The 282,888-nt window shown below is 34.4% G+C and overlaps 28 protein-coding genes and 1 long non-coding RNA gene across 78 annotated transcripts in view; 9 read left to right on the plus strand and 20 right to left on the minus strand.

The window, feature by feature from the left end:
* Positions 1-394: 394 nt before the first annotated feature.
* LOC111018819 (uncharacterized) lies at positions 395-5,214 on the minus strand. 2 transcript variants are annotated; one of them, XR_015792669.1, is made up of 5 exons: positions 4,534-5,214; positions 2,534-3,058; positions 1,542-2,423; positions 970-1,418; positions 395-790 (listed from the first exon to the last, which is right to left on the minus strand). XR_015792669.1 is itself a non-coding variant. In XM_022295066.2 (5 exons), the coding sequence occupies exons 1-4, from the start codon at positions 5,152-5,154 to the stop codon at positions 1,374-1,376; spliced, it is 2,073 nt and encodes a 690-aa protein (XP_022150758.1). In that variant the 5' UTR covers positions 5,155-5,214; the 3' UTR covers positions 395-790; positions 1,326-1,373. The 2 variants fall into 2 exon arrangements, 1 of the variants encoding a protein (XP_022150758.1); XM_022295066.2 differs by having other exon boundaries at positions 1,326-1,418.
* Positions 5,215-5,828: 614 nt separating this feature from the next.
* Positions 5,829-10,657, minus strand: LOC111018798 (uncharacterized). Of its 2 annotated transcripts, XR_015792645.1 has the most exons (3): positions 10,277-10,595; positions 8,035-8,728; positions 5,829-6,186 (listed from the first exon to the last, which is right to left on the minus strand). It is a non-coding gene; the product is annotated as an uncharacterized LOC111018798 (long non-coding RNA). The 2 variants fall into 2 exon arrangements; XR_002602446.2 differs by lacking the exon at positions 5,829-6,186 and having other exon boundaries at positions 7,670-8,728; positions 10,277-10,657.
* A 7,229-nt stretch (positions 10,658-17,886) lies between these two features.
* LOC148209931 (uncharacterized) lies at positions 17,887-25,087 on the plus strand. The gene is given in 5 exon segments (XM_088127031.1): positions 17,887-18,973; positions 19,376-20,589; positions 20,591-20,810; positions 20,813-21,437; positions 21,652-25,087. Coding segments are annotated over 5 exon segments (6,582 nt in total).
* Positions 25,088-35,677: 10,590 nt separating this feature from the next.
* Positions 35,678-41,511, minus strand: LOC111013073 (vesicle-associated protein 2-2). Of its 3 annotated transcripts, none has more exons than XM_022287441.2 (9): positions 41,170-41,511; positions 40,349-40,467; positions 40,181-40,251; positions 40,000-40,081; positions 39,226-39,341; positions 38,553-39,161; positions 37,974-38,153; positions 36,781-36,858; positions 35,678-36,105 (listed from the first exon to the last, which is right to left on the minus strand). In XM_022287441.2, exons 2-9 carry the CDS (start codon positions 40,395-40,397, stop codon positions 35,995-35,997), a joined length of 1,296 nt encoding a protein of 431 aa, XP_022143133.1. In that variant the 5' UTR covers positions 40,398-40,467; positions 41,170-41,511; the 3' UTR covers positions 35,678-35,994. The 3 variants fall into 3 exon arrangements, with proteins under 3 accessions (XP_022143133.1, XP_022143134.1, XP_087983915.1); XM_022287442.2 differs by lacking the exon at positions 41,170-41,511 and adding an exon at positions 41,040-41,156; XM_088127789.1 differs by lacking the exons at positions 40,181-40,251; positions 41,170-41,511.
* Positions 41,512-47,151: 5,640 nt separating this feature from the next.
* Positions 47,152-50,420, minus strand: LOC111013115 (vesicle-associated protein 3-1-like). 2 transcript variants are annotated; one of them, XM_022287492.2, is made up of 5 exons: positions 50,166-50,420; positions 49,372-49,442; positions 49,154-49,235; positions 48,321-48,436; positions 47,154-47,557 (listed from the first exon to the last, which is right to left on the minus strand). In XM_022287492.2, exons 1-5 carry the CDS (start codon positions 50,251-50,253, stop codon positions 47,330-47,332), a joined length of 585 nt encoding a protein of 194 aa, XP_022143184.1. In that variant the 5' UTR covers positions 50,254-50,420; the 3' UTR covers positions 47,154-47,329. The 2 variants fall into 2 exon arrangements, 1 of the variants encoding a protein (XP_022143184.1); XR_015792909.1 differs by lacking the exon at positions 48,321-48,436 and having other exon boundaries at positions 47,152-47,557.
* Positions 50,421-51,766: 1,346 nt separating this feature from the next.
* Positions 51,767-53,845, plus strand: ACP1 (acyl carrier protein 1). Its single transcript, XM_022287532.2, has 4 exons — positions 51,767-51,948; positions 52,641-52,742; positions 52,826-52,948; positions 53,495-53,845. Exons 1-4 carry the CDS (start codon positions 51,883-51,885, stop codon positions 53,621-53,623), a joined length of 420 nt encoding a protein of 139 aa, XP_022143224.1. The 5' UTR covers positions 51,767-51,882; the 3' UTR covers positions 53,624-53,845.
* Positions 53,846-56,695: 2,850 nt separating this feature from the next.
* Positions 56,696-70,079, plus strand: LOC111013085 (coiled-coil domain-containing protein SCD2). Its single transcript, XM_022287454.2, has 19 exons — positions 56,696-56,810; positions 57,087-57,397; positions 58,140-58,783; positions 59,330-59,405; positions 59,885-59,926; positions 60,284-60,346; positions 60,998-61,047; positions 61,138-61,165; positions 61,487-61,564; positions 61,678-61,788; positions 61,873-61,933; positions 62,755-62,862; positions 63,025-63,143; positions 64,361-64,421; positions 64,824-64,865; positions 66,846-66,886; positions 68,422-68,545; positions 69,237-69,386; positions 69,825-70,079. Exons 2-18 carry the CDS (start codon positions 57,092-57,094, stop codon positions 69,350-69,352), a joined length of 2,070 nt encoding a protein of 689 aa, XP_022143146.1. The 5' UTR covers positions 56,696-56,810; positions 57,087-57,091; the 3' UTR covers positions 69,353-69,386; positions 69,825-70,079.
* Positions 70,080-71,897: 1,818 nt separating this feature from the next.
* LOC111013015 (ATP-dependent RNA helicase) lies at positions 71,898-76,466 on the minus strand. Its single transcript, XM_022287333.2, has 2 exons — positions 73,122-76,466; positions 71,898-72,553 (listed from the first exon to the last, which is right to left on the minus strand). Exons 1-2 carry the CDS (start codon positions 76,373-76,375, stop codon positions 72,160-72,162), a joined length of 3,648 nt encoding a protein of 1,215 aa, XP_022143025.1. The 5' UTR covers positions 76,376-76,466; the 3' UTR covers positions 71,898-72,159.
* Positions 76,467-79,689: 3,223 nt separating this feature from the next.
* LOC111013059 (Trimeric LpxA-like enzyme) lies at positions 79,690-91,079 on the plus strand. The gene is made up of 15 exons (XM_022287418.2): positions 79,690-80,138; positions 80,595-80,825; positions 81,676-81,990; positions 82,495-82,602; positions 83,426-83,615; positions 85,716-85,978; positions 86,285-86,408; positions 87,610-87,686; positions 88,171-88,422; positions 88,529-88,605; positions 88,739-88,830; positions 90,054-90,136; positions 90,245-90,316; positions 90,581-90,706; positions 90,781-91,079. Exons 1-15 carry the CDS (start codon positions 80,004-80,006, stop codon positions 90,823-90,825), a joined length of 2,190 nt encoding a protein of 729 aa, XP_022143110.1. The 5' UTR covers positions 79,690-80,003; the 3' UTR covers positions 90,826-91,079.
* Positions 91,080-91,877: 798 nt separating this feature from the next.
* On the minus strand, positions 91,878-107,051 carry HST (ARM repeat superfamily protein). The gene is made up of 22 exons (XM_022287343.2): positions 106,722-107,051; positions 105,984-106,085; positions 103,364-103,507; positions 101,567-101,647; positions 101,395-101,464; positions 101,134-101,204; positions 100,896-101,059; positions 100,744-100,815; positions 100,431-100,662; positions 99,422-99,484; positions 99,054-99,317; positions 97,773-97,886; positions 97,563-97,689; positions 97,309-97,478; positions 97,135-97,236; positions 96,685-96,788; positions 96,023-96,311; positions 95,445-95,692; positions 93,507-94,010; positions 93,075-93,369; positions 92,543-92,726; positions 91,878-92,461 (listed from the first exon to the last, which is right to left on the minus strand). The coding sequence occupies exons 1-22, from the start codon at positions 106,824-106,826 to the stop codon at positions 92,382-92,384; spliced, it is 3,585 nt and encodes a 1,194-aa protein (XP_022143035.1). The 5' UTR covers positions 106,827-107,051; the 3' UTR covers positions 91,878-92,381.
* Positions 107,052-108,270: 1,219 nt separating this feature from the next.
* Positions 108,271-114,237, minus strand: LOC111013154 (Protein kinase superfamily protein). Its single transcript, XM_022287546.2, has 8 exons — positions 113,974-114,237; positions 113,295-113,705; positions 112,499-112,783; positions 112,106-112,423; positions 111,239-111,466; positions 110,955-111,055; positions 109,890-110,007; positions 108,271-109,149 (listed from the first exon to the last, which is right to left on the minus strand). The coding sequence occupies exons 2-8, from the start codon at positions 113,637-113,639 to the stop codon at positions 108,841-108,843; spliced, it is 1,704 nt and encodes a 567-aa protein (XP_022143238.1). The 5' UTR covers positions 113,640-113,705; positions 113,974-114,237; the 3' UTR covers positions 108,271-108,840.
* Positions 114,238-115,350: 1,113 nt separating this feature from the next.
* LOC111013155 (NOP56-like pre RNA processing ribonucleoprotein) lies at positions 115,351-118,913 on the minus strand. Of its 3 annotated transcripts, none has more exons than XM_088127219.1 (10): positions 118,757-118,879; positions 118,541-118,662; positions 118,329-118,428; positions 118,021-118,062; positions 117,638-117,817; positions 117,383-117,547; positions 117,085-117,285; positions 116,260-116,757; positions 116,044-116,178; positions 115,351-115,966 (listed from the first exon to the last, which is right to left on the minus strand). In XM_088127219.1, the coding sequence occupies exons 3-10, from the start codon at positions 118,404-118,406 to the stop codon at positions 115,586-115,588; spliced, it is 1,680 nt and encodes a 559-aa protein (XP_087983345.1). In that variant the 5' UTR covers positions 118,407-118,428; positions 118,541-118,662; positions 118,757-118,879; the 3' UTR covers positions 115,351-115,585. The 3 variants fall into 3 exon arrangements, with proteins under 3 accessions (XP_087983345.1, XP_087983346.1, XP_022143240.1); XM_088127220.1 differs by having other exon boundaries at positions 118,535-118,662; XM_022287548.2 differs by lacking the exon at positions 118,541-118,662 and having other exon boundaries at positions 118,757-118,913.
* A 1,396-nt stretch (positions 118,914-120,309) lies between these two features.
* Positions 120,310-121,497, minus strand: LOC148209932 (uncharacterized). The gene has a single exon (XM_088127699.1). It carries the CDS (start codon positions 121,409-121,411, stop codon positions 120,521-120,523), a length of 891 nt encoding a protein of 296 aa, XP_087983825.1. The 5' UTR covers positions 121,412-121,497; the 3' UTR covers positions 120,310-120,520.
* Positions 121,498-123,365: 1,868 nt separating this feature from the next.
* PES1 (Esterase/lipase/thioesterase family protein) lies at positions 123,366-135,653 on the minus strand. Of its 2 annotated transcripts, XM_088127698.1 has the most exons (15): positions 134,911-135,653; positions 134,386-134,437; positions 133,151-133,206; positions 132,716-132,758; positions 132,473-132,648; positions 132,270-132,374; positions 131,214-131,320; positions 128,103-128,224; positions 127,477-127,585; positions 126,595-126,728; positions 125,542-125,911; positions 125,120-125,233; positions 124,427-124,512; positions 123,861-124,178; positions 123,366-123,747 (listed from the first exon to the last, which is right to left on the minus strand). In XM_088127698.1, the coding sequence occupies exons 1-14, from the start codon at positions 135,320-135,322 to the stop codon at positions 123,878-123,880; spliced, it is 2,187 nt and encodes a 728-aa protein (XP_087983824.1). In that variant the 5' UTR covers positions 135,323-135,653; the 3' UTR covers positions 123,366-123,747; positions 123,861-123,877. The 2 variants fall into 2 exon arrangements, with proteins under 2 accessions (XP_087983824.1, XP_022143061.1); XM_022287369.2 differs by lacking the exon at positions 132,716-132,758 and having other exon boundaries at positions 132,473-132,631; positions 134,911-135,650.
* Positions 135,654-139,033: 3,380 nt separating this feature from the next.
* LOC111013033 (phytyl ester synthase 1, chloroplastic) lies at positions 139,034-153,037 on the minus strand. The gene is made up of 15 exons (XM_022287360.2): positions 152,027-153,037; positions 151,569-151,620; positions 150,411-150,466; positions 149,725-149,883; positions 149,391-149,495; positions 148,324-148,430; positions 146,601-146,722; positions 145,585-145,693; positions 142,079-142,212; positions 141,297-141,403; positions 141,034-141,128; positions 140,616-140,729; positions 139,951-140,031; positions 139,379-139,800; positions 139,034-139,260 (listed from the first exon to the last, which is right to left on the minus strand). Exons 1-14 carry the CDS (start codon positions 152,433-152,435, stop codon positions 139,396-139,398), a joined length of 2,055 nt encoding a protein of 684 aa, XP_022143052.1. The 5' UTR covers positions 152,436-153,037; the 3' UTR covers positions 139,034-139,260; positions 139,379-139,395.
* A 2,678-nt stretch (positions 153,038-155,715) lies between these two features.
* LRS1 (Transducin/WD40 repeat-like superfamily protein) lies at positions 155,716-168,065 on the minus strand. Its single transcript, XM_022287359.2, has 19 exons — positions 167,905-168,065; positions 167,032-167,141; positions 166,075-166,230; positions 165,737-165,802; positions 165,541-165,630; positions 165,066-165,371; positions 164,856-164,953; positions 164,215-164,250; positions 163,971-164,091; positions 163,637-163,873; positions 162,410-162,505; positions 162,240-162,305; positions 161,976-162,014; positions 161,754-161,888; positions 160,939-161,300; positions 160,279-160,372; positions 158,059-158,232; positions 157,118-157,229; positions 155,716-156,226 (listed from the first exon to the last, which is right to left on the minus strand). The coding sequence occupies exons 2-18, from the start codon at positions 167,128-167,130 to the stop codon at positions 157,131-157,133; spliced, it is 2,274 nt and encodes a 757-aa protein (XP_022143051.1). The 5' UTR covers positions 167,131-167,141; positions 167,905-168,065; the 3' UTR covers positions 155,716-156,226; positions 157,118-157,130.
* A 7,274-nt stretch (positions 168,066-175,339) lies between these two features.
* On the minus strand, positions 175,340-181,058 carry LOC111013034 (putative disease resistance protein At5g66900). 3 transcript variants are annotated; one of them, XM_022287363.2, is made up of 7 exons: positions 180,864-181,058; positions 180,119-180,768; positions 179,327-179,733; positions 178,869-179,227; positions 176,838-177,046; positions 175,887-176,747; positions 175,340-175,433 (listed from the first exon to the last, which is right to left on the minus strand). In XM_022287363.2, the coding sequence occupies exons 2-6, from the start codon at positions 180,756-180,758 to the stop codon at positions 175,915-175,917; spliced, it is 2,448 nt and encodes an 815-aa protein (XP_022143055.1). In that variant the 5' UTR covers positions 180,759-180,768; positions 180,864-181,058; the 3' UTR covers positions 175,340-175,433; positions 175,887-175,914. The 3 variants fall into 3 exon arrangements, with proteins under 3 accessions (XP_022143055.1, XP_022143056.1, XP_022143053.1); XM_022287364.2 differs by having other exon boundaries at positions 180,119-180,771; XM_022287361.2 differs by having other exon boundaries at positions 180,847-181,058.
* Positions 181,059-183,632: 2,574 nt separating this feature from the next.
* LOC111012976 (S-adenosyl-L-methionine-dependent methyltransferases superfamily protein) lies at positions 183,633-185,735 on the plus strand. Its single transcript, XM_022287285.2, has 2 exons — positions 183,633-184,077; positions 184,695-185,735. Exons 1-2 carry the CDS (start codon positions 183,749-183,751, stop codon positions 185,350-185,352), a joined length of 987 nt encoding a protein of 328 aa, XP_022142977.1. The 5' UTR covers positions 183,633-183,748; the 3' UTR covers positions 185,353-185,735.
* Positions 185,736-187,855: 2,120 nt separating this feature from the next.
* LOC111013057 (cysteine synthase) lies at positions 187,856-192,726 on the minus strand. 4 transcript variants are annotated; one of them, XM_022287413.2, is made up of 11 exons: positions 192,595-192,726; positions 191,760-191,821; positions 191,534-191,643; positions 191,032-191,089; positions 190,582-190,845; positions 190,366-190,503; positions 190,220-190,271; positions 189,827-189,906; positions 189,173-189,232; positions 188,928-189,008; positions 187,856-188,284 (listed from the first exon to the last, which is right to left on the minus strand). In XM_022287413.2, the coding sequence occupies exons 2-11, from the start codon at positions 191,799-191,801 to the stop codon at positions 188,192-188,194; spliced, it is 978 nt and encodes a 325-aa protein (XP_022143105.1). In that variant the 5' UTR covers positions 191,802-191,821; positions 192,595-192,726; the 3' UTR covers positions 187,856-188,191. The 4 variants fall into 4 exon arrangements, with proteins under 4 accessions (XP_022143105.1, XP_022143106.1, XP_087983610.1 ...); XM_022287414.2 differs by lacking the exon at positions 192,595-192,726 and adding an exon at positions 192,505-192,576; XM_088127484.1 differs by lacking the exon at positions 192,595-192,726 and adding an exon at positions 192,461-192,514.
* A 7,104-nt stretch (positions 192,727-199,830) lies between these two features.
* On the plus strand, positions 199,831-214,396 carry XRN4 (exoribonuclease 4). 2 transcript variants are annotated; one of them, XM_022287469.2, is made up of 22 exons: positions 199,831-200,175; positions 201,308-201,410; positions 201,490-201,566; positions 201,651-201,842; positions 202,022-202,141; positions 202,263-202,325; positions 202,424-202,567; positions 202,655-202,819; positions 202,979-203,056; positions 204,505-204,591; positions 205,590-205,670; positions 208,751-208,846; positions 209,583-209,653; positions 209,900-210,028; positions 210,422-210,498; positions 210,583-210,623; positions 210,783-210,857; positions 211,632-211,783; positions 211,886-211,990; positions 212,077-212,152; positions 212,349-212,431; positions 213,117-214,396. In XM_022287469.2, the coding sequence occupies exons 1-22, from the start codon at positions 199,969-199,971 to the stop codon at positions 213,772-213,774; spliced, it is 2,880 nt and encodes a 959-aa protein (XP_022143161.1). In that variant the 5' UTR covers positions 199,831-199,968; the 3' UTR covers positions 213,775-214,396. The 2 variants fall into 2 exon arrangements, with proteins under 2 accessions (XP_022143161.1, XP_022143162.1); XM_022287470.2 differs by lacking the exons at positions 199,831-200,175; positions 201,308-201,410; positions 201,490-201,566 and having other exon boundaries at positions 201,704-201,842; positions 201,967-202,141; positions 213,117-214,320.
* LOC148209933 (Rubredoxin-like superfamily protein) lies at positions 213,345-217,272 on the minus strand. Of its 2 annotated transcripts, XM_088127235.1 has the most exons (3): positions 217,126-217,272; positions 215,129-215,968; positions 213,345-213,934 (listed from the first exon to the last, which is right to left on the minus strand). In XM_088127235.1, exon 2 carries the CDS (start codon positions 215,730-215,732, stop codon positions 215,145-215,147), a length of 588 nt encoding a protein of 195 aa, XP_087983361.1. In that variant the 5' UTR covers positions 215,733-215,968; positions 217,126-217,272; the 3' UTR covers positions 213,345-213,934; positions 215,129-215,144. The 2 variants fall into 2 exon arrangements, with proteins under 2 accessions (XP_087983361.1, XP_087983360.1); XM_088127234.1 differs by lacking the exon at positions 213,345-213,934 and having other exon boundaries at positions 214,912-215,968; positions 217,126-217,266.
* Positions 217,248-218,484, plus strand: LOC111013097 (putative transcription factor At3g04930). Its single transcript, XM_022287471.2, has one exon. It carries the CDS (start codon positions 217,248-217,250, stop codon positions 218,400-218,402), a length of 1,155 nt encoding a protein of 384 aa, XP_022143163.1. The 3' UTR covers positions 218,403-218,484.
* A 3,771-nt stretch (positions 218,485-222,255) lies between these two features.
* LOC111013098 (Ribosomal protein S24e family protein) lies at positions 222,256-223,965 on the minus strand. Its single transcript, XM_022287473.2, has 5 exons — positions 223,781-223,965; positions 223,234-223,275; positions 222,810-222,980; positions 222,616-222,702; positions 222,256-222,517 (listed from the first exon to the last, which is right to left on the minus strand). The coding sequence occupies exons 1-5, from the start codon at positions 223,850-223,852 to the stop codon at positions 222,476-222,478; spliced, it is 414 nt and encodes a 137-aa protein (XP_022143165.1). The 5' UTR covers positions 223,853-223,965; the 3' UTR covers positions 222,256-222,475.
* A 4,767-nt stretch (positions 223,966-228,732) lies between these two features.
* On the minus strand, positions 228,733-232,291 carry WNK1 (WNK family serine/threonine-protein kinase 1). The gene is made up of 7 exons (XM_022287444.2): positions 231,808-232,291; positions 231,699-231,736; positions 231,347-231,574; positions 231,009-231,229; positions 230,476-230,633; positions 229,953-230,391; positions 228,733-229,853 (listed from the first exon to the last, which is right to left on the minus strand). The coding sequence occupies exons 1-7, from the start codon at positions 231,880-231,882 to the stop codon at positions 228,811-228,813; spliced, it is 2,202 nt and encodes a 733-aa protein (XP_022143136.1). The 5' UTR covers positions 231,883-232,291; the 3' UTR covers positions 228,733-228,810.
* A 15,905-nt stretch (positions 232,292-248,196) lies between these two features.
* On the minus strand, positions 248,197-250,162 carry LOC148209934 (uncharacterized). Its single transcript, XM_088127909.1, has one exon. It carries the CDS (start codon positions 249,819-249,821, stop codon positions 248,826-248,828), a length of 996 nt encoding a protein of 331 aa, XP_087984035.1. The 5' UTR covers positions 249,822-250,162; the 3' UTR covers positions 248,197-248,825.
* A 3,726-nt stretch (positions 250,163-253,888) lies between these two features.
* On the minus strand, positions 253,889-261,683 carry LOC111013040 (Tetratricopeptide repeat (TPR)-like superfamily protein). Of its 24 annotated transcripts, none has more exons than XM_022287388.2 (9): positions 258,883-261,678; positions 258,083-258,268; positions 257,775-258,014; positions 257,116-257,228; positions 256,818-256,879; positions 256,370-256,441; positions 255,908-255,969; positions 255,609-255,774; positions 254,265-254,602 (listed from the first exon to the last, which is right to left on the minus strand). In XM_022287388.2, exon 1 carries the CDS (start codon positions 261,465-261,467, stop codon positions 258,909-258,911), a length of 2,559 nt encoding a protein of 852 aa, XP_022143080.1. In that variant the 5' UTR covers positions 261,468-261,678; the 3' UTR covers positions 254,265-254,602; positions 255,609-255,774; positions 255,908-255,969; positions 256,370-256,441; positions 256,818-256,879; positions 257,116-257,228; positions 257,775-258,014; positions 258,083-258,268; positions 258,883-258,908. The 24 variants fall into 24 exon arrangements, with proteins under 24 accessions (XP_022143070.1, XP_022143080.1, XP_087984013.1 ...); XM_088127887.1 differs by having other exon boundaries at positions 255,858-255,969; XM_088127890.1 differs by having other exon boundaries at positions 255,853-255,969.
* A 1,046-nt stretch (positions 261,684-262,729) lies between these two features.
* On the minus strand, positions 262,730-266,589 carry LOC111012984 (adenine phosphoribosyltransferase-like protein, putative (DUF2358)). 12 transcript variants are annotated; one of them, XM_022287298.2, is made up of 8 exons: positions 266,362-266,575; positions 266,148-266,284; positions 265,876-266,060; positions 265,128-265,193; positions 264,801-264,883; positions 264,348-264,394; positions 263,747-263,825; positions 262,730-263,192 (listed from the first exon to the last, which is right to left on the minus strand). In XM_022287298.2, exons 1-8 carry the CDS (start codon positions 266,509-266,511, stop codon positions 263,109-263,111), a joined length of 831 nt encoding a protein of 276 aa, XP_022142990.1. In that variant the 5' UTR covers positions 266,512-266,575; the 3' UTR covers positions 262,730-263,108. The 12 variants fall into 12 exon arrangements, with proteins under 12 accessions (XP_022142990.1, XP_022142986.1, XP_022142987.1 ...); XM_022287294.2 differs by having other exon boundaries at positions 265,128-265,295; XM_022287295.2 differs by having other exon boundaries at positions 265,128-265,262; positions 266,362-266,574.
* An 8,850-nt stretch (positions 266,590-275,439) lies between these two features.
* Positions 275,440-277,054, plus strand: LOC111013167 (uncharacterized). The gene has a single exon (XM_022287563.2). It carries the CDS (start codon positions 275,872-275,874, stop codon positions 276,769-276,771), a length of 900 nt encoding a protein of 299 aa, XP_022143255.1. The 5' UTR covers positions 275,440-275,871; the 3' UTR covers positions 276,772-277,054.
* Positions 277,055-280,503: 3,449 nt separating this feature from the next.
* LOC111013087 (Protein prenylyltransferase superfamily protein) overlaps positions 280,504-282,888 on the plus strand; it is a 6,123-nt gene continuing 3,738 nt past the window's right edge. The window contains exons 1-3 of the mRNA XM_022287459.2: positions 280,504-280,902; positions 281,759-281,823; positions 281,932-281,980. Coding sequence (XP_022143151.1) covers positions 280,716-280,902; positions 281,759-281,823; positions 281,932-281,980 — 301 coding nt within the window. The 5' untranslated portion in view covers positions 280,504-280,715. The remainder of the gene's footprint in view (positions 280,903-281,758; positions 281,824-281,931; positions 281,981-282,888) is intronic.

Raw genomic sequence — 282,888 nt, forward strand, 5'->3', positions numbered from 1 at the left:
GTATGTATATCAGAGACACCTCGGATGTACGTCAGATGTAGATCGGAAGTATATCAGAGATATATTTGGCGTTTATCAGATATACATCTATCGGGCGTATATCAGATATACATCCATCGGGCGTATATCAGATATACATCGGGTGTATATCAGATATTATAAGAGTAAAACTGGAATAATAAAAATTCAAATATTTTTCCACATTTACAAAATAGAAAAGTGGTTGACATTTTTGTAAATATGTATAAAAGTTTAGCTACCCAATACAATTTCTCTTAATAATAATAATCTGCACTTTTATTCTAGTATTCTTATTAAATTATAAATTTTTTTTAGATAAATATACTATTGCAATGAAAAATAATATATTAGAAACAACAGCACCTCAGTTCAATTCAAGCATAGTAATGTCATAATTACAAAATAAGGATGATTTAGACGTCTTAGAAGAAACAATAATTCTGATATCATTAGAAACTTATTTGAAATAAACACATCCCAAAGAAATCGACGGACTTGACAGACATCTTAAAACATACGGTTGTTTCTTTCCACTCAAACAATGCACCGTAGGATAGGATAGAATGGAAAGTATTTACCAATTATCTTGAATTATTAAAGGCAACGTTAGATCTATCCAACCTAGAAGCGGCGTAGCAACGCTGAACGAAGACAAAAATAATCCCCAAATTGTTTGTTGAAGTAGGAGCAGTGTCTTTAAATCTTCAATCACCCCAAATGGAACTATCCAACATCTTCCCTAACTTGTTGCAATCTCCCAATCTCAATCCTGCCATTAAATACAATTTATAAGCAATTAAATTATATAGTACAACAAAAAATTTCCAGTTCCCAGCCAAAGTCGTATTCCACAACTTCATTACCAATTACTTATATTATGCATAAGTGTGATGGCTGATGGGTTATTGGAAGTGTTTAGCATATACAGGGAATTCAAGTGTGACTGACCTTCATTGTGGATCAAATTATTAAATAATTAATGACCCATCAATCTGATTTGCTTTTCCTCCAAACTCTGAATTTAATACATTCACAACAAAATCACACCAAATCCATATTACATAGAACCAATGGCACTATCACGATCACCCTCTCAAGCTAAGCTTGTATCTATGAATCTTTTGGGAGGAAATGTTATTTATTGTCACCATATAATCAAATATTTTAGAATTTTAAACGAGACATGCTTACAATTTCATGAGAAAAAATCCTTCATTTCAGCACAGTTAACTCTCAATATCTACATAGTTCAATCCATCATAATGCAATATCAATTTAGAAAAATTATGAAAGACTTTTCTTACCACACTAATAATAGTAGTCATCCTTTTGCATCATCCCGAAACCGAAAATCATTGAGAAGAAGGATGATCGGATATTTGGTCTTCCTCCAAATTCTGCATTAAATCACACCAACACATATTAATTAGTGCAACAACGAAAAATCAGCAGTTTTGATTGAAGTCATAATTGAAGATCATCACTTTATTATCCATGGAAATACCCAAAGAGGTACTAACCTTTTCCGTAAACAGATATTGAATCCCATCGTCATAATCGTCCTCCCAAACTTGTCGGATAATACCATTGATATCTTCAACAACTTCTGTAGTATTTACATGCCGGCCATTTGAACCTGATATTCCATACCGGCTAAAGGAACCTTCAGTCTTAATATCTCCAACTAGTAAGTTAGGCGTGCTTGTGATTCCAGGAGAAAAAGCTTTCATTTCAGGACAACTCCTAATATCTACACTTCCCAAGCACGGAAATCTGATGTTGCAGTTTCCAGAATGAAAGCTGGTCAATTTGGACAAATCCTCAAGTTCTAAAATGTATAATTTGTGGAATACAATTTCATCATTTCCTTGATCTTCAACAACTTCTCTTGCAATTACAGTCGTCATCCTTTTGCATTCTTTTAAACACAACCATGTAAGTTGCACCAAGGTTTTAGCCACCGAAGGATTTAGCAAATGGGTCAGTCTATGACATTTATTCACCTCAAGCCTCCACAAGTTTGTAAAAGATACTGACGACGGCACTAACATATCCAATACTCCACATCCTGATATGATTAGATCATACAATTTTTGAAGTGATGAACTACTCTTGAACTCATCCTTCCAGAAATGCTTAAGCTTGGGCAATTCGTATAGACCCAATCTAGAAGGCTCAAATCTTGTATTGATCTTTTGTTCTTCAACATTCATCAATCTCTCATTTGGGAATATTTCTTTAATAAACATCCTTCTTGCTTCAAACTCTTCAAGATTGTGTACCATTCGAAACATTTCCATTGGCAAATGATGAGTTGAGTTGTAGTCCAAATAACCATATAGTTTAAGAGTTTTAAGCTTGGGAAACAACTCCAGACCATCTTGCAATTGTGTAGTCCCAGCCTGGTCATTTAGAAAAATAAAAACTATCAAACTTAGCTTGAAATCTGTTTCTAAAGCGTTGAGAGACAAAAAATTATTTGACAAAATATTCTAACATGATGTAGAATTACCTGGGAAGTCTGAAATTGATTTGAATCCATCATATGTACTGACAACTTTTCCTTCTCAAGAATCTCTTTCAATTGGTTGAAATCTATTCCCAGCTCTTTTTGTTGCTTAAGAACTTTGATTGAATATGCTCTTTTAAGATTTGGACATCCTTGAATGAACAAGCTTTCCATATTTTCAAAACTCGAAAGCTCACTGGAATCCTTGCTCCATACATACTCTAGGCTTGGCAAATTATATAATTTCAAATACCTCAAATTGGAGAGCACAATACTTTTTTCTGTCGTATTGGGCTCTTGCAATTCAAATATACATTTCAATAAATTACAATTCATAACGGTTAAGGATTGAAGGCAGGTAAGTATGGTCGTTATATTTGGAGGGAAAGCTTTTTCAACATTATTACATGAATCAATTTCTACCCTTTTGAGTTTGGAAAATGAAATAGGAACAAGTACGTTTTGCCATATCATCTTCAAATTATCTGCCATTGTAATTATCAAATCCTCCAAATTAGGAAGCAATACCTACAATTTACGTATATAATTTGACAATTTAGCCAGGACAACAATCACTATCATCGTTGTTTATTGTACTCGTATAAAAGCATGCTAAGAAGAACATATACTTAATAGTCATTTAAATTACTCAAACAAATTGAAAAATCGTCAAAAGAAAAGTTTCCCTTCCAGAAATTCTAAAAATCTTTTATCTTTATTAGTTTCATCACAACACCCAACATTATTTATCCATCACAAAATTAAAATATAACACTTGGGGCTAAGGGTCAAGTTGGTAATTTTTCTTACATCTCCCCAGGTATCATATACGCCCCCAAAATAAAGAGCTTTGAATACTAGAAGAAAAGCACCTATACCTAACAAGATTAAGCGAATACCTAAAATGGTAGTCATTTTATTTCTATCTTTCCACACATAAACGAAGAATAGAAAAGATTCTTCAAGGGTCTCGGGTCCCAGAAGTGCATGATAAATACCGCCAAAATCCAATATTGTAGAGGAAATTAAGTGAAGTACTCAAGACATAAAGTACGGAAAGGTGTCTATAACTTCCCCACCAGGACCTACCTAACCCCCAACCTAGAGTAGCTAGGTGGGAAGTAATTAAAATTAATCATTTTTCATACATGGACTTCTCCGGTACGAAATGAGCCACTTCGAATAGGTTCATTGCTCTAGCACAAAATACGATTAATCCAACATGGGCTACATGAGCCCCATAGTAGTTTACTGGATAAATTGATAAGTGATAAATAAAAAGAAAAACATTAATTTTCATAATTACAATTGTAAAAATTAACTGCATCAACAATAAGTTAGAGAGTGTAAGCGAAGAAATTTAAGGTTAAATTGTAATTTTGGTCCCTGTGGTTTGGGATATAGTTTCAATTTTATCCTTATAATTTTAGAAGTTTCTAACTAGTCGATATAGTTTCTATTTAGTCTTTATAGTTTTAGAAATTTTAATTTATAGTTCGGAATTAATTCTAATTTTTTTAACCCTACAATTTGGTTAAATCTCATATATCATCTATAAATTGTGTTTCACCCCTTCAAAAAATTCGTATATAGATTATATTATATTTTTTTTTACTCAACTCTAAATTCTAATACAACCAAATAATACATTTTTTTTAGTGAACCCAACTAATACTGTTAGACAAATAGAGAACATTATTTGATAGTTGCATAAAAAAGTGTCAATGTGGTGATGGGTGGATGATTTTTGAAGTTGTAACTAAATTGAAACTAAACCCAAATCTCGTAGAAACTAACCCAAAACAAAAATTACAATTTTTATAACAATAGGAACCAAATTGAAATTTATAAAAATTATAGGTACCAAAATTTTAATTTAACTAAAATTTAAACTATAAATTTTAAAAGGAAGTAAAAAAAAAAAATGCAGAGCCATTATAAGAGAAGAAACGACAGTAAGAAGAAAAAGTTAGGTGTATTGTGAAAATGACGTTGAAATTTACCTCTTCACTGAAGAATGAACTCTCATTGCCAATTTGATCCATTTTGGAGCAGAAACCTCGAACCCGTTGTACGAAACGTAGCTCTAAAGATTTCAAGTGCGGAAACTCAATAGTGGCGGTTGTCTCTTTGCTTTCCATCGTCACAGTGATCAAATATTCCAACATCTCACACCCATAAATAAAAATGTCTTCAAGATTCAAAATGTCATCCACCATGCAGTTGTAAAACAGAGTTCCCATTTTATGACAATACTCCACATCTACACTCCTCAACTTGTTGAAAGCAAGTTCTGTGACATGCCCATGCCCATCAATTATACTTTCCAAATTCTCCAAACAGCGAAGTTGTAGGTCCTCCAAATTGGATAAAGTTTTTCGTAAAGGCTTGTTCTGTTGGTGGATTAAATGTTGAAATTCTCGATTTTTAAAAAGGTGGAGATGCTTCAAATGTGAACACTCATTTTCAACTAACTCAAAGGTTAGAACTCTTGCACCAATTGATCCTACTAATTGCAGCTCTTCACACCTCTTTAGCAGTATTTCTATCCAATCATCCAAACAACTTCCTGATTCCATCTTCAGATACAACGTTCTAGACAACCCTAATTTGTGCATAACCATCCTAGATTCAATACCGATAGCAATGTCGAACTTTTCTAAATTCAACTCTGTCGAAAACAATTGTTTTGGCATAAAATGGCATATTTCATGATGCCAAATATTCGTCATATTTTGCTTTCTTATCAACTAATTTGCCCCACCCATTCAAAGAACCTCATCTCTTATTTCCACCAAAGTGACTTATTTATCATAAAGACAATATATTCTATCATGTTGCTTTTCTTATATCAACTTTGCTCCACCAATTCAAATTCTGACACTAACAGTTCATATCTAGTCTTCAGTTCTAAATCCAAGTAATTATTAATTTGCCTGTCCAAGTCCAAAACAATTGTCTCTATAAAATTATTCCAAACTTTGAGGCAATGGGGCTTTCTTATGTGACCTTCCCTTCCACAGATGCATAAGTTTTGGCAGTGCATGGCTTCAGATTTCATAAAACAAATCTTAAAATAATTCTACAATTCAAACTGCTAGAAAATCTACACATAATTTTTGAAGCACTTCAAAAGTACTTTTCAACATGCTCTAATGGTAATAATTATCTTACCGGTATTAACTATCGTTGGAGAAGTAATGTTTTCAATATTTTTTTATAAGTATAATTTTTTTTATCTTGAGGAAAAAAAATGGAAACAATAAATAAAAAACTTGATTTTTTTTTCTTCTTTTTGTTTTAAGACCAATGGTCCTCCTATCAACATTGCTACTAATTCAAAGAATCTCATCTTTTATTTTACTTTTTTAATACAACAAATGTAGAGATAGATGATCGAGATCCCGAAAGAAAGAGTAAGGTGCCTCGGGAAGTATACTCATGTTGGTATCTTATTTCACTTGATTTCCCTTTGCAAAGCCAACGTAATGATATTTATCTTCTCTCTAGTCTCTCCTTTCATTTTTGCTTTTCATTGTCGACTTTTTCGCGGGTGATCAATTATCTCAATCGTTTGTTGTACATTCTTATACGCTGCTTGGATTATAACAATAAAAATTTTGATGAAAGAGTAGTTGAATGGTTGGTTGAAAATCCTGAAAAAAAAACACTCTCGTTAATAATAATAATTATTATAATAAACGTGATTAAGATTTAGTAACATTTTTCTGTTAATCAAGTCAATCAAATGAACAATGAGCCTAACTTTTCTATCTTAGGATTTATAATCATTATGAGCATACAAAAGTAACAACGTAATTAAGCATATCTCAATTTACATCAATATTATATTTAACTCTTCGTACTAAAACTTTTTCTTTGTTCTTACTACAAAATTATTGGAATTGTTTTGTTATTTATGAAAGACCTAAAACTTTGCCCTCACGACTTTGCTTTTGGTTTCACCTGAAACGTCTCATACCAATAGATATAATTGTTCTTCCTTATATACCATGAATCACTCCCGGACCAATGTGGAACTTTGTTTGCACACCTTACAAACCCAACAAAACTTCGTAATAAGGTCTCTATGTTAGATAAGTGGCTGTGGCATTTCCTTTTGAAACAAAATCCTTGTGACATAGGGCTAGGCATAGGCCTCATTCTTTTGAATACGCAACAATTTGTGGGTTAAAGGCACATCCATAATGAGCCGTTGAAAAACTATCCCTTCAGGTTACCCGTTCTGTTCCAAGTTTTTAAAATGTTCCACGACTCCGAAACTTGTTTTTGGGAGGATGGAACCATTTCACAATTAGATATTTTGATTATTAGAAAAATGAAAAATTATTATCAAATAGATGTGCTTTTTGAATTGGTATTATTCTGATAATTAATTTTAATTTAATTATGACATTGACCTCTTGATTTTTTATGAAATTAACTTATATTATAAGTTCTAACTAACTTATTCATTTTTCTAGTAAAAAAAAAAAAGCTAATTCATTTTTATAGTTTTTATACTTTAAAATAAAACTAAAAAATTTGTACGCATTGCTAACTCTGGTACATATATGTAGGTTTAATGTTAAATTAATTAAGATTAAATGAAGGAAAAATGTGACATTACAACCAGAGATTATACCATAGGACATCTTATTCTAATATTATGTTAAATTACTAATCAAACCAAAATCTTAAGTTAACGGATAATTTAATCTTCTATAGATTCCTTAACATAGATATATATACAAATTACAAAATAAAATTGTTTTGTTTTGTTCCTATTACCAACTATAACATGAACATGCACAGATGAAAGTACTATAAAAAGATCGTTTGCTTGAGTAAAGAAAACAAAAAAAGAAAAATCAGTTTGAACACGCAGCCAATGCACCATAAGAAGTAAGAAGGATAGTAGCACAAACGCAGCAATGGAGTCACAAGTCAAAAATGAGGAAGAGAAGAAGGCCAATAGAACAAGCTGGACGACTGAAAAGGAACGCAGAACAGATCTAAATTGAAATCCTATAACCTGTGATCATAGATCCAGACCATAAATTATTTCTTTTTTTTTTTAATTTTGTTTAGGTTTGTTAGACAAAGTAAAATAATAAAAATGTAATATTCAGATCAGAGTGGCGCAGCGGAAGCGTGGTGGGCCCATAACCCACAGGTCCCAGGATCGAAACTTGGCTCTGATATTAAAAGTTGATTTTTGTACATTTGAAAAAAAAAATATCTATTAGGACTATATCCCGTGATACCACTTAGTTTTCCAATTCAATTCAACATAAGTAAAAGAAAAACCAGCCATAAAGCGACCTGAATCAGTTCGGTTTCTTCACCACTAAATCAAACCGAGTCGGTTTTCTCCTTTTACATGAAAACCGATCCCACCCGACCAAACCAGTTTCTCACCCCCCTAAGTAAAATCATACAAATGATTTATGCATAGAAGTAAAATCATGCAATAAAAATTTGTAGAATCAATAGACACATACCTGTTCAATAAACAAACTCTGAAGGCTAGTGTCATGGCCATCATACCATAGCCGGTTGATGGTGGCATTGACGTTGCTTGTCCAAAATCCCTCGTCTGATCCACATTTGACATACCAGTAATGTTCAGGCGTGCTCACAACTCCACCAGAAGATGCTTTCATTTCAGGGCATTTCTTCGCAACCACTTTTCCCAGGCACGGCAACTTAAAACTGCTTTTCCCAAAATGAAAGGTTGATAAATTGGGTAAGTTGAAGAGCTCCAAAATCTTCAATTGGCTGAAAACGATTTCATCCTCTTCTTCACCTCCTTCTCCTTTTGCAATTATGGTAGAATCTTTTTGCAAGAAGATAAACGCATCTCTTGCAGTTTCACCAGGGTTTTAGCTACTTATGAATTCATCAAGTGAACCAATCCATGACAGGGAACTATTCTGATAGACTTCAAGTTGTGGAGGGAGAATGACGACGGAAATAAAAGATTTAATCGACCGCATTCTTCTACCTTGAGGACTTCTAAGTTGAGGAATGATGGGTTGCTTGCAAGTTTGTCTTCCATAAATGTACAAGTTTGGGAAGTCTAAGGAGACTTAATCTCTTCAATGGTACAATAGAAATGTATATAAGGCAGAGGACTATGAAGACAGACTGTTCTTCTAATGCAATTCAGGATAGTAACTCTGCCACTCTTCTGGCCTGCTAACACACACACCATAAAACTGCAATTAACTTAACGAGTAGAGGAACAAGCAAGCAGCTTCTAGGAAAACGTTAGAAATATTATTAGGATATTATATCAGCATATTAACCATTAATTAAGGAGTTTGTTAATATAGTGGTTACAAATAGAGTAAGTTGGGAGGGGTTTTAGGCAGAGGAGCTTGCAAGCTCAAATATATGTGTTTATTGTTAAATCATCAATCAATAAATTTAATCTTTTATAAATACCTTAACACTTCCTTCATTAGTTTCATTAGTGGCCGGCTTAGAAATTTGCACAAGGACCAACAAGTGGTAATAAATATGAAATGGGAAGGAAATGAAATTATTGGACTCTCTGGCACTATGTTAAATCACCAATAAATCCAAAAGTTTTTTAGTAGAATAAACTCAAAAGCTTAGGCGGATGGATTATGATAAATTTATTCTTTTATAAATACCTTAACACTGATACATATACAAATTAAATTGTTTTGTTTTGGTTCCTATCACCAGCTATAACACGAACATCTGAAAGTATAAAAAAGTAACAATGATAGAACATAGCACAAACACAGCAATGGAGTCACAAGTCACAAATGAGAAAGAGAAGAAGGCCAATACAACAAACTGAACGACTGAAAAGGAAGCAGGAGAACAGATTTGAAATGAAATCCTGAAAACTATGATCATAGATCGAGACCATCAATTATTTCTCTCTCATTTTTTTTTAATTTATTAATACATAAAAAATTAATTATATAATATTCAAATCAGAGTGGCGGAAGCGTGGTGGGCCGTAACCACAGGTCCCAGGATCGAAACCTGGCTCTGATATATGGAGTGATTTTTTGTATTTTTTTTTAGTATTCCAAACGAAAGTTTGAAGAAAGTCTTGACAAATTCAAGATTACATGTACTTGTTTCAGTTTCACATGTCAGATAAAATTGCAGCACATTCTTATTTCGTTTTTGCTTTTTTACTTTTTCAATTTTTATTTTTTATTATTTTTTTTTTCAAAGAATTAATACTTCAAATTACATCATTTTAACTTTATTAGGCTTCTATTCTTCTTCTTTATCTGAGTTTTTATAATTTCTTATAATACTAGAATAAAATGATTATGTTTTTCGAAATAAAAAGAAAACTGTAAACAAAACTCTAATTTTTTTTTTTTTAATAATTTCTCCCGGAATGAAAGCTCCTTTCAAAACGAATCTGGAAGAGGATTCTGTAGCTATACCAATGATTTAAAGAAGGAGATTAAAAAATATGACATATTCCTCTTCAATGGAATAAACCTACTCCTAGTGAGTAAAAAAGGCCTGAAACGAATCTCCTGTCTACTATTCCGATTAGCCAAACTAAACTACAGATTTGAAGAACTATGAAAATTATTTGGAAAATTACACAGAAGTGCAGAGGCAACCACGAGGTACTAAGAAATAAATAAATAAACAGGAATTCCAATCCATGTAAAAATACGAGATCAAATCGTCTGTCGCTATGCATACAAATCCAAGCATAAATGTCGCTATGCGTACCTGGATGCAGACATCGCCGAAGCCCTAGCATTAGAGGAGGGAGAAATTGTAGCAGGCGAAGTAGGGATTCGTGGAGCATCATTTGAAATCGACGCCTCCGAGTGGTTAATTTGCTGAAGATGGAGAACGAGAAGGAATCGCGAAGTGGACATAGCTTTTTCAGAGCTCAGAGTTGAGGAAAAATCAACAGAACAACTCGATATGAAGATTGATAAAGCAGGTTTGGATGGAAAGATTGACTACATGAAGTTGAACTGATTTTCAAGGAGATGAGCTCTGAGCAGAATACAAGTAGAATGAGGATTTTTTTTTTAATAAATAAAATATGCCATCTTAAGTTACCATCTTTTTTTTTTTCAGTTTTTTCTTATTTGTACACAGTTGGCTACAATTTTTTAAATTTATGAGTGAATTTTGCTTTAACATAATTTTTAAAATAATAAAAAATAATAAGAATGGAGATTTGAAATTTTTTTTTTATCTATATCTTATTTATTTATTTTTCACTCAAAACACTTTTAAAAGACTAGTTTTACTAAAATTTTAATTTTTCAACCACGCCACTGGAACCTCTAAATCGATCTTCTTTTCTTTACATCGCCTGATTCCCCCTGTTTATGCAAGGATATGCACAACAATGTGTTTCAGATTGCAGCTCGAACTCGGCCTCCGGACCGATCTGAGTACTTGGGCGGACCTGCACAAAAAGGTGAGCACTCCGACGATCAAGTCAGTATAGGTTAGATTCTCAGTTTAGTTCGAGGTCAGAAATTATCGTACCTGATCGTGGAGTGAGGTCCTCTACTTATGGGTGGTAGTCCCGCTAATCTCGCGACGGTTACACCCGGTAATCTCGGGACCGTCGGTTACACCCGGTAATCTCGGGACCGACGGTTACACCCGATAATCACGTCGTTGACAGTAGCTCACATCGGCCCCCACCGAGCATCCCGGTAGATCGGACCTCGGCCAGGTTCACCTCGGCCCTCATACTTAGCATCTGTCAACACTAGTGGTGGTGATCTCGGCGGTCCGAGCTAGGCATGACTCACGAGTCATCTTGGAGCACCAATAGGGGTCCTCCACGTGTCCAGGGTATTCTCTTCCCCAAACATTGGCCCCCTCTCTGTCTGGTCCGATTTCGACCTGGCAGAGAAGTTCATTCGACTTGCTTTGGACGCGTGGCGACTTCCTATTCGTGGAAAAATATAACCGTTGCGGTGGATTTATCGTCGGATTATTCAAATATTCCGACGCTTCGGATGTTCGGGGGGATCCTGGCCGCTCGTTGATTGCACGTGTACGGTGGGGAAATTTTTCCGACGAGCTATAAATACCCCCAATCCTTCAGGTCATACCTTACGTTTCCTGAATTCTTGGAGTTCGATCTGAAGGCAGCTCGAACCCTTGGTAGGTCGGTTTCTTCCCTCACTTTCTCTTTCGAACGTAGTTGTCATGTCGTCCTCTTTTAGCAGCGACTTAGGATCCGATGAGGATTTAGCTCGTAGGTTAGAGTCCGAGCTCGAGGAGATAGAAAACTTTAGGTTCTCCGATGACGGGGAGGATAGTGATGTCTCCACCTCGGGTCAGGGTTTGGAATACCCTTCTAGGATACCTGAGCACTACCTCGGATCCCTTCGTAGGGGGTTCGCTATCCCTGAGAACATCCTCCTTAGGATTCCGGAGGAGGGGGAGAGAGCTGACAATCCTCCAGAGGAATGGGTCACTCTCTACTTCAAAATGTTTGAGTACGACCTCAGACTTCCCCTTCACCCTTTTGTCCAAGAATTTCTCTTCCGAACTGGGTTGGCTCCGGCTCAAGTGGCCCCCAATGGGTGGGGTGTCATTTTCGCTTTGGCCATCCTTTTTTGGCTACGAGCTCGGGATAGTGAAGAGGCCGAGCTGTTGGACGTAGACCAGCTCCTCGCGTGCTTCGAAGCGAAAAGGATAGCTAAGAAGCCTGGTCGGTTCTATATGTGCACAAGGAAAGGCGCAGGCGGTATAGTTAAGGGGCCGACCTCCATCAAAGGATGGGTGAGGAAGTGGTTCTACGCTTCCGGGGAATGACTTGCAAAGGACGAGTCGGGTCGTTCCTTCTTTGACGTTCCCACTAGGTTTGGAACCTAGGTACGGAGTAGCTCTTACCTTTTGTGATAACTTTCATTCTTGTTATTCAGGTCTGACTCGGATTTTGTCTTTGTGCAGTTTCAATCCGACCAGTCCCCGAGCTCACACAAGCCTCCTTCGACACGTTGAAATATTACAAGGAGCATTTTCCGAGGGGTAGGAAGGTCGGAACCTTGGTGACCGACAAGCTGCTGCTTGAGTCCGGGCTGCTAGATTATAACCCTGCAGTTCGTCCCATTGAATCCTCAAGGCCGAACTCCGAACTTGGTATGCCGAGCTTGTTCCCCCCCTTTTTCCTCTAACTTTGTGTTGACTCCTGTTTTTGTTTTGCAGCCATGGTTTGCGGATTTGCAAGCAACGTGAAGCGCAAGTCCAAGGGCCGAGCCCATGCTCTTGAGGCCGCCCAGAGTTCGAAACCTGCCACTTCTGCTGTGGTAGGGCCAGCCTCGGAAGATCCAGCCCCAGTGATCGAGCTGGAGTCTTCTGGGGGTCCTTCGAGGGAGAAGCGCCCCAGGGATCAGACCGAGGCGGTGGACGTCTCGCCCTTGGGCGAGGAGGTGAGGGAGGAAGTCCCTCTGAAGCGAAGGAGGAAGAAGAAGAAGACCACCTCCCCCTTGGAGGTCGGAGCTCGTGGGGTCCTGCCTACGAGCTTCGCAGATCGGGTGGACGATCCTGAGGCCAGGATGGGCGGGACGTCCGACGTGACAGCACGGTTCAGAGTCGAGCTGTCAAGTTCTGGGGTGAGGGACCAGGTGTCCCGCATCTCGGCTGCAAGTTTGGACCGCTGCCTCAGAAGAGCGTCCAAATTTGTAAGTGACCCGGGGTCCGTCCTGCAGAGGACCATCGACTACGCCACTGAGGTAAAATTGGTGTCTTCATTTTTGCTCAATTTACCTAACAGGTAGCTCGGTCTAACTTTCTTCTTTGTACCTTTTCTCAGGCGTTTGTTGCTTCCATTCAATCGGCTCTGGCCGTGAAGGCCGAGCTGGATGGGAGGGAAGCTTTGGCAGCGAGAGAGAAAGAGGAGTTCTCTGCTGCCTTGGAGGCTGCTTCTTCCACCATGAAGGATGAGCTGCTGAAAGCTCACTCTGAGGTGGAAATTTTGAAGGCCGAGGTGGAAGCCAAGGCCGAGCTGCTGAAGAATGAAGAGGACAGACGCAAGGCCCAGCTCCGAGCTGCCCATGCCATCACCAAGGGCTTGGAGAAGGAGAAGTTCCAACTCCTCAAGGAGAAGGACGACATGCTCCAGGCGCTTGAAGCGAATGAGGAGGAGCTGAAGCATGTGACTGCCGAGCTGGAGACGGTGAATGAGCGTCTCAACAATGGAGTCCTATTGGAGGAATCGTTTAAGCAACATCCTGACTTCGATGGATTTGCCAAAGACTTCTCTGACGCGGGCTTCAAGTTTCTCATGAAGGGCATTGCTTCCGACATGCCTGACCTTCAGATCGATCTCGGTGGTCTGAAGAAGAGGTATGCTGAGCAATGGGCGTCTGGGCCTAACAGCACCCCTGGCCCCCAAGCGTTGGTGGATAAGTACGTCAGAGATCTGGACTCTGACTATTCCGACCTCGAAGAGGATCAGGTCGGCACCACTCAAGAGGGCGTTCCTCAAGCAGGCTCTTAGGCGATCACTGTAAACACCGTATTTGGCCCGACTACATTGTTTATTTATTTATTGTTTTATTTTATCTTTAATTTGGATTTTAGACTAAGCTTTTATGTTTAATTGTGTTTTAAGGTAAAGTTTAGTTTTAGCAAATATTGACTTTTTTTTAATTATTAAGAATAAAAAACGTTTTTAAAAGATTTTTTTTTAAAGTTTTTTTTTGCCTCGTCAAAGGCCTACTTTCTTTTCCAGTTTGTTCCCCTTTTACCTCTAAGTTACTTTTTTTAGCATATTATACCGTTGCCCAGTGATGTATTTAAAAGGACGCAAAAGATAGTTAAAGGGGGAAGAGGGCTTGAAGTCAGTGAAAAAAAACTTTGTTTCTCTTAAATCCCATTCTTCCTTCTCTCTGTGTACAACCCACCGTATCCCTCTTCTTCATCACCTTCAGACTCATCTCTTCGCATTCTAGTTCTTTCCTCATCCATTCTAGTTCTTCGCATTTTATTTATTTATTTATTTTTTCTTCTTCTATTTTTTCAAAAACTCCAAGGACGGAAATTGGAATTTCCAATATTCCCGAGGTGATAAACTTTTTCTTAATGGTCTTCGTGTCACTCACAATTATTGGGTTCATATTTTATTGCAAAATATGAATTAGTAAACTGTGAGACATTTAAACAAAAATATAAAATTCTTTTCTTTCCAGACCAAGTAAAACAATAGGATGATTTATGATAAAATGTGGTACCGTTTTCGAACGGGTGTTGTGGGGTGCTAACACCTTCCCTACACACAAATCGACTTCCGAACTAAAACTCTATTTTCGCAGACCATCTTGTCCGTTTTTTTAAATAGGTGACCAATCACACCTCAAATATGATTGGTGGCGACTCCAAACCCCTATCTCGAAAGAGACCCTTCAGGGGATACCGTCGGCCACTCCGCGTCGCGATGACGTTGCGACAGCTTGGCGACTCCACTGGGGACTTTTAGAGAGTCACGCCATTTGTTTTATCTTTTATCCTTTTTTTTTTCTATTGGTCATTTTTTTGTGTTATTTTTCTGTTATTTAATGTTTTTTTATATAATCATGCATTTCACACAAATTCACAAGCCTCCTACCCGGGCTTTACCTTTAAGACTAGACCGGAGACTGAGTAGTGTGACCTTCGTGGAATCTCGATTCCCGTGCAGGTACATGAAAATCTCCACTCAAATTAACCATATTGCGAGAGCATATGAAAATTTGGGGGCCTATTCTCCTCTAGGTTTGCCCGTTAAGCATTGCCTTCACAATCATCTTGCACAAATGTTATCTGTGTGTTTTATGTCTTACTTTGCTATATCTTTGGGGTCGAGTTTTATCCAGGTCATGTTTTAAAAGCAAAAAAAAGCTAAAAAAAAACCTAAGTTATGTTTTAATAAGTATTTCCTTTTTTATCATTTTCCATTTTTACTTAATAACTATTTATATTAAAATAAAAAAACAAAAGATTTCCAGTGTTTTTGGTTTTCTCTGTTTCTTTTAAGATTTTTTTTCTTTTTTGCAATTGTGCCAAAATTGACTCAAAGTCTTAAATCATTAATATTGGCAGTAAAATTAAAGCATGAGTTCCGGTAAAACTCCAACCCAGGATTGGAAGGAGGAAGACCAGGAGACTGTCCGTCAGTGGTCAGAGAACACACAACACATTTGTGGTGACGCCTTGTCGGGAAACATCGCCACACCATTTCATCGCTTAACATTCCCAGACGACCAATTAGAAGTCCTGAAGCAGTTGTGGGAAGGCTTAAGACCAGACAGAAAAGCCCAGTTCACGAGAAAGTATGGCCATATAGCACAACTCTTGTACGTGCAAGTCAATTTCTCAGCGTTAAGAGCCCTAGTCGAGCATTGGGATCCAGCTTATCGGTGCTTCACCTTTAATGCAGTCGACTTGACTCCCACTATCGAGGAATACCACGTTCTTTTGCAAATACCACTGCAGGGGAAGATTGAGGTTTACTCCTACGACGATGGGCTTACATTAAGGCGAGCCCTATCTCTTCTTTTAGGTAAACTACCTGCTAATGAGATTGAGAAGCATGTGAAAAAGAAGGGAGAAAATACATGTCTGCCGATAGAATATGTCCTGTATCTCCGGCAAAGAGTAAGTAACGAAGAAAAGAAGCTAACACTATTGGCTCTATGTTTATTTAACTTGGTCTTGTTTCCTACGGTTAGTGGATATATCGAAGAGCGGGTGGTCAAGCTATTCGTCAGAATCGAGGTGGGAGTCAATCCCGTAATACCTATCCTTGCAGAAACCTTCCGAGCGCTAAACTTGTGCAGATCAAAAGGAGCAGGGAGATTCCTAGGATGTGCTCAGCTGTTGTATATCTGGATCCTTAGTCATATGAAGTGCCCACCGCAGTTCCACTATCCTCCGGTTAAATATTCAAAATCATGGAATAAGATTCAGAATCCCATCTTTGAATTCAACCAGGCAGGGTGGAGCCCGAGTTACCCAGGAAAAGATGAGTGGAGGGCTTTCTTTGCAGGAATAAGACAAGAAGACGTGGATTGGAAAACTCCGTGGATGTGAATCAAACCTATGATGTATAGGTGTGGTAAGTTTCAAAGTTTACCACTTTTGGGCCCATAGGGATGTACATCTTATGCTCCATTGATGGTGCTGCGCCAGATATGGATACGTCAGTTTATCCCAGTCACACACGACTTGAAGGACTGTGAGTTTGCTTATGATGCCGGGTTTTGCAAAAGTAAAATCCAAGAAATTGTGAAGGCCTGGAGGACGGTCGTCAAAATCCAAAGTGGGCGATACCATGATGATGCATTCGAGACATACATGCATTGGCATGCGAGTAGGGGAAAAACTGTGCTTCTGCTATCAACAGACAAGGGCAAAGCAGACATTCCAGTCAGGAGGGCTCTTACGGAAATAAGCCCAAATCATTCCCCTCAACAGAAGTCACGTAGAATGGAATATGAGCTACGAGAAAGAAGCTCGACTTCGGCCAGGAAAGGACCACAGTTGGGCTTACCCCATAACATTGAGCCGATATTGCAAGAAACAAGGAAGGTCATGGATCAAGGGAAAGAGAACCGACCGCTAGGTACCGAAGTTCAAGAGTTCAGCAGAGTCTATCGAGTGAGATGGGAAGAAGAGTTAGCCTTGAGAACACAACGAGAAGTTGAAATTATTTCCCTTCGAACAGAAATTTCATCCATGCGTGAAAAAGTCATGGTAATGGAAGAAAAGGAAGGACAGTTGGTCCAGTATGCTCAGGAAAACGAAAGGTTAAGGGAAGCTGTTGAAGTTGTTAAGAGTCATCTCGATCAAACCCAAAGTGCAGCTGAAAAGGTAATGCAGGGTTACACTTGCATCAAAGAGCAGTACAACCAAGCGGAATGTGAATTGGATCAGGTGAAGCGAGATAATATGAGACTACATCACAACTCGGAAGGTGTGCTCACTCAAGTTAGACAAGCCGCTCGAAGGGCGGACGTTTTAGCTGATGAAGCACGAGCTCTCACATCTGCCATTGCCCCTACGCAGCCAAATGGCAGAAGCACAGTTAAATTTCTAGGCAAGCTCAGACGAGATCTAGAACATTGGGGACATTTTTACTGAGGCTCTGCTTTAATTTATTTCCAATATAAGGATATAAGCATTTAGCTCAAGCTCGGCAGAATTATTTTGTTTTTTTTAATAAAACCTTGAGCTTACTTTCATTTTCTCATTTTTTTATCTAGTTTTTTATTTTATTTATACTCTCTTTTTCATAAAACGAAAAGGGATTGGTCAAGATAGCTCGCTCACCGGCGCCACGCCATAGGTATCGCACAAGGCTTAGGACGAAAATAAAAATGGAAGATGACCGTAAAGCCGAACAGGAAAAAACGAGGAAGGATATTGAAGAGCTGCGAGAGAAGTTAGACGCCATCCTCCTCGCCCTTGAAGAGGGGAAGACGATTGGAGAAACTAGCAATCCAATCCACGAGCCACCAACCCCTCAGTTCCCGCCAGGTTTTGAGCCATCTTTTCGGCCAGCGGGACCGTCTTTCAGGCCAATGACAGAGGGATTTATGCCTCAATACACAACGTACAACCCTCTTTATGATATTCCGGCTGGGCAGTTTCCACCTCCGTTGGTCAGGGGAGCTCCGCAAGCTCTAGCCGGTATTATTTTTCAAGAGCCAGAGCAAGTCATGGCGCCGCCTACAGTCCTTAATCTGGGTGGTCCTCAAGCAAATAAGGACCCAGAAAGACAAGAGGCCCCTAGCAGTGAGAAATTAGAGGTTTTGGAGGAAAGACTGCGAGCAGTAGAGGGAACAGATGTTTTTCGCAACATTGATGCCTCCCAACTATGCTTGGTGTCGGGACTAGTCATCCCTCCAAAGTTCAAAATTCCAGAGTTTGAGAAGTACGATGGTTCTTCTTGTCCTAAGAACCATCTTATCATGTACTGTAGAAAGATGGCAGCGTATATCCAGAATGACAAGCTATTGATACACTGTTTTCAGGATAGTTTGTCTGGCCCGACTTCCTGTTGGTACATGCATTTAGACAGCGCCCATGTTAGTTCGTGGAAGAATTTGGCTGATTCCTTCCTAAAGCAGTATAAACATAACATAGATATGGCGACCGACCGCTTAGATCTGCAGATGATGGAGAAAAAAACCACAGAAAGCTTTAAGGAGTACGCTCAAAGATGGCGGGATACAGCTGCTCAGGTCCAGCCTCCTTTGACTGATAAAGAGCTATCTTCCATGTTCATTAACACCCTAAAACATCCTTTTTATGATCGGATGATAGGAAGTGCTTCTACGAGATTCTCCGATATTTTGACTATTGGAGAAAGAATTGAATACGGGGTTAAGTATGGTCGAATAACCAGCACTGTTGGAGAATCGTCAACCACAAAGAAGGCGACATCCTTGAAGAAAAAGGAAGGTGAGGTGCAAATGGTAGGCGCCGACCGACATGTTTGGAGGCAACCACCATATGGTAAAACACAGCGGTATGCTCCATATTATTACCCGTCACCATACGGATATAACCAACCGTACGTGAATAACGCTACTTTCCAATATACTGCCTCTCAGAATTTTAGACCTCCAGTAAGTCAAGGCTTCCAGCCCAGGGGTTACCAGCAAAATACTGTTTATACTCAGGGGTAGCAGAACAACAGATCGACACGTAAGCAATCCCAGTTTCACCCAATTCCAATGACTTACACTGAGCTCCTGCCCCAGTTATTTCAGAATAATCAACTGGCACCGATACCCGTGGATCCGATCCAGCCTCCGTACCCAGGATGGTATGATGCAAACGCCCGCTGTGATTAAGACGCAGGAGCTATCGGGCATTCTACAGAAAATTGCACAGCACTTAAGTACAGAGTCCAAGCGTTGATCAAGGCAGGATGGCTGACCTTTAAGAAAGAAAATGGTCCGGATGTGAAAAACAATCCGCTGCCAAACCATAAGAATGTACAAATAAATGCAGTTGAATGTCAAAGGATCGAATCAAGGAGTAAAGTATCAGAAATTACAACTCCTATGCAGGAGTTATTTGAAATCCTTTGGAGCCACGGGTATATGTCCATGGAGCATCTCTGCCCAGATATCAGGTGTGAAAGATATGATGAAAACCTGACATACCCGTACCACGCTGGGGCAAGAGGTCATCCTCTCGAGCAGTGCAGTTGTTTTAAAGAGAAAGTACAAGAGTTGCTGGACTTGAAAATCCTCACAGTTACTCAATCTCACCAGGAACAAAGGATAGATGTGGTAGAGTATGTTTCAACTGCTGAAAGCTCAAGCGCTGCTTATAAGCCAAAACCTCTCACGGTATTGTATCGTGAAAAGCCTGAGGTACCCAGCAACAGCTGGAGGCCAATCACTATCCAGGTCCCCGCTCCGTTCGAGTATAGCAGTTCCAAAGCAGTGCCTTGGAAATATGAGTGCAAAGTAACTGTTGGTCAAGAGGCACAATCTTCCTCACTCCCAGTCGACAATATTACCAGAGGGGGAGGTATGACACGAACTGGGAGGTGCTATACTCCAGAGAGCTTGCTAAAGCACACGAATGAGCCCAACAGTACAAATAAAAAAGAGAAAGCAAGCGAAAAGAAAAATGAAAAGGTAGAACAAGATAAAAAGGGGAAGGCCAAGCTCGGTGAAGACATTTATGATGAATTTCAGGAGGCAGTTGTGATAAAGGATGTGAGCCCAAAACAACCGGTGTCCGAGGAAGAGACTCAGGAGTTTCTTAAGCTAATCAAACAGAGTGAGTACAAGATTATTGAACAATTGGGCCGAACACCAGCAAGGATCTCTATTTTATCTTTGCTGCTATCCTCCGAGGCGCATCGGAACACATTACTGGAGGTATTGAAGCAAGCTTTTGTATCTCAAGACATCACAGTGGACAATCTGAGCAGTGTTGTGGGAAATATAACTGCGTCCAGTTCCATCACCTTTACTGATGAGGAGATACCACCGGAGGGTACAGGACACACCAAAGCTCTCCACATCTCAGTGAAGTGTAAAAACTTCCTGGTAGCCAAAGGTCCTTGTTGACAACGGATCGTCGTTAAACATAATGCCAAGGTCCACACTAGAGAGATTACCTGTTGATATCTCTCATATGAGGCCGAGCACTGTGATAGTAAGGGCATTTGATGGAGCCCGCAGTGCCGTTGTTGGGGACATTGAGATCCCGATCCAAATAGGTCCTTGCACTTTTGATATAACATTTCAAGTTATGGACATAACATCAGCCTACAGTTTCTTGCTGGGCGACCTTGGATACATTCGGCAGGAGCAGTCCCATCCACTTTGCATCAAAAAATTAAATTTGCAGTTGATCAGAAGTTGGTGATCATATTGGGACAGGAGGATATTCTGGTTTCAAAACTCGCTTCGATGCCTTATGTAGAGGCAGCAGAAGAGGCTCATGAATCTTTATTCCAGTCATTTGAGATTGAAAATGCAACAACCTTACATGGGAAAAGTGGGAAACCTAGTCCACACTTATTAAACGCTACCATTAAGAAAGATGGGGGCAATTTGGACAAAATGCTAAGGATGGCAAATAACACAAAAAGATTTGGGTTGGGGTACAAGCCAAGCAGAAAAGACTTCGTCAGAGTGCAGAACCATGAGAAAACTAAGCGCTTGATCAGATTTGAGAATGAAGAGCGAGACTACCCAGGCAGGACTATCCCACCTTTATGTTGTTCTTTCAGGAGTGCTGGGGTAATCAACCAGAATGACCACGAAGACTCTACAGTTGCAGCCTTAGTAGACGAAGAAGAAGAGCGGTCTGGTCCTTTTGTTTTCCCGTGCCCAGATGGTTTCGAGCTTAGCAATTGGACCGTGTTAGAATTACCATCTTTCCATAACATTTCAAAGTAATTTTATTGTTATTATTTTCTACCCTCTTTTTACTCAATTTCCGAGCTTACAATTTCCTGTATGTTCATTTCTTTTTCTTTTCTTCAAAATCAATAAAGTTTTTCGTTCACTTTATCTTCGTTTCATTTTGTCATTCGCTCTTTCCTGTTGGGTCAATATATTCATTTGTTTCCTTTCCTTTTCCTCTCTCCCTCATTATGTTTTAAGCAGTAATACTGAGATCGAATGTGATAATAATTCAAGATACAAGCTTGTCACACCGATATACAATGTCGAGTCGGATGAGGAAATAATTGATGAGCCATCAGCTGAGTTGTTAAGAATGTTGGAAGAAGAAGAAAAGACGTTGGGACCCCATGGGGAGTCAACTGAGATAGTTAACTTGGGATCGCAAGTCGAGGTCAAAGAAGTAAAAATTGGCACGAACATGTCTTTAGAAAGTCGTAAGAAGTTAATAGAATTACTTCATGAGTTTGCTGATGTATTTGCTTGGTCTTATCAAGACATGCCTGGTTTAGACACAGACATTGTGGTCCACAAGTTGCCAATCAACCCAGAGTGCAAGCCTGTGAGACAGAAATTACAGAAAATGAGACCAGATATGTTAATCAAAGTAAAGGACGAAGTAAGGAAACAAATTGATGTTGGTTTCCTTACAGTATCCAATTATCCAGAGTGGGTTGCAAACATAGTCCCAGTACCGAAGAAAAATGGACAAGTACGAATGTGTGTGGACTACAGGGATTTGAATCGTGCGAGTCCAAAAGACAACTTCCCGCTTCCTCATATTGATGTGTTGGTAGACAATACTGCCGGTTTCTCTACTTTCTCTTTTATGGATGGATTGTCAGGATACAACCAGATCAAGATGGCACCTGAAGATCGTGAAAAAACCACATTCATTACACTATGGGGCACCTTTTGCTATCAAGTTATGCCATTTCGGCTAAAGAACGTTGGGGCAACCTACCAGCGTGCTATGGTTACCCTATTTCATGACTTGATGCACAAAGAAATTGAGGTTTATGTAGATGATATGATCGCCAAGTCAAGGCAAGGAGAAGAGCATACACTTGTCCTAAGAAAGCTATTTGAGCGATTGAGAAAATTCCAGCTAAAACTCAATCCCAATAAGTGCACATTTGGGGTAACCTCTGGGAAACTTCTCGGCTTTGTAGTAGGCCAGGAAGGCATTAAAGTCGATCCTGATAAAGTCAAAGCAATTCTAGAGATGCCACCTCCCAAAACACAAAAAGAAGTCAGAGGATTCTTAGGACGACTCAATTACATCGCGAGATTCATTTCCCACCTGACGGCAACTTGCGAGCCCATTTTCAAATTGCTCCGCAAGAACAACGACGGGATATGGGGCGAGGATTGCCAAGTAGCATTTGACAAGATTAAGCAATATTTGCAGAGTCCTCCAATTCTTGTGCCACCAACTTCAGGTCGACCCCTCATTTTATATCTCACGGTGACGGAAAACTCCATGGGATGTGTGCTGGGGCAGCATGATGATTCAGGCAGGAAGGAGCAGGCCATATACTACTTAAGTAAGAAGTTCACCGATTGCGAGACTAGATACTCTCCAGTAGAAAAGACTTGTTGTGCTCTAGCTTGGGCTGCCCATCGTCTTAGACAATATATGTTGTATTATACGACATGGCTCATCTCAAAAATGGACCCCATAAAGTACATTTTTGAAAAGCCATCTCTCTCGGGTAGAATTGCAAGATGGCAAGTACTCTTATCCGAGTACGATATTGTCTATGTAACTCAAAAGGCAATTAAGGGGAGTGCTCTAGCTGACTACCTAGCCCAACAACCCATAAACAACTATGAAGCAATGAAGTTCGACTTCCCAGACGAGTATATCTCCACCATAACCACAGATGAAGAAAATTTAGACCCACAAGCATGGACTATGATGTTTGATGGTGCTTCTAACGAGCTAGGTCATGGGATAGGGGCAATATTAATAGCTCCCGAAGGAAATTTGTTTCCTCTTACCGCTAGATTATGTTTCGACTGCACGCATTATATGGCTGAGTATGAAGCATGTTCTATGGGTATCCAAGCTGTTGTGGATAGGAAAGTTAAGAAACTCAAGGTCTTTAGAGATTCTATGCTAGTGGTTTATCAATTAAGAGGAGATTGGGAAACAAGAGACACCAAATTGCTGCCTTACAAACAACTTATAACAGAATTGGCGCAGGAGTTTGATGAAATCTCATTTGATCACTTACCAAGAGAAAGCAATCAGATGGCAGATGCACTGGCAACATTAGCAGTTATGTTCAATATAGAACTCAACGAGGAGATTCAACCGATTAAAATTGAGAAAAGAGACGTCCCAGCCTCTTGCATGAGTATTGAGGAAGAGTTTGATGGCAAACCGTGGTTTCATGACATCAAGCAGTACGTCAAGCGCAAAAAGTATCCTCTCAGCGCCTCAGAAAATGATAAACGCACCATTCGCAAGTTGGCAGCAAATTTTTTCTTAAATGGAGAGATCCTGTACAAGAGAAACCACGACATGGTTCTCCTAAGATGCCTCGAGAAAATAGAGGCCAATAAGATTATGGAGGAAATTCATGAAGGGATATGTGGCACTCATGCAAATGGGCATATGATGGCTAGACAAATTTTGAGAGCTGGCTATTACTGGTTGACAATGGAAACAGACTGCATTAAATATGCAAGGAAGTGTCATAAATGTCAAATTTATTCAGACAAAGTTCATGCCCCTACTTCTCATCTGCATACCTTGACAGCTCCTTGGCCCTTTTCTATGTGGGGCATGGACGTAATAGGTCCCATCGAACCTAAAGCATCAAACGGGCATCGGTTTATCTTGGTAGCCATAGATTATTTTACCAAGTGGGTAGAGGCAGCTTCTTATCGAGATGTGACAAAAGGAGTTGTCATCAAATTCATTAAGAAAGAGATTATCTGTCGTTATGGTCCTCCTGAAACCATAATTTCCGATAATGCAAGGAATTTAAACAATAAAATGATGATCGAGCTCTGCGAGCAGTTTAAAATCAAGCATCTCAACTCAACACCTTACCGGCCTAAGATGAATGGGGCAGTAGAAGCTGCCAACAAAAACATAAAGAGAATCGTTGAAAAGATGATTGTAACTTACAGGGATTGGCATGAAATGCTTCCGTTTGCCTTGCATGGTTACCGCACCTCAGTCCGTACATCAACTGGGGCAACGCCATTTTCTTTAGTCTATGGCATGGAAGCCGTTCTTCCCGTTGAGGTTGAAATTCCATCTCTGCGGGTTCTCATGGAGGCTAAGTTACAAGAGGCCGAATGGGTTCAAAGACGCTACGAGCAGTTGAACTTTGTGGAAGAAAAGAGATTGACAGCATTATGCAGAAGACAACTCTATCAAAGAAGGATGATGAAGTTCTATGACAAGAAGGTATGGCCAAGAAGATTCAGAGAGGGAGATTTGGTTCTTAAAAGAATTCTCCCATTTCAGAAAGATCACCGAGGCAAATGGACCCCGAATTATGAACGACCATTCGTGGTGAAAAAAGCCTTCTCTGGAGGAGCACTAGTTCTGATCAACATGGACGGCGACGAGTTGGCAAATCCAGTCAGTTCAGACCATGTCCGAAAGTATTATGCATAATTTCTCAATGGTTGTATCGTTAGAAGATCAGACAATGTTGTACAGAAGTTGACTAAATGTATTGGAGAGTCTCACTTTGATCTCAGTATTTTGCTTAATTTCCACTCTTTGTTGTAGTATACGAATAAGAATCGTATCTTTGAGACATGTACCTCGTCATAAAGTCCATTCTTCATTTGCCTTTCCTTACGCATCTACTTATTAAATGATGGTTATTCGCACTATCCAAGACTAAGTGCTATCGAAATTAAGGGGTGCGGGAAACTCAAAATGGACTCCGCCCTGCTATTGGACGATCATTCTCTAAAGGCCAGTCGGGCAAGTATGGGGCAAAGTTGTTATCGTTTTGCCTACTGAAAGTTTATTTAGAAAGGAAAATGCAGTGATCGGGCTATTTCGACAATCCCAAATTTATTTTTAAAACATTTGATTTCGTTTTCTTCTTTTTAAGATTGATTTTCCCTTTTGTTATTATGCTTCAAGAGCATGTTTCTTTCATTTTTCTTTGAGCTTTGTGACTTTGCTTTTCGCTCGAGTAAACGTCTTTACTTTTTCGTTAAGTCGAACCCGGTCAAGCCTAGTCGAAGCCTGTGTCAAGCCAGGTCCGTTATCTTTAGTTTCTTGTTGGTTAAATCAAACTCGGTCAAGCCTGGTCGAAGCCTGTGTCAAGCCAGGTCCGTTATCTTTACTTTTACTGTTTGGTTAATCGAACCCGGTCAAGCCTGGTCGAAGCCTGGGTCATGCCAGGTCCTTTATCCTCTTTTTCCAGTCGTTTAAATTAAACCCGGTCAAGCCTGGTCAAAGCTTGTGTCAAGCCAGGTCCGTTACTTTAATTTTCCTGTTTGATTAAATCGATCCCGGTCAAAAGTCGTGATCGAAGCCTGTGTCAAGCCAGGTCCATTCCCATTACTTTTATCTTTAGTTAAAACACAGGTCTGCTGCATCGTACCTATCAAGAAAGATCCACTGTCTTGAGCTTTAAAATAAAAATTTCGTCTTCCCAATACTTTGTCTTTTTGCCTTTGTCTACCCTTTTAGTTCCGCAAGAGTACACAAAGCGGGGCAAGCTGTAGAAACCGTATTTGGCCCGACTACATTGTTTATTTATTTATTGTTTTATTTTATCTTTAATTTGGATTTTAGACTAAGCTTTTATGTTTAATTGTGTTTTAAGGTAAAGTTTATTTTTAGCAAATATTGACTTTTTTTTAATTATTAAGAATAAAAAACGTTTTTAAAAGATTTTTTTTTTGTTTTAAGTTTTTTTTGCCTCGTCAAAGGCCTACTTTCTTTTCCAGTTTGTTCCCCTTTTACCTCTAAGTTACTTTTTTTAGCATATTATACTGTTGCCCAGTGATGTATTTAACAGGACGCAAAAGAGAGTTAAAGGGGGGAAGATGGCTTGAAGTCAGAGAAAAAAAACTTTGTTTCTCTTAAATCTCATTCTTCCTTCTCTCTCTGTGTACAACCTACCGTATCTCTCTTCTTCATCACCTTCAGACTCATCTCTTCGCATTCTAGTTCTTTCCTCATCCATTCTGATAGCAGCTTCCAGCCCGACGACACCTGCAGCGGCACCCCGCAAGCCCGGCAGCTTCAGATCCGGCCACCATCAGCTACCAACTCCGGCCGTACTCCGACAAGTAAGGCCCACGACGACGGCACCTGATCCGCGCCTTCGGCAACCCTACGTCACGACACGCCGGATTCAACCCGAGCACCTTCACCGGCGATTGACGACCTTCCCTGCGCAGCAGCTCCAGCCCGGCGGCCCGACAGCAACGGCGGCGTGACACGAACAGCGGCGATTTCCCCCTACAGCAACCTCCGACCAGCGAACCTCCTGGCTCCGAATCCAGCCCGCACAACAACTCCGCGACCCACGACCCGTGTGTAAAGCTCTGACGACTCGCGTGAAGACCTCGGACCCGACGAACAGAGGTGGAGAAAGAAGTATTTTTTTTCTTAAAACTAAAACTAACAGTTTTTTTTTTGTTTAAAATACCAAAAAACTTAAATGCTAATTTAAAAAGTTGATAAATGCTTGTTTTGTTTTGTCTTTGAAAAAAGTAAAATTTTGAAATAAATTAATTTTTTTTAAACGGATTTTTTTTTTAAAGGAAATCTTGTTTAAAATTAAAGTCTTTAAAGAAAGATAAGATTTCGATTTTTATTTTAGAAATAAAATTTTCAAAGGTTTTATTTTCAAAAGAAATTAAGTTATAAACCAAAACATGGCTTAGTGGCTAAAGACTTGGGTATTCACATCCATGGCCCGGGAGCACGCCTCTCCAAGGGAATTGTTATTTATTTTTTTTTTCTTCTTCTATTTTTTCAAAAACTCCAAGGATGGAAATTGGAATTTCCAATATTCCCGAGGTGATAAACTTTTTCTTAATGGCCTTCGTGTCACTCACAATTATTGGGTTCATATTTTATTGCAAAATATGAATTAGTAAACTGTGAGACATTTAAACAAAAATACAAAATTCTTTTCTTTCCAGACCAAGTAAAACAATAGGATGATTTATGATAAAATGTGGTACCGTTTTCGAACGGGTGTTGTGGGGTGCTAACACCTTCCCTACACACAAATCGACTTCCGAACTAAAACTCTATTTTCGCAGACCATCTTGTCCGTTTTTTTAAATAGGTGACCAATCACACCTCGTATATGATTAGTGGCGACTCCAAACCCCTATCTCGAAAGAGACCCTTCAGGGGATGCCGTCGGCCGCTCCGCGTCGCGATGACGTTGCGACAATCACCTTTCATGAGGCCTTTTTCTGTCTTTCTTCTCTTCTTTTGTAAGTGTTAGGGAAGAGCTGCAAGGTCTATAAGCCTTGGCTCTGCTTTTCATTCAATAAAGAGGCTTCTCGTTTGTTTTTACTTTGTTGCCTTCCTTTCTTTGCTTTTTCTTTAGGCTAAAGCCAATGTCACCTCGCACCTCGTACTTTTGAGGTCGCGCCTTCAAAAATACTTGAATTTGTGAATTCGAATCTCTGTCTAGTATTCAATGCATTGCACCAACTCTGGATTTTTTAATATCGCACCCTTAACTTAAAAAACGTTAAAAGGCTAAAATCCTAAGTCCGTAGCTGTTCTTCATATCGCACCTCGTACCCTCAAGTTCGGAGGCTTGATCAATTTGAACTTTTCACGTCGCCCCTTTACCTTGAAGGTTTGAATTTTAAGTTCGTCAATGGTTTTGGACCCTCCTTAAGACCAGATGTCCGACTTGGAAGGTCCGAGGTCGAACGCGGGCGTTGTAGTGTCTAGCCATTCTGCCCTGATATTCCGCCAGGCGTAGCTGGGCCATTGCTCTTCTTTCTTCCAACAAGTCGAGGTTGAGGAGCAGCTCTTCCTCATTTGCTGCAGGCTCGTAACGCTCTACTCTGTCAGATGGCATGTCGATCTCAACCGGGACTACAGCTTCGGAGCCGAAGGCCAGAGAGAACGGGGTCTCACCCGTCGATTCTCTTTGGGTGGTCCGATACGACCATAGAACCTCTGGTAGTTCCTCGGCCCACCTGCCTTTCTTGGAGTCCAGTCTAAGTTTGATGCCTTGCTTGATGTTCTTGTTGACTGCCTCCACCTGTCCATTTGCTTGCGGATGTGCGGGGGACGAGCTAAGGTGACTTATGCCAAGTTCGCTGCAAAAGCTTTTGAACTTCGCGTTGTCAAACTGCTTCCCATTATCTGTCACAATGGCCTTCGGTATACCAAAGCGACATACGATATTTGTCCATACAAAGGACGTGACTCTGGATTCCGTTATGTGGGAGAGTGCCTCGGCCTCGGCCTACTTTGTGAAGTAGTCCACAGCAACCACAGCGAACTTGGTCTGACCTTTGCCTAAAAGGAAAGGACCAATGATATCTACCCCCCACTGCGCGAATGGCCACGGGGCCGAGATGGGGGTGAGCAGCTCGGGAGGTTGGTGGATTATGTTTCCTTAGCGTTGGCAATTGCCGCAAGTTCTAACGAACTTCTTGGCGTCCTGGCTGAGGGTCGGCCAATAGTATCCTTGTCGGATCACTTAGGCTGACAGCGACCGGGCGCCTGAGTGATTGCCGCACACTTCTTCGTGGATTTCCCTGAGGACGTATAGGCCCTCTTCAGGGGTTAGGCATTTCAATAGAGGCAGGGAAAAGCCGCGTCGGTACAACGCTCCACCTCAGTCCACAAACCGAGCTGCTTGCCTGGCCAACCTTCTGCGCTCCTTGGGGTCTTGTGGTGAATTGCCCCCAATAAAGTCCACAATCGGGTCCATCCATGAGGACTCTAGAGCGCCGATCTCCATCAGATCTGGCTCTGAGATCGAGGGATTATCTAAGATCTCGACGGGGACCGACCTGGCCAGGTCAGTCTCGTACGCTGATGCTAACTTGGCCAAGGCGTCGGCATTAGAATTTTCTGCTCGGGGAACCCGGCTTACCTCGTAAGTTCGAAATTGGGCGAGGTACGATCTGACTTTGCCCAAATACTTCTCCATTCGGGGATCCCTGGCTTGGTACTCTTCCGTGATCTGGCTCACAACCAGCTGGGAGTCGCTGAAGATCTTAACACAAGAGGCCCCCAATGCTCTGGCGATTCGTAGGCCGGCAACAAATGCTTCGTACTCAGCCTCATTATTGGAAGTCCGGAAGCCGAACCTCAAGGCATACTCAAATCGCTCGCCTCCTGGTCCGAGCAAGAGGACCTCGGCCCCGCACCCCTTCTCGTTGGAGGATCCGTCGACATAGATTGTCCACGGTAGGTCGGACTCGCTCAGCTCGGAAGGTGGTGTGAGCTCGGCTATGAAATCCGCCGCTACTTGTCCTTTCAACGCAGTTCTGGGTTCGAACTGGATGTCGTACTCACTTAGCTCCATTGCCCACTTCATCAGGCGTCCAGAAGCTTCTGGCTTACGGAAGATGTTTTTTAGGGGCAAGTTAGTGAGCACCACCACAGTATGGGCTTGGAAGTATGGTCTAAGCCGTCGGGCCGAGGTGACTAAAGCAAGAGCCAACTTTTCCAATCTAGTCTCGGCTTCGGTCATAGCCTTGCTTGTGTAGTAGACCGGGTATTGCCGCGCTTCCTCTTGCCTGATTAGGGCCGAGCTGACGGCACTGTCAGACACTGCTAAGTACAACTGGAGCTTGTCCCCTGGCAGGGGTTTGGCGAGCAAAGGTGCCGAGCAGAGGTAACTTTTCAACTGTTGAAATGTTTGCTCGCACTCTGCTGTCCATTCAAACGGCCCTTTCTTTCGTAGGACTTTGAAGAAAGGAAGGCACTTATCTGTCGATCTTGAAACAAACCGGTTCAGGGCCGCAATCCTGCCATTGAGGCAATGAAGCTGTTTCAGCGTCTTAGGTGCCTCCATCTCGAGCACGGCTTTAATCTTTTCGGGGTTGGCCTCGATCCCCCGGTTGTTCACCATGAAGCCAAGGAATTTTCCCGAAGAGACTCCAAAGGCACATTTAGCTGGGTTGAGCTTCATTTGATATGTCCTCAGAACCTCGAAGGCTTCAGTCAGATCGGAGAAATGCGACTTAGACTGCTTGCTCTTGACAAGCATGTCGTCCACATACACTTCCATATTCCGGCCGATCTGCTTGGCGAACATTTTGTTCACCATTCTCTGGTAGGTCGCTCCTGCGTTCTTTAAACCGAAGGGCATGACCTTGTAACAGTACAGACATTGGTCCGTTATGAATGCGGTATGATCTTGATCCGGGACATGCATCTTGATTTGGTTGTACCCAGAGTAGGCATCCATGAAAGTGAGCAGTTCGTGCCCGGCTGTGGCATCCATGAGCTGATCAATCCTCGGCAGTGGGAAGCAATCTTTCGGGCATGCCTTATTTAAGTTCGTAAAGTCTACGCACATTCTCCACTTTCCGTTAGATTTTTTAACTAATACAACATTGGAGAGCCACTCGGGATACGAAATTTCTCTTATGTATTCAGCTTTCAAAAGTTTGCTAACTTCCTCAACAATTACATCACTCCTCTCCTTGTTTATAGGTCTTCTTTTTTGTTTTACAGGTCGGAATGATGGATCTATGCTGAGGCGATGCGTCATAATCTTTGGGTCAATGCCAGGCATGTCCTCATGGGACCACGCAAAGACGTCCGAGTTGGATCTGAGGAAGTGGATTAGCTCCTCTCTGTCGGTGGCCCCCACCTTGGTTCCTATGCTTACTTGCTTCTCGGGACTAAGCAGAGGAACAAGCTCGAGCTCCTCAGTGGGTGCGGCAAACTCCCTCCTCGGTAGGTCGGCCTGGAACTCGAGCGTCTCATCCCTACTGGCGAGAGTTTCAAGGGCGCAGACCGATGAGCCTTTGAGTGCGGAGGCATAGCACTCCCTCGAAGCGGTCTGTTCTCCTCGGACCGTGCCCACGCCATTGGGGGTGGAATACTTCAAAACTTGATGAAGTGTCGAGGGAATGGCCCGAAATGAGTGGATGATGGGTCTCCCAAAGATGGCGTTATAGGCCGATCTACCGTCAATTACCACGAACTCGGCCATTTGGGTGACCTGAGTTTGGTCCTGCCCAAGTGTGACCGGCAAGTCGATGTAACCCTCTGGGATGACCGATTCTCCAGAGAACCCAACCAGCGGTGTCGGGCTTTTCTTCAATTGTGACCTCGTCCATCCCAGGGCGAGGTAGGTCGGTAAGGACAGGATGTTAGCAGATGCGCCTCCGTATACCAGCACCCTCCTGACCACCACATGATCAATCAAGGGAGCGATCACAAGTGCATCATTGTGGGGCAGGTGGACCTCCTCCAAGTCTGCACCATCGAAGGTGATTGGGCAGGTCGGCCTCTACTCCCTGATGATGCACACCTCGCGCCTAGCTGCACGACCTAACTCCTTTCTTTTACGTCCGGACTGAAACCCGCTTGGCCCTCCGAAAATGGTATTGATGACCGCAGGTCGGTCAGTGCGCCGGTGCGGCGTCCTCGAACGCTTCTGCTCTTCCTTTTTCTCTGCCGAGCTGGTTCTGGGCTTTCCCACAAATTTCTTGAAGTAGCCATCTTGAATTAGATCCTCAATTTGGCGCTTCAACTCCCAGCAGTCCAACGTGTTATGGCCGTGCTCCCGATGGAAGCAGCAATACTTGTCCTTGCTGCGCCTCTCCGGGGCTCCCCGAAACTTCTCAAGACGCTTGAGTAGTTTTTCCATTCCAGACTCCTCGATGTTCGTTAGGATCTCAGAAATTGGAATCGTGGTCGGGGTGAAGCGTTCGTAAGGCCGGCTCCTCGTTGGTCCGTTCTCCGCCCTTCGATACTCAGCTCGGCCGCTGGAAAAGGATCCCTTGTCCTTGGACTTGGGATCTGCCTTTTCTATATCTTTTCCACTTCTGCCCCGGCCGATCTTTCGTTCTGGTCGGCCGGTTTTGGTTCGGAGGAGCTCCTGTCCATCGATGACTTTCTTCGCCTTCTGAAACACCTCGGCGAAGGTGGCCGAGGCCTCCTCTCCAAGTTTCACCATGAGGGCTTCGTCGGCTAGACCGGTGAGAAAATAGCACATGGCCGAGTCATCGGAGCAGTGTGTGACCTTCAATTGCTCCTCTTGGAATCTGGTGACATATTCTCGCAGCGTCTCACCCTCCTTCTGTCTGATGGTGGCGAGATGGGTCGCTGTCTTTTTGTCATAATGCCGAGAAGAGAACTGGGCGAGGAACTCCCTTCTCAGCTGAGAGTAGGTCGAGATCGACCTGGCTGGCAGTCTCCGATACCACAATCGCGCGCTGCCAGTAAGCGCGATCTGAAAGGCGCGGCATTTGATTGCGTCGATGCCGCTTGGAAATCCATGAGGCCTTCGAAGACCTCAACATAATCCTTGGGGTCCTTCGACCCATCATAAGGCTTCACGGTAGGAGCTTTGAACTTTGGAGGGATCGGTGCTTCCAAAACGTCCGAGGTGAAGGGCGATTCTCCCAAGTCGCCATCGTTCAGTGGACCTTCTTTCTGCTCACATTTGGCCTTTAAGGCCTCCACCTGAGCGTCGAGCTAGCCCCTCAGCTGGTCGAACTCCTCCCTTGTAATCACTCCTGCAGGAGTTGCTGGGTTGCGAGAGGATTCAGCCTGCTGGTTGGAGCTCCTGTGTGAGCGGGATGGTGGCTGTCCTTTTCGGAGAGATGAGCCTCTCTTTCTGTTGAGGTGTTCACGGAGGTCTCCTCTCTGGCGAGTGTGTCCCTCGCTCTCGTTGTCTTCGGGATGTTCCTCCTCAACTGGGCCGAGGTGGGAACCCATTTGCTCGCGTATGCCAGCGCGCGTCACCCGGTTCTCAGATCGGGACCCTGCGCCTGCAGCTAATATCATTTTGTTATATATTTCCTCCATGGACCGCATTTTTGTGCGCATTGCCTCCATTTCTCTCTGGAGTGCGTCCAAGTTCTCACTTGTCGGGGTCGGGGCTGGACCCCGGGCGCCCTTCTTAGAGATTCCACCTCGGCCACGGGTGGCCTTGGATGTCCTTGGGGGGTGCGGAGGTGGTAGAACAGGCGCGGTGATTCGTGCCGACCTGCGGAGGGGTTCTGTTGCTAGGCCGTCGTGACCTTGCCCCTCTACCACTGCTGCTCCGACCTCCCTCTGGTGGGCATCGCTGGTAGCTAGGGTCCTTCGATCTGCCGTATTAGTCGAGTTTGCGGGTTGAACCATTTTTGCTTGCGTGTTGGTTTAAAAGAATTGGGATGATTTAGATTGTCGTCCCCACAGACGGCGCCAAATGTTTATGCAAGGATATGCACAACAGTGTGTTTCAGATTGCAGCTCGAACTCGGCCTCCGGACCGATCTGAGTACTTGGGCGGACCTGCACAAAAAGGTGAGCACTCCGACGATCAAGTCAGTATAGGTCGGATTCCCAGTTTAGTTCGAGGTCAGAAATCATCGTACCTGATCGTGAAGTGAGGTCCTCTACTTATAGGTGGTAGTCCCGCTAATCTCGCGACGGTTACACCCGGTAATCTCGGGACCGTCGGTTACACCCGGTACTCTCGGGACCGACGGTTACACCCGATAATCACGCCGTTGACAGTAGCTCACATCGGCCCCCACCGAGCATCCCGGTAGATCGGACCTCGGCCAGGTTCACCTCGGCCCTCATACTTAGCATCTGTCAACGCTAGTGGTAGTGATCTCGGCGGTCCGAGCTGGGCATGACTCACGAGTCATCTTGGAGCACCAATAGGGGTCCTCCACGTGTCCAGGGTATTCTCTTCCCTAAACACCCCCCAATGACTTTAGTGTCAAAATCTCATCACGTCTGTCTTCAAGACGATCTAGTCGCAGATTTTCAATAGAATACAAAGCAAATTATTAATATAAAACATCATCTAAAAAAACCAGAAACAAGAAAAAAAAAATATATATATATATATATATAACCATTATACTTTTAGTTTACCTTTCTTTTGTTTTATACGTTTTTTACTCTGTTTCAATTCTTGAACAATTTTTAAAAAAAAAATTAAAACTAGTTTTTCAAATTAAAATTTAAAAACAGTTTCAAAAATTAGATAGAAAGACAAATACATTAGCAAAAGTGTTATAAGCTTAATTTTAAAAAACAAAAAGTAAAATAGTCATCAAGAATTTATTTTTTCATATACATGCCAATTTAAAAAATGCGCTAAAAAATAACTGCAAAAACTCCCACCAATATGTCGTGAGTTCGAATTCTCACCCCACATATTTACTAAATATATATATATATATGCATGCATTTGAGTTATTCCATATTTTCATTATTTTTGAAACCCAATTTAAAAAATTGTTTAAAATATATTAAGTTTTTGAAACTCAATTTTTAAAATTGAGAATATATTAAGTAATATATTTGTAAACTATAAATAGTTACCAACTAAATATTTAATTTAATCCAAAAAATATTTAATTAATTTATTAACATATAAATTTTACATAATTATTATTTTATAATATTATATTATATTTTATATGTCTCAATTTTAACAAAAATGATATCATGAAAGGTTACTTTTATCAAAGTTTATTTATTTATTTTTAAATTTTTTATGTAATTCTCCATTTTCGAATTTCAAACTCAAAATCTAAAAAATACTGAAACCATGAAAATGTTGTTTTTAAAATTTTCAAATATATTTGAATCACAAAATCAGAAAAACAATTTTAAAAAACAAAACACAATTATAGCCCTTTATGTCCGTTTCATTTATAATTTTTTTCTATATTTGTTTACTCACAATTTTTTTTGACAGGTACATTTCAATTCTTAATCAAATTTAAAAAATAAAAATAATTTTTTAAAAATTATAGGTTTTTAATTTTTTTAAAATCATTTTTAAAAAGTAGATAACAAAATAAAAAAACACATATATTAAATTAGTATTAACGAATTTAATTCTAAAAAACAAAATAGTTATCGAAATAGTTATAGAATGTGATCAAATAAATCCACACTATTGTAGTCATGTACCTAAGATATTCCAATACAAAATGAAATCTAAATTTTCATAAAATTAGTTAAAATTTTTGCACATGAACTAACTCAGAATTCAGTCACTCAATCATAGAAAGGAAAGTGAAAGGACCAACAGAAGAGAGGGAGTCAGCATTTGGTCAACCATCACCATTTATCTTCAAACATTAGTAAAAGCAGATGAGCACGCTACATTTATTTATACCCAAAATCTGAATTGCATACTAAAAAAGCAGCAGCAAACTTCTAGTTATCCAGAGTCAAAATGTGCATTGTTTGGTGTGTTGCGAATGTGGCCTATTCTTATTGACAACACACAGCTCGCTACCTACCACTCTATCTACATAAGTAAGAAATTCCTTTACATGTTTTCTGCAATCCTCATCACTTCTTCCTCCCCTCCGCCGTCCACACCTTGCCTTCAATCTCTCAGGCACGACGCAAACGGTTCTTCAATGGTGTAAAACATATCCGAGCACGATGCAGATAAGTGTCACCATACAGATAAACAGAGGAGGAAAACCTACTTGATTCCTCACCCTACCTCTCCTACTCAATTCCATCTGTGAAAATAGGGAGACAAAACACCAAATCACGAGATGTAGAGAAGAAGCAATAGAAGTGAGAGAAATATTGAATACGAGCGTTAAGAAACTAGCTGAAATTCAGTAGTATGCAAGAACTGGGTGTCCAAGTACTGTTCAATGGGCAGGATGATTGAAATTCAAGAGTAGTATTTCCAAAAGATCAAAGCAAATCAATTGAATGACAATGTAGTATAAAGAAACACAAAAGTAAGCAGAAGTTCTTTTCTTTTTGGCTCCATTAAAAGCTTCGGCACTTCCCTTTCTTTTTCCCTTTTGGGATAACCGAGATGTCGGGACCTAATCCTTCTATTGTGCTCATAACCCAGCTCCCAATATTCTTTAAGAAGATTTCATCCACTCTAAGGTCGGTTCGTGAGAAAACAAGGATTTTAAGTTTTCAACATCCAGACCACCAGGGTACCATTGGGGTAAAGCTACTCTTCCCTTTTGAATACAGCAAAAGTCCCTAATCACTTTAAAACTAAGCAAAAAGTCCCTAATCTCTTTAGTACAAGGGTGCCCCTGAGGTGGCTAGGATTGAATGTTTCTATCAAATGGACAAGAAGATACAGTTACAGGGCAGTGGCAAACTTGACTTTGAACATGCAACAAGAACAACCACTATGAGAAGAATATGGTCCAGGAAGTTACCATTTTGTCCTTCAAGATTTTTACTTCTTGAGCACTTGATCTCCTCTCCGCAGACAGCATTGAAATGGTACCTTGAGCCTGTAACCGATGTTACAAAAGAACATCATTACAATTGTATTGGCCTGTCCTTAAAACGTAAAACAATACAGCAAATGGAGAAATGAACACTAGAAAAGTAGTATTTTCCATTTCAGTCACATTTCATTTCTGTGTACCGAGATAATGATACAATGAAATGTTTACGGTCTCGTCCTCTAATTATGGAGTAACATTATTTGAGCTTTGAAGGAATTATAAGAAACAGATGATAACCAATTCAAGTTTTAACAAAATTTTAAATCAATCTGTAGCACAGTAGCAGAAACCAAATTTCTATAAATGCAGTGAAAAATAAAAATCAACCACAAAAGTTGCAAAAGTGAACATCCAACTCCCAATGAGCCTTATAACCTATGTCTAAAGACAACAGTTTAGCGACTCCAGAAATTGCAATTTACAACAGGGAAAGGTGAATCTGATCAGAAATTAAATGTTCGAGAAAAAGAAGTCAGAACTTTTGCGGACAGACACAAAAGATTCAAGTGATTTTTGGGTCAATGTTAAATTTTATGGGTTCTTCATGGTGCTCTCTTTCCAATGGCTTCTGTACCACTACTAATTCTTTCAGTCCAAATTTTTTTTTTTTTTAACAAGAAACGAACTTCTCATTAAGATAATGAGGAACAAGATTGTTCAAAACAAACTCTTGAAAGAGTGAGGATACAAAGAAAAAACAAAATAATACAGATAAAAAACTTAGCAAGGTGCAAAAAAAACACTCCAATTCGAGCAAATTGAGTGATTCTCTCTTCATATTCTCCTTGGCTTTGAAGGAGAACTTCTTCTCCTCCTCTCTTTTTGGGAATGATATTCAGTTTTTTATCTAAAAACTGTTTGGGATTTATTATTCTCTGATTCTTTCTACAAATCAACTCATACGCTCAAAATACATATACATAATCTCATAGCTAATAAACTGAATATGCATCAATAAATTGAAAATCAATCAGAGCCTAATTCTTGATTGGATTAGAAGAGGATGAACAATCTGAATGACCAGATTTTCAAGTATAGCTTAAAACTTGTCGGTTTGTTGCATTCATACATGCAAAAAAAAAAAAAAAAAAGGAGCAGAAAAGGTAATGAGAACCCACCTCACCGAGCTTTAATTCAATTTCATTTAACTTCGACTTCATCTCATCAATATCCTTTACTAACTTTAGCCGATCTGATTTTTTCACTGTCATCAGCTCCGATTCTGCTGCTTGCTTTATCTCAGCAGTCTTTTGTAATCTCGACGTGCTATTGTTTAGCTCTTGGGATTTATCCACACCCTGCACAGGAGCAAAACTTCAATTTTCAAGAAGCTTAAAATCACAGAGCTTAGCAATTGGTAGTTCCACCAATCAGATTGAACAATGACTAATTAATGACATCGTCAAAGTTGCTAATTACAATCAGATTTTTCTACCATTTCCTACTATTACAAATTCATTTTTTTCTAGATAAGAACACTTTGTACAGGAAAAACAAAGGGAGATAAGACACCCTCCCTATGGAATTTGAAAGAGGTTACACAGAGACCCCCAACAAGTTCTTAGACCAATAATAATTAGGCAGTACAACATCATATTTTTTAAAGAAAAACATCGATTTGATCCCTCAGCAACATTGTTAAAAAGAGAGAGAGAAGAAAACTTTAACTCTGTATAGATAAGAAAGTTTTTCCTTACTGCTACATATTCTGGAGGTTGAATTACACTTCCGCTTGATAATGGATCCTTCAGATGTGAAGTTTCGTAGCCTTGCCCCTCCAGTGCTCCATTTTGAACTCTTTTTTTTGGAGCTTCTAAAGTCAACTCCTCCTCCTTTGATGATCCATTTTGATCTCTCGGTTTTAATGCTTCACGAGGTATCTCCTCCTTTGATATTCCATTTTGATCCTTCAATCTTGAAGTCTGATGGAGCAGAACCTCCTCCCTCAATTCTCCATTTTGATCACTTGGTTTTGAAGCTTCAATCGGCTGCCCCCCCTTCGATGCAACAAAATCATCTTTGAGTCTTGAAGCCTCATGAGTCATCCCCTCATTTGAGGGTCTTAGTGTTGAAACCCCAGAGGGAAGCATCTCATCTGATGCACCATTTTGATATTTCGGCTTTGGAATTTCATTGGTGGCCAGCCCATCTCTTAATGGTCCACTTTTCCCACTCGGTTTTACAATTCCATCCATGATTTCATCCAATTCTCCATCAGTAGGTGAGAGTATTGGGGAATTCAGAGGACTAATGAGCGCCACTTTGAGCTTATCCTCTTCAATATACTTACCTCCATCTTTTGAAAACTGGAAAAGAGAAAACAATTAAAAACCTAAAGAATGAAATCTAATTATATCCGCAAAAACTTACCATACTTGCAGTGATGTCCTCTTCTGTTGTCCCTGAAGGAACAATCGTGCTTTGAATTAAAAATTTGTCCTTACACAACATATCAGGTGGGGCAGCCCGTTGAGCTTGCATTATAACTACATTAGAATCATAAGAAGAAATTAACTTTAAAAACAGGAAAGAAAGCAAAAGAGTAAGAATACATACTTCCAGGTTTAGGATTAAAAAAAAAACACAAATGTTATGGGAACATAGTTTACTTTATTGAACTAAGAAGTAGGATCTCATGATAACTAATAAGTCTTCACATCAACTCAATTTCAGAAGACTATATAGAGTCTTCTTATTTTATTTATTATTATTATTATTATTATTTTTTTGGAGAAATGTTTGTCAAATGATGGTCTGAATCATCTCATGATATTGAACATTCTTAAGAGTTTCTCATCCTCAAAACACTGCATTTTATGTTTTTCAAGTTTCTTTTTTAGATTTTTTTCGATGTCCTTATTTACCCTCATAATTGATTCAACAAAAGAAAAGGAGGGAGCAATATTGAACAGACAGAGAGAAGATCAGATATTGTAAATGAAAAGTCATACACAGAAGAATTAGTTAAGTTGAAACTTGAATGTTAAAATTGAATGGTGATGGTAGTGACTTGACTCCATTACCAGTATCTATCTCTTTGCTTTTCCTTTCTCATTTTTTACTTTTTCTTTTGTTTGCCCGGAGGTAGGGGGACAAAAGTCACAGGTGCCTGAATATGTTAGATGAAATTTGTAAAGAACATACCTGAAAAGTCACATGTTGATTTTGGCAAAATTATCCCAACATTTGGTCGAACACAGTATTTCTTAGGAGATGTGGTTTTAACCTGCCAAAAATTATAATGTTATTACATATGTCGCATGAAAATTCAAATGAGTTTAAGAGAAACAATAGATCAATGAAACGAAAATAAGGTAGTTCATACTTTAAAGGCAACATGATGATGGGTGTTATTGGCTAGTTGAACTGTGCACGTACTTTGCTTCTTCAATTCAACTGAAAGCAGCAAAGTACTTAACTTCAATTCTTTTTCATTTACAATATCTGATATTGGAACAAATTGAGAAAGAGAAGCATGAGTTCATGCACTTACATATGAATTGTAGTTCCTTGGGCTGGATATTCAAAAGTTTCGTACTCATGTCTCTTCGTTACAATACTCAAAATTCAAAAGTAATACTTCTCTGCATCCAAAGCTTAGGTACGATTATTCTGCACTCGGAAAAGTGGTTTTCTTATAATCATTGACAAAAAAAAAAAAAACATTAAGAAGCAATTGACGGAAAGAAAAGAAAGAGGGGAAAAAGAAACATAAAATCTCAAGTATTGCATCATATATTTTACAGATCATATAAGTTAATGGCCACGTGCATCCCATCCAACCTGTTCTTAGCAAAAAGAAAAATAATAATAATGCCCGCATGCCGCAATTTTCGAAAACTGGGTTCCATTTGTAGCATTCAGTCAACCACATGAAAGTCAAACCAAAACCCGTTTTCGGTGAGGATCAAAGGACGCATCGCACAACTCGTTCGAAACAGATCGTTCAAAACAAACACGCTCCAAACCGTAAATCATTAGTCAACGAAAGAAGTCGCTCGAAAACACAAATCCGATTAAATTTCCGACCCGTTTTCAAACAATAATCCAAAAAGATCAACAATATAAACGTCTGATCAAACAAAGTCCAAAAACACACTCAATTCCAAGGAAAATTCAGAGGAACAAACACTCAAAAATTCCAATAGTTCAATAAACCAACAGAAATTCAACAAAATACACACAGATTGCGTTCTGCTCATGCGGAAAGAACGCGCTATCCGAAATTTCGAACAACAAGCACAACAAACAGGTAAACAAGAAGACGCCACCACTTCGACACAAAAAAAGGCATAAAAGAATGCAAAAACTCACCTGTTCCGCAGAAGAAGAAACTCTTCCAGAGCGAAACGGACAAAAACAGAGACAAAGAAGAGTGGCGATGAATGGAAACTTTGGCGTGAAATTACCGCTTTGAATAAATAATTATGCACTAAAATCGTAACAGCGTCCAAGGATTTGGTGGAATTTACAACTCCATATAGAGAGAGAAACCCTGGAAATTTCTAGAGAGAGAGTGGAAGGTATGAATGAATGATCTGTTTGGTGGTCTGGAGGACTGCTCAGTGAAAGCAAAGTAGAGAGAGAGAGAGAGGAGAGAGAGAGAGATCTGTTAGTTGTACCGGCTGTGATCTCAGGCTTGAGCCGGTGCGGCAGAATCCAATTCCCGTTTGAATTTTTTTTTTTCAAATAATTTATTTAAGAGACTTGGCTCCAAATTCGAGGCTTTTCGCATAAAGGCGCAATTCTACGGAATTGGAATTTTCTCAATTAAATATATATTTTTTTACTGAAATTATACTTTTGGTTCTTGTTCCTGTATTTTTTTTTTCTTGCAAGATTCTTTTATTTATGTGTATAGTTTGAATGAGTCAATTTTAGCTTTCTATTAAGAAAATTAAATTTGATTAAAACGTCAAATCTTAGTTAAATTATTCTTTTTTTTGTTATTTTCCGATTATAAAACTAGCTGCTTTTATAAACATTTGTCATTTTTTAAGAATGGATTCTTTTTATATATATATTTTAAAGAATATTTATTACAAATATATGGTGGAAACTCAAATTTTGGACCTCTAAATTGAGTATTTTTTTAAGTGCAAGAGTTTAACAATACCTTTATCAGTATAATTGTGACTTAAAAGATTTAAATTTATGGGAGATATCTTAATCAATTGAGCTAAATTTAATAACTAATTATTATACATTTAAGTTGGCAAATTGATTTTTTTTCTTAATCATTTACAAATATTCAAATAATGAAACTTGGTTGTAGTTTTTTTTTTCTTTTTTAAGTCTTAGAAGTTTTAAGCTAATAAAAATAGTATAAAATTTTTTGAAGTTTAAATAATATTTAGGTGTTAACTATAGCTCAACGGGTTAATACACTTATTTCTAATTAAAATGTGAGTTCGAATCTCCACCTTTACCTGTTACAAAAAAATAATAATAAATAAAAGATTATTTAGATACTTTGTACTCTTAAATTTGGTTCATTTTAACTACTGTATCTTCAAAACATCAATTTTTGTCTCATTTTAATAATTGATGTCATGCTACAAAACGTATATTTTGGCCATTGTATTTCTTCATTTTCATTTTTATTGTTATATCATTTCTTTTAGTCACACTTTTATCATGATAATTCACTTGAAAAATACTTGAAATGTAGCTAAAAAAATTGTATTAAAGAATTAAATTTATGTGGTGTATTAAATTTATGTTGAAATATCATAAATATGAATCAAAATGGATGTTTAAAAATATAAGGATTAAAATGAGCAAAACTTGGATCCATACGAACCAAAGTTGAAATTACCCTGACATAGATAATATTTATGCCATTTTTTATTATATTTGACTTGACCAAAAAGTTTATATTTAATTTCCGCAATAAAAGAAAATTATATTTAATTAATTATTTTTTCCAACGACGCTAATACAATTTTTTAAATGCATCGTGATCATAATTAAGTTTTTTCGATCAAGTGGAGTACTTTTTGGCTAAAAAACATTTGAAATTTTATATGATATTTGACTTGCCCAAAAATATTTCCAGTTAATTAAAAGTATTTATCTTGATTTTTTCTTCAACTGCACTCCTACAAACTTTCATATAAATCCATATTTCGATTCATGTTAGTTGTGGTCTACACAGAAACACAATAATTAATATCATTGTGCATTATTATTAAAAGTCCCTCTCAAAATACACTATAAACAAAACCAAAATTTTCAAATTATTAAACATTGAATTATGTCACAACTATTATTATACGTGTGTCAAAGTGAGTATAGTTTATTGGTAATTGACATACACCTCCAATCCAGAGGTTGTACTAAAAAAATTATTATTATACTATCTTTTAATATTTGAGATAACATGTTTTAAATGTTGATGTTGATAACAACGTCGAAATCTCGATGAACTATGATCGCTTAGACGTTTTACATATTTTTATTAACTAAAAATACGAGGCGAAAATTCAACTTTAGAACTCATCAAAATATGTCTTAATTGTCCATATACTTTTTTAATGTAAGGGGATTCTATATTATTTTTCCTGCCACATTTATTTTTTTGAAAATTTTTATGATCATAGTGTGAACTTAAGATTTTAGGAAAGAAAAAAAAATATAGTATGAATAGAAATATCATATTCCCTCTCTAAATAGCATGAACAAATCAGAGAATAGGGTATTTCTATTCACGTTATGATTTTACCTTTTTAAATAATTTTTTTAATGTTGATAGACTCTAGTAGCAACCTCCATATGTAATAAAAGGAAAAAAAAATTGTAGCAATCTCCACATTATTTTGAATATGATACCGCTATGGTAGGTGGTGGATTGAAATGAATATTCATACTTCACTATAAATTTTCTCAAAACGGTCAAACTAATTTAAATGTTTAAAACTATTTGAGAAATAAATAATACAATTTAGAAATTTCACGGAAAACGAAAATATAATTTGCAAGTTATTGGATTCTTGAAGATAAATCATTCATCTCTCTTATTTTAACCTTTATGATACAATAAAGTAACTCGCCTTTTGAGTTACAAAACGTAATTCTGACCAACTTTTTATTGCTCTCCACTCCATTTTCATGGGAAAAATTTTATCTTTTTTTTTAAAAAAAAAAAACAATAAGTTTCTTGTTTATTGACTCACAAAGGAGGGATATCAAAAGGTTGCATCTACTTTTTAGGAAAATAATAATCTAGTCTGAAACATTTTTTTATTAATTTTGTTTAAAAGAAAAAAAGGGCTTTGTTTTGAGAATATATTCTTAATTTTATTTATCTATTTTCTTTGGGAAAAATGGAATGTGGATATTGATACAAAAAAATAAAAATAAATTGAATGTTGATATAAAGTTTTATATAATCCCTCCCTCCCTAACAAGATATATATTCAATAAATTCATTTGATTAAGTGAATATAATCCAAATTTTCTACAAAAACAAGTCCTTAGAAAACTAGAACTCATATTAAAAATAATAATAATAATAATAAAGAAGTTAAGATTCTAAATTGGTTTTTTATTTTTTATTTTTTGGATTAAGATTATAAATTGTTATAATATATAAAACTGTTAGTCGACCATCATATGGAAAAAAAAAATGCTAATTACTAACAGACACTTAAAAATCCATAGATCCTCTTATAAAGTTATCCGATGTGGTTTAGTTTATAAATAATATAAATCATAAACAAAATATAAATTTTAAAATAACATAGTAATTAGTAATACTTGATGCTAAAAGGTTACCGAAAAATTTATAATACTATGGGAGTACCAATTTTCCTCCATTTACTGCTTCCCATATCAATAGTGTATTAAAAATGATGTGGAGTCTATTTTTTCTATTTATTATGTAAATGAGAGATAATATGGTACTTCTGTAGCATTAAAAATTTTCCGGTTATAAAAGTTTTCATTTTTAATGTTTAGTTTTTAGAAACTTAGTTCCTTCACTTAAAATAAAATTAGACTTTATTAAAAAGTTTTATTTTGTTTTCTTCTTCTTTTTTAATTTGGTTAGAATAATAACAATATTTTGAGTAATAAGCCTAAGAAAAAACATGTGGATGAAAGTAAAATCAAAGAATTAAAGATAGTCTCAACTTTAGGTGCAAGTAAGAATTTTCATTTGATAACAATATTATCAACTTTAATCAAAACACAATAAGAACCATAATAAAACTTCTAAAAATATCAAGACTGAAGTTAAAATATATGGACGACAAATTATGATCATTAAATTTTCACAGTCCATTTTGATCTCTAAACTTTCAAAATATTTTTATCTTTAAATTTTATATAAATAACCATATCTTAATCTTATAATTAAACTTGTGGCAAATTATTTAACAATTAGTGCCTAACATAAGAACAATATTTTATTCATTTACATAATAAGTAGATAGCTACGTGAACAAATATTTAAATTTAAAGTTAGAGGTAGAAAATCAATGTTAATTTTCAAAATAAATGTATATTTATGTTAAATAAATAAATTTTTAAAAAATTGCCGTAAAAATTAAAAAAAAATTTATAAGAATTGAGTCAGAATATTTAAAAATAGAGGAACTAAAAGAAAATATATTAAAGGGTCATTTAATCATATTGAAGGAAACAAAAGGAATAGGGCAAAAAGGTTTGAGATGAAGCATTGGGTTTCATCAATTTAGATCTGATTGCATTAACTTTTGGCTTTTGGGATGAAATCTTAGGGAGGGAAAAGGGATATGATTTTCTTAATTTGAAACTTTGTGATTATCATCATGAAATATTAGGTCCCACTCAACCTTATGATATCATTGAGACGACCATTTTTTTTTTTTTGGAGAATTTTTTACTTTTGGATGATTTTGATGGCCTCATTAATGGCTTTAGTGAGGGTGAAAATACAAATGTATTGGGAAAATGTTATACTAATTATGTAAATAAAATTGTCAAAATTTTAATTTTCAAACCACCTTTTCCCATTTTTTCCCCTTTTCAACATAGTTTTAATATTTGATTATTTATCGTTTTGATGCGCAATTATGGTGATATGTTAGCAGATCCATCTTAAGTGCATTTTAACGTGACTTGACGATCACGTACATTGTGAAGTTTACAATATAATACTTAATTCGAGTTTGTTAAAGACCTATAATAGACATGAACTACTCCTCTTATAGCCAATTAGTTTTGAGATGGAACCGCATGAATATTAATAGAGTTGGCATCAAGCTCAGTTTAGTTGAATCATTTGAAAATGTGAGACTCCACTTTTCAAACATCAGCATAGAAAATTTATTCCAACGCATTTTGAAAACGTCGGGATAGATGGTCTATCTCAATGTTTCACTTTCTTTCAGTTAGCATGAGGTTCTCCCGACGACTCTATATCAACGAAAAATTTAAAAAACAAAAAAAAAAATTAGTCTAACGTTTTTCTGTATCCATAAAATGGTAATTTCCACTGGCGATTATGTAGTCATTCATGTGACTCAACTACGATCAGATTTTTAAAGTTAGAGACTTAATCATTATATATTCCTTTTATGTTTAAGAGAACTAAAAAGTTACCAAAACAATTTTCTTGAAAAAAGAAAAAACACTAACAATTTTGTGACACTTTTTTCTTCATTTACTTTTCTTTACTTAAATTAGGCGTCATATAGAATCCAAATCCATAGGGGTGTTTTAACCTTTGGATATTTTGATAAATGGGGGATGTTAATGTTAATGAAAGTCAATGAAAATGACGCAAATTAAAGTGTTAGTTGAGGATTTAAAGAAACTTGGAAAGAAGGGAAACGCTTTGGAGAGATAGAGGTGGGCGAGGCTAGTAAAATAAACCTCTTTATTTAATGGCCATTTATTTTGACAAAATTAGTTGATTTGGCAACCAAAAATAGATGGATTCCTCCTCTATTGAGCTCAACAATTGGATAATGTCATTTCTTATGCCCACTCTTTTAGTATAGCCACACATTATATATCTAACTTTTCCAAAAACAAATTTAAACTAGATTTCATAAATATCTATTGCTCGGATATTGGCCAATAATATCAATTTATCAATAGATATTTATTTGATTTGGTAACAAAAATAGATGACTTATTGTGATTGAAAAAAAATGTGACAAAACAAATTATGAAATTAACATAAATATTAACAGTAGTACAAAAATAATATATTACATTTTTAACCTCATTCGTATTCTTAAATCCACAAAACAAGTCACTAACATCTAACCTATCAAATTTAAAGAATTTACCGTAGGTTATTTTTATTATCTTTTTAAATATAAAAATGCGGACATATTTTAAAATTAATACATAGATTAAACTTTTGAGTAAAAATTGTGTAGAAAAAAAAAATCAAAAGTGACAAAATTACACCCATATGGAGGAAGAAAGGTACAAAACTCAAAAGAATTGGTATTATGTATTTTGCAATTTGGCCATGGTTTTATTCGACTTTCAATTTCAAAAGGAAAGGCCTGGACGCAGCGTTTTGATCTTGGAGCTCAGGGGTAGTTTGGTCAAATTGTACAATATTATTTTGATTTGTGAGCTTGGGAGGTTTGTGGGAGAGGCCCTCTTTCTCCTTGAATGGTGCATAAATTTGCAACGGGGGGCTAACAAATTCCACTTTTAACACCTTCTCTTCAACATACTTGCCCTCTTCTCTTAAAAACTGCAAATAATTATAATAATAATAATAATACAGTCAAAATACTAGTTTCGTCCTTGTTTTTCTTTTTTTTTTTTTGTTCATTTTAGTCTTTATACTTTTAAAATGTTTATTTTGATTCCTATACTTTCTCATTTAGTTCATTTTAGTCCTTATATTTTGAAAATGTTCATTTTGGTCTCCGTACTTTTAAAAAGTGACCATTTTGGTCATTTCATTTTATTTTAAATCTCATTTTTTCTATCACAATTTCAACACCACATTATAATCAATATATTTCTTACAATGTAAACATTACTTTATACTAAATACTTCTTTTATGTATAAAATTTGTGTTAAAATCTTGCCAAGAGGGATTAAAATTATCACTTTTTAAAAGTATAGGTATTTAAATGAACATTTTCAAAGTACATGAACTAAAATAAACAAAGATTAAAAGTATAAGGACAAAAATAGTATTTTAAACTAATAATAACTATTATTGAAAGAGATCATTAATGAGAGAAAATATGTTAAAATCCAAATAAATAAATCATTCTAAAATGTATTTTCGAAGATGAATTTTATAAATTAAAAAACTAAAGTGACTCTTGATTTGAACTTAAAAAGAAGAAAGTGTACTTTTTTTAAAACTTTTTTCAAAACATTATTAGTTAAGCTAAACACAAATATTTCATAATTAACCCTTTGTTTTCGAAGGACTGAATTTAATAATTTAAATGTAATGTTTTTAATGATTTAAAAGTATTCTTAAACTTAGTCTTACCATACTTGAAGTAATATTCTCTCTTACTGTCCAAGAAGGAACCACTGTACTTTGTATTAAAAACTTGTCTTTACAACCCATGTCAGATGGAGCCGTCCTTTGAACTTGCATTGTAACTACATTTAGAACCCAAAAAAAAATATTTTTTTTTTCAAAATGTAATTTTGTTCACAAAAATAAAACATGTTATTAACTTATTGCAGCTAGAAATGGAATTTTTCCATCCCTTATTTTTTTCTTTTTATTAACCTCTTATTTGTCAAAAACACAGTGGTAATATTGGAGAGGGAGATCTGACCATAATAAGTATTATTCAAAAAATAATGTTGCCCAAAAATCTCAACTCGGAAAAAATTTAAGATATACAATGTATTTACCCTTTCCTCACTTCAATTGAAATGCTAGTATAATAATAATAATAATAATAATGAAATCTAATGACTAGCGAGATTGACAAAAATATAGAAGGATGTATTATTATATAGAAATAATGTTATCAAAAATAGGGTGCAATATCCTAATTTAAATAGTAGCTGGACAAAATTTATGAGTATAGAATTAAAAAATCTCAGGTTAATTTATTTCGTTTAGATTTTGACAATTTTGGTTGGTTTTAATAAGCATTTCCATTTTTATTTTCATTTGATAGTCAATTTTGTTGGATGGTTGGTTTGATCTTACTCAAAATGCTCCTCTATATATCTTCTAAGCAATATCTAACAATTTTTCCAATTAAATTAAAAACAACTATCTTAATTATCTTTTCATGGCCATCATCTATGATAAATGACAATATAAACACAACTTTTAATTAAGACAAAAATTGAACCTACCAATCACTTCACATGTTGAATTCGGCCAAATAATTCCGTTTGGCCATTGAACCGAATACTTCTTAGGATGAGTGGTTAAAACCTGCAACCCATATATTTTAATCTTTAACGTAAAAATGTTTAACAACTCTATCTTTTTCTACCGTCGTATTTTCATCATTAAACATGAGAGAACTCGAACAACAATATGTAATTAAAGTTGGATTGGTCGTATGTACCTTAAAGGCAACATAGTGTTGTGTGTTATTGACTAGTTGAATTTCGCTTGTGAGGCGCTTTCCCAATTCAACTGCACAAAAATTATATATATTTTACGGTTATTCACTTGTTGTAGTAAAAATGAAAAATGTTTTAATGAATTAAGACATTGGTAACATCATTTAATGGATCAATAAATTTCAACCTCCTTATTTAAACTATAAAAAAGAAAGTAATTCATTAGTAACCTCTTTTATTATATTTTAGATTTTGATTACTACTCCAATCCAATGCGTTGAAGAAAAGTTTAAGTACCGCAAAATTTTCAAAAGATAACATTTTTCTTTTTAGTTTAACAATGGTAAGATAAGAGATCGAATTAAGGAGGGTAATAAATATAATCATCCTTCGGCTCGATTCATAATATAACATAAAAAATTTAAAAGTTTTTTTTTTCTACTGAAGAAAAACTTCAACGCAAGAATCAAAAACTTTATAGGAAAATTAAAATCCAGCAACTATGACATTAGAAATCTGAAAACATACATTGATATATGATTTCTCATTAAGTACTCGAAAGAAACTCTAAAGCAACAAAAAAAAAACTATAATATGAAAAATCTAAAAATATAAATCAAGATGCGAATATAGTTATTTAAAAAAAATGCGAATATAGTTTCACAAGCGAGGAGAGAAAATTCATATTATTTATCGTTTTAAGTACTAGATTATATTGTTTTATTATTATTACTTTTTATATTTAAATCCATGAGAAACCTTTGGAATAAGATGATATTTAAACCAAAAAACTTACATAAAAATGATAGTTCCTTGGGTTGGATGTGGAGAAGCTCCATAAGGCTCATGGATTCTCTTGGTTGTGCTTGGAAGGCAGAATCCATTTTCTGTTTGGTTCGCGAGAAAATTTGCAGGGAAATGAAAAATCTGATGGGAAAGGAAGAGATTGGAGCCAAGTTGAGAGGGAAGTTTGAAAAACTGGGTTTCTTTTAGGAGCAGCCAACCAAATTTCAAGGTCAGAGGCTAAAACTATAACCCCGTCGCAAATGCTGACTCGTTTTCTGTTGAAAAAATAATGTGTGACAAATTTTATAAAGTCTCTCACGTTTGAAAGAGCCAAAAAATTGACCAAGTTTTGTGCATAATCATATGGAATAAGAGGATATTTTGATAATTGGAGAGCTAATATGAAAAAAAAAAGTTATTGATTTCAAGGAAATTTATGGGAAGTGCTTTGAGTCGATGGATTCAACTTTTGTATTTATTACTTTTTTCTAACGGTTTTTGGGATAGTAATATTTAATTTAATTAATAATAAAATTTCACCATTATATAAAATAGGTTAAAAAACACTTTTAGTTGTGTACTTTCGCTAAAATAACAATTTAGTCCCTAAACTTTAGTTTGTAACGATTTAGTCCATGTATAACAATTTAGTCCTTGAACTTTAATATGTAACAATCTAGTCATTGTAATTTAAAATTGGTAACGATTTAGTCCTTATAGTGAAAATTTTTTTTGTTAAGTTTCTTGCATGTATAGATTGATAAACTAAAGAGGGACCAAATATGTTTATGAATTAGAAAGATTAAATTGTTATATAATAAAATTTGACACTTAATTTTAATAAAAATTTTTACGATAGGGACTAAATTGTTACAAATTTTAAATTACGGAGATTAAATCGTTACAAGTTAAGGTTCATGGACTAGATTGTTACTCTAGGGAAGGCACATGGACTAAATCGTTACAAGTTAAAGTTCAGGGACTAAATTGCTACTTTAATGAAAGTACAGAGACCAAATTCGTTTTTTAACCTATAAAATAATATTAAAAACTTGCATGAAGATAAGAACTCATATATCCAATGATAAATGCATGGACATATATTAATCCTAAAAAGGAAATATGCACCTAAATTGTACCACTACTACTTATTTATTAGTTTATTTGTGGTCCTTCAAACAGATAATTGTCAATAAATTTAATCACACACCGCAAAAAATGATTATAACGTCACTATGTAATAGATAAGTATTTTAATCTCTTTCGGCACCTTGTGTCCTATTATAAACAAAGAATTGTTATTCTCTCGTCTAATACTCGGCTCTTGTGTGTGATCACATCAATATGTTAATATATATTTTCAAAATCACATTATTGATATGCTAATTATTTAACAACAAAACCAAATAATCTCATAGATCGAAATAAAATTTAAAGGAAACATTTTTGTAAGCCCATGGGCCACTTCCTAAACCAGCCCATCAGCTGTGTAGGCCCAATAAACAAGGCCCATAAGAGCTCCTTCGGATCCTCCGATTTTGCACTTGTCCGTATTGTCCTTTGTTATTTAATTCCCCAAAGTTAAATAAATAAATAAAAAGAGCCACAAATTGCCTATATAAGCTTCTGCAACGACCACGCACTTGCTCGCATTGCTTTCTCCGTCCGAATTCTACTTCGGCTACTCCGAATTCTCTCTCTCTCTCTCTTTCTTTACGGTCTTGGCAATGGCTTCGATCACAGGTTCATCAATCTGCGTGCGATCTCCGTCTCTCCAGTCGCGCCAAATCTCTGTAAATTTCCAATTCTTTCTCTCTTCGTCATTGTGTGTTTATGGATCCGTCGAACGATTTCATGTTTGCATGTTCTCTGTTCTTAATTTTATTCCTTTGATCTCGTTTACGTGTGGATTTCTCTCTTTCAATGTCGTTGATTACGAAGTTTGTGCCATTGATTTGAATCGGTGTCGTGGTTGTTGGTACTGTTTGTATTGATGGCTATGAAACGCATGGATGATGGCCATGGCGTTCCATCTCTAATTTCAGAATATTTTATATCTCTTTGTTTTATTTTTTTTACTTTCATTCGAGTTATTTCATTACTGATTTTAGTTTCTTGTCTAATTATCACGGCTATTTGGGGCTGAGGACCGAAGGGAAGAGTTTCGAAACTATTTGCTCCCCCTCCCTTTAAAATGTTCAGTGAAAACAGTATTTTCAGTTAGAAAATTGCTTTAGACCTTAATTCTTACTCGAATTTATGTCCTGAAAGAAATTAATTTAAAGCGCGAAAGCAAACCATTAGTTACGAGTGATTTCTGGAAATCCTTACATAAACCATTGTTATTCTTAAGTCCTGAAAAATTTTATGTTTGGGAATTATAATTGGTTTATTGATCTTTTTAAACTCTCTCTCTGTGTCAAGAACTTGTGCTATCTCATACAATCTGCTGATTATTTTGGTGAAATTGTTTCTTGGTGAGCAGGCAATATCCAAGCTTTCTGGCTTGAAGAGGGTCTCCTTTTCTTACCAAGGAAGAAATACCTTCTCTCTTAGAAGATCACAATCGATTCGAATTTCATGCGCTGTGAGCTTTTAGTTTTTTTACTGCATGCCCTTAGTGAAAGCGCCAATTACTGTTGCTTTATGATGTTTACTGCTACTGAGCAGGCCAAACCAGAGACAGTTGAAAAGGTTAGCAGAATAGTGAAGAAGCAACTGGCACTGCCAGATGACTCCACTGTTAATGGCGAGTCCAAATTTGCAACCCTTGGAGCTGATTCTCTTGACACGGTAAACTTGTATTGTACCTTCCTATCATGTTTCATGGAACCTATAGTTCGCATTCTTATTTCTTAGACGAAATACCATTGTATCTATTTTAGTTGTGAAACTTTATAAATTTTGTTGTGGTTTAAATTTTAGGTTATACTTCTAAATAAGTAGTCCCTATACTTAACACCATTAACTCAAAATGTTGTCGATCTTAGGGATATAAGAAACATTTTTGAGTTCTTAGTTATATGATTCAAACCCATTTCTTTCCCATTAAAACTTGTCTTTTGTTTTAGGCACTGTTGAATAGTGTTTTAATAAAAACTTATTCTTGTTTGCTTTTTGCTTTAGAACAAAAATTCTCTAGATGACCAATTTTTTTAGAATAATTGGTTCTTTTTTATAAATAGTAATTTCACTTTGCTCAAAAGCTATTTTTAGAATTGTTTTTCATGACTATCCAACCTGTGTTTGGTTGAGTCACATATCTTCAATCAAAAGGTCTCTCAATATACGTCGTCTGACATTTTCAACAAAATTTTAATACTTTAGATGAAAATTCAGGTTGAGATCGTGATGGGACTCGAGGAGGAATTTGGGATCACTGTGGAAGAGGAGAGCGCACAGAGCATCACGACCGTTCAAGATGCTGCAGATCTGATAGAGGATCTCATCCTCAAAAAGAGTGGTTAGAGTTAGAACAGAGCCCCACTGCCTTAAGTCTAAACCAGGTCCCCTTCCCTTTTTTTACCTTTTTGCCCTTAATGTTTTTCCACTCGTAAAGTCACACTGGCGTTTGAAAAGAGGCTGTAGTAGTCTTCCTCCACCCTTCTCTACTTTTTAATGTTAGTTAATCAATGTATTAGGTCTTAAAATAATCATCATAATAATTTATAAGACTTTATTTTCTGAGCTTCTCTTCTCTTGTGTTTCATTTTATTTAGTAGCTGTTTCTTGATTCAACCCCCCTCCCCCCTTTGAACATCTTTCATTATCATAGGCTTTGTAACGGTATTCCTTTTGGATGTTTGACTTACAATTTGTGGGGATATGATATCAAAAAAAAAGGTGGGGATGTCAAAAGGAAAACGTATTTTACAAAACAAAATGTGAGAAATAATTTTTGTTAAAATTAATTTATTGGGGATTCTTTTTTATGAAATTAATTAAATTTTTAATGTTATTAATTAATGATTTTATTAACGGTTTTAACATTAATTTAAAATGTTAGTTCATTAATTTTATAAAAACGTTATTCACTTATTTCAATAAAACGTTTTTTAGTCCTTTTTAAACTCCTCTCATTTGGTGTCTTTTAAAAAGATGGAAAATATTTGCTTTGCGTGCTTTGCTTTTTTTGAAAATTATTTCGGACATGTTCTTCGATTCCATTCGACTACGACGGTTCATGCCTGAGTTTTAGAAATTGTGTTAAACCTTGGTCTGAAGTTTTGGGACCAATTTGCGTGCATGTAAATCTCCAGTTTTGGGATCAATTTGCGTGCATGTAAATCTCCTTAACACGATGTAATAAAGTTTAGATTTTGGACCAATTTGCATTTGTATAGTTCGTAATTGAATTTGGGTAGTTGATGATTTAAGGAATTTAAGATTTGTGTATGGTTTGAAATTGAACTTGTGTATACTTTCGAAAAGAAACAAGATAAAATCAATGTAAAGAGGAACGAGTTACCATGTCATTGTGCGAATTTTATAACTTTGAAATAACTTTGAATTTATGTAGTGTATGGGATAAACAAAATTTGTCTACCAAATTTGTATCATCTTACGTGACAACTATATTTATGACAAATTTTGCAACTTTTTCATTAAACTAAGGGAAAATATAACTGTGGTTAATACATTATTATCCTAAGATTTTGCAATTTTTTAATTAAACATGGAGAAATATAGCTAACATCGACAGAGTTAAATGGGTTAATATATTATAATCTTAAAATAAAAGTTTTGTACTGTCTTTACTTGAACTCTTAAAAACAAATAAGTTATTATTATTATTATTATTATTATTATTATTATTATTATTATTATTATTATTATTATTATTATTATTTAGTAAGAAAACAAATAAGTTATTTATTCTAAGTGTTTGTTTCGTTTCAAACAAAGGTATGGAATTTTTGGACCAACGGCTAAGTTTAAATAATTTTATTTGATATGTCAAAAAAAAATTATTTGAGAAAAGAAAACTACGGTTAAAGTTGGTTTTCTTGTGACATAAAATATAAAAATTTGAATTTTTTTTTTTGTATAAAAAATTGAATTGTGCGACTATAAAAATATTTGTACATTTTTTAGATTACAATAAATTTGTAAATAGTTACTATATAAAAATTATGCACAACAATTTGAATAACAAAATAAAAATTGGGTAAAAATATGAATGATACAATGGGATAATCGCAAATCTAACCTAATTGGGATAAAATATTTAAAAATAATAGCAAAAAACAATTTAAAATAAAGTATTGCCAGATAGAACGCATGCATCTGATTTATTATGACATGAGATAAAAGTATATTATTCATCGTTATTTTATTAATAACTATTAAGACTTTTTTTCCCTGTACTAAAATAATGACCTTTTTTCCCCTAAAAGATGCTCTATTTGTGAGCACTTCTAAAAAATATATTTTGTAATTACTGGTATAAAAATATATATTTGCCAGGAGTATTTTTAATATTCATTGGAAGTAATACAATAAATCTTTTAAAATGTTAAAATCACAGTAAAGTGTTGTGTATGAGAGTACTTTTTTTAGCACTATAAAAATATTAGAACAAATAAATGAAAGCAATTTGTTATTCAACATTTTTAACTAAAATGTTTGTAATAAAAAACACTTTAGCAGTAAATACTTATTTCAAGAGCATGTATTAATGTTTTAATATAATTTATTTTTAGTGGTTTAAAAATATTAGTAACAATACAAATCAACTATACAGAAAAGTAAAGAGGAGAAAATGAATATTTATGCCGATCATAGTTATAACTTTAGTTATTATGAGGTCCGAATCTCTCCTCATGCCTTATATAATGTTAGAAAATAATAACAAATAATAAAGAAAATTGCAAAAACCATCCTTCAAACTTTTAATTTGATCAATCACTCTCATAAATATACGAAGTGTTGCAATTAAATCTTTAAATATTTTAAAATATACCAATCATGGTTTAATTGAACTATAAATATTGTTATAATCATCGTCCGACCATAAGACCGTAAATTTTATACATCAATTTTTCATTGTCTTAAATCAAGATGTGATATAAAAAATAAAAATAAAAATAAAAAATCAAGATGTGGCCTCGCCATTGATTTGAAAACCAAAATTTTCATTGTTAATATTATAGTTTCAAATTTTATGTAATTAAAAAAGGTTAAATTATAAAATTATATAATTTGAGAGGTTTGAGTCTGCAACCCTTTATTGATTTTTGCAATTAAAAAAAAAACAGAAGGAAGGAAAGTGAATTTTCGGGGGGAGGAAAGCGAAAATAAAATGGGTGTGGGGGCCGAAATGAAAATTGAGAAACGTTAACGAACTAACCGTTCCCAACCAAAAACCGCGGCACGTCCAAAAAAACAAACAAATTCGTCTTCCGTCGTCTTCTCAACCTCCTTCATGTTCGCATTGGATCGCTTCATTTCGTTACCAGCTTCGATCTCCGGCAACGACATTCACAATCCATCGTTTCTCCGAATCACGGTGGCAACAATATGGAGGTTTAATCCGGATGAATTTTGTTTTCTCTATCCGTTCGTGGAGCTTCAACCCTGAATATGAATGAGTCGTTCGTGAGTCGGTAGCAACATAGGATCTGATTGTCGAATTCGCAGCTCGAACATTACGTAGGTTGGCAATCTTACTCTCTCTCCTTGCTGAGTTCGATTGTTCGAATTCTTCGAATACGTGAAATCCTACTTCGATTTCGGCTTTTCCGATCATTTTCATTCGTAGGTAATTGTTTGTTCAAATTTGGGTCAATATCAGTGAGGCAGATCTATTTCTCAGAAAATGGTGTTTTCTTCACCTATGTGTTTGTGAGCTTATGAGAGCGATACCTTTTTTCTATAATCATAATATTATTAAGCACTATATTCCCACACTCAGACTTCATGTTGATAACAGGAGCTATGGATCGGATGAGACCTGTATATACTCGGCAGAAAAGTAACACTGGCACCCCACTGGCTCCAGAGTCGCCATTGGTGTCATCGATTCCCCACCATGCGCGAACAGGTTCAACTGGCTTGGCAAATTCCAAGAGAGGACAGAACAATGCAGCGAAAGCTGCAGCACAAAGGCTTGCAAAAGTGATGGCAAGTTCAGCTGATGATGAGGATGAAGAAGATGATCTTTCTTTTGATTATAGTTTGTCAAGTGGCACAGGGAGCATTGGACTAGCAGGTGGAAGATCAGTCAGATCCCGCTCTCCTATGGTAACTGTCGGTGTTAGTTTGCTTATATTTGTTCAGGTTTGCATGATATTCTTTTTGTGATAATGTGTGTGACAGTTCAGGCATGAAGGTTAGTCGTCTTTCTGCTCACTTATTACTATATCTATACTTTCCGAGTTGCTGCTTGTCATTAAGATTCATTTCTTGGCTGAGAACATGTTAGTTATTAGCTTCGACTTTATCCTTCTCAAATAGAAGATATTTTATCCTGCTTTACTACGGTTGAAACATAGATATGTAAAGCCCTAATAGTAGTAAACACCCAACTTAAGGTAATTAATAACATCGCTGCAATTAAGAAGGGATCAGTGCCATCTTTTTCTTTATGCTAATTTAGTTCACACATTTTTTCGAAATTCGAGCATGTGATATAATTTATAATGTGTAATGGACATGGACTGGTTGAACTCAAAAAATCAGTGAACTCTTTAAATTGACAACGGTGGATTGTGTTTCATCTTAATTCGATCTAATTCTTATTTTGTAGTATTTTTTATTATTCATAAGCTCCATTATTCAATTATAATTTGAGTTTTAAGAGTCAAACAGTATTCAAGATCTTCTTGAGAACTTAGATTGTACAATTTGCTTGTGATTTAATTTTATATGAATTGCTTGTTTGCATTATTTTATAGAATCATTTTAGCATTGTGTTAAGACTGTTAGTATATATTATTTCCATGTCTTACTTGCAAACCTTGTATGTGCTAATTTTAAAATATAGCCATCTGTTCGTACCATTCAAGAACAACCTACTTCTAGACATGCGGGATCGGGAGGTCGAGCATCTCAAGCTGTGAACCATGGAGAGCAGCCAATGTCGGCTCGTTCAACACTAGGACCTCGATCATCTCAATCTGATGCTACTGTTGAACAACCACCCATTTCTCGCACTTCAACAGCTAGATCCCAGTTCGCCAATTCCATAGAGCAATCTCCATCTGCTCGTTCGACATTAAGTAGTCGTCAAAATTTAGGAGTCAAGACAGTTCCATTGGTACCTTCTTCTGTACCCATTTCACTTAAACCAACCTTGCCTGTAACTCCCAAAGAGAGTCAATTTGATACTAGAACATCACTTAGACCAACCTTGTCAGTAACTCCAAAAGAGGATCAGTTTGATACTAGAACATCAGTTAGATCAACCTTGCCTGTTACTCCAAAAGAGGGCCAGTTTGATACTAAAATATCACTTAGACCAACCTTACCTGTAACTCCAAAAGAGGGTCAGTTCGATACTAAAACATCACATAGACCAACCTTGCCTGTTACTCCAAAAGAGGGTCAGTTTGATACTAAAATATCTCTTAGACCAACCTTGCCAGTAACTCCAACAGAGGGGCACTTTGATACTAGAAGAGATAAAAGGTATTAGGCAGCTTATAGCTTTTTTGGAATAATGTCAATATCATCAATATGTCATCTTTTGCTTCTATGCTAATTTGTCAAACAGAGAAGAAACTTTACCCGTACTATTCTTATGAAAACTATCTGCCTACAACTTATTGTTAAATCACCAATTAAAATATGTCATCAGTGAGGACGTGATAATGCGAACATTCTATGTTGATAGTATTTGTATGAAGGAAGTCCTATGACACTTGTTTACTCTGGGAAATGTGATTTATTTGGATACCATTTAATGTCATCTTTGTTAAGAGTGTTTAGGATTTCATTACTTTGTGATGTTTTTGTTTGTTATTTAAGAATTAACTCTTATTTGGGAGTAAAATCAATGGATCTTGCTATTATCAAAGAACTTTGGTTTCCACTACCTTCTCATAGCACGCTAGATTTTCATATAGAGATTTAATTTAGGTGCTTGCAAGTAATGTGAAGTAAGAGTTGTTGTATCTTGTCGCTAATATTTGCTGCTCAAATGTCTATATCCTGATTGTGCTGGTCCATGGACAGGTTGTCTTTGGATATGGGAAGCATGAACTTCAGAGAAACTGGCAACCAGCCTTCCAGTTCTGCTTTACAAGATGAGGTATAGGATACCTTTACAGCCTATAAGATATCCGAGGTTGAGCTCATTTAATTAATAAAAAAAAATTCACACAATAATTTACTATCACTCATGCTAATGTCATCTCCTTCCTCTTTTTTTCTTCTTCTTTTCTTCTTCTTTTGATTGTGTAAAGTCCAGTCAGAAATAATGTCTTTACTGACCATGGTCATATGTTTTCCCTGCTGACTCGGTTAGCTGGCTTGAAGAATCCAAATAATGGACTTGTTTCCACGTGTAATGTATTTGGCCATTTCAGAGGTCTACCGGTCTAGCCTTTTCCAGAAAGGAATTAAAGTTTTATGTGCCTCTTGTACTGAGTTTTTCGTTTTGTTATTAATTTAGGATCAAGTTAATATGCTTAGTTTGAACTTCCTTGACTGAACTGAGATATTTGGATACATGCACAAAGATTTTGCTCTTTCAAGATTCTGACAATGATGGTAATGATATTGTTGCAGCTTGATATGGTACAGGAGGAAAATGAAAGTTTACTTGAAAAGGTGATGCCAACAACTTTTCTGGTTCTTCTTATGTGACTGTTATTAGCGAATTCTTATAGAATTATAGCGTCGTCAATTCAACAAGAACAACTTATACATGTAATGGAACAATATTCTTTTCGAAATCACTGATTTAAACAAGAAAAAAGGATCTATAATTTAAGATTTCGTTTGTCTTTAGCATGAAAACTAGTTCAATGCCCATCCGGCTTCTAAATTACTTAGTCCATAGTCTGAGACTTTGATTAATCTAATGCAGCACAATTCATATCTCCTGATAATGGCATAACATTGATGTAAAAGTGATAGCCTTTTCATTTATTCCATTTGGCATATATCTAATATGTGCCTCCCCAGCTTCGACTTGCAGAAGAAAGATGTGAGGAAGCAGAGGCCAGAGCCCGACAGCTTGAGAGTCAGGTAAAAAAATATTAGTTGGGTTAAATGATATTACAATCTGCCACGATTTGAAAATGTTATTTACACTGAAAAACTCTGCTCATGCTATGGAAAATACTATATATTTTTTTTCTACAAAGACACTCTCTTTAATACATTGCCAATGGGTCTATTCTCATTTACTCCCATCTCATTTCTCTTAATCATTTGCTATGTCAATTTACAATCTATAGATTAATTAATGCCATCCCGTGTTAATTGTTCCTTTTTGACCTTATCTTCCTCTGGTTTGTCTTGGTTAGTATTTATGCTGTTAGTAGTCATTGTGTTAATATTTTCATTTCATCTGATGTTTGTTTCGCACTATTAGATAGGAAAAGAATTTTGATGATTTCTGGAACAAGCAAGTTGTCCATTTTTTAATGAGTTTCTTTCAGACAAAATCCAGAGAGAAAATTCTGGGAGTAGGGTGTCTTTCTTTTGAAACGAAGCTAACCGGATTGGTCCTGTTTAACAACCTTTTCGCATAAGTGTGCTATAGTTGCAGCATACTCGTTAGTTTATTGGTACAGAAAGTTTAATCTATAGGTCATAGTGATGGGAACATACATTGTCAAAAATATCAATCTCATCCAATGTACACATTTTGAAATACTCGAATGTGCTTTTTAGGTTTCTATGCTTGGAGAAGGTGTGACATTGGAAGCCCGTCTTTTGAGCAGGTTATCACCTTACTTTTCTTTCCACTTGCAACTAACAAGCTACTTCAGTTTTCATATGATCTAATAATTAATTATTTTTTTTGCTTCCAGGAAGGAGGCTGCTTTGCAGCAAAGAGAGGTTTGTATAACTAAAACTGTCAGCTGCTTCCATGGAGAAGGACCATTAGATTGCACTTTCGCGACATTCTTTAGGTGGATAGAGTGGATCTAGGATAGGTCATGCTGAAGTCTCCTACATCGACTATTCTAACTCTGCATTATTTATTATCCCAGTGTGAATGTGTTATTCCCAATTTCCATGCCACCCATTAAAACTAGGATCGGCACTAAAAATAACCTATCATACTCTTTCTGTGGTTGGTCTATTTATATTTAACAAAGGATTATGTACTTGGTATTATTGTTGTATAAGTAAGTTGTATCCATCCGTTCCTTGCAGGCTGCTTTGAGAGTTGCATCACAATCTCATGGGGCCAAAGGTACTCATCATATTGCTGCACTTAGAACTGAAGCAGAGGTATGCCGAAGTTTAAACCTGTATATAAACTATTCTCCACTAATATTGATATTATTTGATGGGCATAAAATATGAATGTTCAATTGAATTTGACTCGTGGGTACTTTACTCAGACTGCAAGGGATGAGGCAACATCTGCTTTAGAGCACCTGCACGAAGCTGAGGCTGAGTTGCAGTCACTTCGGATTATAACCCATAGAATGATGTTGACTAAAGAAGAAATGGTCTGTAGTTCAAGCTTCATAGTACTTGCTTTCTTTCTGGTCCTATCTTAGGCATACCTGTGTGACATGCTTCTTTCCTGCTAGGAAGAGGTTGTTTTGAAGAGGTGTTGGCTTGCTCGATACTGGGGCTTATGCATCCGTTACGGTGATTTTTTTTCTTTGGAACTTGGACGGTGCTTTTCTTTTGTTGTTTCAAATTGACCAAAATTATGATATATATGGATCCCCTATTATCTGCTGCAACAGATAGTCTTGCATTAAGAGTGAGATCAGCACCATAGAATCCTTTGTCCACTTTTCTTTGAGATAAAGCTGCAAATCGAAAAGCTAGATATAGGACCATCTCCCTGGTATTCCTATCATAGATGAACAAACCATAATTGCTTAATTTTCTTCATTCTTCGTTGAGAGTGGTATGATTTTAACAATGAAACAACAACATGCAAATGGTGGAACATAACTAATGTTTTGACGTTAAATAATTATCTGTAAAGCAGATATTAAGGTTTAGAAGCCTTTACCAAAATCTTGTCTAAAATATTCCTTAACTAGGTATATTGGTTGAAAAACATGTTACGATCTTGATTTACATGATGATATGTATAAATCGTGACAATAAGAGGCATTATGGGATGATTATTCATAAGACACGTGGATCCCAGTTAAAATGAGCAGCTACACCCAGTAAACTTTTAATAGCCCGTAGGGCATGTTGGAATTTCGGATGTGTAGTCATTGCCTTTGTTTGTCAAAATTGTCTGTTCATTTTCCAAACACAGTGGTCCCCAATCCTTTAGATCAACTAGAACTATTGGCTTTCTAACTTATTCTTGCTGACTCATACAATCTTCTTTCATGTGCCATATAGTGGATTTGAACTATGTCTGGACTAACTTCGAGATCGTTAGGTTGATTTTTTTTTCTATTATTTTATTATTATTATTCTTTTAATAAAAACCTTGGCAGGTATTCATGCTGAGGTCGCTGGAGCAAGATCTGAATACTGGTCATCTTTTACCTCAAATCCTGCAGAAGTTGTTCTGGAAGCTGCAAAGAAAGCTAAAGAGGAGATAGGTAAAACTCTTGTGATGGGATGGCAATGTTTAAAGATCTCTCTCTCCTTTTTCCTACTGTGGGGGGTTCTTTCTATCCAGCTTCTGAATGATCTGATGGAATCTTTTCACCTTTATGTGGCTCATGTTCATTGATGCTGTTACACTTTTCTATTATTACCAGCAATCAATGATTTGGAGGGAAGAGAAAATCAACAAGACTTGGATAAATTTTCCAGTGAAGCAAATGCCGAGAGCATGCTTTTAGTGGAGAGAGGTTTACGGGAGCTGGCTGCATTGAAGGTTCCGGATATACTCATACCCTTACAAGTCTTGCAAATCCTCATTTTTTTAGTATCATATTCTTCTGGATTTATACACAACAAAATAAAGATTTCCAGGACATAGAATATTCTCTATTCAATGGACACCTGGAACTGATCCTTTAAAATAAAGGAAAAAACTTTTCATCTATGCTAAAGTATTAAAAGTAAATAAAAATAACGAGAATATTTACTGCAGTAGCTAAAGCAGAATAGGGGAACCAAAAAGGAAAAGAAAGACTCGCACTAAGAACCTGGATCAATAATAACCCATGAAAAGACCCAGCAAGAGAGTGGGAGGTTGGAATAATTTCTATGTCGGTTACTTAGTCATAACAGCAAAGGAAAATTTAAAAGAAGACAGGAATGAAATAGGAGGCTTGAGGCAGCAACAGATAGATTCTGTCTTGAGTTCCAGCAGCATCTATTTTGTTGTTCTATTTTGAAAGGATGAAATGTTGTGTGCTTTTTCTAATGTTTGAATTTTCATTAAATTGAACATTGCATGAAAATCCATGCATCTTTAAATCTTCAACACACGAAAGCAATGAAACATATTAAAATACACACATATATTTTCTGAAAGTGTGTTAATCAGCACATCCGTCATTTGTATTCCGGTTTTTTGAAAATGGTGCATCACTCTCCTCATACCATGTCCATAATTCTGTGCTTCATACAATTGTAGCAAAAATGATGTTTAGGGGAAAAAATTAAGGGAGGGAGAGATGCCACTCTCTTGGCTTGTATATTTGTAGCCTGAAAGTTTACCATAATACAAATATCTGGACAGTGAAATAGAGTTTCGTATTGCCTATATGCTAGGTTCTTTCATGGCCAATACATATCTGTAAAATGATCAGTCAGATAATCATATCATGTCTGGTCTTGTTTTTCTATCATAAAGTACGCATCTCTGCAATCTCATGTTTTCTTAATTGGAATTATTTTAATATTACAATTCAATTTAACATGAATAAACATGAGTGGAAAATATTTTTTTCTTTCTTTTATCAAGTTGGAGTATTTGAAATTGTAATCATGAATTTTATTTGAAATTCTAATCATGAATTTAGTTTTCTTTCTACTTTATAGTTGATAGTCAGAATTCTGTCACTTCTGCTTGTGGTAGCTTAGTTACTATTATCATTTTTCTATTTCCCGTGATTATAAGTTTCTAATGAAATTATTTTGAAGGTAGAGGACGCAGTGGCTCTTGCAATGGCTCGTGAGCGATGTGCAAATTTGCTAAAACCAGGTGGGAAATCATATAAAAGAAAGGCTTAAATGTACTGGTCGTCAAATAATTCATGAGATGAATGTTGAGAAAACAACAAAAAGTACCCCACTCTAGTGGGCTTTGAACTTCATTATGGATTACATTAATGATATCGAACTTCCTATCCCTTGTAGTTCTATAATGTTTATGCCAAAGTTCTAGACACATAGGATTAGAACTTATTTCATGCATGCTTAATCTTTGTTGATACTGGTTAGGAGCATCTGAAGTCTTCATTGATGCTGTTACTTCCATATGTAAATGCGGCTATATAATTGTCTGGTTTTCCATCAATTCTAGCTGTCATAGAATCTTGGTAAGGGACGTGAGAGTTAATATGTGAAGCCTAACAGTGCTTGCCCTTTATTGCTATTTGCGTAGATGAATTGAAGCTGCCAATAGAAGGACAATTTGAAGCATTTGGTAAGTTAACTGAAAACACTTTGCCCTTTTATTTTTTAATTTTTCCTTGTATAAAAAAATTTGGTTTTTATTTAAGAAATGAGAAAGACTTATATCTTGACTTCAGTATAGCAGTTTACTTGGGGAGGAATTTGTGATATACACGAGGTTTAAAAAATGAAAAACAATATATCTGAACGCGTGCAAATAAGTTTGTTAACAATTAAATAGCACATGTAGTTGGAAGCTACTTTAGAAGTTTCAGGATAGGTTACTATGATACTTTGTTTGTCTCACTTATCAGTTACCATGCAACCCAATTTTAAAAATATCTTGGAGAACCTAAGTGTTACATTATGTGATAGAAAATATACGAGATAATGTTCCATACACTAGAGGTATATATATATATAAGCACATATGAGAGGCATAAACTAATATAGTGTAAAATTACAATAAAGGACAAGAAAATAATAAACTTCTGGATGGATCAAATATACATGTTGTAACACTAAGAAAACATCTCAAACATTTTAGAAAAAACTTAGATACTAGAGAATTCCCTCGACTTATCAGAGCTTTTAGAATGTTTTTATTATTTTTGAGTTGGGAGTGTCGGTAAAATCCTTTTTGGAGGAAAATGTCTTTATCCTAGCAAGAGAATGCGTGGCAGCGAAGAGGGAGGATGGCAGTATCTACCCTGTCCATCAAGGTGGAATTAAAATCCTTCAGTATATCCTTGATGAGAGGTATAAAGGAGGAAGAGTAAGACTGGAGGAAAAGGGAAAGTAGTATCCTCAACCTTTACCCAGCTTGTTGCAGTAGCAAGGTTGGGGATGGAGCCTTATATAGCCCGAGGAATAAGAACAACATCCTCTATAGACAAAGCATGGTGCGATACCTCAATTGCTTATTGTAGTACTTTACATTTGATAAAATGGTTACACTGCATACTGCCTCGTTCTAGTATGAATAGACTCGACTTCCTTCCATTGAGTTAATCTTGAAAACTAATAAAGACTGAGATCAAATCTTAGACACCTTTACAAAAAACTTAAATACATAAAATTTGTAGAGCCTCGACGAGAACTTAGTACAATATACAGATCTATAATAGTTAGTGTTGATGGGGTGTTAAAGTCACAACACTAACTATTTTAGAAATAACTGACTGTTAGATAAATATCTCTTTACTTGGATTTCAAGAAAATCTTGGAAATTCCTCTAGACTTAAATAAGCAATTCTAGAAAATTTTAATGTACTAGACCTCTAAGTAAAGTCTAGGAGAATATTTCTGTCTGTAAATAGAAAAGTCTGTACTCTCATTGTGAGCAAGTGAGCAAAGTAAGTGAGTAAAGCACAAATATAAGAGGGGGTTATCTAAAAGTGTCGTTTTTTTTTTTTTAATAAAAGCTTTGTTTTCACCCATCTTGTTTGTGCATTTATTCTACATATTACACTAGTCTCAGATTGATGTTACTAGAAATAACTTTCCACTGGTTACCAAATTGAAGTCATCAATCACACAATGCACTACAAGAATTGTATATCAATTGTCAACTCCCAGAATCTTTAGTTTGCATCCCTAATACATATACGAAAAACTATAGTGTTGTTGGAGTTCCATAATATGATTCATGACAGTTTTGAAAAGTGATTATCCGGAGCTTACATAAAAGAAGAGAACATTTGTGTTATTTGTAAAGAGCGCACCTTTCTAAAATTCTTTATCATGACTAAGTTGAATTGCAAAAGGAGGCTGGGAGCTGCCTTAGGCTCTGGTCAGTTGTAGATTATAAACCGTGAGAGGCTAACATATATGGCTGATGGTTGTTCGTGTTCCCTTATATCTTTAACATGGATTTGGATATCTTACCCATGCTATGAATTTATTATAGTTTTTCAAGTTTCTTACTTTTAATATTCGAATTACAAAACAAACGAACTCTTCAGTTTTAGTGAATCTTATACAAATTGTTTTAAATGAAATGCACTTACAGAATTAAGCCAAGAGGAGATGGAGGATGTATCTTTTAAGCAGGTATATAATGACTTCCTCTGTTTAGTCAACTTGGTTCTTCGTATGTGTGTGTGTGTTTGTTTTTTTTTTTCTTTTTTCTTTTTTTAATTCTTTTCAACTTGTTCCGTTTGTCTGGTTTCTAATTTTTACGTGACTTGGGGCTAAAATGGTAGCATAGTAAGGAGTATGTGGGATATATTGCTAACAAATAGAAAAGATGGAATAAAGGATGAACTGTCGGAGGCAATGACTTGGACTTTATTTGTTTATAGAACTTCTGGAAAATTTAAATTTGAGCGTAATACCTAACTAGATGAACACGATTAAAAATTTGACAGCTATTTTTTTTAAATAAAAAATCTCTATTCTCTCTCCCTTTGTACATTCATTTCTCCTAAATGTAAAAACACAATTATGGTTAGTAGGCCAAGTAGTATTCTTATGAAGAACTTCCTTTGTTGACATTGACTCAGTCAATTGGCCATTTAACAACAGTTTAAGCTCTATGTAGAAAATGATTAATTTATCGACGTTTTGATCTCAGTTGCTATTAAAAAAAAAAAAAAGTTTTCGGATTCACAGTTCACTGTAAAAGGCACCGTTTAATAATGATTTTTTTTTTTTCGTTTTTGCTCTTTGGTTTGAGAACTACTTTTCTGTTCTTCAAAAATAGAAAACAAAAACATGTTAGATAATGTTTTTGGTTTTCTGTTTTTCCATAAAAATAAAAATAAATTAAAATGTTTAATAATGGTTTTTAAGAATTTAGTGTATAATAATTATAGAATTACAATTCTTTTTTTTTAATTATAATATAAGTTAGAAAAAGAAAGAGATATCTTAGAGAGAGATAAGAAAGAGAGAAAGAAAGGTAGTTGGAGAGAAATAAGCTGGAGAGATGTTAGAAAGTGATGTAAGTTAGAGAGAGATATTAAACAAAAAAAAGTTGGATAGTTAAAAGTGGTTAGAGAGACATAAGTTAGAGCAAGAGAAAGATGTTTGAGAGAGACATTCAAGAGGAAGAAGTTAGAGAGAGATTCATCAAAGAGATATATTAGAAAGAGAGAAATAAGTGAGATGGATATTTTAGCTAAAGAGGAGCTATCTGTGATCACATAGATTGCCAGAGCTATTTTTAAAAACTTCTTTCAATACTTGTAATTTATTGAAAAAAAAATCAAAATTTTAAAACTAAAAGTTGAACGAGTTATATCTAATCATTTTATTTTTCGAAAATTAATAACTTTTGAATTGGTTATCAAATAATACCTAAGCTTTTGTCATGAAATCTTTTATTGCAAAGGAAAAAAAAACATAAATGGTCATTTGCAAGAGTAAGTAATAGAACAACAATGAGAGTTGATTGGATAAGAAAATTTTTGTTATATCGTATATGAATACGAAGGAGAGATATTTGTATTTTTGATTAGTTGTACGTGGGATAGTAAAAAGTTTTCTATCTTTGATTTTATTAGGAAAAACAAGTTATAAGGTATGGGTTTGCTTCCTTTGCACAAGTCACTTAAGAGATATTTATCTATTTATTTATGATATAGGCTTGGCTCACCTATTTCTGGCGGAGAGCGAAAAATCATGAACTTGAACCAGACATAGCAGAAGAACGTTTAGAGTTCTGGATCAACCATAATAACAAATCCACTTCTCATGATGCTGTCGATGGTTTGTTCTCTCTTACACTTAAGAATCACTAACTTTAGACTAACTGCTACATTTGCCAAAAGAGCCTCTAGTGAAGGCTGATGAAGACCTTTAGTGGGCTGCCCGAAGATATTTTGCTTCTTTTGACCAACCTAACACCGCATGGATATATTAGAATTGAGCATGCTTGATGTTATTGTGCCTTACCATGACTAAGATCAAAATTAGTTTCCCTCGTTTCCATGGTTGATGTTTGCCAAAAGTTAGAAGTTGATAAAATTTTCTAAATTTGATTCTTGATTTTGGGAATGATCACATTCCCTCGTAAGGACAGGTGGGCCCTACTTTTCATTTTTCGACTGCTTTCTTTTTACTCTAATCTTTCCTTTAATACAACTAGGAAATGTCTTGTGATGTTTGCCATTTCTAATTTAACTTGAATGACATTTGCAATATTGGTAAGCAAAATTACTTTTACTCGAGTTTCAGAAATAATATATTATCAAACACAATATCATAAATTTTATTCTCTTTTCATATTGTCTCGTAGGCATTGATTTTCATTTAACTGCCCATTCTTCCTATATGCAAGTAAATGGGACTTTGATAACTTTGTCATACACCTAATACAAATTTGAAAGACTTTGCATATATTACATTATTTGACTTGAATGATAGTTCATTTGGATGCCTTTCTTTACAATTTTTACAGTTGAGCGTGGCCTCCAAGAGTTGAGGAAGCTAGGTATTGAAACCCAGCTATGGGATAAATCTCGCAAAGGGCTGGAGCTGAATCCTAACCGCAAACCTCGTCAATCTGACTTCTGAAATTATTGTGAACTTCCTTCTGAAATTTAATAAGGTAGGATTTATTGAAATATCACTTAAACTTCTGAGTTTAATATGCTATTAGAGATTCAAATTCCTTCCATTTCTTTCTCCAGCAATATTAATTTATAGTCCCCTTCTTGAGTCTTGTGCTGAGAGGAAAAATGATGTTATGAACATATTTATAAAAATTAAATAAATTCATCTACGGTCTACCTAAATTTTTAGTTTAGGGGTAATTTAATATAAATCACTGGGATTGTTCTATTAAGACAACTTAACTGATAAATACTTACAAGTCATTTTATATTTGATCCTCCTTATTTCAAGTTACCTTTGTATATAATATATATTAGAAAAAAAATAACTATTATTGTCGTGATCATTCACTTGGACCAATGTATCTTTTAGCGGCACTTGATTATATATATATTTTTGGGTTCATTTCGCATTTTAATGGTTTCTGGTGCAGATGGAAGAAGCTCAGAGTGAATCCCTCCATTTTTCTCAACCGTTTTGTCATGAGAATGTTGGTGTTCTTGTGGATAAACTAATACTTCTAAAATTCCTCATTTGTTTTATTTTCAACTTACAGTTACAGGTGGTCTTGGCTGACCTTTAAAAACTTATGTAATGTAATAATGACACTACCAAATGAAGGAAGAGTTTGCCTCCTGCTGCTATTCCATAGAGTTCCTTTTTTAATTAATTAATTATGAGTTTTTTATATTCAAACTGTTTTTATAATAACTTTATGTTTTCCATGATAAATATTCTGTAATTAATTGTTTCTTAATGCATTCTCACGATAATTTACTTTTTAGAGAAATATGATGCTGTTCATTTTAAGATCACGAACTCGTTTAATAGGAAATTTACTGACATTTTTTTAAATCTAGCTCCTTTGATGGAAAAGTTAATAGTTCTTTTTTATTTTATAAAAATTGAACTTTTTAGGATTTGATCAATTTGTTATCGTTTATGGCGAGCTCATCTCTTATTTCTCAGTGGCTATTGCATAACATTTGAGTTGCGTGTTGTACAAATAGTAAAACTCACTAAAAGAGTTTCCTTGCTTGTTTCTAGCCTGAAACACCTTAGCTCAAACTTGACTTTCACAAAATTACAAGAGTTTCATCTTCATCAAATTATCGTTCTTATTTGGTTCATATGAAAATACGCTCATAATACAATTAAACATTTCACTTTACAAATGAAAACTTCCTTTACCATTTGAGATATTTTTCATAGTTTTCAATACAATCTAAGACATCAAATATTCATTATTATCCAAGACACCTGTCAAAGCGAGCATACCTCAACAGTAATTGACATATATCTTCAATTTCGATTCCTCATTCCCACATGTTACTCAAAAAAAAATATTCTAAGACATCAAATATTCATTATTTTTACTTTTATTATTATTTTTTGAGATATATATTTTAATAGTTCCCAATACAATCTAAAACATCAAATTAGTTATTTTTACTTTTATTACTATTTGAGATATATATTTTTCATAATTCCCAATGACTAAGAGACCTCGAGCTATTCCGAATGACTAAGGGCTTACTTTTATTTATTATTTACCGTTTAACATAGTTGACAAAACTCTTGTACAGCGTACTCATATTATTATCTACCTGGCACTATTTATAATTCAAAAGTTTCTAACACATAATTGAACAGTTTAAAAGTTTAAGACTATTTTAAATCAAAGTTAAAAAAAAAAAAAGTTTATAGGCTAAAATTTTCAAATTGCATTCGGTGTATTATCTCATGATTTCGAGTATCAATTGCTTCCATGCTTCCAAAGTTCGCACGAGCTCAGTACTCTCGTCTTCTTCTCTTTGCACTGCTCTGAGAGGTGATGGTGCTCTGCCCTAGTATCTATCTATGGTTTGATTCTCTCTGTTGGTTCTAGTTATGATTTGATCCGAATTATCAAATTCTGTGGTGAAACTAAATTGTAGTTATCGATTTTTGTTTGAATTGAATTCAGTTTTGGACTTTTTTTGCATATCAAAGGCTACGGAACACCCTTTTTTGTTTTAATTCTGTTGAATAAGCTACGCATTAGAAGTGTCCGTTGGAACCATTGGAATTGTAACCTCCATTAGCATACAATTTGTTGCAATTGCAGGGCCAAGTTCTACAATGAAGATCACCAACTTCATGTTAAAACAAACACCTTTTTTTTCTCCTAATAATCAATTACTCCGCTACCTTATCACTTCAGAGGCAAGCCCTGAATAGAAATTTGTGGAAAGGAAAACAACAGAAATTTATAATACAATTTGAGACTACACCCAAAACTTAAATCTAATAAAAATCTGACCGATAATGTGTCAGCTTTACCTAGTCCTCAACAGAAAATTCCCGGGCATTTAACTGCAATACAATACACATTTCTTGAACCATGAAACTAATAGTTCCAGTTAGTTTAAGCATTGGCTCGAGATCCCCATTCTTCAATGTAAACTTCTCAATGATGCTACATAAAGTAAAAGCAGAAACCGCAGCAGCGAAAGAATCATCGAAATCATAACTCAGTAGCTCCTGAGGTACTGAGGAGGAAGATTTCACACCCATGTTTCCTCTTCCGTTTCTCTTTAAGAGCAAAGTCTTACCAGAAAACTACAAGTAAAAGACTCCAAAGGGGAAGACAAAACTTTTCCGCTATATAAATCCAAAGGTCTTTTAATGGCTTTACCCTCAAGATTATATAACAGGTTATATACATTTATGGCAAGCCTTCAAACCTACACAGTCAAGCAAATATGGCACAGAAAGAAGCACATTAATTAAGCTCGTCTCTTACTCAATCGCCAAGAGTTTGGCTCGTGATATCTGTCGTAGAGCGGTTCAATCCGCTCTTGCCGCTTTCTCTTGCTCATTTTTGTCGGGTCTGCAACTTTAAAGAACCTTGGAGCTAATTCAACAAGCCATTTGGGATCTATAACTGTCACTTCACGCATGTACTCTTTTGTAGTCATGACCAGCTCGTGGTATATGACCCAGTCAGGTTGTCTTTGGAATAATGCACTGCTAGGATGGATATAAACCGGTTGGTTCTCGACAAGGGTCCGATAACCTTCTTGAGGATCCTTTCTGGCTGCATGGAAAAAGAACCCTGCTGTGATTGCCTTCCTTATTTGGGTGAAATTCTTGCCAGCACTCACCACATCTAACTTATACCTGAAATTGGGCAAACATCTCCTGAGTTAGTCCCTGAGTTAGAACGCGAGTGCCTCATAGGCACAGTAAAACTTTAACGTCCAAGAGACTAATATGCAAAACTGTTCAGAAGCAGCATAGTGGATAAAAGTAAAACAAGATGCAGCAGTCTTTTATTAACATCTCTATGTGTAAGATGAAGCAAAGAACCTTAGAATCTTTAACAAGCCCAATGAACAGAGCAGTATAGTTACTTTACTACCACCTACTCCCCAAGTTCATTTTTCAACTCAATTTTCTGCAAACAAACATAATTTCACACCGCACAGTAAAATTCATTCAGTTACGTTTTTCCAAATCTTTTTAACAAGATGCATAAGCTAACTCACTGATGATAAATAGGTTGCTAGTTCGGCCTGATTCCATTCAGACAAAATATGTTTTTACTGAATTCCATTCCTACATGTAAACTAACTTTTTAAACCAAACAGATAAAAATCAAATGTGTACATGCAAGACAAGACAGAAATAGACAAACAAAACAATATAATAACAAAGATAATATCAAGAGGAAACTAGAAGATCATACTTGTCCATAATTGAAAGAAGCTGTTTTCTCACATCCTGCGCTCTCCTCAAGGATCGAGATTGAACAAAGTTCTCAAAACACCAAGGGCCTGAAAAGTTTTTGGCTTTCCACGCCTCATAAACAGCAAGCAAAGTCAGATGATCTCCCTCTGGCTGGAAAAACTTGGCCCTTTTCTGATCAGCTTGGGCTTGTTTTTCCCTTGGCCTGTAAAATATATTTCCAGTCTGAATCATTGCAATTATGGTCAAAATCTCATCGCTGCATCCAAGATCCACACTGGCTAGCAGCATCTTAGACAAAGGTGGATCTAAAGGAAATTCTGCCATTTTTCTACCCAATTTAGTCAGAAGTCCTTCTTCATCAAGTGCTCCCAGACTGTAAAGTTGTTCCATTGCCGATATTAGAGCTTGGGGAGAAGGTGGATCCATAAAATCAAACGACAGAAGATCATTTATTCCCATTGCTTTCATGGTAAGTGTAGTATGACCAAGATTTATCCTCTGGATTTCTGGTATTGTTGTAGGAGACATCTCATTGCGATAAGCACTCTCCGTATAGAGGCGGTAACATTTTCCAGGTCCTGTTCGTCCAGCACGCCCCGCACGTTGTTTGGCTGATGCTTGTGAGATAGGTGTAATAACAAGAGAATCAAGCCCTTGCTTTGGGTTATATACATTCTGTTTAGCAAACCCCGGATCAATAACATAGAAGATTCCATCTATTGTCAATGAAGCCTCAGCAATGTTAGTAGCCACTACCACCTTCCTCTTACCAGGAGGAGCAGGTTCAAAAATCCTTGATTGCATTTCACTGGGTAAGGCACTGTAGACTGGTAGAATAATTAACTCGGGAACGTTTTTACCAAGTCCTTTCATTCTCTCGTATAAAGACTGACATGCAAAATCAATCTCCTCCTGACCAGTCAAGAAAAGAAGTATGTCACCTTCAGGTTCTGTCAAGTGGATCTGCAAAACAGTTATTAGAGCAGCATCAAGATAATCAGTCTCCGGCTGCTTAGTGTAGAGGATCTCCACGGGGAAAGTTCTCCCAGGAATTGTAAAGATATTACAGTTAAAGAAATATCCTGAAAATTTTTCGGCATCTAAAGTAGCAGATGTGACAATCAAACGAAGATCAGGTCTCCTCTTCACAAGTTGCTTCAGCAACCCAAAAAGAACATCAGTGAAGATTGTTCTCTCGTGAGCTTCATCAAGCATAACTACTGAGTACTGAGACAAGTTGTCATCAATCAATATCTCCCTAAGAAGCATACCATCAGTCATATACTTGATCACAGTATCAGGTCCAGTACAATCCTCAAAACGAATTGCATATCCAACTTCCTCTCCTAAGCGGCATCCGAACTCTTCAGCGACCCTCTTCGCGACAGACATTGCAGCCACCCTACGAGGTTGAGTACATCCAATTTTACCGGATGTTGTGTACCCAGCTTCAGCAAGATACTGAGTTACCTGAGTCGTCTTACCTGAACCAGTCTCACCAATGACAACAAGTACCTGATTATCATGAACGGCCTGGATAAGTTCTTTCTTCAGCTTGTAAATGGGTAAACTCTGCCTCTGTTCCTGGATAGAGAGCTTTGACTTCTGCCCAAAACTTATATCTTTTCCATAAGCGTCCTTCTTCCACTCAGGCATATCATAGGCTGACAAGCCAACGCCCCTAAGCTCCTGTGCAAGATGTCTCTCACCAGTCTCTGGCATAGGGTCTTCCCAAGGTCGATTAAGATCCTTTGGAATCGAATCAAGCATGGTCCTCTGTTGCTGCTCACGAACTTCTCTACGCTCCTTGATGAGTGCAGATTGAAGTGCGGCTGCCCGACTCAGTGACCCTTCTGGATTTTTAAATATCTTAACTGGCGACATGTCAATTGAGTATCTGCTCTGCCCTTGTAGAAATGCAGGCTCGTCTTCATTCAACTCAATCTCAAGCTCCTCTTCAGCACCCTCTTCTTGATATAATAACCCATCTCCCTCGTCGTCATAAGAGGGATAATCACTTACACTTAGAACCCCAGATGCAATCAGTTGTTTGGCTTCCCATCTCTCTGGTGAGCTCATTCTCTTCAAAGGTCTGCGTGAAGGGACAGTGATGTTGTCTTCCACAATTTTAATTCCAGAAAGGCCAGTCCTAACCACCGGGCCATCATCCCTTGAATCTGAAGGATTCATTCTAGGACCATCATCTGTATCTTTTTTCTTCAACGGAAGCAAATCCTTACCAGAATGCTGATCAACGTCCCTCATAGAGAGGCTCAACTTTTGCCCTGAAACCGAAATGACCTTGACATAAACCTCTTGATCCCGCTTTACAACGTCTTTGGCATTGCTAATCCTTCGAGTAGCAATCTGAGAAACGTGAACCAGACCCTCCTTGCCTCTGAAATCATTTATTTGTACAAAGCAACCCGTGTCCATCACTCTGGAAACTCTACCCTTGTAGACCTTGTACAATTCAGGCTCTTGGTCGACAGGCCGGTGTTGGCCATTTTGTGTATGCTTGTCCCTATCACCTCTCCAATTGCCATTACCATCTTCTGCATCAGCCCTGTAATTCTCATTGCCTTCATGTCCATTTCTCCTACGATCCCTTTGCCTTCCACTTCTCCGGTAATCATCCCCACCGTCTTCCCTATTGTCATGCCTCTCGTCCCTTTCATATCTATCCCTGCACCTATCTCTATCCCTGTCCCGATCGCGGTACCTATCTCTATCTCTATCTCCATCTCTATCCCTAACCCTATCCCTATCCCTACCTCGATCTCTATCTCTGTCTCTGTCTCTACCTCTGTCCCCTGCCCTCGCCTTGTATCGATCATCTTCTTCATCTCTGTCCCCTCGATGCTGGTGGACTTCCAACTCGATTTCCTTCTCCAGCTCCTTCACTCTCTCCCTATCATCATCGATCGCCAACGCCCGAAACTTGCCCTTCTTCCCATCTGAATCCTTCTCTTTCTTCAACTCCTTCTCATTGGCCTTCTGCGGAGGAAGAATAAGGTGAATGATCCTCAGGAGCGAGCGAACAAAGTAATCGGGCATTTCGGCGCCGTTCTCTTTCAATTTGGCATCGAAATCATCCACCGTCTCACAACTCCGGCCCATCTCGGTTATGAACTCGGCGAGGACTTTATCTCCGAACCCTAAATGAGTTTCGAGCTCTGAGCATACCTTGGAGACGAGAGATAAATACTCCAGCTTCTTCAATCCATCATCACCGTTAGCCGAAGCAACCATCGTCGAAGGAAGATGAAAATGAAGCCCAAGATGAGAGAATTTAGGGTTATTGTGAACAAGGGCGAGATGGCGACGGAAAATCAGTGATTTTTAGACTGAATAGTTCTTTTCCACGCAGGATTTATTTTTACGGGTTTTTTGGATTAATTAAATACGGATTAAAGTAAGAAACAAGCTCCACGTAGAATCTTATAGTTCTCAATTAAAGGAAAATAAATAGTACTTTTTAAATTTATAATATTATCATTTTAAAGAAAGAAAGCGATTATATATAAATATAAATTCAAGGTATGATATTATTGTAATAAAAGAAGATGATGAAATATTAGCATGGAAAGTAAGTACAAATTTGAAATGTAAGAAAGATGGAAAAGCACCAACCTGCAAGTTTTTTTTTTTTTAATGAATGAACGTTCTTAATTTACATCTAATTTTCTTGATTATAAATTATTATATTACATTTTATCTTTGTTAAATTATGTGACATTAAATCATTAAGTTTGTTCATTCTATAATAAAAAAGAAAGGTAAGAGTGAGAGCAAGAGTAAATCTTAAAAGATCCAACCTGATGATATTGAGAGGGATAAAAATTGTTTATTTCCCCTAACTTTGTAAAAATAATTACAACATTTCACATATATAAATCAAAAGCATCAGTTTAAAAAATAAATAAATAAAAATCAAACTCATAAGCATTCTTATTATCCAAATTATGAGAATAATCGAATTTTACTTTATCTCGATTCCATCGACCACCATCTCGATACATCGTACTCTATAATTTCTTTCAACCTGAACAATGATAAATTTGGGGAAAGTGAACCGATGCCATCAACTCAGCTTTAATTTGGTTTCTTTTCACTATCAATTATCCTCTCGATCACCCATATGTGCATTGTTGTTGTCGTTGCTAAAGCAAAAGAGTAATTTTCATACCTTCACACCACTTGAAAAATTTCCCACTTCGTTTCATCCACCACCTTTTGATTTTTGGTTGGCATGAGAAAGAGATGACACATATTTATATATGGATTGGAAAAGGATTAGGAAGATGAAATGATTGGGAGAGGGTATGTGATAATTGGAAGGGGCTTAGGAAGATGAAAGGATTGAGGGAGGATATGTGGTAGATGAAAGGATTAAATCAATGAGAAAGATAAAGTTAATGAAAGAATAATTAAGAGAAAGAAGATTACTAAGAGAAATAGGGGAATTTAGAGGGGGATCGTGATGGAGAGAAGAAATAAATGGAGAGAGAGAAAGTTTGTATTTAAATGACACAATTGCCATCAAAAGAGAAGTGAAAAGAGTTATAATGAGAGGGCAAATATAGTATATAGGTGTTTCTCCTCATCTCCCCTTTTATATATACTATAGATATAGATATAGATTAAATATTCCTTTTCTCAAGAGTATTCATTTTTATCCAACTTTTTTTCAAAAGCCGTGTTTTTAGTTTTTTAGTTTTTTATTTTTTATTTTTGCCTTTTTAAAAAAAGAATAGTTGGATAATCCATTCCATTTTCTGTTTTTTTCTTCTTTTTCAAAAATCATTTTGAAATTATGTTTTTATATTTCAAAAACATTTTGAAATCTTATGTAAATTTAAAAAAAAAATAAAGTTTTCAAACTCAAAATCTGACTCCCTTTTTATACTCAACTTATTCTAAAAAGTTTATTTTGGCTCTATATTTTTTTTTCTAAATTTCTCTTTATAAATTTATTTTTTCTAAAAATTTTATATTTTAAATATTTATTATTTTTTATCTATTTCTCTCCCAATTTGTAATCGTATTTTCATTTTTTTTCTAACAAATCATATTTATTTTCTTTTTTACAAATTTAATATTTTTCTAAATTTTTTTCTCTAAAATTTCGTTTTCATCACTTTTCTTAATATATTTTTCTTTCGGAAAATTATATATTCTTGTTCAATTTTCTTACAATAACTTTTATCTATATTTGAATTTATTTTAAAAATTATATTTTGAATCTTGTTTTTATTTTTAAATTTTTTTCTACTATAATTTTTCTATTTTTTTTCTTTAACATATCTTTTCCTCTCCACTTTATTTTTTCTAATTTTTTTCTCTTTTTGTCTTAAACTTTTTCTTTCACTATTTATAAATTTTCTTATTTTTATCTGTCTAAATTTTATCTTCCAGAAATTTTATTTACAACTCTCAAAATTTATATTTTCATGTCCTAAGGGATGGCAAAAATTTTCGTACGGTCGGCCCCAAAATTAGGAAATTTATGTCCTGACCCCGTCCTGGATTTCATTTTTTAAATAATAAATATATATTTTATACTATATTTTTAATTCTAAAAATAATTAAAACCGATAATTTTTCTCAAGCTCTCAGACCGAATAACGAGGTGAAAACATAGATTAAAAATTTTCACGAGCATGAGAATGGGGGAGCCTCATCACTCACATTCACATCATTGTTATCTCTACCCTACATATAATTTTCTCTCTCTAACACTTATTTTCAATTTTCCAACTTTTAAAAACTAAAAATGGTTACCAAACTTCTCTAAACTATAATGCAACAAAGATTAAAAGTCATCTCAAGAGATCGCAACTGAGTGCCCTCCCCAATTTTGTATATAATAACTATTTAAAACGCCATGATGACGAAGTCATACACCATACATAACAATGTTGTCTTTGATTTTGTCAGCCGCAAGAACATTTGACATCTAACAGGGAGATCTTCAATACCTGACCACCGTCCACCATCACATAAAACAGTGATAAATAAGGATTATCCTATAAATCGTCTACACAACAGCAAGAGAGGTCCTTGTTATATCTCGATTTATGCTACTTATTGAAAAAAAAACCAAAGAATTGAAACAAAGCATAAAGGAAATCATTTAAAAAAAAAAACTCAACGAATGATTAGGAGAAAACACACACCCTTTACAGAAAGAATAAAGAAAGAAGGAGAACCGCCTCTGGCCACCACATCTCTAACTTTTTTCTGACTCATATATGGAAAAACTCAGATGGGAGAAGCTCCCATAATATTTTTTGTTCGCAGGTAATAATACAACTATTAAAAAAATTACAAGATAATTATTAAATATGAACTATACAATCATTTTGAATTTATGCAAAGCAATGTGTATCTTTGCGTTGATAGCATATTTTGATTTAAAATACTCCTAAAATGAAATGCATATTGCGAAAACCATCATTTTATTTATGGGCCAGGGAGAATAACATATATATATATATATATATATATATATATAGTATATACCAATAAAGATTAGACATCAGAAATCAATTAAAAAGAAAAGAAAAAACCGACGGGATCGATTCAATCTGACTTATGAAGGAATCTCTCCCTTTATAAACTTTTTTCACATTATTCTCTTTATTATCAGAATTTTATACGAAGACACCATTCTTGGAGGTCCGAGCTCGCATACCCAGCCCACACGGGGCAAAAGGAACCAAAATTCCGCCCTCTGTGTTCATTACAAGAGGTTTTAATTAGGGTTTTTCCCACTCATCCACTTGGGTTTCAATTTCAAAGAATTGGCCACTCGGAACACTGCTACTGCTCTGCACATCAATCTTATTGCTCAGCTCTTCGAGAAATTAAAGAAGGAATGGGTGCTCAGAGAAAGGGAGCGTCGCGGGTTTCCGAGGACCCCGAGGAGCTGGCAAGAGTTTCCCTGCAGGCTGTTCTTCTTGCCGATAGCTTTACCACTAAGTTTCGCCCCATAACTCTCGAACGCCCCAAGGTATTGTCCAGAAAAGCAGAGCTGTTTCTTTGGTATCTCATGTGATATTCATTTCTCACTATTGCTCATAATTTAGTAAATAGTTTGATTTTATTATGGAAATGTACAGCCCACGTCGTTAGTTTTTTCTTGGTGATATCAAGTTGCGTGCAATTCAAGTTGCCACTTAGCTATATATTTACTTGCTGCGCACGTTTTTAAATGTAAATTTCATCACTTGGTAGCGGATGGCACAACTTAAAAATAGAAGCTTAGCTGTAACAACTTTTGGAGTGTTATCTGTACCAAAGTGTTATTACTATATCATTGTACCGAATCATTTTTTATAAGCACTTTGCTGTAAGCTGGTTGCATAGACATCATGTATGAAGGCCTTAAATTCAGCTAGAACGTTTTTGAGGCATTAAAAAAATTGTATTATGCTTGTTGCATTCATATTAATTTTTATCTCTTAAGGTATTATTGCCGCTGGTAAACGTCCCGATGATTAATTATACTTTATCTTGGCTCGAATCGGCTGGTGTTGAAGAGGTGTTTGTATTTTGCTGTGCTCATTCGAAGCAAGTTATCGATTATTTGGAGAATTCTGAGTGGGTATCCCTACCAGACTTTGCAGTCACAACTATAGAGTCGCACAACTCCGTTAGTGCTGGAGATGCCCTGCGTTTGATCTATGAAAGAAATGTGGTACGCTTGTCTTGAACTGATATATGGGATTTATTTTCAATACGAGCATTCTTTATAAGAACTAAACTCAAACAAATGAATGGACTTTGACCCTTTGATGCATTTTTCTTTGGTTCTCGTATACAATATACAAACATCTATATATTTATGGATTTTATGCTTTTGATGCATTTTTATCAGGTATCAAATCCAAAATACACACAGGTTTATTTATTTTCTTGAGCAACTTGAATTCATACTCGGTAACTCAATTTTCTGTAAACTGTATTTATTTAATCTGATATGCTTATCTTATAAGTTATAACTTAGACATAAAGACAATTATTTCCTTCATAAAATAAAAACCCATTGTTTCCTTTGAAAATTTGTCCACTGAGCTATTTTGATTTTCGTATCCCTCTTAGATATCTGTATGACGAGGATCAGTCAATTCAGTTTAAATTTTAAAACTATGTGGCTTCAATTTGGAAGCTCAAATAACTGATGCGGGCTATATCATTTTGTGAATTTGTATTGAAGCGTTTTAACTTTATTTTTGGTTATCACTTTAAATGAATGTTTACACATTGGTGTTTTTATTCTCATAAAAGTGCGGGTGTATTTAATATTCTAAAGTGATTTAAATGTATACGGTGGCATCCCTCCTTTGATGCTGTGAGGACATAATCAAAAAGGCATTTTTTCTAAAGAGAAAAACCACCATTCTCAGTCACTATTTCGTTTACCGCGCTACTTTTTATAATTCTTTTAACATTGTTTACCATAAATACTTTTATAATGAGTAACTATGCACTTTCTTTATGAAATCTAGTTTGTATAGTTCGTTTCACTCTCTAATTTTTTTTTGAAGATACATGGTGATTTTGTACTTATCACTGGAGACACCATAAGCAACATGTCACTTACTCGAGCTCTTCAACAACACAAAGAGAGAAAGAAGAAAGATAGTAATGCTGTTATGACTATGGTTGTCAAACGGTCAAAGCCTTCTCCAATCACACACCAATCTCGGCTTGGCACTGATGAGCTATTTATGGCAATTGATCATAATACCAAGCAACTCTTGTATTATGAGGATAAGGCCGACCATTCAAAAGGAGTTATACATCTTGACAAGTCATTGCTAATGGATAATTCTTCCATATCACTTCATAATGACATGCAGGTTATTTAATTTACCTACAAGTGTACAAGTGCTTTTTTATTTTTTATTTTCAGTATTAATGTTACATCTTGATCTATAATCTTTCTTGATAAGAAACAAATTGCATTAAAAACAAAAAATGTACTATGAAGAGGACATGTGGTCAAAATACAAGCTAGGGACGGGGAAGATTACAAATTCTCCAACTAGTCTTTTCTCATTTTGTTACATTTTGCATTTAAGTTTTCCGATTGGGTTTTTAATCCAGTGAGTGTTTTGTGAGGAACATATGTGTGTGTGTATACATATACATAAAAGTGTCACAAGTACTTCAGGATTGTTTTTTGAAACATAAGGCACTTATTTTCATGTGTTGGATAGTGTTGGACACCAAAATTCTGCTAAAAATAGGAAATAGTTGTGCAGCTGGGACCTGCTCTTGTAAATCTGTTAGTAGTGAGAGATTTACGGAGTGGAGTCATGCCAAAAGAAAAAAAAAGACTAAATCATTTTCATGTTATGCAGGATTGTTACATAGACATATGTTCCCCAGAAGTACTCAGCCTATTTACTGACAATTTTGACTACCAACATCTACGTCGTCACTTTGTCAAGGGTTTGCTCTTAGATGATGTACGTGTTCCTTATTATAGACCTCTTACCTTCTCTTTCTCGGCGAGAATTTTGGATCTCTTACATTAAGCTACTTTTATGTCTAATATTCCCTCTTATGACTAACGAACAGCTTTAATGTATATGCTAGAACTATGGTTCTCACTACACAGTTAATTAGTTCATTTTCTTTCTTTGTATTTTTTATTTTTTTGTCTATTTTTCATTTATTTTTAAAACTGTGTCATGAAACTGAAAAGCTTCTTAGTAGAAACTTTAACCTACTATGTTTTTCCCATTCAAGGTTGAGTAGGGCGGTTACTTCGATTAGGATTGAAGCGTCTCACTTTAGATGGTGGGAATGAGGACCAGATATGTGTGTGTGCTTTTTTAATTAGTAGCTTTCTTCCTTGTCTTCCTTTTCCTGATGGAGAGATGCATAGAGGAGTGTCACAGAATGCGTAGATCCTTCATAAATAGAAACTGTTACAAAACCCACTTAAGACACCAGTTATAGTTCTTTTTTTTTTGTACCTTGAATGCTTGATATTTTTTCGAAAATATATCTACTATTTTATGGCCTAGGTCAAAAAGGATTTGTCCAGTACTCAACGACTGTTTCCCGATACTTACTTGGCATTTTGTATATTTTATTTTTGGATGGTTTGCAAATTCTAAGAATTGGAACATTTAATAACAATAATTGTTGACGGGTATTCTTAATGTTAATTATTATAAACGTTTGCTCCTTTTTATCTTTTTCTTTCTCACAGCCCCCCCACTCACACACAAGAAAATGAAATAGAGATTTGCTGCTAATATAATTTTGGACAATGATTTTCAGATCATGGGCTACAAGATTTACACACACGAAATTTGCTCAAGCTATGCAGCTAGAATTGATAATTATCGAAGCTATGACACAGTAAGCAAGGACATAATACAGAGGTGGACATATCCACTGGTACCAGATGTTAAATTCTTTGGGAATTTTGCTTATAAACTTGAAAGACAGGGCATGTATAGAGCATCAGGTAATGATAAAACGATTTATGTTCTCATATTGCTTAAGTTGAGGCAGGGCTTACTAATTTTTTCTAAATGTTACTTGACATCATTATTGGAGATCAGTATATTTTTTTATAAACTTGAAAGACAGGGGGTGTGTGTGTGTGGAGGGGATTTGTGAATAAGACATCCTTGGACCAATTCATACTAATTATTTCTTTGATTTTTCTCAATGGAAACTCTTTTGGTTGATAAAAAAATATTTGAGAAGAGATTTTTCCTCAAGGAACTGAAGTGGAGGGGATGGTAGTTTTTTAATTGGGTCATGCTCGTTACCAGATAATATGCCTTCCTTCACGATCCAAAGGTCCGAAACTATTCCTTCTAAGTTGGGGGCCTTGGGGCTTTATTACCACCGTGACCTCCAGCCTTCCCACAAGTCAAGATGGATACCTTCCACAAGTGGTAATTCTTTTTTTTTTTTTTTTATAAGAAACACCGATGGAAGGCATCCACTCCCGATGCCTTGAGGTGTAAGCCCAACTCCCCCCACTCCCGATGCTCATACTGCCACAACTTCCATCACTCTCCAATGGTTGTCAGTTCACGAAAAACCTAGTGTAGAAAGATTCCTTCTCTAGTTACTTAGTTTTTGCATCTCTTGATATTGTTAGTCCACGCCATCGTCGCCTTTTATGTGGTTTCAAATCTTGCTTTTTATTTATTTATTTTTAGAAGAAATTATTTCATTGATGGAATGAAGTAATGTAAAAAAAAAGAGAGATTACATGAAAGCCCTCCAGTTTAGGAGATTAGAGGATACCTCATAATCACAAAAGTTTAGATCTAGACCTGCAAGAGGCGACAGTGAGGACAGTGAACTCATATTTTTGAGGAATGATCGTCAACTGAGGTGAATTCTCTTCAGTCCCATAGATCGTAGTCCTACAGTGGTTTTAAATCTTCTTGATTTCATGTATCTGTGATGATCTCAAATCTTTATCATAGAATGAGGCACTTGTAGGGTCGTAGTTAGTAGTTACGACCAAAACTGACTTTTCTCCTTTTACTAGAATGAACTTTGTCGAGGTTTGAGGAAGATGAAAGTTAATAAGCACATATTCCTTTCGTTGGAGCTGATTCAATTTCCTGAACCACCCTCCCTATATTCAGGAAATGTCTACCTGCTTTGACTTATTTTCCAAATCCAGCCTTTCCCTAGTTTCCCAAGGAACAAATATGAAATACCTGACAAATTAGACTTACTCGACATAGTAGTGAAACTCACACTTTGATAAAGACCAGGAGCAAACACATCAAACTTCTTTGCAGCCTCTAGTGAGAAGAGTCCAACGGATATTCATGTTCCTCCTAATCACCCACCTTGTGCCTCTAGTTGCACCACTAGGGGAAGGAAGCTAGCTTCTAAAAGGATGAAACTGTGGATGTTCCCTTGAACTTTAATAAATCGTTGGAATGTTTACGGGATAACATAGGGGCCCAATATCTCAATAGCGCCTTTGTTTAAAGCTTAGCCTATGTATTTTTTTATTTATTTTTATCTTATTATTATTATTTTTTGTAGGTGAAGGGGGGTTTGTTCCTTCTTTACTTCTCTTCTTTGTTGCATTTTACTATCTTCTTTTGCAACGAAGTCTCTTTTGATTTTATCACATTAGTGTTTGTTCATTAAATGTTTCCATGGAAAAATTTTAGCTTATACTATCTTGAAAGAGCTTTCTCTTAACTAACTTATTTCATGTTGTCATTGGTAATGGTTTGTTTTGTATGGAGGAGCCATGGTACAAATACACGATTATAGATTGATACGTCAGTCTTACTTAACAAAGTTTTTGGTTTGTCTTGTATGTTGTCATCAATCCAATATTATAAAGTAGTATATTTATCTTCTAGAGTGAGACTGAGGGGCATTTGCCCTCATATAATTTATTATCTCTTTCAGGTTAATCTTCATATTGATGACATTTGGGTTCCTATATTACTTTCTATTTGGTTGGTTGTTTTTATTGAACTCCTTTGGAATTATTGCTCTCCCCTTGTATATTCCATTTATTAAGAGATGACGTTCTTGTAGAAAAAATTGTTGACATTTGGTTCTTCTTTAGAAATACTGCAGGCACGTTCTGCACAGGTTGGTCCTTTTACTGTTATTGGAGATAACAGCAAAATTGGTGACAACACCAAAATTACAAATTCAATTATTGGGCAAGGATGTAGTATTGGATCAAATGTTACCATAGAAGGCTCTTACATATGGGACAATGTCACCATTGAAGATGGCTGTAAACTTAGTCATGCTATTGTTTGTGATGGAGTTATTATAAAATCAGGAGCAGAACTGCAACCTGGCGTAGTTTTGTCTTTCAAGGTACTGTTCCTTTTTTTGGGTTACTAATGCAGCCAATCTATTTATTGCCCAAAATCCATTAAACTGATGTAGCAGCTAATTACTGCCCATATAGAGAAGAAAATTAAAAGAAACCGTTCTATTAGAAGATAAAAGTCATTGATTTTGTGAGACAATTTGAACAAATATGCTCAATTAAATATTAACATAAAAAGAAAAAATCACGTTAATGTATGCTGGCTATAGCCTGCACTCATGAACTTATTAATGTCTCTTGATCTTTGTTTGTTGTAGATTTGCTGACTTTTTTATTTTGATATTACACAGGTTGTTATTGGGGATCAGTTTGTTGTTCCATCATATTCAAAGGTATCTTTGTTTCAGCAACCAACCAATCAAGATAGTGATGAGGAGCTGGAATACGCAGATAATAGCAGTGGCATTGTAGAATGTAATTTCTCGGCTACTTTAAGGCAAATATTTGCTATCCATTTCAATAAAATTTTACTTTAGCATTGTGATGCACACTAGTGCTATAGTTCTTGAAGAATACTCGAAATCTGCTTTATTAAAGAGGCCAGCCCTTATTTATAGAGGCTGCCTAAAGGCCAATACACGGTAAAGCTAAGTTACCGTGAGGTAACTAGCAATTAACTAAACATGTTAGACATAAAGCTACAACTTATTAGGAAAGCCTCAAAACAACAATTAACTACTACATCACATTGCCTTTAATGTTTTCTTAAAGATAAGAGACCATTTTATTGAAAGCAATGAGATTACAAGAGGTACTAGGGGTTTGCAATTGTTGGGTGGCAAGTGACCAAGAATGGATAAGAGGGTGAGGGGGACGGTGAAGTGGTTCAGTGACCAAATGTGGTATGGCTTCATTTCTCCAAGCCAAGGGGGCGAGGATCTTTTTGTTCATCAATTCTCCATCAGATTTTAGGGTTTTAGCCTTTTAGTAATCTTGGTGTTGGAGAAGACGTGGAGTTTGTGATTGAGATAACTTGATGGCCATTCCAAGAATGTTGATGTCATTGGTCCAAGTGAGTCTTCTATGCAAGGGTAGTCAAGGAGGTGGATATAAAGGAGGTAGTGGAAGAGGAAGATGAAGTGGTGGTGGGAAATATGGATTTAATGGCTTTAGCGATGGTCAAGGTGGTTATGCGAGCGGGCCACCATGGCAGTTATGGTGGTGGCTATGGAGAAGGTGGTAATGATGGTTGCTTTAAGAGTGGCGAGATAAGGCATATGCCTAGGCTACTAGCAGAGTGAATCTCAACGTGGTGGGGATTGTAGGTGGTAGCAGTGGAGACTACACAACTACACTGGACATTTTGCCCAAGAGTGTCCAAACAGTGGCCAATGCCATTGAACTTGTAAATTAGTGACTGACATTTACTTTTCTTGTATTATGAGGGTGTTCTAATCTACAAACTCTTTTCTTATAAATTAGCCACTAGTCTTTTGTGTATCTTTTTTGCTGTCAGTGACTGATTTTTTAAAAAATAAAATTTTTGATACTAAATGGGTTCTGAAATATTTTTAATCGTCTTGTTTTTCCTTCTGAACATAACCAAATTCATTTAGTTTCAAGGTACTCTTTTTATAAAACTGCGGCTACTGCTTACTAGGCTTTGCATATGCAGTTACAGGTACAACGGACAAGTCAAATAGTGAACTGATGTCCAAATCTTTGGAAATGCAAGGCTGGCCTACATCCGAGGTTGGTATTTTTCAGATCTTCGAACCTTTACCTGATAAAACAATATTACAAATATATCAAACTCAAAATGGTATGGGAATTAAAATTGAATTGGGCACTCTTTGCATGGTTCTGTCCAAGTTTTTGTGTTGCTTGAGTATGGTATCTCTTGGTGTTCCTGAAACGTATTTTGCAGTACGTCAATCCAACTTTACGGGGTCATTTTTAAACAGAAGGCAAAGGTGGATTTTGTTGTTAAGGCTGTAACTCGGAAGGTTTGGCTGGAGAGGCAGTACAGGATTTAGAAATTATTATATATAACCTATTTCTATGTGATTTTTTAGTATGTGTTCTTTTAAAAGAAATTCAAACGAATGTGAGTCATGCCTCCTGACTTTTTAAATCCAATTTCATCCTTAACTTTATAAGAGGATAAAAACTTTACCTTTTGGGTTTTGGTATAAGATGTGCAATTGATTCTGACATTCTCAACTATTATTCTCAGCTAGGTAATGGAGGTATGGGATATGTTTGGTCAATTTGTGAAGGAAGTGTTGAAGAAGAATGGAGGCATTCAGTTGCACCCATTCCTGCCGATAAACTTGAGAAGGCTATGCAAGCCACAGATGATGAGCTGGAGTTAACTCAAGATGCTAATGTTCTACCACCTTCAGGGGAGTTGAAGTCCGACTCATATGTTTCAGATGGGGATGATAACGAAGACTCTAGAGATGACTCCATCCACTTTGAGAAAGAGGTTAAAAGTTTTGTTTTTCTTTTTCTCACGTGTTTCTGTTTGGTAACAGCAGGTACAAATGTACAATCTTTTGTGTGATTAACTTGTACTAATTTTTATTTTGCAGGTTGAAGCAACGTTTCTGAGGGCTGTGCATGAAAATATTAAAGTAGACAATGTGATTTTGGAAGTAAATTCATTGCGGTATGCTATGATCTCATCTTATTTATGCGGCGATTTCATGGATTTTGCTCCTTCCCCTTCTAAACTTATTACTTACTTTTTGCTATGCTCGGGAGCTGGTCTGTGCTTTATTAAATTTACTTTCTTGCGACAGGTTGTCATACAATAAGGTTGCTGCAGATTGTGCAGGAGCTATATTTTATTCTCTGATGAAATTTGCATTGGATTCTCCTCATAGTTCATCTAGTAAGTTCTTTGAGCCATCCTTAAATCTGTCGTTGTTTAACTTCTTGGTAGTGAGAATATACTTTGCTAAGATTTGCATAGCTGTAATCTTTATGAAATCATATTATATTTTGTCGTTAATTAGTATGTGTCAAATTATAGCTTACGGTACTATGCCTCTTAGTATTAATATTTCTTTCTTTCTTACAACAATCTTGAAACCGTATCAAAACCTTTTATATCTGTAGATGTGGAAAAGCCGTCGAGCTCTTTTCAAGAAATCACTTTATGAAATTCATGATTTAAATTCTATGTTTATCCTTTGAATTCTTATACTTAATTCCATCATGCTCCCTAAACTTTTCTATAATTTATTTTAGCCGTGAAATTTTCAAATGTTTTGTTTCGCTTTGAACTTTGCATAAAAATTCTTCTAGTCCTTACTCTAAGTACATTTGGAAATCTGACGCATAATCTTCTACAAGTGACTTTTAAGTACTTGTCCATATAAAGATCCATTGATAAGGTTGAACAAAAGACTATACTGTACCAAGTTTCAATTAAATATAATTTTTTTTATAAGAAACAGAAAATTTCATTATGAAATGGATTTCAATTAAATATTTTATTGTAGAATCAAAGACAAAGAGTCAATTGATTTTTCAGGTAAAGTTGAAAGGCAAACTGACCGTTTGAAAATTTAGGGAAATAGAAGAATAAGCACCGAAGTTCTGAACGAAGTTTTGAAACTCCATTGTTAAGTTTTCTGCTAATATTTTAGAATCCTCGGTTTTTTTGCTAATATTTTAGAATCCTCTAGTGATTCTATATTTTTATTTTTAGCAACTAACCATTGTTATTTATTAGGGGCCTTTGCATATATTGCAAATAAAATAACAACATTATGGATTTGCAAATATTGCAAAAGAAAAAGTCTAGTCCAAATCCACTCGTGAAAAAGACCAAAACAGTCTTGAAATTTCTATTAGTAGTCTATCATTGATGGACGTAAATTGGTGATTTGTAAGGGTAAAGATGAAATTATGTAAAAATGTCTAAATAAATGCGTGTAATTTTTTGAAATAATTGCCGTTTTTGGAAAATCATAATCTTGTTGCTATATTTGAAAATATGGAAATGTCAATTGCCATCTATTCAGTTCTTTTTTTAATATATATAGCTTTAGATATAATTACTATTTTCTTTTTTGTTTGAAATTCCCAAACTAATGGTATCGATTTCAGGTGAATTACTGCAAAATAGTACAAATGTAATTACAAAATGGAAAAAACTTCTGAAGTACTACCTATCTGACATGGATGAAGAGGTAATAATATTTTAAACCCTTTTTGCTCATAATCTTGACCAATATATTATAGTTAGTGCTATTTTTAATAAATTGTAGTTAGTTACACAAATCCTATATCCTCTGCAGATTGAAGTGATATTAAAATTTGAAGAGATATGCCTGGAATCTGCCAAGGAATTCACTCCACATTTTACCAAGGTATTTTTATCGTTTTCGTTGAAGCATCCAAGATATTCATTCCCTGTTAGTAGAGGTTAATTATGATTGATGCAATTTGACTTTTAGATGATGATATTAGAGGGTGAAAAATGATAAGCCTATCAGAGTAACCTTCATGTGCCAAATTTTTGTGCCTTCTAACAAAGAAGCCACTGCACAAGAAGAAACTAGGAAAAATAGGCTTAGTGATCTCTTTTCTGAAGGTTAGATGAATGATTTTCGTACACTTATCGTGTTTCGTAGATTTTGTGTCATTTGTATGACCAAGAAATCGTTCAAGAAGATGCCATTCTGAGGTGGGATGACGAGAAAAAGGAAGCAGATGATTCGGATAAATTTTTCGTTAAGCAGGCCGAGAAATTCATTGAAGTAAGAAAAATTTTATTTTCTATGTTTGTGATTCATTTTCAGAAAGAAACTTATATGCATCATGTTTGGTACAGTGGTTAAGAGTAGCATCCGAAGAGGAAGATGAAGAGGAAGAATAGGACTAGTTGAATAATACTTGTAGAATAGCAAAGAGCAAACGGAGCAGGCTGGAGAAGTCATTTTTTTGCTGAATGTTTAATTTTTTAAACATCAAATCTTTGTGGCTACGGTGGTTTCCCATTTTTCCTTTTTTAACTTCTATGATTGTCTATTGTCCTAGCATAGAAAGATAAATTTTGAGGAAAAGATGTTTACATGTTATTTTGTTCGTGAATTTTTCACCACTTATTTATTTGAGTAATTGTATTTTCAATTGTTGTATTTGTCATCTATTTTTTTAATAAGTGTCTATCAAAATATCCTATGAATAAAGTGAGGGTTTTCCGAAAGTATACTTTTTGAAAAAAGAAATATAAAAATTGAAAATCTATGACAAATATTTAAATTAACAAATAAATATTTTATATTTTATAAATAAATTAAAAATTATTAACAGTGGTATTTGGCCGATATATATATATATATATATATATATATATATATATATTTTCTTATATTGTCAATTATTTTCAAATACGGTGAAAATGTGTTGATGTCCATGATGTTCATTCCAGACATGAAAATGTTGACTTGGTCGAAAATTTAATATCTCGAATTTACATAATAATTGACTAATGAAATTTAGCATAATGAATTTAAACTAAGGAGTCATATTAAAGTTGTGTTTGGAAGGTGTGTTGATGTCCATGATGTCCATTCCAGACATGAAAATGTTGACTTGGTCGAAAATTTAATATCTAAAATTTACATAATAATTGACTAATGAAATTTAGGATAATGAATTTAAACTAAGGAGTCATCTAAAGTATTAAAGTTGTGTTTGGAAGGAACGATAGAATGAGTGATTTTTCAAAAATAGATTTAAGTATGATTGATTTTTCAAAATTACCATTCAAATGATAACTTAAAAATCAAATTAAGGTGATTTTAGATTATCTTAAAATTAATGTTTTAATTTGTCGAGAAGAATGATTTTCACAAGATCAAAATCACTCTCAAACCTACCCTAAGTATCCTAGGAATTCTCAAACATCAAATATAATAAAAAAAATTTACAAAAAAAGAATATATATTTGTCATAAAATTAGTCAAAGTATTCCTAAAAGGTATCCAGTACACTTGTGTTTGTCAGAATAAAATTAAGATTAAAAGAAAGCTCATCTCTTTAATGTGCAAAAACAGTGAACTGAAAATTACATACACAAGAATTGACAGAAAGAACTTAGCATGAAAGGAAAGACTTTAAAATAACTCAGCTAAGAATTGTGGGTTCATAATTACCTTGATCTACCTATTTGAGTTATATTACTGGTTCATAAAAGCCTGTGGGCAATGAGAACTTCTTCCGATCTCGTAAACATCTTCAAACTGCAGCCATGGAGAAACTTTTCGAGTTCTAGAAAAGCGCAATGCCCATATCAAGAGCTCAGAATACGGGATGTTGAAAAAGAATACAGATCCTCAGCATAACTCTGGCGAAAAAAGAATGTCGCATTTGCTTTCATATGTTGGTATGAGTAAAAACTTGTTTTCCCTAATGCAGACGAGAAATGCATCACAAAATTGCTGCCAGACCAAGAGAATCCCCTTCATCCAATCTGGTTTCTGAAGTACTGACTGAACCGCGGGACTTGACTGAAAGTAGGAAAGCAAAAATCAGTAGAGCTTCAAAACCATATGAAATGAAGGCGCAAAGTAAAGTTTCAGAGTAGTTACCTGATACATTAGTAATGGTATTTACACTTTTCTGGGCTGCTAGAGCCTTTAACTGGTTTCCAGTTGCTAATACAAGCAAACTCTTCATATGCTGCTTTTGTTCTTTTGGACTAGATGTCTTTGCCAAAGCTTCTTCAAAAGCTACCAAATCATCATGTTTAATGTTGGGGAGCGAGAGCAAGATCTGAAAAATTTTAAGAAACAGATATTGTACTGGCACATTAGTGATTACTTGATTAGAAATGGAATAAGTTTCATTTGTCGACATCCTACCAAATATAAAAAAAAAAATTCTCTTGTTTTCTAAAATGTAGCTTATATACATACTTCTACCTACGTATTTCTTTGTTTTATTACCTACCTTTTGAAAATGTTTTCGAAACTAAAAAAGAGTAGTTTTGATTTATTTTTGAAATTTGGCCAAGATTTGAAATGTGTTAAGAAAGGTGAAAATTTGTAAGAGAAAGCAAGCATAATTTTTAAAAAGAGAAAATAAAAGTTATCTAATGGGACAGTAGCAAATCGACCTAACCTGTCTAGGAGCTGGGTTTCTGTCAGAGAGGTATAGAAATATTTCACGACAGAGACCAACCAGATCAGAACTAATGAAAGCATTGGACTCAAGAGTTAGTCCTTGAATAATTGCTGAGAACAGATCGCGAGAAACAAACTCATGAAGCTCCCCATCTTTTGTTGAAATAGCTAAAAGAACTAAAGTAGAGCAGAAGGAAGAAATTTTTGTCACGGCTTCCCCATCCGTCCATGTAAATGCATCCAAGCATATCCGTAGTGCCGAAATGGCTAAGCCTTTGTGCTTTAATAAGAAACTGAGGGGAAAAGGAAAAGAAAGAAAAAAGATGTACATAGATCAGAGACAACTTAAATATTAGAATTTAGAAGACAATGTACAGTTTTTAGAACTGTGATCAAGTGTTGTTTGGTAAAAGCGGGATACCACACTTACCCAACCATGCAGCTTGATGAGAACGCATCCAAGTGTTTGGGAGATGATATAGCCACACGATTGACATGTCCAGATTGCTCCAGGGAAGGAAGGTCGGGATTAAGTGGAGATGAAGCCATAATGGCAAGAAGCGAACAGACTTCTCGGGTTAAATCTCGAAGTAGCTTTTCTTCCATAACTTCCACTTTCAAGTCCGTTTCCGAACAGATTCCAAGGACATCAGGGATGTTTGCTCTACCTTCATGTAGGAGACTGGACCATGAGGAGTTAAGACATTGCTGGGTATGTTGAATTAATGGCATCAGGAGCTTCTCCAGCCAGACATCCCACAAATGTGGAGGACAAACCTTAACCAGAGGAATAATAACTGCATGAACTAGCTGCCTTAAATGTCTAAATTCCATTGAGTGGACATTCTCCATCAGGGCAAGAGAGACAGAATGAATATCCAAGCAACTGAAAAATGAATCTCCAACAGTTGCCGATAAACCCAGGATGTTGTACCTAAAATTATGTAAGATAAGTTAGGACAGCACTAAATAAATAGTTCATCAAATGAACTTGAACACATATTGTAACATCATTTTTACACAGAAAAAAGAATGTTTCATGGAGAAATGAAATGAACAGAGGGCAAAACCATCTAAAGCCAAAGGGTTATGACAAACAGCACAAATGGCATTAATAAGGAAAAGGGATATTTGTACAGTAACATCGAAATCCTAATCACTAAATTCTGTATTATCTTCTAAATCAGCCATTTTTCTAACATTACAATACTACTTGTACATAATTTTTCATGAGAATCCCAACTTTCATAAAGATAAATGAAAGAACACAAGCACTACAAAAACAAAATCTACCAGGAAAGGAGCACAAAAATCAAGATGTCACAGAAAATTACTCCAATTTTTCTGAGATTAATATCATTTCTATACACAGTAAGTATGTTTTTCTGAGCTCCTTTAATGTGTCAAGTATGTTTTTCTGAGCTCCTTTAATGTGTCTAGATGAACACCTGACGAGCTAGAAGACCAATGGTAAAATTCGTAAATGAAAGAAGACATTGTTCCCACAACATTCTCACATACTTCCCATCAGTTCTCAGAGTTCCATCCCTTGTTGCTATAAGCACATACTTGAGCCTTTAAGGAATTTCTTTTAGGAGGGAGCAAGCTATGGTGGAGGGCTTCACTGATTAATTGAAAAATAACTTCTAGTCTTATGGAGTTCAGTGGCCTGCGTATAGGTCACATCAAAAGCCAAATAACGATCTCTTTCCAAGCAAGTCAGGAGTTATGAGTGAGAGCTCTCCCCTTTCGCAAAGAATTATTCCTCGTAATTAAGGTAAGGAAATGGAAGGTTTGTAACAATAGACTGAGCATGCTAACCATCATGGGATGGTTCAAGTGGTCAATGAGGACCAATGTAAATAGCAAAAGGACTTAGAAGGAATGAGTTCAAACCATGGTGGCCACCTACCTAGGATTTAATATCCTACGAGTTTTCTTGTCAACCAAATGTAGTAGGGTTAGGCGGTTGGTCCGTGAATAATCGAGGTGCGCGCAAACTGGCCCGGACACACGGATATTAAAAAAAAAAGGATTGAGCATGCTAATATAAGCTGGAGCCTTGAATTACCTAAATTGAAACCCGTAATTTGGGATAGAAACCAATTTGTGACAGTTATCGGTGAAAATGTGAGGTTTTTGGAACGTAGTGTTATCCAAGGATTTATGCTCTTGCTGTCAATTATTCCTAGTAATTATGGTAAGGAAATGGAAGGTTTGTAGCAATAGATCGCACAAGAATGGTATATCTTATCTAGTTAAATGAGTCAATAAAGCAAAAGATAAGAAAGCAGGAAACATAAAGAATATGGAAGAAAAACTGCCAATTGCACAACCAAAAACAAACCAAACACATAAGTCAACTTACCCACTGTCTCTTATACACTTAAACCAGTTCCGAATATCAGTTTCACTAGGTTCTGCATTCCCTCCTCCCTTGTTCATGTCAGAATGAGGATCATCTGTGAAACTTAATGGACCTTTAGAAAGTTTTGTGTTCGCTTCACCGAGAAGACTAGATTTTTCAGTATCACTCAAAGTCATTGCAGAATTGACCTCTCCAGGCAATGTCTGGGATACAGCTGGACACCAAAGAGAATGTAGAGCGCGGAGCAACTGCATATCAAAGAGATGCTGATGGTTACCATTCCATGCATACAGCGAACCGTGATTTATTTTTATTAACAGATATTTTCAAACAGAAAAGAATAATAATAAAAAATAATAAACAGGAATTTTTTATGATATCCGTATATCAGGCCCCACCCCACTACTACACTGGGAGACTTCACATGCCAACAATAGCTCTAGAAGACATCAAAGATTTTTACTTATTCACGTTTCCACTTAGATATTTGATACCAATATCTTGGGAAACTACTACCCAAACATAGAATTTTAGAAGAAAAGCGCATTAGCAAGTAATAGCATAAAACTGTGCTTTACTTTTAACAGGGGAGGGAGCATCCATGACAAATGAGAAGCCATTGGGTGAGGAGAACTTGTGGTTGAGTGGTTCTGCACATTTGAACTGGATTTTCTCGTCCCACTTCTCTTAAGTGCTCTTTCAAAGAATGTCACAGTGTGGAAAATTGACCACATTGTTGATGTCTCAGAACAAAGACGAACCAAACCCAGTGGCTCAGACAAATAATTATTTTGCCACTCAGGCTGAATCCACTGTTGGCTCAAAGGTTCCAGCAACCATGCTAAAATTTCATGCTGCTGTTGGGTTCTGCAAAAGATTTATAGAAGTGAAAAAATAAGCATGACATCGGGCAAAAATAGTTATATATAAGTAGTCAGGCTTTAATGATTAAGGTCAGATTCTATTTCATTTATTAAATAAATCTCCAGGATAATTCCTTAACAGTGAGCAATAATTTCCTTACAAAATAAGTGACTGGAATATTTTCAGCATAAAATTAAAAATTCCTAATCTAACCAGAAGCGGAGAACATATATGGATATCATATATTCAATGGACACAAAACGCAGATTTAGAACAGTCAGACAAGGTGAAATCTCTCAAATTCGACTCAGACAGATCACATATGAACATATTGTCAACCATAAACTGCAGTCGGTTCTTATGAGTTTCTAATTACCCAGCAGTAGAGGCCATAACAAGGAATGCTTCACGCAGAAGATTATGCTCACCACGAAGCAAACGTCCTTCTCTTTGTAAATATGCCATGGAGTCAGCTATTCCCTATGCAACAAAAAATGATTACATGAATGATGATTAGTCAAGTTTCCATCATAAACTAAGCCTCTTGTTCATTTCAATTGGTGCATGTATAAAGTTTTATCTATTTTTAAGTCTTAAGATGTTTTCGTTAATGATCTACAACATAGAGATAAATTAAGCCTTTTTTTTCCACATAAATCATGTTTAGAGCATGTGGCAAGAAATTGAAGAGAAATCAATGGTAGAAAAGAGAACATGGAATGACAATTTCACTCTCATTAATGCAGTGAGTCTACATATACACTTGTTAATAATGGTGTGCATATGAACACATGGCTGATAATAGAACCACAGAGGATAAGGAAACCTTCATATGGGGCAGAATACTTCTATCAGCAGCTTTTGCTATACGAATAAAGGATGAACAAATCTGTAGCCTAGCATGTCGTGCACTACTTGTAGAAGGATCCTGCCAAACAGATGTATTAAATAACTATTCAAGCATGTCCTTTTCCTCATATAAGCATAAGTTAATAAGAACCTTGACAGCAAAGGGGAGTGAGGTTAGGAGCTCAAATAACTTATTGATGACACTTGAAACTGCGTCAGGAAAATATTTCAGAAAGGGACCCAAAGCATCTAGATAGTGCCCAAGGACTACCACCAAGGCTGGCTCATTCCATTTTAATGAAAGAAGTTTCTGAGTTAAGCCTGGGGGTCAAGAAACCAGTTAACTCAGAAGTTCAAATTTACTTGAACATAAATTGTCAATAGAATACAAGGTTAACGACAAACCATCGAAAATTTCACGCAATTGCAATTGAATTTCAGAACTGCCCGCACCAAATTCATTTGAACCATCAAAAGTAGTACTCACAACATTTTCAAGAGCTAATTGCATGCTGTCCATCACGGCTATGTCCTGAATCAGTACAAATCTTACACTTACTAAAGAGCGGTCGTAACTCATATATATGGTGCTCGACAGAAGAGATAACTACAAACCTGAAGAGGCATTTGTAAAACTGAAAGACTGTTGATGATTGTGATAATTCTTTCGGAAACCTTAGCACTAACTATAACAGGCTTGTATGAAGCAAAAAGCCTGATCAAGTCCAACTGCATCAAAAAAATTTGCATAAATACAAGAACAAACACTGGAACATTCACAAGAAATCACAACCCAAATATGACTGGATATTCTAGCCATCAAAATAAATTCTCATCCATCTGATAATAAGTACCACCTTATTAAGTAAGCCCTCCTTGCATATACACAATTGGAACGTTCTAAAAGAACTGCTTTCAAACTTTTTGGGGTAAGAAACAATTTTATGCACGGTATGAAATAACGAAAATAAAGGAGCAATAAAGAACTACTTTCATTGAGAGGAACGAAAGTAGAAAAATCCATACAAAAACACACCCCAAAATGTAAGGGCCACCAGGAAACAGTAAGTAACAATTACAAGACATGGCTCCAATAATAAGGGGTATATTAATACATATAAACAAACAAGCACTTTCCATTAGGAGATTTAAAAGTACAAAAGGACCAGGGAGCTACAGAAAGGATCTCCAATTGGTCTTTAAGGGGTGAACATAAACAAAAACAATCAAATATCCTCCCAAGTCCCGAGAACCCTCGACTCCCTCAAAGATCCTTTTCTTCCTTTCAAGCCAATTGTACCATAGGATTGCCAAGAAATTAGCCTGCCAAAGGAAGTGTCCTCTTCCTAAAACAGGGATTTAAGAAAAATCTCCATTAGCATGTTACAACAGATGTAAATCCATACTCTCCCATTGGCATAGTACACCACCATTGTAGTCCCAACACAAAAGGGGAGGATCTCAGGACAACATTGTAGGAGTTAATACTCCCACTAGAGACAAGCAAGTCATTTCACCTTCTTATAGATGTGATTTTCTAAAGCTTTGAGAAGATGGTGGGCTGTGATATGGGGGCAGCATGGCAGCTAAATGAACAAATAAGAAGTTGATAGAGAAAAGGTCACAAAGTTTTAGAAGCCAAATGCGCATATCCCTAATGTATGGGATGGGTTTAATCCAACTCTTTGATCGAACCTAGGGTGAAATTTTAGAAAATGGGACAACTCTTTGCAAGAAGGTTGCAGAGAGTAGAAAAGAGTTCGAGAAGAGGCATATGTCCCAAAACTAAATATAGGTCCCATCTCTCACTGAAGAGTAATAAAATCAAGAAAGGTTCCTATAAATACCACAACTACCATGATTAAATATTAAAATAAACAGTCATAAGTAGACTACCAGCTTTGCCCGATATTGGCTGAAATCACCCTTTCCATCAAAATCATCATTCCACAGCTCCAATCCCCCTAGTAAGGGTGCTGCTGCAGGGGAAACCTTTTCTTTCTTGAGCAGCCGCTTGAAAGATATATCAAGAATTACAGTACACATATCGTCGGTCACAAAACTCAACGCAGAACTAGAGCCTGTATAACTAGGTTTTGAAAAATCTCCTGACGAATTAGTTGTAACCTTCAGCTTTGATATGAAATCCCTCATCAATGCCTATTGAGCACAAAAAATGTAGATGCTGAAAGATAACCTTGTCTGCATAACATCTAATATCAAGCTTTTTAAAAGAGAAAAAAAATGTACAACCTCATACATACCAGCCAAAAGTGCAGGGATTGAAAATGAAGAGCTAATTTATAATGTTGAAAAAAGCCCAGCATCTACGACAGGAAAAACATCCATGTTAAGAAAAGCATGTCCCAATTTCTATGTCAATGATGTATTATTTTAGCCTGACCCCAGGTTTAAGGGTAGCATAAGGAAACAGTATAATTAGGTTCGCATGTGCTCGCAAAAATTCGAAAGTGTGGTGCTGCATGTAATATATATATATTTGATAAGAAAAATAGATGTATATGTAGCTATCAAGTGTATGGTAAGAAAAAGAAATTCATAAGTGTATGCTGCACGTAGCTATCAAGTTACACATGATGAATATAACTAAACAAGAAGACGATATGACCTGAAAATCATGCTACACAAAGGCTGGCTTCTTGACAACCACAAGAAACCACTAGTACTGTTAAAACTCAAGACTGAGCTAGCCACGCCGTGGAAAGTACAATTTTCATAATCTTATACAAGAAAGTCATTGCCAATACTAAGAACCAGTTCAAATCTAGACTTCCTCAAAACCTAAAGCATCAAGAAACTAAATACTATCTGCTTTACTGGGATGCCATACATATTACATTTTTTGCAAGTTACTGTAAGTATTTGAAACGGCTGTTATCCTACCTTGGACTAATGAATAATATTGACCAGTTCACCCCCCATCTGATGTCCCAATTACCAGTGATATGTATCAATATGCAGGCATGTTTATTGCAAAGCCTTATTAAACATAGACTAATGTCACTAATCTGGAATATATAAAGCCGGATTTAATTTACATCAATCTAGAAGATAAGAACCAAAGAATGTTAATTTATATATATATATTAAAGAAAAAAAAAAGATTAACCCCCTTGGGTTGCCATAGGGGTCAAGTGCTTCACATCCTTCAAGTCTGGGATTCTAAGCTGGGGTCGGCCAATCACAATATATATAGATATTGATGTATGAACAGAATCCCTTATTGTTTAACATCGATGATATTTCAATTACCTGTTGAAAATAAAGTGGAAGCAGAGTGCTGTCCCTAGCTATACATTGCAAATTAGATGAACCCATGGATACAAGACTTTCACAAATACATTCCCTAAACTCAGATTCACTTTCATCAATCAGACCAGAACTAGGGCCGATCAAAAATTCTCTAGAGATATTCATCAAGATCTCAAAGATATTTATCATGGCAGAGTCATATTCAGATATGGTAGCATCTGTTGGTCTCTTCCTGCATAGTTCATGCAAAATAATATGGAAGTCAAGACATTTGTAGAGAATTGTGAAAGAAATGTATAACACTGCTGCATACCTTACAGAGACAAGCTTGAAAAATTCACAGGCATGAAGACGAAAATCAGGAGAACAAAGTAAGAAGCCACACCTGTTGAGAGTGAATTGAGAACCAGATATACCAACAATACCAACTCAGATTCTATGAAGAATAAGATAAAAATATCATACCCACGTATTATACCATATTTAGCAAGATCAGGTAATGGAGCCCATTCAGCATATGCATTAACAGCATTTAAGGCAGCGATAACTGCAGCTGCATGCTGTTTTGCGACGTCCAACCTTTGACTGCTTGCTTCACTCAGTGCAGCTCCAAAGTGCCTCTCCAGTAACTATTTAACAAAAAGAAATATCATAATAAATCTAGAACGAGCAAGGGTGTGAATGTAAAGGGATGGAAACATACTGTGTACAACAGAGGAAAAATTTCAGGCAAAGATTGAGTAAGCCCACGCAACAAGATTCTACGCCGATCACCTGCAAACCTTTGCAATTATTGAACCACCACTTGAAAATGTAAACAAAGAAGAGACAGCTTCAAATGTAGAGACTTGAACCAGGACAAGTACACATTACCAAATGTACAGTGCTACTTGCCATTCTTGTAATAATAAAAAATAATAATAATATAATAGAACTTAGAAGCACAATTACACTAGTGAACGACCTTCTAAATCTTCATTATGAACTGTAATATCTTCAGGAAGCCACCTCAACATCATTGCAACCAACTCAGCCTAAGATTAAGTGAGCAACAGTCTAAGTCAATAAAGGAGAAAGATTATTGGAATGAAGGAAGAAGAAATAGAGTGTCTGAAGCAACAAATAATGGAACTTACTTGTATAGGACCCTTACAAGACAGGGAAACCAAAGATGGGAGCAAATCTTGCCAAAGATTTAATCCCTCTCTTCTGACAATCTGTAAAGCAGCAAAACAGAGCAACAGATGTGTATGAATGCCCTTTTTAAAAATTAGCATGAAAAAAAAACATTGCATTGATATGTGAAAAAGTTGCAAACTAACCAGAAAAAGTTACAAAATAGAGCAAGAGCCAAACTGAATATTAAGTAAAGCAAAAAAGCTAAAACCCAAAGTATCTTACGGAAACTTGTAGACAATTGACAGGATTCAATTATGATGTGCTTCGTAAGAGAAGCTAAAAAAGGATACAGACTCTTAAATATTCAAGAGATTTGAGACTCTCCATAAACCAATACTACAAGCACCACCTTCCCTCGTACACAACCCTCTTTCATATACTACGCTTCAGTCTTAACTGAACTACTGGTGAGGGCTTGCCCCCACTTACAAAATATGCTCACTAGGATACACAACTATCTCCTAATTCTCATGCATTTTCCCTCATGCCTTTGTCCTTGCCTACCTAATCCACGGAGTGATCTATTAGGCCTATCAATACCTCATGGCCAAGCTTTCACCTTGTCCTCCAGGTGGAAAGAAGAAAAATGCTTTGAGATGACATCATATGGTTCCCAATAAGCCCATATCTCTTATTGACCACTAGGCAAAACCATGATGGTTATCAGAACTGTCTCTTTTACGAAAGAACAAGGTTCTGTCTTTTTTCAAAAAGGGCAAGATACACAGCTTAGAAACGTAGAAGTCCAAAGGGAAAGAAAAAGTATTTGAGAGCTATTCGAATATATACATCTCAAGCTCTGGTAGTGTAGATATAGAGGAACCTCCCACTCCTGAGAAACTTATGCTTGCTTCCAAGAGGATGAAAGTGTGCCAAACACCTTTGAGAAAGGTACAGAGATGGTTGCTACAAAAATATGCTTAAATGAACATCCTTTGACAATTGTGGAACTTTCTATAGCCAACAAAGAAGAAGTGAAAGGGATAGAAAGTGAAGAGGAAAAACATTTAGATAATACCACAAGCTTCCCTTTCACAAAGAAGATGGTGGAAACCCTAGAAAAACACAATTTTTGTATTAGACTTGTTCCTTTGAAAGTAAAAATACTTCGGGTAAAGGTAGTGCAGCAAGTAAAAGAGGCTCCAGAGAGTTAAAAAATCTCCTGATTTCATGGGAAAAGAAGTAGATTCTAAAGTACCAAAATGTAGTAGTACTCAAGGCAACTCGAGTTGTTCATGAGGTCTTCTCATAATCTCATGCATTTTCTTTTTTAGATAAGATAATCTCATGCATTTTCATCATGTCTTTCTCCTTGCATGTGTAGTCCCAATCCGCCCAGGTGCCCTATTAAGCCTATAAGAAACCCTCCCTAATTTGTGTTGATTACAAACGGGGTATAATTACTAAACTCTCAATCAATGGAAGCCCAATAGGATGCATGCAAGGGTGTACAAATGCCTTAATAGGAGTGTAGATATAGGGCTATATGTCCTCCAGATTGCTTTCTTAATCACAGATTTCAAATTGAATCAGATTAGATCATTTTTGGAACTCAATGCAAAAATTTAAACCAATATTCAAAGGTGAAGTCCGTTGAGATTTTTTCCTTTCAACTTCTAATTTTTTGAATTGGATTCACAAAGATAATAATGACTTTCCAATCCCAAAACAACAGATGACCTTTTATATCTTTCTATGACCCTATGACAGCGTAAATGATAAATTAAAATTTCGTAGTTCCTAAAGTACCAAACCTCAGCAACAAGAGCAGCTGTCTGACTTCTTAAAGCCCATTCTTCAGAAGGATTCGCAATTTCAGCTATCAAATCAGTGCAAACAGTAGCAAAATTTTTCTTCTCCATAGAATTGAATTCCTCCCATCGTAAACGAACCAAATGCTGCAAAAAGATGCAAAACAGATACTATCAAAATAAATTTTTTGAGATAAATCATCAATCGAATATGTAAAATTGAAACAACGATTGGAATCTGAAAAGAGGGATTTGGAATTGTGAATTCAATAAATGAAAATTAAAAAACTAATCAACTTCAACCATAAAATCTCTTCTTTTTATGAAAAATCAAACTTTTCATTGAGAAAAATGAAAAATAATAACACATGTACATGGGCACACAAAAACAACTAGCTCTATGCCCTACGGAGGCCCACCTAAAGAAAGGGCGTCGAATCCAAAATGAAAACTCTTAACTGATAATTACAAAAACAACTTCAAAATTGACCCCTATCTAATGAGCTACCAAAGATACTCCTTAGCTCTCTCCACCTTTCTAAAGATTCTATTATTTCTCTCTATCCAGATCCCCACAAAATAGGAAAGAAGCAAGTCTGCCGTAAAAACCTTCCTTTCTCTCGGAAAAAAGGGAACAAAAGCACCTCTTCCAGCATAGCACAGTAATCCATATTGCGAACCCAAGGCACCCCAAAAAGCTCAAAGAATCGATCCCATATATCCTAGGTGAACTGACAATGCATAAACTGTGATCTAGATCCTCAGAAGCACTCTTGCAAAGCACACAACACAACAGCCCCAAACATAAGACCTGCCATGCAAAAAAGAAAAAAAAAATTGTCTTTTTTGGAATTTTCAAAGTGAGGCAAACAACGAGGGAAGAGAGGGAGAACATAATAGATGAAAGAAATAACTACAAAAGAACCCCTTGGACGGGCTAGGGGACTAGACCCAAGAATCCTTCCCTCCCCGACTAAAAGGAACATCCCTAAACAAAAAGAGCAATCCAGAAACTTCCAAAGACTCCTTGTCTATCAAGGACCAACTGACGCCCAAGGAAATAGACGACCCAATCACCCTTAACTCAAGCACAGAGGCCACAAAATGTAACCTCATGTCAAAAAAGTGATACAAACGAGAGAATAAAGAATGCAGCCAATAATCCTCCCAAAAGTAAGTATCATGACCATGCCGAACAAAACAATTCAAGAACGCAGCCAATGATCCTCCCAAAAGTAGGTATCATGACCATTCCCAACAAAACAATTCAAGACCTGGGAGAAGGAAAGACATAAGATATAGCCTTCCAGGAATTATCGGCACTAACCTTAAGCCCCATCTTAGATCCAATCAAAAGGATGCGGCCCATACTTGCTCACCATAATCCTCGGCCACAAAGCACTAGGCTCCTAAAATAATTGCCACAACCATTTGGCCAATGACGCCACATCTCTAAATCTCAAGTTCCCAATACCCAAGCCACCAAGGCCTAGAAGTAATATCCCGATTGACTAAGTGAGCCCCACCCCCCTCATCCACCCCTCCCAAAGGAAATCTTTCATAATCTTCTCAAAGCTCTTACTAACATCGAGACTCTAAAAAGGGATATAAAACATGTGGGAATACCTCTTAAAACCGCTTGAACAAGTGTTCGCCTCCCTCGTTTGAAGAAAAAGCTTTTTTCCACAAGGAAATAAACTTTTGAAACTTTTCCAGTATCAGGGCCCAAAAGGAGAAACTCTTAGGATTATGCCCCAAAGGGAGATCTAAATAAGAAGTCGGAAAATCACGTACTTCGCACCCTACCAAGGAAGCCTGAGATAGAAGCTTGGAAGAATCATATTTAATTCCAAAAAGTGGGCATTTGCCTCTATTAATCTTGAGCTCCGATATGGATTCAAAGAATGAAAGCAGTACATTCAAATTAATATAGGAGGCTTCCTTCCTGAAAAAGAGAGGATCATCAACAAACTGAAGGTAAGTTTGTTGGGAAGGTAGGACCTCTCTCTCCCCAGTGACAATCCCTCCAAGACCCTATTGGTCACTCCGGAGACCAACTTACAGCCCCCAAGAGATAGCCCAGTTGACAAGGGCTTGGGTTGTCTGAGTCATATTGACTTAGAAGTCTCAAGTTCGAACCTTTTGGCGAGTTTAATACCAAAAACTCTTGATGTCTCTCAGGTCCAGGCATTGGGGCAGGCACGGGTGCCCTTGGTTATAAGGGAGCAAAGCTCCAACTCTCAGGTATCAACAAAAAAAGAGAGAGAGAGACCTTACCAAATTGCTTAAAATATCCACAACTAGGATGAAAATAAAAGGAAAAAGAGAGATTTTCTTGTCTCAGACCCCTAGAGGCTCAAATCCTACCCCTACACCTCCCATTAGCCAAGATAGAAAAATTTACCGTCCTTATGAAATCTTAATATTTAAATTCATATTGATAACTAACTCATGTATTTTATAAAAGTCATGCTTGCATATCATACGCAGAAAGTAACAACAACTGAAACTGAAAACACTTTCAAATAAAAGTTACCAATTTAAGATGTGCAAAAAATAGTGGAAATGAAGAACACATCATTCATAAGATTACAAGTTGGGTATTAAAGATAGAATCACGAACTTGTAGCATTTTATATGCATGAAGCCGAATTTCAGAAGACCACTTATTTTTAACTAGAATGAGGTATGTGCTGGCTAAAACCCGTACGTCGCCAGTTTTAATCTGCAATAGTAAATAGAGGTTATTGCAGCAATCAAGAAACAAGTAACCAAATACTAGAACATGATTTACAATCTAATGAAGCTTGTGAAACTGATCAAATAAGTAGGAAAAGAAGAGAAGATAACAAAAAGATTCTTCCAACTTAACCATATAATGCTGTTAAATCATTTCGGTTGCTTAAAATTCTACTTTCATGAGAAAATAACAAAGAGGTGAAATAAAGTACTTCTATTTAAAAATAATCAGATAATATGGCTTCATGAGGGTACAAAAACAGAAAGTGAGGAAAGCGTTTCAAGAGGAGTAGTATCCAACTCCAGAGTGCCGAATTTCCACAATGATGAGCAACTTCTAACAAAACGCGAAATATAATAGAATATCCAGAGATTCATAACTTTTGAAGCTTCATCATAAATTTCCCCTCAATAAACAAGCGATTCCATATCCCAGTAAACCAACCACTGTCAATATCTTCCCAAACCCAATTGAAATAGTATCACCGATCAACAATATCTCATTCCACCCACAATAATCCACACTCATGCATCAGAACACCCAGAAGTACAATCACTTGCAATACTTCCTCACACCCAGAAACTATTAAACAATAAAAAAGCGAAGTATTGTGAAGTTTACAGATTCTAGATAGCAGAGAGCAGCATTCCGTGCGCCAGCGGTGGAGCTCCAGTCAAGAGATACGGCTATGGCTTGGGCCACGTTATTGGCCGTATCGTCACCCATCAATTCCAGCAAACTCCTTTCTCACTGGCTTTTGCCGATGGTTTTCACTTTGACGTCCACGGCTAGAAAGAGAGAGAGAGAGATGCTTTAAGGATTGTTGAAGGGGTTATTGAAGAAGAATAAATACTCTGCAGTCGTTTCTGGACCCTGGTCCTCTTCTCTCTCCCTCTCTACAGACACAGAAGGTAGCTTTTTTTTTTTCAACTTCTTTCAGTTTCCTTTTCCCCCACTCCATCGTACATTTAACCCATGTTCTAACTTATGGACTTTGATTTTTATTTGGCCTCGAATTTTAAAATTATTACTTTTGGTCCAAATTTAAATTTTGTTTTTGTTTTTCAACACAAACTTAGCCCTTTTTTTTTTTTTTTTTATCAAATTACCTTCATTTATGTTTCTCCTACCACATTTATTAGGAAATTTTAATAAATTAACTTTGTTTACCCATTTTTTATCCAGTTGTCGTACTATTTGACATGTCACTATTTTTGTTTATGGTTAATGTTGATGTCTATGTTGAACTATCAAGATTACCAGGATTATTAATGAAAGTACAAGTTCAATAATGTAATTGAAATTCCTTAAAATTTATAGATTAAATGCATATTAGAGTTGCCAAAACGTTCAAGGGTAATCGACATATATCTCATAGGGTTGTGAGTTTGATCCCCCATCCCCACATGGCACATGATGTATTAAAAAAATACAAATTATAGTTGTGATGTAACATTTAATTCAACAAATTCATCCATTATCGTAATAGATATTCAACCATAACCGATAAAAAATAAACTATGTTCCAACTATCATACCATAGACTAACATCTCAAAATATTATATATATATTTTAAGACATTTATCTTTCACCCAAATAAATAAATAAAAGTGAGTTGGAGTTCCTTACTTGGAGGCCAATCTTTCTTAAATCAACATGGAGTTTCTACCAAGTGGCTCAATTTTCCTTAAATCAATAAATTTATTGATGTCATATGTTTCAACTTTTCAGCATTTGTCTAATGTAGCAAGTTATCGATTCAAAATTTGAAGCATTTTCAATTCTGAGTTCAAGCCCTTTTTTTTTTTTTTTTTTTTTGTAATTAAGAAGTATCGAATATCAATATTTATAAAACCATTGAGATATTGACTATACGAAGAAGACACAAATATCAAAATTGACAAACAAGCAAATAAAAAGAACTTGCCATTAATATTTGAAAATAACCTATAAGTATATTATAATTATTTAAACAAATTATTAGTCCCTATATTCATAGCAATAATTAGGTATTTCATTAACATCTCTATAATAGACCTTTGAATCTTTGATATCGATGTCGAACCCTTTAAATTATATAAGAATACGGATAGAATTTGATAATAGCAAATTATCCATCATAGTTAGTTCTTGCAGCTCAACACATTATTGAAGACAAGAATGCAAAGATTAATTGGATAACATCTCTTCCATCTCATATAAATTTGAAAACAAAATGATCACTCTATCAAAGATTCTTTATTATGAAGCAGTAATTTTATAACAGAACTTTCAGAAGGAACTTCTCAAGAAAGTGATCGGTCGTAGATTATCTAACAAAGTGGCAGTAATCAGAGAATACACTTTCACAAAGATGGTTGGTTCTGGCACACCTTATGCAAAAGAAGATAGACTTTATGTTGGGAAAAGAATGGCAGCACCATGGCCAAGAAGCTTTTGGTATTATTGGTGTACTTAACGCGTAAAAACACCACTCTGCAAACGAACAACAAGCGAGCACGAATAGGATGGGCTTGGATTTTCAGATGGAGGAAAGAAATCGCAGGGGCTCTACAGGCATTAGCATGTCCCATTGACATTGCAGACCAAAACCAGCTATGTTCTTGCTGCAAGAAAGAGATCAGGCGTGATCTATGTGCTCGGGATTTGTCGCAAGGTTTCTCAGGAAATCGCAATGCTAAGTATACAGGCAATCGACTGGTTCTGCTGCACGATTCTGAGCTTACATGATACTTAAGTTCATGCCATCTTTTTTCCTTTAATTGAGGATTGGCTAATTGTTGATTGTTGTTCTCTTGCATCACCTCCCAAATGCTTCTGCCTTTGAGCACCAAGGTCAGAGGACTCAACCAATGGACCGGACCAGGCTCGGTCCAAATCGGTTGGATAACCGAACGACGTGGAACTAAATGGGACATCAGAAGGAACAACAGCAGGATCAATGTGACGTGAATATCCCAATGTGAATCCGAGTGCTCCATCCTGATGTGGAGGAGGGAACTTTTCGCTCTTGCTCTTTGCATTGGCGTGAGTAATTAGACGTCGTCTCTGTTTCAGAAGAAGAACAAGCATGTCAAAAGACTTGACAAATTCCTTTGGAAACAATAAACCTTTTCATCAAGATGCAAAGATACAAAAAGGGGCTAGAGAACCTGGGCCAGAGGAGTTCGCAGAAAAAGCTATCCAATTAGCATTGATAAAAAAGTGGGTATCATTACTAAAGTTTTCGGAAAGGGAATGCCAAGAAGTTGCAAAAAATGGTTTAAATACTATTTTGGTGCTGCACTTTTGGCTTTCATTCATTTTGGTTATAATACTTTCAACTTTTATTCATTTTAGTCCCTAACAAAACCTCCCGTTTGGTCCTTGTATTTTTTAAAATGACCATTTTGGTCCACAGTTACAAAATTTTAACATGAACTTTATACTCAATGAAACTATTTAATACAATTTTATCACTACATTTCATGTTACAATAAAATTGTGATAAAAAAAAAGGGACACAACCGGTTATTTTTTAAAAGTACAGAGACCAAATGGATGATTTGAAAGTACTTGAACTAAAATGAATAAAATTTAAAAGTACGGAGACCAAAATAGATGTTTTGAAAGCACATGGACCAAAATAGACGTTTTAAAAAGTACAGGGACCAAAATGAACTAAAGCCAGAATTACAAGTTTACTATTTAATTCCTCAGAATCTCGAACATACCAAATAGATCAATTTTCCAATGAAGGCAGAACATACATCATACATGCCAAATAGATCAAATTTGAATACACATACGTCGATATTTGACTGGAGTTCTGCGTTGGCTCCTTGAACAGGAATGGCCCTACCAGCACGATTACGTGTGCGTGTCTTCTTTACCCGATCATTCTGCAATTTACTAGCTGCTCTTTGTCTGTAAAACCATTTGAATTGATTCTTAAATCAATGGGCACAAGTTTCATACAAAAGCATACAATGAACAGACCCACATGTTTAAATCACTGTTTAGGGACAGGAAGCATGTTGCTTCGTTGCCATTGTCCATTACTCCCATTTATTAGAAGATTTACAAACCAGAAATGGGAGGAGTGCCCTTTTAATTACTGGAATAATGTTCTTCTTTCATGTCTCTTGTTATTTTTAAACAAAAAGAAAGAAGTGTTTGATAGGTGTTTCTTCTTATTTGTTCTCTATTTTCTACAAAAAGAATATATAAACATGCATTTGGTTATACTTTGGGGTTCTTGTTTGATTGGAAATTAGTATGTAAAAAATGTACATGAAATTTTTGTGCCAAAAGTAATAAGAATACTAACATTTTGAAAATTTAGAAATAAAAAAAATTATCTTTTCTAGCATTTAAAGACAATTTTGAAAACATTTCACAAGAAAGAGATTAGAAATAGGAAATGTTAACAAATAAAAATGAAAAACAAGAATCAGAAAATGGAGTAAGACACAAATAGTCTCTAAGGCCCCGTTTGAAAATCATTTTGTCTTTATTTTTCTGTCGTTGACAATTAAGCTTATAAAAACTACTCCCACTTTTGTATTCATTCTTTTGTTATCAACTTTAAATAAAAAAAAAGTAGTTCCAAAAAGAACTTAGTTATTTATTCTAAATTTGGCTAAAAATTCAAATATGTTAAAAGAAAGGTGAAAAACATACCAAAGAAATTGAGAAAAAACAATCATAATTTACTAAAAACTAAAAATGAAATTGTTATCAAACAGGCCTCAATAATCAAATCTCACGATTCCAACACCCAACTAACAAGCATAAAGGCTTAATGAACTACCATAAACAACCAGAAATCTGAGAAAGATTATACTCAAGTCAAAAGCATCCAGATTACAGACCTCCGTGCCTCTTCATCTCGTCGTTTAGCATCGATCTCCTTACTAGGTGGATATTTGGGGAGGCTAGAAGGTTCACAAGCAAAAGGTTCTGTGGTGAAAAACTGCAAAAGAATGTGAAATAAAAGCATCAACAATTAGAATATGCTGCCATTATCAAAACAAGCAACAAAGCCAGATGAGCAAGTCAGAAGACCGAGGTCGAAATGTGAAGGAAGGAGATACGATGTCGTGCAAATATGATACAATCCTTAAAACCAAATAAATAAGACAAACTTTGACTTCACCTCGCTCTTCAGCGCATCAGCAGCAGTCATTCTCTCAGCGGGATCGATTGCAAGAAGTGTTTCCATAAGAGGAAATGATGATGGTGGGAAATCTTTAAAAGTCTCTTTTATGCATTTCCTGTAAGGTTCTCGGGGTCTAAATAAGGCTGCATTTGGCAACTTTGCCCTCTTTAAATATTCATCTGAAGGTGAGCCACACAGCTTGAATATCTTATGGAGTTGTTCAACCTAGGGTAGTAGTAAAGACATCAGATGCACTAATCTCCACTAAGATGTAAATTGAAGAGAATGTCAATTCCATGAGTAAATCATATATCAAAATTATATATTATCTACACGAGATAAACGGGAAGCATGCATGGTTATATTTCGAGCAGCTTATGCTTTTATTATTATTTTTTTTAGTACACGAGCAGCTTATACTAATCCTAAAGAAAGAAGAATTGCAATCCTAAAGATACAAGACAATAAGTAAATGCCTATCTACCCGGAAATGTTTTGTTGACCATTCATGTAGTTTTTTTCAAATAGAAACCAACTTCCATAAAGGGGATGAAAAAACACGGTTAAGGTATTTATAAAAGATTAAATTTACCGTAATTCATTAGCTTAAGCTTTTGGGTTCCCTTACTCTCATGCTCTACTCACATCACCACTACATATTGTGCCAAGGTTGGATTCTTCACGGATAGCTATGTACAATTTCCTCTAATAACAAAAAATAAAAACACTGCTTTCACAATGATTAAGATGTGGCACTCTTTTGAAAACCTGCCCATGGCCCTTAACATAATAAAGCCAATCAGATCTAGTTGAAAGGTAACTTTAAAAACTAGAATGTGGTAGAGTGAGAAACCAAATAATCACCTCTGTACGGCCAGGCATTATGGGCCTCCCAGCTAATAACTCTGCTAAAATACAACCTGCACTCCAGAGGTCGACACCTACGCCATAATGAGTTGTACCGAGTAGAAGCTCGGGAGACCGATACCATAAGGTAACAACACGATTAGTCAATGGGTGCTTATGTTTTGGATCAAAGAAACTAGCTAATCCAAAGTCAGCAATCTTAAGCATCCCTCCCCCATCAATAAGAAGATTTGAACCCTTAATATCGCGATGAAGCACCCAATGGCTGTGACAGTGCTCGAGTCCCGATAGCAGTTGTTGCATGAAACATTTAACCTACAATGTGAAACACTCTCAATAAAGATCAATATTGGCATCACTATTGAAAATTAAATGAAAACATGGACTAACCTGCGGCTCTGTAAACTTAATGGATGGATTTGCAGCAAGTCCAGCTAAATCATGCTCCATGTACTCAAACACAAGGTACAAACTACATGACATTCTTGATGTAACCAAACCCTCTAACTTTACAACATTAGGATGATCTAAGCGTCGCAAAATGAGAATCTCTCTAGCCATAAATCTTACACTTTCTGGCTCTAAATTGTCAAAACGAACCTTCTTCAGCGCAACAACTTTACCTGTCAATATATCTTTCGCTTTGTACACATTACTATATGTCCCTTGTCCAATCTGTGCATAAAAAGATGGAAATTATTTTTCATAAGAGAGAGTAGCTCCATAGAACAAAAGGAGCAGTCTCGTAAATTGATTACCATCTCGGAGAATTGTACCTCCAAATCATCATTAGTAAATTACTTTTTTTCAACTCGGAGGATAAACTTGGAGGACAATAGGAATCCGAAATCCAGAAATTTCAAAGTCCATCATTAGTACATTACCATATACAACACAAGTAGACTTAATAGCAGCAAATAATTACAAAATAAATATCAGGTTAGATCACAAAAGAAAAACATTTTTTTCATATGTGTGAGTGTCTCCAACCTCCACCTGACCATTCAATATTTTCGGCAGGTAGTCATCATGGAGTTTGAATTCATTCTCTCTAAGTTTTTTTACCTTTTCACTAGCTCCAATAACTACTGGGCCAACTCGGTTTAAAAGGAAAACAATCATAACACCATAATCATATAAAAAAGAAATTAAACAGTAAAATGATTCTCAAAGAGAAACAACCCACCTTATCAATCTTCTCAAATGTATCAGCCTTCCTCGGAACCCAACCATTGAGTGCCTCCCCACAAACTGCTGTGAGCCAAGAAGGCCATCCAGCCGCCACCTGCTCCCCCTGTGATTGCTTTGGCAAATTTCTCGGTCCGGGGTTGGGTTTCGACTTTCTTCTCTGCTCTTTTGTCAAAGTCTGGGCCCCATGGCCATGCCCTTCCTTCTGAGTGACATCAACAGCGTCAGCCACACCAGCTTCCTTCCTCTCCAAATCGTCACCACATTCAGAACTCTTCTCCTTCTTATCCTCGGAATCTGGTGAGTTTCTAGAAGCTACCTCTCGGCTAATTATACATCCCATTTCTCAAAATTAAGCCCCATTGCTGCCCTCCATGGCAAACAATTAAACCACTTCTAAAGTTGATCTCTACAAAACCAACAAAATTACAAACACGAAAGCTACAGAAATCAACGACTACGTTAAATTTCCCAATGAATAAATGTAAACCCAGAAATTTTCAATTGATTGCGACTGAAACAATCAAAAAGCTGCCAACGAACTGATAGAGCAGTAACTCGGCGAAGAAAAGTATACCCAGTAAGCTTTTTAGGGAGAGAGAAAGCTGGCCGTAATCGAATCGAACCCCACAACAAAAATTATATTAAATTGGTTCATGGGTCAGAGGGGGAGATACCTTTTTCGAGCTGTAACGATTCAGGTGGGGAATGCTTCAGTCTTTTCGCTTCTCAAAGTCACAGCTACAGTCATACACTGAGAAGAAGCTCATGAAAGCGAATGAGCAGTAGAAGCAGAGATCTTCCGAGTTCTCAACGAGTCAAAGCCAACCGTCTCTCTCTCTCGAATCTCTCTTCGGTGAAATACGAGGTCGTTGGTGAATGAACAGAATCCAAGTGTTGGGGAAAAAATGAACAGAATGTATAATACCACTGCTACTGCTACTGCAAGATTCTTTGAATTTTTACATTTAGAAAGGAACTGGTTAAAATTATAATCTGTATTTCCCTTGAGAAAAAACTAGATAATCTGTATGTGTTTTTTTTTCTTTTCTTTTTTTTTTTTACAAAATAATTTGTGTTGGACCGTTGGTTTTTATATAATAACTTAATCTAGAAATGAAATCCACGGATTAAATTTCACTCTCATAGATTCGTTGATTGCCTCCGTCCACAAAGTTGAATTCACCATCTAAGAATTAATTATCAGAAAATTTATAACATTTTTAATTTAAATATTATAAAAATACGTCTGCCATTCGATAGTCTATCTTGCATGTTGATGAAATGGAAAATTTTAAAAATAAATAACCAAATTAGATAGTGATACAACCATTAATATAATTGTATAAATAGTAACATCACTTTATAATTTTGAACAATTATCAAAGTAAAATATTGACATTAAATATCAATTAAATACATCACGCTAGTCTAATTAATTATGTAATTCTAATTTTTTAAGTTGTTAGATTAATAGTCTTCATCTCATTAATAAAAAATCAATTACCCTGACTGTCATCATGCTTGTAAAATGCAATTCTACTAATAATAAGTTCAATGTTTGATTTTTAAACTTTAACCCTGAAATATTCTACTTTAATTTCTCATTTCTCAAATACTTAACTTTAGTCATTTCATTATAAATAAATAAAAGAAAAACTGCATTTCTATCATTAATATTAATTCACATTAACCATATGCACATCAGTCGTCATCAGTTATGGTCACAAACTGTACAGAAAACCGAGTATTTAACCTTGGTCGACTGCTGGTTACCGGGTTTGGGAGTAACTACAGTCGGCTCCTAAGGGAAAACAATTTACCATGCCCAAAAGTATAATAACAATTAACAATTAGAATTATACCATGAAGCAGAAATTAATTTTTGCTGGATGAAACTACTATACCATTCGTTCTTCAACCTGAAAAAAGATTAAACAAATTTAATAAAGCAATAATCTTGGTTGGGGAAATGTTCATATTTCCACAGTGAGTCCAAAAAAGGGAAAAAGAAAGGTCTACTTGCACCCCAAAATTCAAGAGACCACACTACATAGCCTAACAACATTTCAATCACAAATACCATATTCCCTTTGCGGAAGAGTAATAATGCAAGCTGTTCAACGAGAGAGTTTCTCCATGAAATCAGAATCTGTAAGAAATTGGAGAATACATCAGAGATTTAGATATAACTTGAAAAGTGCAGGGATGATAACAATAATAAAGCACTACCAACAGCCAAATTTTACAGCCCCTATTATGCTAACAAAAATGGTTCCCCTTCATTACTCAATCTTCACTTTTCTTCTTCTTCTTCTTTTCTTTCTTTTTGCTTGGCTGCTCGGTTTCCTCTTCTTCGTCTTCAGCATGCTTTCTCTTCTTTTTCTTCTTCTTCTCCTTCTCCGGTGAGATCTCACCAACATCCTGTATTTCCGCAGCTTCTTCAGTTCGTTTCTTCTTTTTCTTCTTCTTCTCGTCCTTCCCGGCATCTTCCGTAACTGTTTCCTCTTCATCTGCCCTCTTCTTTTTCTTCTTTTCCTTCTTTTCCTTTTTCTGATCATTTACAGGAGCCTCCGCTTCCAAATTTCCACCAGTCTTTGGAACCAATGCTCCCTCCTCATTAGACTTCACAACTTTACCAAGAATCGAATCATCTGCGGGATTATATGTCTGCATAAAAAGCAGAAGAGTCAGCCATCAATAAACAAGTAGGTAGGTGGGTATAGATTTTGAAATGGAAATCAAACCTTGGCGGCAGTTATCAAAGCCCCGGAACTCTTCTTTCTGTCCTTGTCATAGGCCTCTATTTGGGGTTTGCCTTTAGCTGACCCAGCAACACGTCCCAACTCTCTGCCCTCGAGATTTCTTAACCTTGCTTCCAGCTGAGTAAATAATATTTTTCAGGCTCTGTTCCGTAGATCTTAGAAGACAACATTAAGTAAAGAAGGTAGCAAGAAATATACCTTGGCACGATTTTCAAGTCCCATAGAGTTATCTTGGCCATCACCCAGAGCATCACACCTAATGGCCAATGCAGTTTTAGCAGCAAGGGACCGAGAGATCTTTCCTTTGAGCTTTGGAGCTGCCTGACCAATTAGGGATGCATGATAGATAAGACCATACTTGGGAGTTGCATGCTTTGTTTTCAGAGCTCTGAACAGAGCCTTCTCAGCTCCAAGTATTTGCACCGTGCTTCCAGGCTGCTTAGCAAGATTTAGTAAACTGCCACCATGGGCAATTAGGCGAGCACCAACGAGCTCTCCAACGAGTGCAGTCAAATTGGGAGCAATAGTGTTCATCCTGCTTTTTAGATAATCATATAGTTGGGCTCTGTACTCAGAAAGAGAAAGCACCTGGTCACAAAGTTCTCGGATATTTATCAAATCAATATCACTAACTTCGGTTCCCATTGATATCATAGATGCCTCCTTCAACTCGGTCTCAATCTCCTCTGCCAATATCTAGAATACAATAATAATGAATAAGAATTAACATTTGGAAATGAGGAAATCTAAAGGCTTTCTATAATGATGAAGCACAAGTAATATTGCTTCATTGAATAATATCAACTTCATTTTTAAGCCACAAACACACTTCATCCAACAAAGTTGGCCAAAGAGTAATATAATTAGCTAGTTCATGACTTGTTTGAGTTTTAAAAAGAGGTAGCCATTTATTAATGACATGTAATAGGCAGAAAGGTGACATCAGACATGAACAAAGAAGATCATATTAATGTGGTGAATATTAGTTATTTTTAAAGAATTCCAAAAGAAAATGATACATACCTCAGAGAAATCAAGCTTTGCCGCATTATCACGGTTACCCATAAGCTTCACTGTCTTCGCATACTGAATATTATCCTGAATAATTTTAGCAAGCTCTGGAAAATGCCAACCATACCACTCCCTAACTCGCATTGCATAAGTATTTAACTCCTTGTCAAGATCATCAAGCAATCCAATAGCTTGGATGATCATCGTATCCACCTAATAATATGATTAAAACTTAAATTATGGCATTTTATTGTAAATTGCACATCAACAATCTAGCAGCCATCAATGCTAAATATGAATAAGAACAAACCTTATCAGCACTGAACTTCAGTTTATACCTAGATAAACTGTGAGATAATCCCAAACTCATTGGGGCCAAATCTTGAACGGCTAGACCTGATATGAGTTCGTTCAATTGATTTCTTAATCCTCTGATCAACTCCATAACAGAATTGTTGTGAACACAATCTATTTGCTGCGTGACAAGAGTACATGATGCTCAATGAGATTAAATAACTATCACAAGTGAACAACTAAAAAATAATTTGTTGAAACAGCAGCTGACCAGCTTCTCCTTGATTATATTTCCAAGCTTAGAATCAGCAACACCCAAGGTTTCACCATCACAATTAGCTCGTAAAAATTTACGCAATCCTTTGCTAGGTTTGCTATCAATCAACAATGTGGTTGCTTCCAAAGCTTCTGACATGTTGTCAAACTTGGAAAAAGCTTTCAGCTTCACCACCTGATATAATTTAATTAAAAACGTTTAGGTCCACCCAAAAAATAAGGTGCAGCAAGCAAACAGAGCAATATTAACAGAAAAGTTTATTGACATGTTACATATGTCCTAATACACTGCATTTCTTGAATGGAGAAAGCCCATGTCAGAGAAAACCTCTAACATGGTTGCAGGTGCAGGCATGTCCAAAGAGAAAGATATATTACCTGTCTAGCAGATTCAGCATTGGAAAAATCCTTCCACAAATCCTACATTCAAAGTAGTTTGAAAATTAAGATCCAGATACATATGAGGAAAATAATAAATATATGTATTTCCTCGAGATCATTAATCAAGCGGAAGGTGCATTCTTTACTTAATTCACATTCATACTTATGAAAATTAATTAGGCAATCATGAATCATCATATAGACCGCCAGCAGTAAACCACAAAGAATAGCTATTTTTATACATCCACCTCCAGATGAAACAAACTCACAAGTCACAAACAGCATAATATTAAAAAACCATGTACCTCAACTTTGGAGAGCTTCCCTTCATCCAAAACTTTAAACAGGGCAAAGCCCGCCGACGTCTCGAACAACACAAGCATATTGACGACCTCCCCAATACACCTGAGAAATGAAAAACCATTCCCAATTAACGCTAGCAAAATCATTCACTTAAAAAATACCCAAAACTGAAAACCATAACAAAACCTCAGTTCCTTCCACAATATACCCTTACTGTAGTTTCTTTTTAATTTACGATAGAGATCATTATTCAATTTTGAGACTCTTAAAGTTCTGCGGAACTACAAAACTACAGCCACCACAGTCACTGAAGAAGCAACCCACCAAACTTCACAGCTACGGCAACCAATCAAACATAAACCATTAACGAAACTACAAAGGTAGAGGCCATGACAATAAAGACAGAGAATGAGAGAGAGGTTAGCGTTACCTTCACAGAGTTCTGCGTCAGGAGAGAGAAGGAGGAGGAGAGAGAGAGAGGCCGAGGGGAGGGAGAGAGAACTAGGGTTTAGTACCAAGAAGGGTTTGGGAGAAACGTTGCATACAAATTTATATAGCGGTGTTTTGGAGCGGCTTAGAAAAGGTTTTTACTGGCTGAAACTTGTCGTCGAGGGGTACTTTCGGTATTTAGGAAAAATAGTGGGGCTATTGACGTCCATACGCGGCAAATATGTGAAGCGAGTGCATATTCTTTAAAATGGTTTTGGGCACGCGGTAATTGCTCCGCTAGGGTTTTACATGTTGTTCTCGGATTTTATTTTTTAGGTTAAGTTAGTATCTTATGTTTTAATATTTTTTAATTTAGTCTATTATGTCGATGTAAATATTAACTTATGTACAAACTTATATAGCATATAGTATTGATTGTATTTGCAAAAAATTTAGAGAAAAAGGGTCTAATTTTCGAGCCCCAACTCATTGTTGAGGACCTGAGGTTAGTAACACTAGTTATTATTTATATATATGTATATATAAAAGATTAAATTATCATTTTGTCCCTCCTATTTACAAATGATTCAATTTAATTTTTTTCGTTTGAAAAAAAAGAATAGTTTTTATATTTTAAATGTTTTTCTGTCACATGTGACATATTAATTGATAAGAAAGATAGTGGGCATTGTAGATTTTTCTTTTCCCATATATTAGAAGTTTGTGATAGAATTGAAATTTTTAAAATGATATTCAAATATTAGTACGAACTCAAAAAATTATATTTATCCTTTATAAAACAACCCAATTTTACCACAACTATATCTAAGTAAAAAAATTGTATTTATCCTTTATAAAACAACCCAATTTAAAGTATAAATCATGTTGTAATTTATTGGGTACAATATCTCTACTTTTTCTAAAGAGTTGTAAGTTCAAATTTTCACTTCTATATTTATAACATAATGAATAAGATGTGGAGAATTCTCCCATAGCCTTATCACAAGAAGAGTCGGGGAAAAAGGTAAAAGTTAAAAAAAAAGGAAAAAAAATTATTGCATAAACAAAGGGTGGAAGTTGGGTAGAGTTGTCCAACAATTGTTATTATTATTGTACAAAGAAATGGACTAACCAAACAATTGTGATTTACTACCATTTTAACCTTTTGGTTTGTCAATCCGTGGGGTCCACCGGGAATAGAGAGTTAGGGAAGAGGTAATTGAGTAGAAAAAAAAAAATAATATCCACCTTTTCATGGGACCACTAATAAAAATTTGACAGTTCTCGAATTTTAAAAGGTAGAACAAATACATATTTTTACACTTTTCTCTTCTACACTTAAAAATTCAAGAGTGATTAGCAGAAGACATGTGCTAACTGATAAGTACTTAAGTATTATTAGATAAGAATCTCTCAACTTGAGCAATATTTTGCATCAAAGAAAATCAACCTCAAACTATCAATTTGGTCGATTAGTAGGTATAATCGATTTTTTAACTTTTTCTTTCATCCCTATCAAAACAACGATAACAAATATATCTCAGCTTCACATCATGATACAATCCATCTTTATTTTATCTATAAAATTGTGTAAATTACAAAGAGTACACATTTATTTCACCCTCATGCATTGACGATACCACACGTTATAGAAAACAAAAGTAAGATAACACTTGTGACACCAACTTCAATATAATACAACTGGTCAAAACATTACTCGCCCCCCTAAAAATCGAAGTTCGAAGCTTAATAACTTTCCCAGGCTTCACACTTTTGTGCCTTTGTACTTCCTTGCAGCCTCTTTAGAGTCAATGGTTGCTACATGGGCACCTTGCACTGGGGGAAGAGGGATCAATTTACCATATTGCCTTGCTGCTTCATTGCTATCAATAGTTTTTGTGTAGCCATCTTTCTTTCTATGATCCAAGGCACTTTTGCCAGACTGAAGATTTGCAGCTTCTTTCAAGCATTCTATGGCTTTTCCAATATCATTCATTGGTCCACTTAAGCTCAAGCCACGTGCTGGCAGTTCGTCGCTCGGTCTCGCCCAACCAAGTGGTGCAAGCCCAAATGTATGGCTGGTCATCGTACGTGGTTCGTCGTCACTGTCATCGTACTCATCATTATTGCTATTATAGCCATTGCGATGTTTTGCATGTTGCTTAGCATATCCACTTGGCTTATTTGCTATTTTCTTGTTGTAGTCATCATGGCAACCGTTAATGATATCATCTTCCACTCTTGTATTACTGATTTGACGCCTATATGTTGGACTCATTGGCTTGCTTGCTTCCATTTGGACGTCGGTTATGAATTTATCGACTTCTGTTGGGCGGTCACGAGCAAGGCTTGGATGTTGGTTCCTAGCTTTATCATGGCGACGTCCATAATATGTCACTGGTTCATACTCCATGGTATAACTATATTGTGATTCCTCCCCTAAGCTCGAGTAAAATTCTTCAACATATGTATCTTTTTTTATAACATACGTCTCGTCGGGCAAAACAGTGATAGGTTGTTTCTTTCCTTCTGCATCAACAATAGCAGGCTTACATTTGTGATCAGATACATGGCTTGTTTTGCTCTTTTCGTCGGGATGCAATCCTAGCTTCTTGTTTTCGGGGCGAATAAAGAAACCATATCTAAAATCAGCCATAGATGAGTGTGATCTACTTTCTATGCCTCAAAAAGCTTGTGGTTTTTCTCCTACTTCTACAGGGTTTATATAGACACACTTTCTGACTAGCCAATCCAATCTAGCTAGTCTCATAGTCGGCATCAAACTGAATAGCTCGCGGCCTCCTTCGGCGTGGCCCAAAATTCCCTTCAATTTCTTGAGTTGACACAACAAATTAAACGAAAGGAATCTAATTCTACTTTATCTAGGAAGCTAAGCCAGCAATTTAAGCAAGAACTTATTTGGATGTGAAAGCACTTGATTAATATTTAAGGGAATCCATGTGAACTACAACCAACAAAGAGATGTGAAATAGTCTTACATTGTTTACAAGTAAGAAAGATCCTTTTAAGAGCGTGAGCAACATTTCTATTAGTACGAGATCTTTTAGGAAGAATCTCAAAGTAAAACCATGCTCGCTATATCTTACTATTGTGAAATATTGAATAGGTTAGTTGTCTAAATAATACTTACTTATGGTATTCTTGATAAAAACAAGCAAGAGTCTTCTCAAACTACGAACAAAATCTCCGAACAAAGTCAGATTCATTTAGAGTTTGCAATCAAATACAAAACTATTGATGTTTTTAGCTATTTTCTATCTAACAAGTTCAGTAAAACCGTGTTTTTTCTCATTGTTCGGATGGAACATAGAAATGAATCTCGAACAAGGTCGACGAGTTGCGGTAAACTGATCATCCCTAGACAGTGGTAAAAGCTGTTTTTCCAGTTGACAGATTTCTTTCTGATACTTTTTTCATGGAAAACTTACTCTGAAAACTATTCATTATAATCCTCTGTGAAATTACACCACCATACCATATCATTTTGAGGATCAATTCCTCCCACTAAGAAAAAGGATAAGGAATCACATTCTGTGATAATTTGAGTTTCTTCTGATCATTGATAACCTGCACTAAGTAAAGAATAAAATTAACTTGCTTAGTTGAAATAAAGAAAATCCATAATACATCCTAATCTTTTGGGTGCATCGTGGACTGAAAACTTGCATCTCATTCTGTTAAGAATATATAAAAAGCAGTAGATATCTCTAATCTATCAATTTAAGATTCTATGCTTTGGTGATATTTTCACCTGAAATCTTTCCGTTCAAATTCTTGCAATGTCATTTTCCTCCTAATTGATATCAATAGTTCACATTTTGAACTTGAATCAAATTAACATCTGAGCCTATGCTTGAATCAAATTATTGATGTTATTTTTTTCAATTAATATTAATGTTTCACCAGTTGAGTACTGTGAATCAAATTAATATTTCAGCTCGCATTTTAGATGAAGTATTAAGAGATTAAATATATCTTTAAACTATTAGTTTAAGATTTAGGTTCAGTGGTAACTTGACATAGTATAAGGGTAGATGTCTCGTATTTCGACTCTTGCCATATAATTTCCATTCGATTAATATTAACAATCCACATGTTGAGCATCATAAATCAAATTAATACTTCAACCTACACATGATGCAGAGTCTTAAGAATATATATTAAAAGTTTTAATATAACTTAAATTTTTGGATTTAGTGATAATTTAATATAACATCAAAATAGGTCACGTCTTTACACTATTGTAATATATATCATTTCATTCCCAATCGTTATTAATAGTTCAGGTGTTGAGCTTCTTGAATAGGTCGTTTTGTGGTAATCAAATAAATTTCACTTCAAACTGTCAAATATAAAGGTGGTGGTCTAACGGATTAAACTACAATCCCAAGAAAATTAGACAAATCACTCAACTTATTACCTTTTTTTCATTAGATTCAGTTCCAACCGTGTGATTTTGCCGCGTCGCGTCGTAACAAGATTCAAATGCTTATGATTCAATTTTTAACAATAATATAGAAAGTTTTAAGGATGAGTACGTTGAAGTTAACAAATCTAAGTTGCTAGTTAGCACCTCAAAGAGCTTCTGATATCACAAGGCCAATATGGCAATATCAATCTTTATTTAACTTATTATCCAAGTCTAAATATTCAAATCCAGAAAACAGTAAAGCTTCCCAACAGCATTTAATCTATTCAAAGAAGAGAAAGAAAAAGGTAATCAAATAAGGTAAAAATTTACAAGGTAACTTTTTCTTCTGTGGTTTATTCAGATTTTGAATTTTCTTTGTATTTCTATTTTAGTAATAGGCATCTTCCTCAAGCTGGGATGGGAGATCAAAACCAAATTCAAGCTCATAGTTCATACCAGTTATGGTCTTCCTTCCAGAACACAACTTGGCGTATCGAGGACGGAACTGTTAAGAGTATAACCTCCAAAGGTTCAATGTTGAACAGAACTAGTTGTACCAACTGAAACATCAAAATAACATAGATGTAAACACATCTAAAAAATAGATTTTAGTGAAAAGGTTCTCACTTCATAGAAAGGAAGGGAGTAACTTGTTACCAAGACCAAGCATCACCTTAAAAGAATCAATTCTCAAGGCTCAAATGTAGGAACTTCATGTTGAGAGGCATAAACAGCTTTATACACCGTCCTGTCAATAAAACTTCGATACGGATCCTCCTTCCGCTTCTTAATCAAGTATTCTAAACTACGTTCAACTTCAAATTTAACCTCATTATACAATTGGTTTGCCTTTTTCTTGTCCTTCAGGATTTCCTCTCTCCCCTTTGTTACTATTGGCTTGCCAAACAGGTAGTATAACCGACCGGGTATCTTGGGCAAGAGCAATGGGAAGAAAAGATCTTGATTACCAACCTCTCCACTATCTGTATCCCTGAAATCAGAGTACACTCTATTGATGGAGAACATCTTGAAGGAAAAACAAACCTCGATTTGCATTCGTAATTCCATTTTTTCATAAAGGAATGAGAGAATAAGCTGTAAGGAAAAGTCGAAAAATATATTCTTTTTAAAGAAAATGGAAATTTCATTGATAGAATGAAATGTACAAAGAGATGGACAGACATAACCATGCAAAAAGAACAAAGCAAACCATACACCATGATGTCGAAGAACAGTTACCTCACTTTTGCAGAATTTTGAGTTGTCTCTCTGATGTGGTCATTAAGCATGGGAATTTTAATCAGGTCATTATAATCTAAAATCATCTGCAAATACGAAAAAAGACGAGGACGATGATAACCAGAAAGGCAGTGACAATGCTAACATTTCTTTTCAAGCATGATAATATAGACAAATTTGCACCATTTTTTGTCTAACGAAACAAGTTTCAAGCTTTCAGCACACCCATTTGCTCAAATCAACCAGAATAATGAATTGTGTTCCTCTAAAATTCCTAGTTTCCATGAAACTTCAAATTCTTCCTTCATTTTTTCAAGACAACTCCAATACCACTGTATTGCCCTGCTACCGGTAAGAATCAGACACGAAAAATATGCACGTCTCTGAAAGGTGCCTCATAGGTTTTCAGCCCCAACCTATGAGGACTCGTTTGGCTCTTTGTATAGAGGTGAGGGGGTTGGGCTTGAATAATCTAACTGTGGTCCGTTAACAGTTTTACAAACTCAAGTTATTGGGTTTGTTAAATCCAGTTTTCCTAACTCCTCAACTCACAAATTTAGGAAAAACTTGTTAGGAATATTAGCAGGTAAATATTACGGATTTCAATGTTAATTTCTTCCTTCTAATCTCAGGATCAGGATCCATTTAGAACTCCTCAGGCTATAAAATCAAAGCATAGGGAACCCAACTTACTTGTGCTAGATCATCTTCTCCGACAGCACCAAACGGTACAATTGTAGCCCCGAAACGAGCAGCCATCCTCACAAATTCCTGTTGATCTGGCCAGAACAACTTATACTCTTCACCCTGTCAAATTTTTTAAGAAAGGAAAATGAATGAACATAGGAAACCTTAATCCCAACCATTATATAACAAAGTTACAAAATATGTCATTTAAACTCAACGAAGATGCCACCATGACCTCTCTGTACCATGTAATTCTCTCTTAGAGATAAAATTATAAAGCGTGATGGAAAACTCAACATATGGACGATGCAAAAACTCAAGTACATGAAAAACTTTGAGTGTAAGCACTCTCTCTCTCAGTATCAGTTCTCGCTGTCTATTAAACTGCAAATTCTTTTGTGGTGGTGGATGTTAGGAATTTAAATTACCTTCCGGTGAAGAGCCTCGCGTGCACCCCCAGGATAGAGGAGAACGTGTGAGTTTTCTGATAACAGTTTGTAAAGATTGCTACCAGTCACAGGGACTGCACCAAATACTTTCACCCAGTCAATCAATGAAATTTCAGGATATTCAGACTCTAGATTTCCCAAGAACAACTCTGGATGTGCTATTCCACGAACCACAATATTCTTCTCTCTCATGAATTCTTTAACTAAAGGTGAAAGCTCAAGTCCTAATAAATTGTGATAACCGACTAACAGCACAGGACCTTCGTCAGGAACTCCAGAAAGACCTTTCACTATGGTTCCATCTCCCAAAGTTGAGAACATTGTAGAACCAGTGAGAAAATGAAAGAGTCTGCCACAAACATGATATCATTTAGTAGTTTTCTAACTGTCAGCCTACAGAAATAAATATGAGGAGAAAGTTAAACAGGTTGGTTTATGCATAGCATAGGTGTAACAAAAGCCCAAATATCGATGGAACCTATCACAGTAGCCTAGCCAATTATGTTCTATAACCAGCGTGCTTTGTGTATTAGTGTCAATCTAAAAGGTTATATAAAACAAGAAGATCTTGTTCATCAACAATTTAATATGCTTATATTCAGCACCTCCAGATTTCCCTAAGCAAATTAAGAAACTCAATAAACTTCAATTAGTTTCATCAGTTTGCATAATAAATAATATGCCCCCTCCAAATATAGGTCATGCGTCTGGAAGCAGGAATCATTGGATGGCATACTAAACAAAAAAGTTTTGCAAGTCTCTTATACTCAACATTTGGAGCCCCTTTTTCTTAATTTTTATTTCTTTGTACAGCTGTTGTGGTGGTGATTACTTTATGTATTGTTGATGTGTATTCTTTTCATTTTTTTTTTAAATGAAAACTTGGTTTTTCATTACACAAATGAACAAAAAAGTCAATAAAAGATGTAAACAATAGATGCATAAATGTAACTTAAAATTTTGTCAATTCCAACAAATACATATTATATCACAAGAGAATTTGATCAAAACACCAGTTTCTGTAAAAATTACCCAGTCACTTGACTAAAAGCAAAGTTGAACTCTGTTAAACTGGGCGGAAGATAATCCGAAACAGCATCATGCTTTCTTGATCGACGATACTTGTAAGTGCTTTTAATTACTGTCATTAAACCAATACCATCTTCCTGTTACACGATACCACGGTTACAGGTCATTTGACTTTACTTGGAACATGGAAAGGAGGAGAGTGTTATAAGAATGGAGCAGATCTCTTTACAACATTTTTTAAAGTAAAATATTTTTGTTCATTTGAATGAGACACAGGAATACTAAAACACTAGAATAAACAAAGATCATTAAGCAAAGAAACCTTTTATTTGCCTCCGTATCCAAATATGATTGAACCAATATTATGTTATTCAACTTCAAAGGCCATGATACAACGTCCCACCTTGGAAACCTCCCCCCTCACCAACTCCTTCCCATAAGAAATCTCTCATGATTCTCTTTAGATTTTTACTCACCAAGATTGAGATTTAAAACAAGGAAGTAGGTCACATTCCCACAGGACTGAATGGATGAGAGTCAAACCTCCCTCTTTAGAGAAAAGTGCCCTTTTCCAAATGCATTCCTTTTTAAATTCTATGAGTTTAGATTTCTTTGTTAGAGTTTTTCTTTCTTTTAACTTTCTTTTATAGGAGTTTCTTGTCCTTTTCACAAATATGATTAATAATCATGAATGTTGATTCTTAAGAATTGGAGAATATACTACACTTTTTTATAAATGGCTAGCGCGAATGAGAAATTTTCTTTTAAACCTTAACAAGAATGCTCCTATATATTTAATGGCTGAAGAGAAGAGTGTAATTGATGAAGCTAGTTTAATGTTATCTACCAGAATGATAGTGTTCTCAGGTTATATCTTTTGCGTACCAATAATAAGGTGTGCCCATTTTCCTTGAAATGGCGAGAGGTACAATTCTGTAATGATTGCTTAAGTCGTTCAGCTTCAACTCTGCTTGGAACCATGTTATCCTTGCCACTGAAAGGCACAAAAAATTCAAATTAATTATGAGAACACTGGACCAACTTTGAAATAATCAAATTCAGATTATTGAGTAAAATGATTTGACAGTTGATTCCAATTCAAAATAAAGCAGAACTCAAACAGAGTCATTTTGGCAGGAAGTAGTTCAGGAAAAACCGTTGATAGAAACCCGACTTGAGATTGAAAAGTAAAAAAACTGGGGCTGAAACTGTATTACAAGATTAAAGACAAATACATAAGTAATAGCTTTTTGAGAATCTACCATGAAAACTTCCCAAACTCATTATTTAATGATTAATTTTCCCTTTCTATAATACAAACGATCATTTAATCCATTGTCTAACAGTATATCATGTTACATTGGATAATGTTCAATTAGTTAATCTAATGGATATCGTGGGAAGGATACTAAAAAGTTTAAAAAATAGATGCAATATGTTGAGATATTTGTAGTGTTATATTTAACACACCACTCACACCCATACACACACAATCAGTTCTGGGGAAAAACCTAGCAAGCACAAGTACTTCAGCTTTAACTGCATGGAGACGAGAATTAGCATAAGCTGCAGCTGATTTGAGCAGCTTCAGCTTCCAAAGAAGGGTATCCTTCGGTATAATGGTAGACAACTCCTGAAAATAGAAATAATTAAAAAAGAATTCAGCTCAATCAGATTTCTCATGTAAGAAAATACCAGTGCCAAGGGCAAAAGGCAAAATAAGTCAATTTATGGCCCGTTTTTTATTTTTGGTTTTTAGTTTTTGAAAAACAGGGGTGTTTTGTTTTTCAAAAACCATTTTGAAATTTCATGTAAATTCCAAAAAAACAGAAAAAAAAATAGTTTTTAAAAACAGATTTCTGTTTTTCAAAATCTTATTTTTTTCTTCTAATACAAAACTTTTTTTTCTTTAACATATTTATCTATAACAAATTTCTTTCTCACTCTAAAATTTTTTTCTTCATAAATATCTCTAAAATTTATTTTTTTTCCTCTAAAATTTTTATATTTTAAATATTTATCATTATTTCTCTCTCTCTCCAAATTTTTCATCTTTTTTTTTCTTTTTGTTGTATCATATTACTTCCATTACTCTCTCTAAAAATTTAATATTTTTCCGAATTTTTCTCTCTCTAAAATTTGTTTTTTATAAATTTTATCTCTTCCTAATCTATATAATTTTTCTTTTTCGTTCTAATTTTTTTAACCTATCTTTTCCTCTCAACTTTACTCTTTTTATAAAAATTGTTTTCATTTTTGTCTTTTAACTTTTCTTTCCCTAATTTTTTTTTTCTAAATCTTTTTATTTGTCTCTCTAAAATTTCTTTTATTTTCATCTCTCTAAACTGGTAGTTTCATGTCTCTACTTTAAGGATGACAAAAATTTCCGCATGGTCAGATCTCTTCTCCAAGAATAGAAAATGCATGTCCCGAGTCCCCGATTCCATTTTCAAATAATTATTATATCTTTTATTGACATATTTACTAAATTATGAATAAAATATTAAATATTTTTTAAAACTAATTATTTATACTAGTAAATAATAATTCTAAAAATAATTAATATATATTTATTACACTTTTTCATTTTTTAAATTCTAAAAATAATTAAAATTAATTATAAAACAGGTAAGTTTTCTTGTGAATATCCCTGAATAAGGATTCTTTAACCTAGATCTCAATTCTTGGACCGAAGAACGAGGTGGAGACAGAGGACTAAAAATTTTCATGAGTATGAGAATGGGAGAGGACATCCTCACTCCCGTCCTACACCATTTTCATCTTACCCTACATAGAATTTTATCTCTCTAATATATATTTCCAATTTTCTAACTTTTTAAAAATAGAAAACTAAAAATGGATACCAAGTGGATTTTGTTTTTTAAAAATAGAAAACAGAAAAATCAAAAACCAAAAACAGAAATTGTTATTAAATGGAACCTTAGATTGCCACAAGTAAACCCTGCATTGCCTTATCTCATTGCAATGTGTAAAGTAGTTGATAGAAAATCCCAGTTACAAGGCATGGCTTGAAGTTATAATAAACCAACTTGCACTTTAGGAATATGGATAGGGCTAAATATATAATTTAGTCCCAAAAGGTTGTCGCTCAATTTTTTAACAATTTTAGTTCCATATATTATGTATTGATTTTTTCCCTCTCCAATCAGGTCCTTAGTATTACTAAATATTAAAAGAAAAATGATGTGTGAGTTCAAAATAAATATTTTTCATGAGGTTTTCAGTTAGTAACATTTTTAATGTCTTGGGTCAGGTAAGTTATACGAGTAAGATTATACGAAGTTTGTAGGTTTTTTTTTTCTAGGTGGACATATCCATTACATCAAATTAAAATAGACTCAGTTAATAAAATATATTTTGACTTCACATCATAGTACCTATTATGCAATAGACTCAGTTAATAAAATATATTTTGACTTCACATCACAGTACCCATTATTCAGTATACTTAATCTTTTATTCATATTACTCACAGCTTGAAAATTGGCACAAGGCCCAATAAGTGACTTGATATTAATTGGGGGAGAAAACGATATTACAAAAATTTAAACATATAACCTATCTCCAAAATCTTAGTTTTTATCTCAGACGGTGTCTGCCTATCCTGAAGACACTCTTCTGTATAAGTCGATTTGGAAATAATCACTACCCAAAGAAGATTAAATTCTTCCTATGGGAGGTTAGCTAGCCCTAAATTCCCATGACAAGCTTCAAAAGAGGACGCCGCATATGAGCCTTTCTCCACGTTGGTGTGTTCTCTGTAAACAACATGGCAAGTCCCCTTGGGGCACATCTTCATTTCTTGCAATTTCTCTTCCAAGTTATGGGATTCTCTCTTATCGTCCTTTGGATGGCATACGATCCCGACAAACATACGCTTCCTCGTCTACCAACAGCCTTTTTGAATCTATAGTGTCATTGGTTGTATTGTGGTGCAAACGTTCTCCTTTTTTTTTTGATATATGTGTGTCACGGCCGACTTGCACGCACCTCGACTAATCACGGGTCAACTGCCTGACCCTACTATATTTGGTTGATAAAATAACTTGTAGGATATTAAATCCTAGGTAGGTGGCCACTATGGTTTGAACCCATTCCCTCTAAATCCCTTACTATTTACATTGGCCCTTATTGACCACTGGGTCATCCTATGATGGTTGCGGTGCAAATGTTCTCCTATTTTTCAACACCATAGTTTTCTCTCTCCTTTAACCAATTGGAGAGCTTTTTTGTAACTCCTTTGGTTTGAGATGTTTTCCCCTTTTGTATATCTCTTTCATTTCATTTCTTTAATGAAAATGCCTGTCATGATGGTCAAGAGCTTTTCTATTTCTAAAATATGATCTACTTTGAAAAGATAGGGAGCAATGAATAGGTATAGAAAAAACAACGTCAGTTAGCAACAGCATACTAGGAAGGAAGTTATGGAGAGTGAAAAGAACAATGAGATGGAAAACTTAAATCCATGACAGTAAGGGGAAATAAAAAAGGAAAAAAGGCAGTCCCAGCTACATTACATCTTATAAAGTATTATTTAAAATGCACAGTTTACACCGTAACTAGATTCTATGAAAGAAAAACAAGCATCACATGGTCCTTACCGAAAGATATGGTAGTAAAGCAGCCAGGTTGAGTGATACTTTTTCTAATTGCTGCATTGGAGGAAGCCTACTTTCAACATCGACTGTTGCCATTTTCACTGGTTCGCCTGACATAGCAGTAGTAATAAACATGGTTTTACATTTTATTCGTAGCTACAACTCCATGAATTGTTTAAGAAATAATAATAAATTTATATCCAAAAGAAAATCCAGGATTCTAACACTGCACCAAACTACTCAAAGTGTAAATCTCATTAAAATAATAATAATAATAGCATGGGAAAGAGGTCTGAAATATTTTCGGATGAAAAATGTTACTTATATAAATGACAGATGTTTTGTTGGTTATATCTGAAAGTAAAACTTGAGGAAGATGAAATTATTAATTATTAACGTTCCCAAGTAATTCTTTTTTACATCCATAAGAAGAAGTTACTCAAAAAGGAGGGCATTCATCACCCTCCATCAGTCCATCCCCACCCTCAACCTAAAGAACCATGCTGACATGAAAATTAACGGAGTAAATTACGACATTAGTTTCAACATTTTCATCACACTTCATTGGCACGTTTTGGTTGATGGTGAAAGATAAAGACAAGGAATGAAGGAAACTAGGAAGCAAACAGAGTAGCCGCAACCATAGATCCTTAAAATTTTATCCTTTTGTCATTCCTTATGTGGAAGGTAGTAAGAAGAAAAGGCAATGAAGAGTTTCTTGGGAAGAGACAGTGCCTTCCTCCACCATTCTAGTACTGTCATCCATTACTATTGATCTCAATACTTGGTTAGAAGGAGGTCAATCTCCAATTTCAATTATTCCACATTCTTTCAACAGAACTTGCCAATACAGTAACCGACCTTCCACTTCTTACCAATTCTTAGAGGAAATATTTCACCATCATCCTAGATGAGCTAACTTGAATCCGATCTTCAATAAGAATATGAGTAGCGGAATGGAAGGAAAACATAGAAACTGCAGCTAGATTTGCAACTATATGTCTTATATCCCTAAACAAAGAGAAACCAACAATTACTTAGAAGCAGCAGTCCACTTACCCATAACAAAGCTAAGTAGATAGGGAACTGTTCCATGCAGTACATCAGGCATAGCTTCTAACAATGGAAGCAAGGGTTGCAATTGAGACCTACCAAAAGATGTAGCTAATGGAAGGAAAAAAGCTGTCACAATTACTGAAAAAGAACACGACCTAACAATGCCATGTGATTGCAAGAAGTTAAATTGCATATTTGAAACCAACCTGGATTCACTAAAATCAGAACAAGGTCAATTTTAGGATTACAAGAAGCAACAGCAAGGGCTAAGCATCCTCCAAATGAGTCCCCCACTAAATAAATCGGCTTTTTTGGGGAAGAAGCATGCTCTGACCTGATATTTTCTTCAACGAGCTTCACAAGTCCTTCAGAAAACAAAACTCTGCTCCATCAGCAGTATACAGAAACGTCTTGCAATTAATGAACAATAGCAGCAATGTAGATCTTACCTAGTTAAATTTTTATGTGCAGCCACAAATCTATATGAATTCCCTAACAACTACAGGAAGTTAGATCAATAGTTCCAATATAGCTATATTCAGTTAGTTACGTCAATGTTGTAGTCAATACTCCAATATCAAAGAATTTACTTGATATCATTATTTGCCAGCTAATAGTCATATTACATAACTAAGCAGAAATTTCCCGCTCAATTTCTCACGGAATGGATGACTATTGTTTTCACGCATCAATTGTCCATCATATTGAGGGTAATCGCCAAGTTTTCCCCTCAAACTTGAAACACAGGATCACAAATGAATATATTGGTTAAACAGCTCTACCATCACAGTTGTTTCAATTTATCAGGGGAAAGATTGACTATCAGAAGTTCTCATAAAATTGTATCTTGGTATATATTCCAGCCATTGAGAAAAAGTTTAAACCTTCGAATGGTGTTCGATCTTGAACAGGAATATGTAGGCACCGAACTTCAAAAGCCCTGCATAAAAAAATTGATACTTTAATGAATACTCCATTTACTTGCAACTAAAATAAGTGTTTCCACTTCAAACATATTTATTATCCTAATACGTAAATCACATATAAAATGATAGAACATCAATCCTACTTTGAACAACAGCAAACTTAAAGAATTAAAAGTGAAGCTCATGCACGCTGGCACATACATAAGAAAGCTTATACACAAAAAGTCATGACCAGCTATTTCATATCAGCACGGTCAAGTTCAAGTATCTAATGTGTCTAAGCGTTCTTAGTGCATTGGTATCTGACCTGCCAGGAACAAGGTCAAATACTTTTTGCTCACAATCTGTAGTTATTAACCCAAGGTAATACAAAACAATCAAACCAGGATTAAGCTAAATTCAAACCCATGTAACGATTTCTCATGGCACTAGCCACTAAGTGATCACAAGCAAGTATGGCTCAAATCAATTCAGCTGGTTTCCAAGTAGCAACTATTATGTCCTTGTGAAGCTCCATTGCCAGCCATGAAGTTCGTGTGATATTAGATTGTTTTCTCAAGATGGAGAGGATGAATACAGAATTAGACTCTGTAAACATGCTTGGTTGGATGGAAACACTCAAGCTTTGAATGAATTGTTTTTCCTAGACTCTTACCCCTGTATATTTTCAAGTACTCAGGATGCGTTCACTTGTATGATCTCATTTTGGAAGTATTTTAAAGGGAGTCATTTGGTTCTCGTAATTTCTCTTCTTCTCTGATCAAAACCAATTTGCAGTATTTAGGAGATTGTCCAATTGCCCCCCTTGGTTCTTTGATGAAATATTTCTTATTCTGAGAATTTGACAATTGTAGTGTCCCTTTTTGTTTCATACGAAACTTAACTTTCTTCGAGGCCCTGCCAATCTCTTGGGGAAATAACTATACCCCGGAATAAACTGGTGGAACATTCCCCAAATTTATCAGGACCAACCATGTCAAGGGATATGCTTGTCACGTTCAGCTTGAAACTCAAATGTCCATATGAGACGGAATAAAAAACTAGTATACTGATTTAAAAGATACATTTTTCAGTTACCAACAAAATTTAATTTGCACATTTTTCCGTTTTTGGTTCTTTGGCCATTCCACACAAGAGCCATTAACAAATTTCACGGAATATCAATTCAACAGTATGAGAAGTGAATAGCTTACTTCCCAAGAGCTTTATGGTGCATGATGAGGCCACATCCAGTGCCATCCATTCCTACAGAGTACAGAGACAATATAAAATCCAAATTAGATAAAAGCATATCCCACTTTCAAAGATTAAGCATGTATTGAGTATTTACCCAAAATATAGAAACATGTTCATTGAATTTTTTTTTTCTTTGAACAGAAGAAAGGGAGCTCAAAGAACTGTATGGATGCATTTTCTGTAGAAAAAATAACTAGTTACTATAATTCTTTCAAACAATGTATTAAGAGGTTTTATTCTCTAAAGTACCGTTAAGAAACAATTTCTTTTTTGTACTTATTCAATTACAATTAAAAACCCAGAAAAGCAACCTTAATATTTTATCCATAGCTAGAAATGACGACATACCATTTCCCAACTCCCAATTTCCCATATTCAGCCGTTCCATCCTTTAAAATTTTTAATTTGTTTTTCAATCACAAAACCAGAAAACACCTCAATTTCCAAAGTTCTGAACTTTTCAGCTGGCGTAAAATAGTTACCAGGCAAAAACAGAAGAACTGGAGAACCCTTTAATGGAGATCCAGATTCAAGAGGACAAAACCAGCGAGGCGGACCGCCATCAGAGTGCTGAGTAAAATCCTTAGCGGCATCAAAGTAATCTTTCACAGTCACAGTCCCATACCCATCATCCCAAGATGGCTCCAACTTTACAGCAGCATTATCTCTCTTCTTGACCTTCTTCTTCTCCGAAGCTTCAGACTTCAACCACCCATTGCCCTTTTCCAATGAAGACCAACTCCCCTCCTTCTCCCCAACCAGAGAAGCTCCACTTACCACAGCTGAAACTGAGTCGGCTCCATCTTCACTTCTAACTAGCACTCGCCACGAATTCTTACTGCGTTGAAATGAAGCAAGAAACGACGACACCCCAACGCCAAAACAAGCTGCCATGGCTTCTGCAAGTAATGAGATAAAGCCAAAAACAGAGCAACTGCAAGATTCAGCACTTCCCACTTCCCACTTCCCAGAATAGCTTAAATAAAGCAATCATTCGGATTTCAGAGGGAGAGAGAGAACCCCCTTGAACTCTCGAATTAAAACAACCAAACCAACACGTTCTGTGTTGGGCTGAAAACAGAGTGAGATACGAGGGCTTTGGCAGCAAAAAGGGGTAACTCGAAACAAACCCAGATAGCTAATCCGAAAGTTCAAAATCCCTTTGGAACACGTAGCTCATAACTGTTCCAAATTAGACAAGAAAACGAAACAAGCAAGGTAAGTAAAAGGACCACTGCCTACAATGTTTAAGCGCATTCATAATTGAGTAATGAGGACCATACACGTGACGGCATGAATCAGTTTTGTATATAAAACATTGAATTTGTTCAAAAAGCAAACAGAAAAAGTACCAATAAAGTAGAAATTACGAGGGGGGGAAAGGGAAGTGAGTTTGAAGGCAAATAATGGAGGTTTTTTCACCTCGCGCGGGTCCCCCATTAGCTCTTGTTTTGCTCCTGCTTCACAAACGTTTCAATCGATCGAGGATTTCCCTTTTTCTTGACAACGAAGATTTTGACAGAGAGAAACTAATGAGTTTTTCAACATTTATGTACTGATCTTGAAACTGACTCTGTGAATTGCTTACAAAGAGTAAAAGTGAAAAAAAAAATAAAAAATTGTTTTCTTAGTTCAACAATGGTAACTTGAATATCTGAGCTTTTATACCATTGATCGAGTTGATCACATACACTATAATGTGGTTGTAGATGAAATGACAATCAATTACGATCGTGTGGCTTTTAATTTCACCTGGTTAGAATATGATTTGCATGACAGGCATTTAGCCTCGCTTGATTAAACTATTGAATACCTAATCTCAATTATTGCATGCTGATTTCTTTTTAATTTTATATCTCACCTTTAGCAAAGTTAGTATATAATTAATTTTATATAAGTAAAAACACAATAACATATTACGTCTATTTGCTTTTGAATAAAACATGATTAAAAATCTAGAAGCCAGATTGTCCAGATCTGTTTGCCGTTTCCCAAAAAGCTTAAGCTAAAAGCAAATTACCAACTTCAAAAAACTACTATACTTTTGCAAAAGAGAAAGAAAAGGAAAAAAAAAAGTCCCAACCACTTCTTTTTGCAACTGCCTCAAAAGTTCAGGCAATGAGAAGATGTAGATTTTTGTTGCCATTATTACAAAAAGAAAAAAGAAGTATTAAATTTTTAAGCAATGTTACAAAATTTAGATCATGAAAATCAATAATTGTATTAGGACAAATTATGGAATTATATTTTTTTATCGTTTTTATATATAGCGTTGCGTTTTTTTTAACCACTTGCACCAAATAGCAAAAATAACTTGATAGTTTTTTTTTTTTTTTTCTTACATGATCACTTCATAGTTTTTAGTTTTTGAATTTTACTAGATATTTTATTGCGTATTGAAAAGTATTTATCATAGATCAATTATTAAGGATATTCTTAAAATGTACATGTAAAGATATAACTTTTGAATTAGTCGATATTGTCAAACAAAGTAGAAATCTATTATATGTAAAAAATAAAAGAGGCTGTTAATGATAAAATTAATTATTTGAAATCAATTTATTATTCTAGTGGTTGTTCCAGACCAAAAAAAGATTATTTATCTGTTAACAATAGTAAAACTTTTACTACATCATTATGAAAATTAAAATAAGTTAAATTATAGATCTAGGTCAGTGAAATTAAATTATAAATCTAGCAATTAAATTTATTTAGGTCCTTAGAAGTCGTAACAAGGTTTCCGTAGGTGAACATGTGGAAGGATCATTGTCGATGCCTAAAACATCAAACGACCCGCGAACGCGTTTCACGAAACGTCCGTACTCGTGTCGGGGGGGCCTCGGTTTGGTGGGCTCTTGCCCCCATGCCGCCCTCCGACACGCACGGACCCAAACAAAACCCCGGCGCAGGTCGCGCCAAGGAACTCCAACGAATAAACTTTGTAATCACATTTCAAATGGTATAATCTCATTTTACTCCTACAATCCCATCAATTTCATCTTTATTCCATAGACCCACATATATATTATAATTAATTTACTACTTTTATCGTTTCTCTCTCATCTATTAATTACACCCATACAATTTTTAATTAATTTTTTTTATACTTTTGTAATTTCTTTTCCATTTATACTTCAATTTTTATTAGTTTATGTAATTTTATTATATAATATTATAAATTTATATTAATTAATATCAACATATTTTTAAAATATAAATTATTATATTTAAATATTAGAATAATAAAATTTAATAATATGTTATATTAAATTATGGTTGTTCAAATAAAAAAATATTTTATTTGATGTAATTTTATTTTAATTAATCATTGTTTTTTTATGTAATTTTATTTATTTATTAATATTAAATAAATTGTTATAATAAAAAATATTTACTATCAATAATATAGTAATAACTTAAATTAAAGTTTATTATTATTATATTAAAAAAGATTAGGAAAGTAATGTATTTGTAATTAGCTAAAAACGAGAAAAGGATATACTAGTAATTGTTATATATCTGATTCCGATCACGATTCCAGATAACTTTAATAAACAACATCAAAGGAATTTTGATTACGATTCAAGAAAATTTCTGGTAAACAATAATATTCTCATCCCGATTCATTTTCGTTTCAATTCATTCCCATTATGATTGCAGGTAAGTAAACAGGACCTCAGTACACAAACCTATTTGATTTTTTTTATTTTTAAATATAAGGACTAAATTCACATCATTTTAAAAAATTAGTTTGTTATTAGAAGAAGTTTTTAAATAGAAAATTAAATAAACAAAATTCTGAAAGTTGAAGAGGAACTTATAAGCTGTAATAAACATATTTATTTATCCTTTGAACAAAGAGAGACCTAAAATTTATGAATAGAGAACAAAGAGAGACCTCCTTTTTATTTATGAATAAATAAATAAAACAAAAATATAACCTTCACAACTTGGTTTTCTAAGACTAAAGTAGGTAAGCCACCATTCAAATCTACTCAGCTTTCTGACATCATAACCCTAAAATTTAGTCCCTCTCACCAAAATTTCCAAAATTTCCGTACGGGTGAAAGTGGCGTCGACACAAGATTAGAAAACATGAGTTTTGAAAAAGTTGATTAAAAGGACTATTCAACCCAAAAACCCCTGATTTCTCCTGCACAGTCAAAACAATACCTCCATGCCATTAAAACCCAAGCCAAGCTTCTTTTTACTGCAGTATTTTTTGTAAAAGCTACGCCTTGCAGCTAAAGATGAGGATCGAAAATCTTTAGCACCTGCTGCTTTACAAAGTTTTTTTGGGGGTGTACAGTTGAGCTATTTTGTGGAGCTTGTGGAAAGAAAGGAATAGCCGGGTTTTTAACAACTCCCCTCGTTTTTTTTATTCTTTTTGTAATAGTGTACAAAGTACTGCTTCCCTTGGTGCTTAAACCAGAAGGTTTTCTCTTGTAACTACAATCTTAAGATGCTTATCCGAAACTGGAAAGCGATCCTTCTTTAGTTTTTGTTAGGCAGGGGCCTTCTCATGCCCCTTTAGACTGTTACTTTATCTTTTATCAATTCAATCTCATCCATGTTTCTGATCAAAAAAACAAATAAGGTAAAAAATTTACTAGGTAACTTTTTCTTCTGTGGTTTATTCAGATTTTGAATTTTCTTTGTATTTCTAGTTGTTTATAGTACAGGCATCTTCTTCAAGCTGGGATGGGAGATCATACAAAATTCGTACCGGTTAAAGTCTTCCTTCCAGATCACAACTTGGCATATCGAGGATGGAATTGTTTAGAAGTATTACCTCCAAAGGTTCAATCTTGAACAGAACCAGTTGTACCCAACTGCAACATCCAAATAAGAACATAGATGTAAACACCTCTAAAAAATCGATTTTAGTGAAAAGTAGTGCTCACTTCATAGAAAAGAAGGGAGTAACGTGTTACCAAGACCAAGCATCACCTTAAAAGAATTAATTCTCAAGGCTCAAATGTGGGAACTTCTTGTTGAGAGGCATAAATAGCTTTATACACCATCCTGTCAACAAAACTTCGATACGGATCCTCCTTCCGTTTCTTAATCAAGTATTCTAAACTATGTTCGACTTCAGACTTAACCTCATTATACAATTGGGTTGCCTTTTTCTTGTCCTTCAGGATTTCCTCTCTCCCCTTCGTTACTATTGGCTTGCCAAACAGGTAGTAAAACCGACCAGGTATCTTGGGCAAGAGCAATGGGAAGAAAATATCTTGATTAGCAACCTCTCCTTTATCCACACCCCTGAAATCAGAGTACACTCTATTGATGGAAAACATCCTGAAGGAAAAACTAACCTCGATTTGCTTTCCCAATTCCATTTTTTCAGAAAAGAATGAGAGAATAAGCTGTAAAGCAAAGTCGAAAAATATATTCTTTTTATAGAAAATGGAAATTTCATTCGTAGAATGAAATGTAAAAGGAGATGGACAAGCATAACAGTGCAAAAATAACACAAGTAAATCATACACGATGATGTCAAAGAACAGTTACCTCACTTTTGCAACATTCTGAGTTGTCTCTCTGATGTGATCATTAAGCATGGGAATTTTAATCAGGTCATTATAATCTAAAATCATCTGCAAATATGAAAAAAGACGACAACGATGATGATAACCAGAAAGGGAGTGACAGTGCTAATATTTCTTTTCAAGCACGATAATATAGACAAATTTGCACCATTTTTTGTCTAATGAAACAAGTTTCAAGCTTTCAGCACATCCATTTGCTCAACTCAACCAGAATATTGAATTTGCTCAAGAAACTTCAAATTCTTCCTTCATTTTTTCAAGACAACTCCAATACCACTGTATTGCCCTGCCACCATAAGAATCAGATACGAAAAATACGCACGTCTCTGAATAAGGACCCATTTGGCTCCTTGTTTAGAGGTGAGGGGGTTGGGCTTGAATAACCCAATGTGTTCCATTAACAGTTATACAAACTCAAGTTATTGGGTTTGTTAAATCCAGCTTTCCTAACTCCTCAACTCACAAATTTAGGAAAAACTTGTTAGGAATATTAGCGGGGAAATAGGAAGGATTTCGTTGTTATTTTCTTACTTCTAACCTCTAAGATCAGGATCCATTTAGAACTCCTCAGGCTAGAGAATCCAAATGGCAACCAAGAACTATAAAATCAAAGCATACGGAACCCAACTTACTTGTGCTAGATCATCTTCTCCGACAGCACCAAACGGTAAAATTGTAGCCCCGAAACGAGCAGCCATCCTCACAAATTCTTGTTGATCTGGCCAGAACAACTTATATTCTTCACCCTGTCAAGTTTTTTAAGGAAAGGAAAATAAATAAACATAGGAAACCTTAATCCCAACCATTATATAACAAAGTTACAAATTATGTCATTTAAACTCAACGAAGATGCCACCATGACCTCTCTGTACCATGTAATTCTCTCTTAGAGATAAAGTGATAAAGCATGATGGAAAACTCAACATATGGACCATGCAAAAACTTAAGAACGTGAAAAACTTTAAGTGTAAGCACTCTCTCGCTGCATCAGTTCTCGGGACACTAAACTGCAAACTTTTTATGGTCGTGGATGTTAGGAATTTAAAGTACCTTACGGTGAAAAGCCTCACGTGCACCCCCAGGATAGAGGAGAACATGTGAGTTTTCTGATAACAGTTTGTAAAGATTGCTACCAGTGACAGGGACTGCGCCAAATACTTTCACCCAGTCAAACAATGAAATTTCAGGATATTCAGACTCGAGTTTTCCCAAGAACAACTCTGTATGTGCTATTCCACGAACCACAATATTTTTCTCTCTCATGAATTCTTTAAATAAAGGTAAAAGCTCAAGTCCTAATAAATTGTGCTAACCGACTAACAGCACAGGACCTTCGTCAGGAACTCCAGAAAGACCTTTCACTACGGTTCCATCTCCCAAAGTTGAGAACATTGTAGAACCAGTGAGAAAATCAAAGAATCTGCCACAAACATGATATCATTTAGTATTTTTCTAACTTCAGCCTACAGAAATAAATCTGAGGAGAAAGTTAAATAGGTTGGTTTATGCATAGACGTAACAAAAGCCCAAATATTTATGGAAACTATCACAGTAGCCTAGCCAATTATGTTCTATAACCAGCGTGCTTTATGTGTATTAGAGTCAATCTAAAAGGTTATATAAAACAAGAAGATCTTGTTTATCAACTATTTTATATGCTTATATTCAGCACCTCCAGATTTCCCTAAGCAAATTAAGAAACTCAATAAACTTCAATTAGTTTCATCAGTTTGCATAATAAATAATATGCCCCCTCCAAATATAGGTCATGCGTCTGGAAGCAGGAATCATTGGATGGCATACTAAACAAAAAAGTTTTGCAAGTCTCTTATACTCAACATTTGGAGCCCCTTCTTTTTAATTTTTATTTCTTTGTACAGCTGTTGTGGTGGTGATTCTTTTATGTATTGTCGATGTGCATGCTTTTCATTTTTTTATTGAAAACTTGGTTTCACATTACATAAATGAACAAAAAAGTCAATAAAAGATGTAAATAATAGATACATAAATGTAACTTAACATTTTGTCAATTCCAACAAATACATATTATATCACAAGAGAATTTGATCAAAACACTAGTTGCTGTAAAAATTACCCAGTCACTTGAGTAAAAAAAAAGTTGAACTCTGTTAAACTGGGCGGAAGATAATCCGAAACAGCATCATGCTTTCTTGATCGACGATACTTGAAAGTGCTTTTAATTACTGTCATTAAACCAATACCATCTTCCTGTTACATGATACCATGGTTACAGGTCATTTGATTTTACTTGGAACATGGAAAGGAGAAGAGTGTTACAAGAATGGAGCATATCTCTTTACAACATTCTTTAAACTAAAATAGTTTTGTCCATTTGAATGAGACACAGGAATGCTAAAACACTATAATAAACAAAGCTCATTAAGCGAATAAATTTTTTGTTTGTCCCCATATCCAAAAATGATCGAACCAATAGTATGTTATTTTCCCCCAATAACTTGTAGCTCACTTTTATTGCTCAATAAGGTTGATAAGATAAACTATGACATGATGATTTGTTCTATCCAAACTTGAATAAAATCAAGCTTAAAGTATGCAAAACCTACAATTCTGGAACTCTCATACATACACATTAGATGTTATTCATTATTTTTGTCAAAGTTTTATCCAGACAATATTTACCCTTTCAATTTTCTTGCTTGTGAGTCAGGATGCCAAATAGGAAACAATGGGCAAGGGCCTCTTTAAATAGAAGTTGTGTGATTTGATGGTTTTTGTTGCACCCGGTGCTGGAAAGGATTGGCTCAGGTTCCTTTTCCATCATCTAGTCAAGTCCTTAGGGTTTTGCTCTTCAAAATTTTATTCACTTGTTTCTTCTGACGCTTTACTCATTGTTTGGTTGTTTTTATTATCTTTTCGTTGATTTCTTGCACTCCCTTTGGGAGTTTGTATCCCTTGAACATTTGTATTTCCTTTTCATTATTTTAATGAGAAAATAGTATCACGTTAAAAATATGGAGGTTGGACCTAACAAAAAATATATGGTTCAAACTAGCCCTTATATCTATCGTTTGAAGAGTTAGATTGGGCTTGCAATTTTCATTGCAAAACGGATTGATGATTGGCTCCTTCAAGCCCTATCTGGTGGGAGGTTCAAAAATGCTAAAGGTACTCTATGGGCCTTAGCGGTGGTAGCAGTTTTGTGGAATCTATGGCTGGAAAGAAACCATAGACTTTTTTAGGACTCTTCTTCAGATTTTCGAGTTTTGTGGAGTAATATTCAGCTTACTACTTCTAGGTGGTGCTATAGTTACAACAAATTCTTTTGTAATCACTCCCTTTGTTCTATCCTTCACAATTGGAAGGCGTTTATGTAATAGTTCTTTGTTGGGGAGTGGTTCTCTCTACCCCTTGCTCGTAGGTTCTACTATTTTGTGATTAATACATTCTTTTCGTTTCTTATCAAAAAAAAAAAAAAAAAGATTGGGCTTGCAATTTTAATATTTTTAATATTTAATTTTAAATAACCTTGGGAATCGAGCAGATGCCCCTAGGTATAGAGGAGCAAACAACAAAGCTCCGACTCCAAGTTATTAAAAAATATAAAAAATTAAATAACAATTCTAAAAAAATGTGTCAAAACAAGTTAGTCTACAAGTTCAATAAATTTTATGTTTTTAATTTTATTTCTAAAAAAGTTAACTATTAAACAGAATGTCTTGATGACACCTCATATATGTTGTCAAATAGAGACAAGAGCTTTGACACATTTTTCAAACAAAAAATTTCTTAAAATATGTTGTACGTTTCTTGTTTAGAGATAAATCATCAAGTCAATCACTGATGGCACCTCAGATGTGGATTATTTATTTACCAAGGATTTCAAGAGCTGAAGAAGCAATAAAATAGGAGTACTTCATTCATTTTTGCTATTACAGTTGCTCTTGGAGTATTTGAGGGTAAACGAGAAGACAAGAAAAAAGAAATTGGATATTTGTTGATATGTTGGAGGTGTAGCGTAGCCGTACAAAAGTATAAGGCCAAACTGATAATTACAAAACGGTTTAGAGTCGGACATCCAAAGGGAATAGTTGAACTCAACCACATTATAACCTCTTCCCAAGACCTCTCAACTCCTCAAAAAATTCTACCATTTCTCCCAACCTAAAATAAAAGAGCAAAAGAACACGCATGCCAAAAGATTATGCCCTTACCTCGGAAGGGAGGATTTAGAAGAACCTCCTATATCATAACACAACAATCTCTATTCCGCACCCTAGAAATCCCAAAAGTTGACACAAAACGATTCCATAAAGCCTAAGAATACAGACAACTCCATAGGATATGATCAAGGTCCTCCAACCCATCTTTACACAAACAACACCACTACATGCCCAAAGCAAAAGAGGACTACCTTTGAACATGATCTGAAGTGTTAACTCTTCCATGTAATACTTGTCACACAAAGAATTTAACCCGGATCTTAACCTTCTAAAGATGGGAGAAAGAAGATGAATCAGGAGGGGATGAGGGGATGAAGGGACACATGGGATCTGGAACAAAGAGCTACATGAGAAAGCCCCCAAAGGATGTAGGGTCCATAAACGGATGTCCCTCCTCCCTGGACACAACTGAGAATTACCCAAAAATGAAAGAAGATATACCACTTCTATTGTCTCCCTATTTGACAAAGGACGACAGAAGCTCAGAGAAAAATAAGGAAGAGCCCGAGTAGGCGATGACTAAGGCCTGAATGCGACCTCTTTTCCAAAAGTTAATACAATCGAGGAAAACAAAGCACAAAAAGGCTTATCCCCCACCCAACAATCCTCCCAAAAGTAAATATTTAACCTTCCCCAATATAAAATTTCACAAATTAAGAGGATAAAGGAAAACCCAACGATATAGCATTCCAAGAATTTTTAGAGATGCCCATGCCCATCGACCCCCAACCAAAGCCCACTCAAAAGGGTGCAAACCGTATTAACTCACGATAATCCTATGCCATAAAGCGTCCAGCTCCGTAAAGAAATGCAACAACCACTTAGCCAACAAGGTCTCATTACACAATCTCAGGTTACCAATGCCCAACCCCCTCAACTTCGAAGGCCATGAGACAATGTGGGAACCTCCCCCTTAACCAACTCCTTCCCATAAGAAATCTCTCATGATTTTATCTATATTTTTACTCACCGAGATTGAGATTTTGAACAAGGAAGTAGGTCGCCATTTCCCTCGGGACTTACTGGATGAGAGTCAAACCTCCCTCCCTCTTTAGAGAAAAGTTCCATTTTCCAAATACACTCCTTTTTAAATTCTATGAGTTTAGATTTCTTTGTTGAGAACTAGAGTTTTGCTTTCTTTTAACTTTCTTTTATAGGAGACTGTAGTTTCTTGTCCTTCTCACAAATATGTTTAATAATCATGAAACGTTAGATTCTTAAGAATTGGGGAATATACTGCACTTTTTACAAATGGCTAGCACGAATGAGAAATTTTCTTTTAAACCTTAACAAGAATGCTCCTATATATTTAATGGCTGAAGAAAAGAGTGTAATGATGAAGCTAGTTTAATGTTATCTACCAGAATGATAGTGTTCTCAGACCATATCTTTTACGTACCAATAATAAGGTGTGCCCATTTTCCTTGAAATGGCGAGAGGTACAATTCTGTAATGATCGCTTAAGTCGTTCAGCTTCATCTCTGCTTGGAACCATGTTATCCTTGCCACTGAAAGGCACAAAAAGTTCAAATCAATTATAAGAACATTGGACCAACTTTGAAATAATCAAATTCAGATTATTGAGTAAAATGATTTGACAATTTATTCCAATCCAAAATAAAGCAGAATTAGAACAGAGTCATTTTCGCAGGAAATAGTTCAGGAAAAAGCTGTTGATAGAAACTCCACTTGAGATTGAAAAGTAAAAGACTGGGCCTGAAACTGTATTACAAGAGATCAAAGACAAATACACTGAGTAATAGCTTTTTGAGTGGGCTATTTCTTTCCCATGAAAACTTCCCAAGTTACTGTTTAACTCTACTTTCCTAACGCACTATTTATAACCAACATGTCCTAACAAACGCATTATTTAGGGCCATTTGGTAATGTTCACATTTCTTATTTCTTATTTCCAGTTTTATTAAGAAACCTAAGCATTTGACAACTATTTATATTTCTTGTTTCTCAATTTGAGAAACATTCTCAAAATTATATAGAAATTTTAAAAACACACAAACAAGTTTCTTGTTTCTTGTTCCCATTTCCAATTTGTTCAAAAACATAAATAAAAATATAGTTTTATCATTCTTGAATCCATAGATGTTGGGGACATGCTATCCTATTTTTCTTCATTAAAAAGAAGGAAACGGAAATAAGAAACGGAAACGTTACCAAACGGACCCTTAATGACTAATTTTCCCCTTTATATAATAAAAACAACCATTTGATCCAATGTCTAACAGCATATCATGTTATGTTGGATAAGGTTCAATTAGTTAATCTAATGGATAGTGTGGGAACGTCGAACGATACTAAAAAGTTTCAAAAAACAATGCAATATATTGAGATATTTGTAGTGTTGTATTTAACACACCACTCACACCCATGAACACACACTCAGTTATGGGGAAAAACCTAGCAAGCACAAGTACTTCAGCTGTAACTTCATGGAGACGAGAATTAGCATAAGCTGCAGCTGATTTGAGCAGCTTCAGCTTCCAAAGAAGGGTATCCTTCGGTATAATGCTAGACAACTCCTGAAAATGGAAAAAATAAAAAAAGAATTCAACTCAATCACATTGCTCATGTAAGAAAATAACAGTGCCTAGGGCAAAAGGCAAAATAAGTCAATTTAGATTACCACAAGTAAACCCACCACTGCATTGCCTTATCTCATTGCAATGTGTAAGGTAGTTGATAGAAAAGCACTGCTACAAGGCATGGCTTGAAGTTATAATAAACCAACTTGCACTTTAGGAATATGGATATTGCTAAATATATAATTTAGTCCCAAAAGGTTGTCGCTCAATTTTTTAACAATTTTAGTTCCATCTATTATGTCTTGATTTTTTTCCTCGCCGATCAAGTCCCTAGTATTACTAAATATTAAAAGAAAAATGATGTGTGAGTTCAAAATAAATATTTTTCATGAGGTTTTCAGTTAGGAACATTTTGAATGATTCTTGGGTCAAGTAAGTTACTATGGTAAGGTTATACCAAGTATGTAGGCTTTTTATTTTCTAGGTGGACATATTCATTACATCAAATTAAAATAGACTCATTTAATAAAATATATTTTGACTTTTCATCATAGTACCCATTATCTAAAATATTTGTTGAGAAAATGAAAGTGATAAAAATAACGCGGTAGCAATAATAAAATTCTCAATGTTTGATGAACAACGAGGAAATATGAATGTATGAGAGTAGGATTCAATAGATGAAAAAATTAACTTCTATAATTAAAGTGATACAGGAATGTGGATAAGCAAATGAATACTACAAATGTTGGTGATACAAGAAATGTGGTACAAAATGTGGTGGTACCAAATATGTGGAGGTACAAATATTGTGGTGGTACAAACTTCTCAGGGAAGTTCACCCTTATATAGGTACAATATTTGGACCTATTTAGTAACCAGCCTACAATTTAAAACAACATTAAAAGGCTAGAAACTTATAAGTTATAAAACTGAAATCTAAAAGATAAAAACAGAAAATTAAATTTAATCTTTAAAGAAATAAACTTAAAAATACAAAACTGAAAATTTAAGGAAGAAAAAACCTCAAATGTCAACAATATTTAATCTTTTATTCACATTTTTAACACTGGCACGAGACCCAACAAGTGACTTGATATTAATTGGGAACAAAACGATATTACAAAAGTTTAAACATAAAACCTCTTATTTTGATACCAAGTTAAACTACCACTAGACCCAACTACTTAAGTTGATACGTTACGATAGATTTTATCCTTTATTTATACTCTGACAACAGAACCTATCTCCAAAATCTTAGTTTTTATCTCAGAATGCCCCTGCCATAATGGTCAAGAGCTTTTCTATTTTTAAAATATGATCTACTTTGAAAAGATAGGGAGCAATGGATAGTTATAGAAAAAACAACGTCAGTTAGCAACAGCATACTAGGCAGGAAATTATGGAGAGTGAAAAGAACAATTAGATGGAAAACTAAAATACATGACAGTAAGGGCAAATCAAAAGAAAGAAAGAAGAGGAAAAAAAAAAAAGCAGCCCTTCAGGTAGCGTACATCTTATAAAGTATTATTTAAAATGCACAGTTTACACTGTAACCAGATTCTATGAAAGAAAAACAAGCATCACATGCTACTAACCGAAAGATATGGTAGAAAAGCAGCCAGGTTGAGTGATAATTTTTCTAATTGCTGCATTGGAGGAAGCTTACTTTCAACATCGACTGTTGCCATTTTCACTGGTTCACCTGGTATAGCAGTAGTAATAAACATGGTTTTACATTTTATTCGTAGCTAAAACTACATGAATTGTTTAAGAAATAATAATAAATTTATATCCAAAAGAAAATTCAGGATCCTTACACTGCATCAAACTCAAAAGTGTAAATCTCATTAAAATAATAGTAATAGTAATAGCACGGGAAAGAGGTCTGAAATATTTTCTCAAGAAAAATGTTAGTTATGCAAATGACATGTTTTGTAGGTTATATCTGAAAATAAAACTTGAGGAAGATAAAATTATTAATTAGTAACGTTCCCAAGTAATTCTTTTTTGCATCCAGAAGAAGAAGTTACGCAAAAAGGAGGACATTCATCACCCTCCATCAGTCCATCCCCACCCTCAACCTAAAGAATCATGGTGACACGAAAATTAACAGAGTAAATTACGATATTAGTTTCAACATTTTCATCACACTTCAATGGCACGTTTTGGTTGATGGTGAAAGATAAAGACAAGAAAACTAGGAAGCAAACAGAGTACCCGAAACCATAGATCCTTAAAATTTTATCCTTTTGTCATTCCTTATGCGGAAGGTAGTAAGAAGAAAAGGCAATGAAAGAGTTTCTCGGGGACGGGCTGTGCCTTCCTCCACCATTATAGTACTGTCATCCATTACTATTGATCTCAATACTTGATTAGACCAATGGTGTGCCAGAAGGGGGTCAATCTACAAATTCAATTATAGCCACATTCTTTGAATAAAAATTGCCAATACAGCAACCAACCTTCCACAGGTCCACTTTTACCAATTCTTAGAGGAAATATTTCACCATCATCCTAGACGAGCTAACTTGAATCTGATCTTCAATAAGAGTGGTGGCGGGATGGAAGGAAAACATAGAAAGTGCAGCTAGATTTGCAATTATATGTCTTCTATCCCTAAACGAAGAAACCAGCAATTACTTAGACGCAGCAGTCCACTTACCCATAACAAAGCTAAGTAGATAGAGAACTGTTCCGTGCAGTACATCAGGCATAGCTTTTAACAACGGAACCAAGGGTTGCAATTGAGACCTACAAAAAGCTGTAGCTAATGGAAAGCAAAAAGCTGTCAGAATTACTGAAAAAGAACACGACCAAACAATGCCATGTGATTGCAAGAAGTTAAATTGCAAATATATATTTTTTTTTTATAAGAAACTGCACTTCCATTAAGAGAAATGAAAAATAGATACAAAAACAAGGAGGGCATACAAAAAACAGCCCTGCAAAAGGGAGCCCTCAAAGAAACAGAGTTAAATTGCATATATTAAACCAACCTGGATTCACTAAAATCAGAACAAGGTCAATTTTAGGATTACGAGAAGCAACAGCAAGGGCTAAGCATCCTCCGAATGAGTCCCCCACTATATAAATCGGCTTGTTTGGGGAAGAAGCATGCTCTGACCTGATAGTTACTTCAACAAGCTTCACGAGTCCTTCAGATAACAAAACTCTGCTCCATCAGCAGTATACAGAAACGTCTTGCAATTAATGAACAATAACAGCAATGTAGATCTTACGTAGTTAAATTTTTATGTGCAGCCACAAATCTATATGAATTCCCTAACAACTACAGGAAGTTAGATCAATGGTTCCAATATAGCTATATTCAGTTAGTTACGTCAATGTTGTAGTCAATACTCCAATATCAAAGAATTTACTTTATATCATTATTTTCCAGCTAATAGTCATATTCTTGTGATACATAACTAAGCAGAAATTTCCCGCTCAATTTCTCAGGGAATGGGCGACTGTTGTTTTCACACATCAATTGTCCACCATATTGAGGTAAATAACCAAGTTTTCCCCTCAAACTTGAAACACAGGATCACAAGTGAATATATTGGTTAAACAGCTCTACCATCGCAGTTGTTTCAATTTATCAGGGGAAAGATTGAGTATCGGAAGTTCTCATAAAACTGTATCCAGGTATATATTCCAGCCATTGAGAAAAAGTTTAAACCTTCGAACGGTGTTCGATCTTGAACAGGAATATGTAGGCACCGAACTTCAAAAGCCCTGCATAAAAAAATTGATACTTCAATGAACACTCAATTTACTTGCAACTTAAAGAAGTGTTTCCACTTGAAACATATTTATTATCCTAATGGCTAATACATAAATCAAATATAAAATGATAGAACATCTATCCTACATTGAACAACAGCAAACTTGAAGAATTAAAAGTGAAGCTTATACACGCTGGCACGGACATAAGAAAGCTTATACACAAAAAGTCAAAAAGTGATGCCCAGTTATTTCATATCAGCACGGTCAAGTTAAAGTATCTAATGTGTCTAAGTATTCTTAGTGCATTGGTATCTGACCTGCCATGAACAAGGTCATAATCTTTCTGCTCACAATCCTTAGTTATTAACCCAAGGTAATGCAAAACAATCAAAGCAGTTAAACTAAGCTAAATCCAAACCCATGGAAACCGATTTCTTATGGCACTAGCCACTACGTGATCACAAGCATGGCTCAAATCAATTCAGTTTGTTTCCAAGTAGCAACTATTATGTCCTTGTGCATTTCCATTGCCAGCCATGAAGTTCATGTGATATTAGATTGTTTTCTCAAGATGGAGAGCATGAATACAGAATTAGACTTTGAAAACATACTTGGTTGGATGGAAACACTCCAGCTTTGAATTGTTTTTCCTAGACTGTGTCCCCTTTTATATTTTCCAGTACTCAGGAATCAGGATGCGTTCACTTGTATGACCTCATTTTGAAAGTATTTTAGAGCAAGTCCTTTGGTTCTTGTAATTTATCTTCTTCTTTGATCAATGCTAATTGGGGTCTTTTTGCAGTATTTAGCAGATTGTCTAATCGTCCCCCCTTGGTTCTTTGATGAAATATATCTTATTCCGAGAATTTGACAATTGTAGTGTCCCTTTTTGTTTTATACGAAACTCGATTTTCTTTGAGACCCTGCCGATCTCTTGGGCAAATGAAGTCCACAAACTTATCAGGACCAACCATGTCAAGGGATATGCTTATCACGTTCAGCTTGAAACTCAAATGTCCATACGAGATGGAATGAAAGACTAATATACTCAAGAGCCAGCAACAAATTTCACGGACTATCAATTCAACAGAATGAGAAGTGAATAGCTTACTTCCCAAGAGCTTTATGGTGCATGATGAGGCCACATCCAGTGCCATCCGTTCCTACAGAGTACAGAACCAATATCAAATCCAAAAAAACATATCCCACTTTCAAAGATTAAGCATGCTATTGAGTATTGACACAAATAAACAAACATGTTCATTGATTTTTTTTTTTTTCTTTCCTCTTTGAATATATGAAAAGGGAGCTCAGAGAACTGTATGGATGCATTTTCTGGAGAAGAAAGAACTAGTTACTATAATTTTTTTTTTTTTAACAAGAATAAAACTTTTGATTGATATATGAAAAGGAATCTAATATCTTGAAAGATACAAACTCCAAATGAGTGAGAGAAACATATCAACATTTTGAGAGGTTTAAAATTTTTAGTCTGTTTTTCAAACACAAAACCAGAAAACACCTCAATTTCCCAAGTTATGAACTTGTTAGCTGGCGTGAAATAGTTACCAGGCAAAAACAGAAGAACTGGAGAACCCTTTAATGGAGATCCAGATTCAAGAGGACAAAACCAGCGAGGCGGACCACCATCAGAGTGCTGAGTAAAATCCTTAGCGGCATCAAAGTAATCTTTCACAGTCACAGTCCCATACCCGTCATCCCAAGATGGCTCCAACTTTACAGCAGCATTATCTCTCTTCATGATCTTCTTCTCCGAAGCTTCAGACTTCAACCACCCATTGCCCTTTTCAAATGAAGACCAACTCCCCTCCTTCTCCCCAACCAGAGAAGCTCCATTCACCACAGCTGAAACTGAATCAGCTCCATCTTCACTCCTAACTAGCACTCGCCATGAATTCTTACTGCGTTGAAATGAAGCAAGAAACGGCGACACCCCAACGCTAAAACAAGCTGCCATGGCTTCTGAAAGTAATGAGATAAAGCTAAAAACAGAGCAACTTCAAGATTCAGCACTTCCCAGAATAGCTTATATAAAGCAATCATTCTGATTTCAGAAGGAGAGAGAGAAAATCCCGTAGAACTCTTGAATTAGAACAACCAAACCAACACGTTCTGTGTTGGGCTGAAAACAGAGTGAAACGCGATAAATTCGGTAGCAAAAACGGGTAACTCAAAACAAACCCAGATAGCTCATCCGAAAGTTCAAAATCCCTTTGGAACACGTAGCTCAGAACTGTTCCAAATTAGACAAAAAACAAAAACAAAACAGTACTGTCTGCGATGTTTCAGCGCATTCGTAATTGAGTAATGAGGACCATGTGCGTGATGGCATGAATCATTTTTGTACATAAAACATTAAAATTGAAAAAAGCGAACAGAAAAAGTACCAATAAAGTACAAATTACGAGGGGGGAAAAGGGAAGTGAGTTTGAAGTCAAATAATGGAGGTTTTTTCACCTCACACAGGTCCCCCATTAGCTCTTGCGTAGCTCCTGCCTCACAAACGTGTCAATCCCTTTTTTCTTGACGACGAAGATTCGATAGAGAGAAACTAACTGAGTTTTTCAACATTTATGTATTGATTTTGAAACGGACTTCATGAATTGCGTACTAAGAGTAAGAATGAAAAGAGAAAAAAAAGGTTTTTTTTAGTTGAATTACTCATTATTCTCGATCTGAATATTTATGGTCGCAGATATATGGTTTTGGCAATACAATCGATGAAGTTATACCGCATACACCACTATTGTTACATGAGACAACAATACTAGAGGCAGCAACGAAAATTACAACCAAAAGTTATTTGCAAAAATACAAACATGTTGGGTATCGATAATTATTCACTAAAAACCAAAAATTGAGTCTTTGACAAAGTTTCATGGGAGCAAAGAGCGTACTTTTACTTCATCTCCATCCTCATCACATGCATTGTAGTGTGGTTGTAGTGAGATGGAATCATGAAGGGTTGAAAAGGACAACCAAAACTTATTTGCAAAAATACAAAGGTGTTGGATATAGCAAGTGCTTGGCTAAAGTAGAAAGTGTACTTTTACCTTTTTTTCCCATCCTTTAGATTACATCAACCAATTGTGATTTATTATAGCCAAATAGTTACAACTCAATCGTGAATTACTAAGACGCCTCCAACGAGCTTCATGCATTGTGAGTAGCTCTAGTGACACGATTAATTATAAGAGCGTTGCAACCATATATGACGTTGGCACAAAGTACAATAAGACTAATTGTATAATTTCCATGTTGACGGACTTTTGATCTCGAGCCTCACTCATGTATTTAGTGTCTGATCAAACTACAAAGATCATTTAAATCGAGATAATTTTATTGTGACTCAGTTGGCCTACAATCCTAGTATCTTTTTTGGCCCCACATAGTTAAGTTGCAATTCACCTAATAGCTTTTGATTCACTTGATTGAGTTACAACCCACGTGGTAACTATTGGTCTCACTCGTACTATCCAACGAGATTGATATGGATTCTAATCTCATATGAGTTATAATCCACCTAGTCATTTATAGTCTCACTTGGAAATGTGTTATAATATGATCACCATAATAGACTATAACCCACTTGACAACTTCTAGTCTCATTCAACTACAAATACAACCAATTACGATGGTGTGTGGCTTTTAGTTTCACCTAGTTAGGATATGATCTTCATGATAGATATTTAGTCCCTCGAATATCGAATCTCAATTATCGCATGATTATTTCTTTTTAATTTTATACATCACCAATGGAAAAGTTAGTGTTAAGGACTACGGTACCCCTTGTATCCTGAGTATCTCCACAATGGTATGATATTGTCCGTTTTGGACATAGCCCGCACGATTTTGCTTTTAGTTTCACCCAAAAGACCTTATTGACAACGCTATATCCTGAGTATCTTATATCTGATATTGTCCGCTTTGGGCATAGTTTAGGGCTTTGCTTTTGGTTCCACCCAAAAGACCTCATACAGATAATTGTCATTCCTAATATACCATGGATCACCATTTTTCTTAACCAATGTGTGATTTTATTTGCACTTCTTACAAACCCAACAGTTAGTATACAAGTTCGTATAAATAAAAACGCAACAGTATATATACTATCTCTATTTGCTTTTTTCATTAAAACATGAAATAGAATAATTTCAATGATTAAAAACCTACAAGCCAGATTGTCCATATTTGTTTGCTATCGCCAAAAAGCTCAAGTTAAAAGCAAATTACCAACTTCAAAAAAATCCTATACTTTTGCAAAAAAAGAAGGGGAAAACAAAGTCTCATCCACCACTTCTCTTTGCAACTGCCTCAAAAGTTTAGGCAATGAGAAGAGGTAGGTTTTTGTGCATTACCAAAAGAAAAAAAAAAAAGGAAGTATTAAATTTATAAGCAATGTTTCAAATTTTAGATCATGAAAATCTTAATTGTATTAGGACAAACTAGGGAATTATTTTTTCTTTTGATCATTTTTTATTTATAACATTTCTTTTAACTATTTACACCAAATAGCAAAATCACTGGATAGTTTTTAGTTTTGAATCCATTGAGTACTTGACAAAGGCAAAATATTTATCATAGATTAATTATTAAGGGTATCCCAAAAACGTCGACATCAAAACATAACTTCTAACTTAGTCGATGTTGAAAAAAATGAAAGAATTAATTATTTTCAAATCTATTTGGTTATTCTATTAATTCTTAACCTACAAATTTTATTTATTTATTAAAGATAGTAAAACTTTAAATACATCATTATGGAAATTAAAAGAAGTTTCTTTTTAAATATAAGGGCTAAATTGACATAATTTTAAAAATTCAGTTAATTATTAAAATAAAATTTTTTTAAAAAATTAAATAAACGTATTTCTAAAAGTTCAAGATTCAAACTTATAAGCTATAATAAATACATTTATTTATCCTCTGAATTTTAAAATTTCCAATCAACTCGTTTTGTTTCTTCCAATCATGTTCATAAACTTTGAATTATTACATTCTTTTGATCCCTGCTATTAAAATTTATTGCTGTAACAAGTGCATTGGACAAATATTAATTTATTTGATATAATTTGGTAACAAAACATCAGTTGAAGTAGCGAAAAAAAAAAGACATTAAATAGATACCATGCCAAAAAAAAAACTACCTCCCAAAGGAACTCTGGCATTCAAGTTACAGAATTCAATAAGTAAATGAAGGAGAGGAGCAGAATGGGGGCAAAATTTTCAAATGAAAATAAAAGAAAAGCTCTGTTCAGCAGTAGAGCACAAAGAGAGACCTCCTTTTTATTTATGAATAAATAAATAAAACAAAAATATAACCTTCACAACTTGGTTTTCTAAGACTAAAGTAGGTAAGCCACCATTCAAATCTACACAGCTTTCTGACATCATAACCCTAATATTTAGTCCCTCTCCCCAAATTTTCCATACTGCTGATTTCTCCTCCACAGTCAAAAAAATACATCCATGCCATTAAAACCCATGCCAAGCCTCTTCCTACTGCAGTATTTTTTGTAAAAGCTACACCTTGCAGGATAAAGATGAAGATCGAAAATCTATGGCGCCTGCTGCTTTACCTTCGATGAAATGATGACCAGAAAATTCTCGGCAGGTTCGAGAAACAACACGGAATTGAGAAATGGGTTGATGGTGTTTAGATATGCAATGCCTGGATAAAATGCTTTCATTCATATCAAGCACCCCAAGAAGAAGCAACATTCCCAGTTTCCTCAGCAAAAGAATCACCTACATGTTAACGGCACAAAAACAATCTCAAGAAGGTTACTGATATTAACCACCTTGGACTTCAAATTATGATAAAGTTTTATTAACGAGTTCTCCTTATGTAATTGTATTACTTTCTAATTTTACCTTTTCTTGAAGGTATTGAGTAGGAGCATTTTTTACTTTTTTGCTATGGTTAGTGATGTGACATCTAGAGTTTAGTGGGGAGACTACCTTAAGTCTTGCCATTAAGCTGTCATTAAGCTGTCATTAGTCATCAAGCTTTTCCTTTCAAGTTTAGCTAATAGCTACTTGAACTATTTTGCAATTCATGTTTTAAGTTGCATGTGATGAACATTCAATTAAGATTGACCATCCTATGTCTTGTAGAGCGTTTGACTCTTGGGCCAAGAAACTAGTGGTTTGTCTCAAGAGCTTTGATCTTCAGGTAACTTTTGTCTAAGCTAAACCAAATGAAGTTTCTTTCCCACTTTTTAATGAAGAAACCAAAAAGAAACCAACTTGAGAAGAAATGAAAGACTACCCGAGTTCCTTTTCCTTTTGAGGACCTGATCGATAATGTACATGTTTTTACTTCTTTCTTATCTTTTGTTTTCAATTTTAGAGAAGGACGTACTTTCAAAAAATGTTTTCCATTCTCCATTTCTAATCTTTTAATTTCTTATCTCCTATTTATTGGCTGGAGGCAACCTAAATGCACATGAATCGATAGAATAATACTTCCCCACTAGCTGCACTGCGCAGCAGCCCATTACTAAAAATTATTCAGCTATTATTTTTGGAAAAAATAAAAATAAAACTACTCCCTTCTCTCCCTCCCTCTCTACATCTTAAATAGTAAATGGTGGGAAGTATTTTCCCAATTGTCAATAGATAAAGAGTAGTGCACACCTGTTTCGTGCGTTCACCTGCTTTGAACCACTTTATAATTGAGGACCAAATCCTCTGGCTTCTTCCAGATGTAATTCCTAACTGTGGCTAAGCTCATATCAGGAGACAAGACCTGTAACAAAAAAAGAATGAATACAACACCAACAAGAACCAGAAGCTGTGTGTATAAAAATTCGAAATGCCTGGACTTTGAAATACTGAAACAACAAGCCCTAGAAGTCCATAATTTATATTCTGTATGTTGTTGTCCATGATCAATTAAGTGTCCCAGCTTTTCCATATTTTAAGCTCTTGAGAAACATACAGGAGACCTAATGCATTCCTCGTCTTCTTTGATCAGTAAGTTTATATAAATACTAGACACAGAGATACCCAGATATCTTCAGCACCCACGCTCATTCAGAAAGGTGAAAAAACAAAGGTAAACCTGACACTAGAAGCAGAATCTTTCACAGGACACCCACATTCATAATTCATTCATTCGGAAAAACTCAGTAGGACACGGTTTTCTTTTGATTAAAAACAAAGGAGGACTACGGAAACCAAACAATAAGGACTACAAAAGAACTGCTCAGCGCCATCTAGACTCAGTATCTTCTTTTTTTACAAGACATCATCTAGACTGATTTCTTGTTTTCAGAGTGGTTTATAAATAAGGTCGAAAAAATGGAAAATGAAACTAAAATATGATTATTGTTAACTTTTATCTAACAATTATATTGGATTTGTTCAAATTTTAACATTCTTAATTTTGATTTACATTTAACTTTAAAACAGATATCTAATACAAATTTGGTACTTATGTCTATTGTGTGTTTAAACGTGAGTTAAATAAGAAACCCCATGATGACACAACTCAGTTGGTACCACAACTCAAGCCACAAAATATTTTCTGCATTATTATTCTTCCGCACAGATGAGCCGATGTTACTTTCATTTACCTGATTGTTGCATAAGATTTCTATAGAAGGTTTAAGCTTTTGCCAAGGCTTTAATCCAGACCGAAATGATCCATCTCCAACGGTTGAAGAGAGTCCAGAACCAAAAGGAACATCCGGATTTACATTATCCAATGGTTTGTCAAGAACCATCTTCTCTATGACATAATTTACAACCTACATTAAATAGCAAAGGAAAAGGGGTTATATGAAGATCAAACTCAAAGTAACAACAAAATTACCATATTTAAAATTCTTCAACAGACGACAAACGACATTTCAGCAACAAGTAATCAAGTCACCATCACATGCAAACATCTTCTTACAATTGTGCCTAGGGACGTACTCCTCATCACACTTAAAGAATAAACCCTTTTTCTCACAAGGCCAAGAACTCTTTATTAGACAACTTAAGAAATTGCAAGGTTCCTTCATCGCGTGTCTGACTCTGATTTTGACAATGCTAGTGGTGCTAGTATCATTGCAGGTTGAGTTTAGCATAATGGATTGGATGAGCTTATCACATAGTTACCCTTTATGCAAACTTCGACTAAAGGAAGCTCCTGAAGGGGACCACTGGACACTTCTTTTTTTTTAACAAGAAACAAACTCTTCATTGATAATATGAAAAAAGAAGATAGAAGTTCAAGGATACAAGCTCCCAAAGGAAGCGAAAAAATAAATAGAACATAAAAACCAAAAACCCATGAAAAACATGAGATCTGAAGCCCAAGAAGTTGAACACTGATACCGATAAAGCTCGCCAATTCAAAGGGACGGACTGCTGAGGAGGAAACCAAAACCATCACTTAACACAAGCTGATTGCCAGAAGAAAAGAAATTGGACACTTTTTTTTTTGTGATATAAGGAATTCTTTCTCTAATCTTCTATTTAGCTCGTTGCTAGTTCCTTGACCTTCAAGGAGTACATATTATAGCAATCATGCATAGAGTATAATTGAAAGGAGTGAAACGAAGAGTCGCTTCGGCACTCGAGCATGAGGGAATGCTATATGTTTGATAATTTCTCTTATGATTGAATCTCATAGGAACTTTTATCCTCTGGTAGATCCAAGTCCATGGCCTTTCTACAGAGAAGGGATAAAGACAAAGAAAATAGATAAGGAACACAATTCCATGCCGTGCAAGACATCTTTTCCTACACTAAAGCATCAGATGCCAAGTACGTGGCTGACACTCTTGTCGTGCCCAAGTCTGAACCCTCATGCCAAAAAATCCTACCTAGCAACCTCTGTCCCTGTATAGTCCCCAATATGGACTGAATTCTAGTCTCTATTTGCAAGGCTGTGTCCATTTTTTGATTAGCCCATTGGGCTGAAGTAGCCTAAGTTCAACCTTAGCTTCAACCTTTATCCTACTCACAAATTGACTCTCAAGGATGAACTTAAGTACCCCATAGCAGGCTGCTCAAATTGACCATATTAGTCCTTCAAGGTGGTGTCCTGTAGGAGAGCAAGAAATTCCATACACATAGCACCCTACCCTCTAATATTTTTTCTATTTTATGGGGTATTTTGCTAGAAAGGAAGCATACCTTGTTTGGGGAGGGTGGAAAAATCTTTGGACTATGTTTGTGATATCGTTAGATTTAATACTTCATTATAGGGCTCGGTTTCTAAGCCCTTTTGTAATTATCCGTTAGGCCTTATTCTTTAGGATTGGAATCCTTTTTTGTAGGGGACCTCCTCTTTCAGGACTGTCTTTTTGTATGCCCTTTTTGTAGATCTTGTATCTTTTTTCATTATTCTCATATTATTCTCAATGAAAGTGTTGTTTCTTACAAAAAAAAAAAAAAAAAAAAAAAAAAAAAAAAAAAAAATCTATTTTTGTTCTTCGCATTTTTTCATTTAATCAATGAAATATTTTTTATTCTATTTAAATTACTTTTATCTGGGTGATTGGTTGACAAAGAGGAAAGGAAAAAAATAACAGAGAATGTCTTACTGGCCTACAGCGGCCTACCTTTGCATACTTCAGATTTTAAGTATAAAGTAGGTTGAACGTTGTTATCTTGCAAATTACGGGTAGAAAAACCATAAGTATGTACATATTTTTTACAAGGGCGATGCTCTTGGAAAATGAATCAAATATTATTTGCTGGTATAATAATAGTGAAAAGAAATACAGAGCATAGTTTCTAAATAGACAGTAGTCGTGCAAAGCCAAAAATATAGCATAAAAGTAACAAAATAGAAATCATACCTTATGCACTCTCAAAATACGAGGAGCACTTAGTTTTCCTTGTGTTAAGATCTGAATGGACGAACCTTCACAAGGATGTAGATAAAAACTACACCTGCAGGGAGTGTTATCAATTAATATATGTGCAAGGAAACATAGAATGGATTTATATCACCTAACAAACACACAATAAATATTCCTTTTACATATAACTCTCTAACCTTATTAATATGTTCAAAACCCAGCCCCAGCATATGCCATGCAAGAAATACTTGCATTTCTTTTAGCACAATAGCCATGTACCATGGGAAATATAGTAGCACAGCAATGCAACATGTAAAAATAACTTGAAATGAAATGAACACTTCACAAAAGCTGACTAGAAACAAAATCTTTCTTTATCCTGTAACTGGAATATTGATTTCTTATAATACACACACACACTTGAATATTCAAAAGATTATTTAATCTCAACAACCAAACAAATTTGAGAAAAGAGTTACAAGTACAGAGGGATACAAATGGAAGTAACGGCAACTCTCCAGCATTGGTTATAAATGACTAGGTGTTAAGTTAAGCACACAGTTTTAAAGCATGAACTATTATCTGTTTAAATACGAAAAATGTATGCTCTCTTAATGTCAATAATAAGGAAGGTGAGAGCCGAATTTAGAAATTTACTTGGTATTTTCTCTTGGAGGTAGGCGATTATTCAACACACAGTCCAAACACCACCATGGGAAGTCTTTCTCATCTTCTGTTCCGTCCAATTCAGTAATCTTCCTTCTCCAAGGTCCACCTTGGGAACCCTCCGTAATGATTGAGGGAGGAGAAACTGTTGAAAATTCAAATGGAGGATAAACCATGGAGTCATTTTCAGCACTGCCATCTGCCTCAATCCTTGAATGGGAAAGACTTCTTGTACTGATATCCTTCCCAGAAAGAACTTCTCCATTAGCTGAGGCTTGTGATCCAAATCTATGTTTTCTCTTGGCTAACCAATGAGCCATAAGTCCTTTAAGGGTTTCTCGTGCCAGATTAACCTTAAAAATAAAGAAATGTAATACTCAATGTTATTTACTAATAACCAATGGAAGATAAGAAACATCAAAGCTATGAAATTGCTAGTCCTTCCATCTATAATGATCCAACTTCTATAACCTAACCCAAAACGGTTTTTATGTCACCATTCACAGTCGGCAAGAATATTTTTGCACCTTTGATGTGATGATGTGATGATGTGATGAGATAGTCATGAAAATAAGTAGTATCTAATATTTCATCATATGACTGAGTTGTAAAGGGCTAAACCCAAAAGGAGTCCAGAAAACCTCACCAATTGGTAAAAGATCAAGGATAAGCCATAATTGCTATATAAGTATTATGGAGAGAGCTCCAAGACACAGAACAAAAACCAAATGAAAGCCTAAAGGAGTCACAAAAGCCCTCCAACTAGATACGAAAAATTACTAAAAACATTAAAATAATTATTTAACCTTATCATCCTCTGGTTTTCCCGTAATATTAAGGTCTGCTGAATACATCTCTGCAGAAAAGCACTGGGGAGTGTCCAGATGAACTGACAAACTCCCAAGCCTGGTATCCACAGTAAACCATGCAGGAATACTGACCTGGAGTCGTATCAAATTATAAGTGTCACAGTCCATACAACAAAAATAGTAAAACTATAACAGAAGTAATGTATAAAAAAATCTCACCATCTCGAATAACTCTTCCTTTTTCTCTTCATATGAGACCTAAAATGTTGACATTAAAACCAAAAAATGCAAATGTTATCAAAATGAAATATTTTACTAAAGCATGTTAGATGTTACTTAGTTTCATGGAGGAATTTCATATCCTCCATATCCCCCCATCAAGCATTTATTTTTTTCTTGTCCCCATCAAGCACTGATTTGAGTTACAACAATAAACCAATTTTTGCAGAAACAATTATAACGAAAAAGAATGACTAATGCAACCTTTCCATAATCCTCAATTACAATGCCCCTAGTAACCTCCCATAGCTTGACAGAACCTGCCGCATCCTGTGACGGAAAGTCACGTCATTCTTCAGGTATCAGCATCATAAAAATAGCACCAAAAAGGCATATGCTAGTAGAGTTCACCAAGCAATACATTATACAATTACCTTTGTCAGGATATGCCTTCTATTATTTAAAATTTCATGCTGCACAATTGCCGGAGCTCCAGAAATGGTGAAGGTTGGTTCTTTATATACAGGAACCTACAAAAATTTTAAGAAAATCATTTTACGTCAATAAACAAGTATGGAATCCAAGAATCAGCATAAAAACTCTAATAATGATTAAAACTTTTTCCATGATTCCTTTTTTTACCAAAAAAAAAAAAAGCAACAACAGAGTTTAGTGCAAAGGTAGTGGATGACTGAACGTACGTACAGTAACCTAAAACACAATTTAGGAGAACCATTTGATCTCATTAAACAAGTATAGAAATATAGTTTTCTAAATCCAAGAATCAGCACAAAAATACTCATATTAATGAAACCTCTTTCCACTGATTTTTTAGAACATTTAAAATATATAAAAATAAATAAAGCACACAACAGGCTGGTTTTCTCTTTTGATCAGTTCAAGATCAGTTGGGTTTTTTATTTGAGGGCTGAAGCAAATTTGACTCAATTGTTAAGTGGAGTCACACACTTGTCACCTAACAATACTTATGTGGATTAATGTGGTAAAGAGTTTTCTCTCAGAAATCTGGTTTGAAAGAATTCAAGGATTTTTAAGAGCAAAAGAAGATCTTTGTTTGATTGTCTCTCATCCGCCAAGCTCAAAGCATCTCATTGGTCTTCTCTTTCTGAACCATTCTCACATTATTCCCTTTCTCTTATTGTTAACAATTGAGATGTTTTTATTTGGCCTTGTAATTTTGTTGTTTAGATTCTGTAATTTTGTCTTTACGTTTCTTTTTCACTTTTTCGTGAGTTTGTATCCTTGAACAATTATTGTTTCTTTTCATTTCATCAATGAAAAGTTCGTATTTCGTTCAAAAAATAAATAAATAAAGCACACAACAACAACAACAGAGTTTGGAGTTCAGTTTAAAGGTGGTGGAAGACTAGAACTAGAACATATGCAACCTTTTTCTTTACAACAAACAAGAAATTTCATTGATATAATGAAATATAGGCAAAAAGCTCACAAAAGCCAGAGAAATAACCAAAAGACTACCCAACTGACAACCATAAAAGACAAGTTGTGACCAGAAAAATAATATCCAAAGTACACCAAAAAGAAGAAATAAGTACATGTGCAACTTAGTCAAAAGGAAAAATGAGATAGTAAGAGCTTTAGCAAATATAAACAGAAACATAACTACATTAATTACTCACAGGAGTAGATCCTTCCAAAGAAGCCCTTGCCCTAGAAAATGATAGATTTCCGGCTAAAAATGAACCACCCCTTTCAAAAACCTTCTGAGGATTACACCCTTCAGTGGGCCATCTGTGAACTGAAGAATCTGTAGTTGCAACCCATATATTCTCTTCATGTAATGCCAATTGTTGAATGGGATATTCCCCTGTGCAAAGCAAAAGACTCTCTCTCGTCGACAAGTCTGTTATATACAGCTGAACATAAAGAAAAATGGGCATCAAAAGATTAAACTAAGCATAAAAATTAAATCAAAATAGAAAAACAATGTTACAAGAACAAAATGGGACTTACAGAGAGGTCTCTACCACCACTATAAACATAACTAAATGATGGTGTACTGGCTAGTGCCCAAACAGAATCAGTATGTACTGCATAGGAATGCACACATCGTTGTTGACCAAGATCCCACAGTCTGCAAGGAGAGAAATTGCATGCCTTTCAATTATGATGCTTGTAATAGTTTTATGAGAGGAGGAAAACACAAACATTGATGCAAGTTACATAAACATTACAGTAAATAAAGTGGCATGACTACCTGATCATGGAATCAGAGGATCCTGATAAGCAGAACCTGCAACCATGAAGAATCTTATTACCAATTCCTAAGAGGAAATATAATATAGACAAAGCAATAAGAACCATTAAATTACAAAATATAGCTATGATTTTCAAAAGAAAAGGAAAAAATTAGATTCCTAAATTCTTGTGGTTCTTAAATAGACAAGTCACCTGTGAGACAAGGGAAAACAAACATTCCCGAAACATGTTTTCGACTTTTCACTGAGTTTTAATATTCAAAAAAGATCTTTAACTCACCAAAATTGGTTTGTAGCTTGTTGGCTCGATGGAGATCTAATTGTTCTCCCACCACACAAGTTCGAACCAATAATTGGTATTGGGTGGTGGATTGGAGGTAGTGATTGGTTAATGGTGTCAAAAAAGTTCTTTAACTCAACTTCCTAAAACAACCCCGAAAAATCACATCCATGATATGTATCCACAGATTTAAACTTCACTTACAAATAGAGATATGAATGATACGTTGACTTGACAAAGAAGCACATTCTAGAAATTTATTGAACCACTTTCAATAAATTTATTATCATAATAACTAGGTTTAGTACAACACCTAACATAAATTGTCGAAACAGAAAATAAAGACTCCATCTAACCAACCTGCCAGTCGAGTCCAAAAGGAGAGCCCTAATATTATCTGTATGTCCTCTTAACTTCATCGTCTTTGAACCAGTTCTTGGGTCCCAAACACGCACAACCTAAAAGAAGTGAGAAGAAACAACTAATTTTAACTACCTCACAATAGACTCCATTTTGCAAGCAAGGGATAATTAAATGCATCAACCAGGGTGTATAGGAGTCCGAATATACCTTTTCAGTTCCACCAGAGACAAGAAGCGTCCCACTATCATTCATTGCTAATGCATAAACTGATTCCTTATGGCCTTTTGCAGCAATTGGAACATAACCATGAGACTGGTTTGGGTGTGTAGAAATGTTGTTACTAGAGCTGATAGTGCGTAAACTTGTAACTGGTAGTGAATTTCCAGTAGCAACGACACCATTTGAACACTCATCATCTGTTGCATCACTTGACTTAGAAGCTGGAGCATATGCAGCCTCCATATCCCATATGAAAACCTCCCCACCAAGTCCTCCAGATGCAACAACATTGCTCTATTATGCATGATACTACGATAGGATCAGAAGACAACCCACATAAAACAAAATACTAGTTTCCAAACACCATTACAAATCCAACAGACTCATTACAGGATATAACAATGAGCAATCTTTTCATTAGAGCATAATACAAGGTCTACACAAAGTTTGGCAAAGAAATTACATTTTTTTCTGCTGCAGCAAGACAAGTCACATAGTCAGAATGCTGACGCAGAGTCTTAGTGCAACCTCCATCATCTAAGCAATTCCATGCCTAGCATTTAGATCAAAAGAATAGATTAAGATAATGCAATCAAACTATATTACAACATGACAGAAGATTTTGGAAAAGAAGATGAAGAAGATCAAAACCAAAGAACCTTAACAGTGCCATCTGAAGAACAGGAAACAAGCCTATTATTGCCTACAAGAACCGCATCATTAACCTGAAAAGTAGAAAAGTGATGTTGATGAGTTATTCTTTCAGATATAATATACTTTCAATTACGTTTTCTCATTCTTCACTTTTTAATTTGAATTGCTATTTACAATATCATCCACAATTGTCGTCTCAATCTTACTCCTATCAAAATAAAAATAAAAAATCTCAGATACTACTTAGTAAAAAACAAAAGAGGCATGAAGCATTATGGATTTAAAACACAGCTATTATTAGGAACAGAAAATATATAGGCAAAAAAAGGTAAAATGGACATACCCAATCCACATGAGACTCGAAGGTAGCAGAGCAGGAGGCTGCATCTTCAGCTAGCGACCATCTTTTCAACGTACCATCACGGCTTCCAGTAAAAAGGTAATCACAGCCATCGATAGAAGACTTCGGCACAGCTAAGCAATTTATACCGGCAGAATGCTACATACATTGAAAGGTGTAAAAAACAGTGAAATTCAAGTGTGCAATGCTTTCACATCTCAATTTACATTAGTAAAGACTCAGAAGAACCTAAATGAAAGCAAAAGCCATATCTAAAGGAAAACTGTAGATTATGTCACATGAAAAAGCTATACAAGGTTTGCCCCATTTAACATCTTTAACTTATATCTCAACTTAATAACCTCGTTCTTTATTGTATGTATATGGGAAAAGAATAAGAATAGAGAACTCTAGATCAACATAAGCAGATGCATGGCATGATATAGCTCTCTCATATGGTCCTTCACAGACTAAAAGTATTGAAGCATTGAACATATATAATAGTGAATCCCAAGTAAGTAACCTAATACAAAATTGGAAGCCTTCGTGGAAAAGAATTGAAGCATTGAACAAGAAGGTCGCACTTCCCTCAGTTTTCAAGGCCATCTTTGTTAAATTTACATGAAGTGTAGCATGAGAAGCTCCAGCTAACCCATGTAATCGTCTCAAATGCAGAAGTTATGTTTATCATGTATCATAAAGAAGTGAACATTGGTAAAAGCTTGATGCTCCACAAGCAGACAAATTTCATGTACATATTCTTCAAATTTTGGTATGGTACATTAAAGCATGACATATCATAAATATCCATATGAGAGCATCCACAAATTTTTGTGGTCCAATTAAAAGTACAGTTGGTCTGAATTTCAAATAATAATCCTTATCACAACAATGACAAAGCATAAAATCAATCAGTACAACAGAAAGAAAATACAATTCTAATAAGAAGGAAAACCTTACCTTACTATCATTGGCATCACTCAAAACATATGTTAACCTCTTCTCCTTGCGGGGGCGAGAAGAATTGGATGTATTCCCCGCACTACCCACTCGGTGCATTGCCGAACTCACTAGAGAAACCAATAAAACTGACAATTAACTAGCAAGGTACCATACCAATTCAAACATCAAGCATCGTAAAACAGAACCAAAAGCTGTGCAATAGGTTACTATTTCTTCAGTACTTAATATGCAGTAACACGTACTTCTCCAACAAGTACACCCATCACTTCAAATATCATTTAGAGCACTAAAATGAAAAACCCAAATGCCTTCAGAAGGCTAATCATGTATTCACTATGAAAAATAACATATGGTGTCTCAGGAAGGAAAACTTACTCTGAATTTATTTGAGCTTCAACACAATCTTAGAATGAGGAATCAAAAATGAAAAACCGAATTGACTTCCGTTGCAAAATACTATAACAAAGAAACAACAGGCAGCGGGCAACTCTAATAGATTTCCATCAAACATCCCGAACTAACCAAGAACTATTTCAAATTACACTATCAATTATCAAAGACTAAGCCGACCCCATTAGAGCTCTCAAACACCAAAAAGGGCCAAGGAAAAAAAAACTAAAATAGAAAGCACATAAAGCCCATAGAATTGATCTTCAGCAAACACACCAATGAGATCACAGAAGTGAAATTTGAGACCTACGACTAACTAAATTCAGACTAACTCCACAATCCAGAATTCCCAAAACAAAAATCAGACCAAAATAAATGTACGTATCATATCGACGAACACCCACCAAAAAAAGAAAGGGAAGGAAAGAAAATCAGACTTAAAAGCACCAAAAATTACGCCGGATGAAATGAAAGCCCGACCTTCAGAATTGATTTAGAAACTCTATTCAACGATTCTGGGTTTCGTCCTTCTTGTTCCACTGCGGAAGTTGCAAAATATTTTTAGAAAGAGAAAATCCCGTTGAGAGAGAGAGAGATGACTATGAACTGGGCTCTCTCTGTTTCGATTTTATTGTGGCCTTGGCCTAGTCTTTGACTCGGTTTTTGGGATTTGATCGAGGGTAAAATTGTTACACGGGAAACATATAAAACTGTACAAAATCGACGCGCTCGAATATATATAGATTTATTACTCGCGATCCTAGCCCTAAAATATCGGCATGGGGCCGGCCTCTGACCATGAATCAACGGCATTGGGAACACCGTACACTGAAGCGGGGTGAAATTACTAATTCACCCCTACAATTGCAGAAATATTTCTAATAATCCCTGATTATTTTGAAATGATATTCAATATTCATAGCGTTTAAAATATTACCATAAATAATTTAAAATATTTTTCTATAATACTGTTTTTTTATTTGTGTAATTATAATTATTTAAATTTATCTTTTCGTTTAATTATTACTATATATGATGAAATATGATATTACAATTCAAAAGAATTAGTGTGATATATACATTTGGTTAAACAATTTTTTTTATATTCTAATTTCATCCGAGACTTTTAAAATATCTATTTAATTGCATCCATATTAAATTATGGACTTTAAAGAGTAACTATTTTGATCATTATCATTATTTTATCATTAAACGTGGTTGCGAATATGTGCATTAATAAGTTGACATAGGCACCAATCCAAACATAAGTCTAGTAGTTTTTTTAGTACAACATGTAGGGATAGAGGATCGAACTCACAACCTTTTGATTAGAGATATATGTAAGCTAACTCGCTTTAACAACATAAATCTAGTAGTTAAAAGTATATACATGTAAAAGAATAATTCCAGCGAGTTCAATCGGGAAAAAAAAATTAATTGAAGGGTCTTTAAACTAAAATTAAAAAATAACATTAATATTGAAGGACAAATTTCAAAAGCTTTTAAGAAACCATCCTCCTAATCTATATCTATATCTATATCTATATGTATATCTATATCTATATCTATATCTATAGTATATATAAAATGGGCTATAGGGAGAAACTTTTTCTCCCTATTTTGCCATTTTAATTTCAACATTCTCATAGATATTTTTGGGGCAATTTTGTCCTTCAAATATAAAATTTTATCTCACTCCCGTTTCTCTCCCTCCCACGCCGCTTTCTTTTTTTTTTCATTTCTTTTAAAATATTTAATCTCCATTATTACAAATTTTACATTTCTCAAATTAATTTTCTCTATCTAATAAACTCTATCTCTTAAAGGTTAGAATATAAAGAGTTAGAATATGAAGTTTTGTCTATTTATTTCTATTGTTAAAAAGTTATAACTTATTTTGAATTATAATTAATAAAGAATTTCAAAAGTTTCATAACTTTTTATTTTTTACACCTATATAAAGAGTTTTTTCTTACTCTTTCTCCCAACTTTTTCTTCATCAAAACTTGAGTTTCTTTTCTCTTTCAGTAGGTAAATTTTCTCCTTTAATCAATGTCTTGTGTTTTCTTATATTTAGTTAGGTTGTTTGATCGAATACAATTTTTTTAGTTATTTTTTTTTCCAAACGACTCAATTAACTGGAAAAAGAAAAGTGAAAATGAGTGATAAGGTCAAATCACCTTGGACGGATCCACTTTGGGATGACACTTGATAAGCGCAAAGACTCTCTCAATGACCTCCTCCTTGGTAAGGTGATCATCATGTGATGAAAATAGCCGGAACAATCCATCGGAACATGGTTGTGGTTGGCATTCCTGATGAGCTAAGGCAAGGAATTGGACTGGAACTCAAACATGGCAAAGAACGGCTGTCATCTCTATCTCTCACTATTTTTTTTGTCATTTTATTTTTCAATGACTCAAATAAGAAATTGAAACAAAGTTGTATTTACTTTTATTTGTTGTTATGTTTTTTATTTATTGTTATGTATAGGGAAAAAATGATGAAAAATCCATGAATATGTGTTTTTTTTCAAAAAGAAATTTAAGTAATTGAAGAATAATACTTTTAGTCACACTAACCACATCAATGGGTGATGAGAATTATTGAGACGTTGTTTTATGAGATAAACATTGAAAATATGAAAAAACTTGGTGAGGTAAACATTTAGAGAAAAAAAACCAAATTATGTTATAAATTTTAACTATTTAATTAAATTTTATATTTTTAAACGTTGAAATAAAAACTAGGAAATTTCACGTGAACCGCACGTGTTTCTTACTAGTAGTAGATAAAAGTCTTGAATATAATTGTCAATGCATACAAAATTTAACTGGTCAGAACATCATTAATTTCCCCTTCAAATATTACACGTTGAAATTTTGATTCATTTATTTAGGCAGTATAATTATAAATTATAATATTTCAAACACATAATTATGAGTAGAAGAACAAGTATTCAATTTTGGATGGAAAAAATGTTAAAATGAGTATCACTCCCAACTTGTGAATTAAAAGCTAACAATATTTCTAAATGATCTAAAAATTCAACCATGCGAGATCTCAAATTTTCAGCCATCAAATAAACTACACTTATTTCCATCACAAATAATTATTAAATTAGGTAAGGTTGAAAACACAAAAAAAGGGATAATTTTAGAATAAATATTTTGGTCTCCAAGTATACAAACATTTTATTAATTTATAAACTCTCGTGCAAAAAGAAAAAAAACATTTTAAACTAGATTGTTTATTATTTTGTAAATTATTTTTAAAAAAAAATCTAATAAGTAATGTGTAGGTATACAAGTTTTACGAGGCATACATAGATATATGTTGCGCTTAATTGGTGATATGAAAACATGAATCTAAAAATAATATATTCAATGAGAACATGGTGGTATTAATGATTTCATTATTTTCAAACATGATTTGGTATCGGTTTAAAAATGAATCTAAATTTAAAAATGGTTAAGTTTTTTTTTTTTGTAAACTAGTATACACAAATAAATGTTCAGTTTTTTTTTTATAGCTAATAGTTAGTTCAATTTAAAACATTAATAATTAATTTTGTTTAAGATACCTCGGTAATTAATTTATTAACATATATGTTATAAATTTTGTGTAACTTATATCTTATAATTTATAATATATTATGTTTTACGTATTCTAATCTTAACAAAAATAAAATGAGTTTATAATATTAAACAGTATATTTATTAAAAAATTTATATTTTTAAATACAATTATCTATTTCTTGGTAAAAAATGTGTACTAATTATAATTGAGTTAGGTTAATGTTGATTTTTCCCCCACGCGTTTAAAAAGAATACAACCAAAGAAAGAACAATTGGTATTGGGTTAGCATGCAAAGTGATGTGATGTGTATGAATTTAGGGTGTGGGCAATATATTATTAGGTGGTCAAAAGGGAAGCCAAAAGGACCACTTTGTGCTATATGTTTTGGCCATTGACATTATGAGATATTGACCAAAATGACTCTGGTTTCTCTCTCCTCCTCTCTCTCTCATCAAGGTTTTTATTTATAATTAATGATGATACTTGGAATATGATGTTATTTTATATTAAAAGCTTTAAAACGATCGCATATATATTGAATGATGAAAGGTAAAGTTTGATTAAATTAAAAATTATGTACATGGTTCATATTGCTTACTACTCTCATATCATTATAAATTTGAATTGAGTAGTTTTATTTTCTAAACTATTTATAAAGATGTATTTTAAAAAAATAAAAAAGTAATTACTAATATAACACATTAAAAAGTACTACAAAGATAAACAATTTGTAAATCAATGATTAATTTATATCTTCTAATATTTGTTGTAATTTTTTTAGTACAATATTTGTTGTATTTACTATCATGTTTTAGCCCTTATTTTTATGATATTTTATCTAAATTAGGTCATATATGTAGCTGGTCCCATGTGTCTTGGTACAGGGGCCAAAATCCCTTAAAAATTTTGTTTATTTTAATTTCGAAATACTCGTTTTGATCGATACGATATAATACTTCACTTATTAAATTTTTTGAAAGGTAGAAATAAACTTATATTAAATGATTTTTATTATGTACAAAATATATGTTAAACTTTTTGTAAACATGACCTAAAATTGTCACTTTAAAAAATTAATAGACTATAACATACGTTTTTTAAAGTACAAATATTGAAGTAAACACAAATTTAAATTTAAAGTATATGAATCAAAAAAAATTATTACAGTAATAGAGATGTATTTAATCTAAAGAACAATATATATTTTTTAATTTAATTTTGAGTTGAAAGGTATAGAGAGAAATATAATCTAAAAGTATAAATAAATGGTGAATGAGTCATCCTCTTGTCACCATTTTCTTCTTTTATTTTATTTTTTTCTCACATAAATTCCATTTTTTTCCCTTCGTTTTTTTAATTCAAAATTTAGGTTCCTATGTCTGACCTCATATGTCCCTACATGGAATTAATTTAGCACCAAAGGTCAGAAATAATGGCTTTCTTGTTAATTTAGGACTATCCCTCTAATAAAAGCTTGGAAATTATGGTACTAAATGTCCCAAAATAAAATATAATGTGAACCCTAATACTCATCTTCACATTATTGTTATTAAATTCTGTATCAACTCAATATTTTCTTTTAGCTTTAAATTCTAAAGCTGGTCTTAAATGATCAAGAAAGCCATTTGGGGTTGGTACTCTTCAAATTTCTTGGCAAGTACCTACAAAGATTCAAAACAACATTCTCATTACAAAATGAACTTAAAATTTCCAACCAAATATGATATACATTTTTATAAATGAAAATAAAGTCACATGTAATGGAAATAAAAGGGTAGAGAATTTACCAGGGAAAAGAAAATAGAGGAATAAAAGAGAATTTGAGTAAATTTTGTCATCTCTCCACGATGTTGTTTTCGATTATACTTGTCATATCAACACTACAATTTCATCCAATATTGTATAAGCTTTTAAGTTTAATGGTAAATTAACAACGCATCAAAACATAAGATTTTATCTTCTGCAATGTTATTTTCTTCACAACTCATATTAATAGTCTACTTGTTGGCAAATAAACTCACACGATGGTTAAGAATACATGAATAAAATAACCATCATAGGTCGGTATAGTAGCATTAAGAAGAAAAAAAAGGGTACCTTGGAACCCATGATAGTTACCTACTCAATATAAAATTCAAGAGTTTGACAACCTTATGTCACAAGATACAACGGTTGTCTCGAGAGACTAGTCAAGGTGCAGGTGCACATTAGCTGGTATAAACACTCACAGCTATCAAAATTTATATAGATCGTACTCTGACTTATTCATTAAAACTTTTTGATTTAGTAGTGATTTCATGACACGATTACTACAAAAGACATGCAAATATGTTAATGTTTGGTTTGATATGAGTTTTAGATCTCTAATTCTAGATTTCACTGGCTCCACATTTCCTTCCCATGAATCGACAGTACCACACAGGTAGTTCAAGTTTTTATTGGCTCAATAAATACTTTTTCTATCTATTAGTTTACACTCATTGAAAAGCTGAGAAAGGAAAATCATTAAAGCTATACTTGACGTGAATGCAGTAATTTCAACCCAAGCTCCAACTGAAAAATACTATTTTGTTCCTTATCCTTTCAAGTTTCAAATGTCAAAATTTAATCTTTCTACTTAAAAAAACAATTTCCATTTAAGAAAAGGAAAGTTATAGACTGAAGGCTTATAGCCTTACAGGAACTAATTTTTTTCTTCGCAAAACTTAACCACAAACTAATAGTGCGAACTGCGAACTAATTTTAAGGTTTATTTAAAATAGGACTAATTTTGGACGTTTAAAAGCACATGGACTAAAACAGAACAAGTCCAAAATACAAGAACCAAAATGATATTTTAACAAGAAAGTATAAGCAGTACAATATAGAGGACGAGACTTGCAAGAGTACCTAGTCAAGTGAAGAGTCCTCCCGAATGCAGAAATTAGCTGGGAATGCACTGAAGACCTGGAGGTGTAAAAGATGAAGATTGAAAACTTCAACTTGCACCAGTGTTAAACCAGCCATAGCTTTAAATTCCACCATCTTCTTAGTTCACTCACAACCTCTCTATATTGACCATTTTTTACTTCGGTTGGAGGCCATGTATCATAACTCTTAATTCACCCACAACCTCCATCCATCTAACCCTGTAGCAACAAATGAGATGTTAAAATCAGATTCCTCAGCTTTCACATGAATCAACAGTGTTAATAAAAAGGTGATTGGAATTGACGGAGAAAACGCCGGGGGTATACACTCCTGATATTTTTCTTAATAAAGTCATCAAGAAATGGAAATACCAAATACTTAAGTTTTTGCAATCACAAATTCATCACGGATCATTCCTTACTAAGGACTAATTCTAGGATTTTGGTGGAATTGTTTGGATGTTCATCAATATATCTAGATACAATATTATAAATATATTCGACACATTTGTGGAATTGTTTAAATTTCCAACTCCAAGTCTGGAATGGGACAAAAAAAATGTCCTCTTCAAAAATCAACTGAATGCATAGAAAATCATATATATTGGAAGGCAGAGGAACCGACTTAGCCATTCTAAAATAACATAAATAAAGTACATGAATTAGTTTTCCAACGTTTAACACACCAAATTAATGAATCTTGTAGTGATTGAAGCTGTGTGATTTTTTCAAAATACTAAATACTTGGCATAAGCATTAATTTTAGATGAAAACAATAATGCATAAAGATTAGGCAAGTAATGATATAGAACAACCTCGCTTAATGTGAGAAAGTCAATCAACTTCTTTTCCTTTTTTCCATTTGTAAAGTAGAGAGATGTGACAAGAGGCAGACCTCCATGTGGTTTCTGGCAACAGAATCACCATAAAGGAGTTTCTTTCACTATGAAGTTGAAGAACTTCTTGTCAAAGCGAGGTAGCTCACATTTTTTCTGGCATGCAACTCCATTTAAGAAAACCCATGTCCTTTCTACCCTGACCAAAACAGTTCTTTAACTCTGTAATGGGATCTTACAACAACTTGAATAGTCGGTGAATGATATGAAATTTAAGGAGCACATTCATGATGACAATGGATGTTCGTTAGTTCACATCAGCGATCATGGCCCCTTCAATCCTGGCAACCCAAATGGCTCTTGAACAAATTGCATCTTTTTTCTCTGCGGAATCAGCCAACCCATTAAGAATCGAACAGAAGGTAATGAAAATAAATAATTCGGTTTTGGGGAGGGAACAACAATGCAGAGGCTCAAACACAGAATCTCCCATTCTGATATCATGTAAACCACCACTCAACCCAAATGCTTAAGTTGATGGATTAGATAAATTTAATTCATATTTATGGATTCTCAACAAAAACCACCTACATTTCTCCTTTAGGGCCACGGTGATGAAATTTCTACTGCAGCACCTTTTTTTACAAGAAACAGTAAGTCGTGTATTAACGACCACTGGTATAACCTGCAAAGCAGATTGAGATGAAGAAGTTGTAGTCAGGACTCAGAGTGGACAGGAGGGGTAAGAGCAGGACAGTGGCATTAATTATGATCGATAATGAAAAAGAGAAGCAGGAAAAAAGTGAAAGGCGCAGCTTATGAGCAGCAATATATCTAAAAAATAAAATAAACATAAATTAAAAAATATTAAAAAAAAAAAGAAGAAGAACAAAATGTACATTATTTTTGAATTTTCTCGAGCAAATTCATGCTTACAAAAGGCAACAGAAAGGTTATTTGCTGTAGTGTTTGCTTAAAAACCTTAAACTAGGTTTTATCAAAAGTCCTTCCCTTTTCAAGTTGTTGAAAATCCTATGATTCCTCTCCGAGCAAAGAGTAATGTTTTGAAGATGATCGTTTACAGATACATAAGATAAACGTAAGCTACTCTCCCAAGATCCATAATTTTTATGTGTACCTTAGAAAGCTTCTCAAATAGGGAGCTGTCATGCTAATAGCCAGTCCAGGTTGGCTTCTTCCGTGTGTTCTTTTACCAGTTTCCGAAGCCGAGGTGAGACAATATTAAACCATTTTGCTATCTCCTTTTCACACACTACTGTCTTCAAGTTTTTTAGATTTCTTAGTGATGCTGGGGGCTTGGAGATCGAACAGCTCCACATATTAAGCTTTTCCAACTTCTGCAACTTGCCAATCTTTTCTGGAAGCTTGGTAAGGCCAAGACAATGAGATATGTCAAGATTGACTAATTCTTGGAGCCTCGAGATTGATTCTGGCAACTCCTTCAAATGAATGCAAGATCTAAGCCTTAGAGTTTTTAGATCAATCAACTTCCCAAGTTCTTCTGGTAACAAAGTTAGTCCATGACAGTTTGTAATGCTCAACTTCTCCAAGCTGACAATTTCACATAGTCCAATAGGGAGAGCCATCAAATCGTTGCAGAAGTCTATGGAAATCTCAAGTAAGTTAGGCAACACAGTCGAGATCTGGGTTGAGCAGTTTGTGAAAGCTTTATCAACTTTACACATATAGAACGATATTTTCTTAAGATGTGACAGTGGTTTCAAGTTCTGATTACTAAAAGGAGGAATTGAAATTCGTTCAAGCCTGATTCTTTCTAGCCTTGACAAACAGTTGGTTAGTTGATAACCACCGCCCAATTCAGTTTGAAGTAGTCCATAATTCGTGACAATCAGAGCTTTTAATCTATTCATTCTATTCATGAACTCGGGCAAGTTGTAAGTTTTTGACAGAAGATTTAGAATTAGAACCTCAACTTCAGTTGCTTCCATGTCAGGCCAACATGATAAGAACGTCTCATCTGCACCATCAGCATTCCACCGGGTGTTAGATTGTAGAAAGAGATACCGAATATGAAATATCAGAACACGGGAGAGAGAAAAGGAAGGACCTGTTGTTATGGATAGAAGGCGAGCATTGGAGGGTTGCATCTCTTTTTCAGACCACCATTTAGGGAAATCATTTCTGTTAATGTCCAAAAGCAACTTTGTTCTTTGGTCTACGGGCTTCTCATTAATCAATTGGATAGCCAACTCTCTAAGAACATCATGCTGCGTAAAATAGGACTCGCTGTGGTAATCATCTTCACATGCTTCATTTCTGAAAAATAAACACAACAAGACTACGAACTTCAAATTCATAAACAAATGGTCATGAAGCAAAGTCTCACAGATCTTGCTTTTTTTGTTCAGATACTTGGATTAAGGCTCAAGGTAATTATTATTAGTACTTGAAATGTCTTGGAGTGAAAAGAAACGCTAGCTTAGAGTTAGAAATTTATTTAGCACAAGATTATATAAAAGTTCTTTCAGACAAGGGAAAAAAGAAAAAGAAAATTTCTTTCCACTAAGCGCTCCTTTTTTTCTAGTCTATTTATAAAGTAAATGTTCAAATGAAATATTTTATAATAATTTTTTAGTGTACATAAAAGAGTTATGAATTTCTGAACTGGTTTATAAAATGAAAAGTAATATATAGTAATTATAGAAAAGATATTCTGATAAATAATTAAAAGGAAACCATACCCAAAAAGAATCCCTTTGTTTTCTTACAGATGTTCTTGACAAAATCACCCACAAAATACTATCAAGCCACCAACTTTTTGCCAGCTTCATGCAATTTCTGTTTTTTGTTCATGGTTTTTATGTTTTATATATTTTGTTTTTAATTTTCAGTTTTTAAAAAACAAAAATCATATACATTTAATATTGATTTTGTTTTTTTTTAAACAAAAAATCAAATGTTTGGTAACCATTTTTTTCTATTTCTAAAATATTAGAGAGTCAAAAGAGATATGCTAGGGAGAAAAATCTATGTAAAATAGAGATAACAACGAGATGGGTCGGGCATACACTCTCATCCTCATGGAAATTTTTAATCCACGTCCCTACCTCATTTTCTGATTTCGAGAATCGAGGTCTAAGTCAAGGAATTGACATTTGGGGATGGGAATCGTTGTGGGTTTAGTAATTAATTTTAATTATTTTTAGAATTTAAAAAAATAAAAAAGTAATAAATATATTAAAATTGTTATTTACTGATATAAATAATTAGTTTTAAATGTCTAAAAAATTAGTTTTAAATGTCTAAAAAATTAGTTTTAAATGTCTAAAAAATTAGTTTTAAAAAATATTTAACATTTTATTCTTAATTTAGTAAAATAGTTACCAAAATTATATATTTAATATTTAAAATTGGAATGAATGATGGAAAATGCATTCCATATCCTTTGACTGGGTACCTAGCCTGAGACTTTTGAGACATGAAAATAAAAGTTCAAAGAAAATTTTAGAAAAATAGAGTAAAGTTGATAGAGAAAAACATGTTAGAAAAATAAAGAGAAATTATAGTGAAAAAGAAAGTTAATAGAAAAAATTTTCAGATGTATTTGTTTGAGAAAAATAAATAAATGAAAAAGAGAAATAAAATTACAGCAAAACAAAATTGAGAGTGAAAATTTTAGATAAAGAAAAGTTGGAGACCTACTTGCTCTAAAAAAAGTTAGAAAGAGAAATAGAAGTTATAACAAGCAAAAAATTTGAAGAAAAGAAAAATTTCGAGGTACAACGTGTGGGGTAGGGAATTTAGCTACTTTTGATGGGAGATATATGTCAATTATCGCTGGTTATGCTCGTTTTGGTAGTTTTGAACCATATTAAATTTGTAGGGAGAGAAAAATGAGAATATTAAATTTGTGTTGAGAGAAAAATGAGAATGATATGTTAGATAGGGATAAAAATTTTGGAGAGATAAATAGTAAATATTATGAAAATTTTAGAGAGAGAAAAATATGCTGAAAACTGTTTTAAAGAAAAAAAAAATTGTTAGTAAACTTTCTACCTAGATTTATAGGTTCCACGTCAAAATCAAACCTTTGTTTCGTCTCTTATGAAAAAACAACCTGAAAGCAACAGAATTTTACCTCAAAGAGACAGAGCTAACCAGTGTCCTAGTCGAAAGCCCTTCAAGGTTTGTCATTGCTTCACATTCATCTTGTTCATACAATACTGCACAAACATCAATGAATGTAGCCACACGAATTCGCTGGTCTTCAGGAAACGAACCCAAGTCCATGAAACACTCCTTGATTACCATATTCTCATCTGGGATTGCATCTAAGCTGCTTTGGAGGCATTCCATAAGTTCTCTCTCAGAACCCAAAATAGAATCTCCTCTACATAATTTCCTCTCTGCAACTTTCCAAACCGATGCAGCTCTACCAGAAAGTGATCTTGCAACCACTTTCAGAGCAAGTGGGAATCTCTTACAACCCCTTATTATCTGCAATTCAACCATCCAAACTTCAGTTACATCTCAAGTATTCAAAAGCAAAACAGTGTACAAGTGTAGCTTTTTCTATCAAATTGGTAGATAGATTGCCTTTTCTACAATCTCTTCATCTGGGAACCTTGGTTTTTTATCCAGCGATGCCGAGCGATGAAACAGTTCCCTCGCATCTTGATGGTTCAAGGGTTCCAAGTAATACGGCTCACCAAATCTAGGAAACTTGAATCTAGAGGTGACCAAAATTTTGCAGTTGGGCATGAGGAGGAACTTGGAAAGAAGGCATTCTGATTCTGAACCTTCCCAGACATCGTCCAACACGATCAATACAGGATTTGAACTTGATTGTCCCAGCCATCGAGCTTCAGACCAGAGTGTCTGTTCGTCCTCTTGAGAATAAGACAGTACTTTAGGCCACTTGAGGCTTAGAATTACATCTTTTAAGATGTGCTTCGTATCTGGTTTACTTGAAACTGTGAGGAATAATATGTTCTGGAATTTATCTGTGGAAATGCAGAATTACAAAGCTCCTGTAAGAAATGCACAGAACTTTTTTTTACAAGACACGAGATTTTGAAGTACAAACAATAAGAAGAATCAGAGCTTAAAAAGAAATAAAAGCATCCCAAGAACAACAATTGATACCAGAAGAATAACTCAGAGACTAAAATCAAATAATAACACTATTGAGACACCTTTAATTTGTCAATATTCACAGGGTTCATTTCAAAACCAATTGACAATGATAGGAGTAGTCCATGTCTATTATAAACCATTATAAGGTCCTTTTTCTTTTCGATGTGGAGCTCAAAACATTCAAATCAATCCTTGCTTTACTTTTTGTAATTGTAATAGACGTTTTTCCAGAAGAGTGATTTGTTTATTTACCTTTGATTAGCTTGTCGTGACAAAACCTTACGGCAAGTGTGGTTTTTCCACAACCTCCAGGAGCTGTCACTACCAACATTCGAACCCCATCTTTAAGAAGCTTCACCTTCAATTCCTCAACTGGCTTGTTCAATCCAACGCTTTCTTCTCCAAGATCGGGAACCTGACATGGCCGCGAATCCACCGTATTGCTTACCCCACCATTGGTATCAGGATTTCTACGGGTTTCCATCAATTTTTCCGTCATCGTCAAGTTCTTCTTCATGTCTCTAGCCGTTTGCAACTGCAAAACGTCCATGAAACTTCGAATTGAAGCATCCAATTCACGAAGCTTCCCTGTGTAAATCGGTGTCTTCAGCCACTTAAGCTTCCCCAATTTATCATCGCCACACTTAAGAAGTAGCCTCTTGCCATCTTCTATTAGGTTTCTCAACTTCTCCATTTCTTCTTTCGTATACCCCAGGGCTTCATTCAGGCCATCAATTTCTTTAAGCAGTGGCAATATAGCCTTCACCTTGAATTCGATCTCCTTAAGAACAGAACTGAAATTGATCGCCCTCTCGCCTAAATTCTTGATTACAGAAAACAGCTCGCCGAATGCAGCACCTAAGGCTGCGCCACCGATGAATGCCCCCGCCATATTCTTCCTCCTGCTATTTTCAAAAGAAATTCAACGTTCTGAAACCTCAATTTTACGACCTTAAAACAAGAAACATGATGCAACGAACATCTAAGAGTTAGAGACCGTTCACGGTTTCTTGTCCTCGGAGCTCCGCCGCCGGCCAACGTCGAGATCTCAGCTCGATCCTCGGAGCTCCGCCGTTGACGGCGGTCAGGCTCTTAGCTGATGAGTCTGAGCTCGACGGACTAACTATTAATAAGACGACGATTTTTGAAGCTTCGTGGAAATGACTTTCAAAGTCAGCACGTGAGAACGAATTAATTTATGACATTATTTCCTTTTGCAAACGTTATATATTATTTATTTGTTAAATTATAACGACATATGGTTGGTAGGTAAATTTCTATTGTTTTAAAATTTTTAATTCTAGCTAGCTCAATGGTAATTATACTAAAAAAAAATTTAATTCTACCTTAAAAATATGTTTCAAACTTATTTTTTATTTTTTCTCCATACATTTTTATTTTACATGAAAAGTGATTTTAAATTAAATATTAAAACATTTTATATATTATATTAAGGATACATTCTATAAATAAAAATAATAAAATAATACTTTCCTTTATGTTTTTTTATAATAATAATAATAATAGAAATAGGAACAGTTAAAAAAATGTGATTTTGGTATTTATATTTCTAAAAAAAAAACATAAAATAAGAAATGAAAAATAGAAAATGGCAACTCTATCGAATTACCTCTTAATTTTGCTTCTTGTTTATTATTTTCGTTCTTTTAAAAAGCATAACTATTTGATAGCTATTTATATTAATAATTTGTTTTGTTTCTTAAATAAATGAGTAGAATTTAGATACAACCAAATTTTATTTATATATCGTCTCTTAGTCCTCCTTCAATTCTATAAACATATTAGCGAAATTATTATTTTATTATGTTTACTTATTAAATGCATGGTAACTAATAGAAACAATATTTTTTTTATATTTTATTTTTAAGCTTAAAATCATTGTAATTCATAGACATCTATGCATTTTTATGAGAGTTGAAAGTTCGGATCCTCTTATAGAAAAAAAAATGTTTTTTATTTTTAAATTTTTACTTTAGTTTTTTTAATTAGTATTCGAATATAAAATTAAAAACAAAACAAAAAAAAATGTAGGCAAGTCGGGAAATAAAACATGAAACTGAGCTACTTGACTCTCTTAATCAAATCTTTAAATTTCTCAGCAATTTCGTCACCTTTTTAAGTACATATCACTTTATGACAACAATAAATAAATCAAATATTGGGTGTTCTTAGTAATTCCTCGATATTTATAGCATTTTCCATTTTTCTTCCACTTTTTTTTGAAAAAAAATGTATCTCAACTATTTTATATATAGTACTCTCACTTGTTCACGATCACACTTTCAAGAGAGTTGTTAAATCGTATTGATGAAGCTATAAGATACCCAATAATAAAAGTTAACTACATTAATTTCACAAGCTTTTGGAGTACAATTATAACTACTATAATTAAGAGTTTGAGGATTCGTGTTTAATAACTAACATATTTTAGATTACAATATCTTATATATAATATATATAGAGAGTTTTAAGACGGGGACTCATCTATTCATAGTTTTTCGAAAATCTAAGTCAATGTCAATAATCTTGAAAAAAGATTATCTAGAAGGAAAAAGAGTCAAATTTTTATAATCACAACATTTGGAAGTAGATTAATTTGTATATTTTTGTTTCTTTTTATGTTAAGATATATATCCACAGTCTTTCAATTAATTATTAATATGATAATATTTAAAATTTTAAAATTATGTCCTCCATATATAAAACTTGTGAATTAAGTAATTTCGTTAAACAATGGTTAAATGTGTACTAACATATTTGGATAAGTGGGCATTCTACTTAAACACATCATCTTAAACAAATAGATTTTGACGATGGATCAGTCCATTTTGCCAATAAGCATAGTGTGTTTAAATAATTGTTCTAGTCCCCAATATTTAGACGTTTTTTCGATTTAGTATGTTTTGTTTAAAAAATTTTGATTGCGTTTTTTATTCCTCAGTAAACAATGCTAGTAAATTTGTGATTTCAATGGTAGAAATTTTTCAGTAAGCAATAATAACAAAAAAAAAATATATTATTTCAGTTCGTTATCATTTCGATTATGATTAAGTTAAACACAATTATTAATATTCACGGGTTTTCATCTAAAAATCTCCAACATTCATTTTATTTCAAGGTAGGATCCTTAACATGCCATTCAAAATCGTGACTCTGCCTCTTTTGAAGCTCTGATACCATATCAATATATATGAGTTTCATCTCAAAACTAATTGGATATGAGATGATTCCCCAATATCATGCTAAGAATAGCTAGGATTTCCAGAAGAAGATGTCATTCGTTTGATGAAAAATAAAAAAGGAATATCGAAAATTCGAGTGGCTGAAGCTGAAGCAGAAGCAGCTACTTTCGAAGTAACAGAAAGAAAAACAACTACTGGAGTGGGAGAGTCAAAGTCGAAAAGAGGATTCCTCACTTCTTTCTCTCATTCAAAATCGTGCACGAGACTTTCATCTCGCACGGATTGTGGTTGGCAGTTATTATTTCTCTCCATGTTGGAAATTCAAACTCTCGTTACCTCAATTTATTGTACTAAAAAAAGAAGAAATTATTATCAATGTAAAATATTAAAATTCAATATTTTGAACAATTTATTAAAGAAACTAGAAACTAATATCCCCAAGTAATATGTTAGGTCAGTAGGGAGAGTATAACTGAAAATCCAAACAAGACAGAGGACCAAATCGAAACTTTTTGAACGAAACTTTTGAACCATGGAGACTAAATTGGAAAACATTCAACATATTATTTATTATTTTGGTTGGAGTTAAAATCTTTCGCAATTTCTTACAAAAAGCCCATTGAAGGGGAAACATTTGGCCTGAAAACACGCATTGCTTTCCTTCGGTTGAGCTCCGGGAATGGCGCTGTGGTCGTCATCATCGTCTCCGAAAGGGATTGTCGTCACCTTTCCGGTGCTCTTACTCACCGCCTCTGCTGCAATTTTGTTTCTGTTCTTCTTCTTCTCCAATCTCTCCTCTTGCTCCTGCCCTGCTTCTCCCCGCATTGTCGTCTCCGGCACCGCTGCCGGCGCCGGAGGTTGCGTTGGCGATGGGGTCCGGACGAGCAAGGACGATGTCGACTGGGTGAAGGATCAGATCAGAGCCAATGGACTGCAGATGCACGAGAATGTGCTCCGGAAAGGCATCAACCCTCGCACTAGGGCTCAGCAGCTCGAAGATCTCAGGCAGTGAGTAATTACCAATAGCTCTTTCTATCTTCTTTCTCGAACGAGATTTGATGAATTGAAAACAAACCTTTCACCGGGAATTATCTTTCTCCGTTCAGTTTCGGATTGTAAATCTCGAATTTGCAGTTGTTTATATGTCATTTGCGTTGAATCACTGCAATTGAGCCTCGGATCTAGATACAAATTGTGCTTAGGCTGTCCTGAAATTTTTATCGAAAGTTGTTCACCTGCATTCTTTCGTGTTAATTAGTTTGTAATGGCATTGGAATTTATTTGAAATCGAGTGGAAAAGAGGTTGAATTATACATCATATAATTTCTTGTTAGTTGTGAAAATGGGATATGCGTGGAAAATCTGGATAGATTTCATGATAGTGTATCAAACTTGCTTGTAAATCTGTGAAGATTTCCATTAATAGCTTGTTAATTAATTTGTATGGATTTCATTTGTAAACCTGCTTTTTTATTGGTCTATTGTAACGTGGTTACCTTGTTTCTGCTTGTTCATTGTTCATATAATTTTGTTCCTATTTGTATTCTTCATGAATTGTGTCTACTTTCCATATGCTATAAGAACACTTGATCGATGATTGACTTAATTCATTATATTCACAATAGATTCAAGGGTATATCACATTATGAGGGATCTGACGAACAGAACCGTACAGCATTTCCATGCCCTGGTGAGCTCCTTGTTGAAGAGCACCATAGCAACTATGGTGAACCTTGGGCAGGTGGGCGAGATGTGTTTGAATTCCTAGCCGAGTTCTCTCATCTAAAACCAGATGCACATGTTTTGGAGATTGGATGTGGCACCCTCCGTGTTGGCTTGCATTTCATTCGATATCTCAAGCCTGGACATTACCACTGTCTCGAGAGGGACGAGCTCTCAATGATGGCTGCCTTTAGGTACGAGCTTCCATCTCAAGGTCTCTTAAGCAAGCGCCCGCTAATCGTGAAAGGGGAGGACATGGACTTCACCAAGTTTGGCTCTGAAGTTGTTTATGATTTGATATATGCTAGTGCTGTGTTTCTTCATATGCCTGATAAGCTTGTATGGGTTGGTCTAGAGAGGCTTGCCAGCAAATTAAAGCCATATGATGGGCGAATATTCGTGTCGCATAACATAAAGTTCTGTTCGCGGTTGGGCGGGGAGGAATGTACAAAGCGTCTTACAAACTTGGGACTTGAATATTTAGGAAAACGCACGCACGACAGCCTGCTTTTCAACCATTACGAGATCTGGTTTGAGTTCAGGCAATCAAAGGCTAAGTAGTGCTAGCACTCTCTGTGTATCATTTGGACCGAGATCCCGAGATGTGGAGATGAGTAGGAAGTTGTCTGAGAATGGCTCTGGCATTTTCAAGTCCTGGAGAGGTTATATAGAGAATCAAGGAGAAATTGGGAAACCATTATAGATTTTTGAGTGGCAATGCATTTTATTTGACCACTAGAGAGAAGCAAAATGGTGTTAGGGAAAGAATGCCTTCTCTCTTCTTCTGTATGCTAAGATAGCCCAAGGCTTAGGACCTTTTTGTGTATGTAGTCCATGTAATTTCTATTCAGTAGTTTGAATCTCCTTTTTTTTTTTACTAGTTTCTTTTCTTTTAGCTAAATATATAATTTAATTCACAGTATTTTTAATTTTGTTCCTCATCATTGAACATCTCTTACCTCTTACGTGCTGAGAATTTTTTTTAGTTGAGTCTTTAAGAATTTCTTTTAAACTCAAGGAGCTATACAAAGCTCACTTTTTGCTTTGGCCACACTAATAAGTCAAGAGGGGAATTTATTTACCCAAACAATACCTGTGATGACCATATGACGAGCAACTTGATTTCGATTTCTCCCTGCATGCATGAAGATTCGGTACGAGGAAAGTAACTTTCTACGAGGAAGTAGCTTTCTAATTTTATAGGTATTTATATTTATTTTATGATAATAAAGATTTGGTTGAAGAAAATAAGAAATTTTTTCAATATTATGAAGATTCTTTTGTAAATATAGCCTTGTCATGGTTATAAATGACTGGAAGATGATTTATAATGTGTAGTCCTTGGGCAGGGTTTCTCTCTACCCGGCCCCGGCTATGTCACCTTTTTTCTTTAATAAAGTTCTCTTTTTTCTTTTTTTGAAAAATTTAATAAAGTTCTCTTGTTTCTCATAAAAAAAAAGTAAATAGATAAAATATTATGAAGAAATCGACCAAAAAAAAAGACTTGAGGATAAAATGAGTTGGATTGTGACGTTTGAGTTGGATTGAGTTTATTTGACTTTATTTTGGTTAAAATTGATGGTGAATTGGTTATCGGGTATTTTTATAAAATGAAAATACTAATTTTTATTAATTAAATTAATCAGTTGGATCAGTCCATTAAACCAATCGAAGTCATAAATTGAAATTATATAGGACTTCTTAATTTTCATTTTCACCTGATTGAAATTTGAAATCGCTGCCAAAGTTGGTACATGTTAGAGACAACATTTTCATGTGTTCAAAATAATATATTTTTAAATCAATCATTAAAATTGTAAAACTTTCAGCAAAAATATTCAAGAGTTGGTGGTCAAACAAATAAGAAAACAACAAAGTATATTGAAACCATCATGTTAGCTATCTTAAAATTTAATATCCTATGACTTTTCTCATCAACTAAATGTAGTAGGGTCAGACGGTTCGCCTATGATTATTCGAGTGTACGCAAGCTAATCCAGATATTAAGGATCCTACATTGAAAAGAAAATGAGCTTGGTAATGATTTATAATAGACATGAGCTACTCCTCTTATAGTCAATTAGTTTTGAGATGAAATTTCATGAATATTAATATGGTATCAGAGCTCAAAACGCTCAAACGAGCATCCAGTCCAAAAAAAATGGGATCCGGCCAAGATCGATGAGCCAAAAGAGCCATGATCTTGAGGGGTCATAACCAATCGATTTTGAGATGGATTCCATGAATATTAATACCGAACAAGATATATATATTGAAAAATATGTACCTCCAACAGCTATCAATTTTCAAGCTTAGAAGCTACGGTGAGTTCAACATACATTATAATTTAATCACTTTTTTTAGATATTGTGTGATAACAATTTTGTTTTTTATTATGTTTTTTTAAAATTCTGCTTTCTTTTTAATATAATTTTATTAGTAAATTTTAACCATTCTGTTAAAAATATATTTGAATTGCTAGCTAAAATTAAAAAACAAAAACAAAATTTGGAAAAATTTTTTAAGCTTATTTTTTAAAGGCATTAAATAAAAATCTATCAAATTTTAAGTCCAGGAGTTGGGGGGAGTTTTAAAGTTATTTTTTTCTTTTTTGGATAATCAATCTCATCCGTGTTCTTCAAAAATATATTTATAACCAATTGAAATTTAAAAAATTTATTTATTTACTGTCAAACCCTGTATGTTTGATAAAACTCGAGTTTTTTTTTTTTTTCAAAAATCCCAAACACACCTATCAGTTCCACTAGTTATCGTCTTAAAACCCAAAGTTTGAATTTCATTGGATTTAATCAATATTGTGAAAATTCGAATCAATTAAAATCGAACTTACCAATGTTTTTTTGTTCTGATATTTTACAAATCAACCAAATGTAACTCATCAAGGTAATTTTTGTCCAAATTTTCAATTCTGACATATGTCTGTGACTACATAGGGAAAAATAGATAACAAACTATACCAAATCAATAAAATAAATACCTTTGGTTATATGAAAATTCAACAACTCTCCCAAGAGGCATATATCTGTGACCATTTCCAACAGACTCATTTGAATATTTTTATATTTTCATCTTCATTACCATTTTCATAAACAAATTACTCATCCAATACATTATTCAACAGAAGAGATTACATAAAAGAGAGTCCTTATTCTCAGTTGCATCTATGTGTTTATCCACTAAAGCTGAGCAAACCAGAAAGGAAGAAACCATTCAGAAACACAGGTTCAAATTACTAGAAGGAAGAACCAAAAGCATTGGAAGCTTAAAAAGAACCACTTGAAGTTCATTTTCACTTTCTTTGCTTTGACCCATGGGATATTTGCAGAGAATATTCAACTGGATGGCTCCATTTGAAGGCAAGGGGATGTTATCTAACCTCTCATGGCTCGAAAACCATGTTCTCGGTCTCCCGTTTCACAGACTCGAACAGCACAGTCGAGAGGTATCGCTCACCGAAGCTCGGGAAGACCACCTGCGTTCAGATTTCCAATTTCCAACGGAAAGATTAGCTAGATGGTGATCTGGTATAGAGAAGGGGAGGAATTCATTCAAGCTATAAATCTTTTGTTTCTTTTTTCCCCCTCCATCACATCAGTATCTATTTCTTCCAACAATTGTATAAGGTCAACAATATCATAGAATTTGATGAATGCTGCTGCAAATGAGAAACTGTGCACTACTAAATGATCAGGAATTATTCTACGGTTAAATATATGTGTTTTGGTCCCTAATGTTTGGGTACATTTTCAATTTAGAACCTAATATTTTAATATTTTCAAATTATACCATTTTCGTCTATCAACGTTAAAATTATAAGCCTATATGATATGATATGTAGTGAGTTGGTAAAAATCTAGAGAAGAAATTAGCCCAGCTTACCATCGACGAAATTTAATATTCACCAACATAAAAAGTATAATTGAAAAAGGGTAAAACATTAGGAACTAAATTGAAACTTTTTAACAAGGACTAAATTGAAAAATATCAGAAGAGACTAAAATGTATATTAAGCCTAGAAGTATCTCATACGAGTAGAAGAATCAACGTATAGAAACAAGCTCAAGCGGTATAATATCAAAGGTGGTGCTACAGGAGAAAAAAAAAATGACACTTACAACAATGAGCTTTCCAGCATTTTCTGGTCTCTTTGCAACCTTAATTGCAGCGGCGGCTGCAGCACCAGATGATATACCGACCTACAAATAGACAACGGTGTCGATGTCATAGAATACACAAAGAACAGAAAACTTTAGCAATCAGACATCAGGGATGATAGGCTCAAAAGATTATGATGAAAAATAGTAACAAATAGCATTGGAAATCCTCTTTTGAGGCCTATCTCCATTATGTTGCAACTCACCAGTAAACCTTCTTTCAATGCAAGCAGCTTTGCAGTTTCAATGGCTTCTTCACTTGATACCTGAAAACACATTCAAGTATTAAATTCAGTTATGCATGAGAGATAATCAGAAGGAAACTTTGAGAAACTATAGTCAGTTGAACGAAGGACTGGATTGTGGATATTGAGCAAAGGATGAGTATAGAGAGGTAAATCTTGTTCATTTTACAAAAACTTGAGAAATATATGCCAGTAAGCGAACCCAAAGAAATGTAATAGAGATGTTTAAACTGATCACTTCAAAAATACTAGCTCCTCTTTCCTATCTTCTTTCTTTTCTTTTCTCTGTTTTGGGAATCAAGATTTCTATTAAAAGTGCGTAAAATAAGTTCAGCATGACTAGACATTGGTGTTGCACGTCTTTAAACCATAAAGATTAAACATTTATCTACGGGAACAAGATCTTAATTGAACCTAATTTTCTCAAACCAAAAAAAGTTCCTAATTGAACCCATCTCGAGAGTCCATCCGAATGGACTTCATAAAATCCAAATACAATATTTAAAGTTAAATGTCTACACATGATGTCTCCTTATGCTTGTCATTAACCATTTGAGCTCTGTCACACACTTCCAATGTCTATTGAAAGAAATGTAATAAAAGTTCGATGCTTACTTGAACAACTTCATCCAGCACACTGACATCCAAAACTCCAGGGACAAAGCCTGCCCCTATTCCTTGGATTTTATGTGGGCCTAAATGTTCATATACATAATATGTTCTAATTAGGTAGGAAGAGAAAACATAAAGACCAACTTCTAAAACATTGATACGCAAGACTTGGTAGAGCCAATGCACTTTGCAAGATCATAAATGCAAATATAATATTTGGAAACATGCCCCCAACATCGTATCGTACCACCTTATATATCTTGTCAAAAAGTTCTTAATCATACGGATCATAAATCAAAATCATATAATCATGCTGTGTACTGATTTTTGGCAACATCCCCATGTTCCATGTAGTTTACGAAAAAGGGAGGAAGCGAAAGGGATGTCAGAACTCACCAGGCTTTCCTCCAGATAGAATTGCACTTTCAACTGGTTCTACACCATATAACTACACATGGAAGGGGAGAAGGCACATCAGAAATCCGGTAGGTTCTTCACAGATAACAGAAACACAAAAGTTCAGATGATGAGAAATGACAAACCTTGATGTTGGGATTTTGTTCTTTAAGATACTTCCCTGCACCTGTCACTGTACCTCCAGTTCCTATGCCAGAGACAAGTGCATCAACCTTTCCACCCGAGCCATTCCAAATCTCTGGACCAGTGGTTTCGTAGTGGATCTGAAAAGACATGAAGAATATAACATAAATCTCTCAGATGGAAAATGATGTGTCACATCAAATTGACTCGGAGGATACCTTTGGGTTAGCAGGGTTTTCAAATTGCTGAAGGATGTAAGCGTTAGGTGTCTTTGCTTTTATCTCTTCAGCCTTCTGAACAGCTCCTTTCATCCCTCGAGCTGGATCAGTGAGAACCAGTTCAGCTCCGAAAGCTCGAAGAATGGTTCTTCTTTCAAGACTCATTGATGCAGGCATCGTAATTATGAGTTTGTAACCCTTGGCAGCAGCAATGAAGGCCAATCCTATACCAGTGTTTCCGCTGGTAGGTTCAATCAAGACACTCTATGGAAGGAAAAAAAGGAGTGGGTCAACCCAGACACGAGAAAAAGAAGCAAACACACAATGCCTATGATCCACACATAATCAATTCAAAGTAAAAGTTCTAACAAAGTTTCAAAAGAAGCCATGTAAAGTGGATATAAGATGCAGTTTCATTCATATCTAAAAAGACCATTTGGAATCGCTGACCTCCCCTGGAATGATATCTCCATTTTTCTCTGCATCTGTAATCATGCTATAGCCAATCCTGAAAGGAAAGACAAATTTTCCTCATCACAATTATTGTGGAAAATTTTAGTACGAGTGTAACTTTAAGGAACCTGGACAAGAAGATAACACGATAGGATATAGGATTCAGCATGAAAACAAAAGCTCCATCTGTTTTTGTTACTTATAAACTAACATGATTCACCAGAATTACATACTAAAACTATAAAACCAATTATACAGAAATAGCAAGAAGCTACATCAATAAATAAATACGTTCTTTCTTTTTCTTAATGTAAGATGGTTTCCTAATAAAAAAATATAAAATAAAATAAAAAGTATACAAATAAACATGTTGCTTCCATGTTCAGTTGTGGCAAGAAAATGCAGCATCAATGCATCAGTATCACCATGCAAGTTTTAAGGTAACAATTTTTTGAAGAAAAGAAGAAAACATAGTGTATAATTTAAACACAAAAAGTACCTATCCTTAACGCTGGAGCAAGGCTCCATCATCTCCAACTTGGCAGCAATCCGAGCCACGCAGCCATCAACAACACGGTTGAGATACACAAGTGGTGTTTTACCAATTAGCTGTGAATTTTAAGACATTTAAACACATGTAATGAGCTGAAGTTCTTGGTATTGAACTAAAATTCATCATTCCATTCACAGGAGAGGGAAGGGAGAAAGGAAAGTAAGTGGTTTACTTCAGTAACATCTTTCGCTATCGAAGACTTTGCATCAACCATTTTGAGCAACAACTATGCAGCTGGAAAAAATAACAATAAATCAGCAAATCAAAGCAAATACTTCAACCACATGTTTCAGCAAACGAAAAAGATTCACAGAACGGAACATAAAGACAATTGGAATCATTTGATGTTAAAGTTTATCTCCCTGTAGTGGATCATTCAAACCAAAAAGATCGACTCTGCGTTAAAACGGAAATAGGGAGTTGGATGAAAGTAAAACATAATAATATACAGATAGAACAGAGAAGTCCCATTAACTACCGCTAGTTTCCTGTCATAAGAGACAAAGTAAATAAACAAATCCAAACACGTTTTCCAGTAAAAAGCAATCTACAGGGTATGTTGCGACCAGATCACTCAAATCCTACTCCAATAAGTTGAAGAAACTCTGGTCTCAGAGCCTTGAAAAATGAACCCAAAAAAAAAACGAAATTTCAAAACGAACCGAGATTCTTTCAACCAGCCAATCTGTTCACAAATTCATGTAAGAAAACATGCGTGAGAAGTGGGGATAATATAAAGCTGAAAACCGAGGTGATCCAAGATATCTGATCCAGAAACCATGAAAATTTCACACACACAAAAAAAAAAACAGAATGAACTCAGAAAACAAAATACTTGGTGAGAGATAAAAGCAACCCAGAAAGAAATTTTACAAGAAACAGTCGAAATGTTGATGTTTTGCACAGTAAACCCATACCCCAATTCCCTAAACACAATATGCATGAAAATGGAATGAACCAATTGACAGATGATGAAAATGACGAATAAACGAGCTCGAAACTCTCACCAGTAGAATCTTATCTGAGAAGCCAAGAGCGGAGGAGGAGAAATCGACTTTGATTTTTATTTTTATATACAACAAGCTGAAGAAGAATACAGGGCATATTTGCCGGCTTCAATGCTGTGTACCTTTTCGGGATATCCGTCCCTGTGCGGCTGTCACTGTTCGGTTCGATTTCTCCATACCTATTTAACCGAATTAAACCGCTCGATTTTGGGAAGCGAATCAATTTTGGTTCGGTTTTTAAGTGATATTCAAAATAAACAAATATACATTTTATTTTCATATTCTTTCTTTTTTTTAATACAACATGTAGGGGATTAAACTCTTCGAGATATATATCAATTATAATTAAGCTATGCTCGCTTTGAAAAATTTTATTTTCATATTGGTTTATGAACTATTTTATTTTCATATTGGTTTATGGACTTCCAAGATATTTACCATCTATATTACCGAAACAATTACTTTTTAAAAGTTTGAGAAAAGTATAACATTTTGGAAGTTGAAGATCAAAATATAATAAATTAAAAGTTCATTTGAAAATTCGACCACCAATAATGAATAATAATTGGAAAATTGCGGTGCTCAGTAAAAATCTTTTATGCATTTCAAAATATGTCACATGTTTTTTAAATTTTCAAATATAACAAAAATTTTCACTTATATCAGTAGTATATCAGACACTCATACCAGTAATATATTAGATGTATATCACATACATATTACAAGTATATTAGATGTTCATATCAGTAATATATCATATGTATATCATTTTGGTAAATTTGTCATTTTAAAATTCTACCTCCATTTTTTTAACTTTTGTATTTGAAAAAAAAAACCAAATTACTACTTTACAAAATATTATTGTGGTTATAAACCATTATTAGGTCCTCTCTCTTTTCAATGTGGGATCTTTAACAATCATATTTATTATTGTCCCATAACAATTAAATCTTAATGACTGGATTTAAACTACGACGTCAAGATAAGCATAACTTAAGAAACCATCAAAAGGTCATAGATTTAGATCTCTACCCAACGTGTTGTATTAAGCAAAAAAAAAGTCTTATTTTCAACCTTTAATTTTCTTCTCGTGTTTTATGATCAGGTAAATAAAACAAACATATAAATTTTTTTAGTATAGTTTAAAACTAATAGAAAAAAATAAAAAGAGAAAATTAATAAACATGAAAAACTAACATCTACCTGAAAAGTTTTAAATTACCTATGGATCAAGTGTAGGGTTTAAATTTTCAATTGTACTTTTTTGTCTGGGACAAAACAAATTTTCCACATGGACAATATGAGAAGAGTCTCACTGTTAAACTCAAAAGTTTAAGCTAATAGGTTAAGTAAATTTAATTCATTTATGAGTATTTCAACAAGACTTTACTGTTCAAGCTGCGTAAAATACTCATCACCAATACATAGTAGGATTCAATATGTTCAAGAAGGTTCAAAAACTAAAAAAATTAGATTCTTAATTGTACTTCAGCCACTATTAAATTATTAATTTAAAAAATTACAATAAAAACTAAATATTTTTTATAAATTTTATAAATTAAATAAAAAATTAAAAGTTGATTGACATAAAATATAATATATAATTGGTTAATGATCCGTCAAAATATAACTCAGTGTTAATTGATATATATCTCCAACTAACAGGTTGTGAGTTCGATCTCCCACTCCACATGTGGTAATAAAAAAAATAAAGATTCAATTATAATTATTTTTATTTTTTACTTTAAACATAATCAAACCATATTATTTGAAAATTGGAGAACTGAAATATACATTGAATAGAATAAATACAATACTTGAACCGAATCGAAAATCCTGACTATCTAAACCGGAGATTTAAAAGAATAATAATACAAAAATAAATAAATAAAAAATAACAGTTGCGTAGGAAAAGAAATAAAAGAAACTGTGGCGTCACAAAATGGAAACTGGAAACTTGAAAGCAAAAAGTCTTTTTTCCTTTTTTGTCTTTTTGTTATTTTCCATTATATGATATAATCATGCATATATATTACTTTTATATTTAGTTATCAATCTTACATTTTTAGACCTTCAATTTTAAAGCTACATTATAAAAATAATTCGAACTTATATAGCAAGTTGAGTATAATTCAACTTATTAAAATATTATATTAAAAAAAAAAAAACTCGAGGTTCAACCTCCAACCCTACGTGTCTCATGAAAAAAAAACTTGAACTTTTATTTAAATAATACTCCAATTAAATTAAATTTGTAATTTAGTCTTTCATTCTAGCTATAAATAGATATTATAATATTTATGAAAATCTTATGCCTCTTTTAGATATTGTCATGATAAGATTATGACGTGTATATTATTTTATTTTGAGTTTTTTATTTTTTATTTGTTGAATGTTATGTGGTTATTGATTGGTTCGAAATCAATCTTTTACTTTAATTTTCATGAAATATTAATAAATATTAATTTAATAAAAATTAAAATTTTTTGTACACATGCTAGGTTGAATACGATCGAGGATACTTTGTCCATGACGTATTTAAAAATTCTCTTCCACATATTTTATTTACTTTTCCCATAGAATTTTTGGTTATATAAACAAATATTATTGGGATAAGGAAAATAGAAGTTTGACTTTTGAAATCGTGTTAATTTACAAGTCTTTCAACGTGGGACAATTGTGCACGAAATTCTCTATTACTATTCGTGTGAATTGTCAAAATAGTCCTTCAATTTTTTTGAGTTATTTTTAATTACAAAATTTAAAAGCTTGCCATCAAAACTATATACGATAAGTAGAATAACCAACATAAATAAAGCTTCATTGTTTATTAATTATAATGCAAGTTTCAATCCCATCCTCATTTATTATACTAAAATATGTTTTTATCTTTTTAAAGGCTCCCGAATAGTCTTTGTACTTTATGGTATTTCATCTCTTAATAATTTCATGTACTCTATAATCAAAAAAATATTTGATAAAGGTTTAGCAACATATAAAAGTAACTGGTAATATAAACATAACTTAACGGGGATTTCGCTTATTTTTATAGGTCAAGGTTCAATCATTCATCCTCATATTTGCTGTAATCTATAGTATATATAAAAGGTGGGACGAGGAGAAACTTCTATATACCATTTTTGTTTTCTCATTATAACTCTGTTCACTTTTCTTTTGATGGCAATTGTGTCATTTAAATACAAACTTTATCTCTCTCAATTTATCTCTTCTCTCCATCACAATCTCATCCCTCTAAATTTCCCTATTTTCTCTTAGTAATTTTCTCTCTCTTAATTATTCTTTCATTAACTTTATCTTTCTCATTGATTTTTTTTTAACTCCTTTCATTTACCACATACCCTCACCCAATCCTTTCATCTTCCTAACCCCCTTCCAATTATCACATACCCTCTCCTAATCCTTTCATCTTTCTAATCTCCTTCCAATCCATATATAAATATGTGTCCTCTCTTTCTCATGCCAACCAAAAATCAAAAGGTGATGGATGGAACAAAGTGGAAAATTTTCCAAGTGGTGTGAAGGTATGAAAATTACTCTCTTGCTTTAGCAACGACAACAACAATGCACATATGGGTGATCGAGAGGAGAATTCATAGTGAAGAGAAACCAAATTAAAGCTGAGTTGATGGTATCGGTTCACTTTCCCCAAATTTATCATTGTTTAGGTTGAAAGAAATTCTAGAGTACGATGTGTCGAGATGGTGGTCGATGGAATCGAGATAAAGCAAAATTCGATTATTCTCATAATTTGGATAATAAGAATGCTTATGAGTTTGATTTTTATTTTTATTTTTTAAACTGATGCTTTTGATTTATATATGTGAAATGTTGTAATTATTTTTACGGGCAAACAAACAATTTTTATCCCTCTCAATATCATCAGGTTGGACCTTTTAGGATTTACTCTTTCTCTCACTCTTACCTTTCTTTTTCATTCTAGATGAACAAACTCACTGATTTAACGTCACACAATTTAACAAAGATAAAATGTAATATAATAATTTATAATCAAGAAAATTAGAGGTAAATTAAGAACGTTGATTCATTAAAAACAAAAACAAAAACTTGCACGTTGGTGCTTTTTCATCTTTCTTACACCTCAAATTTGTACTTACTTTCCATGCTAATATTTCATCATCTTCTTTTATTACAACAATATCATACTTTGAATTTATATTTATATATAATCACTTTCTTTCTTTAAAATGATAATATTATAAACTTAAAAAACACTATTTGTTTTACTTTAATTTAGAACTACAAGATTCTACGTGCAACGCACGTGTTTCTTACTAGTATATATAAAAAGATAACTCAACGACAATAGATTGTAAAATTAAGAAAAAACCACCGTTGTTTACACGATAATCGTATTAAACTATGCTACTTGTTATGAATATATGTAATTAAATATTTTGTGTTTGACAAGCATATTTAGATGTATTTTATTTTTAGTACAAATAGAGGATTCGAGCTCATGATCTCTTGACTATAGACAGAATGCGGTACAAGTCATTCCCGAAATAGGGTAGAAAAAGAATATAAGCAAAAACAAGGAAAAGGTTTTTCATAATTTTTTGATCATACATAATTAAATTATAGAATTGCCAACAAGAATTTGGTTTTGTTTACGAACTTGATGTTGATAAATCCGCAGATTTGGAAATTCATTTCGGACAATTGAACCTTCTCAAACTGTTTCTTTTTAAGAACCAAAAATATTTGTGCCAAAATAACATATGCAAAAAAGAACAAAAGGCCTTGGACACGTAATGGATCTTGAAGGACTATTTCCGCATCTCCCTCACCAAATCCTCCCACTCCAGTATCAATTAGTGTTGAGAAGCTGATATGGTATATTTTATTTTTATTTTTAGTTAAACAAAGGGTGAAATCAAAATTTTGAATTTCTAACATTTTTATGTGTCGACTAATTAATTAAGATAGCTCATATTGATAAATCTATTTAAATACTTCATCACACATGATTGTATTATTTGTTTGAAATATTTTACAGAATAATGTCGCCACATTCTTGTAATAATAACAATATTGACAGATGTGCACATTTGGTAGTTGGAGTAAGAATTAAAATGGTGCCAACTTGCTGAGTTGTCACATTTGCTGACTATCATAATTGATAACGAATACATACATATATATATTTGTTGCTTTAGTTTAATTTATTTCAAATGTCATGGACATGGAATATTTTGATTGAGTATGATACGATCCATCGTGGTCAAAATTAGTGTAATCAAATATTCAAATATTATTAATATTATCTCCAAACGAAACACGTATATTATTATCTAATGGGATACCCTTTGTCAAGTTGAAATAAGTTACACATGGATTTGGAAATGATAATTGACAAACTCAAACTTTGGTTAAACTATTAGGATCTGTATTGATATTATCCTAATATATTTAAATTAGTTAGGACAATTTTAGTGATATTTTTTTTATAGTTGGAAAGTTAAAAAAGTACCCGGAGAATTAACCCCGCCTATTAAATATAATAATAAGATAGAATATAAATAAATATTCATTCTTCTCATTCTTTTAAGTATTTTAAATTTTGTATGTAACACTTATTAACTTGAATTAAAATTATCAACACGTATTGTTGGTAACGGGGCTATTTGGGAGTGGGGCGGAGAATGAGGATTCCTCGAGCAGGAATGGGCTCTTTGCTAGGAATCTGTCTCTAGTAACCTCTTAATAAACCAGTGAGTGACGTGATGTTTAGCAACTACAAATATGATAGTGAAGAAGGAAAGACTGGTGTGGCATCAAGGTGATGAGATAACCAGCAAAAAAAAAAAAAAAAAAGTAACAGCGGAGGATGGCACGTAAAAATAATGAATTAGAGTGGAAGTTAGGAGAGAAGAATAATAGGATGAATGAGATAAGACTCATAATAAGATAATGAAGGGGATAGCTCAAAAGATTAGAGTTAGGATTATTATTATTATTGCTTTTAATATTGGGCTGGGCTTGGGCTTTAAAATTGGAGGAGGGTTTACTTGATTTCATTTGATGGACACATGCATATATTTTAAAAATCGGTATTGAGAAAAAAAAAAATGCACCTATCGGGGTGGGTAGTGAAACCCTTCACTGTCCCCGTTGGAGACTCATATTTAATCTCTAGTTTGACCCCATATTCGATCAAGTCTGAGATTTTCCAACCCGATCAAGCTAGGGACGTACAAATTATTTGACATCATATCAACGTATTATTTAATTGAAGCTTGTAAATCATTTATATCGTTAACAAGAAGGTAAGAGATTAAATTTATTGAAATTTGAGGTGGTTGATGGTTATACTTATTACCATTATTTGACAAAACATATGTGTTACATTGATGCTTAACTTCTCAAATTTTTGGGTGGTAGCATGATGACAACTAAATATAATAAAATAATAAAAACATTTCATTTATTAGTAATTAGTAATTAGTTTGTCATTTTAGTTATTGACATCTCATATTGGTCGTGGAACTAGTGAACATAACTACAGAGCTAAAAGGGCATCACTATCATAGTTTTAATTCTCCATACTCCATATTAAAAAAAAAAAAGAGAAACAAATTTGATATAGACCTAAAAGAAAAAACCTAACAAAATAAAGCAACAACGTTGGTTTAGTTGATTTGAACACAAACATCAATAATATGATTTTTGTTACAATATTGATACGTCGAATCAAACTATAAAACTCTTAACCATGAATAGATTAAGATAATCATAACACTACATTAGTGATATAATTGATACAAAACTCTACAAATGGGTGACTTTAGACTCATTTGAACATACAACTCTCGACTTCACACACAAGTCCACGACTACCATTAAGCTCAATATGACCCAAAAAGAAAGATCAAGGGGAGGGATTACAACAAATATATCGTGTACGAGCAAGATCTTCATCTTATCTGTATGTTCCTGAGAGAAAGATGTACTACGAGAATTTTGATAGATTTCACTGTTTTGAACCAGTTTGACTCAATTACGATCCTTTTTTGTTAATCAAGTAATAGATAATTATTTGAATTTCATAGAAAAAACATAAAAAAAAAAACCGAGCGAAATCGAGTAGTTTTTAGAATTAGTGATGAGAATGAAATAATATTGAAGTAAAGAGGGCCTGGGAGAATGGAGTTACTTTTCCACGATAAGGACATAACCATCCTCGTTTCCAAACACACCCCGATTACCCGATTTTCGTCTTTTTCTCTGCCCGCAGCACTTTCGGTCCGTACACTCAACTTGGCGGCACGAGCTTTTGCAGATCTCGAAACGCCCTCCCTCTCTCTGAACTTACTCGCCGGAGCTCCAGAGGCTATGGGTGTGCCAGCCTTCTACCGGTGGCTCGCCGACCGATACCCTCGCTCGATTGCCGATGTGGTGGAGGAAGAGCCAGTCGAGGGCCCCAATGGCGTCCTCCTGCCGATCGATGTCTCCAAGCCCAACCCTAACGGCATGGAGTTTGACAACTTGTACTTGGATATGAATGGCATAATTCATCCATGCTTTCATCCCGAAGGCAAGGTATCAAGTTCTCGTTCTCCTTTGTGATGGCTTTAGTTTTGAGTTTGTAATTGCGAATTTGTGATTGGTTTGAAGGGGAAATGAGTGTTTTCACTACATTGTAAGGCCGAGCTTGAGTTTCTTATGGGAAAGTAGCAATGGAATTTGAGATTTGATGATGGTGTATGTGTGTTTGGGTATGTATTAGAGGAGTATTGACAGAATAGCGGAGAGTTTAATGGGGCTTAGCGAAATTTAGAGGTTAAGAAGGAGAATTCAATGCGCTAAAGCCTAATATGTGCTGGGTCGCGTGGGAAATTATCTAATGAGTTGATAGATAATGTGTATCGTTGTTTTCGGCGTTGGTTTATTTCACAAAGCCAAGAAAATGTGATTCGGCACTGAAAATTTACCAGTGCATGTCGAAATGCTGTTTAAGTAATCAGTTGGAGTATGAGGCATGTGAACAATGGTATGGTTAAATTTGAATTGATGCTTCTTCTATGTTTGCTTTCCAAATGGCGAAGACAATGTAAAGAATTATGAAGTTACGTGGTTTGTGGTTTTTGATTTGTTGCAGTAGGAATGCCGAAGCTTCCAAATTGGGCTCCATCTTAGAGTTTCTTTGCTTTAAGAAATGTTAAAAAAAGAAAAAAAAGAAAAAAGAAAACTAAGCTTTGATCTAGAAACATGAAAGAAAATTGAAAAAAATATAAGAACATACCAAAAAACCAGCCCTCAAAAGGAGTCCCAACTCTAACTATGCATGAACGAACTAAAATCTAAAAGAATAAAACCTAACTAATAATTACAAAACGGTTTGGAAATCGACGCCCACAAAGAAGTGTTCAACCTAACGTTAGCCCGCACCTCTTTCCTGGAACCTCGCAGCTCTAAAAATTCTACCCTTCCTCTCCAGGAATATTCCCGCAAAATAGTAAAGAAGCAAGCATGGTGCCTTAGCTTGGAAAGATAAAGGGTTTAGGGGAACCTCCTCCACGATAGAACAACCATCTTTATTATGCAGCTTGTAAATTAAAAAAATATAAGGCCTGAGAAAACGAACAACTCCATGGGAGATGACCAACGTCTTTTTTCTTTAAGAATTGTTTGAATGTGTTGCTGATAATTTGTGCTTAATTTACATGTGCAGCCTCCGCCTGCTACTTATGATGTTGTATTCAAATCCATTTTCGATTACATTGACCATCTCTTCTCATTGGTTAGGCCAAGAAAGGTTCTTTACATGGCAATTGGTATGGAATTTGCTAGATTTTTGGAGTATTATTGTTCAATTTATACAAGGTTCGTTTTGATAAATTTAGAATTTGGCAGATGGCGTTGCACCTAGAGCTAAAATGAACCAGCAACGCTCTCGGCGGTTCAGAGCTGCAAAAGATGCTGCTGAGGCCGTGAGACTGTTCATATGTCCATCTATCATATATGTTTATGACTAGTGAAAGAATCTTAATTATTTTTCGCTCTGCATGTGTTAGGAAGCTGAAGAAGAAAGATTGAGAAAAGAGTTTGAAGCTGAGGGGCAAAGCTTGTTGCCTAAGGAAAAGCCTGAAACATGTGACTCTAATGTTATCACTCCAGGAACTCAATTTATGGCAGTGCTTTCAGTAGCGCTTCAGTATTATGCACAGTCAAGATTGAATCACAACCCAGGATGGAGGTTTACAAAGGTCTGATTGGAATATTTTTGTACACCTCATTTTTTCTTCTTCAATCGTTTTAAAGATTGGATAATTCCTTATTGGTGGAGTAATCCTTTCTGTATCTTCCACCTTTTATACCTCTGTCTTTCAGGATACTTTGTCTCTCTATGTTTATTTATGGGGATGCATTGGATGATTATTTGAAGGTTATTCTATCTGATTCGAATGTTCCTGGTGAGGGAGAACACAAAATTATGTCATACATCCGGCTACAACGCAATTTACCTGGTTTTGATCCAAATACTCGACATTGTCTGTACGGTCTGGTGAGTCTCTTCCATTGTAGCTTTTCATAGTCTTGGCTACATGCACATAAAGAGTTATTATTTTATAATTCCTCGATCATTTAATTTTGAACTCAATTATGTCTTTGCATATTAATTTCAGGATGCAGATCTGATTATGCTCAGTCTAGCAACACACGAGGTCCACTTTTCGATTCTAAGAGAGGTCAGTTAACTGTCTTATGAGTGGTTATGTACTTCTAACTTCTAACCGATCTCCTGTACTGAATTGATCATTACTTAATACACCCATTAGTTGTGCAGGTAATTATGCTACCTGGGCAACAGGAGAAATGTTACAATTGTGGCCAAGTTGGTCATTTTGCAGCTGAGTGTCGTGGAAAGCCTGATGGACCTGAAGATTGGAATGCAGCAGATGAAACTCCAATTCATAAGAAGAAATATCAGGTGGGAGACATTATAATGTTTTGAAATTTTTAAGCTCATCCTATTTAGCTCATCTTGCTGTATCTTAAATGACGAACTTTTATGCAGTTTCTCAACATTTGGGTTTTACGAGAATACTTGGAGTACGAATTGGACATTCCAAATCCACCTTTTGAGGTTGATTTTGAGCGGATAGTGGATGATTTTGTGTTTTTGTGTTTCTTTGTTGGCAATGACTTTCTTCCACATATGCCAACCTTGGAGATAAGAGAGGTAAGGACATCTAATTGTTTAGTAGGAGCATACCTTTATTTCTTTGTTTCCTAAATGCACAAAAATATGAAGTGCTTTCATGGCCTTATATGTGCTACCTATTTTCCGTTATTTTATCTTTTACAGTAACATTATGCCAAACACACTTTTCTGGTTCAGGGTGCTATTAATCTGCTGATGCACATATATAGAAGGGAGTTTCCTTCTATGGGTGGTTATCTTACTGAGGCGGGTGAGGTAATGGTCTTTTATATTTTACGAACTTGTTCATTTTTTGCTGGCATTTTTACTCTGGAAGTAGGATTTCATCCGACCATATTGCCCATTTCTAACATATGTCTACCCTTTTTTCCTACTTTAAAGCCTTTCTCTTGCTTTAATGTGTAAATCATGTGTAATTTCCAGAGCCAAAGTTCAAATCTGATATGCAATGCATTGGAACTGAAGAGTAGATTCAATTATGTTGCTATTTTTTCTCAGTTAGTTAATTTATAACATGCCATTGTTTTGGGTTGACATAACCTACCATTTCCTCGTTGTTGACTAATGTAAGAGTATTATCTTACGTGCCTACATAATAATTAAGATGGAAAAGTATATCCAATCTTTCAACCATATTATTTCTTCTCAACCATTTAATTAATGCAAGACATTGGTTTATTCCTTGCAAAAGATGTCTATTTCACTCCCCTGTTTTCCTTACATGGGGTCTTTCACTTTTATTTGCATCCTGCGGGTAGGATTGCATCTTTTATTACTTGTGCATCACAAATAGTTATTGTATTCTAATGGGTTTCCACATCTTTAAAAATAGCATTCACTGCATTCCTGTGGGTGATTTCAAGGTTTTAATATTTGAAAAATGAAAAGGGGATGAGAGTTGTAAAAAGTCCTCCATCAATGATAGAGAACCCACTTGATGTCAAGGGTTATACTTTGGGGTTGGTGGCAAATGGAAAATCTAGAATTATTTGGGATAGTGCTAAAAGGGTTATATTTTTGGCAGTTTGGATAGAAAGAAACAATCAAAAGGACTGGTAGAGATTTTTTGTAATCATTGGAAGGGTTTTTTTTGGGTGGAAACCAAGCTTTCATTGAGGAAGATGAAAGAATATGAAAGGGCGTACAAAAAGACAACCTATAAAAAAGAGGTTCAACCTGAACCAACCTACTATACAATCATCGGAAGGTTGTACAATGCACTTACTCCTTTTGGGCCGAACTCCACAAACCTTTTTCTTTGTTTTCTATTAGTGTTATAATAACATGGATTGTTCTTTTACAGAATTCCCTTTTTGAGGCCTCAGGAGGAGATGTCATTTCTGTGTATTCCTCCTTTTTTGATTTATGATATGTTACATGTCTTGTTTCCCGGCACCAAATGTTGTAGGGTCAGGCGGTTGCCCCTGAAAAAAAAGATATGTTATATCTCTCTTGTCAAAAAGAAAAAAAAAAGAAATTCTTGAAGAGGAGAATTTTAAGTTGCTTGCTCTTTTTTCTTTGATGCTAAGGAGTAAAGTGAAGGGGGGCAACAACTGAAGTTCCATGCATGCAAATTGATTGTTAGGGTTAATGCATTTTGGAAATCTTTCCTGTTATTTTCTTACTATTATTTTCTCCTGTGAAGTCTTTTCCTTATAATAAGTTCTTTTTCTGAATAATTTTTTTGGCTGCGATATAACTAGGTCATGTTAGATAAAGTGGAACATTTTATCCAATCTGTAGCTGTACATGAAGACCAAATCTTTCAAAAAAGAGCTCGAATTCAGCAGGTCTTGTGCCTTCTCTTGTTCTTCCTGTTAATTTTCATCTCTCAATCAATTGATCATTTCAAAGCATTTTTCCTCTTATTTACTTGTTTATTTTATTCAATTATTTGTTTTCCTTTGTTTAGTTAGAATAGACAAACAGTATGTTTATTTCCTTTAATTTTGATGCTTGACTATAATTATAGTTAGCTCCTCAAGTTAGCCATCAAACATGAGAACAAGGATTTATTGGCTTGGAGGTAGAGATCTTGTGGGATTTGGAAGGAGGGCATTATCAGGAGTTTTAATGGGAGACATGGAGATAATAGAGTCTACGTTATAGAATTACATTTTTTAATGTGTATGAGACCAAATTTCATTTGATCATTAAAAGGAAGGTACAAAAAGGATGGAGAAAGAAGAAACATATCTATTAGCATAACCAAGAACTTACAAACTCACCCGTTGGTTTTGTCCACCTGGTTGTATGATGCATTTGTCTTAGATGTCTAACATCGTCTACTTGGTCCCTTGGATAACCTTTGCAAATTACCTCACACGTGAGCCAAAAAGGAAAAGAAATATATTGTGTGTGTAATATGGGGTGGGGGGAAGAAGAGCAACTTGTTGTTTCACGTATGGGTTGAATGTATTTGGAAACTCTTTGGGCTTTCAATTGTAAACAATTTTGTTACTACCTCTTCATCATCATCATAATTTATTTTCGATCAACCTAGCTAGCATTCTTTTTTTTTATTTAAATTTTGTTCATAAATGCAAATACAAATGAGAACGTAGATGGGCACTTCTTCATATTCTCATAGAAAGATATATATTTTTAATGAACCTTACACTGCACCTTTTGTGTCATTATTTCCTTTTAGACTTGCATCTTAATGTATTAATGTTGTGTCTTTGTCCAACATGTGTATCTTTCCATGCTTTGATCTCTCGTTATTTATATATTCAATGTATTGGTATGAATAGATGAAAAGTTTCTAATACAAAATGCTGGTCAGCAGGCACAAGAGAACAATGAAGAAATGAGAGGTAGAGCAAGAAGAGAGAATGGTGTTGTACCCCCATTTTCAACTGTTGACAAGGTGTCAAATAGCTTTTTGATTCTTATTGGCTTTGGATTTAATGATATAATTTTTCCTCTTTCATTATTTAATGGGGTTGTTCTTTTTGTCTGGAAGTTATTTATATTGTGTGACTATATAAAATTCCTTACCAGACTTTTCTATGTATTTTGCTTTGGAAGCAAAATTGTGATAATAATGTGATTACTAGCATTTAAAGATTCTTGTTAAGGGTTTTGTCTTTTTTTTTTTTATTTTTTTTATTTTTTGATATTCTTTGAACTCTCAATATTGTTTGTAAAGCTTGAAGATTCTTGTTAATTGAGGAGATCAATGGTAATTGGTAATAATGTGATTAGTAGCATGAGTAGGGATACAACCTTAGTAGCTTGTACTGAAGATTCCTTCTGGCTTGCTTAGATTGTGAGCTATTGCAGAAGGGTTCTAATAAGACTTTTTCCAAGGTTTATTGGGGGATTTCCTGTCCTTACAAGACTTATATTTGTCATCCTCAAAAGAAAGGCTATTGAGATTGCCAAACAGAAACCAATTAAACTCTTACCACTAGTTATTATACAGTGAACTCTGATGTCTTTTGCCTTTACATTAAGGAAGGTCTATAATGTATATCAATTTCTGTTCCCACTGTGACTTCTTGAAGATTTGGAGTTAGAAATCTCAAATTTGTAGACACATGGCTGGAAAATTCCAACTTTGTAACATTACGATTACTAGAATTGGCAGATAGGTAAATTCAATAATATATCGGATGACTGGGATCTTTTTGGTCTTACTAACGTATTATTTATGTCTTATCTACAAAACCAACTAATGTATAAATTATGTTTTAAAATATTATACGATGAACTCGGAAGTCTTTTGCCTTCACGGTAAACTCTCTTGGGCTTCCTTAGTAGGGTGTGAAGTGCATGATTTCTCATCTTCTTATCTAGGGCTTCCTATGGGACATAATCTTAAGAGTGTTGCCTTTTGGGGGCTTGTGTTGGAAAAGATTCAAAAGTTTCTCTTGGTGGAAAAAAACATTTTTCTCTAAATGAGGGAGACTTGTGCTTATTTAGGTCGTTTAAAGAGGTATTGTCCCTTTTAAAATCTCGATGCCTCTGAGTAAGAGCTTGGAGAAAATTATTAGAGATCTCCTGAGGGAGTGGATGAGGTGCTCACTTAGTCAATCGGGAAACCATATCTAGGCCTTCGGAGGTAGGGCCTAGGGGGATTGGGCATTGGTCATTTGAGACTTAAATGAGGTTTTGTTGGCCATGATTGTGGCAGTTCTTTCAAGAGCCTAGTGCCTTGTGGCAGAGGATTATCGTGAGCAAGTATGGCTGCATCCTTTCCTTTTGACTGGGTCTTACCTGTGGGCTTAAGGTTTGTGCTAACCATCTCTGGAAGGCTATTTTTTGGGTCTTTCCATTATTCTCCTAGTTCTTGAGATGTTTTTTTTGGATGGATTGGATCCAATACCTATTTTTGGAAGGACCACTGGGCAGGTGATAAACCACTTTGCCTTTTATTCCCCCGTGTACCTCGACATGATGTTGCATCAGTGGCCTCTTTTTTGGCATCAAGGGGAGTTGGTTTTTATTTCCTTGGGTCTCAGTCGTCCCTTCATGTACAGGGAGGGGGACTTTGGAGGTTGCTGCCTTGCTTCTTCTGCTAAGGGTGTTCCTTTTTGTCGGGAGAGGTTTCTCAGGGTATGTTCCCTAGCTCGTCCACATGGTTTTCCTGTGGCTCTTTTTTTTTTTCCTCCCTTTTCACCTGTTGAGTTCTACCTCTCTCCGCCACCTTTTTGCCTCATTGGTTTCCTCGCTTTGGAAGTTCAAAATTCCAAAAAAGATATATATAAATATATATATATATATATATATATATTTTTTTTTTTTGTGTGGTTGGTCTTATTACAGGGAAAGTCAACACTTGGAGTCTTGGATTGTATTCAAAGAAGCTTTTCCTTCTTTTTGGGGCCGCAATCAGAAGTGCCTCAAAAGATATTGACCACATTTTTATGGCGCTGCCAGTCTCCCTCATAATATTTGGGGTAGTTTCTTTCAGCTGTTTGGGGTGTCTTGGGCTCGTAGGATTATTGAGTACTACTGAGTACTGAGTAGTGAGTACTAGGTAGAGGTGGTTTTGTTGTTCCCTCCTTTTTGAGATTAGGGAAGGTTTTTGTGGGAGGCTCCTTGTTTTGCTATTTTGTGGGGAGAAACAATAGTATCTTATGGGGATTGAGAGATCCATGGAGTATGTTTTGGAGTTTATTAGATTTAATACTTCCCGGTGCCGTTTTCTAAGTTTTTTTTTTTTTTTTTTTGTAATTATCTGTTAGGTGTTATTATTTGAATTGGAGGCCCTTTCTTTAGGCGGTCCTTCTTTTGTTGGGCTGGTTCTTTTGTATGCCTTTGTATATTCTTTTATTTCTCTCAAAAGCTTGGTTTCTCTTAAAATAAATAATGATTTATACTGGTCATGTGATATATAAGTTTAGTTTTAGTTATGTTTAAAATGGGAAAAAGTTCTAGAATTTTAATGAAATTAGCACCCATGAGTTTGGAATAAGCGGAGCACAATAAATAACTAAGAGTAGGCCTAGTGTTTTCTTAGTTATTGGTACTAGTTCCTTGATAAATCAAATATTACAGAATAGTCCTATCAATTTGATAGGAATTCCGTATTATGTTTAGACCGCTGTGGATATTTGCAGTCTTTTACTACCTTCCATTGCTAATCCCTTCAAGAAAGAGTACAAAATTCTATAGTTACAGCATTTTAGAGTGCTTTCATGGTCCCTCCAGATCTAAAGGAACAATTGGACTTTGAATAACAAATTCCTAACGATTCTATGAATCAGTCCGTTTCTATACAAGCTCTTAATTGGTGTAAATGCCTTTCCTCTAATTTTAGAAACTATAGCTTAAATGGCCTTTTGGCTAATTGGAATTAATCTCTTGGCTTTGGGATGTTTCGATTTCCCTCCCTTCTGTATTTCCATCAATGAATCTATCCAAAGAAAAATAAAAGCAAAAAATTCACATATTTTGATAGATGTCTAAATGTAGGTCTTGGATTTTTTGCCATTCTTTCAGATTAAGTTGGGGGAGCCTGGCTACAAGGGGAGGTATTATGCTGAGAAGTTCAATGCTTCAAGTCCAGAACATATCGCTGAAATAAAACAAGATGTGGTAAGCCCATTGCTTGTGCTGTTATTACTATTTTTTTGTCTATTTATTGGAGGATATACTTCTCAGTGGGTCACTCTCTCTGTCTGTATATAATATATCATCCATCCATATATCCAAAATTTAAATTCCACACATCTTTGAATTTTTGCTATTCCCCAAACTTTAACGCGTGGGGAAAAAATTGTGATTATGGGTTTGAACCGCTTGGACCCATTACATGAATATTCTAGATATTTAACTAGCTTCTTATCTAAGTATGAATTATTTTAGGATCATCGAATAATCTCTTGTTATGAATTTCATAAAAATAAAATAAAAGAAGTTGTGATTTCTGAGCATAAGGTGTGCGATATTGTTATAATGTTGGATGTAAAATGTGAAGTAGCAGAAAGAAAAACTTTTGAAGTTGGCAGAATTGTCCTAAGAATATGTACCATGGGGAAGAGAAACGAGGTGCATTAATTTTTGGTTTAGGAATGGTTAGATAAATGCTTTCAGTCCCCTATTTTCCCAATACTCTTGTGGCGAGTCTGTATTAAACGTTCAATTTTGCTTCTGTGTGCTTGATGCGCACTTATTGGATTTGGAACTTGCAATGCTCTTTAATCCATAAAAAATTGGCAACTATTATTGAATTTGGATGCAGAAAAATTTTCTTCATCAATATTTTTAACAAGTATATGCAATTAATCCCCTACGTAGTGTTGATGAACAAATGGATTTATATTTTGTGCAGGTCCTGAAATATGTGGAGGGTTTATGTTGGGTCTGTCGATATTACTATTCAGGAGTTTGCTCTTGGCAGTGGTAAATTTCATTTGCTTATTTTGACAATTGGGAGAGCCATATCTACTTTTGGTTTTAAAGTAACTGTCAAATAATTTTCGGAGGATATGCATGCAATGTCCTAGCTACATATTTGTTTTCGAGTCTTGAATGAAAGCCGTCATTAGATTAAAAATGATGGCCTATTAGCTGTTTGGTATCTGTGTATTTTGTTGTATGGCAATGGGCAGTACTCATGTTGTTTTGAAACTTGTTTCTTTGATTCAGGTATTATCCTTATCATTATTCGCCTTTTGCCTCTGACCTAAAAAACTTGGCTGATTTGGAGATAACCTTTTTCATTGGAGAGCCATTTAAACCTTTTGATCAACTGATGGGAACTCTACCAGCTGCAAGGTTTTTTCTTTTTAATTTTGTGCCTTTTAGCCTGCTAGTTTTTTTGAAGTTATATATTGCTTATTAAAGATGAAACCATTTTCTGACTTTTGTTTACAAGAAACGAAAAGAACTTTTCATTGAAACCTTGAAAAGTTCAAGGATTAAGCCAACAAAAGACTGAAGTTGCCAAAATTTTCTCCACTTGACGCTAATAAAAAAAGGAGTATATTAGAATACTCTCCCCATAGACTGATTAGAAGTCAGAAACCTAGCTAAAGCCCACACTCTCCTGTTCTAATATTGTCTCTAAAGATTCTCTATTTTTTCCAGCATATCTTCTACATATATCTGTGTAGTTTAACTTATCAACTGTCTTCATTTGCATTATGCTTATTGCTTATATGCTTACAGTTCGAGTGCTCTACCTGAGAAATACAGAAAGTTGATGACAGATCCATCATCTCCTATCCTTGAATTTTATCCTTCTGGTAACCACTTAATCGGCGTTTTTTTTAAATAATTGTTTTCTTGTAATTTTTCTTTCTTAAATGGTATTTGTTTTCTGTGAATAGATTTTGAGATTGACATGAATGGCAAGCGTTTTCAATGGCAGGTACTTAAGTTTTTTGCACTTTTATTGAGCTATAAGCTTAAACTTATTTATTTATTATTATCATTTCTAATATTCTGAGCTGTTATTTATTCAAGAATCTATCTTGATATTTGCTAAACTGATGAAAACCATCGAATCTTTTTCCCTTGTGAAATCCAGGGTGTTGCCAAATTGCCTTTCATTGATGAGAGAAAGTTGCTTGCTCAAACTAGGAGACTTGAAGGCTCTTTAACGGTGATTAACATACTATTAGCCTTATAATTATTAAGTTAATTAAAAGGGCCATAACTCAACTACATGACAATCAACTTTTCAATTAGGAAGTGAAAATTATTAAATAAATTTTGGTTGTTAGGCCTTTCGAAACTAGTGATGGTGAAATTCTTGTTGAGTTTTATGAGTGGAGAGAGCCATTTGTTATACGGTGCTAAACTAACACGTCGGATATATTTATTTTCATTTATTGATTGCTGTACAAACTCTTTTCCCTTTGGGGGTGGTAAACAAGTTCTTCAAAATATTTTGTGGTGTCGGAAACTTTTTAGATAGCCAGTGTCATTATAGTTTCTAATTGGAGTGTATAACATAAATATTTTTGTAATTTTCCTACTTTTCTTATTATTTTAGGCTGGAGGTTTTTTGTTTCACTCTGCCTGGACGCTTGTCCTGTGTTCTTTAGGCTACTCTTTTCGACTATCTGTTTCTGACTCAAGTTTCTGGTTTTGTATTTTAAAAATATTTTGTGAGCGTCAGTTGATCATCAAATATCTTTCTGAAACTCGATTCTTTTGATATTTTTCTTCTGATTCATAAGCTAGCAATTCTCAGGTTCGATGACTCTATGACGTGTAGTGAAGTGGTTCATAATTTTAGTTTCTGAGTAGCTTCTATTTTCATATTCTAATCAAACCACATTTTGATCTAGTTTGTGAAGAAGATAAAAGTTACTTTCTCGTGTTCTCAATTTAATTTGAATGCTTAGATTACTAATCTGCAATTTGGATGCAGGAAGAAGAGAAGAATCGGAATAGTGTGATGCTTGATCTGCTTTATACACATTGTACCCATCCATTGTCTGCACAGATTTTCTCTTATTTCCAAGTTACTTGTCAACTACCTCCACCTGAAAGAACTTGTTGGGCGATTGACACTAATGTCAGGTAGGTTTAGTTTCACATTACATATTCAATCAAATTCCCGATATATCCCTGTTCGTGCTCAATTTGATTCTTAATCCCTTTTTTGTTGTGTGCATTTTGCAGTGGTGGGATGAATGGATTCCTCTGGTTGTGTGAGAGAAATGTATTCCATAATGTTGTCCCATCACCAATCAACGGTTTTCCTGATATCCAGTGTAATCAAGTCGTGTAAGTCCCTTTTCCACTTTGATATACTGAGACTGATAAGGGCCTCTCTCTCTCTCTCTCTCACTCACACATTCTTTTTATTGTAGAAATGTTACATATCTTAATCCTCAGAATCACAAACACATCCCCAAACCTCCAAAGGGCGTAGTCATGCCCAAAAAGGTGCGTCCGATACGAGTCCTAGCTTCTCATTGAATTTCTTTTTAGTATTATATATCTGAAACAAATGTGAAAAAGATACATGAATTCAATACAGAAGTTTTTAGGATGCCCGTGTAATGATCATTTCCTTGCCACTAAATCAGCTATATAAGCATTTGAAATTTGCCTATAATTTGATGCTTTGTTGTTTTTGCAGGTTGTAAGTCCCGTGGATATCAAACCGTTCCCGACATTATGGCACGAAGACAATAGTTCCCGGCGCTATCATGGCAGAGAAAGGTGATATTGCTATTTCCTTAGTTTAGATAGTGTTACTAACTTTGCCTCACCTTTACTGTATAAACGACCAAAGCTTTTAAGAGGTAATGTGATCAAGACAATGCTACACAATTTAAATTTCTTAACATATTTTAGAAAATCCACCTGAGATGGTTTTCAAGCTTGTTGACACAATTATAAATTTATATCTTCTACTAAGGCCCTAGAAGTAATGTGATCAAGACAACTCTACACAGTTTAAATTTCTTAACATATTTTAGAAAATCCACCTGAGATAGTTTTCAAGCTTGTTGACACAATTATACCTTCTACTAAGGCCCTAGATGTGGTAGATGTGATATGAATGCTATTAGGATATAATTAGGAATATTGCTAGCGCATTAAAGAGTATACTAGTAATCAGTTAGAGAAGTTGGAGAAATGGAGATTTGTTATAAATAGGGTTAGTGGGAAAGGATTGCAAAAAGACAATTGTTTGGTATGGTTTAGGCTTGTGTAAGATTACTCAAGAGAGGGGAGGTACCTTGAAATACTTGGTAGTCCTTGTAGTTCTATCTTTTATATTTTAATATATATATATTTCTAGTTGTTTGAGTTCAATCAGGATGCTTGAACCTTTTTAATGAACATTTCAACTTCTGGGACGATTAGTTGTATTTTTTTTAAAATGCATCTCTTTTTACAGGCCTCAAGTACCTGGAGCTATAGCTGGTCCTCTATTGGGAGAAGCAGCTCATCGTCTTGTAAAGAACACTCTTAATATCAAACTTAATGGCTCATCGTCGGGAATGTTTGAACAACCCTATTCTCGGAATTTGCCGGGTCATGTTATGTTTTCTAGACCACGACAGGTTGGACCTGCAGGTTACGAAACTGGGTACGGTGAAGAGCCGAATTATAACTATGGGCACCATAATAATAACTATGGTGTATCGGCTAGGCCAAGATATCCCCACTCATCAAACAATATGCCAGGCGACAGGCAAAGTTTCAGAGCAAACGATAAAGTACAGCATCAGGAACGATACAACAACGTGAGGACTGGAATGTCCGCTTTGACAATTGAAGAGAGTGTGAAGAATCGGTCTGCTGACGTGTTAACTCCCAGCCTTCCTCCAGTGGCGTTGCTGAAGATGCCGAGCATTGGAAATTCAGCAGCAAACCAACAAAATTTTGTCCTGGCTACTGACGCTCTTCCTTCACCACCTCACAAATGGATCAATAGAGCTCCAAATGTAAGTATGATTAATGCAAGACAACAGGATGAGAAGCAAATGAAACAAGTTTATCTGGCGAAGACTCCGGCAGGCCAGAGTGGGTCAGGTTCCGGAAGCAAGCAGTAATCGTTGATTGTTCTTGTTAAGTCACCCCAAATATGAAAAGCATTTTTAGCATTCCACAACTTGCACCTAACGAGGGACTTGAGAGAGGCACACCCTAACAGGTATTTCGAGGCAAGTCATGCGAGCTGATCATCCATTTGGTGGAGTCGCTTCTTGAATTCTAATCACAGAAGTTCCTTTTTAGCGGCTGAGCACGACATGTTATTTGTGCAAGAACAGATTCAAGCCAAAAAAGGGGTAAGAACATTTAATGAATTTTGTGCATATTGTACCAATGAATCGTGCATAACTGTAGTGTAATCTACAAGGTTTACCTCTAGAAATTTGTCCAACTTAGTTTGGGGTTTTGAAGAGGAATTGTAGAGTAGAGATGTTGATATCAGAGCACAGAAGATAAGAATAGTTCACAGGTTATCTATGTATCTTTTATTTTTTTTTCAAAGCAAAAAAACATGGCCAAAGAGGCAAGGCAAGGGATTAGACAAACTCGTACCTTTGATCACATTTTATTTTGGTGCTTATTGGAGCATTTGGTTCGTTTCGATATCCGCCTCAAGTTATTCAGTGTACAAATGCTTATTGGAGAATTGAGTCTCTTATATATATCCCTCTCTTGGTACAAGTACTTGATACTTCGCCCATGTGATTTAACGATTTAGCAGAATGAGTTAACAGAAATTTAGAGGAATTAGTTAATCATTATCGATCCCCCTTACAAATTTGGAGGAAAAATTAAAATTATTTTTTGCTCTTAGATGGCCTAATTCATCTAGTGAGTCGACAAATTTATAGAAATTAGGTAAAATTGTTTTAAACAATATTTGGATGCCGACTTTATGTTTACTCTTAAAATTTGTCAGCTCTTTAAATTTTTGAAAAATAAAAATTTTAAAAGACACTCGGTCAAATTTTAACGATGGCCAGTGATTGATCAACACTGATCAACACTTAAATATTATTCAATTTTTTATGTATACCAAGGCTGATGAGACATGCAAAGTCTTTCTGGTAGAACAATGAACTTCAGCATTGGTAATTACATAACATTACCAGGGAAAGGATTCTTTCTTTTGTTTTCTTTTTCTTTTTACTTTAGGAATATGAACAAACAAGAAGGTTCATGGTGAACTTTCAATATAATTCAAACACTATGATTTATTCTTCTTATTTTATCAACACCAAAAATCCAATAACATTTGGATTGAGTCCAAGCTAAAATACACAAAACTCCTTTTCAATTACTCAATCCACCTGATTTCTCATCACTTTTATGTGTGTCAGCAGAAGAAATACACTTCGAATACACAAATTACCCAAAAAAAAAAAAAAGAAAAAAGATTGAAGAGTTTCATACCTGATTGGCTGATTCATCATTGCAAGAAATAGCCAGAGAGAAACAGAGCAAAGAAGAACAACAAACTTCCATATATAAGCACAGCCTTCTGCCCAGAAGTCAAAGCGTTCCCTCCAAGTCCATACTGCTGATTCTGTGCAAACCCAGCAATCTCCACACTCTTACTCTCAAAGAAGCTCTTCGCCGCCCCGCACGTCGGGCACCGCCAATCCTCCGGCAGCTGCTCGAACGGCAGCCCCGGCGCTATCGGATACGACGGGTCTCCGACCGCCTCGTCGAATTTATGCCCACAGGACCTGCACTCATAAATCCCTGTGTTCAGCACTGCAAATTTCTCCTCCAGCCGCCGCGGGTCGAACTTCTCCGCCGCCTCTTCCGCCGGCGGATTTGGCTCGTGGGACGTGGGCTTGTCTTCTTTAGAGACGTCAATGGAGTTGAGGGCGAAGAGGGAGCTGGGCCTCGCCGCCGCCGATCTCTGCAATGGCGCGATGGCGGCGGGGGTGGCGGCGGCGGTGGGGGGTTTGAAGTTGAGCCTGGGGATTGGAAGGGAAGGTTGGGAGAGGTGGAAGGAGAGAGTGGGTCTTGCAGAGGCATAAGCCGCCATGGATGAACTGTTGAGCTAGAAATCAGAGATGGGTTTTTTATTTTTATTTTTGAGCGTGGAAAGAAAAGGGAAATTTAGGAGGAAGAATCAGAAGGATCCATGGTATATGCTGATGGTTCTGTGTGGGAGGAGGAGGAGGAGGATAAGGTGGGGAAGGAGGAGATGGGGAGTGTTGAATTGGGCTTTGTTTTTGGGTTTTACTTTGGCCCATCATCATCCTTGGAAAGCCCAATCATCTACCCATATGAATAGGAATGTCAAATTGACAATTATTCTCCACAAAGATCCAAATATCTTAATTAAGAGTGTTTGATTCCGAATTAAATGTATGTAACTAGGTTAAGAAATTAAAACTATATTTGTTAACTCTAGTTGGAATTTGAGAGAATTGAATTATGTCGTGCTACTGCTAATGTGCAAACATGTCTAGGTCAAACATGTCTAGGTCACAAGTGAACGTCAGAATTATATCAAACCATGTTATACAAACTAAAATTTATTACCAACATTTTGCTCACGTGAACTCAGAATTAATTGACACAAATTTAAAACCTTCGACCCTTCTTTCTAAATGGGGGTGCCCGGAGCACCTCATCTTGTCATTTCGTCGTTGCTCATTCCCGTTAGGCCTGAATGTTTGGCCTTTCCTTCTCCGCGCCCGCTCACGCTTCGCTGAACTATGGCGTGGTAAAGAGAAGAGAGTACGAAAGAATAGTAAACAGAGCACACCGCAGAAAGATTCAAAATATGAGAAGTCTCCCTTGGATTCAAGAAGAAGGAAATGAAGAACGGGAACGAAACGAAATGAGGCGTTTCTAGCTCGAGTTTCGGATGAGCTTCTCCCAATTATGTCAAATTTCTGATCAAAATGTGAGTTTGAATCCTCCACCCCACTAATTGTACTGAAAAAAATTTATTACACACATTCTATACACAAACTCATATTAAATGATATTGTGCTTCATAAACATAGATTTATTAGTAAAACTATGAGCCAAACATTTCGGGATCTCGGAAATCTAAAGTAGTCCCCTACAAAAGTAGTTTGCGCTAACAATAGGAAGGCAACAGTATATTCCAATCAAGGAAAAGAAATTTGTGATGATGAAAAATAGACAACAAACATTGTATTGTATATATACATTTTGATCAAGAGGTTCTTCAGTAGTTACAATTTTCTGTGTCAAATTTCAACAGAGAGAAAAGAAGGAAAAACAAGAAACAAAAATTAAACACTTGTAAGATACCAAACCCAAACCATTTGTGATCAGTAAATATAGAATTATTCACATCCTTCAATTTGTATTCTCAATCCCAAAACCCCAATCCGAGAGAGAGAGAGAGAGAGAGAGAGAGAGAGAGAGAGAGAGAGAGAGAGAGAGAGATTTGTTACCTCTGAAATCAGGCGGAAGACCAGGTCAAGGTTCTTCGGCAAATTGCAAAGACGAAAGCCAGTTTACTCAAAAGGCAGAGAAATTAAACCCAAATTCTCCATTTGTGAGATCAAGAAAGACAATGACATGGCCACTTTCTGGTTGGATTTTCTCTTCTTCTTCTTCTTCGTCCATGGAAGAAGACCAAAATACCCAACTCTCCGATGAACCCGGAACACCGCTCAACGATGACGGAGACCATGCCGATTATTTACGGCAAGATCCAGAAATCGACGAACAAAACGCCGCCGTTTCAGACGACGAGACCGACGCCGCAGATTTACGTCAATCTAAAACCAACAGCTTCTCTCCGATCGAGGATCACATTCCGACCGCCATCGTCATCCCCGCCAATGCCCCAAACAATGTCGTCACCGTCGCTATTCCGGCCGCCCGCATCCAGGAGCGACGTCCTCAACGGAGAACAAATATCTGGACCAATGAGGACGAAATTGAGCTCTTGCGCGGTTTTCTCGAATTCTCGTCGGATAATCGAATCTCTGGCCATCGCCTCCAGCAACAGGATGCCGCGGCGTTCTATCGCAAAATCAAGCCCAAAATTCAGCTCTGTTGCGATAAGAATCAATTAATCGATAAGCTCCGGAGATTGAAAAGAAAGTACCAAATCACTTCGAGCAAGATCGATTCCGGCGAGAAACCGTCCTTCAGAAGTCTCCACGACCGATCGACCTTCGACATTTCGCGAAAAATTTGGGGCCGTAGCTCCGGCAAAAAGCAAACGCCGGCGGAAGATAGCATTCTCGACGAAGTCCTCGCAGACATTAGCCCCAATTATATCAACATCAAGGTGAAGAGAGAGGATCCCGAAGATGAATCCGAAGAGCGCGACGATCTCCAGCAATCGACAAAACGGCGCCGCACGGCGTTTCTCTCCGGCGAGGCGAGCAATTCGATCGAGATTCCGATGAGGCCGAGCAGTACAACCGACGATATCGGAAAAATTTCAGGATTGGTTGAGGAAGTGGCGAGGGCATGCCTGACGCCGCTTTTCAAGGAGTTGATGAGTAACAGATGGCCGCCGATTGGTCTCGCCGGAAGGATTCCGAGTTACGGCGGCGGAGAGGCGGCGGATGAGAGGTGGAGGAAGCAGCAGGCGATGGAGATGGAGGTTTATTTGAAAAGGTTGGAATTGGTGCAGGAAGAAATTAGGGCTTCATTGAAGGAGTTGAGATCAAAGGAAGAAGAGAGTAAAAATAAGCTTCAAGATGATAATTAATCTAATATTCAATATTAATACTAACTTAATTTAATCTTTTAACCTTAAACTTTTTTTTTATACATTTTAACCATAAACTTTAAACTTTGATAATATGATTGAGCTATAACATACCATCATTCCAAAGTTAATATTATAATTTTTCTCGACAAATAAACAAAAGAAAAACGATTCGATATCTCATTTTATACCGCTTGAATTAAGAACTTGATTAACTTTTACTTAATAAGTTTGGAAGCATCTAAGTCAATTTTCATTATACAAATTGAACCTAATATTTAGAAAAATATGATGTAGTTTTTACTTTTCATTAATTTATATATAATCGTAGTTTTTACTTTTTACTAATGCTGTATATATCTATATATATAGAATTTAAAATGCTATTTTAGTTTATTTATCTAAAATATTTATTTTATTTAAGGTACTTTTGACTTTTATTCAGTCTAAAAAGTTACAATTTTAGAAACGAATTTTATATAAAATTAATAGAAACGTAATACAAATTTATGATTACATTTCAAGAAATTTAGCGTGTGAAATATGTACTAAAATTTTAATCCAAATAAATGAGGTAAAAATGAAAATGAGATAATCAAAATAATCCCTTTTAAAAAATTATAGAGACCAAAGTAAATATTTAGATAATATCAAAATTAAAATGAACAAAAGTTAAAAATATATAGGAATCATGTATTTTTTACTATGACACAATTTTCGTGGTTAATAAATTCATATATTTAAGAAATTGCTGATAGGTCAGGAACATATTAATTACAAAATTCAAAGTTCAAGAACGATCTATCAACACGACTCCAAAATTTTATACCTTATGATATATATAAAAATATGTATATTCCTTTTTATAGTATTTTTACAAAATAACATTTTACAAAAATATAAATAAGATTTTACAAAAATGATATACAATCAAATAAGATCACCTAAAAATCTATCTCACAGGTCACTTTGGTGACATTTAAAAAAAAGTAAGGATATCTTTATAATTACATATTTATTTCATGCTATTTAGCGTTATTTCCCTAATAATTTTGAAATTATATCTAAAATTATCTTCACTATTCTATCGCAATCTTACAAAAATTCAAAAATCAAAATTTGAAATTCCCGAAATTAAATCAATTTGAACAAAGTTTCGAATTCCTAATCCTAATGAGAATACGAAAACCTTGGACCTTATAAATACACCAATGGCGTCAAAATTTCAAAACCAATCCACAGATTCCGATGGCGATGAAGAACAAGAACAAGAACACTAACCAGTTGGAAGGCGAGGCGGAGAAATCTGAAGCCCTAAATTTTCTGATGCGAGGAGTTCATATACCGAAGAAACCGAGATCGAGATCGAGATGGGGCAATCGAAGGAAAGTTTCGAGGAAAAGCTTTCGTGCTTACATTCAGAGCTTAGGGATCAGTCCCGAGCGATTGCAGGAGAAGATCAGACACTTGAAGTATTCCAGAGACTATTCGTTTCTCTTCGGTGATGAAGAAGTTTTGGAAAAAATGTTTTAGTTTCCATCCAAAAATTGTTCGTTATTGATACCACCAACTTTGTAAAGGGATTCAAACTTTTTTATACGGGCACTTACTTTTTAATTTTGTCGAATTTTTTCTATCTCCAAGACAATATCATATATTTAGATAAGATTGAGATAATGTCCTTCATCAACACTCACCTTATAAAAATTACAAAATTTAATTGTCTTTTAGTCGTGAGGGCTAAGCTAGGCCTTAAACTTGAATGGTTGCAAAATTTAAAAATTAGATGTTGGAATTCTTAATTTGAATAACTGAAAATTTTTAATTGTTAGTAGATTTTTGTTTGAAGAATGGTTGAAAAAGTATAGAACACGACATATATCTGTTATGAAAAGAAATTATACAATAAAATCAAGATAATGGTTCTTCATGTGGATCACTCTCCTATAAATGCAACGTATATAATTGGATGAAATTAAAAGTTTCTGGATAAAATGAATTTCTTGGTCTTTTTTAGACTACTTTATCTAATTAATTAAACCTTATATGGGAATAAACATTTAAATTAACACCATCTTCGTAAAAAACAAAAAATTAATTAAAAATAATCATTAGACTACGAGTATATGACATTTTAAATCTAGTAAGGGTGTTCATGTTCCAACCATTAACCAAGCAACAAAAGAAAAAAAAATGCGTAGATGGCATAAAATAAATATCTACTTTTCAAATATAATAGATAGTTATAATTTTATAAAAATAGGATTATTACAAACAAAGTCAAACTCAAATGAGATTAAAAAAAAAAAGTAAACAACAGAAAATGACAAACTTAGGTAATATTTGGAAAAAATGATATATTTTTTAAAGTATATATTAAATTTATGTTATAATTGCAATTTTTCATAAAGAAAATACCAGAATATCAAATTCTCAACCTCAAAAAATAGTCACAGTTATAAAAGTCGATGAACAGCAAAAAAGAAGTATGATCTGAGTATAGATCTCTGAGGCCCTATTAGACTTGTTTATATATATATATATATATATATATATTAAAATCTGAATATATGTATACGTATGTATCTATTATATACAAATATATATATTTTAATGTTCAAGTTGCACATATTTCTTTGTTTTATAATTTTATTTTTCATGACATTTTCAAAATATAAACCAAAATTTGACAAGTATTTAAAAAAATTAAATTTTGTTTTTAAAATGTGTTAATTTTAAAAGATGTGCACAAATACCCAAAGAACTTACTACCTACTTGTTCAAGGGAAAATTTAATAATTTTCTTTTCTTTAATCTGCAGTTAGATTTACAAATTTCGGCTTTTTTAGTAGTATCTGTCCTTCCCGACCTGCTGTCGTCAACGGTCCGCTTCCATAAATGAGAGTTGGTCTTCCTAGCTCACACTAACCCCTCAATTTTGGATCCAATTCGGAATTTTCCTTGGGAGGTATCGGGAAGGAATTGAAATGTAATAATAATATCGATTCATACGGATACGGAAGAAAAGGTTCTCTATTGATTTAAATCAACCAATTCAAATTTATTATTAATTTTAAAACGATTTATTTTGCTCAAGTATATAGAATTATATTTATTTTTATAGGCAATTATAGCTTTTAAAAACTTTTTAAGTTTTTAGAGGTTAATTTTCTCACTATATAAATAAAGATAGACTTAAAATCTTGATTCAAGAGAATATATAAATACATATTTAATATATTAGGAAAAATGAATGAGTAGCAAAGTTTTTTTTTTATGTATTTCAAAATATGTCACATGTTTTCTAGAATTTTCAAATAATATATCAATATATATTTACATTATGAAATATGTATATCATTTAGGTAAGGCTACAAGCTTAAAATTGGAAATTTTTTTAAAAGAAAAATATTATATATTTGAAAAAACTAAATGTAGTTATTATTTTCCAAAATATTTTTGCTACATTTACAACTACTTCTATCATTTGTTTTCCCAAATAACCTAACCTCCCAAATAACCTAACCCAAATATTTCATAGTTAGGCCAGATTGAATTAATTATTCAATAAGAGCAGTATGGATTACAAAATATCTCACCACAACCGATGAACACTCTATTGATTATACGAGCTTCATAACATGGATCAAACAAATCTAAAATGTGCTCAAAACGAGAAAAGGAAAATGGCTCAAATTCCTCCTAATGTATTTTCCATTTAGAAAATGTAAAACAGTTCTGCAGTTCTAAGCAAAAAACTTAATATAAGAAAATTGAGAATGCAATCTGATAAACTTGGAATATAACAAACCAACAACCAGTTCATATTCTACCAACAATGAGACTCAAAAAGGATGGGAAACAAGGAAATATATTTCCTATAATGTCAAAAATTTTGTCCTCTGAAAAGAACCAACAGTTTCCATATCACTAGTCACCAACAACCAAATAACTGATTAACATAACTTCATTTTGGGGTGAAAAAAAAAGTAAACTAAAAAAAGGACTATTAAAAGGTAGAGAACAGAATTCTGCAGATGATCCTTGGTGATAGGCACAAAATTCCAGCAATCTCACTTCTTCTTTCCTGCCTTGGCAGCATCCGAAGCCTTGGTCTGTAAAAAGATATCAAACAATTTTTTTATAAGAAACCGAGACAAGGAGCAGTTTAACATTACATCATATCATCAACTAGCCACAAGGATTTACTTACCTTCTTAACTCCACGGATTTTCTTGGCTCTGTTTTTCCTTTCCTTCATCTGCTTTCTGGATTTTTCTACCTTAGTGTCAAGTCCATTCTGACATAAGAAAAAAAAAGTCAGGTTTCAGAAATACCACTCAATTGCAAAAACTAAACGTAAGAGAAAAATTGTCAAATGCTGCACGAAAATAGATTGTAAGTTACCCTGATTAGCCTGTATTTTGGTTCATACTTCTTAGCGTTCTCAACAGAATCATATATCAAACCGAACCCAGTAGATTTTCCACCACCAAAGTGAGTTCTGAACTTGAAAACAAAGATAGCATTTGGGTCTTTCACATCATAGATTCTAGATAACTTCTCCTTCAGCTCAGCCTTTAGACCAAGAAATAAACATAAAATAAAATGAGCACCAGATGAAAAATGCATAACATAATTAAGCACCATGTATGCCAGAGCAATAATCTTTCAATGGAAATTGGCCAAATACACAAAAAGAATAGAAAATTGTAGAATTCTCCTTCATTAGTCTTACAATCAGATCCAGAACAGCAATATTTGTAGAAAGGTTAAAAAAACAGCTATTCAAAGAAAGTTGAAAAAATAGATGAACTGAAAAGGTTTTTACCTTGGACACATTGGGTCTGCCTGGATGAAGCACATCAATGACCTACATTAAACATGGTACAGAAAGTTACAAAACAATTTCAAAATTTCTTCCAAATCCATAAAAGGCAGAAACTCAGACAGTTTCAAAAAGCAAAACTTGGGACGAAGTCTCTGAGATATCAAGTAACATAAATCCCCAGCCTTTAAGCAATTACTCACAGTCGTCGTTAGAGGAGCAACACCCAAAACCCTAAACTCCAAATCATATGGAAACCAAAGGCTTAAGAATCCTGAATGACATCAGGGTTTTAGATCATACACAAGAAAAAAAAAAAGAAAATGCCGAACCCCTTTCAGCGTCAAACAAATGCATCCCAGTTAGTTCAGTACTATACCAAAATCCATACACGAACGAAGTCCGAACTCAAAACCCAAAACGAAATTAAAAAACAAGTCCAGTTCCATGTAAAGTTTCAGCATAGTAGAATCAAACGGTGCAGTACCGCTCCAAATCGAAGCCGAACAGAAAAAATGCGGACTGATGCGAAAAGATCTAAGAAACTCACAAATTGCTTCCTGGAGAGAAGCCTGTTGGTCATGAACTTCCTGGTCCGGATGGTAACTGCCTTGTCCGCCATGGCTGAAGATGCTCCGAAGAGAATGAGAGGCCGATTAGAGCTCGAAGAAGGGCGAAGGCGCAGAAGGAAACGGCAGCTCTCAGACCTTATGAGGGATGATAAAAGGGAGTGCGGCAAAACCCTAGCTGGTTTAATAAACTCCATGCGGGATGGGCTTTTGGGCTTTTTGGCCCAAAAGTAAATTATTGGATCTCATTTTGGGCCTTTTATATGTTCTGGACTTTCGCAGTTCCCTTTGGCCCAAAGATTATAGACCTCATTTTGGCCCTAAGTTGCAAGTAGAAAACCTTGAATTGGTAGCCTCTTAGAATATTTGTTAATTTGAAAAAAAAGCTATTAATTATTTTTTTTTGTAGTACAACATGTGGGGGTGATATATGTCAATTACTGTTAAACTATGCTCGCTTTTGGCAAAAAGCTTTAATTATTGATTAACTTATAGTAATTGATTAACACAACCCTAATTTCATTTAATATGATAATGAGTGGACAGACATGAAGATTCGAACTTCTAACCTTTAAAGAGGTTGTTGGGCACTAATCAATTAACCAACGTATCGTTAATTATAATTATAACCATTACTATTAACTGCTGGAATGACTGTAATGGTCAAACCGAATATGGCTCAAGTGGTTAAGACACCTAAAGGTCATGAGTTCAAACCCCACCCCAAAAGTTATACTAAAAAAAAAAGACTATAATGATTGATATGCGTGTTCTAAGATAAGAATCAAAAGAAATTGATTGATATGTGGAACAAACGGGCCCAAAAGTAAGTTATTGCATCTCATTTTGGGCCTTGTAATGCTCTGGACTTCTTGCAGTTCCTTCTGGCTCAAAAATAATGGACCACATTTTGGGCCCAAGTTGCAAGTAGAAAAACTTGAATAGGTGTTTCTAATTTTTTTTGATATACCCGTGGTAGGCCTGCGCCGGGGAGCATAGCATAGGCGGGAAAGGGAGCCCGACGACCTTTTAACCTTTATACCCCTATAACCGAAATGTGTTCTAAATTATTTGTAAACAAATATTTAAAAGAAGCTATTAATTATTGATTAACTTTAAAGTATTGGATCAACACCAAATTTCATTTTAATACCATAATGGATTGATAGACATGAGATTCCAAACCTCTGATCTTTAAAGTTGTTGGTGCTATAATCAATTTAACTGTGTTTAGATTAACCACTTAAACTAATAATCAACCAACATATTCTTCATTAACTTGTTAGTCGTAAGTATTGATATGTTTCGAGATAAGATTCAACAAAAGAAATTGATTGACATGTGGAACAAAAGTCTACTCAAATGGGGGGGATTGATGTTATAATAAGAGTGAAAAACAACACCCTTTTGTATGCTTGAGATCAAGCAAAGCAAGAGCATGTGAAGATATTTGTTTGTTTCTCAAAAGACGTGTGGGAGATGGTGAGACACATCTACCATGTGAGTCGAAACACATGATAAAAAAAAAAAAGAAAAAGAAGAAGAACAAATTTCTTCAAATTCCAATGAGGGTTGAAATTTGCCCATGGATTTGTTTTGTCACATCCAAATAAAATTATCATTGATGGGTCTAGTTATCTACAAGTAGGCTAAAAACTTAGATACTTTGAGACATTTAATTCAAATTTGTGTTGGCTACCTTTACTAGATGTTCAAGTATCTAATTTGTCACACATGAAAATGTCGAACATCTAAATTATTTGTAAATGAATAGCTTCAAAGTATTGTTTAATTAATGACATCCACGATCAATTTAAAATAACCCATTTTTTTATTTTGTGTTGGAGAAATTTATCAAACAAATATGAATTTATATAGTATCCAAGACTATTGAAAACGGTTCTTTTTATAAGCGACACTGAGAGATTTGAACTTATGATCGAAGTTTTAAGGTGACGAGATTTTGTGGATTGTGGGTACAAAGTGATAACTTTAACCGCATGCTTTTAACATATCTATTGATTTATAATGAATTTAGGCTTAAAGATTTGCTTACATTATGATATTTTGGTGTTGGACCATATACATCATAATTAGATTATTGATTTTTTAAAGTTTCTATTTTTGGTTGGAGTTTGAGAGCTTAAAAAAAGATGGTTGGAAATGAAAAATCATTTTTAGTTTTGAAAATTAAATTTTTAATAAATTATTTAACAAGATTGTTATCAATAAATATTTATAGAAATATGTATTTCAAGCAACATATAATAGGTTAGGTACGGTTTTTGTTTAAAGGATTTAGATTCTTATTAAATGATTAATAATAAGAACTAAAATATAAATTTTTGAAAGCAAAATTTAAGAATTAAAAATAAAATATTCAAAAGTTGAAGGATTAAAATAAAAAATTTGAAAGTTTATAAACGATAACCAAAAAGGGTTGGGAAATTGGAACTAAAATTATTTTGAGTTTATTTTCATGATAGTGATTATAATTGAAGAGAGTTGTAAAGAATATGATTTTTTTTAGGAAATAAATAGTATATTATTTTCCATTAAAAAAGACATAATAAAGTAGAAAGAAACCCAAAAGCAATCCACTCCTCAATATTGTACAACTTTGAGAAGATATACCTAATCTCACTATCAAAGTACAATTCAAAAAAAAAAAAAACCCAATATTTTTGCCAACCTTGTCAAGTTGTCCACAAAATGCATTTTATATAACCTTTTATTTCATTCTCGCTCCACACCTCTAAGACTATTTTTAAATTTATCTTTAGTTTATCATCATGAACATAGCACAATGATAATTGATGTGTATTCTTTCCCTCGAGGTCGAAAGTTTGATCTTTCATATCTTAAAGGAATCGAACTATCAATATTTGAAATGATATTAAGATGCTACACTAATTATGCGGAGATTGACAAAAATTGTTGTATTTGATACTAAACTAAAATTTATTTCAATATCCGTAATTTTAATACCGTGTAAATGTTGAGCATAAGTCTCATGATTGACTAAAATAATAATATGGTCTTGTTGCTTAAGGGATTGTTTCGTGTGTGAATTCTTTTAAAATGAGATTTTGCACTAAGATTTATGTTCCTTTTTCATGATCAATACAAGAAAATAAAGAATTTCATTTTCAAAGCAACTTGGTCAATAACCTAAAATTAAATCGAAAGTATAAGATATAGGTCTTTCGAATATTAATTCTTTTTTTCTTTCTCTTTTACACACAAAGAAAAGTATTTACGTTCTCTCTCTTTTACACACAAAGAAAAGTATGTTCATACATACGCACATGAATTTAAGTCAACCATTACTTACTCAGTCAAATATCATAATTATTTAATGGATATAATAATAAAATATTTCTTTTTTATCCTTTTTTTATTTAATAAATTTCTTGAAAAGTTGGAACATATTTTTCTCAAGATTTGGTCCAAAGTACATGATAATTATGTGTCATTATCTTTCATTAATAAATTGTAGATATTGAACCTTCCAAATGGGTTTCCTTTGTGAAAGTTACCTGATATAGTACTTATTATAAAATAAAGTAAATACCATTGCCATTTAAATATTTGATCTTCACTTAGACATATGGTGCATTAGGTAAAGCACCCACCTCATTCTCCCTCTAATATTTATCTTTAATATGATATTTATACCTATAACATATCCTCTAAAGCAACTAATTTGCGATCAACATCGTCATTAAAATTATTAGAACCACGTCTCTTTTCTACACCACATATCATAATTTCAAATAGTTTCCTTCCATTGATGACTTGAATATAAAGTTAGTAACTTTTACATGATTGAATGATACGTATAAATTTGATAAGTCGGTGAACTCGTCTAATCTTCTGAAACAACTATATGACCTTACAAATATTTGGTATTAAAAAATGTAGCCGAATGTTATCTATAGTTTAAATCATTGATCTTAAAAATATCTGGATTTACATTTGCTCTTTCTACCAGTGAGCTATCTTGTCGTGATTGTGCTTATTGGTCGTGACTTTACACTATGTTACAAAACAACAAGTACATTTTCTTTATGAATGATTCATATCATAATGTGGGCCAGGGGTAAGGCAAAGTATTCTAAGTGTAAATGAGGTCATCAGGTGGACCCAGAAAAAAAAGTGAAATGATCTTCTAAGTGATGTGGATAAACTTTGTGAGGAGAAAAGTGTTTGCATGGCCACATAAAAAAAAAGAAAGAAAAAAGAAAAAAAAAACCTTGTAAGAGACCTTTTTGAGAGCTTTGTCATCATAATCTATTCAGCAAAATTAACTTTTTTCTTTTTTCCTCTAATCATAAAGGACAACTAAAGCACTAAATGAAACACAGTTTCAGCTTTGATTCAGTGGGACCAAATCAACCAACAAGCTCAAGAAACTTTTTCTTTTCCAAGTAAAATCTCAAGGAATGTGGTAGAGAATAAGTGAAAATGTGAGAATTTTTATAGCTCATGGTTTTAACTAGTCTAGTTTATGTAGTTTGTGAATTTAGCAACTACAGCTTGAAATAGATAAACTCACATATCAAATGTATGCTCGACTTCTCGACCCAAAGCTATACAAACTTGACTCGTGAGCCGAAACACTCTTAGCATGAGCATACTAGCATTTTTCTTTGGGTGTGAGTGGGAGGAGACAAAACTAGTACATTCAGGTACATATATGTAATATGATAGAAAGAATTAAAAGAAAATAATGTGGGGATGTTTAGCTCACGATTTTAACCAGAATAGGTTTGTGCAGCCTAGCAAAGAGTTAGAGTTGGCAAACTTGTAGCATGAGATAGATAAACTCATATAGACATATACTCGATTTCACAACTCTAGACTATACATACTTAACGCGTGAGTCAAAACCTGAGGTTTTTGGGGGGTGGGGGGGTGTTGAGTCAAGAAATGGTAAATGTGATATATTTATTTTACTTGCTTTAGAGTATAGAATCCATAAAAGAATACAAGGAGTGACCTTACATTGTTATATATGAACAGCATCAACTGGAAGAGAGATTGTTCTGTGGAGAGAGCTTGGAATCAATGAACCAGTGCAGGCATTTTTAGCAGAGACTACCTTCTCCACAATAGGGGGTTCCACGGCCGTGCAGTTTCGGGCCCTTTGGGCATCCAAACTGCGAAAGCTATTATTGATATAAAGATCACTATCGATACTACTTCGGTTCGTGTCTTGAGCAGAACTGTCAAGGACTTGATTGTGGTTGCCTTGCACGGTTCCGTTTTCTGTTTTCTGTTTTCTGTCTTTATAACTTGAAGATTTTGACAAAATCCTTAACTGTTGATCTCTGAGCTTGCTTAATTCTATTTGGTACTTTGCTTTAATCCATCTCATTTCTTGCTGGATATCATCCTCATACTTACTTGGAAGTCCATATAATGAAGGGTTTTCCGAGAAAGAAAGGGAGCCCATTAGGTTCTGGGTCGAGGTTCTCGTATTCGAAGTAGTCTTGCTTTCCAATATCGTTTCTTTTGCATCCGTGACCAAAACTGGTCGATCTGTTTTCTCGTAATCTTCATCCGAATGGCTGTTTCTTGAGCTCATTGAACTAAGTTCACGGCTTTCATGCTGTCCCCATATTTCAGGATAATTCAGGCAATCCGAATGGTTCAACACCTTCGGTCCACCCTCAGCCACATGATGCTCGGACTCGTCGGCTTGATACATGATCTCCTCAAAACGACCGTGCATCGAAGCATATCGATGTCCACAGCATTGAGCTGCCTCTGAGTTCTTTCCACCAGGATCTCTCAACAAAAGACCATTCGAAGCATTGTTGAAAGTAGCACAATTGTGACAATAGCTTTGATTCGCAAAGCGGGGCGTTTCCTCAATTCCTGGACCCGGCCTCCATCCAGGCACCAACGATGCGATCTCTCCATCAATCATATCGGCAATTCTGGTCACATCTTGATCTGTAATATCCAGCTCTGCTACCATTTCTGTTGCAACACTTAATGCTGTATCCGTCTCAACATCAAATGGGAAATATATGTTCCTGATACGCCCTGCAAACGAACTGGTTTAGATTCTATGTTCGATCACAACCGAAGGATAATAATTAGTATAAAATGTTTTCAACAAAGAAAGAGTGAAGATATTTCAACCTTCTTTATCTGCAATTCTGAGTCTTAAGAAGATGCCACCACCTTCTCTCATTTTCCCTTTAATGCTAATATCAACATCTTCAAAATGTTCACCTTCACAATACTCAAAAAGTTCAATTCCATTGGTTTCGTTATCAACAGGATGATAACCTGATTCACTTGAAGCTTCAAAGCTATAATCATATGGATATCCGTTACAAAAGGAGCTATCACTTCTATGAAGTTCGAGATAAGGCTGTCGTAGGAGAGGACCGACGTCATCCAATCCTCTCCCATAATCGACAGGTCTTAAATCATATTCACCATTATCGACTTGAAGAAATGGGTCATTCAAAAGCTCCACTGCTGAGAGCCTAAATGAAACAGTTGCCAAACACTTATCGATGAACTGCCGCACTTCGAGATCCTTCACCTTGTACAAGGCATCTGGTTTTTTCCCCTAAAAATCTATAACACGTTAATCTTGTGCACATGAAGCATAAAAACACGCACACGGGAATGAAAAAAGAGAGAATCTTCTTACAGATATGACTTTCTTGTAGATCTGAGCCGGGTGAGTGCATTCGCTGTATGGATATTCGAAAGTTATCATCTCCAGAATGCACATGCCGAATGAGTAAATATCAACCAATTCATTATATGCCTCTGCATACACTTCTGGAGCCATAAACTCTGGTGTCCCTGTGAATCCATGACAAGAAACATCTCAGATCAGAAATATCTACTTTTTACTCAAAAAAGAAATCATCAATAGCATGATCTTTCAGTTGATGGTCTTCTCCAAATCAAACTTTGAGGGGATATATAATAAGCTTGAGTTTGTATAAACTGGATTTAGGTATAGGTTATAAAACATCTGACTATATGTAATTTACATTTAGTTTGCTTTTCCATGCTAGATCGTCATAGATTGAACTCATTTCTCATTTTTTCCACTGATGTTTAATAAAACTGTCTGTATATCCCAATAGGTGGTTTTCAACTTCCTCGAGTTAACCTATAAGGCGAACAATCTCGAACGGAGACAAATGGGGGGGTAAAAATCAGAAGCCATACCCACACAATGATCAGCATGGGATTTCCTAAGGATTGCTGCAAGTCCAAGATCACCAATCTTAACTTCCCCTTGGTTGCCATTAACAAAGATATTGTCACACTTCAGATCTCTATGGATTACAGGAGGCTCATGGCTATGCAAATAATGAAGCCCCCTCAATATCTGCCTGCACCAATGCTTCACTGCTCTAATATTTACTCTCTTATGCTTCAGCCTATACCTATGGCAGAAGAACAAAAACCCACCAAAATTTGTCAAAAAAATCCAAAGGACCAGAAATCCCACTATATTGGCAAAAAACTACAGAAAAACCATCCAAGTTTTATAGAATACTAACTGTCTAAGAGTGCCAGAAGTGAACATTTCAGTAACGAAATTGATGTTTCTATTGGCAATATCAACCCAAGAAGTGTAGAATTTCATGATGTTCCTGTGCTTCAATGTCTTCAAAAGATGAATCTCACAGTAGAGTCTTTCTAGATCTTCTGGACTCTGCAAGAAATCGTAGAGCTTCACTTGATTCCAAGCCACCTCGATTCCTTCATATTCATCAAATGCTCTGTAACTGCATAAAACCCAATTGGAGAACCAAACAAAAAAACCCTTTAAAATGCTTCAAAAGAAGATGCAAATATCTAGAAATGGCGAAATGGGAAGCCCATAAAATGGCAAGAAAATCGAATCCCTACACTGTTTTTGAAGCCCCTTTTCCCAGAATTTCATTGTACTGCAGACAAGAACAAAACGCAAAATCAGAAAAAGGAGAAGAGAGAGAAAGAGAGAGAGAGAGAACCATACTCTGCCATATCTGCCAGTGGGATCAATTTCGACGAATTCAGAGCAATCTGGCTCAAGATCTGAGAGACCATCCATTTTCTTCCCTCTAAAATTCGAGCTGTTGATTGATTCTTGTTCAATATGATTAAAATTGAAAAGGGTTGTTCAGTTCCAACGCACTCCACAAGAAGGAGCAGAGAGAGAGAAGAGAGAGAGAGAGGGGGGGAACGGGATTTTATAACATGAACCAATACTTTCTTTTTCCCACAACCCTTTTAGAGTGACTGAGGGAGGAAGACGAGGATTAGAATAAGGAAAGAAAAAAAAGGATCAATTATTATAATTATGATTCAATCGAGAGAGAGAGAGAGAGAGAGAGAAACCACGTTGATCCACAGGCAAGAACAGTGCCATCCTTTGAAAGTAGGAAGAAATAGCCATCCAACCACCACTTCCCAGAATCTGACAATTATAGAGAGAGAAATGGAGAAAAATAAGAGAGAAATGATACTCTTCCGAGTAGAATTTTAATTTTTTGTTTTTATAGCCTAATTCAATACATATATTTGAATTTCCAATCTCACACCTTGTATTTTTTAAAAAAGAAACTTTTCATTGGTATTTTTACTTATTCATCCCCATATCTTCCAAAAATAGAAAATTAGGAGGGTACTTTATAAACATATGGACCAAAATAACATATTTTATTTAGACTTGTCATGTCTACTATCACTAGTTATTTAGATTTTAATTTTAACTATAATCTTAACTCTATTTATCGATCGAAACAAGGTATGATTTATTCGATTGAAAGCATAAGTCAGAAATATTTACGTGGTTTTCCATATTTTTTTATATTTGTAGAGTTCTATACATTCTGAATTCAATTTCCAGTTTTTGGTGGTTGAGATTCATGGACAACACAAATACCAAGTGTATTAATATTTCCATATATTATGTCATAAAAAATTAATAAAATATAAAAAATGTCAATAAAATCGTATTGATATGAGCATAAAAGTAAAAAGAAAAAAGAAAAAAATAAATTTTATTCAAACGAGATGAAATATTTATTTGTTAATTCAGATCAATTTTATAAATTATATAAATGTTGGAGAAATGTCCATTGAAATTAATATTTTAAAGATACTTTTCATAAAATTGAGATTTCGAAATTTAAAACTTTGGATTTGATGAAAATTGAGTGATTTTTTGAAAGGGCCCACAAGAGATTTTTCTTTCTGCTAAAAGATGACCATGGTGACAAAGAAAAGAAAGGAGTTGTTTTTGTTTTTTAGGGAAGGAATTCATTGGCAGTCCTTTTACATTCTGTTTCCTTGAAGAAGTCATCAGATTGGAAAATTAACTTTGAATATACAAAATTATGAAAATATATATATAAAAAAAGTTGGCATCTCTCATAATTTTCCTTGTTGGACATTGATATCAACTAAGAACTACAAAACAAAATAAAAAATTTCATATTACAAAAGATGTTGGAGTTAAATATGGTTTTGGTTCTGGGTACTTCAATTTACATTTATTTTTCGTTTTTGGCCCTATAAATTTTATGTTATTCCTGATGACGCAATAAGAAGCATTTGAGACTTTGAGATATCATCTACCTTAAGTCTTGATGTCTTAAATTCGAACTCTGCATTGGTTACAGTGTTGCTTAGTCGAAATGATGAGCTCCGATTGTAGGGATCCACTAGCATAAGCCACCTGATATTGGTTTTGAGAAATAATAATTAAAAAAATTTGAGGATGGTTTTTGGTATTTTATATCCCTTTTATTTTAGATCCTTCAAATGTTTAAAATCTTAATTTATCCCTTAAATTGTAATCAAATACTATATTTAGTTTCTAAGATAATATGGATTTGACAGGTAGATAATGAATTTGAAATAAGTTTTAACTATGAGTATAATTATGAGGGCTAAAATTTAGATTTTAAAAGTTAAAAGAACAAAATATTTTGAATCTTGCTAAGTTTGAGTACTTTTTTTCTTTTTAACATAATTCATAATTTTGTGGCTAGGTTTGAGGACTTTCATGTTCTATATTTTAAAAATATGTTTATGGTTTGATTTTTAACTTGTTATTTGGTTGAATTTTCATTTGGATAACGAGCAATTTTCTAATTGGAGGATATAAATTTCACAATCTATTCAAGTTTATAATTTAAAAATAGTGAGATCAAAGTTTAAGATTAAAATAGACTTAATAAGCCAATCCATAAATAAAAAATATATTTTGTAATATCACGGTTGAATTAAGATCTGTATTGATGTGAAAGGAATATAAACGGTTTAATTTTGGTAAGTTCCTTTCAATATCGACCCTTTTTATACATATATTACGTCGATTATTTCTATAGACACCTTCCCTTTCATGTTCAAAATTTCTTTTTTTTTTTTTTTGATGAAAATTGACTTAAAAAGTCATCAATTAAGAAAGTTGACTCAGAAATTTTGGACATGTAATGTAATTTGTTTTTTCCACACACATGAGCTTTGAAAAATATTGTCTGTTTTTTTTCTAGACAAGGGTTTTGAAGTATGAAGATGTGGCAGATATTTTTCTAAAAGAAAAATTTGAATTTGTAACATCATTTTAAAAAATATTTAGAAGTTGTATTTTTTAATTAAAAATTCCGAATAGAAGTTATTTAAAGAAAACCCATTGCAAATGTAACACTTTCCTAATAACTCAATAATTACTTATTGAATTTTGATAAGTATTCTACTTTGATAATCATTTGTCAATTTCATCCTAGTTGAATAGATAAAGATATTTATTACTATTTTAAAGGTTAATGATTTGATCCCTACTCTCGCAAGGGTTGAACTAAGAAAAAATCATTGATTTTGTTACCTAAAAAATTGATTATTGGCTTAGACATTTGTTCAATATAAATAAAATAATCACTAGTCAACCTATATTATAATTATATTAACCAATAATTCAAAATAAATTATATTAACCATTGATTAGCCTAGATATTAATTTGACTAGTTTTATAGTGATCACTATCATTGCCTGTTGGCACGTCATTTAGGATATTATATTTGTAATATTTCATCTCAACTATATATATATAGTAGTTGTCACCAAGCATAACTCAACTTATTAAGATAAGGTTGTGAGTTCGAATTCCTGATCCCTAGATATTGTTCTAAAAAAGAAAGAAACATTATAATTTTTCCCAATAAAAAAAATCGAGAAATGTTTGATCTTTATGATTGTTGATGCATAAATTTGACTTCCTAGGACTCCGCAAATTTCGCACAAATCTCCTAGAAAAATGGATCAATGAGACCTGCAAAATAGAATTGCAATAAGACCGATGTGGCTCTTGCCATACGAGTTTCGATACTTAAGTTAGAATTGAAGTAGCAGGAGAGGAGAGTGATTGGCATACTCTAGGATTTGACTTACCTTTCTATTTATAGGAATAAATCCCGATACATTCAAGAATTAAGAAAGTCAGATCCTAGTGTGTTTTATAACTAGTATGGTGAAGAGACAACCTTATAATTGTTATTTTTATGTTGCTTCCCATCTAATGAATTTAAAATTCGTTCTCTATCTTTGCTCCACATATTCTTGTACAGTAAAAAGGTGGCTGGGGAGAGGAAAGGTTCCTTTTTTTAGGGTACCAACCCGTCTTTGCTCAATGGATACAAAACACTCATGCTTTAGCACCTAGTATAACGGCCCCCGGGCGGTCCGGGGGGACCACCTCGGCTCCTCTCTTCTTGAGAATCCATACATCTTTTATCAGTATATGGACAGCTATATCTCGAGCACAGACCAGATTCCAAATGAATGAAAACGTGACTGAATTGGAAGAGAAGGAAGGGATCTTCGTAAGGTGGGTTTTTATGATCCGAATCATTCACCTTTATATATGGAATAACTAGCTAATACTAAACAATTATTTTTAATTTCTTATCCTAAAAAATGTGAGAATAAAAATTCCTTATCGTAGCAACAACTCATCTATCATCTAACATATTTAATATACTCATCCTTGTTTAAAACATAAATTTTTCTTGGTTGATAGCCTTAAATCTATTTTTTATTCTTTAAAAATAAAATACAAAACCAAGTGTAGAGTTTAAAAGGAAAGAATCCATTTTAAAATCAAAAGAAACAAAAAAAAAAAAGAAGGAAAGAATCCATTTTAATATCAAAAGAAAAAGAAAAAGGAAAGAATCCAATTATATACGACATTAACTTTTACAAAATTTATTGCTTTAGATTGAATTGAATTTATTGCTTTGGATAATTTTTTTTAGATTGAGTTGAATTCTCTCTTTATTTATTGAGTCATGATGATGGGAATCTCAATTATTGCAATCATTTACTTTTAGAAAATCATTAAGTAAAAAAATGGGCGGAATCAATCCAAGTCTTTATTTTTTAGATGGGTAAAAACTAATAAATCATTGGCCAACAAGAGATAACAAAAAGTAAAGCCTCCTTTCACTTTCCCAAAATTGTCATGTGGAAATGATGAAATAAAATATGAAGTTATCCTATAAATATATATATATATATATATATATATATATAACTTTAATTAAAAAAATTATTGAAAAAACGATTTATTATGTGATTTACTTTTCATGTAGAGCTTAGAAAGTTTATATATATATATATGTTTGAACTCGAAATCGCCAAGCTCATATTAGTATCAGATCGGAACGTACGAAATGAGCTTTTGGCCGCTGTTCCACACCTCCCCAGACCACTTATGAAACCTGCAAAACAAAGTTAGCACTCCGACGAGCAAGTTAGTTCTAGTCCGAGCTAACTCGCCAAGTTTATCTAGGATTGCGTACCTTGTATTTAAGGCAAAGGTTTCGATTTATAGAAACTGGACCCTACAGGAACTCTGACACACCCTAAAAACGCGGCGTGTTGTCGGGTTCAGAAGAGACCGCGTTACGGACTTTGTCATAGGTCGGCTCGGTGTCCTTGCTCATACTCTAACTGTCGACCTAAGTCTTTTCGAGTCAATCTTTACATTTTGTGTGCGCGTTGATTTAACTCGCCTCTTTGAACATGACACGTGGCAAGTCAGGATTCGTATCCAACAATATATATGTAAAAGATTTTCTTTTTTTTTTTTTTACAGTTTTTCTTATAATTTCACCAAAAAGAAAAATAAATTATTTAGAAAATTTATTTAATGATCCAATTCCTAACTAACCGTAGGGTTTGAAATCTTTTAGTTTTAAATTTGAAGTCTATGTTTTAGAAATTTTAGAGGTAAAAGCATCATTTTAAGGTACGACAAAAGTGACCATAGAATAATATTTGAATTCATGAGGGGTAACGATTGTTGGTAGACAAATTCAATAATATTTGCATCGTATTGGTGTACCTGAATGTTAAATTTTGAATTCATAATGGATACTTAACCAATTGAGTTGTCCATAATAAAGAAATTCAAGAGATAATTTGAGACAGTGTTAGAATAAGTGGACGTGGGAGAAGAATTCATGATCGTTGCTTGATCAATTGAATATATATATTTAGTTCCTTATCATTTTATCAATATATAAAATAAACTTCATTAAATCTTAACAATACTACAAATTACATAACTAAACTGTTACAGTTTTAATTCAGCTCTTTTTTTCAAATCAAGCATCCATGGGAACACAAAGGCAAAGGATTCAAACATTTTGAATGCAAAATTTCTAAAATTTAGTGATATTTGTAGAAAAAAGGCCCTACAAATAATTTCTACAAAATTTTAATGTTCCCAAAGAGCCAACAAATTTCTCAAATAGGATGAGTGACCACTTGTTTGGATAGGAGGTTAGGGTACATTCAAGTAATCCTCATTTGTACAACTCCCACTTTTTCCCTCATAACATTGTCTCACCCAAATATTCAAAAAATAATAATAATAATAATAATAATTAATGCATTTTGATAGGTCCTTCATAATTAGGGTTTGTTTTAATTATTTGGGTCCTTGATGACAACTTGGTTTTCTATGTTAAGCCATTGAAGAATATTTTAAAAAATATATTATGAAATTATCTCATTTGATTTATTATTATTGTTCGTCGGATAACTATTTTGATTTTTGTTTTTTTTAAATTAAACTTACAACTGCTATTTTTACCTTGATGTCAATTTGTATTGTTATCAAAATTTTAAAAACGTTTTCAAAATTTAAGTCAATTTTATAAAACGAAAAGAAAAAAAAATTCTAAAAACTTCTTTTTTTTGCTTTTTAAAATTTAACTAATAATTCAAATGTGTTTTAAAACAAATTGAAAAAAATACCAAATAAATAGCGAGAAAACCAACATAGTTTTTGCAAACAAAAAACTAAATTCTTATTCTAATCCTAAGTTTTTTTATTTTATTTAAATGTGATCTTATATTTTAAAATCTTTGAATTTTCAATAAAATTTAAATATGGCTATTGTCCTTTAATTTTTTCTTTCGCAAATAATAAAAAACTTATATCATTTGGCATTGTTTTAATAAATCTAATATCATGCTTGACGTATATTACATAAAATACAAATTCACGTGGTATGATGCAAGATTGTTATATAAATTTAATTATCAGCATGAAAATAAAATAAGAATGAAACTTTTCAAAGCTAGAATTGAGTTTCTATAATGATGGTTATTTGTTTTTTTTAATTATTATTTTTGGGTTTTTTCTCATGGATTTTCTTTTGGGGGTATTATCAAGTGGATAGATTTTCTAGAAGGTCTATTAAAATACCTAAGAACCCATTATTGTTTATTAACTTATCAAGGGATTTCTTAAATCAATTGCTTTTCATCCATGTACTCAAAAAAAAAAAAAAAAAATTCTTTGCATATATCAAATATTAAATTGAATTCTTTCACTTCAACTCATTCAATTATTAAAGGATCTTTAAACCTTTGGAAAATAACAACAATAATAAATAAGGATCTTTTAAAAAAAACTAAAAATGATTTTTTAAACTATATTTTATAATAACATTCGGACACTATAACACATTAATTATTTAATAAGTCAACAAATAAAAAAATAGGTAGTAATTGTAAATTTTTTAATTGTACTATTTTGCATAGTGTTTCAATTTTTTTGAAAATCAAAGTTATAAATACTGTTTTTTATTTTGCTATCTACAATTTTGTAAATTTTGAAAGCTAGAACCAAAATCATTATCAAATTGAGGTCTAGAATTTAAAACTTATAATTTTGTAGATCCCAACACCTGTTTTAAAAAAATCCAATCAACCAAATAATCCACAAGTAGATTATTGATAAGAATATGTTAAAAAATGTTTAAATATTATTTTGGTTCATAAAATTTCGTATTTATTTTATTTTTATTTTGATTACTAAACTTTTAAATGATTCGATTTTACACTCTCTTGAGATACAAGATAACCCGGGACTTGTGGGGAGTTTGTGTCACTTATTTTTGTATTCGAGGTACCATGATTCCACCTTTTATATCGATATGTGAGTGGTTTATGCGCTTTTTCACACCGGTAAACTTAAATACGACTGTTGTGGTGTGCTGGACTTTATGGAGTGATAGAAATGATCTGTGTCACGGGAAACAACTCCAAGATCCCACTGTTCGAGGTGAATGGATCCTCTCGTATTTGGAGTCGTATCACCGTATGAATGACCGGAGGACATCTCACCGATTGACAATGTTGTCTCCTCAATCGTTGTGTTCAGATACCCCTGTAGAATGGATCTAATTGTGAGTGGATGCAGCTTGTTCTAGTTCTTCTCCTCGGATGGAAATTGGCATTGTTGTAGGTGCATCCCCTTCATCTCCAAAGCTAGCTTTGGCCAATTTTTATGAGGTTTAGTATTCCTTTGTCCAGGCGGAGATTCTGAGAATTAGGTAGGCTCTTTGTCTAGTGGCTCGACTCAATTTTCAGAATTTTGTGGTTTGGTAAAATTGTTTGGAGGATGTTCAACTTGTAAATGGGGAGGTGATGTCTCAAAAGGAGGAAGGCCTATTGGTGCAGATATTGTGGAGCTGGGGCTTCAATTTGTTCATTTTGACGGAATATACATGTTAATATTTTGGCCAAACAAACTATTCATTTTGCCTTTCTATCCTTTGAAATAGGTGTTTTCTCACTTAGCTTTTATGTCTAACCTATAGAGGTTCTATTTCAAATGTAACTCACTGTGGTGTGACTCATTGCTAATAAAGTTTTCCTTTCGTTCAATATATATATATATATATATATATATATATATATATATTAGCACAAAAAGAATATTCATTTGTTTATTTACATGATAATTGAAAATCTACCGACATAAAACTCTAATGTTAAATTTTAAAATAAATCTCAACTTTTATCCATTGATTAAATGAAAAAAAAATTAATAAGAAGAACCAAAACCAAGTTTGTAAAAAATTCAACTAAAATTTAAATCCATAAAATAAAATCACGAGTCTTGGAAGATGTTTATTTTAATTCAAAATTTAATTTATATATCATCATGGGATTCCATTTTCACATTTGGTGATCTATCCCACTAATTTTAATTCAAAAAAGTCAAAAAAATTTATTTTAATGTGATGTTATAATAATAATAAAATGGGTTAAGTTTTGTTCAATTAAAAAATAATTATGAGAAGATAAAGACGAAGATGATGTAAAGTGGTCAACTTTTCAAAGTTCAAAGTTTGACTCCTTTTGCTTTAATTCCGTAAACACCGTACAAGCAAAAAAATGTCCCCAAATTGACAACCCAACCGAATATTCCCGACCCGAATACCCGTCTCCAAATTCTACTTTTAACCTTCAATATTATTTTGGACCATTTATTTTGACTTTGTTTCATTTCGATCTATGCATTTTTAAAATATTTATTTTGATTCTCCTACTTTAATTTTTTTGTTTATTTTAGAATGTTCATAACAAGTGCATCTTTGATCCAGTCATCGATTCTACTGAGAGGTCACAATTACCGTAAGCAAACATATTAATGATGTGAAACACATCCTCCAACTCCAGTCAAGCTCACCCTTACTTCGCCTCGAAAATATGATGAATGTATTGTTGAACCAGACATTGCACTTTTCATTAGTTAGTCCATCCTCGTGCTCTCGACTTTGTTTACTTTAGTTCTTGTACTTTCAAAATGATTGTATCTTAAAAAGTAATCAATTTAATCTCTATTTGAAAAAATTTAATAAAAACTTAAGAAATTTAATAAGTGAAGTGTGATATTAAAATTATGATAGAAAGAAATTATATTAAAAAAGAAGATATAAAAATGATAATTTTTTAATGTTTAAGAACTAAAATAGATGTTTCGAAAATATATGAACTAAAATGAATAGAAATTGAGAGTATATAAATTAAAATAAATATTTCAAAACTATGAAAATTAAAATGAACGAAGTATGGTGATTAAAATAGTATTTTTAAACAATTTTTTTTAGTCTAAAAATAATTGACTACCAAATATGTTGAGTTTTTAAATACTTGATGTGGAATTCAATATTTTAAATAATTTTAAAAACATTTGATAGTTTCATTTCTAATTTAATTTAAAATTTATATAATAATAATTAAAACAATGTATTAGAGTTAAACTTGGGATGAGATCGAGGGGTGAAAATTTTATTTTGTCCCCATAACTAAAGGAATCAAGAATATTCGACTCCTTGGAGAACTCTTAGATATATCAAATTAAATTTTTTTCAACAAATTGCGATAAAATCATTTTTTTTAGTACCGATAAAATCAAATTGGATATTCTAATAAAAGCAAATATATATATATATATTGATAAATTAAAGAAGCTGTAAAAAATAGTTGGGAAAAAACCAAACTGAAATGTTACTTTCTAGATCTCTCTGTATTCAATGACGCAAATCTAGAATGAAAGAAGAAAAAACAAAAATACTTTTAGAAACTTTTGAATTGAATTTTTTTTTTTTTTTGACAATTTATAAAAAGAATCCAAAATTTTGAGACAAATGATTTTGGAAAAAGACACTATTGCCCTTATATAGAGAGAGGGTGTAAGGGCATAAGAGTCATTTTATTGTATAAATCTCCATAATCATAGCCAGCTGCAATTTTTGTGAGAAAAAAAAGTTTAAAAAATGAATGAATATACAATACAAGTCATTTTCCTCAATTAAAGTATTTGGCAACTTTCAACCAATTTTCCCTCTGTCAGGGAGAATGGCTATGGGTTTGACTTTGCATAAATTAATGAAAGATACATACCTAAAATTAAATGAATTGGATCTAGGTGATCTTTTTTTTTAATAATTTTTTGTTTTTATTTTTCAAAATATCTTAGAAAGATTAAGATTGGTGTTAGCTTAACAGTAATTGACACTTGTTTCTTATCCTGAACTCATGAATCTATATTTAGTGTTTTTTTTTTCTAAAGAAGTTCTGAAAGTATAAAATGAAGGGCTCTTTTAAATGATTTTTCTTTTTGTCATAAAAGACAAAAACTACTTGTAATAAAAAAACCTAAGAACTTTCTAGCTCCATTGCTTAGTCTTCCATCAATTAAAATAGGACACTTGTTCCTTTTCGTTGCCTTTAATTCTGATTTAGTTTTCCAGCCCTAACGCTAACCCAACTGATTAGTTTCTCATTCTTGCACTTTATGAAGCTAAATCGACTACAACATATTTTACTCAAATCAATCGAACTAACTAGATTATTTGATTTCATTGATTTTTCTTTTTGTCTATTTGAACTTATCGCCCTATTAAAAGAAGAAAGAAAACTTTTAAGCACAGTCACATCTCAATCCTAAACAAATTTTCATTCGTGTATTGCAACATCTAACCCAGAATTTCAATCCAACTTGAATAGTGCATTGTCGGCAAGAACACCTTTTGTGGAATATTGATTGGAAAGAAGGAAAATTTCCTTGGCATTTTCTATCCAAAAAGAAAAAGATAGAAAAAAAAGAAGAAGATTAGGGTTTTGTTTGGAATGATTCATTGAAAAGAAAAAGAGAAAAAAAGGAGTTCAATTAATTAAAGATAAACATGTGTGGTGCTTGGGAGTTGGGGCACATTGATGGCAATAAAACACTTCCACCACACCACATGCCTTCTAATATGTCCCAAAGTGGGGATCCTATGCCTCTCTCTCTCTTTCACTTTGTTTTTTTTTTCCTTTATGAATTTGAAATGAAAGTTTTGTCAACAAAAAAAATTAAAGTACAAGTTGGAGAGAGAGAGAGAGAAAAGTACATTATAGGAGAGGTGAAAGTACTATGAAGAGAGCTTAGAGGTTTGTTTGATGATATTTTAGAGTTTGTGAATGAGTTTTGGACCCTATGTTAGTTTGTTTCGATTCAAGTCGAGTCTTTTTAAATACAATATGTGAGGTGGGAGATCGAACTCAAAACCTCTTGTTAGAGATATGTGTTAATTACGGCTGAGTCATGCTCGCTTTGACATTTGTACTTATGTTTTCTTTGTTCAGTTAATTTTTCACTCTGATCCGAACATAGTTCAGTGGATAAAATACATGTTACATTTTTAGACGGTGAAGGTTTGATATCACCCGCTTTCCTAATCGTTGAACCTAAAATAAATAAATTTTAATAACTTTTTAAAATTTAACAGAGAAAACAACAAATATTTTTGAAAGCTATCTTTTCATTTTTTAGTACAATATGTGAGGGTGTAATTTCGAACTTTTAACCAAATATGGAAGTATACACAAACAAATATATTATCAAACCAGATCTAAACTCTTTGACTATAATTATCCAATAAATTTGTAACTGAAAATTGACGTCACATTCATATGAAAGGCTAATGTCTTATCATGTCAACTTTCACATCATACCACTTTAATTCTCTTTTAATAAAAGACAGAAAAATTACTAGGATTCTACATTTTTTAATATATATATATATATATAGATATATATTTACAGATGAATGGCTTGCACGAGAGAAAAATTAGGAGAAAAAAACCCTATGACTAGGATTCTACCTTTTTTTTAGAAGAATATATATTACTTATACAAATGAATGGCTTCTAACCTATAAAAACAAACCTTATAGCAAGATTAAAATATATCTATATACAATAAATAAAATTACCCATACATCGCTACACCATTTTTTAAATTAATGCAAATGATAACTGTTATAATTGTCAATATTTATAACAATTTCAAAGACACACGTAATCATAATTACGTGTAAAAATCCTTAAATAATAATCTCCTACTTTATAATTGGTGATCTACATCCGTCTTAAAATTGATACAATGGTTGAGACTGAATCAACTAAAATATTTATTGCCGGGAACTATTCGACAGTCTAGAATATTAAGACTTTTAATAATTTGATGTTTATAAAACTTGCATTCATCATAAGCAACATTTGGCTTTGGGCTTAAATGAGGTAGGTAAATGATGAATAAGGAAAAAAACAAATGACTATAGTTTTAAAATCCTTCTTTTTTTTATTAGACATACGATATATCTTTTCAATCAATAATTCTATTGAATCAATTAGGAAAATGAAAATTTGACGTGGAACATTAACCCCAAAATTTTATTTTATTTTTTAAGTTTGTCGTGTAGTGTTTTAAAAAATTACTTTTTTTTAGTCGCAATTTTTTGAGGTGCAAAAATTGAATATAATCGTTGCTTTATTATACGAATAATAATGTGATTTTGTTGGGTGTGTTTAACCATGTTTTCGTTTTTTCATTTCAGTTTTGAATGATTTATCAACTATTTTTTTTTCTCTGGTTTCTAAAATGGTGAAGAAATTTCAAAAACAGTAAAGTTAAAATTTTTGTTTCTCATTCTCTTTCTAATTTTTTCCTAAAAATATAAATTCATTATTTTGATCGTTATTGACATATAAAATGCATTTAATCAATGTTAAAAAATAAATTTAAGATATTTTTTAATATTCAATTTAAAGATTAATTTTCACATAAAAAGTTTCTTTTACTTTAAAATTCTAGAGAACATGTGTTTCAAATAAAAATAGTTACTAAATATGATTTCTTAATTTTCCTTTTCTTATTGAAAAAAATAACAAAAAAATAAGAATCAATTATCAAACTTAATTTTGACTCTATTTATTAAAAATTGTAAGAAATAATAAGCGAAAATAAAAAAAAACAATAAAAAGCAGGAATATTACCGAAGGAGACGTAATTGCATATATATCATAGCAAAAAAAAATAAAAAAATAAAAAAATTCTTCAATGCTGGTATCTTTCTTAATAAATTCCAAAACTTCACTCCTTTGATGGGCCATGATTGGGCCTTGACCCAATTAGTTCCTTTTTGGGCCACTTGAATTTCGGGTTGATCTGTTTTACTGCATTTGAAATTTTCGAAAGAAAATAATAGAAAATGATTAACAATTATTGTAGAATTATTAATTTTTTTCATAATAAACAAATACTTCGACTGCATCGTAAATCATAGGTATAAGTAACTAATGTTATTTCAAATGAATGTTAGATTATTTTAATCTTTAAAAATTTTTTTCGTGTAATTCGAACCTTAGTTTATTTTAGTCATTTTTTTTAATGTACTTTCAGCTTTTTCATTTTAGTCATTATTTTCAAAGTGTTCATTTTTATCATATATTTTGATTTTGGTTCATTTTAGTCATATACTTTTCAAAACGTTCGTTTTAGTATTTTTTTTACTTTTAAAAAGTGATATTTTTGGCCCTTAGTTTCAAAATTTCAACATAAATTCTACACATAACAAAAGTCTTTAATATAAAATCATAGTTATATTTCAAGAAATGTATTGAGTGTAGTGTTGTGTTTAAATTGTGATAAAAAAAAAAGAGATTAAAAATAAAATAAAAGGGCTAAAATGACTCTTTTTTTAAGTACAATGACAAAAAAGAAGATTTTGAAAGTACATGAACTAAAATGAATCAAGTCGGATCCAAATTAATATTTTGTCAGGACAGAAACCAAAACCAAAACAATAGGAATCAGCCTAGTATTTAAACTTAATATTTAAGAATTATAAATCAACTCAAAGTTCCAAAAATTAACTTATTTGATATTGAATTAACCTAAACAAAGTTAAAAACCCAATTTAAGTTGAACAGATTTTTTGTCTTGGAACTTATCAAGGGTCCCTTACTTTAAGATTATTTCACTGTAAGTTGGATAAAATTAAAATTTTAGTGCAGTGAAACATTTATATTGGTTGATACAGACCGCTGGAATAATTTATTAGAGTAATTATACAAAATGATAGTATTTTAATAGTCTATTTAAATATTTTCTCACCCATAATGATAATGATGTTTTATTATCCAAAATCTCTTATGAAATGAATGAGTTTTAGAGATTCTCAAGACTATTAGACTCCCATGATTATCCAATATCCACCAATACCCTAATCCCATTGGATATTGTATTATACAATTTTCTTAGTCAAAATATGCGATACATTTTCTTGATTTGTTTTTTAGAAAATAAGTTACTTAGGGTCTAAAAAGTGCGTGCTATTTTTCATATAACTATAATTAGTTTGGCTTTTTATAAACAATTAAAATAATCTCTATTAAAAATGTAATTTAATAAATTTGAAATTGTGTCCGGCAATTGGAAAGTTTTGATTTGTGTAGTTTGTATTTAGATAATATAAAATAAATGCCTTAGTAAAAATTTAGATTTATATAGTTTGTTTTTAGTTTATAAACTTATTACTCATAAAAGTACATGGCATGAGAGAGATTCAAAAGCTTAAGTTCACTCGACCAAAATTGCTATTGTGTAATCTAAGAAATAATAAATTGGCTTATCAAATGTAAGCTCAATTCTTAATTGAAAGTTAAATATTTTTAATTGAATCTATAAGATTGAAAACTTGTTTTGATTTTTTAAATTTGGAATAATCTGATTGAATAAAAAAAGAAGAATTGAATAAAAATTCTTATTGCCCTACTTAACTTAGTGGCTAGAGTCTCCAATATATATGACCATATGGTTTCACAATCCAATAGCCGAGAAGAACGGACAAGCATTTCCATCCATTTCTATAAAGTAAAAAATGAAGCTTGCAGTGCCTTTTCTTCTAGTTAGAAAGGAGATGAGACTTTTATTTCAAACATCTCCTTATTAAGCAGACAAAAAAAGAAAAAAAAAAAAACAACATTGTTTGATTGATAGAGAAGACTTGAGATCTTACTTTTATTCTCAATTAAAAAATCATATTTTTTAATTTACACTTCTATAGTTATTAAGAAATTTTGTAAGCGAACAAGTTGGAGAGTTTACCTTGATAATTTGGAAAGAAAAATACTTAACAAATAAGAGATACTTTTTCTATTTAAAAAAAAATTTAAAAACTATCTGAGTTTTTATTTTATTATTATTATTATTATTATTATTATTTTGAAGTAAAAACTGTCCAATTAATTTTTATTAATGGCCCTAAAAAGATGAATATTGATACAAAACCACTGAGTATTGTTCATTTGAAGATCTAAAAAATAACAATAATAAATTGTATAGTACCTAATGATTGGACGAGTGGGGCCCGCTTTGGAATTTTTAAATTTAAAACCACGTGGGCGCACTGTCCACCCATATGCTGCCACGTCACTATGTGGTGCTGCATCACCATGACACACATCTTAAAATTTTTCAGTTTGAATATTTTAACATATTAAGAAAATCCGTTAAAATATATACATAATTCTAACTTGATGTTATCGAATGATATTTGAATAATAATTCTAAAAACATTGCATCACAAATTAATTAATCTTTTTTTAATACAACGTCTGAAGATGAGATTCAAACTCACGCTATTTCGATCAAATATATAATTATTATCTTTAACAGTTTAGCAAAGTCTAAATGGACTAATTAATCCAACTTAATATATTATAATATAATGTCATATGTATTTAGTTGTAAAGATTTCATATTGTCACCGTATCTAAATATGAATTGAAGTATTATATTAAAATAATATAAATAAAATTATATTTCATTATAATAATTTTGGGAGTAGTGACGAGATTTAGGGAAAGGGGTGAGGTCGGGCATCGAAAAATACCCATCCTCACCCCCAAAATCAAACAAGAAAAAAAAGATTAATACTATTTTGGTTTTTCTACTTTTTTACTTTGGTTCATTTTTTTTCTACTTTCAAAATGTTTATTTGGTCTTTGTATTTCTAACTTTTTTTATTGATTGTGTCATCGTCTAGTTTTGAAGTTCTTACAATTGAGTTATCCAAAAAGAAGATACATCTTGTTAATATAGGTAGTCATAACCAATTATTTTAAGTCTTTCTTGATCATTCTTCTATAATAATCTCAGGATTTCTCTCATTCGGATGTGATATCGATTCATTCATGTACCCCTCCTCCCTTGCTAATTGGGCGTGTTACATGAATGAATCAAAATGATCACCTTTCTAAAAGTGGAGGGACCAAAATAAACATTTTAAAAATATATTAATCAAAATGAACCAAAACCAAGAGTACGAAGATCAAAATAGTATTTAAACTAAAATTTTATGTTTCATCCCTTGGTCACTTTAACAAGAATTTTATACTTTATCGGGGATAAATCTTTCAAAGAGAGATTTGAACCTGAATTCAATTCAACATAAAAACATATCATTGTATCCAACCTCATCAATTATTTGTGATGTAATACTCCTGAAAAAGAAAAAAAAATCTTTCAAACATTTACTCATTAAAAGAAATGAGCAAAAGACATTTCAACGTCTAGTTAAAAAAATTCAATAACTAAAATTATGTAAAATTTTGGGACATAAGAGTAAAATAAAGCACTAAAGCTTAAGAATCAAAATACAAGTGAAATCAAATATTTACATAATAATCCAGAAAAAGAAAAAAAAAACTTTATATTTACAATTGAAAAAAAAAAAGTGAAATTTTCAAAAGTCAAAAAATAAAATAAAATAAAATTCCAAAATTTCAAAAATAAAATGCAATTTGTCTTTTTCTTCTTCTTCTTCATTTTTTTTTTCACACAAAAAGTTTGAGTTTCAGTCCTTCCTCCACGCGTATAACATCATTGAGAATCCGCCATTGATTCCGCTCGACCTTGAAGACGACGAACACGAGCTCCTCCCGCCGTCGCTGCTCTCCTCCGCCCACTGCAACACACTCGAACTACTAGACGCCGCCGGCGACATCGCCGGAAACGCCGCCGCCGCCGCCGGCGTCGACGATGACAAGCACCTCTTCATCAACTTCACCTCAGCTCCAATGACTTCCGGCCAAACACCACCTTCCCCGACCTGAAAAACAAAAACCCCATGTCCGCCGCCGCCCCCGCCGTCGCTCTTGACCCAGTTGAAGACATCCCAGAAGAAATCCACGGCATTGCCGCCGACGAAGAATCTCTCATTCCCTCTAAACTTCCAGGCCAGCCGTTTGACGGCCAGCTTGACCTCTCCATCCACCGCGACGTTTAAAACTCCCTGACACATCTCAACTCTAATCTCGCGGTGCGAGCCCAGCAGCTCGGCCCGCGAGACGTAGCAGTTGCGCCGCGCGAACACGTGCTCGCGGCGGGACAAGAGCGTAGGCTCGTCCAGAGAGTCTGGCATAGCTACGGCCTTGATCCGGCGGGCGAAATCGTGAACCAGATCACCGAGGAAGAATTGGAGGTTGCCATTGCAAGAGATGGCAAGGTAGAAGGAGGAGGTGGGCTGGGGGGAGTTGGGGGAGTACTTGGCCTTGGAGAAGTCCCAATGGAGCTTGAGCTTGAGGTTGTGGTGGCGGGGGAGAGAGATGGATTTGGAAGTGGGGTTGAAGAGAGCGAGAGAGGGGGAGGGGGAGAGAGAGAGGGTGGTGGAGAGAGAGAGAGAAGGGGAGTGGAGGGAGAGGGAGTGGGAGGAGAGAGAGAGGGACCAAGTGAGGGTGAGGAGAGAGGGGGAATTCAAGAGGTGGGTTTGGTAGAGGCAACTGATTAGGGACTGTGGGTTAGAGGTGGCGGAGGAGGTGGTGGTGGGTTGGCTGAAGCAGGATGGAGCCATGGTGGTGGCTGAGCTAAGTCTTCAAAAATGGTGAGAGAGACAGACTTGAGAGAGAGAGAGAGAGAGAGAGAGAGAGAGAGAGAGAGAGAGGGAGAGGGTATTCGAGCTCTCAATGGGTGTGTAAAAAGTGCATCTTTTTCCTATAAAAAGGAGGGAGAGAGAGAGAGAGGAGTATTTGAGCTCAATGGTGTGGAAGAAATGTGTCTATTTCTCTGGTTAAAAGGGGAGAGAGGAGAGAGAGTGACAGGGAGGGAGGAAAAATATACATGGGTCATCTTCTGGTCGATGGATGCTTCTAGTACATTCGTAGTCTCCAAATGATGAGAACCCACTACGTAACGTTTACATTAAGAATTCTAGTACTGTATACGTCATTAGTTCAGTCCTTTGTAGGAATTACTGTAATAACGAACTTGCAAAATGAATCTGTTTATCATAAAAGAGATTTGTTATTCTTGACTCTGTTTCACCTTAATTGTCTGTTATTTGAACAAGTCAAAGTTATGTCTTGGTCTAACGAGTGTGTCTCATCTTTCTCTTCTACATGTTCATGAAGTTTTGAAAAATCTGTAATGGTAAGAAGAAATCTTATCCTTGTCACCATTAAATGTTTGACAACTTAAAGAGAAAAATGCAAAAACAGAGACTTTTTACAAAAATTAATGAGTTACTAACTTTTCAATGACAGTGAGGACAATATTTGGTCATCATAGTTTTAAGGAGCCAAATATTTTTTGTGTGGAGATAATCTTTCTTTTTGAAAGGAGAGAGAGAAGGAAGAGTGGGTGTGTGTTTGAGAGAGGGAGGTATTTGAGCTCAATGAGGGTGTGGAAATGTATACATTTTATCTTATAATGAGAGAGAAAGGGAGGGAGAGGTATTTGAGGGTACATGTGGAAGATGGATCATAAAAGAAGAGAGATAAGTAATTTGAGCATAGTATCGCGAAGAGGAGAGATAATAATTTTAATGTAGTTCAACTAGTTAAGACATATATTCTCGATCAAAATGCTGTGTATTCGAATTTTGATCCTCCTGTTATCTTAAAAAAATGTGAGAAAATAAAATAAATAGTTGTTAATTTTTTTAATTGTGGAAAGTAGAAAGATGCCTTTATCGATAAGAACTTGAATTTTGTTCATGTGGAAATGTATTTTTTTCCTTGTTAAAATAGGAGGAGAGATAAACCTAGATGAATGAGTGTACAAAATAGATTAAAGTAATGACGACTGAAATGAAGGTTTTGAAATTATTGACACAAAATTGATACGAAGTTGGCAAAGAAAAAAGCACTTGGTTCAAATGAAATTCTAGCTCACTAGAAGTGATTTCCTATACTAAATAGGGAGGTCGTTAATCTAAAGGAGATTTACTTATTTATTGGAGAGACGACTCATCTTGATGCTCTAAAAGTAGATCGTTCAAGAAAATACATCAACAAAAATAATATATATTTAAATGTATATAATTTAAGGAATAAAAGATCCAACTATTTATTATTTAATAGTCTATTTAATTACTTTTGTATTATTTTATCCATATTAGTCAAGTGAATTTTGCTCATATTTATGGTTTGATAAAGATGGTACATCTTCAAAAGGGTAAACTAGGTTTGATAAAATGAACTCATTTTTAAATTACAATGAAAACAAATAAGTGGGTGTGGGTTGTATTTTGTTTCATTATCAATTATTAATGATAGGACATACCAATCAATCAAAAGTCAAGTTTTATTCAATTTAGTTCTACTTGTGAATTTGATTCAAAGATAGTACATATGACATATTACATTTTTCTTCCCCAAATTAAAGTTCAATCTAAACAAATCAATCATAATCTCTTGTCCTTCCCTCTCCTACTTTTTTCTTATCTTTTTTTAATTGGTTTCGATCAATCAAACTCCGTCATTTTTCAGAAATTCAGGCTCGCGACATTCAAATAAAAATATTGTTAGAGAAAATTTAGAATGACTTTAAATGAAAGGAAAAAATAGGTTCCAATTATGACATTGGCTGGTGTATTTAACTTAATTTTCATTTCAAAATCTATTATTTGCGTGAAAATAAATGCATAATTCTGATAATTAAGTTTATACAATTGCAAGCTCGTAATTGAGATAAACAAATTCATGTACGAGGTGTAAGCTTGTTACATCACACGATTAGTAAATTTGAAAAAACTCACATATTAAATGTATTAAACTCAACTCCACAATCGTAGTAGATCGTACAAATTTAATCCGTGATAATGTTGATTAAAGATGGAATCTTTGTTTTATAGAAAAAAAAAAATAAAGTGTTTTTTTTTTTTTTTGGTTGAAAGGTTGAAAGATGAAGCATTTTCAATGATAACAAATCACAAAAAAGCACTAAACCCAATCAACACTCATTAGAGAAATACAGTTCAATTGTGTTGGATTCCTTGATTTGCGCCTTTCAATCAGCCAATTTCTCCTATAAAATCTTAGCTGTTTTGCACTTCCAACTTTATATTATTAACACTTTTTTTTAGTTACATTTTCAATTTCTTTTATCAAAATTAGAAAAGGGTTATTCCCAAATTCCTTTTTTTTTTAATTTAAAAAATGGCATTTCTTTCCTTTCGCCAACTCAAAAGGGGTTGGGCAGATGAGGGATCAGAAGAAAGGGAAAAATCCCTTTAACCACTTTTTTGTTGTGTTGTTGACTTGTGGTTGTGCATCAAACAAATGACTTATTAGGAGGGTTTTTATTCAATAATCTTTTTGAAACTTTTCTTTAGCATTCATTCACTTTAGATATTATTTCGATGCACGAATTTTTAGCTTTTGTTTATTTAGATTTTTGTATTGATAAAACCGTTCATTTTGGTCACACTTTTGTTCATCTTAGTCTCTTTACTTTTAAAATATTTATTTTGGTCTTGTTCCCCTTTTTTTTCTCGTTTTTTTTTATCATAAATTTAGTATGATACTTCTCTTCTCTCATTAAATTTCTTAAACTGTAGCTATAAATTTGTATAAAATAATTTTCATTATGTATAAAGTTTGTATTGGAATTTAAAAAATAGAGACCGAATTGGCCACTTTTTAAAATCAGGACAGCCAAAACGAAAGTTTTGAATGACTAAAATAAACAAAAATTGAAAGTATATGAACCAAAATGAAAGTTTTCAAAATGCAGGAACAAAAATGAACAAAAACCAAAAGTACAAGAAACAAAATAATATTTAGATCAACTTTTCTTTTGTTTTTTCCTATATTCTTAATTTAGATTGTATATAAATTTCGGATTTTTTTATTTTTTTGAATTTTGTCAATTGGGAGAAGAAGAATAATGGGTTTTGATATGATACATGAATCTTCGAAGGATAAAGTGAAAAAAACGTATTTAAAATGCACAATAGAACGAAAATCTGATAATGTGTGGATTTGGAATGGTTTAATTTAGTATTTTATTTGAAGTTTTTTCTCATGGAATATTCCTTTTTTTGTCGTATCAAATATGATTCTATTCATAAACACAAAGTTTTAGGAGTTTAGAGATGACAAATCAGATGCTTTATTTGTAATTATGGTCAACACAAATTTGAGACATTTCGGTGTTTCAAAAGTTCCAATCAAATATTATTGAATTTTTTCTTCTTTTCAAAAGACTAATTTGCAATGTTGATTTCAATCATGTATGGGAGATAATTACATTTGACATATTTAGCGATATGTGATGTTATCAATGAAGACAAAATAATTTACCTTTATTAGCCTTTAATCTCGTACGTTTCGTTAAAAAATGTGGTTGAAATATGGCCCATGATTATAATTAATATTCAAGCAAAAAAAAATACGATACCGACTAAAGATAACCTTGAGTTAGCACGTCTAGAAAACCAATGGATAAGACACCAATTATCATAAAAAAAGTTGATGATTTGATCATTTACTTACAAACAAACAAAAATGTAAACTCGTCTTCAAGTATTTGTTTTTATATATGAAACAACTAATAAAAATGATTTATTCTACATATTTAATAAGATATAGATTACATAAATCACCTCTATTTCAAACTGTAAACAATAAATCGTTGAAATTATAGTAAAATATGAAAAATAAATCTTTAATGTGCTAACAAAAATCATAAATATCTTATCATCCTGGGTTAAGTATATAAACTCGATATGGCAAAAATTCCAAATTCTAAAGAGAAAAATCCGAACTCCTATTTGATATGATAGTACATGTGATATGATGTCGAGGTGAACATAAACGGGCCCAAATTATTAAAATAAAATAAATAAAACTAGATCTAGCACATTTGGTTTGAAGCAATAATGCTCTCCTCCATCAAGGTTTTTCATGTGACATGAGAGAGGAACCTTCTAACGCATCACAGCATGATGAAATGAAGAATGAAAAGGCAGATGCATTCAATTCTTGATTCTCTCTCTCTCTCTCTCAACCAAAACTAGCAGTCAAAAGAAAGCTCTGTTAAAGGGTCTGCTTCATATCAAATCATACCACTTGAAACTGACCAAATAGTCTCCTTTCTCTGCATCTTCATTGATTTTTCTTTTTCCATTTTTTTGAAGGGTACAGAACAGTAGTTGTTTTGTTGGAAAAAAACAAAAAGAAGAGTGTACCAAAAAATAATGAGGGATGGTGGACCAGGTCATTACCTCAATTGTGTGCACTTGGACAACCAAGCATATGATTGAAACATCAATCTGGGAGTGTATTTGCCCATTATCTGAATCTTCCATAGTTCCAATTTTTGGCTTGAATGAACTTGGCCAGCTGCTTGGACCTGTTGAGTGGTAAATTTGTAATTAAATGATTCAATAAACTGAACTGCTATATAGTAATATTTTCGTAATTAAATGATCCAATGAACTGGACCAGCCCAAACCAAATTGATCGGTTCATATGTTCGGTCAATAACCAAACTAGACCGATTTGCACCATTTCGAGTCAACTTCAATGGCTGTCTTAAAAAATTTTTGTGCCTTTACTTTGTAAGCAACCAAAATTTGCTAAAATGGCCACACAGAAACATATATGACTTGATAATTTAAAAGCGGTATAAAAGCTAGAACTTGAACATGAGAGAGAAAAAGTAGAAACTGTTGGGGGTAACAGCTTCTGAAACTGTTAACTTGGTGAGACATATCTCCATACTTAATAGGAAACAATCATTAATCTCCACATTAAAAAATTCTCATACTGTGTCTCATAAAAGAGAACTTGGAATTAAACTAAACAATTTATAGCACAAATCTGTTAATTTCATCTAAATATTTCTATTGATGGAGAATGACAAAGATCCAAAAATACATTCATTTTGTGCATATTGAAGATAAAATTGGTCAAAGTTATTCACTTTTTAGAAAGCATTAAAGTTAAGTTGGAGCTAGATACGTCAGCGTCTATATATATCATAATGAAATGATAGTACTTCTTGGCTGCAATCACCTTATCCTACTACATTTGGTTAGTAAAGAAATTTGTAGGACATTAAAGTTACCACTATGGTTTGAAATCCCATCCCCTTTGTCTTTACTTTCATCATTGGCCCAATGACTGCTAGGCCAACCAATAATGGTCAGGGATAGAAAATAAACATAAAAGTTTAGAAATAAAAAGATTAGGCAAAGTGTCAACCCCAGTAGTTATCAATGTTACTTTTATTTTTTGGAAATAAAACAAATGGGAGAATGTCCCTTTTAAAACTTACAAAGGATTCCTTTTTTCAATAGCTGGGGGAAAATAAAGGCCGACCAAGAGAAAGAAAATCACAAAAAGGGGAGACATACCTTCCGCTCCTTTCATGTCAGTAATTTCACAAGAGTTTCCATCATTGTCAATCGAAGCATCTTCACCGCTGGCATGCAATCATGTACACATTAGGATTTTAACTTTACAATGCTTTCATTACAATGCCACACCTTGCCACACCTTTCCTAGCAATGCTGTCATGGTCTGAATCGTACACCCACACGAAGTTATGAAAAATCCAAACATCTCAAAGATAGAGAGGTAGAAATTTATAGAACAGACCGTACTCCATAAACATCATGTCCATTGATGAGAACTAAGAAGGAGTTGGGCAAACCTTGAACCTAATTCAATGATCACAATTGAGACTCCACACAATCCATGGTGTGGCTTCAAAAGCTGTGGCAACAACCTCAATAAGGCCACTATGTCAACGTATACAATAAGAAAAATAGAAGTTCTAACCCATGCAGCATTGCCTCAAAAAGTTATGGCAGCAAATTTGGAAGGACAGTAAATTATAATTACCAGGCAAATCTTAAGAAAAGTAAGATACTAAATATTTTGGGAAATGAAGAAACAATCCTTTGTTACTTTTTAACAAGCGTCTCATTTGGCACAACGATGAGGAATAGGTTTCGAGATAAAGTAGCTACTTGATAGCTGCTAAATACAAAAATTTTGAAGTTAAAACAAACTTAAATAACTGCTGATCAATAAAAGAAGAGTATATTTTGGGGTAAAAATGTAGCACTCCTTCCAGACCAATTCAAAGAAAGCAAGGAAATTAAATTCTTACAGCAATCAAATCTCCATTTTGCTAGTACATTTACTGCGTCGCAGCTAATGACCAGCCCCAACGTTTTGTTTCCTGCCACATAATTCTCATTAGAAAGGTACAAATTATCATAATAATCAGACTCACTACTGAATGACTATGATATAAAATGAGTGTGAGAATCTTTGAGGTAACATACAAATGTCTCTAGTTTTTAATCTACCAATATGGAATTATGGATTGTATGCAGCAGAAATTACAATGTTGGAGCTGCTCAAATTAAAAATTTCCAATTCGAGATACTTGCAATCATTTGCATCAATGCCCGTGGCAGTTATGTCGAGTACAGGAATTGCATCATCTACAGCTTTACAGCAGGCAACAGCACAGAAAATACTCTAGCCTTATAAATTTCATCAAATGATACGTATGCAAGAAAGAACCACCTAACTGGAAAATGTTGCATTACCTCAGTAAATGACTATAGAGGTTAGTTTTTGAGCGCTTGGGCAACATGAAGCATCTCACCATCTTCAAAAAGTTGAAAGTGTAAAATTGAAAAAGAAAAAAACAAACAATTACCAACTGCAGTAGACGGTTATGATATCACCAACGTAATGCTTAATCTCATTATTCAAAAAATATATATCTATTTAGCATTTGAAATAAAAATATATTTAGGTTTAAAGGCCATTAATTATTCTTTTCATTCTTGATTATTAAATAGTAGCGGTAGGATCAGAAATTTCACAACCGAGAAATTTTACCTTATTGAATTATTGATGGATTGTCATTCTTCCTTTATGCAATTGATAGAAACTCATTTTCCCTAAAATTCAACCGGTGGTTGTCATGTGAGATTAGTCAAGGTGCATGCAACCTAAAAAGAATAATTTAGACACTCGTGCATATAAAAAATCAAAAATCAAAAATCAACTTGCATCATTTTTGTTTGAGAAGAGTGATGCAAACATGTCCCATGCTAATTTAGGTGGCTCTGCTTCCCTAATATGCTTGCATTAATAGTAGTTTTAATAGCAAACACAGCCTTGCCTATTTTGATCTTCCATTACTTCAAGATTGTAGCATCTTCAACTCATGATTTAGCCTAGAAAAGCCTAGAATTTAGCAGATATTTTCAACTTCATACCAATTGTTGTATGTACATCCATATCAAAAATAGTGAATAAAAATAATTAAGAAATCACTTCCATCTCTAATTAGTTCAAGCACTGGCATATTGAAGATGGTAATCACAATCATTTTTACAAACAATCAATCAATAATTAAACATTGCATATACCATCAAACGAGCCTAGTAAAGTAAAAAAACAAAACCCTAAAATTGTCCCAGAACTAAACTTAGCAAGTTAAATGGGTTAAACTAAATGCAAGTATATGGAGATGAAGGGGAAAATTAGAGAACCTTAGTATTGCAGCAATTGATAACTTTGCCAGAGCCTTCTTGCAGAACAACACGACAAATGGCAGACGGATCATGTACTCAGCCTAATAATGCACCCCCACCTTACAAGGACGACAGGCTATTCATCCCAAACTGTCTTTAACTCTTAAGCTTGGTGAAGTAAGTGCAAACTGATTGTTGGTCAAGATCAAAGTGCATTCTTGAGTTGAAACCTCTCCTTCAAATGTTTCCAGCCTCACTCTGAGAAAGTAATGTGGGACTAAAATCTCCTTGGATACAAAATTCAAAATCAATGTCCATGAAATTACCATGGTTTTTGTTGCGAATCCAAGCATTGAGTAAGTCCTGTCGGTTGTTCTTTCAAGCATGCCATCAACGAAAACCAACTTGTTCATTCTGTCAATGAATCCCAACCAACCTGTTCTAGACAAAAAGGGCGATAAGCATGGATAGGCGCTCCAAGAAGTGCAAGTCTCCTGTAAGCAACTAGGAAACTAAAACCAGGTTAGTATTATTGGAGTGATGGAGATAATAAGTGCTCAAATTGTCTTCAACAACAGACTATGTCATATTAGATTTGATAACCTGGAAGAATTCTCATTCATAATAATGTCATTTACAATTGTACGTTCATAGCTAACAAACAAAATTATAGTACGCTAATTTATAGGGATTGTTATCTTAACAATTTACAATAACCACTCTAATAAAATTCCCAAAATTACCCTTAACCTCTTATTCGGTTTTTTCATATTTTCCTTTAATGAAGGATAATGATTAATATCATATATGATGTAAATAAAAACACAAAACCATCAGGATATAGAACTACCAAATTTCCTTTTCTTCTGGTGAGCCTAAGTCCCCAACTTGCCCGACCCCAACATTCCGATAGCTTGATACAACCCTATTTAAATATTTGGTGGGTTCCCTGCTTAAATATTTGTAGAAGTTGTTTTCTTTAACAATCTATTTGTTACCATCTCATTAATTTGAGTGTTATCATTCAAAACATTAACACATAAGTAATGGTTGACATCTTAAGCTAGGTTAACTTGTGAAATTGTAATCATACGAGCAAATACAAAACACGTAAAATAATTATTACCTCAAAGTCCTCACCCAATTTGTCCATCACCAATAGCCTCTGCAAGAGCAGGAGCCATTCTTAAAATGATGGAACCTGCTAGAGTCTCTCAATATGATCTCATGTTCAATGATCATGGAAATGTAGGTCAAGGCACTGTGGCAATCACCGCATATGCGCAAGTTCTTGTTTATCCTAATAGGCTGTCCTGGAGATGATGTTAAAATCCCATATGCAACAGCTAACTTCTCACTATGCTCAAACAAGAGATCACCTTTCTCCTCATCATCCACATCATGAAGAGCAAAGCTCGTTTGAGGAACATACCCCATGTCTTTGATCCGTTGGATCAAGTCGGCAAGAATGCCGTATATTTGGTCTGATTGAGGATGACTTCTATCACCCACAAAGAAGGTTGTAGTGCCTTTCTTTCCTTGTACCCAACTACATCCGGGCCTCTTCTTGATCCCAGTATGCTTCATTAATGACCTGATTCTAGCTACGTCTTTCCAACGTCGAGCATTCGCATATAAGTTTGAGAGCAATGTGTATGAACCATCATTCTCCAATCCTGATTCTATCAATTTGTTTGCTGCATATTCCCCAAGCTCAACATTAGCATGGATTCTGCTGGCACTGAGTAGCGCCACCCATACAACTGCAGTTGGCTCCGTTGACATGCTTTTGATGAGTTCCATTGCTTCATTGAGACGACCTGCACGGCCCAAGAGATCAACCATACACGCATAGTGTTCAGCTCCAGGAGCAACACCAAAGTACTTGATCATGCCATGGAAGTAGTTCATGCCTTGATCCACCATTCCAGAATGGCTACAAGCATATAGAACAACAAGAAAGGTTACCCCATCAACTGCAAGATCAGCTTGCTGCATCTGATCGAAAATATGTAGAGCTTCTTCACCACGACCATGCATACCATAACCTGTCATCAAAGAAGTCCAAGAAACAGCATTTCGTACCTTCATGTTATCAAACACAGTTTGGGCAGCATCAATGTCTCCTGATTTGGAATACATATCTATAAGGCAATTGGCTACATATAAAACCTCATTCTCATTTTCATGGCGCAAAGCATAGGCATGGATTTGTCTTCCAAGCCTTAATGCACCCAATCGTGCACAAGCCATCAAGGCACAAGATAGAGTAAAGGCATTAGGCTTTAAGGAGGTTTCATGTTTGAACATCTGAGAGAAAAGTTCTAATGCATCATTGGCTTCGCCATGCTGAGCATATCCACCAATCATGACAGTCCAAGTCACCACATTCTTGTTTTTCCTTGTTATCAAATCAAAAATGTTGCGAGCAACTTTGGAACTTTTGCACTTAGCGTACATATCAATTAGACCATTGAGAACCATCAAGTCATCACCTGGATCATTCCAATCAAAGTTGAGAATATTTTTTATGGCATAAGCATGTGTTTGCTTTCCGTGAAGCAATGCTCCCACAGACGCACAACCGGAAAGAAGAGATACAAGAGTAACAACATTTGGCTCCAACCCACAAAGCTGCATTTGTCTAAATACATCAAGGGCTTCAAAACCAAGGCCTCTCTGAGAATACCCAGCGATCAAAGCGCTCCATGTTACTACATTTAACTCAATATCTTCCTCTTGCATCCTCTTAAATAATGAGAGAGCATCATCAAAACGACTAATCTGAGAATACCCAGTGACCATAGCATTCCAAGAAACCACATCCTTCTCCTTCATCAGCTCGAACACCCTGCTTGCCTCATCCATTTTCCAGCATTTAGCATACATATCCACAAGAGCATTGCCTACAAACACATCATCCACCAATCCACTCCGAACTGCGTATCCATGTACCTGCTTCCCATGCTGTGGGGCCAATGTCGAAGCACAAGCTGGAAGAATATTCACAAGCGTAATAGCATCTGGGAGAAGTTTGCAATTGTAATGGTTAGCCATTCGAACAGCAATTCTGAGGGCAGTTTTTGACTCCCCGCCTTGCACATAAGCAGCAAGAATTGAATTCCAGGACACAATGTCCTCTATCTTCCTTTCAAGCACCTCATCAAACACTTGGCGTGCATCATCCAACGCCCCACACCTTCCGTACATTGCCACTATCGAATTGCAAATAAATACATTCGATTCAAACCCATTAGCACAAACCACAGCGTGAACCGAAGCACCACGTCGAAACGACGGTATCTCACCACAAGCCTTGAGAACAAAAGGAAAAGTGTAATGGTCAGGCGACCACCCAAGTCTCTGCATCTGACAATAAAACCCCAATACATCGTCGAGGAAACCAAGTCTGACGGAACGTCGAATCAGCGCATTCCACCAGAACACGGTGGAATGCGACGGAATAAGACGTTGGAGCAGCGATACAGCTTGTGCAGATGCACCGCACTCGATGTAAGCTCCAATGGCGTAGGTAACCATTTGGGTGAAGCCATTGACCAAAATTTGCTGGTGAGCAAGCTTGGCATTGATCAACGTCCTGCATTGTTGTAGGAGCGAGATGAGGGGAATTGAAGTTGCAGATGTAGAATAGCATGGAACTGAACTGGGTAAAATTCGGCTGACATATGAGGCGCAACTGTGGTGTATCATAACGTTTAATTAAGAACAATCTATCCAGTAAAATTAAAAGTTCAAACTTTAATCCCCGCCGCGATTAAAGAGTTTGGAATTTGCAATTCTTACTTCCTCGCCGCCGGCTCGTCTCCGTCCGGTCAAAATCACTTCACAGCCCACCCAAAAACAAGCACACGAACACGGGAATTGGTGTTTTTTTTTTTTTTTTTGCAACGCCAATTTTAGGTGTTTTTTTTTTTTTTGATAATTTTTATTTTTAGGTGCATACTGTGTAATGTGTATCTATGAAATTGAAACCTATCCAATTTGGTATTTAAATTATTTATATTTTTTCAACAGTTTTTAAAATTACATGTTTTTCAAAACTACATTAAAAAATGCACCCGAAAAAGTAGCAAAAAATTAATAGAATTTTACAAAAGTAGTAACCAACTTTACAAATATACAAAAGTCCAATAATGAACCTGGAATCCAAACAATGATATACTAATAATATACATGATAATTGATATATCTTTGTTTTTTGATATATTTAATTAAATGTACTGTTGATATATGATTATGAATGTGAAAATAGCAACAATATACTTAGCATGATGTATTATAATTCAATGTCTCTTATTGAACTGTTGTGTTTAAATATTTTGGATGAAATGTATGTCCATTTATCACTTAAATGTTTGCCTTATTTTCTCTTTAATATGATGTAAATTGGGATAATATCTTCCTAGGTATATCTTTAATTAAGCCAAATCAATTAGAGATATTAAAAAGAAAAAAGGAACGCACCAACACATATGAAATAATAATTTTAAACTCTTGGTTGCCATTCACTAATGAAATTAAATTTCAAGTGATTATTGATCGACCCTCGTGGATTTCTATTTTTTTAGTACAACCCTTATGGAAATTAAATAAATAGATGTTTTGGTGGGGTGAAAGGAGATCGATATCTAGTTATCCTAACGTTATCTCGTCCCATAACCTTCCTGTAGTTATTATTTTCTCACATGTATTTTTATAATTTGAGGATAAATACATAGTTTTGCGCTCATATGATACTGGGTAAGATTTCACTTGCACTATGAAAAATGGCTCACAAATCTTAAAAATGAAAGCCTCAGAGGAAGAAAGTAAGAGTAACCACCGTTGCTTGCTTCTTTAAGTTTGAGATGCAATTTGATAAACTAAAACCTTTCAAGTTTCAAGTTTAAAATTCATACGTACAGGTACAAGGAACAACCATGAACTTGTCAAGTCATTATAGAGGCAAGTACTTTGAAGAAGTGGGTCAAAACCCTATAAAAACCACCCACCAAAGATATTAATATGTTACAAAATTCTCGACATCCAAATGTTGTATGATTAGACGAAATGTCTCATCTAAAAAGAAAAATTAAGTTCTAGGGGGGAAAATGAAATCTTCTCTAATTTTATCTACATTACAAAAGGCTTGTGAAGCCAACAAGTTTCAATTCATTGGATAAACTATAGAGCTTATCTGCATATGACATTTTATATATAAAGTAGAGAGAAGAAGAACTTACAATTCAGTCAAGTGAATGGACATCTTAGACTCATCATGGCAGTCATATTCAGCCACTGCTGCTGATAAAGCTATGAGATCTGATTTCTAGAGAAAATTGAGTTCAATTTTCAGTCTCCTCTAAAACTTGGGATGAATATCTGACCTATTGCCTCAAGTGCAGAAACACTCCAGCTCTCAGCATGCCTCACTATCTGATAGGATGAAAAATGGAATAACACTCAAATATTGGGGCTAACACATGCAAGTTTTTACTCAATCGTAAATAGCTAAAAATGAAATCTTCTTGACAAAGCGAGCACCGCTCAGCGTTAATTGGTATATATTTCCAACTAAGAGGTTGTGAGTTCGAACCCCCACCTCTACATGTTGTACTAAAAAAAATGAAATCTTCTTGCCTACCCTCCAGGGTGATAAGCCCCATTGAAGAAAGTGTATTCGAGAAAGAGAGGAAGCAAGAGTGGGGCGAGTGGGCCCTAGTTCGTTAAGGGGCTATACGAGTATTTTGTAAAGAGGGTAATACACCCACGGTAGAAGGTAGGGGTATCTTTTTGTTTATTTTGTCTAAGGACTGTTTATCCTCCCTTGACCCTTGTAATGCCTTCTGAATATCAACCATAGAACAGAGTTCGATAATTATAAAGTACACCTCCTTAGAAGGCAAAATTTGCAATTTTTCTAATATCAAATATGATTTTCGTAAAATAATTTTGGAAATGCAGTTTTTTGGAGGATTACTGATTCTCACTTTCAACTCTTCATCTAGTTCGTAGAGTGTACTTCCATGAATAGTAATGAGTGGCCTCCATGGAAGTTTCAGGTATGTCCTGAAAGGTAATCACATGAAAATAATGAATATTGGGAATTTCTACTGATGTGGGAAAATTTGAATAACTGAGGCGACGACCAGCAATTGGAAGAGGAATATGAGGAAAACTGGAAAAGGATGCTTGAAAAATACCTATGGCATGTTAACATTCTTTTGGAATTCATACAAGGAAAATAGTTTTTTCTTTTTAATCTGAAAACCAGCTTTCACCGCGAAAAAATGACAAAATAATGAAGGGCATACAAAAAAAATCCAACAAAAAGTGCCGCTTAGCAACTAAACTAACTATATAGAAAAGGGCTCCAATTCTAAAGGGCCAATTCCTGAAGGATAATTACAAAATCCCTTAGTAAGAGACGCATAAAATGAACGATACCGCCCCGCACGACCTTTCATACAAAGAAAAGCTCAAATCAAAAATGAAGGAATCCCCAGCACTCCAAAGCCTCGAGTACTTCAAAAGAATGCAATTGGACTAGGATCTGATTTGATATAAATAGGAGAAGATTTGGTTAACTACCTTAGTTTCCAGGCTGCCACCACAAATTCGACTCCAGATTTGTTACCCTTCATTCATGTATATCATACAATCAGTAAACGTCTTTTAAGGAATAAACAGAGAATTTGAAGCACAAGTTTAAGAGTCAAATGTGAAGATGCTGAAGAACAAAATATTTGGGGCTTATTCGTCCCATAATATGAATAACTTAATGATATTTTAGAAGCTACAACAGAAAATATAACATTCTTTGGGAAAACCAAATGGCTTGTCCATGAAGAAGATGCTACTCACTCGTCCTTTACTTACTAGCCAAAAACATCCTAGATATAACAAATTTTGGTTCCCCATGACGACTGGTTGAGACTCAAAATTATTGCAGTCATTTTCCATGATTGGGAGATATTAATAATAAACACAGTCCATTTACTCGTAAATCTAAAGAAGAAAGATTAAACTACAAGAACAAATCACCTTATTGATTTTTTGTAGTTGGATTGATGGACAATCAAAAAATGGAACAAGTAACTTTAAGTTCCGTGAATACAGCTCCTTACCTATAGAGTAGAAGTCCATAAAGCAACTTTAAGGCATGAAAAGATTGTTAAATCAACGTATTCTATCAAAGCTAAAGAATAATGAATCCAGTCTGTGCTCTTAGCAGGATAAGAGACAATATATGCCTTCTAGTTTTGAGTTAATGAATTCTTCAGCATTTGGTAACAACAAAATACAGATTTTATCGTTGTGATAGTGGACTATATAATCTTTGTTATTAAAAATTTCTGTGATTATAATTACCTCGAAATTTGATGGTGGGATCTTCAAAGAGGCAATCGTCAGCATAAATTTCAGAAGTGAATATCCCTGTTTCCAGTATATAAGTCATCACAAAATACCCTTCCAGAGCTTCATTACCCTTCCAGAGCTTCATTTCTGATTTTACGCAGCAGTTACACACAGCACCCGCTACGTATTAAAGGTTCTCTAATTTGCAGTTTTACAATCTCCATATATAAGTTTCAAGCAAGAAATTGCTTATAATATAATACCTATAATACCAGTTGCATAAAAAGATAGTGATGAGCCACGATTTTCAAGCTTAGATAGCATTCAAGAAAACGTTTCATAATTCAAGTATTAAGTATAAAGAGCAAATCCTAGTATTTGAACATGTACTCATTGGTCAAGAGAATTCTGGGTTCTAGTATTTGTAAAACAAACTGAAAATAAGTTGTCAATAGTTTGAAAATATACACCGATGGATAATTACTTTCATAAAGGAAGATGTTAAAGTATTGATAAATGATTAACATGGTATAAGAGAATGAGGTCTTTATGTTAGACTAATTAATATCCATTTCTTGGACCTTGTGCAAATTTCTAAGTTGGGAGAGTGTTAAAGTATTGAACCCTTCACTTAAACTTTTGGGTTTAGGGTGTGATTTAAGTTTCACAGAAGAACTCAGAAATCCAAGTATTTCAAAGGATGGCGGAGAATCAGCAAACTATACCAGAGCAGCCATAGAAGTATGAAAAATAAATATACCTGTAACGAAGTAAGCATTCTTGTAATCTGATTTCAGGATGTCCAGAACATCATCAACGCCTGCAACTACAAACTCCTCTTTCTGATTGTCCCCAACTCCATCAAATCTGCAACTCAGACATAGACCAAAGAGAATTGAATTCATATGTCCCGGTCGCATTTTCATGAACCATTTAGGCGTCGAACTAAGCAAAAGGCAACAGAAATTGGAATTACGAAACCATAATTTCCCTCAGAAAACAAAGAGAGCGCCGATTCCGGCACGAAATTACCTCTTAGAAGAGGAGAAAAGCCTAAGAAGCTCCGTGACTCCACTCACTGCAATTTTAACAATCGGAGAGGCCTCTTTCTTCCGGCGACCACCAGAATTATCCGGCGAGCTCGAGAAGCATCGTACGTCGTATTTCGTCTACCAAAAACGAACGGCTCAGAGTAAATTGGAGAGTGTAAGGATCAGAGAAGACGGTAAGTTGAAATGATACAGACCTTGGGGGATAGAGATGAAGGAAGTGGTGGAGAGCAACAGATTCCGGCCATTGGCCTGTCGGAGACAGAGACTGCTTCGTCCGTCTTCCAGACTCCGGCGTCGAACAGCCTCTCTTCCGATTTCGTCCGGCGAGTCAGCGAAGTTGCCATGTCACGCGCCACGTATAAGGAATTTAATGTTTTACTCTTTTTTTTTTTTGGTAAGTTGTTATTTTTCATTTTCTTTTAATCTATATTATATATAGGTCAAATTATTGTTAAAAAAAGGGTTAAATTATAAATTTTATTTCTTAATTTATAAAAAATTATGGGCTTCAACTTACATGCCAGTGGTTATAAGCTTATTCGTCAATATTTCGAGATAGCACGCACAAAAAGATTTTCATGTCACAAAAAATAATAGGGTTGTGAAAAACATACATCGTACCTATGCACATATTCTTTTTTTATAGGCAGAGTCTACTTGAGTTAGCTCAAATTGACCGACTTGAGTGGATGACTCTACTCTACATGATTCGAATAGCTTGACCTAAGCGATTCGACTCATGTCCCTTCTTTAACCTCATCTATTGGGCACGTATAAAAACTAAATTTGAATATTATATTTCTTGCCTACTTCAATAAAATTTTTAATTATTTTTAGTTTTACCCCATTATGAATAGATGGATTAACCAATAAAAAAAATCGTTAATTTGAATTATAACGTTTGATTGTTAAATTGCAACTACAATTGTCTGTGTTTGGTACTAGATTAGTTGTTATGATTTTAAATATTTTAATTTGATGATTATAATTTGGTTAAATCTTTCTAAAGTTCAAACATTTATAAAATTACTAAATCTATTTTTCTTACATGATATATCTTGTGGGAAAAATTATGTCAAATAAAAAAATAAATTTGAAAAACATGTCAGGTATGGGTGTTCACGGGTTGGGGGTGTTTTTGGGACCAACTCGAATTCGGGTTGGAAATTTAAGAAAACCGTCAGGTTATAAAACGATGGTCAACCCAACCCAACCCTAGCCAATAAATTCAGGTTGGGTTGCCGGGTTCTTTTTTTTTTTAATTGATTAATTAACTTACTTTTGTCTTGTTTATAACATGGACCAAAAAAATATAGAAAAATCAAAATCTTAATTTAAACACAAATCCAAATCCTAATTGAAACCAACATGTAAGTCTTAATGTAATACAAATTTTAAAATTTTACATTATCTAAAGTTTATCTAGATTCCAAATCCAAATTGAAACCAACATGCAAGTCATAATTCAACAATATTAAAAGCTTAAAAGAGATGGGGGAGAGGAAGATGAAATTGAAAATGTTAGAGAAGAGGGAGAATCAAAGATTCAAAATGGGGAGGATTGAATTGAAACCTAAAATCAATGGTTGAGGTTAATGAAATGGATGGATGAGATTAAATATAAAAAAAAAATAAAATTTTAATTAATAATTATTAATTTATTATATATATGTAATATTATATTATTATTTATATATAAAATAAAAAATAATAAAAAACTTATAATCTCGGGTCGGGTCGAGTTGATCCGGGATTTTCTGAATACTCCTAATGTCAGATGAGATAATATTAATACTACAAAAATATTTAACAAAAATACACATATAAAATTAAAATTTTAAAAATTAAGGGACGAAATTGAAATGAAATAATAATTCAACGTTCTAATTATTAAAAAACTATTTAAAAAAAATGTAACAATTTTTTTTTCACCTCAAATTTTGACTCATAATTGAGAGATGTGGGCATTTGAGAACATCCCAATGAAAAGTTTCAATCCCATCAATGCTTCAAATGGGGCATCATTGCAATTCTTGAGAAGTTGTCAAGAAAAAGCTTCCAAAAAAAAATGGCAAAGGCCATGATGTACCAAAAAGAATTGAACCAAATTTTTAAAAAATCATTATTGTCTCTTCGGCATGATATTCCTCCACTATTACTTCTTTTTAATATCGATATGGACAAAAATGTCAATATTAGAAAATATCCCTAAGAATATTAACCTCGATAAGTATTTTTGCAAAATGATAAAAATCAATAAGGATTAATTAATAAATTAATATTTTATATTTTTTAAATGGGATATAGGCTTGAACATAAGTCTATATTCATATTCATATAGTTGGTTAAAAATGTCAGATATTGACGAATTAACATTTTCGTATCATTCTCTTCGTAGTTTATATGTTCTTTTCTTTATGAACCTATGCATGTTAAGAGTTGTTTTAGATGAAATAATATTATGTTAAATTAGTGGGAAAATAGGAAATAGGTTGAAATTTGATAATATAGATATGAATGTAAAATTGTTAATAAGAATAATTGGAAAATAATAGATGTGAATATTGATGGAATAACATGTTAACAACCTCAACAATAAGATGTGTTCTAAAATAATGCATCATTTTGTTTTTACTTATTACAACAAACATGGTTTGAACCTCTAAACTCAAGTGATTGAACAAGATGCCTTTAATCAGTGAATTAAGTTCATGTTGGCAATGCATAATATTGGTTAGTAATGCATAATCGTACATTTTACAATTGGATTGACATTTTTACCTTTAAAACTAGGCTAAATTTTTAAAAACGACAAATTAAATCTATGTAAAAAATAAATAAAATGGTTATTAGAGAAATATGTATTATAAACATAGATCCCGATAATTGCAGGTGAGCCCCACGTGGCAATTTGGAGGAATTCTACTTGTGAAATTTGTAATTATAAGGTGTAAAAGGGTACAAAAGCAAAAGAAGTAGCTAGCTAGCAAGCACAATGTTTCATATTCAAAGAGATATGCCCTTTACATTTCAAACTATTGAAAAATTAAAATTATTAGCTTCAAATATAAGCAAAAGTTGATGTTGGAGGACACATGACCCAAAAATGTGGGACAGTTGGACAAGATGAACAATAAAAGGGAAATAAATATACCAAAGATAAGGTATAATTTGGGAAATTCATCTCTTCAAAATCATAAGGTAAATGCCACCTCCAATAAGCTAAGCTTATCTTCTTGAAAATAATAATTCAAATGCACATTGTCACAAGATGTTGGTCATGTGATGATAATGATGATGGGTTATGGCAATGCTGCCCAAAATAAAAGGATGCAAGTCGAAATGTTTTGGGAGAAAAAGAATATCGAAGGTGTCAATTGATTCAATCAGTCTAGTCGATTCATGCGTTAGATTGTTAGTCGCTTTAGCTTTTGTATAATTTAGTTAATGAAAATATTCAAATACTCTACAATTTTGGTATTGGAATCACTAATATAGTACATAGGTTGCTTACCGACTAGAAAAATCACTTGTTGTATTAAAAGAAAAGAAATAAATAGAGGTTGAAACTATTTAACGTGATTTACGTTCAATATAACGGTACCTATGTATACTAAATAAATGTTACTTATAATGATATATTTGAATTCAGTCAATTATAACTTTTTAAATATATGTTTTAAGAAACTAACATAAATATTAAAACGAACGGTAATTGACATATATCCCATATCAACTTAAATCAATCTTCAACCTGAAAATAACTCAACTAAACAACCACCGCCAATCATTTTTTCTTCCTCCCCCGTGAAACTCATGCTCAAAATAGATCTAAAAAGATCCTATAATTATTCAAAAAAAAAAAAAAAAAAGATAACACAAAATTTTAGGAGACAATTTGCAAAAAGTTTGGATGTCATATAAAACGTGAAATGGGCTTTTAAAAGCGCTGGCCCATAAGGTCCAAGTCCACGTAGATCTTTTGCTAACGCACGCCAACTACTTACGGACAAACCGCACGTGAACTCCACGTCTCATAAATCTCCCCAATTAACTAACAAATCTCACTCTTTATTCCATCTCCTTCCCCCACTCTCCCCCGGCGCGTGCCTCCCTTCGCCAATCCTTGGATTCCAAATCCTTCTTTGGCATCCCGATTGAACTCGTCTTATTGGTGCGTGCTATTCACGCGCTTGCGTGTTCATATTTTTTAAGTTCCATCTGTTGCCAGCTGGAAAAGGAATATTTTGAGTCACCCCAAATGTGAGGCCAAAATATTTCTATTTCATTTTAAATACTTCCCCCGTTCTTTAAAAAATGTTTTTCCAATTTTATTTAAAATGTTAAAATATAGTTTTGACTTATAATATTTATTCTATTTTTAATTTAGTTATTTTTTAGTTCAATGAATGGTAGGGTGAGAATTTGACCGTCTGATTTTTTAGTTGAATATCTATATTTATATTTTTTCGTACTTTTTAAAAGTTTCATTATCGTATATATAGAAAGATAAAAATTTATCGAGCGTCTTTACTATCGGTGAAAAACAACAAAAACCCAATGTTACAAGGTGAAAGTTGTTCGTAGTTGCACTATAAGACAAGTCGTATAAATCCAATGAGTATTATCATTATTTTTTTAGTACAAAGATTTGAGGATTCAAACCTTTGACTTTTAGGAAGGTAAGTAATGTTCTAATTAAATTGTGCTCGTGTCATAAAATCTAATGAAAATTATTGATTGCATTATGGTAAGATTAGACTCACACCCTTTCTACTTTTCAATCAAAACAGTACTTTAAAATCATACCCAAATTCATGTTTTAAGCCAACATGACTTGTCAGGCGCTCGTGCCATTTAAACAAAATGTAGTTCACTCTTTATATTCATAAATCTCTTATTACGTTGAATTTTTGTTATTCCTCAGACAACAAGAACGTCTAGAATGCTTTTAAAGTGTGTTCGAATGTCTTACCATCTCAAAAGTGTTGTGAAATGTTTCTACGATAAATATTTTTAGCAAAAATACATTAATTAACAAGCACTTAACTATAAGTGAGAGATAACGAAATGTCTTACCATCTCAAAAGTGTCGTGAAACGTTTTCTAGTCAAGTACTTTGTTCAAAAGTACTAAAAAAAACTATTATGTATTTTTGACTTTTTTACAAACATTTTTATATTACTTTTCAAACATGATGATTATGTAGGATAGGTAGAGAAATGATTTTGAGTGACCAAAAATACATCCGAACATACCCATTTTTTTAGAAGTTTGCATTAAAATACGAGGATGAAGATTCAAACCTACGATGCCTTCCTCGTTCATTTGTTTATTGAGGATGAGATTCATCTTTTATCTGAATTTTAGTGAGTAATAATTTAGTCTTTATAATTTAAAATTTGTAACAATTTAGTCCCTACCATGAAAATTCTTATCAAAATTAGATTTAGTCTTTATAATTCATAACACATTTGGTCCCTCGTTGGTGTATCGATCTACGTATATAACAAACTTAACAAAAAATTTTATGATATAGAAACTAAATCGTTACAAAATTTAAACACTCTAACTAATTGTTACATATTAAATGTGACTAAATCATTACAAACTGAAGTTAACAGACAAATCGTTACTTCAACGGAAGTACCAAAGCAAAAAATAATTTTAATTTTTTTTTGGTCTAGAGAGAGAAAAAGGGGGAGAGAGTATTTATTAAGCAAACCAATATGGATGGCAATGTACTGTTAATGTAAGGCCATGCATCATTCACATGTTGACCGAATAAATGTGGCATCGTGCCTTCCAATTACACGCCCCCACTTATTCCATGGTCCCTCTCTCATTCTCTAAATTACGTGTCCCTTTTCCTATCATTTTTTTTTTAAATTTATGCTCATATATTCATATCTTATAATATAGTTCTAGAATTATTCTCAAAATCTTAACTACTTTTTTTTGTTTGTTAGAAAAATATGTTTGATGGCAGTAGTTTTGGATTAACTGTTTAGTCTATAAATTTTAGTATGTAACAATTTAATCTTGTGAAAGGTCTCATCGAAATTAAGTGTCAATTCTTTTTTTATTGTATAACAATTTAGTTCCTGTAAGTTATAAATATATTTGATTATTTATCAGTTTATCCCATAGTTCTAAATATCCGTCGACACGTCGACATTTCTATCGACATATCCATGTTTTTACAGGTTCGACATGAGGGATAAATCGACATTTCCATCATGGTACAAGAAAATAGACTAAATATAAAAAAATATCAACAAAATGTTACTAATATATACATAATATTAATATTAATTATTTTAAACTAATTTAGAATCAAGAAAATGTTTATTTGTTAATTTAAATAATTTATAAGATTTTTTAATTTTTCTAACTTTTATAGAAATATCAATCGACATCGACATTTAAAATATTGGTATATATATATATATATATATATATATTCTATTAAATTTTAACATTTTTTATGGGATTAAATTGTCATGAACTTTAAAATTTCAACTACAATGACTAATATATTACCCATTTAAAAGTTTGGATACTAAATCATTCTTTTAATGGAAATTATGGAAGTAAAAGCAAATTTTTTTAAACTTTTTTTTCCCTAATTCGTTTTCAGAATTAATTTATTGTTTGTAAAATTTGATTGACATCCCATCAAAAGCTACAAGTCTATTTTGTTGAGGACTCGGAGATTCTGAAAAATCTTGAGCTAGAGTCTTTATCAAGATCCTTATATATTTTTAGTATTATTATATATATCTATTGATAAAATAGTTAAGAGTCTTTATCAAGTTCACTGGATATTTATATTGTCATAAATTATAAAATTCAAAACTCCGTAGAATGATTGAAGCATATGTAAACTTTTGTAATAAACAAAATGAAGCACATTATTTTTCACAATCGAGTAAAAGTCAACAAAGACACCAACAAAAAATAAAAAGAAAAAAAAAATCATATTTTGATCCTAAAAATTTTATTATTCGATTTTGGCTCCTAAATTTTCAGAAAAATTGATAGAAAAACTATTTTAGTTATTGCCGCTATTTTTTTAATTATTGAACAAAAATCCATATTTATTTGTCTACTTGAAGAGTATTTATCTAGTCAACACTAAACAAATATTCACAATAGGTAAAGTTTCAAACATTAAAAAAAAAAAAATCAAAATTCCATCACGTGATTGATGAATGAAAATGAACGACTCTCAAGATAGATCTTTGATCACATATGGTTTTTTTAGTTCAACAATAGATGAAAATTGTTAACCTCTCTACAAGATATAAATAATTTATTATTTACTAGTTAAACTGTACTCGTAACAATTCAACATCAGATTTATGATGCATTTAGTTGGTGATTTGAAACTGAAAACAAAGTATTAATGAAGAACAAAGTTATATTCTATATTTTCAGTATTTTCGAAGATATATTTAGTACTTGGTGGTTAATTTAGAAATTTAATCTCATTTTAAAAAAGTGTTCAACATATTTAGTAATGTATTTATAAACCATTATTTCTAAATTTCGTAGAATCATTATTTTACAATATTATATAATTTGTAATATATATTGTATTTTACATGTTCTATTTTTTTAAAAATAAAATAAAATATAATTAATAATATGAATTATTATATTTATCAAAATTTAATATATTTTTAAAATTTAATTCTTCATTTTAAAGTTTTAAATTTAAAATTTTAAAAATTGAAAATACAAAAAATATTTTTCAAAATTTTCATATTTTGAATCATAGAGTAATAGATTCAGAGATTCTGAAAATAAGAAACAAAATGGAGATCAAACCGCCCATTAAAATTTTGAATTGAAAAAAAAATAAAAATTTTGGTTGGTTATTGGATAATATCTGAGAAGGGGGCAGTGATTTTACACAACATAGGATAGAAAAGAAGAAGTTGGGGATTTCCAACCCTGAATGTCTCTTTCTCTCTGCCTTGTCCTTTTTTTTTTTTTTTTAATTAATTTATTTCTCCATCTCTCATGTGGATATGTCAGCTAAAAGGAAGGCTTTAGAGAGAGAGAGAGGGGAAAAAAAAAAACAGCCCATGAGAGAGAAATCCTCCTTTTTCTTTTTGCTTTTTTCACAGTGTACAGTAGTAAGTAGGACTGGTCTTCAAACAAACCAGCATTTTCCATTGCCACATTCCATTCCTTTTTTCTTCTTCCTCTCCTCTTCTCTCCCGTCGCTTTGCTTTTGCTACCGCTGATTCATTCTTTTGCTGTCGTTGTTCCGAAGGTATTTTTTGTTTTCTCGATGCGATAAAGATAAGGTTAAGTTCCAAATTTAGGTCTACGCGGATCGGGTCGAGACTTGTTTCAATTTGGAGTAGTTATAGTCCTTGCACTTTGGTTGGATTTACTAATACGTCATAATTATACTTCAACAGTACCTTTTTGACGCGTGAGAGTTGGTTGCGTCACCCGCTTAACAAATACGCTTAATTTTGAAGTTCTTGTGATTACGCAGTTGTAAAGGGATGTATATCTTATCCGAATATGTTAGTAATTATCACTTCACGTCTTTCTAAACCATACTTGCACAACTTCAATATCTCTCCTATTCGGACGATGTGATATCAGTTCATTCATGTACTTTTCTATACATGTGTCGAAAATTGACTAGTTCTGCATTAGGACATGAATTGGGTAAAAAATTGAAGAAATCGAGTAAGTTGTGGGTAGAAAGGAAATGAACAGTGCAAAAAAGAGACGGGTTTTTGGAGGATTAGGATTTTTGAAATTATACTGCAAATTCCACCCATTTTTCATAATTAATATAAAAAAACATGTCACGTATAAAGAACTATCAATATTTAGTAACTCTAGATATTTTGCGAGGTTGTCAATTTAAACATAATTCAATTGGTTAAGACAGTGGATGGAAAAGTCATAAGTCATAGGTATGGGTGGGAATTAGAAAAAAGTATTTTAGGAGATTTGATTAAATGATAGTAATAATAATAAGTAAAAGAATAAGCTAAGATTACAACTCGAGGGGCTAAAATAGTAATGTAACTGAAAAATAAATCTTATTTGATAAATTAAATATTGAATATTGTTTTGTGCTAAAGTGCGCCCAAGGTACTATTTACCGTTAAATTTAACCCCCTCTGATTTGTACTCAGTTCCTTCATTCACTCTCTCTTTTTGGCGCTTTTTTTTCTCTCTTTTCTTTCATTTTTTTTCTTCTTTTTTCTTTTGTTAATTTGTTTGGAAGAGGGTGTGAGAGATTGACAGTGAAGCGAGTCTACTTTTTTCTTTGTCTGCTTCTCCTCTCTGTCGCTTTTCTTCATTATTTTACATTCTACATTCCACAAATTTGTCTTTAATTTCCAACGTAACCCCCCATTTCCCATTCGTTATCACTTGTTTCTCAAACCTCTAATCCTCTGTGGGTTTTTTTTTTTGGTTTGCGTAGACGCATCTAAATCTACCATTTACATGGCGGATGCAGGCCGAAGAACAGATTTCCTAAGCCTTCTCTCAGATGGGGTTTCTATTTCTTCAGCTTTCTCTCTGATTTTGAAGCGTTTCTGAGATGGGATTTGTTGTTCGTCGTCTCTGATAATCATTGCTGATTCAAATTTCAAACCCCATTTTCTTTTTCCTTCTTTTTATCTTCTAGTGATTTTAATCTGAAGCTCCCAAGGCGGAAAATGAGGGATTTTCCATCTTGTTTTGGCGAAAATGGCGTCCAAGTTGCAGATTTCTCTTCCTCTAACAATGGTAAGACTGCTCAAAACCTTGTCACTTGCGTTTATCAATGTCGATTGAGGGGGCGTTCTTGCCTGATTAGTGTTACTTGGAGTAAAAATCTGATGGGTCAAGGCCTGAGTATTGGCATTGACGATTCCTCAAATCAATGCCTCTGTAAAGTTGAGATTAAGCCATGGCTCTTCTCTAAAAGAAGAGGGTCAAAAAGTTTAGAAGCTTATTCTTGTAAAATTGACATTTATTGGGACCTTTCTTCTGCAAAATTTGGATCTGGGCCTGAGCCTTTGGAGGGTTTCTATGTGGGGATTGTAGTGGATAAGCAAATGGTTCTTCTTCTTGGAGATTTGAGAAAAGAAGCTTTCAAAAAATCCAATTCCTCCCCTCTGCCTTCTTCTGCTGTCTTCGTTTCCAAGAAGGAGCATGTCTTTGGGAAGAAGGTGTTCTGTTCCAAAGCTCAGTTTTGTGACAATGGTCAGATTCATGACATTGCTATCGAGTGTGATACAAACGGTGTCGCCGAGCCGTGCCTGATTCTCCGAGTTGACTCGAAGACGGTGTTACAGGTGAAGCGGCTGCAATGGAAATTCCGCGGGAACCACACCATCTTGGTTGAAGGGCTTGCTGTGGAAGTGTTTTGGGATGTTCATAGTTGGCTGTTTAGTACATCACCAGGAAATGCTGTTTTCATGTTCAAAACATGTCTGTCTGCTGAAAAGTTGTGGGGAAATCAACCAATTTGTGATCCTAATGTCTTGTCCTGGTCTTTCTCTCAGAGATTTTCAGACAGCAAATCACATGGTCTTGGTTTCTCACTGATGTTATATGCCTGGAAGAATGAATAGAGAGACGTGGTTTGCAGATTCTTTTCTAATTTTAACAGAAAAAACAACTCTTAGCGTGTGAGAGATTTTTATCGTCCCTTTCCGCTTCGATTACATTCGATCCGATATGAGATCGTCCATTGTCTTCTCTTCCTTTTTCCACCTTCTTGAGCAAACTGAGTCATTTGATTATATGAGAGGATTTTGTTATAGTTGGCTGTACATTCCTTCAACCAGTGTTAATTCTCTGTTTGAACTTTATCATTGTTGGCAAGTATATATCTAATATATGATCACTTATTTAGCTTCTTGCTATTGAATTTGATCTTCCCAATTCATTACTTCTAAGATCTTCCAAGTCTATATAATTCAACGCCCTTGATCGTACACTTCATTTCCACAGTTGAAATTTTAGAAAATGAACTCAACCAGCTTCAACATTCTGTTCTAATGCCATTTGCTTTCCATTCAACGATTTCTCGGGCGTTTTATCTTTTGTTGCAGGAGTTTCTACTGATACTGGATGAGCAAGGATTTGCAGAAGGGTTAGCCATGTCAACTGTTATAATATATATTACTTTCTTAATGAATTTGGGTTTGACATCAGTGCATATATATGCCTTTAGAGTCATGGGAAGACCTGTTGACTGTTTTAGACCTCAGAAAGCCATAGTTTTGTTGAAATGTTGTACTTGCTTTGGAACTATCATCACCACATTGATCATCACAATGGGACGTCAGTTTTTCGGTGACAACCCGACATCGTGTTATTAGTTGATCAAGCAAGGTTGGTTGAGCTATATTCATGACAGACCAAACCTCAGAACTGTATACTTGGATTGTTATGCTGGTTCTTTGGTGCTCTTTGATTTGATCAACCATGTATCAACCTCCAGTCTCGGGTAAGATTTAAATCCATGAGTTAATGGCTTGGTTCTTTTGCTGCTTTCATTGATGCTCTTGCATTGTTAAACCTCACTTTTCATAGTAGTAAAAATAAGTCTAACCTCAGGGGGCTGTTTGGAGGTTATTTTTACAAACAGTTGTTTGTTTTTTAGAACAGAAGTTTAAAGAAAACACGTCCAGTTTCTTAACTGTTCTTTATGAACGAATTCTAAAGAATGATTGAAGTTGTGAGCTTGTGAATAGTTACTCAATAACGTTAATGTTTACTATTCATGATACTTCAGTAGCTCTTTATGATAATAATGCTTTATTTTTCCACTTTAATAATTGTACAATAAGATGCAATATTTACTGCTCATTGCTCATAGTTCTTAGTTTCCAATACCGAGAACGAAAAGTCAAATTCTATCACTCTTTCCGTTGTCAAAAAGAAGAAAGTTAACAAATACCGAGCACCTTTATTGGTTCATGTAGAAGTTGCATTTTAAAATTTTCTGCTCATTCTTGTAATGGTTTTTCTCACTATGAAGAATACATTGCAAGCTACCAAGATGGAGGACCCGATCTTTTCCGCCCGTGATCGATCTTTCAGCTTATCGACTGAAGTTTACATGTTGCTGAGTACTTGTGAGGTTCGTTCCTTTAAGTATTTTAAGTTTAGTAGTGTACCAGATGCAGCTAGAGATTATCATATATGTTCTAACCTATCAACAAGCTTTTAAGTTCAGGAGTGATTGTTTAATGTAGTATAAGAGTAGGAGATCTTCTTAAAAGATATATTTAAAATATTTGAGTAGTTGGTTGCAAATTTGTACTTCTGAAAATCAGTCACACTAACAGTTTCAAACAACCATTAAAACTAGTTCATGGATTTACAACCTGCTAGACAAGAAAGCTCGAGTTTCTCGTTTGATACGTATTGGGTCGGATTCGAATATGCATATTACAGGGTCGAAGAGGATGTACAAGCTTCTAATGAGGCAAATGGTAGAGTAGTAATGGAATATCGGACGTTGTTGCTGGATGTAAACTTGGAAACCTTGAGCATTCCATGGTCTAGTTCTGTTTCTGTGCTGTATTTAGTTTTCCTTTGAACAATTCATTCAAGACAAAGCCTCATCCTCTATATTTCAGATTTCAAATTCCCAATTCTGCAGTAAACTATTAGATTTAAATACTATTTTGGTCCGATACGTTCAAAAAGTTCATTTTTTGTCATTGTACTTTATAAAAGTGACTAATTTAGTCCCTATTTGTATAGTTTTACAAGAAATTTAGTAAGCGGAGTGTAATGTTAAAATTATGATGGCAAAATAACGAAAAGAACAAAGTAGTCACTTTTTAAAAGTGGGCCAAAATGAACGTACAAAATGAATCTTGCGCGAGTATGCATCATGTTTTTGTTTAACATTTTTTCTTCTGGGATTTAATGTTCAGGAATCATGCAGCAGTGGTGTAACTTCGCAGCAATGGAGCATAGAAAAGGAATACAGAATTCTTCTAATACATTGTTTGATTGACAATTTATCGAGACTTGTTAAGTATAAATGTTCTGGGCTTGATAAAGGCTAGAGTTTAAGGAAAAGAGATCCTATAAAATTAATCTTAAAACTCCAGAAATGGGAACAGATTTGAGTATTGAAATTAATCTTTCTCATAAAAAAATATATGTTAGAATAAGACGTGGGAGGAGTTGTGGAATTTCAAACTTTACATTATTATCTAAAAAAAAAATTACATATATGCCAGGTTAAAGTATGATTTTATAATTTGAAAATCAAACGGTTCAAATCGGCCAATAAGTATTATTTTTGCAACAAAGTGAGTAGTTGTCCAACTTGGTCAGGTCAGCAATCGATTGGGTGTAGATGCTCGATCGATGTCTTGTATTCGTCTGGCGCGGGAATAGACCTATACAAGGAGAGTAGACACTCTGATATTCAAGTTAGTTTCACATATAACTTAGATGATAGATTGAGCAAGAATACGATACTTAATATTCAAGTGCAGTCGCTTATTTATTGGTTTTGGAATATTACTTTCATTTTCAACCTTCCAGGTCAGTAGGTTCCAATCCTTTTCTCCATGTGACGTGGTTTTGATCGTCTCTCCCCAACAAATATGATTTAAACCGAATCAAAATTTAAATACGCACCCTACTTTGTAGTCATTATATTTAAAAAAAAATTTTACCCCATAACATAATAATTTTTTTTAAAATGTTTTAAATTCAGTTTAATTTTGATTTGAGGTTAAATTTAAACTACCTAATATCTGAAATAATATCAATCTTTTTACTACTTATGTAACCGCATTTGAAATTTTTTACTTCAAATATTTTTAGGTTAAAATATTATTGTAGTCCATGTACTAACAAATTAAAAGACTTCCAAAGAAAATCGAAATCGAAATCAAATCTTCCCAAAAATTGAGAATGACTTTTAAAATCCGCGTCATCTGCAACGACGTGGATGCAATCACATCATCAATCTATTAATTATTATATAATGACTTAAATTCAACCGTACAAGAAGGGAAAGAGTATTTTAATCTTTTTATAAGTTACTTCATTTCATTATTTTCTTTTTCTAGTAATATTTACCCATTTCATTATTTATTTTTCAATATTTACATCTAACGTTCTATAAAATTAAGATTGAAATATTTTCCAAAACATCGAAAATCCTTGCTTTAGATTCTCTTCTACTGAAGAGTGAATAGACAAAAGATCTTATTTCGGATTGGCTAATCTAATCGGCAAAAGTGAAAGAAAAAAAAAAGGAAAAAAAAATCAGACCCAAAAAATGGAAAATCCACCCGAATGAACAAACTGAAACATGCCATTGGATTAGACCCACGGAACCAAAATCATCAAAAGCCAAAAGGAAGCGAACCCGACCCGATTTCCGTAGTGCGATCCAAGTCAAATTCCCTCTCTAGTCTCTTCACTCCATTCCAGCTACTAGATCCAACAGCCGGCCGGCGAGGGAACTGGGCCGAGAGGGTGGGTGCAGTTTCTTTATAATTCTCGATCCGAAATTCTCGGCCAGTCTCCGAAGATGGTGAGTAAAGCAGAGGAGGCCGAGTTGAATCGACTCGAGAACCAGGTCGACAATGGAGGTGGCGGCGCTTGGGAGTATCTCTGCCTCGTCAGGAAGCTCAAGGTTCGCCGTTCTGACAAGGTCTTAAAGCATGGATTGTCGATCCTGAACGACTCCAGAAAGCGATCCGGTCTCGGCCAAGAGGGTGAGTTTTTAACCCTTTTTTTTATTGCTTCCTCGATCTGGGTCTGAAGATGCGGATTTTTAGATTCCAATTGTTTTGAATGTTTCGATGTTGGGGAAATCAATTCGGTTGATCACTGTCAAGTGGATTCAAGTTAGTAGAGGCTTGTCCATGTAATTAAGTTTTATACCGGCGGTTGGTTGGTGTATTAGTGAAGTACGTATTCTAATTTCTATGTTTATTCAAATTTGAATTCAGCGGTGAAGCTGTGTGCACCATGAACTGTAATTTTGGAATGTTGCTTCCTGCTTAATTGCTGATTGTAATGGGAAAAATTACAATTGAAAAGATGATAGCTCATGCTTGGTAGGATAAAAGAGCAACTGTGAAGTAAATGCACTTCTCACTAAATAGTTGGATGGACTAACAGTGCTTTTGGTTGTTGAATGGTTAATTAGAAGGAACCTTAAATATGAGTTCAGCTTCATCATATTCTCTAATTTTGCGGTTCATGCACCTTTTGTGGTTGAATTATGGATTAAACTTCTTCTTTCCTGAAGCTCTTGTTCAGGGGGCAAATAGAAGTATGCAGAACGGACTATTAACCTTGTCAAGTTCTATGCTTTTTCACTTATGTATTACTGAGAAATTATACAGCTCCAGGAATTAATTTTCTTATAAATAGGGAAAAGATGGTCCCTTCGGGTACATCCAATAAAAATAGGGAAAAGATGAACTTTTATTGAAATCAAAGCGAGACCACCTTTTTTCTCTCTTTTATTTTTTCTCTTTATTAATCATTGTATTGTATGATAGAAGATATAATTAAAGACCTTCCTCCCTTAACGACTTTAAATTGATTTGTTGCGTGGTGTAGAATGGACCCTGTACGAACAGGTAGCTATTGCAGCACTGGACTGCCATGCTATAGATGTTGCAAAGGTGCAATTTACACTTCTATAGTTAACTACTTGAATTGCAGTTTGGTTCAGCTTATTTTAGTCTTGGTTGACTGATGTGTGATGCCCTACACTTTGCAATCTTTTGTAGGATTGCATAAAGGTTCTTCAGAAGAAGTTTCCACAGAGTAAAAGAGTTGGTATGTTAAAAATAATTATACATTTTATATACTTGTATTCTTGCTTGAGTTTGTAACCAACTAAGTGTTCATATTTTATAATTGAACTTCCATTAACATATGAAATGGTAACTTATGGTAACCCTAATGGTGGGGCAAAGGCTATATTTAGCTGCTTAGCCATGGATTGGAAACCACTAGAGTAGCTGGTTCACCCACCTGAAATAAATATGCCTCTTTTTTTTAACTACCTAATGTTGCAGGGCCAAGTAAAGTTCTCTAGCTTTGAATCAGGCAACTTAGAGAGTTAATATATTTTTTGGGTTAAAATTCCTTATTGCAGTAAGTTCATTAGGATAAGGTATTTGATATAAAAAACTTGCAAAATAGAAGACGCTGTTCATTTGTGCACTTAAGACTGCATGGAGGCAATGGATGAAGTTCAAGAAAAAAATGAATCTAGGAAACAATTGACATGTGTTCTTGTTGGTTTTAAACCTTTAATTTTAGCATTCATTGGCATTGTTTTGTGTCAAATCCAGTGATTGTAATAACTTGTCAATTGTCACTGGGCTAGCATAGATGCTGCTGGAACTTAAAGGCTGGTTTTTGGTCTTTAATCTAAGAAGAAACCTAAATGATAGATCGATGGGTGAATAGGAGCAGTCTAGTAATTTTTCATGTAAATCTTTGTTCTACGTCCTATGACCTTGAAGTAGGTTTTGTTTCCATCCTTAACTAAGGTGTCTATTTGCGGGAAAAATGTCCACCAACTCCTACGAAGTTTAAGGTTTTTCATTGGGGTCTAAGTTTGGGTCGCATAAATACTTGGTGATAAAATTCAAAGAAGAAACCTGGCCTGGCGTGTACCCTTTCCCCATTATGTTGTGTCATGTACAAGAGGAATAGGTAATAAACCGGTGACTTAT

The sequence above is a fragment of the Momordica charantia genome, assembly GCF_013281855.1.
Source record: "Momordica charantia cultivar OHB3-1 chromosome 8 unlocalized genomic scaffold, Mcharantia_2.0 BLBB01000008.1, whole genome shotgun sequence".
NCBI classification, from domain to species: Eukaryota; Viridiplantae; Streptophyta; class Magnoliopsida; order Cucurbitales; family Cucurbitaceae; genus Momordica; species Momordica charantia.

Excerpts from the sequence above, each read along its gene's own strand:
- LOC111013057 (XM_022287413.2), bottom strand. The coding sequence starts at position 191,801 with ATGGTTGATGCAAAGTCTTCGATAGCGAAAGATGTTACTGAA. Across the intron at positions 191,644-191,759 it reads TAGCGAAAGATGTTACTGAA|CTAATTGGTAAAACACCACT; the intron begins GTAAACCACTTA and ends TAAAATTCACAG. Across the intron at positions 190,846-191,031 it reads GAGATATCATTCCAGGGGAG|AGTGTCTTGATTGAACCTAC; the intron begins GTCAGCGATTCC and ends TTCCTTCCATAG.
- LOC111018819 (XM_022295066.2), bottom strand. The coding sequence starts at position 5,154 with ATGGTTATGCACAAATTAGGGTTGTCTAGAACGTTGTATCTGAAGATG. Across the intron at positions 3,059-4,533 it reads GTTCATTCTTCAGTGAAGAG|GTATTGCTTCCTAATTTGGA; the intron begins GTAAATTTCAAC and ends CGTAAATTGTAG. Across the intron at positions 2,424-2,533 it reads ATCAATTTCAGACTTCCCAG|GCTGGGACTACACAATTGCA; the intron begins GTAATTCTACAT and ends CTAAATGACCAG.
- LRS1 (XM_022287359.2), bottom strand. The coding sequence starts at position 167,130 with ATGCACCGAGTGGGTAGTGCGGGGAATACATCCAATTCTTCTCGCCCC. Across the intron at positions 163,874-163,970 it reads GTGGTGGTAGAGACCTCTCT|CTGTATATAACAGACTTGTC; the intron begins GTAAGTCCCATT and ends CTTTATGTTCAG. Across the intron at positions 161,301-161,753 it reads GAAAACCAGAGGATGATAAG|GTTAATCTGGCACGAGAAAC; the intron begins GTTAAATAATTA and ends TTTATTTTTAAG.
- LOC111013040 (XM_022287378.2), bottom strand. The coding sequence starts at position 261,467 with ATGATACACCACAGTTGCGCCTCATATGTCAGCCGAATTTTACCCAGT.
- LOC111013097 (XM_022287471.2), top strand. The coding sequence starts at position 217,248 with ATGACATGGCCACTTTCTGGTTGGATTTTCTCTTCTTCTTCTTCTTCG.
- LOC148209932 (XM_088127699.1), bottom strand. The coding sequence starts at position 121,411 with ATGGCTGATTTTAGATATGGTTTCTTTATTCGCCCCGAAAACAAGAAG.
- ACP1 (XM_022287532.2), top strand. The coding sequence starts at position 51,883 with ATGGCTTCGATCACAGGTTCATCAATCTGCGTGCGATCTCCGTCTCTC. Across the intron at positions 52,743-52,825 it reads CGATTCGAATTTCATGCGCT|GCCAAACCAGAGACAGTTGA; the intron begins GTGAGCTTTTAG and ends GCTACTGAGCAG. Across the intron at positions 52,949-53,494 it reads GAGCTGATTCTCTTGACACG|GTTGAGATCGTGATGGGACT; the intron begins GTAAACTTGTAT and ends ATGAAAATTCAG.
- LOC148209933 (XM_088127235.1), bottom strand. The coding sequence starts at position 215,732 with ATGGCGGCTTATGCCTCTGCAAGACCCACTCTCTCCTTCCACCTCTCC.
- LOC111012984 (XM_022287294.2), bottom strand. The coding sequence starts at position 266,511 with ATGGCAACTTCGCTGACTCGCCGGACGAAATCGGAAGAGAGGCTGTTC. Across the intron at positions 266,285-266,361 it reads CTTCATCTCTATCCCCCAAG|ACGAAATACGACGTACGATG; the intron begins GTCTGTATCATT and ends CGTTTTTGGTAG. Across the intron at positions 263,826-264,347 it reads GTGGCAGCCTGGAAACTAAG|GACATACCTGAAACTTCCAT; the intron begins GTAGTTAACCAA and ends ATTACCTTTCAG.
- LOC148209934 (XM_088127909.1), bottom strand. The coding sequence starts at position 249,821 with ATGGCTCCATCCTGCTTCAGCCAACCCACCACCACCTCCTCCGCCACC.
- LOC111013085 (XM_022287454.2), top strand. The coding sequence starts at position 57,092 with ATGGATCGGATGAGACCTGTATATACTCGGCAGAAAAGTAACACTGGC. Across the intron at positions 66,887-68,421 it reads AGGATGTATCTTTTAAGCAG|GCTTGGCTCACCTATTTCTG; the intron begins GTATATAATGAC and ends TTTATGATATAG. Across the intron at positions 68,546-69,236 it reads TTCTCATGATGCTGTCGATG|TTGAGCGTGGCCTCCAAGAG; the intron begins GTTTGTTCTCTC and ends CAATTTTTACAG.
- LOC111013154 (XM_022287546.2), bottom strand. The coding sequence starts at position 113,639 with ATGGGATGTATAATTAGCCGAGAGGTAGCTTCTAGAAACTCACCAGAT. Across the intron at positions 111,056-111,238 it reads CTGATGCGCTGAAGAGCGAG|TTTTTCACCACAGAACCTTT; the intron begins GTGAAGTCAAAG and ends ATTCTTTTGCAG. Across the intron at positions 109,150-109,889 it reads AACTCCAGTCAAATATCGAC|AGACGACGTCTAATTACTCA; the intron begins GTATGTGTATTC and ends CTTCTGAAACAG.
- LOC111013015 (XM_022287333.2), bottom strand. The coding sequence starts at position 76,375 with ATGGTTGCTTCGGCTAACGGTGATGATGGATTGAAGAAGCTGGAGTAT. Across the intron at positions 72,554-73,121 it reads CTTCTTTCAATTATGGACAA|GTATAAGTTAGATGTGGTGA; the intron begins GTATGATCTTCT and ends GCCCAATTTCAG.
- XRN4 (XM_022287469.2), top strand. The coding sequence starts at position 199,969 with ATGGGTGTGCCAGCCTTCTACCGGTGGCTCGCCGACCGATACCCTCGC. Across the intron at positions 201,411-201,489 it reads GGTTCTTTACATGGCAATTG|ATGGCGTTGCACCTAGAGCT; the intron begins GTATGGAATTTG and ends AGAATTTGGCAG. Across the intron at positions 211,991-212,076 it reads ATCCAGTGTAATCAAGTCGT|AAATGTTACATATCTTAATC; the intron begins GTAAGTCCCTTT and ends TTTTTATTGTAG.
- PES1 (XM_088127698.1), bottom strand. The coding sequence starts at position 135,322 with ATGGCAGCTTGTTTTGGCGTTGGGGTGTCGTCGTTTCTTGCTTCATTT. Across the intron at positions 132,649-132,715 it reads GCACATAAAAATTTAACTAG|AGTTTTGTTTTCTGAAGGAC; the intron begins GTAAGATCTACA and ends CTGATGGAGCAG. Across the intron at positions 125,912-126,594 it reads GCTTTTAGTCAAGTGACTGG|ACTCTTTCATTTTCTCACTG; the intron begins GTAATTTTTACA and ends TGTTTGTGGCAG.
- LOC111013155 (XM_022287548.2), bottom strand. The coding sequence starts at position 118,406 with ATGCTTGTGTTGTTCGAGACGTCGGCGGGCTTTGCCCTGTTTAAAGTT. Across the intron at positions 118,063-118,328 it reads GGAAGCTCTCCAAAGTTGAG|GATTTGTGGAAGGATTTTTC; the intron begins GTACATGGTTTT and ends CTTTGAATGTAG. Across the intron at positions 116,179-116,259 it reads GACTTGAAAATCGTGCCAAG|CTGGAAGCAAGGTTAAGAAA; the intron begins GTATATTTCTTG and ends TTATTTACTCAG.
- LOC111013115 (XM_022287492.2), bottom strand. The coding sequence starts at position 50,253 with ATGGATTCTGCCTTCCAAGCACAACCAAGAGAATCCATGAGCCTTATG. Across the intron at positions 49,443-50,165 it reads CAAGGAACTATCATTTTTAT|TTGAATTGGGAAAGCGCCTC; the intron begins GTAAGTTTTTTG and ends ATTTTTGTGCAG. Across the intron at positions 47,558-48,320 it reads AGAATATTACTTCAAGTATG|TTTTTAAGAGAAGAGGGCAA; the intron begins GTAAGACTAAGT and ends AATTATTTGCAG.
- WNK1 (XM_022287444.2), bottom strand. The coding sequence starts at position 231,882 with ATGGATGGTCTCTCAGATCTTGAGCCAGATTGCTCTGAATTCGTCGAA. Across the intron at positions 231,737-231,807 it reads CCACTGGCAGATATGGCAGA|TACAATGAAATTCTGGGAAA; the intron begins GTATGGTTCTCT and ends TCTTGTCTGCAG. Across the intron at positions 231,575-231,698 it reads AAAGGGGCTTCAAAAACAGT|TTACAGAGCATTTGATGAAT; the intron begins GTAGGGATTCGA and ends GGTTTTATGCAG.
- LOC111013073 (XM_022287441.2), bottom strand. The coding sequence starts at position 40,397 with ATGAGTACGAAACTTTTGAATATCCAGCCCAAGGAACTACAATTCATA. Across the intron at positions 40,082-40,180 it reads ATCATCATGTTGCCTTTAAA|GTTAAAACCACATCTCCTAA; the intron begins GTATGAACTACC and ends AATTTTTGGCAG. Across the intron at positions 36,106-36,780 it reads AAATCTTGAAGGACAAAATG|ATGGAATTGAGTAGGAGAGG; the intron begins GTAACTTCCTGG and ends CTATTTTCACAG.
- LOC111012976 (XM_022287285.2), top strand. The coding sequence starts at position 183,749 with ATGGCGCTGTGGTCGTCATCATCGTCTCCGAAAGGGATTGTCGTCACC. Across the intron at positions 184,078-184,694 it reads CAGCTCGAAGATCTCAGGCA|ATTCAAGGGTATATCACATT; the intron begins GTGAGTAATTAC and ends TATTCACAATAG.
- HST (XM_022287343.2), bottom strand. The coding sequence starts at position 106,826 with ATGGGTGACGATACGGCCAATAACGTGGCCCAAGCCATAGCCGTATCT. Across the intron at positions 106,086-106,721 it reads CTCTCTGCTATCTAGAATCT|ATTAAAACTGGCGACGTACG; the intron begins GTAAACTTCACA and ends TTACTATTGCAG. Across the intron at positions 94,011-95,444 it reads AAGTGTATAAGAGACAGTGG|GTACAACATCCTGGGTTTAT; the intron begins GTAAGTTGACTT and ends ACATAATTTTAG.
- LOC111013098 (XM_022287473.2), bottom strand. The coding sequence starts at position 223,852 with ATGGCGGACAAGGCAGTTACCATCCGGACCAGGAAGTTCATGACCAAC. Across the intron at positions 223,276-223,780 it reads TTCTCTCCAGGAAGCAATTT|GTCATTGATGTGCTTCATCC; the intron begins GTGAGTTTCTTA and ends TGTTTAATGTAG. Across the intron at positions 222,981-223,233 it reads GCAGACCCAATGTGTCCAAG|GCTGAGCTGAAGGAGAAGTT; the intron begins GTAAAAACCTTT and ends CTTGGTCTAAAG.
- LOC111013059 (XM_022287418.2), top strand. The coding sequence starts at position 80,004 with ATGGGTGCTCAGAGAAAGGGAGCGTCGCGGGTTTCCGAGGACCCCGAG. Across the intron at positions 83,616-85,715 it reads GGGCATGTATAGAGCATCAG|AAATACTGCAGGCACGTTCT; the intron begins GTAATGATAAAA and ends GTTCTTCTTTAG. Across the intron at positions 88,606-88,738 it reads TTGGAAGTAAATTCATTGCG|GTTGTCATACAATAAGGTTG; the intron begins GTATGCTATGAT and ends TTCTTGCGACAG.
- LOC111013167 (XM_022287563.2), top strand. The coding sequence starts at position 275,872 with ATGAGGGATTTTCCATCTTGTTTTGGCGAAAATGGCGTCCAAGTTGCA.
- LOC111013033 (XM_022287360.2), bottom strand. The coding sequence starts at position 152,435 with ATGGCAGCTTGTTTTAGCGTTGGGGTGTCGCCGTTTCTTGCTTCATTT. Across the intron at positions 151,621-152,026 it reads AGTTCTTCTGTTTTTGCCTG|GAACGGATGGCACTGGATGT; the intron begins GTAACTATTTCA and ends TGTACTCTGTAG. Across the intron at positions 141,129-141,296 it reads AGGTCCTGTGCTGTTAGTCG|TCCCTGTCACTGGTAGCAAT; the intron begins GTTAGCACAATT and ends TATTTGGCGCAG.
- LOC111013034 (XM_022287361.2), bottom strand. Across the intron at positions 179,734-180,118 it reads TCACGACAAGCTAATCAAAG|ATAAATTCCAGAACATATTA; the intron begins GTAAATAAACAA and ends GCATTTCCACAG. Across the intron at positions 177,047-178,868 it reads GTTAGCTCTGTCTCTTTGAG|AAATGAAGCATGTGAAGATG; the intron begins GTAAAATTCTGT and ends TTTATTTTTCAG.